Source organism: Phocoena sinus, chromosome 1, assembly GCF_008692025.1.
Source record: "Phocoena sinus isolate mPhoSin1 chromosome 1, mPhoSin1.pri, whole genome shotgun sequence".
Lineage (NCBI taxonomy): Eukaryota > Metazoa > Chordata > Mammalia > Artiodactyla > Phocoenidae > Phocoena > Phocoena sinus.
Window position 1 is genome coordinate 184,307,206 of NC_045763.1, and position 277,389 is coordinate 184,584,594.

The 277,389-nt window shown below is 59.5% G+C and overlaps 6 protein-coding genes across 11 annotated transcripts; 2 read left to right on the forward strand and 4 right to left on the reverse strand.

Annotated features, from left to right (window-relative positions):
• Positions 1 to 849: 849 nt before the first annotated feature.
• GPR25 (G protein-coupled receptor 25) lies at positions 850 to 2,155 on the forward strand. Its single transcript, XM_032626354.1, has one exon. It carries the CDS (start codon positions 902 to 904, stop codon positions 2,012 to 2,014), a length of 1,113 nt encoding a protein of 370 aa, XP_032482245.1. The 5' UTR covers positions 850 to 901; the 3' UTR covers positions 2,015 to 2,155.
• Positions 2,156 to 11,528: 9,373 nt separating this feature from the next.
• On the forward strand, positions 11,529 to 40,536 carry INAVA (innate immunity activator). 2 transcript variants are annotated; one of them, XM_032625400.1, is made up of 11 exons: positions 11,529 to 11,786; positions 11,890 to 12,125; positions 26,940 to 27,088; positions 27,857 to 27,981; positions 28,401 to 28,517; positions 29,047 to 29,263; positions 33,960 to 34,013; positions 34,822 to 35,023; positions 35,201 to 35,359; positions 37,185 to 37,785; positions 39,250 to 40,536. In XM_032625400.1, the coding sequence occupies exons 3-11, from the start codon at positions 27,034 to 27,036 to the stop codon at positions 39,340 to 39,342; spliced, it is 1,623 nt and encodes a 540-aa protein (XP_032481291.1). In that variant the 5' UTR covers positions 11,529 to 11,786; positions 11,890 to 12,125; positions 26,940 to 27,033; the 3' UTR covers positions 39,343 to 40,536. The 2 variants fall into 2 exon arrangements, with proteins under 2 accessions (XP_032481291.1, XP_032480747.1); XM_032624856.1 differs by lacking the exons at positions 11,529 to 11,786; positions 11,890 to 12,125 and adding an exon at positions 24,101 to 24,312.
• An 18,254-nt stretch (positions 40,537 to 58,790) lies between these two features.
• KIF21B (kinesin family member 21B) lies at positions 58,791 to 103,034 on the reverse strand. 3 transcript variants are annotated; one of them, XM_032631485.1, is made up of 35 exons: positions 102,651 to 103,034; positions 90,258 to 90,480; positions 89,809 to 89,991; positions 87,472 to 87,621; positions 87,247 to 87,381; positions 86,826 to 86,993; positions 86,396 to 86,511; positions 85,772 to 85,967; positions 84,510 to 84,699; positions 83,636 to 83,699; positions 83,356 to 83,556; positions 82,931 to 83,012; positions 82,558 to 82,651; positions 81,618 to 81,809; positions 79,497 to 79,696; positions 76,288 to 76,395; positions 75,798 to 75,866; positions 75,188 to 75,420; positions 74,906 to 75,053; positions 74,609 to 74,803; positions 74,423 to 74,524; positions 73,143 to 73,308; positions 72,925 to 72,976; positions 72,697 to 72,754; positions 71,770 to 71,975; positions 71,617 to 71,691; positions 69,927 to 70,040; positions 68,456 to 68,494; positions 66,663 to 66,799; positions 65,695 to 65,875; positions 65,411 to 65,575; positions 65,077 to 65,194; positions 64,283 to 64,453; positions 63,346 to 63,546; positions 58,791 to 62,365 (listed from the first exon to the last, which is right to left on the reverse strand). In XM_032631485.1, exons 1-35 carry the CDS (start codon positions 102,689 to 102,691, stop codon positions 62,363 to 62,365), a joined length of 4,776 nt encoding a protein of 1,591 aa, XP_032487376.1. In that variant the 5' UTR covers positions 102,692 to 103,034; the 3' UTR covers positions 58,791 to 62,362. The 3 variants fall into 3 exon arrangements, with proteins under 3 accessions (XP_032487376.1, XP_032487392.1, XP_032487385.1); XM_032631501.1 differs by having other exon boundaries at positions 64,278 to 64,453; XM_032631494.1 differs by lacking the exon at positions 68,456 to 68,494.
• Positions 103,035 to 116,513: 13,479 nt separating this feature from the next.
• CACNA1S (calcium voltage-gated channel subunit alpha1 S) lies at positions 116,514 to 179,846 on the reverse strand. Its single transcript, XM_032604836.1, has 44 exons — positions 179,695 to 179,846; positions 178,071 to 178,176; positions 165,810 to 165,949; positions 163,667 to 163,809; positions 163,377 to 163,529; positions 160,709 to 160,914; positions 159,336 to 159,439; positions 157,527 to 157,672; positions 157,005 to 157,086; positions 155,083 to 155,243; positions 150,736 to 150,961; positions 150,090 to 150,297; positions 149,070 to 149,190; positions 148,646 to 148,760; positions 148,066 to 148,159; positions 147,313 to 147,382; positions 144,207 to 144,339; positions 143,496 to 143,625; positions 142,019 to 142,078; positions 140,701 to 140,807; positions 140,198 to 140,285; positions 139,831 to 139,938; positions 137,707 to 137,759; positions 137,421 to 137,567; positions 136,980 to 137,181; positions 136,430 to 136,588; positions 135,030 to 135,140; positions 134,034 to 134,117; positions 128,213 to 128,269; positions 127,261 to 127,389; positions 127,074 to 127,139; positions 126,304 to 126,395; positions 125,551 to 125,710; positions 124,510 to 124,637; positions 123,435 to 123,531; positions 123,060 to 123,162; positions 122,203 to 122,304; positions 121,836 to 121,960; positions 120,368 to 120,496; positions 119,428 to 119,678; positions 118,211 to 118,296; positions 117,435 to 117,526; positions 117,128 to 117,256; positions 116,514 to 117,011 (listed from the first exon to the last, which is right to left on the reverse strand). The coding sequence occupies exons 1-44, from the start codon at positions 179,844 to 179,846 to the stop codon at positions 116,760 to 116,762; spliced, it is 5,607 nt and encodes a 1,868-aa protein (XP_032460727.1). The 3' UTR covers positions 116,514 to 116,759.
• A 1,459-nt stretch (positions 179,847 to 181,305) lies between these two features.
• Positions 181,306 to 181,848, reverse strand: ASCL5 (achaete-scute family bHLH transcription factor 5). Its single transcript, XM_032613660.1, has one exon. It carries the CDS (start codon positions 181,846 to 181,848, stop codon positions 181,306 to 181,308), a length of 543 nt encoding a protein of 180 aa, XP_032469551.1.
• Positions 181,849 to 196,274: 14,426 nt separating this feature from the next.
• Positions 196,275 to 211,022, reverse strand: TMEM9 (transmembrane protein 9). Of its 3 annotated transcripts, none has more exons than XM_032637514.1 (6): positions 210,969 to 211,022; positions 210,417 to 210,518; positions 209,276 to 209,367; positions 205,560 to 205,668; positions 203,430 to 203,561; positions 196,275 to 198,368 (listed from the first exon to the last, which is right to left on the reverse strand). In XM_032637514.1, the coding sequence occupies exons 2-6, from the start codon at positions 210,480 to 210,482 to the stop codon at positions 198,222 to 198,224; spliced, it is 546 nt and encodes a 181-aa protein (XP_032493405.1). In that variant the 5' UTR covers positions 210,483 to 210,518; positions 210,969 to 211,022; the 3' UTR covers positions 196,275 to 198,221. The 3 variants fall into 3 exon arrangements, with proteins under 3 accessions (XP_032493405.1, XP_032493396.1, XP_032493389.1); XM_032637505.1 differs by lacking the exon at positions 210,969 to 211,022 and adding an exon at positions 210,701 to 210,890; XM_032637498.1 differs by lacking the exon at positions 210,969 to 211,022 and having other exon boundaries at positions 210,417 to 210,889.
• Positions 211,023 to 277,389: the final 66,367 nt, after the last annotated feature.

The following is a 277,389-nucleotide window of genomic DNA, read 5'->3' on the forward strand; positions in this document are numbered from 1 at the left end:
ACTTACATCTGTGTCTGGCTTAACAGGTAGGTTTTGCCGATGCAGGAAGGTGGGGAAGAGCTGGGATTTGGATTCCAGGCTCTGCTCCTTTCATCTGGACAGTCTGACCCTCCCTCTCCAGGGTCAAACCCTCCCCTGTGGCTCCCTGGGAACCTGAGTTGGTCAGAAAAGCCACTCTTTGGGCTAAGGCACGCGGCCCAGCATCTCGGGGAGCTAACACCATTTGAGGGCCTGGTGGCCAGTCCCTGATAGTAGGTAGGCCCCCCAAGGGCAGGCTCCCTGCAACATGCCCGCTGTGCACAGATAGCAGAACCCCTCTTTCCTAGAAGGCAGGGGAACCGCGGCGGGAGGCTCCTCCCCAGATAAAATACTCACCCCTGGTCCTGTCTCCTCCCAGAGACAGACAGCAGCGGGGAGCGGGGGCCAAGCGGGGGTCAAGCGGGGATGAGGACCGCCTGGGGCTCTGGGCACCTCTTCAACCGGCCACCAGACCCCTGAGACGGTTGCCGTTCTTGGCTCATGAACAAAGAAACCGAGCGACTTACGGAGAGGGACAGGCTAGGCTCCCAAGGGAGGCAGGGCTGTGTCCCAGCCCTGGGGACTTTTCCTCCAAGGACCCAGCTGGGAAGCCCCCCGCCCCCGCCTCCGCCCCAAATCGTCGGCCACCGTCTCCGCCCCAGGAGCCTGCCCTCCCTCTCCCCTCCCCTCCCCCCCTCCCCTCCCCTCTTCCTCCCCCCTCCTCCCCCCTCCTCCCCGCCCCCCCTCCCCCCTCCTCCCCCACCCCTTCCTGCCCACCCAGTCGCCTCGGCCCGGGGTGGGTGACAGGAAGGGAGGTGCTGGGCACCGGCCGTGAAAAGCCACCCTCCCTCTCGACGCCGCGTCCGCCCGGGCCTCGCCAGCCATGCGCCCCACCGAGCCCTGGAGCCCCAGCCCGGGGACGGCGTCCTGGGACTACTCAGGGTCGGGCGCCCCGGAGGAGCTGGAGCTGGAGGAGGAGCTGTGCGCGGCCCGGGACCTGCCCTACGGCTACGTCTACATCCCCGCGCTCTACCTGGCGGCCTTCGCCGTGGGCCTGCCGGGCAACGCCTTCGTGCTGTGGCTGCTGGTCGGGCGGCGCGGCCCGCGGCGGCTCGTGGACACCTTCGTGCAGCACCTGGCGGCCGCCGACCTGGGCTTCGTGCTCACGCTGCCGCTGTGGGCCGCGGCGGCGGCGCGGGGTGGCCTCTGGCCCTTCGGCGAGGGCCTGTGCAAGCTCAGCAGCTTCGCCATGGCCGGCACGCGCTGCGCGGGCGCCCTGCTGCTCGCCGGCCTCAGCGTGGACCGCTACCTGGCCGTGGGCCGCCCGCTGGCCGCGCGCGCCCGCCGCACCCGGCGCTGCGCGCTGGCCGCATGCGGGGCCGTGTGGGCCACGGCGCTGGCGGCCGGCCTGCCCTCGCTGGTCTTCCGCCGCCTGCGGCCGCTCCCCGGGGGCCATGGCAGCCAGTGCGCCGAGGAGCCGTCCGACGCCTTCCAGGGCCTGAGCCTGCTTACGCTGCTGCTGACCCTGGCGCTGCCCCTGGCCGTCACCGTCGTCTGCTACTGCCGCGTGTCGTGCCGCCTGCGCGGGCCGGCGCACCTGAGCCGCGCCCGGAACCGCTCGCTGCGCATCATCTTCGCCGTCGAGGGCGCCTTCGTGGGCTCCTGGCTGCCCTTCTGCGCGCTGCGCGCCGTCTTCCACCTGGCGAGCCTGCGCGCGCTGCCGCTGCCCTGCCGCCTGCTGCTGGCGCTGCGCTGGGGCCTCTCCGTCGCCACCTGCCTGGCCTTCGTCAACAGCTGCGCCAACCCGCTCATCTACCTGATGCTCGACCGCTCGTTCCGCGCGCAGCTGCGGCGGCGCGGGGCCTGCTGGCGCTCGGAGCGCGCGGCGCGCGGGGGCAGCTCGGCGTCCTCGCTCTCCCAGGACTACGGCTCTCCGTTCCGGAGCCCGGCCCGCCGAGCCCAGACGACGAACGCCTCCTCGGCCGCGGGCCCATAGCTGGCCAGCCCGGAGGAGCGCGCGGCAGCGGCGCGCGGAGAGGGGCGGGAGGCATAGCGAGGTGGGCCGCCCCCAACCCCCTACCTGCCTTCCCCGGACCTGCCTTCCCGAGCGCGGAGAGCGGCCCCGCCGGCGCCGCCTAGACCCCGCGGGTCTCGTTAACCAGCTTTCCCCAAACCTCAGCGTTTCGAACTCCCCCCCATGCCAGGCGGCTGAGACCAGGTCTTCTCCCGCTCGACCCCGCGGGCACCTGGGCTCTTTGTCTCCAGCCCAAGAAAGGTCCTGCGAGATGGAGCCCACAGCAGCCCGGACACCGCAGGGTCCGCCGAGTAGGGGAAAGGGAAGTGGGCCTCCCTTCTCTGCCCCGTGGATAGCAACACTGGCCAGAGCCCCCCAAAAGCCACTCTTGTCTTGGGCTCTGTTACCTGTGGTCCCTACAATCGCCATTGCTGTCTGAGAAATACCTCCTCCAAGCCAGACCCTCTGGCCCCTCACTTTCCAAAAGATCCTACAGACTATGAAACCGACAGCCCTTTATACTCAGCGGTCTTGGTGGCAGAGTTTGCTGAATCATTAGTCGCCATCAGTTCAGATCTTCATTTTCAAAGCTCGCCAAAGCGTGGGAACCAGTCCTGCTGTCGGCTCACCCAGCCATTCCTCCTGAGTTTCCCCAGAAGCCCGGGCCTGCCCCAGTTCTGTATCTTCTCCCCTCTCCCAACAAGCGGCAGGACTCACCCTGGAAGTTATCCTGGACCTTCCCTCTGGACAGAGAGTTCCGGCATCTCTCATCAGGTGTTTGTTTGGATTCTCTCTCCCCTAGCCCGGACACCAGGCCCTTCAGTGTGAGTTCCCCTTTCTCAATAAACACTCTCGCTGCCCTCGCCCAACAGCTGTGTCGGTCTTTACTTGAGCAGAGGCGAATGGAACACTGGGTCAGACAAAACTCAACCCAGGAGTTGAGGTTGACCTCAAAGTGATCAGAATTTGGAGTGAAGGTCAGGGACCGAGACAGTTGATCCCACCGTGGGCACAGCAGTCCCACAGGAGGGCGGCATAGCTTTTAATTCTCATTATTTTAAAGGATGCTTCACATTTTGAAGGTTTCAAAGAGAGAAGAGAAAAAAAAATAAAAGATTTAAGGTCATCTGCCAGCCAGGTGTCACTTCAAAGAGGAAATGTGTCATTGTGATTCTCAGATCGGCACAGGGCTTTTTCTCCTACCCCTTTTGAGACCATCCAGTACAAATGTTGAGGGTGTCCATTTTCTGACTCTGTGACATCGTTTGAGGTTTCTGGAGGGGTTGAAATTTCAGTGTTTCTACTTTTAAGAGGATTTGGCCTGAAGAAGTGTCAGCCGTTGCGGAAAGGAGCTCAGAACTTCTCTCTGAGGGCCTCCCTCTCCGCCAGACCCCCGGACAGGCGTGGAGTCCAGTCTTTGGGGCTGATGGGTTAGAGCAGTTCAAACCCGCCTGTCAGCGGCCCTGGGAGGTCAAGCTGGGAAGAAGCACACCTGGGTGCGTCCTCCCCACGCACCCGAGGGAGGCAGGCCTTGCGGCCTGTGGGGTCGCCGAGCCGGCGGGACCGAGTCCAGACACTTTAACCTTGAAGCCCTCGGTACATCGGGGCTGCCCCCATCCTCACCTCATCGCCCTCCGAGGCAAGAGGTGACCATTTCATATGATGGGACCTCAGCTTACAGCAGAAGCGCTTTTCTGGGCTGTTTGGACGGAGCCCCTACCTGGACCCCTGTCACCTTGCTTCTCCCGACTTGCTGATGAACTGAGTTCCCTGAAGACAGACAGACAGACAGAAAACTTCTCCATCTCCCCCCAGCACAGCAGTTATCAAAGCTCAGCATTTCCCTCCCACTGCTGGGAGACTGGAAAATGCTGGTAAGTGAAAAGAAAAAAGGGGTAACAGAGTTGCTTGTGTTAGATAAGCACCCACACGCTTCACGGCTGGAGGCTAGAAAATAACTGTTAGCCTTGGTGTTGTCGAAGCAAAGCACTAGGAACCACAGAGTCCTTTGGGTAAAAACCACCTTCTGTGCTTTTCCTTCTCCAGCTCCAGTTAAACGCCACAGGCGTCTCTCTTCTCAACTAGTGGGAAGCCGTCCCGTTTCTCTCTGTTTTTGTTGTCTCTCCCTTGAGAATGTGAGCTCCATAAGCCAAGGGAGTATGTCTGTTTGGTTTGAGGCTGTGTCCCCAGTGTCTGGTGGGGAAGGGGACACGCATGAACCCCCCGTGGAGGGAATGGTCATCGGGACCCCGTCGTCATCCGAAATGATGAGAAATAACGCGAAGCGTAAAAGCGGGGTTGTTGCATGGTATTACGATCTAGGCACACAGGAAAGGGCTGTAGGAGTGAGGGAGTGGTAGCCCCTTCCCCTCCATGTCTCTGTCATGAAATTTTCTACGAGCTTCTTTTAAGGTCAGCGAACAAAGAGCAGTCACAGTGCCCCAGTGCTGGAGCTGAAGACAGAGCCGGTCCTGACCTGCCTCAGTCCCGGCGGGGCCTTCCTTGGGCATCTCTGCCAGCTCCCTCCAGCCTCTGGTTCTTCATCTGAAGGATGGAGATGGTTCTATCTGTTTTACTCAGGCACCTCACAGATGTTTTTTGTTTGTTTGTTTGTTTTTTGCGGTACACGGGCCTCTCACTGCTGTGGCCTCTCCCAGTTGCGGAGCACAGGCTCCGGACGCGCAGGCTCAGCGGCCATGGATCACGGGCCCAGCCGCTCTGCGGCATGTGGGATCTTCCCGGACCGGGGCACGAACCCGTGTCCCCTGCATCGGCAGGCGGACTCTCAACCACTGCGCCACCAGGGAAGACCTCTCTGGGTTTTTTAAAGGTCAACATTTGGGCAAAGGCTGGGCACATCGGCCTGTGTGACTCTGATTTGAACTTGTGACTAATTCTGGGCTTTCTTGGGCCCTTTCTCAGGGCACCGTGTTGTCACCCAGAGCCCTGGGTGAGTGATCTGGGGAGTTCATGGGAATGGCAGAGTGGGTGAAGCCACGCTTGGTGAGATGACTCAGCCCCACCGTCACTCTTGACATGGTGAGGGCATCTCGTTTGTCAGAGCCCATGGGGTCTAACTGCTGCTCTGCCTTGGCTGGGTGGCCTGCAGGAAGCTACTCACCACCCCCGCCCCCATCAAGACCCCCACTCAGTCCAGTGGGGCAAAGGATGGAAAGAGCCGGGAGCCAAAGGGCAGGGATGCTGGGCTCGTGGGAGGGAAGGAGGAAGCGGAGAGGTGAATTGTCACCAGAGTGTCTGCTGTGCGTACCATTGCATCTCTCGTGAGAGCGGGCGCTGTGTGCGACCCCTAACGACGTCTGTCGCAGGCCTGCAGAGCTGGAGGCCCGTTTTGCTCATTCCAAGTCGGAGACAGGGAGGGCCAGACCCGGAAATTCACCTGCTTAAGGTAACGGCGACCACTTGCATCTCAGCAGCACAGCACACGTTTGTAAAAGGCACATAGACATGCTTTCCTTGGCCCTCATGACCCTGGGGCAGGCAGGAATGATCCATTCATTTTATTGATGGTGGGGCTGGGCTTGGAAGCAGCCTGGTCAGGGTCGCAGACCAGCAACAGTGCAGCTTAAGCCTCTGTCTCTCCCTCCGACTTCTCTGGACCCTGTCACCCCCTCCCGTGTGACACCCAGCTCACGCCCAGGGGTGCCCAGGCCCAGGCTCTCTCTTACAAATTGTTAAGTCCCCCCGCCCCACGATTGTTTAAGTAATGCAGGTTCTTTGTTTTTTTTAAAAAAGGAAATTACAGGAAAATATAAAGGAAAAATATGGAAAACATCCATTATTCCACCTTGAAGATACCTTCTTTTTCTGTGTATATAATAACACACATGTACATTGTTTCCCAGCTAAATTGGGGTCTTTCCTGGCGGTCCAATGGTTAAGACTCTGCGCTTCCACTGCAGGGGGCATGGGTTCAATCCCTGGTCAGGGAACTAAGATCCTGCCTGCCACGTGGCCAAAAATAAATGAGGAAGTAAATCAAATGAAAATAAATAAATAAACCAGTAAATTGGGGTCAATCTGTATGAGACCAAAAACTGAGTTTATTATGTTCCCAAGTGTGTACCCAGTGCCTGGCGCAAACTTTGCCAGTTTGTTGAATATATGTTATATACTTTATTTTGTGGCATGCTTCCTTCACTTGCAAAATGCCGTATTAAATATTATTCTAGGGCTTCCCTTGTGGCACAGTGGTTGAGAGTCTGCCTGCCGCCTGCCGATGCAGGGGACGCAGGTTCGTGCCCCGGTCCAGGAAGATCCCACATGCCGCTGAGCAGCTGGGCCCCATGAGCCACGGCCGCTGAGCCTGCGCGTCCGGAGCCTATGCTCCGCAACGGGAGAGGCCACAGCAGTGAGAGGCCCATGTACCGCAAAAAAAAAAAATATATATATATTATTCTAAATATCTTTTTAAGGTTACATTACATCATTATATGAAATGTAACCGCATTTATTTAACTAAGCCCCTAAACTTTTTTTCAAGTTTTCATTCTTATACATAATTCTGTGATGAACATCCTTGGACAAAAATCTTTATATTCACTTCTGATTCTTTGTTCAGGACAAATTCCTAGAAGTGAAATTATTCATCAGAGATTATGAACAATTTAAGACTTCAGTACACTGTGCCAAAAATGTTGAAAAATTTACATTCTCTCTGGAGGTATGCAGGCACCCGTTCACCACACCCTGAACAAACACCAGGCGTTATTATCGTAAAAAAAGATTTGCCAATTTGGTATCTCCCCAAGTTTAAAAGAATACAATATTACCATCTTATTATGTTATTTCAAATACCTTTTTTATACAACGTATTATTACAATATCACTCTGAAGTAGGTGTTAAAATAATGGCTAATATTTATTGAGCACATACTATATGAGAGGTGCTGACTTAAGGGCTTTTTTTTTTTTTTTTTTTTTTTTTTTTGGCGGTACGCGGGCCTCTCACTGCTGTGGCCTCTCCCGTTGTGGAGCACAGGCTCCGGACGCACAGGCTCAGCGGCCGTGGCTCACGGGCCCAGCCGCTCCGCGGCACGTGGGATCTTCCCGGACCGGGGCACGAACCTGCGTCCCCTGCATCGGCAGACGGACTCTCAACCACTGCGCCACCAGGGAAGCCCTGACCTAAGGGTTTTATATCTACTATCTTATTAGTCCTCACAGCAATTTTATGGCATGTATATTATTCTCCCTGTTCACCAGATGAAAAAATTGAACCTTGGAGAGTTCACGTAACTTGCCTTAAAGACTTGTGTTATTATCCCCACTGTATAGATGGGAACTCAAACACCAAGGTGTGTTGACTTGCCGAGGTCACGCCCAGGGCAGGACTTAAGCCCCTATCCTGGTGCACAGCTCAAGCCATCCTCCACTTCCTCTAGTTTGCTAGTGCCTGGCTTACCCTGTTTCTCACCGATTAGCCCTAAACCAAAGGGTGACCTGGGGTGAAGGCCACCGGCACTGGCCCTGCTTCTGCTCTCAGAAGATCCGGGTGTGACGCTTAACCTCATGTGTCAGCTTGACTGGGCCACCGGGCGCCTGGGTGCTCGGTCAGACACTATTCTGGGTGTTTGGGGATGAGATTAACATTTGAATCAGACACTGAGTGGAGCGGATGGCCCTCGTCACAGGGGCGGCCTCACGCCCCCCCTCAAGGCCTGACTAGGGCACAACGGCAGGGTCAGAGAGAACCCACCGTCCCCCGACCAGCTGAGCTGGGACGCCAGGATTCTCCTCCCTTCGGACCCGGACTGGCACTGGGACCCCTAACATCGGCTCTCCGGGGCCTCCAGCTTGCCTAGTGCAGACCTAGGACCTCTCAACCTCCATAACCACGGGGGCCAGTTTCTTTGTTTTGTTGTGGTTTTTTTGGGGGGGCTGGCCGTGACGAGCATGCAGGATCTTAGTTGCTTGACCAGGGGTCAAACCTGTACCCCCTGCATTGGGAGCACGGAGTCTTAACCACCGGACTGCCAGGGAAGACTGGGCCAATTTCTTATAATAAACGTCTTTATATATATTCTGTTTCTCTGAAGAACCCAATCTAATACAACCAGGGTCCCCTCAGGAGATGGAGTTTGGGCATCGATTAAGAGGGGGAAAGGGGCTCTTCCCAGGCGTGCTGGGCTCGGGGTCGGGATTGGGAGAAGCAGTGCTAAAGCCCCCCCACCCCAGGGCTGCCTGGGTAGCCCCACAGGTGGGTGGAAGGTGCTGGGCTTTGCTGGGGAGAAGCCTCAGGCACCGGCCCGCGAAGCAGCTGAAGCAGTGCAGCGTCTGGGAGGCTGTGGTTTGCCCAGGAAGAGGTGCCAGACGAGGGGTGATTCATCTAGCTCACCCTGCTCTGAAAATGACTGTCTTCGGGTGTGCACACTCCCCGTTTCCCCTGCCACACAGATACCCTAAAACAAGCAGCTCACGCCCGGGCTGTCCCTACCCCAGATCCCGTGCCCGCAAAGTCACAGCACCGGGTAGGGTCGCAGGTTCGCCCAATTCTTTCTACCTTTTCAAACAAAGTTTTGGTTTTTATATAAGCTACTGCCTCAAACCTTCTCAGGTCTCATTTTCTAAAACTGTGATCACTATAAAGAGAGACAAGGCCCCATTCAGAGTGGAATAGCTCAGGATCCTACAGCCTAACTGCACTCATTTTCATTTTCTGACCTTCTCTCCCCAGCCCTTCTCCTATCATGGTCCCAGGTCCCGTTACTGCAATCACAAGGTGCTCGGCTTTTTTTTCCCCCGGAAGGTATTAGAAGCATTTTTCTTGGCCACCACGTAGATGTCACAGTGGTCCTTTTGAAGTCTCCATCCGGGGCCAGGCTGCGTGTAACTAGCGGGGCCTCTGCTGTCAGACAGTTGAGGTGCCAGCACCCCCGCTCTGGTCAGTGTGTGTGCAGTGATCACCTCCTCCTCCTGGTACGGGGCTGGTTTGTACGTGGGTCCCAAACCCCCTGCCACCCGGCCCTCCTCGGGGCTCCCGGCCCTCGGGCCCCGTGTGACCCATCGCCTCTGGAGACCGCCTCACCTTCTCCAGGAGCAGCAGCTTCGGGAACAAGGCACTTTGAAGAGTAGCACAACAACTGTGTAACCAGGTTTTTGTCAGAATTGCCATGATTATTTTAGACCCTAGGCGCTGACTGTGAAACACACCAGCAGCTCTCAGCTTCTTCCTCCCCGTCTTTGTCTTGTTATTCACCTCAAAATCCTCATCCTAAAACGGGAGTCATGCTTCTTATCACAAAGGGAATGTGAAAGAGTTAGATGTGTTAATATGTGAAAAGTGCTCGGGACTATACACACATTAAAAAAGCGTCGTATGTTTGCTGTAATTATTGGGAGTAAAAAACCCGAGAAAGACATTCGTTAAATAGAATTGAGTCATACCATCGTTTTGGATTCCTCTTCTCAAAATCACTGATTCAACTCATTTTCATTTTGAGTTTACTATGTGCCAGTCAGTGTGCCAGACCATGGGACTACAGAAATTAAAAAGAGTCTCAGCTCGCCTCCAGGACAACCCCGGTAAATCAATAAAGATGGGGATGGTAGCCTCACTGGCATCAAAGAAGGAAATAAAGCCACGTGGACCTTTAATTTGGGTAAAGCTTTATTTTTCTTTTCCTAGTTCTCTTTTCTTGAAACTGAAAATCACACACAGCATTCCGTCTTGTGACTGAGCCACTTTTGTACATCACTGATTTCCAGGGTGTCGGTTAATCCCAGGGACCCTTCAGTGAAAGCCTTCGGGTTGACCGAGGACATTTGGTCCCTCCGGCCGGGGAATGTCCTGCAGAGGCCAGAGCGTTCCCTGCAGTGAGAGGGGCTGAGGGCCTCACCCACGGTCACCGCTCTGCTGAGGTGCTGTAACCAGTGCTGGACAGTCGGGCAGCTGTGGGCAAGACCCCAGCACTGGGGCTCCCCAGCATGTGGTATAAATAGGGAGGTTATTGTGAAACCTAATAAACCAGTGTGGACGTCTTCTGGGGGTTTTCTTGTGTCACAATCTGAGTCGGGAAAATGGATCACGAAGAAGGAAATTGCTCACATCATATGGAATTTATTGCTTTTTAAGAGAAAAAAATATTTTAATTAGACATAGAAAATCTCCTTTGGCAGCCTCAGTACAATAACTGACTCGGGCCACAGCGATGGGTGTTTGTTAGATAAAAAGATACTAAAACCACCCGGTGGGGGCTGATGGGGGCTGGACGTGTCACCTCACTGATTATCTCCTAGTGACAAGGGGAAAACACGGTCTGATGGTGGAGGATCGCTGTCACCCGGAGCCCCCATGTCAGCTCCACATCATTGCTGTAAGAGAGGCGACCAGAGGTTATCTGCCTCTGGGAGAGGAGGGGGACGGAGCATCGGACACCGCCTGTGAGGTGTTCTCACCCAAAACGCAAGCCAGAATCCCGGTCTCAGGCTTTGCCGATAACTTCCAGGTTGCAGGAAATGTGGGGTTAGGAGCAAGCTGAACGCAGCAGACGAAACACAGAATGTAGGCCATTTCACGAGGTGACTAACCCGATTTCAAAAAGTCACTGACATGATTAGAAAAAAATCAGGGTGGGGAGGGGACCCACACAAGATTAAAAGAGCAGAGTGCAACGTGTAGGCCTTACTGGATCCAGATAAAGACTGACTTTAGAAGACAGTGTTGGGACAACTGAAGGACTCTGAATGGACTCGGTATTAGGTGTACTGCCAAGGAGTTGTTGTGAAAACGGTCACATGTTTATATAAGAAAAAGGTGCAGTGTTTGTTTTTTTTTTTCCCTGAGATGCGTTCTGAAACATTTAGAAGTGATAGGTTACCAGGCCTGGGATTTTTCTTTAAAATATTTCACTAAAGAAAAAATAAACTATGGAAATACAGGGAATGTTTGATAATTACTGAGTTTAGGTGACGGATAAATGGGAATTCACTATACTAGTCTTCATATTAAGTTTTACGCTATTTTCATTACAGAAATTGCACATACACGGAGAATGCATTTTCACAACAGAAAGCTCACGCAGAAATGGTAAAGCTTACGTCCCTCTGTCCTCTCACCTCCCCCCACCCACCCTGTGGGTGCATATTAATTGCTTCTCAATTTCTTACCTATTCCTGCTGGAAATCCCAGCTCTTAACAGTGCATAAGGATATGGAAATCACCCACTTTCCAGCCTCCAAGACAACGGTGAAGTTTTGACGTTCCTTGAACAAACCGGGTGGCATCTCCCCCCGATTCCAGCCTGGGACCTTCTGCCCGTCCCGTCACAAGTGCCCAGCCGGCCTGAGCTCCTCCTGGGGCCTCTCGGCCACTCCATGGAACCCACCCACCCCCTACAGAGTGATCAGAGCACCTAGAACACTTTGGTGAGTGCATTTATGAACAAATCAATGGAAATGCATTGACCTAAGTCACCAGGTCACAGAGGGTGAGGGCAGGAGTGACTGGAACCAGAGCTCTGAGGGAGGTGCCGAAAGGTCACACGCAGCGGCGTTTATGGACCATTTCAACAGCATCTGACCTCAGTTTAAACCAACTTCCCTTCAAAACACTCCCTTCCCTTCCATTCTCATCACTGAGGAGTTTAAGAGACGCCAAAGGTGTGAGGCACTAGCTTGTTTTCAGTTAACCGGTGCCAAGGCCGCAGGCCCGGTGGCCTGGTCACAGGAGAAGGTGTGCCTTCTGAAGCCTGAAGCTGCTAAACCACAGGAAGTGGAACTTGGTCACCGGTAACAGGTTTGGAACATGAAAGATGCAATTATCGTGCAGAAATATCACTATTTTTTCCTGAGAATTGAGTGCGAGAAAGAAGAAAAACTTTTTTTTTTTTTTTTTTAAGACGAGGAATGTCGAAAAAACATCTTTCAACAAGTCACTGCCTTTCTGAGAGCTTACTCTGTGCAGAGGACATTCTATCCGCGCAGTTTCATTATTCTCATCACGGCCACACGCGTGATCCCGTCCCCACCGTTTTACAGAGGAAGAAACCGAGGCTGTTTGACTCCAAAACCCACGTGTTTTAACATCTCTCCTAAATGATGAAGCTGAGCCGCTCTGCACGCTCGCACCTGCCAGGTAAAGTGATGCAAGGGCCCCGGGGGGTGGGGGGCCTCCGGCGCTATTTCAGAGGCACCTCCAGCCCGGGCCTTTGAAAAGGGCAGGGGTTACTGGAGTACTGGTGATAATCCAGCTCTGGGCAGGGCACACACACCCCCAGCTGCACGGTTCTCAGCCTTTTCCGGGGGCAGCACCATGGGGTCCTGCGGGCGGGTCTGCTCCCGGGGCCTGGGATTCTCCAGCACACCCACCCACCCAGGGGCCACATGGGTGGGGGCCAGGAGGGCAGTGACCACTACTTGCCATCTGACAAGCAGACACGCTTTCCCGCTGGGAGCTCGGGCGGAGCCGCCCTCTGGACCCGCCCTCAGGACCCGGCTGTCTTCTGGTCTAGATGCGGGTCTCTGCCACGGTGGAAAAAGCTCCCCAAATGCCTGTCTCCCCTTGTTCTGGTATCTAGCCTTATCTCTGCAGTTGTATTATGTTCAGCACCATTCACTGCCTTTTCTTAAGTTCCCAGTTCTCTTTGCGTCTCCAGAAAGGAGAGGGGTTCCGGCCAGAGAGGCCAGGGCGGTGGGGCAGGCTGGACACGTGGCCCCACGGCGGACGCAGGGGAAGCGGGGCCAGGGGGCTCGCGGGCGGGAAGCGAGGCAGAGACCCTGCTGGATTAGAGCCTCAGGCCCCGGCTGGCTCTCCATCCCCGTCCCCCCGCCGGCGCACGGAGACCGGAGGTTCCGCCGGGAACTGTCGCCCCCTGGTGGTCGCGGCGGGGGGAGCAGGGCCGGGGAGAGGGTGGCGCCTCAGGGATCCTGGTCCAGGCAGTGCGCAGGCCGGGATGGAGGCGCTGGAGATGAAGCAGAGAAGGAAGCGAGAAGGCACAGGAAAAATGAAAGAGGAGAGAGAGGGCAGGCGGGGAGGGTGCGGGGCGGGACCCTAAACTCTGGAGAGAAACCAGCGAGAGCCGCCGGCCTGGAGGATGCTGGCCTCTTGGGCTGTGGGTCCTTTCCCGCCCTGAGCCTGCGCCCCAGGCAGCAGAGCTGCCCTGCACGGCAAGCAGCTCTGACTCCTGTCTGGCCCCAGTGTCGGGGTTCCCTTCCCTTGAGAAGAAGTGGAATGAAGTCCCCTGGCTTGGCCCCAAAGTCAGTTGTCTGAGCGTCGCAGAGCTACTCACCAGCCTGCGGCCGTCCGGACAAGTTCTAGCTTCTGGCAACCGAGACAGAGGCCCGGGGCAGTGCCTCCCCTGCACCTGCCCCCGCCGCGAGCTGCAGGATGCGGTCAGGAGAGGAAGCAGGGCTTCGGCTCCGAGTCATCCTGGAGTCTCCAAAGAGCTTCTGGCCGAGGGCACCGACAGGGCACGGTCTGGGCCACAGAGCAGGGGGAGGGTGGGCAAGGGGAGCTGCATCCTCTCTGCTGGGCCTGAGGCCCCAGGGGACGAGTCAGCGGGACCAGGGCAGCTCCCACTGGGCAGGGAGAGGTATGGGTGAGCCCCCTCCACTGGGGCAGGGGTGTGAGTGGGTGGGTTCAGGGTGCAGACGGGCCGCTGCCCGGCTACCAAAAGTCCCTCTGATGGCTGATGGAGGCGTGCACTTGCCCCCTTCAGCCAAAGTGTGCAGGAGGGAAGGCTGATCCGGGCTTGGTGGGCTCTCCCAAACTGCACCCACCCCTCCCTCCACGGTCTGGGGCCGGTCAGTCCCAGTGAGGGCCCGGCTTCTGTTTCCAAGCCCAGCATCTTCCAGTGTTCCGGGCCTCCTGTCCAAACCAGTTTCCGACTCGGGCTCCTAGAGGTGGCGGGTCCCGGAGCAGTACCTTGCCCCACAGCCCAGCGCACGTAGACACAGTTTGCTTGACCCCTGCGAAATTTTTTTTTACCTATACTTTAAAAATAAATTTATCTTAAATTCATTTATTTTTGGCTATGTTGGGTCTTCGTTGCTGCGCGCAGGCTATCTCTAGTTGCGGTGAGCAGGGGCTACTTTTCGTTGTGGTACGCGGGCTTCTCATTGCGGTGGCTTCTCTTGTTGCGAGCACGGGCTCTAGGCGTGAGGGCTTCAGTAGTTGTGGCTCGCGGGCTCTAGAGCGCAGGCTCAGTACTTGTGGCACAGGCTTAGTTGCTCCGCGGCATGTGGGATCTTCCCGGACCAGGGATCGAACCCGTGTCCCCTGTATTGGCAGGCGGATTCTTAACCACCTGCGCCACCAGGGAAGGCCAGACGCTTCTGAATTTTAACAAGAAGATCGAAGGTGTACCCATCTGATTTCACACGGAAAATGTGGATTTCCAGCTTTGTCTCTGAAACAGACGCCTTTTTCTTATGACCACATTTGCAGCGATGGCCCCTTGAGACGGAGCCTGAGTGTTTGAACTTTGCCTCCATGAAGCCCTCCACAGTTGCCCCGCCCCTGCCATACACACCAAGGCCGGGTGAGAGCTGCGGTGACCGGCACTCGTCCCTGACACGCTTCCTCCCTTCACCGCGTCTGCCTGGTCCCTTTGCGTGTCTGCAGTTTTTTCGGCCACGGGTTAGGGCTATGGAATCAGAATGGTCTGCCTCGCAAAAGCACATCAGTCCCTTACTGGCTGTGTGCTTTTAACACAGCTTGAGCTCCTCGGGGCCTCAGTTTCCTTACCTGTAAATGAAGGGAACAGCGTTGCTGCAAATCTCAACCTACAAGCGCAGGCTTGCAAGACACATGTGTTACTTAATTTATTTCAAATCAAGTTTGATTCTGTCCTGGGCCTGCTGGGAATGGCAAAAAATTGCATTTCCTCATGCAGTATCCTTTAAGGCTTAAAGGAGGCCGGAAGCAGGGGGAAGGCAGCCATGCTAGTTGCTCTGGCCCCGGGGGTCTCTCGTCGCCCGGGCTCCTGCCCCCTGGATGCGTGCCAGTGAAAGAATCTGCCGAGGCCAGAAATCTGGGGCCCCGCATCCCAACCCCCCATCTCTACTGAGGTCTCATCACCTCCGAGGCACCTCAGGGTCCTCGCCTGCACAGGGCGTCTTCTTTCCCGTTCCCAGTCTATCTCCCCTCTGTGTCCGGGCCCTCAAAGCCACATCCCTACCCTTGCTCCTCGGGCCCCCTGGCATTGTCTCAGTGGCCCAGAGCTGAGGCCTTCAGGAAGCCACTGCCTCCCAGCAAGGGAAAAGGTAGGGGTGACTGGGAGGGGGAGGGGCTACAAATCAACATTTCAACAAATTATTCCATCGCACGAGTAATAATAATAATGCTTACCTTTGGAGGTGCTTTACGACCTCTCCACCCCTTACGTGCTCCCAGAGTCTCCTCCCCCCGCCCCATCCTTTCTCATCCTGCACACCCTTCCCGGGTGATGTCACGCGGTCCCGGAGCTGCAGCTCTGCTGCGGCTCCCAAGCCCTCCCTGCAGCCTGGCTGCTCTCAGGACATCATCACCCGTGTCCTAAAATGAACACACGTTACCCTGAACTCAAGCAGACCCGGGAACCCCCGGCTCGTCCCTTTCCTCTCTGCCAAGCCTTTAGTCAGTCACTTACGGAGTCAGACTAGGTCCCAAATAGCTCTTGACTCCCCCCCCGTCCCCCCAACTCCACAGCGTGAATTCACCCCTCGTCTGAATGCCATCTCTCCACGGTTCCCGTTTTGCAACTCTCACCACGCCAATTACTCACACACCAAAGCGACGGGAACGTGAGTCTGCCCAGCTTGTCCTCGGGTGGACGGTCTTCAGTTGTGTGATGGTTAAGTTTACGTGTCAACTTGGCTAGGCCACGGTACCCAGCTGTTTGGTCAAACATTATTCCAGATGTTTCTGCGAAAGTATTTTTTTTTAGATGAGATTAACATTGAAATAAACAGTAGACTCTGAGTGAAGCAGATGACCTGCCATAATGTCGGTGGGCCGCATCCACTCAGGTGAAGGCCTAAATAGCAAAAAGACTGACTTTAATAAAGAGGGAGTTTGGCAAGCAGACGGCCTCTGGGTTCGGACTGCAACTCCTCCCGGTCTCCAGACTGCCAGCCCCACCCTGCAGGTTGTGGACCTGTCAGCCTTTGGAATAGGAATAGCGTGGACCAATTCCCCTCTCTTTGTGTGTACACACACACACACACACACACACGAGGGATCCCCTATTGGTTCTGTTTCCTGGGAGCTCTTCCTCAATTTCAAGATAAAAATCTGAAATCCTTAGTCAGCCCACATGACTCTTCAGCCAACTTAGCTCACCTAGCGCCTCAGTACAAATTGGAAAAAGCCACCGCCTCTGGGGAGATGCGGTTCTGGCCAAGGCCCACGGCTTGGTGGGTGGAGCCTGGGTGAGCGGTCCCTCTTAGTTTGGTGCACAACCTGGACAACCGCACGGGGCGGCCTTGCTTCCTGCCGGCCCACTGCCTGCGGCTCCAGTCTTCTAGTCCCTTGCCCCTCCTGGCCCCACACCCCAAGTGCCCTCAGCGCCTGGACCCTCCTGAGCTCCGTTGCCATTTTGCTTCTGCGCATCCCGTCGCTGCTGCCGTGGGCTCCTCCTCGCGCCCCGACCCCCAGTTTCCCTGGCATGGCCTCCTCGGGCAGGCTGTGCGGTCCTCCGCTCGGTCAGCCACCCCGCCCCCCCGCCTAGGTGCTGTCGGCCTTCTTTCTCTGACCCTCTTGCCAAGGGATTGCTCGGCTAGCTTGGGGATCCCCGAAGCCCTTTAACTTTGATCCGCCGGGACGGGCACTAGTAGGTGCTCAGCGTGTTCCCCGAACCAGTGGGTGAGTGAATGAATGACGGGCGGGGCGCCGGCTCGCGGTACGCTGCAGGAGGCGCCCCCTCGGAGCGCGCGCCTCCTTCTCCCGGCGGGACCGCCAGCGGCGGGAGGGGGCCCGGCCGGGGCCGCAGGGGGGCCGGGGGCCGGCGGGGCCGCGGCAATGGGGGGGCCGGGGAGCGCCCTTGGGGGTGGGCGCGGCACCCCCTCGGCTCAGCCCGGGTCTCCAGGCGCGGAAGCCGCCGGGCCGGCCGGAGCGCGCGGAGGGAAGGCGGCCCGGGTCCGGGAGGAGCCTCCCCCGCCGGGCCGCGGGAACTGGCTGCGCGGGGGGGGGTCCCGCCGCGCGCGCGTCCGGAAGCGGGAAGAGGGGGCCGGCCTCGCCCCGCGCCCAGGTCCCCGCGGGACGCCCACCCCCGCGGGCACCTCCCCGCCCCGACGCGCGGCCCCGCCCCGGCTCCCGGATCGGACTCCCGGGTCCCTTCCTGCGTCTTTCCCCTCTTTCCTCTGGGCCTTGGTACGCCCCAGGGGACAGATGTCTTGGGATCTTTAACATTTGGGATGCTGCAAATGCCGAAGTTAAATGAAATACCTCCGGGGAGGGGAGGCCGGGAGGAGTCGCGGGGGGAGGAGAGCTGGCCTGGACGAGCAGGTCCCGAGGCTGCTAGGCGCGCGCGGGGGGCGCGGGGGCAGGCGGGCGGCGAGGGATCTCCATGGGACAGGTAAGGGGGAGCGCCGGGGCGCGACGCGGGAGCCGGGGGGATCGAGCCCCTAACCCACAGTCTTCCGCCTTAGAGGAGGGGGCCCTGCGGGGAATGGGGGGAATTTGCCGGGGGGGTGGGAATTCCGAGTTCCTACCGAAAATGCATGTTTCCGTCTCCTCGACCTTTCTCCTCCGACCTTCCCCACGCCTGTGGATCCCCTGGCAGGTTCCGGGAAGGCAGACAAAAGGAGCAGAGTCTCGGGCCGCCTGGACGCGGAGGGCGCGGTGGGGGAGGGGAGCAGGGTGGACCGGACAAAGGGGCTTTTTGAGAAGAGCCTAGAGGTCTGATTCCAGGGCACATTCCAGGCCGTCGTGGAGTCCCCTGTCCCAGCCCGCTCCACCATCGCTCGCTGGAGGCGAGCACCTTTCCCACTGGGAAGGGAGGAGAGGGGAAAGCAAACAGTTTGAGGAACCATCTCCCGCCCCCTCGCCTGGAGGGTCCCGGGATATTTCCCTCCCTTCTCTTTTCACTTTTGGCTCGAGCAGCCGACGATTGGCTCCTTAATTGTTTAAGTGAAATTGTAGGAGCGCCTGAGACTCTTCTTTGCTGGGTGCTGGTTGGGGCGTCAGGTCGGGCCCTTGCTTTGACTTCCGATCTCATGTATCACAGGAAACTTAAAGGAGGAACTTAAAAAAAATAATGGAGAGTGGATGGATGCAGGAGGTGCAAGAGCTTTCTGATTCAGGACTTTTCCTTAGGAGATGAAAACCCTGAAGAGATGCAATTTTTTCCCTTCTTTCAAAGATCAGATTCCAAGTGTGTGGGGAAACCCCGCTTCCTCACCAATGATGCTGTGGGGTTGGGGTTCGGGGCACTGGCTGGGAGCAGGGCGCTGAACCCCACGTTCTCAGCAGGCCTCTGGAATGCCCACTCTGGATACTTTGAATTGAAGGGCATGGCAGCCAGGGAGATCCGTGGCCTTGGGGGTCTTGGGAGAGTTGGTTGGCTGGTCCCACTGCAAGCTTCAGATCCTGCTGGGCTGGGAAATGCTGCGTGTGAATTTGAGGGAGCAAGGGGCCTTTGAGGATTCCAGAGGATCAACGCAGAGACTGGTCGGTCCTCTGTCCTTCTCTCCCTGAGCTCAGAGATGGGGGTGGTTACCTGAGGGCGGGATTCTTAACTGGGTCCATGGGCACCCAAGCATCTGTGGATAGCATTCAGAGGGTCGTGTACTCGGATGGGAAGGGTTTATTTTTCACTAACCTTTACTGGAATTTAGCATTGCCTTGTAACCATTGGTAGTACCTGTGATTTGCCGTTCATAGACCCCACAGAGGGTTTCATATCACAGTGCAGCTGTGATAGCTGTCTTGAAACCTGGTTTACCGTCGGTCATGAAACATCGTTTACCATCGTCATTGCTACGGAACTGCCCACTACTAGATCCTGTTTAATGTTAATAAAGAAACATATATAGATTACTATGTTTTACTGTTTTTAGAACTGTATTTAATATAATCTATTATCTTAGTGATTCTCTTCATCTTAGTTTATGCATTAAAAATATGCTATGAGTTGATTCTAGAAACTTCCATCACTCCTCCCCCCGGAGCTGGGGATGGGCAAGGTGGAGGCTGGGTGGCAGCTTCAGAGTCAACTCCTCTGTTTGTTGTGGGAAGACTGTGACAAACCTGTAGGGGGGAAGGGAAGGGCTGCGGGCTCTTTGGGAGACCCAGAGTAGGCCCCCCAGCACAGGGGGGCTGTCCCCTGTTGGGGCCCCTCAGCCTCAGCCCAGGTAAAGAAGGGGGTGGTCAGCCTGGAGGGCTCACATTGTTTGGACAGAGGGTGTGCACAGGAATGTGAGGGGAGATGGGTGGTGTGCAGGGGGAGTGGGGAGACTGCCTGTGTTGGTGACACAGCTCCACAGAAGGTGGTTGGGAGGGTGACTTCCTCTGTCATCCCTGCCCTGGGGGCTGGGACTGGGGCTGGGGAGATGGTCTTTGGGGCTGGGGAGGTAGACTTTGGGCTGGAGAGGTGGTCTTGAAGCTCGGGATGTGGTCTAGGGGCTGGGGATTAGGTCTTTGGGGCTGGGGTGGTGGTCTTCCGGCTGGGGACGTGGTCTTGGGGCTGGCTAGGTGGTCTTTGGGGCTGGGGAGTTGGTCTTTGGGGCTGGGGAGGTGGTCTTTGGGGCTGGGGAGGTGGTCTTTGGGGCTGTGGAGGTGGTCTCTGGGGCTGGGGAGGTGGTTTTGGGTCTGGGGAGGTGGTCTTTGGGGCTGGGGAGGTGGACTAGTGGCTTGGGAGGTGGTCTAGGAGTTGGGGAGGTGGTCAACGGGCTGGGGAGGTGGAGTAGGGGCTGGGGAGGTGGTCTTGGGGCTGGGGAGGTGGTATTTGGGCTGGGGAGGTGGTCTAGGGGCTGGGGAGGTGGTCTTTGGGGCTGGGGAGGTGGTCTAGGGGCTGGGAGGTGGTCTTTGGGGCTTGGGAGGTGGTATTAGGGGCTGGGTAGTTGGTTTTTGGGGCTGGGGAGGTAGTCTTTGGGGCTGGGGAGATGGTCTCGGGGCTGGGGAGGTGGTGTTGGTGTTGGGGCTGGGGAGGTGGTCGTGGGGCTGGGGAGATGGTCTCGGGGCTGGGGAGATGGTCTCGGGGCTGGGGAGGTGGTCTCGGGGCTGGGGAGGTGGTCTTGGGGCTGGGGAGGTGGTCTAGGGGCTGGGGAGTGGTCGTGGGGCTGGGAGATGGTCTCGGGCTGGGGAGGTGGTCTTCGGGTCTCGCGAGGTGGTCTAGGGGCTGGGGAGGTGGACTCGGGGCTGGGGAGGTGGTCTTCTGGCTGGGGACGTGGTCTTGGGCCTGGGGAAGTGGTCTTTGGGGCTGGGGAGGTGGTCTTGGGGCTCGGGGATTGGTCTTTGGTACTGGGGAGTTGGTCTTTGGGGCTCGGGAGGTGGTCTTTTGGATGGGGAGGTGGTCTTTGGTGTTGGGAAGGTGATCTTTGCGGCTGGGGAGGTGGTCTAGGGGCTGGGGAAGTGGTCTTGAGGCTGGAGTGGTGGTCTTGGGGCTGTGGAGGTGGTCTATGGACTTGGGAGGTGGTCTTGGGCCTGGGGAGGTGCTCTTGGGCTGGGGAGGTGGTCTTGGAGCTGGGAGTGGGTCTAGGGGCTGGGGAGGTGGTCTTTGGCGATGGGGAGGTCGACTAGGGACTGAGGAGGTGGCCTTTGTGGCTGCGGAGGTGGACTTCTGGCTGCAGTGGTGGTCTTTGGGGCTGGGGTGATGGTCTTTTGGGCTGGAGAGGTGGTCTACGGGCTGTGGAGTTGATCTTTGGGGTGGGGAGGTGGTCTAGGTGTGGGGAGTTGGTCGAGGGGCTCGGGAGGTAGTCTTCGAGCTGGGGATTTGTCTAGGGGCTGGGGAGGTGGTCTACGGGCTCGGGAGGTAGTCTTGGGGCTGAGGAAGTGGTCTAGGGGCTGGGGAGGTGGTCTGCGGGCTCGGGAGGTAGTCTTGGGGCTGAGGAAGTGGTCTAGGGGCTGGGGAGGTGGTCTTTGGTGTGGGGAGGTGTTCTAGGGACTGGAGAGGTGGTCTAGGGCCTGGGGCGGTGCTCCTGGGGTTGGGGAGGTGATCTCTGGGACTGGTGAGGTGGTATTCTGGCTGGGGAGGTGATGTTTTGGGTTGGGAAGGTGGTCAAAGGGCTGGAGAGGTGGACTAGGGGCTGGGGAGGTGGTCTTTGGGCTGAGGAGGTGGTCTTGGGGCTGGGGAGGTGGTCTAGGGGGGGGAGGTGGTCTAGGAGCTGGGGAGGTGGTCTTTGGGGATGGACATGTGGTCTAGGGGCTGGGGAGGTGGTCTTGGAGCTCAGGGTGTGGTCTAGGGGCTGGGGAGTTGGTCTTTGGGGCTGGGAAGGTTGTCTTCTGGTTGGGGATGTGGTCTTGGGGCTGGGAAGTTGGTCTTTGGGGCTGGGGAATTGGTCCTGGGGCTGAGGGGTGGTCTTTGGGGCTGGGGAGGTGGTCTAGGGGCTGGGGAGGTGGTCTTTAGGGATGAGTCTAAGGGCTGGGGAGGTGTTCTAGGGGCTTGGGAGGTGTTCTAGGGGCTCGGGAGGTAGTTTTTGGGGCTGGGGAGGTGGTGTAGGGTTTGGGGATGTGGTCTTTGGGGCTGGGAAGGTGGTCTAGGGGCTGGGGAGGTGGGCTAGGGGCTGGTGAGTTGCTCTTAGGGCTGGCATGGTGGTCTAGTGGCTGGGGAGTTGGTCTTTGGGGCTGGGGTGGTGGTGTTCCAGCTGGGGACGGGGTCTTGGGGCTGACTAGGTGGTTTTTGAGGCTCGGGAGGTGGTCTAGGGGCTGGGGAGGTGGTCAAGGGGCTGAGGAGGTTGTCTTGGAGCTGGGAGTGGGTCTAGGGGCTGGGGAGGTGGTCTTTGGGGCTGTGGAGGTGGTCTCTGGGGCTGGAGAGGTGGTCTTGGGGCTGGGGAGGTGGTCTTTAGGGCTGGGACATGTTCTTGGGGCTGGAGAGGTGGTCTTGGGGCTCGGGATGTGGTCTAGGGGCTGGGGAGTTGGTCTTTGGAGCTGGAGTGTGGTTTTCTGGCTGGGGACATGGTCTTGGGGCTGGCTAGGTGGACTTTGGGGTGGGGAGGTGGTCTAGGGGCTGGAGAGGTGGTCTAGGGGCTGGGGAGGTGGACTAGAGTCTGGGGAGGTGGTCTTTGGGGCTCGGGAGGTGGTCTTGGGGATGGGGAGGTGGTCTAGGTGTGGGGAGTTGGTGTAGGGGCTTGGGAGGTTGTCTTCGAGCTGGGGATTTGTCTAGGGGCTGGGGAGGTGGTCTATGGGCTGGGAGGTAGTCTTGTGGCTGGAGAAATGGTCTAGGGACTGGGGCAGTGGTCCTGGGGCTGGGGAGGTGATCTTTGGGACTGGTGAGGTGGTATTCTGGCTGGGGAGGTGGTCTTTTGGTTGGAGAGGTGGTCTTGGGGCTGGGGAAGTGGTCTAGGGGCAGGGGAGGTGGGCTAGGGGCTGGGGAGGTGGGCTAGGGGCTGGTGAGTTGCTCTTGGGGCTGGGGAAGTGGTCTAGGGGCAGGGGAGGTGGGCTAGGGGCTGGGGAGGTGGGCTAGGGGCTGGTGAGTTGCTCTTAGGGCTGGCGTGGTGGTCTAGTGGCTGGTGAGGTGGTCTAGGGGCTGGGGAGTTGGTCTTTGTGGTGGTGTTCCAGCTGGGGGCGGGGTCTTGGGGCTGGCTAGGTGGTTTTTGAGGCTCGGGAGGTGGTCTAGGGGCTGGGGAGGTGGTCTTGGGGGCTGGGGAGGTGGTCTTGGGGCTGGCTAGGTGGTTTTTGAGGCTCGGGAGGTGGTCTAGGGGCTGGGGAGGTGGTCTTGGGGGCTGGGGAGGTGGTCTAGGGGCTGGGGAGGTGGTCTAGGGGCTGGGGAGGTGGACTAGTGGCTTGGGAGTTGGTCTAGGAGTTGGGGAGGTGGTCTACGGGCTGGGGAGGTGGAGTAGGGGCTGGGGAGGTGGTATTTGGGCTGGGGAGGTGGTCTAGGCACTGGGGAGGTGGTCTTGGGGCTCGGCATGTGGTCTAGGGGCTGGGGAGGTGGTATTTAGGGCTGGGGAAGTGGTCTTTGGGGCTGGGGATGTGGTCTTGGGGCTGGGGAGGTGGTCTTTGGGGCTGGGGAGGTGCTGTTGTGGCTGGGGAGGTGGTCTCGGGGCTCGGCATGTGGTCTAGGGGCTGGGGAGGTGGTCTTGGGGCTGGGGAGGTTGTCTTGGTGTTGGGGGAGTGGAGCTATTGGAGACTCGTGAGTGCTGGGATCCCAAGGTGAGGGGCGTGGTGAGCAAAGCGGGTGGCGTTAAGCCTTGAGGGGTCTCCTCCGTGTGCAGCGCTGTCTGTCTTCTTGCCTCCTGTGATGGGTCACAGTGTCTTTGGCCCTTGCTTCCACCAGTGAAATAGAGTGAATTCCAAACTGTTGGTTTTCCTTGAAGGTCAGTGGCGTGGAGACCCAGAGGCTCATTTCTTGTAGGGAACAAGTTCCATTTTGGTCTCTGGCCCCCGGTGGTTGGGGACTGAGCTTAGACCCCGGGGTCCCAGTGGCCCTCCTGTGGACTAGGGAGAGGACTGGGGTCCAGGTCAATGCGCCATGGGCCCTGTGGAGGGATGGTTGTAAAGATAAACAGGGAGGTGGCGGCCATGATGATTCTGGAGGGAAATGTCTGTGATCAGAACAGCCTGGCCTGCTGTGGGACCCCAGAGCCGCCCCGTGTGGAGTTCCGGGGTCACGGCCTGGCCCGGAGTTTCTAATCTCATCTGGCCTTGGCCCCACTTCAGGGTCTGGGGAGCAGGGACCCTCCTTGTCAGCATGTAGGTTTCTCGCCGGTGGTCCCCACGCTCCGGGGTCTTTGCCTGCTCTGGGCGCTGCGCGGAGCCGGAATCTGGGGGGGCGGGCGGCTCAGCACAGGGCAGGGGGGCCCTTGAGGCCGCGAAGGCCTGATCCCTGCTGCCTTCTTCTGGGGTTCCTCTGTGGGGAGCCCCTTTCTCCCGCCTGTGCGGCCCCCGGAAGTGCAGAGGCCCGGGCTGCCTGTGGGGCAGGCTTTGCTCTGGGAAGGGCTTGCTCACCGCTCCTCCCTCTGACTCAAGTTGGAACAAGTAACCTGGCTCCCCTGGCCGGGCAGCCTGGGAGGGACACAGGCGGGACCAGGGGAGGGACAGCCACCGGCCATCGGTGTGGGGAGCGGAAGTGGGTCAGAGAGCACGGGACGGCCTGGGACACCCTGAGGAGACATGCCAGGCCCCTCGGTCCCCTGACTTGGGACCAGGGGGCATTTCCCGGACTCCTGGACTGAGCTGGAAGCAGGTGAGGGTGGGGCAGCTGGAGCGGGTCTTTGGGGCGAGGGCAAGCCGGCCCAGGGGGGCCCCTAGGGGGGCCCAGCAGTGGCCGTCAGCCACAGGGCACAGGGGTGATGGGGGTGCTGGTGGGCTCGGATGAGGACCCGGCACTGTAGTTCCCAGGCCTCAGTTTCCACGGGAGCGGGGAAGGCTGGGACGAGAGCATCCCAGGGCCTCCCTTTGGGGCCACATTTGTGACGGGAGAGGGTCCCAGTGGCTCAGCCCGAGGGCAAGTGCACGGCGCTCTCCTTCCTCCCCTTTTGTCCTCCTCTGCATTTTCCTGGGGGTTTGCATTCGTTTGCTTGTTCTCCGTTCTTTTTCTCTGTTCGGGGTGAATGGATAGGGCTTGCCACCTGGGGCTGCGGGTCTGGAGGGCAGGGAGGGTTCCCATGCGGAGAGGCGGGGATATTCCCAGAACTGCCTGTATCTGAAAGCCATGCCTTCAACACCCACGGGAGCCTGCGGGCCCTGGGACAGGGTCCCCGAAGCCGGAGGGCCGCCTCGGGGTGGGGGCAGATGAGCGGGCCGCACACGTGTGGGTCCTTCCTGCTCAACCTGGCGCTATCCAGATTCAGTATGGGGACTGGCCAGGGCCCCGGGTACCATCCAGTTTTCACCGTGCCTGTGAGGACGGGAGGCCCAGCCAGGTGAGAGGTGAGGTGAGCTCCCCTAAGATCACATAGGTGATGGCAGGATCCAGGCTGGAATCTGGGGCTTCCAACCTCCGGTCCGTGCTCTCTGCCCTACTTGGAGCAGGCCTGCCCCCGACCCAGGCCAGAGGGAGGAAGGGGCTGAGGGGGCCGTTCTGCCGGGCCACCCCTCGGTCCCTGCAATTTCTGCTCACTCTGCAACAGGCAACAACATGAGAAGCAGGGCTGAGTTGTCAGAGCTTCCCAAGGCAACTCCTTAATGGTTAATAATTAATTAGTAAGTGTGAGTAATTGATGGCTTCCCGCCCACATCATCCCCTCCCTCGTCCAAGCAGACGTGCTAGGACGGCCTTGCTTCCTTGCTCTGGCAGGGCCCTGCCCCTGGCTGCTGGGGAGGCCCACAGGCTGCCCAGGGCTCTGCAGTGGGCGGTGGGGGAGCTGCCTGCCGTCTGTCCCGCTCCATCTCCAGGAGGGATGAGGGTTTGGGAGGGTGAACCAGGCAGAGCTAACTCACGCCAAGTACCCTGGTCTCGGTTCCCAGAACGTGTGGCCAGGCTCTCTCCTTGGCATCTTCACAAAGGCCCCATATAAACTTTAAAAAAAAAAAAAAAAAAAATTCTACCCTCCACTCTCTAGACTTTCTTGGAGAACTGAAACTCCAAAGTGCAGGTACCTATTGTTTTCAGGGCGAGGTTTTTAACTGAGGCCCAAGGTGCTCTGATAGGCTGTGCTGTTTCTGTAGGTCTGTAAAGCTGTCCACGGGCAGAGAGGTGCTCCTGGGGCCTGGCCGGCAGCGGTCCCTCCTCCAGGGGCCTGGCTGCAGGCTCAGCTTGTCTCCCACTGGCTGAGGAGCCCCCGCCCCCGGCCCAGCAGTGGTGCCCTGAGGAGAAGCAGGAGAAGCTCCAGACAGAGACTCCGGAGGACTTTTGGACCGTTGCTCAATGGCTGACTCAGGGAGGAGGTGGCTGGGCTTTCCTTCCAGGCCGCCTGCCCGGGCCCTGTCCGCGCTCCCCACCCTGGCTCCAGCCAGCCGCCGCCAGGCCCCGGCCAGCTGGGACCCTGAGCAGGGGTGCAGACTTGGCGAGGAGAGAGGGGGCGCCAGCGGGTGCGGCCGGGGTGACTGCTGCCGGCAGACGCACACCTGGAACTCTACCTGAGCTGCACACGTGCTCCCAGCCCGGGCAAGCAGCGTGGCCGTGGTCTCCTTCCCATCTTGGGGCAGCTTCGGCTCTGGTCACCCCTCCAGCCCCGGCAGCACGCACCCAACACACATGCATGTGCGCGCTGCCTCGCTCCCGGCTGTGGGGTGTGAGGTCCGGGCCCCCTCCCCTTCGAGGGGCCTCCCAGGCATAGCTGGTGGCCCCGGGAGTTGGCTCACGGCTTTGGGCACCTGCCCTCGGGTGGACCGCCTGGTGTAGACAGACAGCAGGCAGCCTGGGCTGTGGGCCTCGGGACAGGGCCTGGCTGAGTGCCCGGTGCCCTCACCCACGGGGGCGGCGGGATGGGTCTCGGGCTGAGGACCGTCAACCGTGCCTCCCTCCTGGCACCGACGTTTCCCCTCCCTCCTCTCCTTCCCTTCCTCCTTGACTTGTCCTCCCACCTTTTTCTTGTTCCCTCCTTTCCATCCTCTCTCTTTGCTCCTGTCCTCATGGGCTTTCTCCCCAGTGTCGTGGTCCCTGTGGCCACCACTGCTGTCACCCCTTGGGCTCGGAGGCCTCTCTGGGAAGGAGGCGGCAGGGGCCCAGGCTGGGCCCAGGGCAGGTGCGCTGGAGAGGCCCACAGAGCCTTCTGTCCGCAGCGCCCCTAGCACTGACGCCCCCATCCCAGACTCACTCCCCCGGAAGCATGGGCCTCACGCCACATCTCCCACCCTCACCCACCTGACTCAACAGCTCTGTTTGGAGGCAAGGGGGTTTACATGTATCATTTTTTGTTCTTTTAAAAGCTGGGGAAACTCCAGGCCACCTGCACATCCTGGCCCAGGCTGGGAAGGGTGTCGGCCCCTCCTCCTCTGTGCCCCCTCCTCCCAGAAGTCCACCATGGAAAGCAAGGATGAGGTCAGCGACACCGACAGCGGCATCATCCTGCAGTCTGGTGAGGGCTTCAGTGCCCCCGACCCCACCGACTCCTCGAGTCCCAGGCTCCAGGCCCGGCCAGGCCGAGGGGCCCAAGGCGGGGGCGGCGGGGAGGCCACTGTGCGGGGCAGCGGGGTGCAGACCCTGGAAGGGCTGAGAGTTTTCCTCCCTGGTGGGAGGGGGGGCTCTGGCCTGGAGGGTCAATCCTATCTGAACAGCTACCTGCCGTGTTCAGCTCTGGCCCCACGATTCCTAAGAAGCTGAAAGCTCTTATCTGGTTCGCGGGAAGGGGCCGTGGCTCAGGTTGGCCACAGCCGATGGGCCCAGTCGGGTCTGGTTGGACAGAGAGAGAAGAGGCGCATGCAGTGTGTGTGTAGGTGTGTGTATGTATGCGTGTGTGTATGTCTATATGTGTGTATGTGTGCGTGTATGTATATGTGTGTGTGTGTGTGTGTGTGTGAGAGGGGTGGGGGAGCAGACAAGGAAGAAGGCACCTGCCACGGGTGGCGGCTGGGAAGGGAAGGGCGGGAAGGAACGGGCTCTGACCACAGCCTGGCCCTCACCGCACACGGCCGAGGGGCCGCCCGTCCCTCCGAGCCATAACGGTGCCGTTGGGCCGCCGGGGTACACGCCACCTTTTGGGTGTGACACGGCCTGCTGTGGTGGCCGGCCCGCAGCCTGGGCAGGCGTGAGGCCGCCTGAGCGCGCGTGTGCGCCGTCAGCCCCGGGGACGTCCCGCGGCGCCCGGGACAGGCTCCCCTGAGCGCGCGCCCCTGCCCCGCTGCAGGCCCCGACAGCCCGGTGGCCCCCGCGAAGGAGCTGACCCACGCGGTGCGCAAGCAGCAGAGGGCCCTGGAGGCGCGGCTGGAGGCCTGCCTGGAGGAGCTGAGGAGGATCTGTCTGCGGGAAGCGGTGAGGCTGGGCCCCCGCCGCGTACAAGCACAGGCTTCACCCCGGGGGCTGGAGCCGCATGCTGGTCTGTCGGTGCCGAGGACTGGGAGGCCCGGTCCTGAGAAAGTTCTGGGGGTCAGACGGGGCACCGGATGGCACAGCAAGGGGACAGCTCTTCCCCGCAGGGCCCAGGCATATGGCCGGGCAGAGGAGGGGCTGCAGGGGACCGAGTGGATGGAGGCGCCTGCGGGGACCATAGCCAGGCCAGGGCAGATTCCCGGACGAGGGACAGCCCTGGACGCTGGGACGCGCGGAGATGGGCAGAGGCCTCTGGGGAAGGGCGGCACAGGTCACCCAGGGCCCGCCGGATGGGCTGTTCCTGCTCGGCCAAGGGCTGGGTGCGTGGAGAGCGGCTTGGCACGAACTTGCTTCCCCCGCAGGAGCTGACGGGCATCTTGCCTGCAGAGTACCCCTTCAGACTGGGCGAGAAGGCCCCCAAGGTCCGCCGTAGGATCGGAGCCGCTTACAAACTGGACGAGTGGGCCTTGCACAGAGAGGTGAGGTGCTGCAGGGCGCCGTCCCTGCTCCCCGAGGCTGGCGGCTGTGGTCCCCAGGCCTTGCTTCCCCTCTGCAGGGGTCTCTGCTCTAGCATCACACAGCTCAGGCCGCTTGGCTCTGCGTGGACAAGGGGCACCCGCCTACGTGTAGCCCACGTGGCCTCAGGGAGGGCTGGGACCTCAAGGGAGGACATGGGGTTCAGTCCTCTGAGGGCAGAAGGCCAGCCAAGAGCGCAGCCGGCCCGGAGAGGCAGTGGCCTGTGCGGACGGGTCGCTCTGGCTCCTGGGGCCGTCCTCCCCTTTCTCAGCACAGGAGGAGGGCCGTGGGGTGGCTTGGACCCTCGGGTCCCTCCCCGTGGTGTGACGGGTGGCTCGTCTGCCCGGCCCTTTGGGGTGGGAGGGAAGCGTCCACCTCAGTCCCTCCCCACCTGGCTCGGGGTCAGGCTGCTGGGTGGGTCCTGGGCCCTGGACGCCGCCGTCTGCTGGGGGTCTGGGCCGTTCCGGTGTCGCTCACTGCGTCCTCCCCCAGGACCCACTGAGCAGCCTGGAGAGGGAGCTGGCCCTGCAGCTGCAGATCGCCGAGGCCGCGCGGCGCCTGTGCCGGGAGGGGAACCTGGGCCGCCAGGCGCGCCGGCAGCGGAAGCAGGCGATGCAGCAGGAAGAGAAGAAGCTGCGGGACCTGCAGCGCTGCCTGGGGGAGTGGCAGCGAGGCAACGGGGCCCCTCCCACCCTGGCCCCAGGCCCAGGTGAGCAGCGGCGGTCCCAGACGCATCCGGCTGGTCCCAGACCCGTCCCGACCCATCCCCATCGTCGTCGTCGTCGTCGTCGGGGGAAACCTGCTTCCCCGGTCCGCCCCACCCCATCCTGACCCATGGCAACCCCACAAGCCTCAGCCCAGCCATCACCCTCCCCTGAGACCCTCCCCATTTCCTTAGAAAACAACCCACTCCTCCCTCGAAATCCACGCCCTGCAGGAGACCTCCCGGACAGGAGGCACCCCCAGGCTGACCTCAGCTTATCTCAAGGGTTTGTCCAGCCCTCTGATCCCAGGCCCACAGGGCAGGTGGTCCCGTGAGCGCGGCCGAGGGCCCACATTCTGTGCATATCTGCTCGCTGAACTGCTGCAGGGCCCATGGCTGCTGGTGGATGCTCTGGTGGAAGTGCATACCCACCGTCCCTGAAGTACCTAGAACCGCCCAGTCAGGACTGGGGCCCCCGCACTCTGTTCTCTAGTTACTGTGCCTCTTAGTCTAGTCCCTGAGCCCGGGGTCCAGCGCCCGCTGACTGTGCGGCAGTGAGTCGTCCAGGCCGGTTCCTCTTCCAGCAAGTGGTTCTGGGCCCTCGCGTGTGGCTTTTTCATTCTCCTGACCCGAGCCCAACCTGTCAGGTCAGTCCTTGGAGGCCTCCCTTCCGTTCCGCGCCAGGGCATTGGGCTCGCCCTCCCCCAGGCCTCTCCTGGGTCCCAGGCCTCCCGTGCGTGTGAGGGAGCTGGCACAGGGAGTTGGGCCCTGGGCTGAACTGGATCTGGGGCCTCCACCTGGGCTCCCCAGCTCCCACCCCTGCCCCTCAGGTCAGCTCTGTGCCAAGGCCGCCTCCTGCCCCGGTTGGGCACGTGGCCTCTAATTTAGGGTGAGTCCAGATGCCTCCCAGGTCCCCCCCAGCAGCCAGGAGTGGAGGACGAGGGAGGAGATGCCTCCACGCGACAGCTGACCCAGTAACCCCGGGCGACGGGGAGACCCAGGCGGGACGGCCGACCGGCTCTGGTGGAGAGGGGCCTCCGTCCTCCCTCTGTTCCTGACAGGGCCCAGGATGCGACCTCCCCTTGAAAGGCAGCTGCTGACTTGGGCACGGAAGCCCCTGAGGGCTCGTTGCTGTCCTGGTGGCAGGGGCCCGGGGGGCTGTGCCCCGTGTGTCCCAGCCCCTCCTGTGTCCCGTCTGGCCTCACGCCGCCCTGTGGGCTCCTCTGACCACAGGCCTGCGGTGTGGGGTGGTGGACAGCGTAGGGCTGTGGCTCTGCTACTATCATTGCGACGATGAGGCTGCTTGTTGGGAGTGGGGAGCAGGCCAGGACACGCCTGGGGCTTGGCCAACCATCCGTGGGAGGGGGCACTTAGTCCAGGGGAAATAGAGCTGTGGGGAAGGGGCCTGGCCATGCGACTGCTTCCACCCTCCTGATCAGAGAGGCAGCTTTGCTCTCCACCTGCAGCCCTGGCCTGACCAGGCCGAGGTCCTGGGTCTAATGTGCTGTGGCGATGAGGCCTGAGGTCCTGGGTCTAGTGTGCTGTGGCGATGAGGCCCGAGGTCCTGGGTCTAGTGTCCTGTCCTGACCAGGCCAAGGTCCTGGGTCTAGTGTCCTGTGTCGATGAGGCCTGAGGTCTTGGGCCTAATGTCCTGTACTGACCAGGCCGAGGTCCTGGGTCTAATGTCCTGTCCTGACCAGGCCGAGGTCCTGGGTCTAACGTCCTGTGTTGACGAGGCCTTAGGTCCTGGGTCTAGTGTCCTGTGTTGATGAGGCCTGAGATCCTGGATCTAGTGTCCTGTGTTGACGAGGCCTGAGGTCCTGGGTCTAGTGTCCTGTGTTGATGAGGCCTGAGGTCCTGGGTCTAACGTCCTGTGTCGATGAGGCCTGAGGTCCTGGGTCTAGTGTCCTGTGTTGAGGAGGCCTTAGGTCCTGGGTCTAGTGTCCTGTGTTGACGAGGCCTGAGGTCCTGGGTCTAGTGTCCTGTGTCGATGAGGCCTGAGGTCCTGGGTCTAGTGTCCTGTGTCGATGAGGCCTGAGATCCTGGATCTAGTGTCCTGTGTTGACGAGGCCTGAGGTCCTGGGTCTAGTGTCCTGTGTTGACGAGGCCTTAGGTCCTGGGTCTAGTGCCCTGTGTCGATGAGGCCTGAGGTCCTGGGTCTAGTGTCCTGTGTTGACGAGGCCTGAGGTCCTGGTTGCAATGTCTTCTCCTGGGAGCCCAGGAGGAGGTGGTTCTAGACAGGTAATTCCTGCTCTTGGCCATCTGCCCAGCTGGGCTCGCCCTGAAAGCAGGAAGTAGAGAGGGATTAATAATTAACTAGCAATAAAGATGTATGAAAAAATAATTAGTAGCTGAAAGGTGTTTTGAATTAAAGAGGAAAAAAAAAAGCAAACAAACTAAACCCCAAAAAAGTTAGAGAAATCCACCCACCCTCTTGGTCTCTGCAGGAAGGTCACTCCATTTGGAACCTAATTGTACCAGGTGGCAGCCATTAGCTCGTCCTCTGCAGGTGGGGGGAGCGGTCAGCTGCGGGACTAATCGACCACAGGGAGCCTGATGAGAAAGGCCCCCCAGCACCGAGCTGACGTAACAGGTGCTCAGGACGCATTTGTTGATTAGCGGCGCCCGTGCTGGCAACGCTGGTAGGAATTCTTCCATGATGAAACGTTCCAGATCCGTGCTGTCCAATGTGGCAGGCACTCACTGCATGGGACTGTTGAGCGGTTGGATTGTGACCCGTGCGGCTGAGGAACTAAAATTTTAATTTAATTTAAAACAGCCACATACAGCTAGTGGCTGTTGCACGGGACGGCGCAGCCTCTGAGGATGCCCAGCGTTTGTATGGCCTCTGCCTGGGGTGTCCTCCTGCCGCTGCTGGGCCGAGGGCAGGGCTGTGGGGCAGCGTGGCCAAGACAGCAAGCAGCCCCCATGAACCACCTGTGATTAAACAGCCGGGGGTGACGGCTGTCTTCCCAGACCATATATTCAAACCCCAAACACATGACTATACCCAGCCCCCGACCCCGGCATCCCTGGACCGTGACAGTAACAGTCCCACAATTTCTTCAAATTGACATTTGTGAAAAATAAACGTCTCGGTTCCCCAGGTTTTTATAAAAGATCAGAGGCTGGGAACCAGCATTAGGTAAGAGCATGTCTCCCCAGTTGAACCTTAAAGCACGGGCTGCTCCGTGGGCAGCCGACCCTGCATGGTTTACAAACTGCTCTGTGTAAAGGTTCTGTCTCATTTAAATGGAGGAGCAAACGTTGACAAACTTCTGTAAAGGTCCAGGGAGTAAATGTTTTAGGCTCGTGGGCCATGTGGCCTCCGTCATTACTACTCAGCTTGGACATCGTATCATGAAAGACATTACGTAAACAAACCCACAGTTGTGTTTCAATACAACTTTATTTATAAAAGCAGCCAGAAAAAAAAAAAATTTTTTAAGGGACTTCGCCGGTGGTCCAGCGGTTAAGACTCTGTGCCTCCACTGCAGGGCGCACGGGTCAGGGAACTAAGATCCCGCATGCCTCGCGGTGTGGCCAAAAGTATAAACAAAGCAGCCCGTTAACTGGATTTGTCCCACAGGCCTGCCACCAGCCAATCCCTGTTATAGAGGATTTTCAGATGGCTGGAAACGGAATCTACTTTTCTTAGAATTTTCTGGTTAATGACCTCTGCATGAAAGGCCAGCTAACAGGAGAGCCCATAAATGGTGGTGGTGAAGGGCCAGACTCTGGTCAGACGGTCTGGGTGTGAATCTGACTCAACCACCTTCCGGCGGTTTGACCTAAGCTATGTTATCAGCTCCTCCAAGCCTCTGTGTCCTGAGCTGCCACGGGGAGATGGTCATCTCACCGTACACGCTTGTTAGGAGGATCACGTGAATTCACATATATAAGGCACTTAGAAAAGCCCAAGAGAAATAATTAGCTATTGTCAGTTTGCCCTCACCCGTGTTCTCAAATGTAGTTGAAAATGCTTTGTGAGTCCCATCCAGGTCATGTTAGGTGTAGACCGAGTAGCTGAAGTTTCAGTGTTTTCAGGACAATGGTAAATTTGAGTCCTCTGTCTTCCTGGGTCCAGACTGCTGCCCATGCAGAAGGGCTACCCTCCATGTCCTTAGGTGGCTGTCCCGTCACCAGGGAAGGACCTTCCTGACCCAGACGGCCAGACTCTCACTTGAACTGTGAGAGCCCACGACCCCATAGCTGCAATTCCCACTCTCACTGGTAATGCAGGGGTTCTCAGGTTTGCGGGTGCTTGAGTTGAGCTGTACTTACGGTATCAGAAGACTATACAACAGTTAGCAAAAGTCTCTTTACCCCGGGGGCCTTCCAAAATGACTTTCTGCCTTCCCCTCCACTGCCTGGAAACCCTGCCAGACGAAGGCCTGGCTTTTTTTTTAATAGATGGGGAAACGGAGGCCCAGAGCATTGAAATGGCTTATTCGAGGTTACAAAGCTAATGGCAGAGCCAGGATTAAAATGGAGTTTCCTGTCTCCTCACTCCTATTTACTGACTTTTATTTTCTCCTTCCAAGTGATAAATTTACACCTAGCACAGTACTGAACACATGGTTGGTATCTCCCGATAAGGGATGCTATCAGGAAGGGGGCGGGGCAGCTGCTCAGCACTGCTGAAGCCCCAGATCTGCGGGGGGATTTCTTCACCTCCTCCTCTCTCCTTTGGCCTCCCCAGAGCTCGGCGCCTCAGATGACAGCTCCCTGTTGGACGGGCTGCTCCGTGAGGAAGGTGAGAGGGCGGTTTAGGGGCTGTTGTGAGCGCTGGGCTCCTGCGCGAGAACTCGGGGCTTGGGCGGCATTGGCTGTGAGTTCTCAGTGAGCTAAAGGAGGCGGGAGCCGGGCTGGGCTCAGCGTCCGCTCCGCCTGTTCGCCCTGTGCGTGGGTGAGAGGGGGGATGTGCTGACGCTTTGCCGGTCCGGGTGCTCGGTCATCGTGACCGGGAGGGGAAGGGGAATCCAGCAGAGCCTTGGGCCCCGGGCCTCCCTGCCTTTGCCTGGGACTTAGCCTTTACGTCAATACGCACCCGTCAGAGCCTCAGCCATCCGGCCACGGTCATTGCCCTTTGTGAAAACAGGGTAGCACTGAGGGAGAAAACAAAAGTCCGTAGATTGAGAACCCTGGTGACAAACCCTAACGATGCTGAGGGGTCAAGGTGGGCCAAGAGGGTGGTGAGGTCCTGCCCAGGGGAGGGCCCAGGCCAGTAAGGAAACAGCACACGTGGGCACAGCGTGAGAGGAAAAATAGGGAAACAGGAGGTTAGCTGCAGACATGGCATCAGGAGTAAAGGTTAGAAAGGAGAGTCATGTGAGCCAAGAGAGGCAATCTGGGGAGGCTTCCTGTAGGAGGCAGGTATAAAATGGAGCTGTAAGGAGTAAGTCTGAAAGGAGAATAAAGTGTTTAGAAGCATCTGGGCCCAGAGCCATGGCCTGGCACTGCCGGACTGACAGCCACGGGAGGGCGGGCCAGGCACAGGCCACGGAGGTTCTGGTTGGGCTGGTTCCCCCACCACTGCCCTCCCGGGCTTCCTTTACCTGCAGAGGCATCTCAAGTGCCAAAACCTCCCCCAGATGCGCCTTCCCGGCCTCTCCCGCCCCAAACCCTCGAGGGGCTGCAGCCAGCAGGCCTTGACACGGGGGGCCTGGAGCGGGCCCCCATCCAGAACAGCCCCTGGAAGGAGACAAGCCTGGACCACCCCTACGAGAAGCCCAGGAAGTCTTCCGAGCCCGGAAGCGAGTCCAGGTCAGGGGGGGGAAGGGAGGGCCAGGAGCAGGTGGGATCGGGGCGGGGGTGCACAGTGCAGGAGACCCCCATCCTGCGTGTGATGGGGGGAGGCATGAGTCCGTCCCTCCGCACACCGGAGCCCCTGGATGGAGGCATTCCTGCTGCTGACCTGTCTCCAATCCCTCCAATCTCCAGCAGCCCGGCCAGCACCCCGCAGGATGGGCCCAACGACCCCAGCCCTGCCTCCTGCTACGTGGTCCCCGTCCGCAACGTTGCCGGGCAGCGGCAGGGCCGCATCAGTGCCCCGGCCACCCCTGAGATGCAGGGCAGGAGGGGCCAGTCACAGCCCCTGAGGTAAGAGACAGGCCACCCCAGCGATGCAGGGGGCGAGACCCACCATTGAGAACTTACCTTCGGAGGGTGGTGGCTTCCAGGATTATGTGGGACACCCGTGGGTGACACATGGCTTGTGCAGTGGCTTCTCCTTGGGATCTTTTCTTAAGCACCTCTCAATAGAGGCTGCGCCCCAACCAGCAAAGCCAAGGGCGAGTCACGTGTGAAGCAAGGTGTTTTCTTCCAAAGACTCCGGTTTTGTCTTTGCACAGCCAGATTCCACTTTGCTTCCCGTCTCTGCAGACTCTCCTGCGAGAGCGAGTGTATCTCAGAAGATACTTTTGCAGTTGTCTGTCATCGTTTTATTATTAGTCTCTTGACGATGGACGGGTCACGTTTTCAACTGACGTACAGTTGATTCTCATTACTTGGGTAGTTACGTCCTGTGAAGTGCAAACGCTGAACCACTGCTCCCGGGGACACACAGGGTTACAGCTTCTGGTCACAACGTGTCTGTAAACTGATCCATACGTAACCTTGTTTTATGGGGTCTCTGTTTAAAGACACCTTATCTAATACGTACCATCGACTCATTAACACTGAACTCAGGGCCAACAGCCCTAGATCTCACGCCTGAACGAAGCTCATCTAACACGTTATTTTCTCCGTAAATCACGTCCCCGCTTCCTTGAGCTCAGGACACCAGGTGGCCCTGCAGCGTCAACTCTGGGGCCATTTTAGATACTGAAACCACCAACAAAATGCACAAAAAATATGAAAAGTGTGATACTAAACAGACTGTGGGAATAGTATGATAGCTGAACCCAGAACTCAGAGCCTCGGCTGGGAAAGCCTGCTGGGCAACTCAGAATTTTCACCACCCTGCGTGTGTCCACACGTGACCACGAGAGCGCCGGGAGTGTTGATTTTGAGGCTACAGATCAATTGGAGCAGTCGGTGAATCTGCAAATACAGAACCCATGAATAATGAGAACCCACTAAATGCTCCTTTCCAAGTTCCCTGCTGTTTGGTGCTCGTTTCACTGACCGAGGCACGACAGGCAGTGTCGGCCACACCGTCCGACAGCCCAGGGCACCCTCAGGACGTTGCTGGGTTCTTCCGTCAGGTTAACTTTACTTCTGGGCAGCGCTGGGCTGGAGCCCAGAAATGCATCTTATAGTTTACATACTGGGGGGCCTTTTTACACACAGGGCCTTTGCGCAGATTAGTGAAAGGCGCCCCCGCTGGACGGACAGGCCTGCTCCCGGGGTGCTGGCAGAGGGAGGCTGGATTCCAGCCCCGCTGGCTGTCCCGAGCTAGTGCCCTGGGGAGGGCCACCTGCATGCGGCCACCCTGTCCTAGCCGGCTGGGGCTGCCATATAGAGCAGCGCAGCTGGACACAAACCACCGCCTCCAGACTGGGAGGCGGCAAGTCCAGGATGCAGGTGCCCCAGGGCGGTTTCTCCTGAGGCCTCTGCCCTTGGCTGTAGAGGGGCCCGCCCTCTCCTCTCTTCACTGGTAGTCCCTCGGGGTGGGCCACATACCAGCTTCACGCCTTCACCTCGGACGCTTGACTGTGTCCGCCTGTTCAGATTGTGTGGATGAAATGCCACTGGATGCCTCGCACCTGAGATGGCTGAGAACAGGAGGCAGCTGTGGGTGGCCTCCGTGACCCAAACCCCAGCGTGCAGTGGAGCAGTGGTGTGGGGTGCAGGAGGGGCGTGTAGGGCAAGCCGGGCCAGGAGGCTGTGGGCACGTGGGGAGGCGTGGCCGAGGCCGCGCACGCGCGATGCCTTCCCCGCCAACCAGGCAGGGCTGGCTCAGAGCCCCCTCTTCTCTCCATAGGACCGACCCCTTCCGCGCGGGCCCCGACGGCAGGGGTCGCAGCGCCCTCCCGCGCCGCCGCCCCACTTACTACACGGTGACGGCACCCGCTCCCGTGCCGTGCCCCGCCTGCCACTCGTGCTCCGAGGACAGCGGTTCCGACGCCTCCAGCCTGTCGCACCCGACGCCGCCCGGCAGCAGCAGCCCCGACATCTCCTTCCTGCGGCCACTGTCCCCGCCCGCGCCGCCCCTCCCGCGCGTGCCCCGCGGCCCCCGACTCCGGCCTCCCCCCGCCTGCCTGAGGGCCACGCGCTACCTGGTGCTGGCTGAGGGCCGCCCGCCGCCCGGCCAGTGGGGCGAGTGGGGCCCGGGACGCGGCGAGGACGCGGCCGCCCCGCGCTGGCAGCGCCCACCGCCCGCCCACGGCCGCGTGGTCCGGACGCCCTCTTTGCGCGACAGCCCCGCGGGCCGCGGGCTCAGCAAGGCGGCCGTGTCCGAGGAGCTCAAGTCGTGGCACGAGCGGGCCCGGCTCCGGAGCTCACGCCCCCACTCGCTGGACCGCCAGGGGGCTTTCCGCGTGCGCAGCCTGCCGCCTGGCGCCGAGAGCTTCGCGCGCACACAGGTACGCGCACGGGTCCGGCCAGGTCCCGCGATCTGGCGCTGGGGCGCAGGCGCACAGCCTGCAGTCCGGTGGCCGGGCAGCTTTCAGCTCGGAGGAATAGGCCCCAGAGCATTTCCTCGCGGCTCTGGAAGGCCCGCAGGAAGACTCCCCTGGGGGCCTCCTGAGTTCGCCTGCACGTTTAGCTCTAGAGCGCGCGTCCACGTGCGCCAGTGGAGGTGACCCTCCCGGACACCTAAGACCTTTTTTCCTAATGGCTCCACCGATGATCTACAAAACAGATAGGCCTCTATTTATAACCATAAGGCCAATCCACATCACCCCCCAGTCTCCCGACTTGAGTGCCCAGGACGGAGGGAGAGTCTGGCAGTGTGTATGCAGGAGCCATAACCTGTGACTGCCTGTCAGCCAGCTACTGCGCCCCACTGCCCTCCCGCCACCCAGCTGAGAAGCAGGGTGACTGATGGCTAAGGGCGCAGGCCCCGGTTCAAGTCTCAGCTCTGCCAGCACTGGGCAGGCTTATTAACTCCTCTGATCCTCTGTCACTCTCGCTGTAAAATGGGAGTCTTAAAGGACCCATCACAGAGGGGCAGTAAGAACTTGAGATGAGTTAATATGTGTGAAATGATTAGAGCAATGCATAGTAAGTACTAATACGTGGTGTTATTATCACCTGGGGCCCCCCGAGGTCAGGGACCGAGTTGGTGGGCAGCATATAGGTGGAGCACCCCGACATGAGGTAGCATGGCCACTCTTGATTTCTGTGCCCAGCTTTTTCTTTCTGGAAGACGGTGCATGAGCTTTCTTTTTTTTTTTTTTTGGCTGCGTGGCATGTGGGATCTTAGTTTCCCGACCAGGGATCGGACCCATGCCCCCTGCACTGGGAGCGCTGAGTCTTAACCACTGGACTGCCAGGGGAGTGCTGAGTGAGCCTTTCTTTATTGCTCCCTGGGAAGGAGGGCTCTGCAGGGGGTGTGCTCCAGGAGCCCCCAACAGGCTGCTGCTTTGAGACCCAAGATTCTGGCCGGGCCCAGCTGCACCTCCCTCCCCCGCCCCCAGTTCTCTGGGCTGCAGCTGGCATCCTGGGCCTGGCAGCACCCTGGCCGCAGTCCCAGGCCGCACCCTCCAGCTGACGTGCCTTTCCATGCCTGCGAGCTTGGACCTGTCCTTGGCCCGGGCCCAGCCCATCCCAACCTGCCAGACGGGGAGGGTGATGAGAAGTGAGCTGGGGGGGGATGGGGTGGGGGTGGAGCAAAGGTCAGGGTGCCTGTCACACCCCAGAGAAAGCTGGAGTGGAAATGGACGAGGGCACAGAGAGCCTGCTGCGGAGGCAAGGGCCGAGTGGCTGGGCCGGTGCTGCCACTGGTCAGCGTCCTTAAGGGACAAGGATGGTGTGGCCGGGCTTGCTGTCCTGATGTCTCTACCTGCTTTGCTCACCCACCTGTCCTTTCCCCCTGGCCTGGGCAGGTGCCCACCGTGTGTGTGCTCCGGAGATCGCCTGAGGGGGCCCCCGTGCAAGTGTTTGTACCTGAGAATGGAGAGATCATCAGCCAGGTGTGACCCTGGGCTCCAGACACCGTGGCCGGCAGGCCGAAGAGACTGCTTCCCAGCGGGGCTGGGGCTGAGACCGCCCATCCTTGAAGCCCTCTTCGGCTCTCCTCCCCCATCGCAGGTCGATGACCTGGAGCTGAGACTATTTTTTTTTTTTTTTTTTTTTTTTACCAGTTTTTGTTCAGAAGCTCTGGCCTATGGATTTATATTTGTGGTTTGTCCCCAAGATCCCTGTAATATGACAATGCTTTATTCCCCAGAGACAGGCCTACCGGACTCGAGGCCTTGCCTCTGACTAACAGCATCTGTCTCCGTGTGCAAGACGTGTGGTAGGGGACGCATCCCCAGAGAACAGCCCCTGGCCCTCCTGCCCCACTGCTGCTGGGGGCTGCACCTCCCTCCCCCATTTCCCAGCTCTCAGGCTGTAGGGGTGCCCGGGCTGGGGGCGAGTCGTCCCCTCTATGATGTGCTCTGTGATGCACACACCGAGAGCTAGGTTAAAGGTCAGTGTGTCCTGGCGGAGTCTCTTCCTGGGCTCTGCTCTTTTCCTGACCCCGTGACTTCCTCGTAGGGGCCCCTGTCACTGTGTGCGCCCTTGTCCTGAGGCTCCCAGCATCGACCCAGACCCTGGAGCCTTGGGTTGGAGGCCTCTCCAGATTGGAGTATCAGTAGGCCCTGGCCGGGAGCTGACCACCTTCTCTGGGCCTCTTGAGGGCTTGCAGGCCACTGCCTGCCCCCCCCACCCCCGCACCGCCCCACTTCCTCTGATGTCTTTTCATCGTCGTCATCCTAAAAACCAGCGTTTTACACGTGCTTCTGGAAGGGCGCCCCCTGTGGCGCGTTCCCAGGGCCGGGGGTGTCATTGCTCCTTCCTGCACTTGGCTGTGCTTCTGCCCTGAGACCGGATTTCCTTGAAGGAGGGCAAGTCCTTGTTTTTACAGACATTGGGATACCCGCCTTGCAGGGCGTTAATGAATCATCCTGGCACTGGGACTTGAGGCCCGGAAGCTGGCCGTGCTAAGACCATCCGTGGTCCTGGGCTCTCATCCCCTGGCCTTTGCTGCCGGGTCAGAGCCCCAAATAGGGGTCCTGCTCCCAGGAGAGAGCCGCTGAGCTGAGGCTGGGAGGTTTGGACGCACCAAGCACTGACCTTGCCCACGTGGCATCCTCTGTCTGTAGGACGGGGGCTACACAGACAGCTCGACGCTCTAAGAACTTTTTTTTTTTTTTTTTTTTTTTTTTGCGGTACGCGGGCCTCTCACCGTTGTGGCCTCTCCTGTTGCAGAGCACAGGCTCCGGACGCGCAGGCTCAGCGGCCGTGGCTCACGGGCCCAGCCGCTCCGCGGCATGTGGGATCTTCCCGGACCGGGGCACGAACCCGTATCCCCTGCATCGGCAGGCGGACTCCCAACCACTGTGCCACCAGGGAAGCCCCTCTAAGAACTTTGAGGCCTGACCCGGACGAGGCACAGTTCTCCCACTGCCCGGGGCAGGGCGGCCCGGCCGAGGGGTCGGGAGGAGGGAGGGACCTGAGGGGAAGCCTGCATCCCTGTGCTCCCGGCCCGCAGCATCCTGGCTCTGGGTGCGCCTGCCCCGTCGTGTTGACTTTGGGCGCTGTTCCGTTGCGGTGGGTGTCTGAGCGCGTTGCCCTTGAGCACAGCCTCTGCCCCCTGCCGCCCCGGGTCCTCGCGGAGTGCGCCCTCCACGCCCGCGAGTCCTTTGCGTTGACTTACTGGTCCTGTGTGATGCCTGGTGCACCTGAGAAGTGGCTGTGTCCTCGGCTGCGGGGCTGGAGCGGTGGGGTTTCCGTGCCAGATACTCCAATAAAGTCTGTCTTTGTGAGGCGGAGCTGGTGAGGAAGGTTCTTTTGTGCTGAATTTCATGAGCAGAGGATCTGGCCAGGTCCCTGGGGGGCAGGGGGTGGGGTTGGGGGGGAAGCTCTCTGCGTCCCCGGGCAGGATGGAAGCAGGAGTTGAAGCTCCTTGGTCCCCCTACGCCCGGGGCCCGAGGAGCTGGGCTCTGGGGGTCCCTCCCCGAGAAGGACCCGGGGCCACGGCAGCCCCTGGGGGTTCCGAGACTGTGCTCAGTGATGGGAGGGGCTGAGCCTCCTCAGAGCCGTTCTGGGGGGAGAAACAGCCCCTCTTCTCCAAAGCTGGATGAGGTAGGGGGCGGGGGGGGGGGGTGGACTGCCCAGGTCACAACGGGGCGGGGAGGGCAGCTCGCATCGGCTGCCTCCATGCCTGCCCTGCAGGGACCGCTCTAGAACCCAGCGCAGCGCCCCCTGGAGCCTCGATGCCCAGGATGGGCGTGGGCCCCAGAGCTGAGGCACCAACTGTCAGGTGAGGCATCCCTTCCGCCGGCCCTCGCGGCGGCCCCGGGGCAGGGCGTGAGGCTGGGCAGATGCCCATGGGTAGGCTGGCCCCACTGTGCCCTCTGCCCTCCCTGGGCTCCAGGGACTGCGGCTTTGGGGGCCGGGGCGCTCCTTTCTGCGGTGGGCTCCGAGGGGACACAGCCCAGGGTCTCTGGAAAAGTGTGAGCATCCCAATCTCAGACCTGAACCTCTTCCACCAAACTGAGTCGTGGATCACGGCCCAGATTTTGTGGATTCTGTGTTTTAGACCATTATAAGGAGTGAGGCCCAGGGAAACCGTGACCAGTGTCCCCAGGGTGCATGCCGAGGGGGAAGCTCCCCGTCAAAGGGAGCAACCAAGTCCAGCGAGCAGGACGGGGCGGCAGGAGGAGACGGGCCCCTGGAGGGTCCTGTGGGGGCTGGGGACCCAGTGTCCAGCGTGGGAGACGCGGCCAGGCAGCACTAACCTCCTGCTCCCAGGCAGGACCTGGGCAGACATCTGGGGGCTGTTAGCCCCCCAGCCGCAGGGCAGAATGGGATTATGAATTGGGCAAGGGGTCGGGGGCTTCAGGATTTCAGCAGCGAGCCTCCCAAGGCAGAGCGATGGGAGGCCACCTCTGAGTCTGAACCATCCACATGCAGAGAGGTGGGGAGGAAGCAGGGCCCTTAGAGGGTCCCCACTTCCCAGCGGGGGGGAGCGAGGAGCCGGCAGTGGGACCGGAGGGGGCACCGCTCAGCCAGTTGCCTTTCCTTTTCTGCAGCCCGCCCTGGCTGCCGCCCCGAGTGCGCAGATGGATTCACCTCCCAACAAGCGAAAATTAAACAGGTCACCTTTTCACCATTGGCTGACCGTGTCTCTTGGAACCCTAACTTAGCAGGTGAGTTAGCCCAGGAAGGGGCTGTGTCTCAGCTCCCAGCGGCTCAGAGGTGATGGTGCTTGGTTGCCCAGCCCTCGCTGGGGACTCATTGATTGGCACGAGTCTGGCCACTTCTGGCTGCCCAGTCGCAGCTCTGGTCTCTGCATGCCTGTCCTTTTTGAGACCTGCCTCCCTGAGGGGCCTGGAGCTGGATGGGGTCCAGGACACTGTCTGGGGCTCTTGGCCGTTCAGGAGAGCCACGGCAGACCTCTAGACCCACCGGTGTGTCAGCAAGTCCCAGATCCCACCCCTGAATTCCCGACTCTTAAATCCAGCTGCCCGGTGACATTTCCACTTTGATGCCTCGTAGGCGTCCCAGCTACGCTCCCTCCGGACTCTGTTGCCAGCCCCAGACCTGCCCCACCCACTAGCGCAGTCCCTCAGGCTCCACATCTGCGCTTCTGTGTTCTCTCACACCCAGCTCACTGCTCTCCCTTCTTGGTCCTGCCTTCCACATAGATACAGAGTCTGAGCGCTTTCTCCTACCTGCCCTGGTCCCAAGCCCCCATCACCCCTCCCTTGGGTTATTACCGTGCACCCCCTGCCACGCTCCACACCATCCCCCCAACTCTCTCGTCTCAACTCAATGGCCAGGGTGATTCTGTTGAACAAAGCAGACCACCTGCCACTGTTTTACCGGGAACCTACCCAGGGCTCCATCCCTTACAGAGCAAAACCCAGAGTCCCTACAGCCATCCTTACAGTGGCCTCGCGAGGACCTCCTGACCTGTGCCCTGACCGCTCTGCCTTCGTGGCTGGCCACTCTCCCTGCTCCCCCAACTCCAGGCTCCAGGCCTCCGGGCTGTTGCAGGAACATATCAGGCGTGGTCCTGCCCCAGGGCCTTTGCGAGGGCTGCTCTTCTGGCCTAGAAAGTTCTTTCCCCAGATATCTGTAGGGCTTGCTCCTCACGGCCTCCAGGGCCACTCAGGTTCAGTCAGTGAGATTTTCTCTGACCTCCTGTGTGTACATACACATACATATATATGTGTATATGCATACACACAAAAGCGTACGGGCAGACGCAGAAGTAATTCCTCCACGAGGACACGAAACAATGTCCCGTGAAGGGACCTGTTGATATGTCCACGCTACGTCTGTAAGCTCTGCCTGAAAGAGCACATTTCACGTAAAAGGTGCTCAATGCAACGTGTGAAAAAGAAAGCACTTACTGATCTCCTACTGTGGGCCAGAGGCCGTTCTAAATTTTTTACATGAACGAATTGATTTAACCATCATAACAGACACTGTGATTACCATCCCCGAGTTAAAGGAGAATTTAATTTGCTCAAGATTTCTCCTTTATTTATCATTACCCTGTGTTGATTATTTATTGTTATCATTTATTATTTATCATTATGCTTTCGTTCATTTAGTCCTCACAACAGTGACGGGGCGGTCATCCTCTCCACTGTACAGACGGGGAAGCGAGCCGAGGGGCTTTAACTCGGGAAGGTCGCAGGGCTCGTAAAGCACAGGGCCGTGAATTCGGGCACTTGAAACAGAGCGGCTGTGCTGTGCCTTTAACCCCACCTGCACACCCAGGGTGCTCTGCGGCAGGAATGGCCTGACCTCAGGCTTAGTGGCCGGTGTTGCTTCGGGTCCCAGGGCTGCCGCCACCTCCGTCCTCTTGCTTCACCCGCTCCCGACGGCCATGGGTGGACAGGCCTATTCTTAGCCTCACCCCCTCCCCCGGTCTGTGTGTCCACACCTGGGTCCCCGCTCAGAGAGGCTCGCCCGAGGGTTACACCAGCCCAATCGTCAAGGGAGACGCTGAGGCTGATTTGACGTTTCCAGTCCCCTCCCATTCAGGGGTTTCTATCTGCGGCCCCTGGGGGTGACTTAAAGGACTCTCCCTTTCCATTGCTGTCCTATCCCGGCCGTACCTGATGCAGAAAATCTCTTAACCAAGTCCCCACGTAGTTGCCTTTCCACGGAGGCTCCTGAGGTCCACTCTCGGCCACAGGCCTGGAGCAGCTAGTTCTTGGAGCTGGGGCACCCACGCTGGACCCCGACGGCTGCCGAGCCCTCTTGGCCGAGGGTGGGGGGAAGGGGGTTTCTGCTCTCCTGTTGCACCGAGAGAATCAGCCAGGCCTCTTCCCAGCTGCAGGATTGCGCCAGTCGGAAAGGGAAGCCTATGAGTGTATTCTGGAATTTCTGGGACAAGAACAGGTGGTAAGGAAATTCTCTGGAGCTTTTTGAGAGCTGCGGAGGAAAGTAGGAAAAAACGAGGGCTCACGCTTCCTTGGGTTTTGGATATTAGCCCTGGCTTGGAAGCTGCCTGACTTGGAAGCTGCCTGACTTGGCCTCTTAGGCGGCCAGGCCAGCGGACAGGTGCCGGGCAAAAGTGTCTGCCTCGTGGGCCCCCGTCCCCGGACGCCTACGGAGGGGCCGGGCCACGGTGAACGCCAGGGCGGGGCCTGCGCCCGGCGTGGGGCAGGGTCTGGGGGCGGGCGGCACAGCGGGGCCGCAGGCAGAGGTTTGAGTGTCCCTCCATCCTAGTTCGACGTCGACACGCTGAAGTTCCTGAGCCGGGTCTGGCGTCCCTCTCTGAGGGGAATTCTCCTTTCCTCCTGGCCCTTCCAGACATTAATCCTTGAAGAATCCACGGAGGCCTTGGTCAGCACCGTGCGTCCGCAAGCCATGCTCTGCATCGCGGCCCTGAGGTTCCCCAGGCTGTTCCCTCCCCCGAGCCACAGGGTCTCTGCTGCGGGAGCACTGGGGCTGTGAGGAGGGCAAGGCTTGGGGACCTGAGCTCTGGGCTGTGGGTGGCAGGGCCCATGACCACCACCTGGCCTCCCAGCCTCCTGGGGTGGGATGCCCTCAGCTTTCACTGTTAGAAAGCTGTTAGGACATCAGTGTGGGGAAGGCTCCCCAAGAAGCCAGGGCCCCCTTCCCTGGCAGGGAAGCGTGTGGGGCTCAGGTCCCACTGTTTCCTGTGCCTCAGGGAGAGGGCAGAGCAGTCTCCCCCGGGGCCCTCGACACTAACCTGTCCTCCAAAGCCCTCCTGTGGCTCCTCCCCTCCCCTCTAGCCAGGTGAACCTGCCGCTCCACCTGTCCCAGAAGCTGGACCTGGCCAAGGCCGGCCTCTCCAGCATCATCCCCCTGCCGCCCATCACGCCCAGTCTGGACCGCAAGGACAGTGCTAGTCTCTACATCCAGGTACCCACCTTGGCCCATCTGCCGGGGCTGATCTGCCCCCGAGGAGCCCACCCACCCACCGTCCTCTTCTCTCCAGGCCTCCCTCCCCGTCTCCCCGGGCTGCCCACCCTCCCCATCTCCCCGGGGTTGGTTCCTGCTCGCACGCAGCCCACGTCCTCCTCTCACGAGGGCTACGTTTCTCTAGTTCCATGACAGCCCCAGTCTCAGGAGGAGACAGTCTGGCGATAAACCCACAGATTCTATGGAATTACTGGCCAATATAGACTTGGCCAGATCTTCCCGAGAGTTTTCAGTTTTAAAGCTGGAAGTTTCCTTGATCGAAAACGTTAGAGAACGAATCTCTGATGGTGAGGGCCCCGTGGGGCTGTATTTGGTGGCAAGAACTGCCCAGTGCCCACTGCTGCTCTCTGGCCTGCCAGTGGAGCAGGTCCGGGCTTCAGTGAGGTCAAGAAAGGCCAGCGCTTGGGAAGCTGGGAGTGTGGAGGCAGAGCTGGCCAGGCTTCCCTTCCCCGTGGGGAGGGGTCTGAGGGGGATGGGGTGCCCCAGGGAGCTGTCCATCCTCTGACACCCCACGTCCCCCACTTGCCAGACCATCCAGACCTTAGATGATGTGTTACAGGCTCTTGTACTGGAGCGTCGTCCTGCAGAGCTTCCTGGAGGTGAGTGTCCACAGCAGTCAGGGAAATTGAAGTCCTGTGTTAAACCTGGTGTGTTGGGGGGAGCAAAGGAACATTAGGACGGTCTGGGGGCCGCTCCAGCCAAAGGCCATCGGTCCTCAAACCTCCACAGTTGTGACTGTCACCCGGAGACAGGTTCCTGTGTCTCCCTCTGTCTTCATAGAGTCTCCCAAATATTCTCAGTTATGATAAATTGTCACCTGTAGGGGTGAGTGTGAATTTGAGAAATAGCCCAGAGTCACTTGAAGCCAACTTTCATGAGCAAGACGGGAATTAATTACGATAATATAATTTTGGATATAATATTAGGTGTGACTAAAGATAAGGAGACAAGATTGCCCAGATATCTAATTTTTTAAATTAATTAGTTAATTAATTTGGGCTGCACTGGGTCTCTGTTGCAGCACCCGAGCTTCTCTAGTTGCGGCACGTGGGCTCAGCAGTTGCGGTGCGCGGGTTTAGTGGCGGCATGTGGGATCTAGTTTCCCGACCAGGGATCGAGCCTGGGCCCCCTGCATTGGGAGCGTGGAGTCTTACCCACTGGACCACCAGGGAAGTCCCTGCCCATATATCTTACTAAAGAACTTTGATGAGGGCCGTATCTGGAGAGGAACTGTGTCTACGTTGGGACATCGTTCTTTTGGAATGTATCATTTCTTGTATTTTTTTCATGTTTAATGATGTTTATTGTTTTCTTTCTAATTTTACAAGCAAAGCATGTTCATTGCAGAAAACTAGAAATACATGAACTCTGTTGCCAGCTGAGGCCTCCCTCCTGTCGTTTCTTTGGCCTACCTGCTGCAGCAGGAGGCTCCTGTGTGTGTTTAAGGGGGTCGGGGATGTGGACTCAGGACTAAGAAGGGAGGGACTTCCCTGGTGGCGCAGTGGTTAAGAATCCACCTGCAAAGGCAGGGGACACGGGTTCGAGCCCTGGTCCGGGAAGATCCCACATGCCGCGGAGCAATGAAGCCCTTGCACACAACTACTAAACCTGCACTCTAGAGCCCGTGAGCCACAACTACTGAGCCCACGCGCCACAACTACTGAGCCCGTGCGCCACAACTACTGAGCCCGCGCGCCTAGAGCCCGTGCTCCGCGACAAGAGAAGCCGCCGCAATAAGCCCGCGCACCGCAACGAAGAGTGGTCCCTGCTCACTAAAAAGACTAGGAAGGGAGGGGGCGGTGCTCCCACATGTGTGGATGGGGTCTCCTCGCTCTCCTTCCAGATCATCCTGCCTTGCTTGGTACGGTCGGAGAAAGTGCACGAACAGTCCCGGGCCTTGGGGGCCATTTCCCGGCTGCTGAGGCTTACCTGCAATTTCCCTGAGCTGTCGGTGAGTGCCTGGGGCGGCGGAAGGCTGACCCCTGCCTCTGTGCACATGGGACACCCAACTGGGGCTCTGCAGGGGGCCCTGGAGGGTGACCAGAGCGCCTTTTTCTCCCCCCCACCCCGCGCCTGTAAGCTCCAATCGGGTACACGCATCTCAGCCCTGGTGGGGGACCTCGGCCTAGAGAGCCGGGCTGGGTCCACAGCTCCCGTTGGCTACCGTGTCCCAGGGGTCTGGCCGCTCCACTCCCCTGGGTGCTGACTTGGAAGGTCTCCTTTACCAGTACAGTGCGGAGCTGGTGGGTGGGCACCCACAGCAGATGTCGAGCGATATGTGTGGGGAGGGGATGGTGGCCCCCGGGGGTGGGGGGGGAGGAGCCCCCTGTGGACGGCTGGGCGCACCCAGTGTCCTCTTCCTGCCGCACATGGCAGAGTTCTCGATGAGCGGGCAGCTCATGGGCACCCTAGGCCTCTTCTGCATGAACCCCAACCAGGAGATCAGCATGGGGGCCTTAGAGGCCCGCACTACCTGTTCAAAATCCTCGTGCTTCATAGAAGTAAGTGTTATGAGCCTGGATTGCCTCGTGGCCGTGGCCGTGGGACCCTCTGGTTCGTAGGAGTGACAAGGACGACCGTGGAGACCCCATGTGGTGCTGGGGGCATCAAAGGGCCTGCCTCTCTCACAGCTGCAATGCTGTAAATGTGCTTTATCTAGATGAACCCCAAGTGCAGTGCTGAGGCAATGCCCTCTTTTCAGAGGTTCCAGGAGAGTCTTGGGAGAACAGCGAGCTAGGCTTGCAGCCACCTATGAGATCAACTTGAATCCTCAGTGTTTCTCAGCTGTCCCACTGCCACCGTGAGGTGTGAAGCTGGGAAAAGGAGGCTCCTTTCTCACGGAACAAACTTGGGCGTCCCTGATCTAGGCTTTCTCTGCCCCAGGAAAACCAAAGATACAGACCACCACACACACTTACAGAGGTGCCACAGGAATTTGCAAGTCTCCCCCAAAAGGAGTTTCAGGAACTTGACGTTTTGTGATTGAATAGGGTGTATTTCCTGGTTGCCTAGCAGCGGGTAGAGGGGGGAACGTGGTACAGAAGCAGCAGCTGCTAGAGGACCAGGCATCTCACCGTCACACTCCCCCTCCACCCACTGGCCTGGCACTAGGGACCAGGGAACCCTCCTTGTTCTGTTGGGCAAACGTCATCCCACCTATAAACCCTCTTGATCTCTGACGTTTGCAGGGGAGAGGGCAGGGCATGTTCCTTTTTCCCTGTTAAGGCCCTGCCCCGAACTGTTGGTTTTGGGTCGGAGGTATGAAACACAAGACAGAGGACATCCTGGAGGATCTGCTGAAGCATTTCCGAGCGGAACGGTTTGCCAACATACAGGATCTCACAGTGGTAACCCTCGGCCTCCACCGAGTATGGGATGCCCAGATGGGGAGCCTCGGCAGGGGAGGAAGAGGCCTGGGGCGCAGAGGGGTAATCCCCAGTGCGGGGACGGGCCCCCAAAGTTCACGGAATGCTGAGGGGAACGCAGCGGGGGCGGGGCTGAAGGAGGCTCCCTCCCGTCTCTGACCTTGGAGGGCAGCACTTAGAGGCTTGGGGTGACCCGACGCCTCCACCGGGCTTTTCTACAGCCCCGGCTCCCCGGCCGGCCCCCGGCACACAGTGGAAAGCTGTGGGTGTGACACTTCCTTTCCCAGGAGCGCCCCCATGGTTCCCGGCCCCAGGCATCACTGGCCTTCTCTCCAAGCCGCTCTCTGCCCTTTGCCACTGACCAGAGACGGGCTCCCAGGGCGGGGAGGCCCCCATTGGAGGTAGCACGGCGTCCAGAACAGAGAGGGCCCGGAACCGGTCCGTGTTCTGCAGTGGATGGCCTGGCTCTGAGCCCGGGAGCCTGGGCGCGTCAACCGCAGCTGAGAAGTGCTGACATCGGCTTGCACACCCCGGCTCCTTTGCCCGGCAAGGCTCTGACGGGCGCGTGAGGATGCGCTGAACCGGCAGCTGAGCTGGGACGTTATCTTTGTGGAGGGGGTGGGGAGGGTCCCTCCCAGGGAACTCAGCTTGGACGTTTCTGGCAGAGCCGACCCTGATGAGAGGAGTGATCACCCACTTGGAGGATCTAGACTTCAGGGAAATCTCTTCTCTGAGAGACTGTTTTGGGCGCTGGGTGGGTCTCCGTACAGCAACATAGCAACTGGGAAAATCATTACCACCCTGATTTTTCAACTTCTCATTGGTAGGAGAAAGGGTGCAGGTACAGCCAAAGGACGGCCTGGCTTTCCTCCCACCCTGGGTCCCTCGGAGTTCACTGAGTCCCGTGCCCGCAGGGCTGACCTCACCGCCGTCCGTCTCCTCTCTCCATGCCCCTCGGGGTCTCCTCCTTGCCCTGCTCTGTAACACCTTGCACTGAGCCTCCCCGTCTCTCCAGATTGCCCGGTCCGCCCTCTGCCTTACGGCCACCTTGATGGGCTGGTCAAAGCTCAAAGCGATATTTGCCGAGAAAGACGTCTGGAGCGTCCTCAGAGCCCTGGTAAGTCGCGGCTCCCACAGCGCCTGCTCCTGGGCAGGGAGGCCGGGGCACCCAGCCGTGTGGGTCTTTTTCCTGCGGCTTCCGGGTTTGCAGTGGTGCGGTGATGAGATGCCCACTGGCCGTCCACTCTGCGCCCAGCACCTACATGTGGCTCCTGCCCCACCCCGCTCCCGTTGCTTCCTGTCTGAGTTGGGGAACTGGGCACACAAGTGGATCATCCTGGAATAGTCAAGTAAAGGCTGAAAGAGAGGAATGTACTTCGTAATGCAAGGTGGGGGCGCGCTCAGCCCAGTCTGGGGGTTGAAGGAAGGCTTCCTGCAGAGCTGTCCTCTGGGGGCAGTGGGGAGTGGAGGGCGAGGTAACACTGCGGCAAAGGGCTGGGCTCAGGAGTGCAGGTGAGGTGCTGCCCTACAGGGGGCGTGGAGCAGCGGGGCAGGGCTCTCACTCTGTCCCTGGGGCCTGGGCCACCTCATCTGATAGGACTTGATAATGGGAAATGAGGGCGGGAGAGCCCAGCGCGTGGGGAGCTACAAGTGGCTTGGAACCATTAAAGCAGGAGCAGAAAACTCAAATGCCTCCGGGCCACACAGGTAACATCAAGCAGAGAAGCAGGCCAGGTGGGTCTGGAGGGCTGAGGGTCGTGGTGCAGCTCCGGCCCTGCTTCTCGGCCTCGTTAGAGCACGCGTTCGACAACAGCCCCTTACTATCCTGAAGTGAAATGTGTGGGTAATATCACCGCCTCTACAGACTCCCAAAGTAAAGAGATATGAAACCCTAGCTCCAGAGGAGAAATGAAAGTACTTTTTCATAGAATGTAACATAACATGACGTGATAACATGGCAGGATGTGGCCGTGATATAAGCGTGGCCGTGCCCGGCCCAGCGCCTCTAGGAGACGTGATGTGGGGCCTCCTGCCCGCGGGTGGACCAGCTACAAACGCAGGTCGTGTGTTGGGGACGCAAATAGTGACCCAACGAGTGTTGCCGCTGGGGATGTGACTTCCAAAGTGATGGAGATTTTGGCGAGGTTCTGAAAATGTGAAGTACAGTCTTGCTTTGATCTATATTGTAGCTGCGTCCCTAGAAAATCCAGTGTGTATCTGAACCATAAAAAGTACTCTGTGTTTCTTTAAAAGACAGAGTCAAGTTCTGGGCACAGACGATTAGAAATAAGGTTTTGATTGCACAGGTATCAGTTAGGACATGAGGACCCGTTGTCCTTCCCCTCATCCTCTCAACAGTTCCATCCATCCCTCTGGGCCGGCACAGTCCCCAGCTGAGCAAGGCTGAGACCCCCTGATTGCATCTATGAGAAAACGTGGGCTCAAGGTCGCTACATCTTCCACTTCGCTATAGAGAAGTGGAAATCCTGATTTTAGGTGCCAATTTCCCACGTTTATACTAGGCAACTAATTTAGAATGTTTGAAACACTGTGCAGAGCAGACGGAAACATCTGCGGGCTGGCTTGGCTCATGGGTTGCCGGGGTGCCGTCCTGGTACGGACCACAGAGCAGAAGCAGGAGGCTGGGTCGTACGGTTTGGTGGAGGTTGGGACACAAGAGCAGGACTTGACGCTGTAGGAATCGGGGAGCCATCGAAGCACTAAGCATGGGGGGTCACGTGGTCGAATGGCCCGCGCATTTTTGACAGACCGCCTGGCGGCAGGTCGGAGGATAAGTTCCCGGGACAGGACTGGGTCTGGGCCGGGGGCCGGGGAGAGGTGATGGGGTCATGGAGACGGAGACGTGGGGGGTTAGCCAGACTTGGAGGCTGATTTGATGTGGAGCGTGCAGGTAAGGGTGGACCTCCTGGGCTCCTAACACAGGAGAGTGCTGGCGTCGGAGGCTGAGGGGAGAATCCAGGGGTAGGACCAGGTGTGGAGGGGACGCCAGTGGCTCGACTCGTACACGTGGAGTCAGTAAGGCTTGTGGGGTCCGTCCCACTGGACGTCAGACACGGGTCACTGACGCAGGGAGAGCGGGCTGGGCCGTGGGCAGGGACGTGCACTTGAATGGCAGGTGGAAGCTGCAGCCCTGAGCCTGGACTCGCACAGCGGGACAGGCACGTAGTCAGCATCGGGATTCCAGGACCCAGCGATGAGTCTAGGAAAGAGAATCCGGCAGAGGAGTGGAAGAGGGACGAGAAGAGAGGAGCGTCACGGTCACCCAAGAGGAGAAGCTTCGGGAAATGATGGTGACCGTAGCATGAGTGTAGGAAGAAAGACGCTGGGGGGGCCCGTTGGGTTTGGACCACAGGGGATGCTGGGACCTTTGCAGGCGCAGGGTCAGTGGGGGGCGCGGTGGAGAGAGGGGCCCAGGGAGCAGGAACCCAAGGGTTCTTGGGGCGGCTTCCAAAGATGCGGATGAGTAGTGGGCCAGCTCAGCTTCACCACACCTCCAACCAGTGCGGTCCTGCCTTTGTCGGTTTGGGATGTAGAGTTTCCAGTTAGGGTTTTTATTGGAAGAAAAGGTTCTACTGCCAAAAAAATCTGAAAAACCACGGATGTAGCCTCGACGCAGAGTGAAAAAGAGTGTCGGGTGTAGCCAGGAAGGAAAAGCAGGGACGGGGGCGGGGGCTGGTGGTCTTTGCAAAGGGAAGACGCGTCATCCTCGGAACCTTCAAGGGAGGAGCACGGATAAACACAGAGGTGGGTGCCTTCCCAGGCGTGGAAGGAAGGTAGTAAAACACTTAAGTGCACACGGCACCGCGGGGCCCTGTTTTAAACAGTGGTGTAGACACCATGGGTTTCTCCTGCCGCCTGAGGCAGGTGACCTGGAGATTGAAGATTTTAAGCCGAGATGTAAATAAACGATATAGAAGCCATAGGATTGGAGGGGAAAATGTGTGAGCCAGAGATTGGGTGATTCTGTCGTGAGTTTTCATGCGTCCTCCAGGGAACGTGGTTGCCGGGGCTCCATCCGTCCGGAAGCCTTCACAGAGTAGATAAATCCTTAGGAGCTGGGCGGGAGGAGATGCAGGTTAGAATGTTGTCACGGATGTTACACCGAGAGGGGTGACTCCAGCGTACTCTCAAGACTGTCGGTGGGCGGGGCCACAGAACCAGCCGTGGGCACCTCGCCCGCGCCGGCAACTCTTCCTACAGCTGAAACGGGAGGAAAGCAAAGCCCTGTGGTTCCTGAAGCAGACTGTGATGGTTTTTAAGAGCCCGCAGGTCCACATCCGCCAGGCGGCCGTGCGGTTTGCAGGTATGGTGGGCCTTCCCTCTTCCTGGAGCCACCGTGTCCCTGTCCTGGGGTCCTTCAAACAGCCCGAGGAGCTGGGACAGCGGGCAGATAGAGCCTGGGGTCGTGACCTTGGAGGGCGGAGGACTGTCTGCCCCTGACCCCCACCCCCCGTAGGAAGCTCCTGCCCGGGCTATAAGCCACGTACTGGTGGTGGCTGGGCAGGGAGGCTCAGACACTGGAGGGGTCAGCTCGATCACCCGAGGAGAAGCATCTGCAAGGCAGAGGCTACCCTCCCCCTCCCCAGCCCCATCTGCTTGGGACCCTTCAGAGAAACAGGGACGAGGTCACTTTGACTTCAGGGGGAGAGTCAGGACCCGAGGCCAGTCGTGGGAGGGCCAGACAAACAGAAGGCGGGAATGGTGGCGGCTTGGGGCAGAGGCACTGAGCAGGTGCAGCCGGGGCCCCACTGGTCCTCTGGGCCCCCCACAGGCCAGATCATCCAGACCCTGAGCGAGGAGGAGGCCGGGGAGGCGGAGGAACCCTACGCAGGTGAGTGCAACCCCGCGGCACAGCGCCCATGGCTGTCAGATGTGGCGCCGGGCTTGGTGGGGAAGGCTCAGAAATGAGGAAAATGGGCAGACGGGCTCACAAAAGTCACCACTGGGAGGGAGTGAGGAAGGAGCTTGTCTCCCAGGCATTAGCTTCGGGGCTCTGGTTGGGGCCCCCCCCATCCCCCAAGTCACTCACCGCCCCTCACCCCGCTGAGCTCCAGCCGTTCATTGGCACCGGACGGTTCCTAGACCTCTTTGCAGGAGGGACCCTGGCCTCTTCTCACGCTGGGGGCACACAAGGGCTCCCAGCGCCTCCCTCCTGCCCGGGTCACCACCCTGTGTCCCCCGCCCATCCGTGGAGATACCCCTCCCTCCCACCCTCCCCTCTCCCAAGCACCGCATCCCTGCCTGGCGGGGCTCCCGGTCGCTGGCTGAGTCCCTGTAGTCAGAGGACGTGGCTCACAGCTGGTCTCTGGGGAGAGCAGGGCAGAGCCGGGGCGGGGAAAGTGGGCAGGACCTCCAGGGCTGGTCCCGGGCTGGACGGGGAGCCTCAGACGCGTCTCCTGGAGCCCGGCAGGTGTGGTCCGGCTTGTGACCGGGTGTGTGCACCCCCCAGGAGGAGCTCTTGCTTACACTCTACAAGCTGTCCTTGCCCCTTGCTGCACAGCACCGCCCTCCTGCCCACGAGCCCCCGTCCCCCAGGCCCAGGCCCTCCTGCCCAGTACCGCTGTGTCTGCGTTGCAGCCCTGAAGCACATGCAGGAAGACCCCGACCCCCGCGGTCAGCTGCCTGGCGCGCAGACCTCCTACGTCCTGGTAAGCCAAGGAGAAGATGAAGATCACCGGCCCCCAGCTCCTGCTTCTGCTGCAGGAGGCCGAGAAAAGGCCCGTTTCTGAGCCTGCGTCCAGGGCAGACAAGACAGGCGGCAGCGGTGACTGTGGCTGGGCTTCTGAGCCCTGCTTAGACATGTGGGTGCGTCCCTGCAAAGCCTCTGTGATAAAGGGAGAGTGACCACTGCTGACCTAGTGGCTAGGATTCCGGGCTCTCCCTGCCATGGCCGGGGCTCAATCCCTAGTTGGGGAACTGAGATCCCATAAGCCGTGCAGCACGGTCAAAAAAAAATCTTTTAATTAGAAATAAAATAAAATAAAAGGAGAAAGAGGGGAATGTCCTAGCAGGAGGTGTTTCCTCGTCTTTCCCCTGGAGCCCATTCCCGCCCAGGGTAGAGCTGCCTTCTCTGCAGTGAACCTCTGGGTTCCAGGCCCCTCCCAGCCCCGCCCTCACTCAGCCAGGGCCCTGAGGCCAGAGTGCGGGGCCTGGGAACCTCAGCTTGAACTGCAAACTGGGAGGAAAGCGGTGCTGGGATACGGGGGGGGGGGGGGGGGGGGGGGGGGGGGGTTGTGGGCAGGGTTCCTGGCCGTAGGCAGTGCACTCTGGCTGGTTTAAGCCGCTTATTAAAGGGCATCAGTCAGCTCCCGGGGGAATCAGCGTTGGCTACTGCGCTCCAGGCACCAGGCGGCTCTGCGGAGCACCACTGTGGCGGTCCCGTGGCTCAGCACACCCCGGCCCAGGTGACAGCGCTCAGGCCTGGGCATGGAAAACTTGGCCGCTGTCCCTCCTGCCACACCGACGGGTCAGCGGGGTGAGCACCTACCATCTCCCACTGCCCCAGCTGGAACCGGCCCTGCCGGCGGCCGTCCCACCGTCCTGGGGCGGCTCTCCGTCCACGCAGGGCCATTGGCTGTTCCCATCGCCACCATCCCGCCCCCGCTTGGAGCCAGGGTGTCACCTGTTACCCCCGACCTCAGTCAGCCGGGCCCTGGGCAGAGCTCTGGGTACAGTGACAGTGACCCCCATGTCCTACAGAGCAGGGGCCCCATGGCCAAACTCTGGCCACAGTGAGGCGGACGCCCGGCCTGGCTCTGTCTCTGGCCCGGCAGTGTCTGGCCTCTGTCACCCGCACCCCAGACCCCGGGGATGTGTGGAGCTCCCGCTCAGTGGCCGCATCTCCACCTTGCACGCCTCCCTCTCAGCAGTGGCCACGCTCCCCGGGTTATCTGGGCCTAGGGAGCGGCGGGAATCACTGCCATGGTTGCAAACAGACCTCAGAGGCAGCGTTGAAGCTCGCGCTAACCCGGGCACCGGTCAGAAGCCTCTTCCACCCACCGCCTTTGTCACCAGCTGGCACTAGGGGCCATTTCCGGCCGCACCTGTTATAGGTGGCGGTGCTCGGGGAAAGTCACAAGACTCAGTATACACTCACGGTCCCTGCCTCGCCCTCCAAAGCGCGATCCTGCTTTGCTACAAGCAATGACAAAGGATGGATTGTATTATAACCTGTCATCAGGTCAAGTGCATTGGTATAGGACCCGCTTCAGAGACAGTCACGCTCCTTGCCTGGTCAAGCCAAATAAGGGACTCAATGGGCAGAGACAAGCCAGGAAATGGATTCTAGGGCCCTCTTGTCCTGGGATGATCTCGGCCACATCTGTTGCCTTCTGGGCCTCAGTTCCTTTCATCTGTAAACTGAGAGGTTTGGAAAAAACTATCTTTTAAGATGCCACCCAGCCCTGGCAATGAATGGCTCGTGTCAGATTCCGAGAAGTGCAAATTTCTTGCCTGGGAAAGCCGCCTGGGAACTTATATCCTAAACAGAATTTCTCTTCTTCATCCTCGTTTGTTTTCCAAGTTTTCTATAATAAACAGTTATTGGACGTCCGCGGCGGTCCGGCGGTTAAGACTCTGCCTTCCAGGGCAGGGGGCATGGGTTCGATCCCTGGTCGGGGAACTAAGGTCCCACATGCCGTGGGGTGTGGCCAAAAATTTTTTAAAAAGAGGCCATAACAAGCAGTTATTACTCTTATAATCTGGAGAGGAAAATCCCACATTAAAAGAATAAAAAGCGATGTCCCTTAACTCACTATTCCTGCTTCCCCACCCCAAGTGCCTTGGCTTCTTCAAGACTTGAATTTGGAAAAACCACCTTTTGTGGCCAAAGTCTGGGGGCCGAGGGGGAGTCAGCTGGGTGCAGTCAGTCAGCTCCGGGTCCTCCGTCCTCTGGTTTCATCCACACCCCTCCCCGCTGGTATGCAGCTGGCGATGCCCGGTTGTCACTTCCTGCAGTCGACTGTAGGCTCTGTCCCGAAGGGCAGAATCCTATGTGAAAGATGGCCTGTGGGGAGCAAGGGTGGGGGTGAGACCGGGTGGGAGGTGGCGTGGGTGGAGCTCAGTCAACCACCAAAGACAACTGGACTCAGGAGCCACCGCTGCTCCCCAGGGCTGGGGAGGTTCCGTGCCCGCCGCGGGGCTGGGGGGATGCATCTCTGTCACTGGCCCCCAACTTGCCAAGCCCCTTCCTTGTGAGGACCAGGACCCTCTGGGGAGGAACCTTGCTCCGCCCACGGCGACCCCATCGGCGCCATCACCTGTCACCAGCCGTGGGTCCGGATCTGCAGCAGGGCCTGTGCAGGCTGAGGAAGCAGCTTGCTTTGGTATTTGGAAAACAAAGCAAAGAGAGACCCAATTGTCTTCTTAATACAGACATCAGAAAGGAAAGCTTCAGAGTGGTCGGGGGAGGGAAGAAGGTGCAGACTGGCCCCCCGAGGTGGTGGTGCAGGGGCGGGGTGGGTGGGGGGGATGTGTGGTTTTTCAAAAGGAAAAGGTAGGTTTAGATAGTTGCTGACAGCTCATCACTCGACCCGCCAGGATTGCTGTTCTTTCTTCATTCACTCCCACTCTCCCTCTTAAATGTTTGCTCAGCATCTGTGGCCACAAGGCACTGAGGGAATACAGAAAGCAGCAAAATGAAGTCAGTACTGACCCTCCCCAGAAAGAGGGTAACATTTTATGGTATGGGGAATTAACATCTCAATAAAACTGTTATGAAAATGTTTTGATAGAGCTAAACCTGACAAAGTAGAGATTTGCACACACAGCTAGTGCAGAGCATCGGGACACTATGGACCCTGAAGTGCATACAACCCTAAGTTACATGAGCATCGCTGATGCCTGGAAAACCGTAGTAACGGACAGGATCTAGTGAGTTACAAGCATGAGAGCAGCTCCGTTTTACGGTAACAGCTCTGTGTCTTTCCGGGGTGAAGAGCACATTACAGGGTTGCTCGGCATCTCACAGACGTTTTTATGTTAAAAATGGGGCTTTTATGTCAAAATAATGGGACGTATAGGCAGAGCACAGAGGATTTTTAAGGCAGTGGGAAAAAAGAAAAGGGAATACGAGTTTTTAAGACTGAGAAGCCGTGATCTGGAAGCAAACGTCACGCCTTCGGTGGAGCCGTTGGCACGTGTGACCGTTTGTGTTTCTGTCCCCCTCCTCCTAAGCCACGAGGAACAGAACCGCATCTGGGGGGCAACCCGCACGGCGCCTCCCACCCGATGGAGCGACAGGAACGGGTGTCAACCATGACTCTGCCCTTAGCAGCTGGGATGCCCGGCAAGCCGCTTCCTCTGAGATGTTTCCCATTTCAGAAAAACGCAAACACTGCCTGTCACACAGGTAGTGAAAACCCGACGGACGACGCCTGGAACAGTGTCTGGAATGGAGCAGGCGCTCAGGAAACACCGGTGCCCTTGCCTCCAGCTGCGCACCTGTCCCAGGAGGGGACACAGGGCCTGGCCCAGATGCCTGGCCCCGCCCACCCCCAGCCCCTTCCCCCAACCCCTGCCCCAGGGAGGACCACGAGCCCAACATCCGTAGCCCTCAGGGTCACACCACACACCACAGACAAGGGTCATTCGCGTTTTATTTGTGACAGCTTCTTAGAACACTCACATCCGGTCCGGGAACAGAAATGTACAGCATGAGCTTTAAATAACTTTCATACACTATGTACAGTCACCGGCAGACGTACAAAACATATATACACCTGTGCTACCACCCAGCGGAGGAGCTGAACCAAATGCAACCCTGCGCCCGGGCAGGGGATAGCTAGAAAAGAGCTGGTGGGCAGGGCAGGGCTTCACGGCAGGGGTCTTCTCTGACCCTCGGCTCTTCCCGGAACTGCCCCTGCTTCCCTGCAAGGCCCTCGGGACAGGAGTTCAAAGGGCTGAACTGGGGTGTGGTGCAGCTGGGAGCTCCTCTGAGCACTGGGGGAGGGGGAGTAGAACAAAGATGCCTTAGAAGAATCAGAACTTTCCCTGTCAACTCTATCTTTGCACATCAGAGGGTTGGGAAGGGTTTGGGAGCCAAAAGAGGAGGGATTGTGGGGGGTGGCAGCCAAGCCCTGGCTGCTTGGGGTGCAAAGGGACAGATGCGCTGGGTTTGGGCCACTTGGTGGGAAGGAGCTCAGCGCTCTGGCAGGCCAGGCCCTGGCCACACAACACGGTGGTGAGCACACCGGGCGACGTGGGGATGAACGACCAGGGGGTGTGCCTGCACCCAGCCCAGACCGCTTCAGAGGATGTCCGGGAGCCAGGCCCCGCAACGGTGGGAGAGGCCAGGACTCCTCGACCGTACAGCAGCCCTGCCCGCGTCTCCGCCACCCCGGGTGGCGTGAGCAGGTCCTGGTGACAGTCCTCCCTCCGGTGGTTTGTGCTTTAAACTCCCTCTGCCCGAGCCACCCGGCCCCTGGTGGGCAGCAGGACCGGACCATGCCTGGACCCACAGGTGGCCTCCCAAGGGGTGGAAGGCGGCACCTGGACCGCCTCAAAGGCTCGGGCGTGCTGGCCTCTCTCGGCCTTCCTCTCTCCTTGGCAAGCTCCAGAGTCAACTCCAGGCGCCTCGGAGGAGCCAGCCCTGCAGATGGAAGCAAACGCTGGCCTGGCTAACGCTGAGCAGGGGCCTGGCCCAGGACCGCGCTGAGAAGGCTGTGGGCAGCGGCCGGAAGATGGTCCCGTCAGGGGAGCTTGCCGGCCAGCTTTGAGAGCTTTCCCGGGGCTCAGCCCCGGAACGGGATACGGGTCAGTGGGGCTGGGATGGACCTGGGATCGAGCATTCAACAATTCGGGATGTCGGGGAACAAGGGTGCCACTCCGGGGCCCCCCAGCCCTCCGAGCCTTTGGGTGGGCACAGCAGGGCAGAAGTAGTAGGATGAGTCCCGGAATTAGGAAAGGCTGCGGGCCGAGCCCTGTCGGAGCGAGGGCAGCCCCTGAAGTGGGCGTCCTCGGTCTCCCGCTGGGCAGAGCCTCCTGGGAGGAGCCTCCTGGCCGGGTTTGCCCGGGCCGCCTGCCACCAGGCCTGCCTTGTGCTCAAATCACAACCATTTTGTGCTTCCACATTGAGGGTGCTTGTCCACCGAGGGGCGCTGGGGGCCCCCCAACCACGTACCCAACCCGTCCCCGAAGGAGCGGGCAGACTTCAGTGCTCTGGAGCACAGCTGGGAAAGGCTCCCGAGACCTCAAGTTCAGAGTCAGTGCTTCCCGCCAGGACAGCAGAGCCAGCCTGCCATGAGGTAGCTGACCCACGAGAAGCAGCGGGAAACGGGCAGGGCCTCTGGGCGCCTCTCGCGGGCCCAAGGGCCCGTCTGTGCAAGGACAGGCCTGCAGCCGCTGCCCACTGGCCCCAGGCCGAGGCCTCCAGTCTTGTGTTTCTACAGTTTGTAAACAGTCATGCAGATTCTTTCTTACAGGAGGCAAGGTTGAAGCTTTCTGTTGACGTGGGGGAAGGGCCGGGGCCCGAGAAGAGAATTGTACCCACTTCTGAGCGGCTGAGGGGGCTCCCGGCACCCCCGGGATGGCCCAGCAGGAGGGATTTCCAGTCCTGAAGACACTGTCCTGGCTCTGGGCGTGTCCCTGCTGCACGTCTGCTCCCCCATTGTCGACCCCAAGTCCAGCAGGGGGCCCTCACGGCAGGACGGCTTTCTGAGCTGGGGGGCAGCTCGGAGCAGTGGGGACAGGGCGAGTTCTGCCCTGGCCACGTGGGGAGGGGCACCGAGGGGAGAGCACAGGGCCACCTCCGGAAGATCCAAAAGTCACTGCGTCCTCTGAACAGAGCTGGGGCTTCCCGGCCTCAGACTGAGTGAGGCCAGGAAGCGCAAGACCAGTTGAGCGTCAGAGAAAGTGTGTGAAAAGAGAAAGAATGCGGATTGAACAACATCCCGGGAGCGGGGAGTCCACGGCCCCCAGGAAAGGAGAAACTCAGTGGAGTCCATCCTCACCGCTGGCCCTACAGGGAGAGACCCTGGCCCGTGCCAGTTAAGGCTTGAACGCAAGTCTCCTGAATAACCAGGGAAGGACGCCAGGGGCTCTGCCTGGCCGGGGTGAGATGCAGGGGGGCTGGGGAGGGGCCGGGCCGGGCGTGCCGTCCAAGCCCCTTCATGGTGGACAGTCTTCCGAGCTGCTTCCTACGTGGCCCACCCGGGGTTCTGGGAGTGGGGACCGCGGGCAGGAGACCCCGCGGGTGAGAAGACACATATGGCTCTGCGGGCATGGCTGGTGTAAGGCTGCCCGGGGCGGGCGCCAGGCCCCGGCGTAGGAAGGCACTGGCGCGCCAAGCGGCCGGAGGCGGGGGCACTAGAGCGGCCCCCGGGTGAGGTCGGGGACGGGCCCAGGCTGCAGAGTCAAAGGGGAGCCGCCCTCCTCTGCAAAGCAAATGGTGGGGGGGGGGGGGGGGGCGGCCCCGGGGGGCGGGGGGGCGGATCCCTCCGGGACTGCTGGCCCCTAAGAGCTGAAGGAACAAGCTTGTGGGAAGAAACTTCAAGTCAGTTTCCAGGAGGCAACAGCAAAAATAAAAATAAAAAATAAATAACTGAAGGACGCTGACCATCTCCCCAAAGGAATCTTTCTAGCAGCTCCACCATGGCCCCAGCAGAAAGGGACCCAAGGGATTGCTGGGGTCCACGGGGAGTGGCCACTGGTGGCCGAGGGGCTAAGGTCAGCTGCAGGGCCAGCTGCCTGCACCTGGTTTCCATGGTTACCTGAGGGCTATCTTTCTGGGCTCAGAGGCAGGTGCAGTGGCTGGGCCAGAGGATGTAGGGGAGGCCTGCTGGCCGGAGGGGCACAGAGATGGCTGCCCCACCTCCCGGACAGGCCCCCGGGGGCCAAGGCTGGAGGAAGGGCGTGGCCAGCTCGGCAAGAGAACACGGGACAGGTTGGGGGGTGGGGGCAGGCTGCAGGGAGAGAAATGAGGGGAATTTGGCTTCACAGCTTAATTAACTCCCCGACCTCCCTGTCCCCAAGAGGCGGGGCAGGGAGCGGGCAGTGTCCCGTGGGAAGGTTGGGGAGAGGAAGGCGGACAGGAGGGCCACAGCCTCTGTCCCCCGGGGGGCCGCCCCGCTGGGCCGAGGGTCAGGCTGTCCTCTGAGCTCACTCCTAGTGGGGGCCGCTGGGTACCAGGCGCCGGGCACTCCAGAACTTCACTGTCAGGTCACTGGGCGGAGCAAGAGAGGGCTGGTCAATTCCTGAAGTGGCCAAGGCGGGCCATCCCCGAATGAAGCACGGGCCACATCCCCCAACTTGCCGGGCGGGGCTGGGACCCAGGGGCAAGCATTGCTTAGGCCGAGGGCGGCTGCAGGGGTGGAGGGGAGCTGGGCAGAGGGAGGGGCCTGTGGTCTGAGCACGGCTTCTCTCCGTTGTTGCTATTTTGTTTTCTTGTCCAGGCCTGAATGCTCCCCCTCTGCTCTCTGCCCCCTGGCACCCCTCTCCTGGGGGTCTGCCCCCCGTCCATGCTCGGAAAGAAGAGGGGCAGGCGGGGCAATCTCGGGGCAGGCAGGATACGGGGGGTGGGGGGAGAGAAGGGAGAGGAGTAAAATAATCTCGTACCGTTAAGAAGCAGTTCAGATCGAAGTGGAGAAAGAGGGGAAAGGAAAGAGGGGGAGGACTGGGGTGGAGAGAGGAGAGCGGAGGGGCGCGGAGGTCAGGGCAGGGTGGTGGCTCGGCCCTTTATGGCCAGGACTCGGCGCGGAAGGCAGGGGGTGAGTCCAGGGACGTAATTCCACAACTTTACCCGGCAGTCACTGTGGGGGGGGAGAGGCAGGGGGAGGCGGGAAGGGGGAGGCGGAGACAGGGAACGTGGTCGGAACAAGAAGGAAAAAGAAGAGGCCGTCTGAGCAGCTGCCCCTGGGACAGAGGGCCTGGGCGTCCCTGGATGGGACCAGAGCTGGGGCTGAGGGAGACGGGCTGCTCTGTGGTCTGAGATACCTGCACAGGGGTCCAGGCTGCTGTGTCAGGGGCAGGAAGGGCTGGGACACGGGGGGTGGTCCCAGCCTGGGGCCCAGCATCCCCCGTGGGCGCTCCGTGAAGGCGGGCTCAGGCCAGGGGCGCCGCGGGGTCTGCTCCATGCCCTGGCCGCGGGGACAGCGCCCGGGACAGGGTGGAGAACAGGAGCAGAGCTCTCTGCCCGGCACCCACCTGGAGGCGCTGAAGATGTGCCTGGCGTTGGTGCACATGGCATTGATGGGGCTGTCGTGGCCCTTGATCTCGCCAATGGGCGTGAAGTTGTCGACGTTCCAGACCTTGATGACGCCTGCGCGGCAGGCGCTCAGCAGCATGGGACGGCCCGGGACGAAGGCCAGGGCACACACCCAGTCCTTGTGCGCCGTGGGGAATTTGCTTGCGGGAGGAGCGAGCCGTGAGGGCGAGAAGCGGGGGGCCCTGCCCCAGGCTCTAGAGGTGAGTCCCTCATTCCTGCTCCCGTGCTCCACCCTGAGACCCTGCACTGGTACAGAGACCTTTAGCCCTCAGAGGGGTCGGAAGAGAAGGAAGGGGTTGACTAGTCAGACCAGGGGCTAAGAGCAGACCCTTCCTGAGAGCTGCTGCCTGAAGGCAGATGGTGGAGGCCGGAGAGGGCGCCGGCCGGCGGGGGCACTGGGGGGAGGGGGTGCCGGCCGGCGGGGGCACTGGGGGGAGGGGGCGCCGGCCGGCGGGGGCACTGCGGGGAGGGGGTGCCGGCCGAGGCAGGGGTGGGCATGGGGGGAGGAGGGTGCCGGCTGGCGGGGGCACTGGGGGGAGGGGGTGCCGGCCGAGGCAGGGGTGGGCACGGGGGGAAGAGGGCGCCGGCCGGCGGGGGGCACTGGGGGGGAGGGGGTGCCGGCCGAGGCAGGGGTGGGCACGGGGGGAAGAGGGTGCCGGCCGACGGGGAGGCACAGGGGGGAAGAGTTTGCTGCCCGGGGGCGGGGGGGGGGGGGGGGGCACGGGGGGAAGAGGGTGCCAGCTAGGGGGGTAACCACAGGTGGGGGAGAGGCTGCAGAACTGGCAGGCTTGGGGGGCTCTGGGCCAGGACACAGGGCCCCCAATCCCTGCCCGGGGACCGCCTCTCCGCAGCCCACCCCTCCCGCCCCCACTGCACCTGCATGAGCTCCTGCTGCGCCAGGTCCCACTTCTTGATGCCATTATCCCGGGAGCCGCTGAACAGGACGTCCCCCTGGATGGCCAGACACTCGATGCCATCGTAGTGCGGGGGCTCGAAGTTGTGGGTGGGGCCGACGGTGCCCGTCACACACTCACCCAGCTGAAACATCTACGGAGGAGGGGCGGGAGGGAGGCTGGGCGCCTCACCTGGCTGTGGGGGGGGGCTTCCCGGGGGACAGGAACTGGGGGCAGGGAGGCTGACTCAAGGTGGGTTTGGGGTGTGAGCCTCTTTCCTACTAAATTTTTTAATAAATAAATATAACCCTACTTGTACTTTAAACAAAACCATTCATCATAACCCCACCACCCTCTTTCCCTTTTTATCCACTGCTTCCCGGTCTCCGGCCCTGTACCTACGCTTGCAGTGACACAACCAGGGAGCAAACAGCACCAGTGCTGACTTGGGCTCTTTGTGGGTTGTTTACGTATTTATCGTGCAGTCAGTTGTGCTGCATCCCGTCCTGTGGGTTTTCCCTAATTTTCTTGCCTGTTGTTGACACTTAGGTTCTTTCTGACTTTTCAGCACATGTACAAGATCGCACGGCGATCTTGGCCTTCTGCACAGACCTTGCTCCTTGCGGGTGACTTTTCAGCATTAAATCCCCAGGGGTCTCATTATTTCCCATGAGTCCCAAGGCAGGGGAGGGAGAGGGCCAAGGTAAGGAGAGTAGGAGGAGAACAGAGCCGCCACCGAGCCCGGCCTCAAGGTCAAGGTCAAGGACTTCTCCGTACCTTAACGTAGTGGTCCTTGGAGCCGGTCACCACCAGGTCGTGCTGGCTGGCGGTCTGGGCGACCGTCAGGCACATCACAGGGCCGATGTGGCCAGTCAGCTTGCCGACAGGCTGGAACCTGTAGGGAGGAGAGGACCAGCTGGGGGGGGGGGGGGGGGGGGAGTGGGGGTTGGATCGGGGGGGACCCTGGGGTGGGGTTGGGGGTCCACCCTGGGGTGATACGCCAGCCAGGGGACTATCCCCCCTCAGAGCAAGATGGAGACCCGGGCACGAGCCGCCTGCAGCCCGGGGCCGCCCCGGGGGTCCCCCGCCCCTGCCCGGGCCCCTCCCCGACCTGTTGAGCTCCCAGATGCGGACGGCGTTGCCCGAAGCGGCATACAGCATGCTGCCCGAGGGGCTGAGGGCAATCTGGTTGATCTGGTGCTCTCCCTGAGCGCTGGTGATGGTGCGGGTGGACGCAGCCACACAGGCGTCCCCTGAGACCACCTGGCCTGAGGACCTGCCCGTGAGGGAGAGAGGCAGGGTCAGAGGTAAGGGCTGGGGTGTCCCTCGCGGGTCTCCTGGCCTGGGTCCTGGCTCCTGCCCCGCCACCAGTGCGAGCCGGGCGGGACGACTTACGTGAGGGTCCGGACGCACTTGGCCGAGTCTCGGATGTCCCACACCTTGATGTAGGAGGTGGACACGGAGAACACGAGCCCAGAGAGGCCGCAGTACTTGATGGAGACCACGTTGCTGGGGTGACCCTTCAGAGCTGCGATCTCCTGCCCCGTCACCAAGTTCCACATCTTACAGCTGCGGTCTGCAAGAAAGCGGGCGTGAGCGGGGGACAGCCGTCACGGCCGGGGCCCGGGGAACTCACGTCCCCACAGCCACCGGGGCCGTCAAGGCCAGGGGAGGTGGTCCAGGGTTGCCCAGGGGACGGGCTCCGGGTCCGGGGGAGAAAACGTGCTCCCGCCTGCTCCCGTGGCGCACGGACGAGCCCGGCACTTCCCACCGGGGCTTCTCGGGCAGACGCCCACCAATGCCAGGCTCACGGAGCATCGCCGGGGCGCCGGGGCTGGAGTAAAGCTCCCGTGCCTGCCAATCGCTGACCAAATTAACGAACGATGCCAAGCAAGTCTCAGGAGGAGGACTTGGAACCGATGAACCTCACCTCGATTCACAACCCTCTCCCTCCTGCCACGCAGGTGGGTGTATACACATTTCCCGCTGTTCTATTAGCTACCTCCTGCACAGCTGCTCTTCCTGCCGGAAGGTAACGTTTTCTGACTGTCACTGGGATTAAGGAATCGTAGGAAGTGCGCAGCCCTAAGTGCTGGGGTCGGGGAGGGGCTGAGATGAGCAAAGGTGGGGCACCTGACACGCTTCCTGGAGTTCCAGAGGCAGGTCTGGAAGGAGGTACTGGATGGAGACCCCAGAGCCAGCTAGGAGGGGAGGCCCGGGGTGGGGAGCCCTGAGCCCCGGCAGGAGACCCCACCTCCTCGACCTGGCGGCTGTGATCCCGTCTCCTGGACAGCCCGCTCTGGCAAAGGGAGCGGGAGGGCGGGAGGCCCTGACCCCACCTGGCCGGTCCGGGTTCCGCCCACCTTTGGACCCTGTGAAGAGCAGCTCATCCGTGGCGTCCAGGCAGAGGATGGGCTTGGTGTGGCCCTCAGCCATGGAGACGCACTGCAGCGGGGCCGTCCGCGCGCCCCTGGCTCCTCCGACCGGGGTGATGATGCCCCTTCCCGGGAGAGAGGGAGAGAGGCGCCCGTCAGCCCGGGACCACGGCCAGGCTGAGCGAGGCTCCCGGGTGAGGGACAGGCGCAGGGGCACTCGGGCTGTGGCAGGGGCTCCAGCCACAGCCCCCCAGGTCCGAGAGCCGCGCAGACAGCCTGTGGTGCAGCCTCTCAGTTGCCATCCTGAGCACTCCTGGGGAGCAAGCCCGGCCGGGCACGGCCAGGGGCCAGGACACGCGGGAGTCTCCTCCATCGCCTGCCTGACCCAGAACCCAAGACACACACGCCCCCAGGCCCCAGCCGGGCGGGGCAGAGGCCCCAGAGCTGGATGGGCTCCTCCGGCACCTCGGCGTCCACAGGGAGGGTGGAGGAGTGCGGAGAGGGAGGGCGCCCAGGCCGCCAGGCCGGGGCAGAGACGCGCGCATGCAGGCGTGCACGTCACCTCCACCTGGGCCCCTTTGGACCACTGTGGTCAGATCCGTGACTGCCATCTGCAAAGGGCTAAGTCCCTCTGGGGAGCCCTGCTCAGCTCTGTGGGAAGAAAGTGCAGGCCCCTGTGGGGAGCGGAGCTGGCGTGGCCCCCTCCTCCCCACAAACGCTCAGAGACGAAGGACGCCCGTCCTGAGCGGACCTGAGGACTTCGCTACACACCAGCCTCCTGGAGGGCCTGATGGTGAGGATTTATTTCCAACTGAGGGTCTTTGGGAACGAGCCCTTGGCCAAGCCACGTGCATGTCTGAAACATGGCCTATTCTTTCCAAAGACAGCGCCGCCCCTGTGGCCGAGAGCGTCGGACGTGCCCAATGTCCTGCCCTGCCCACAGCTGCTCGAGAGCCCCCGAACTCCACTGGCACCCCCACGGACGGCGGTCGGACAGGCCCAGCCGTCCCCGGTGTCGCAGGCACACGAACAGCCCCGCCCCCCAGCTCCCCGCTTCTGACGCTGGCTTGGGCCCAGGGGAAGGAGCCGGGGAAGGAGCCCAAGACAGCAGTGGGAAGACCCCAAGTTACAAGGATAACCCTCCGCCCATGGGAGGGGCCGGGGGTGAGGGGGTGGCTGGCAGCCTTGCAGCCAGGGGCATCACCCCCGGGGGTAGGAACAGTGAGTGGCGGTCGCCCCGGAAGAGCAGGGGGAGCCCTCAGCTCAGGGTGGCCCTTTCCCAGCAGGGGCTCAGGCCCACCCGGTCCTGGGACTTGCCCCTCGTTACGGGCAGCGGGAGGGGTGCGCGCGCGTGTGCGTGCGCGCGGGGCTGGCTGAGGGGAGAGAGGTCTCCTGGTACTCCTGGCCTTTGGGCCAGGAGACGTGGGCAGGGCCACTTCTCTTTCAGAGCCGCGGTCGGTGAGGGAGCCCCCGACACAGCTGAGTAAAAGCCGGGATGCTGAGCCCGCGCGACCCTCCAGCAGCCTTCCTCCAGGGCTCCGGCCCCCCAGGCTCCCGTGCCCGCCCCTCCCACCCGGTGACAAGCCACCAGAAGCCATGCCCTCCAGAGCCCCCAGCTCCAGCCTGGCGCAGTCAGAGGCCACGAAGCACCCACGAGAGAGGAACCAGGGGTGAGAAGGGCAGGAGGGGGTCTGGGGGAGCCACGGAGAGGAGGGGCCGCATGCTGAGGCCAGGGTGTGGGGCAGGGGGACAGAAAGGGAGCAGCGAGCCATTCTGTGTACCTCAGGACCTCCGACAAAGAGGAGTCGCTGTCATCAGACCTGGGGGCAGAAAATTAGCTGGATTAGGGGGAGAGAGGGACACACACAAGGGAGCAGAGGTGGCAGCAGCGTGGGGAGGTCAGAGGGTGGTTATTCTCTGCAGGGGGAGCGGAGAGAGGAGAGGAAGGAGGGCCTGAGGGCAGCGGAGAGGAGGTGGGGCAGGCCGGGGAGCCTGGGGCGGGGATGGGGGCGCAGAGGGGCAGGGGGGACACGGGCCTTGCTGGTCCCAGGATCTCGGCTGCCTCACTGCACAAGCTGCGCCTCCTCCCACCCCTCCCAGGAGCAGGCCTCTCCCAGCAGAGCTTCAGAGACCTGCTGATCCCCAAGCACTGGCCCCACGGGCCACTGGACGGTGCCCAGCAGCTGCCTCTGCACACACATGGGCCCGACACCCGGGCCACCGGGCAGGACCAGGGTCTGGAAGCCCCCGGCGCTGGGATGCCAGGGTCCCACCCAGAGCTGCTGAGAGGGACCTGTCAAGGTGTGAAGGGCCCCTGGCCGGCATGGGGGTCCCCTGGCTGGCGTGGGCCGGGCTCGGTGCTGTCTTCCCGCAAGGGGGGCCACGGCAGGTTTGGGGCAGGCGCGATGTTTTGCCTCTGTGAGGAGAGGTGATGTAGGTAAAGGAGTAGCACTTTGTAGCCTGGGCTCCGCCAAAGGACAGAGGAGCTGTTAGAGCCGAGAGGAGCCCTCCGGGGGCTGCAGAAGGTTGGGAGTCAGGGGTGCCCAGCAGTGTGGGGGGCCCAGAGGGGAGCACAGGAGGGCCGGGCCTCTCCCTTCGCCACCGCGGAGGCCCACAAGTCAGAGATCCCAGGTTTGGGCCCAACTCGGCTGCTTTCTAGGTGTCCCGCGGCCTCTGAGCCTCATCTCCTCTTTGTAAAGTAGGGAAGGCAGTCCTCGCGGCTGGTTTACATACTTCGGGCGGAATCACGTGTGTGCAAGCCTGGGGTGGCGCCGGGGGGGCGGCGCCCACCGCACTGGGAGGTGAGTGTCCAGCGAGAGCGCTCAGTAGGGGTGCGCTGACCCTATCATGTGACAGAAACGGGGTCTCCTTCTGCAGGGACCCTTCACAAGGGTGCTGGGGCGTGGCCTGAGCATTAGCGGGGGCGGGGGTGTGCGTGACTGAAGCGAAGGGAGGGGCTTCAGAGAAGAATGAGAATCAGGAGGGGCAGCAGGGGCAGCTCTGGGTAGGCCCTCGGGGTGCCCGACTGCCCGGGCCTGGCCCCGTGGCTTCCTTCGTGCCCTCTCCTGCGGTCCCCACACGCTCAGGGGACTGGAGGGGTCCATGGGCAGCACAGAAAGGGCAGAGGTGCCAGGAGAGGGGCCAGCACAGCACGCCTAGCGTCTCTCCGCTGCCCGCCCGCCTGCGGCCAGGGCCCGCCCGCGGCCTCCCTGTCCCCTCTGCGCCCCCCGCCCCCCGGCGCCCGGCTCTTACTTGTCCAGCGCCGACCCCTGGCTCTGGTTACTGGTGAGACGAGAGAAGACGTTTCGGTCGTTCCGGGGCCGGGTGGGAGGGGACGAGGGGGGCGTGAACCCCACGTCTGTGGACCTGGCAGGTGAGCAGGACAGAGCGGCAGCCATCGGTCACCGCGCCTCTGCCCACGGGCATGCACACACGGCATCGCCTGCACCACGTTCCGTCTGGCTGTGCGGCCGGCAGGGCGGGGGGGTCCTACGGCCCAGCTCCTGCTCGGCCCCCAGGGGTTGGTCCTCGTGATCCGTGGGTTCCGCATTTGGGAATTAATTCACCTGCTCGCCAAAGCCTATCTGTCAGCCCCAAACAACACCCGCAGGGTTCCTGGTCATCTGCAGGCGTGAGGACCCAAGCACACATCTTCCCAGCTGAGGTCGAAAGAGGTGGCCCTACCTCCCTCACAGTGCACACAGCGCCCTTTCCAGTCTATTTAGTGCCATGCTTTTCAAATTTTTGTGCGTTTGGTTGGTGATTTCAGTGTTTAAAACGGCCCCGAAGACGCTGCTGCAGGGCCACCTGGTGTCCTGAGCTCAAGGAAGTGGGGACGTGATTTACAGAGAAGATACGTGTTAGGTGAGCTTCGTTCAGGCATGAGTTCTAGGGCTGTTGGCCCTGAGTTCAATGTTAATGAGTCAACGGTACATATTGGATTAGGTGTCTTTAAACAGAAACTCACATGACGGGCTGATGAAGACGCTGGGACCAGAGGCTCCCAGGAGCCCAGCCCTGTGTTTCCCGGGAACAACGGCTCAGGATTCGCTAAGTCGTGTTCACGGTGACTTGACAACACAACTGCCACAAGCAGCTCGACCTGATCTCCAGGGAAGAGTCCAAGGCCTCATGGCGCCACCCCTTCTAGCACCCACGACCCTGCTCTTTGGAGGGTGGTCCTCAGGCTCAGCCCATCCTCCCTCCCTTTGGAGGGTCGTCACGAGACCAGCCTACATTCCCCCCAGTTGCAACTCAGTGTGTTCTCTCTGTCACGGGGGGCGGGACGGTCTGTGGGGCCCCAGGTGCACAGATGCCTTTGCAACTCCTCCCACCAGAGGCCCATCTGCAGCCACGGGCATGGGCGGCTGGACCGGAGGGAGGGACAGGTGCATGTCCCCCTCCCAACAAGGCAGGTGCATGAGGTCATCCTGAGCCCCTGCCCTTCTACTACTTCGCTGTGTGACCTGGGGAGGCCACCAAACATCTCTGAAAATTAAGGTGACCCTGAGAGGCCTACCCGAAGAAGCCCGTGGGGCCCCACGAGTGAGTGGCTGGCCTCCTGGGGACTGTCCTCGGTCCCGCATCCCCTCCCGGGACTGTCCTTACTCACCTACACTCCGCCCACAGGACGAGACCTTGAAAGGGCCTGAGGCCTTCCAAGGACCCCTGGCCGTGAACGGGGCTGAAGCCCACTGGTCCCGTGACCAGGCCAGGCCACTGCAAATCCGCCCACCCTGAGCTCACGGCAGCCGGCGGTTTTTAGCAGCGGCCTTGGCCACCAGCTCAGGTGCTTATGGAATACCTGTTTCCTGAGCCACAGCTGACGAAGTGAGGAAGGGGCCGTGGGGGGGGCCGAGCGGGGCCGGATGGAAGTGTGCACGACGGTGTACAGTGGGCCTCCCAGCGATTCCCGCCTCCAGGGTCTAGAACGTGTCCTCACCTGATGGGCTGCCCTCGGTCATATGACTTCCTTCGGGTCAGAGGGGACGTCTCCGCTCCTCGAGACTGCCGGGGGCTGGAATGCAGGGTCCAGTGAGGCCCGGGCCTACCTCCCGGTCCCACCCATGCCCCCACCACTCGGCTCCCTCCTTACAAAGTGCTCCCTCTGCTGGGCAGGCTGATGGTCCGAGAGACCTTGTCCCGGTAGTAGGGGTCTCGGATGGAGAAGCCCACTCCGTCCTCTTTGATCTCCACGAGGGAGGCCAGGGACTTAGTGATGTTCTTGGTGGACACGTCCAGCGGGGGGCCCAGGCACTCGGCAGACACGGCCTTCATCTGGGCGGACAGCTTGGGCTCACCCTGAGACAGGAAGGGCTGGGTGGACCCACTGCCCAAACACGATGGCATAGAACGGGGAGCTGGGGGATCTCCAGTGGGGAGACGTGCTGCCGGCCTGAGGCAGAGGAGGTGATGGAAGGGCCCCGACAGACACGACCCAGGCACGTCTCCCGAGGCTTCTGGAGAAGCCAGACCAACAGGAAATGCCTCTGCTGCCCTTCTTTAGACTTCGCAAACAGAACGGCAGGCTGACCGCTGCTGCTCACCAGCTAATCAGTTACTCAGAGGCTGTGCACAGGTCGCCGCTCCCAGTCTGCAGGGCTCTCCCTTCTCTCTTTACTCAGTCCTGCTTCGTGGTTCCGTCTAGTCTAGTAGTTGCTCCCTCAGCGTCAGACAGACCCCCTCCCTGCTGAGTCAGTGACCCGCACGCACAGTAACTAGACATCCAGGGTGGGTCCTTGACTCAGATCAGGAGGCAGAGTCTTGGTGGGGAAGAGGGTGAGTTCTGACAGCGAGGCCTCGGGCTGTGATGATGTCATTCCACCCACTTCAAAAGGAATGGGCTGTAACGGGTCACACGTCTGGGCACCCCGACCCTTTCCAGGTCAGACCCTTCTTGGCCGCCGCATCCCAGCTGGAGGCAATACTGGGTTGGGGCTGAGGGTAGGGGTAGAGCCCCAGGAAGGTGGGGACCAGGCTGCGGGGAGCCCCCCGCCCCCGGCCGCCTTCTGGTGGGGCTCACCTTGAACTTGAAGTCGTCATGGCTGGTGGAGCCTTTCATGGTGAACGACTGGGAGAAGCTAAGGAAAAAGCAGAGGAGGGCCAGGATGCCGACAGCTGATGTCCCAGCTCCCTGGGACTTAGGTTCATGGGTCCCAAAGAGCCCCCAAGCCCAGGCTCAGCCCTCGACCCCCCGGCAACCCCCCAACCCAGCCCCAGGCACACGCTGGCTCCCAACCCAGAAACTCACCTCCCCTCCGAGAACTCAGACACCTCCTCATCTGTGCTGGCGTAGCCGTTCTCTGCCGGGGAGGAGGGAACCGAGGGGTGAGGCCCCACTGAGCCCTCACCCTCCCTCCCACCCCTCACCCTCTGGGATCGGACCGCGGCTTCCGGGGAGCCTGGGGGAGGGAGGGTCTCTGAGGTGGGGGTCCCTGGGGGCCCCGAGGCCTGCCCCCCGCCCTGTACCCTGCTGCACGTTGTGGATGAGGGCCTGCAGCTCGGGATGGGCCTCGGCCTTCTCGCGCAGGGCGTCCAGCAGCAAGTGGTTCTGGGAGGGGCCCGCTATGTCTGTCTGCCTCAGCCGTCCCTCCAGCAGCCGGATCTGGGCCTCCTTCTGGGCCACCTGCAGCCCCTGAGGGTGGGGAGCGAGGAGGCCTGGGGTTACCCCTCCCGGCCTGGGGCTGGGGGGGCCCCCGTCACTGCCCTCCCAGGATCTGCTCCCAACCAGACGCCTCCCCGCTAGCTCCCAGGCTCCAGCCTGTGCCCATCGCAGACCTGTGATGCACCCCAGCCCCCTTAATCTCCCCCGCATCCACGCTGTGAGACACACTGCCTGTTATGGGCAGAATCGTGTCCCCAGAACGCACATGTAGATGCTGTAACCTCCAGGACCTCGGAATGTGACTGTTTGGAGATGGGGTCTTCAGGAGATCATTACGTTGAAATGAAGTCTCTAGAGGGGGCCCTAATCCCTGTGACCGGTGTCAGGACACAGACACACACAGAGGGAGGACCTCAGGAAGGGCGAAGCTGAGTCTACAGGCCCAGGAGCGAGGCTCGGAGGGACCCGCCCCGCCTACACCTCGATCTCTGACCCCAGCCTCCAGGACCGGGGGCAGGAGACGAGGGCTGTTTAGGGCCCTTGTCCGCGGTGCTGGCCGCCGCAGCCCCGGTGGAGGAACGCGCTCCCGAGGGGCGAAGCAGAGCCGCGAGAGCTCCCCGTGCGGGCGAGGCGTCAAGGAGGCCAGGCCCCTCTGCCCCTTCCCCAAGTTGCCCTGCAGGCACAGACCCCGGGGGAAGGAAGTCCCCACGGCCAGCGCTCTGTCGGGCAGAGGGGACAGGGGACCGACACAGGCCAAGGGATGCCTTCTGTTCCTGCACAATGCCACTGACCCCACTCCTGGGTGGAGCGTATCTGTCTGGTCCTGTTGCCCCACCGGAAGCGCGCGCGCACACACACACACACGCTGCCCCCTCCACCTCCGCGGGCTCAGGCCCGGCCCTACTCTGGACGGGCTCGCACCAGATGCCAGGGTCGGCCCCGCCGGAGGCCCTGCTGTGTGCCAGGCGCCACGCCAAGCCTCTGGCCCCGTCATCTCGTTAAAGCCGCGCGCGCAGCAAGCCGTCACCCCGCTTTGCAGCCTCGGTGCTCGCTGGCGCCTGTGAGGGACGCTGCCGGGCGCCCGGCCGGGCGCTGTATGCTTCGCCCCAAGGGTGGGTCCCGGGGCTGCCCGCCGCCGGCCTACCTTATCAATGGACGCCTTGAGGAAGTTGTCTAGCAGGAGGCGGGCTTCGGCCAGGGAGCAGGAGCTGATGACCACCGACGTGTCTGTGGAGTCCAGCTCCTCCTGGACCGGGAGGCGGAGGGCCCACGTCACCAGGGCTGCCGCCCCCGGGCCCCGGCGCCCCCCCGCTGCCCCGCCCACAGGCACCTTGGTCTCCTCCAGCTGCACAATGGTGGCCTGGCAGTCGCCGATGCTGTCGTTGATGTAGTCGATGTTGGCCGCCAGCACCTCGATCTCCTCTGCCAGCTCCTGCAGCCCCTTCTCCTCCTCCGGGCTCTCAGCCTGCAGCCGCTCCCGCTTCCTCCTCAAGGCCTCCTGCAGGAGGGACAGCTCCTCCCTTTTCTGGGGGGAGGGAGGAGGCCTCAGGCTGCTGCCCGGGCCCAGTGGAGGAGGGGCGGGGGGACGACAGAGCCGGGCGGGGGCGGGGCGGGGCGGGGCGGGCACCTTGATGAGCCGCTCCATGTCAGCCTCCAGGTTGGCGATGGCCATCCTCTGCATGACGATGTCGACAATCCTCCGTTCCAGCGACTGCCACTTGAGCCTGGCGGCCTTACTGAAGCTCTGGCTGGCCCCCTTCTTCTGGAACTTCTTTCTGGGGGGGCAGAGGCAAAGGGGCGGGGGCAGGACCACCCTCAGCCCCTGCAGCTGCGTGGAGACCCCGACCCAGAGCCGACGGTCGAGGGGACCCTGGCGCTTGCCTCCCCCAGGGGCTCCCAGCCGCCTCACCTGGCGGGGCGGGCGCCAGACACGGGGGGCATGGGGTGGTTCTCCAGGAAGTGGCTGATCTTGTGGTCCCACTGGCGCACGATGCTGGAGACGGAGCGCGCCCCCGATTCGGCCTCGGACGAGGTGGTGCTGGCCGACACCTCGGCACCCGAGTCCAGCAGGGGTGACTTTGGTCCCACTCGGCCCGCCACCCGCTCAGACATGGGCTTGGCCAGACGCCTCAGGGCAGAAACCTGGGGGCCCAAAGGAGCGGGACCCGGTGGACAGGGTGCCCCCAGCCTGCGGAAAGGCCCGGGCGGGGGCGCGGGGCAAGGAGAATACAGGGCCGCTCTGTCCTGGCCTGGGTTTGGGACTGAGAAAGGTCCAAAGGGTCTCCAACGTGAAATGGACACAAAAGAGGCTCCCCGTCCTTTTGAAAAGTTACACAACTGAGGCAGGCATCTGGACCAGAGCCTGCAGCCCACCCCCAGCCTCAGCACTCTAGCTGAGAAAGGCCCTCCCACGGGGGCCACCCCAAGTCAGCACGTGGTCAGAGGGAGCCAGGGCCACAGGGGGGTGCTCTCAGGACAGGGGGGCAGGGCAGGGGCCGTGGGGGAGGGGCCATGCTCACCTCCTGGGTTTTCCTCCTCAGGACCATTTCCTGCTGCCGCTTCTGGGACTCCAGAGCTCGGATTTGAAACTGTGGGTGAGAGGAGAGGGTGGGGTCTACACCCAGGCCCTAAGCCCGTTCCACCCGGGCTGGCCCCGGAGGTGAGCGCCTTGTGCAGCTAAAACTCGCCAGTAAAGGGGACCCAGCGTTTGGGTCCCTTTCTCCACGAGGACACGTCTCTTGGCCTCTTCTCCCCACCATGGGCGAGGAGGCTGGAGCAGAGAGCTGGAAGCTGTTGGTGACCTGGGCAGGGTCCTACCCAGCGGTGGGCTCGAGGCCTGGCTCGGAAGCCCACAAGGACGGGGCTGGGCTCCTGCGACCGTCCTGCCCTCCCGCGTAGGGCCGCGCCTCTCCTCAAAGTGCCACCGTCACCGCTTAGGCCCGCGTGGCCAGGAGGGGCGGCCGGGCATGCAGGGGGCCGGGGGCCGGGGGAACCTCGCGGTGCCCTCACCTCCTGCCGCCGCTGCTCCTTCTTGAGCTGTGCGATCTCCCGGTTCCTCTTGGTCTCCGCCAGCCGCCGCCGGTGTTGCTCTTCCCGCATCTGCTTCATCAGGGCCACCTGGGACAGGGCGGGGGGGGGGGGCGGTTGAGGGGAGGCCCGAGGCCTGCGTGGAGGGGCTGGCTCGGAGGATGCCAGGCCGGGGTGGAAGCCACCAGGTGGCAGTGCCTCAGGGGATCTGGCCCCACCTTGTCCACAGGGGTCGAAGGTGTCCCACCACCTGGGCAACCTACCGAAAGGAGCGGCCTTACTGTCGGCCCAGCCATGCAGGTGGGACCAGTCTGCAGGGTCCAGCCACGGCCCCCAGTGCTCTGCTCACAGCCCCTGGTGGTCCTCACGCAGAGCCACCGCCAGTGCCCAGACATTCTGGGACCAGCCTAAGTTGCTAGAGGCAAGTGGTCCTGCCTGGATGGAGCAGCGTTCTCTCTCCCGTCCGCAGCTGAGCTGCCGACGGGGCGCGTTCCCAGGCCAGGTTCTCATGGTGACGACGATAAAAACCAGCGTCATTTACTGAGCCCACACTGTATGCCCAGCCCCGTCCTCACGATAATCAAACACGACAGGCAGTATCACTCCTATTTTATAAATAAGAAAGGAGCCTCGGAGAAACAGAATGACTTAAAGTCAGAAAATCAGTAAGGGGTGGCCAGACTCCTGGCCCAGGTCGCTTTGCTTCAAAATCCAGCTCTTACCATGGCCGTGGGGATGGCACCAGGCAAGGTCAGAGCAGAGCTGGCGACCAAGCACAGAGCCTGGAGCCGAGCTCTCGGAGGGCCGGCCAAAGGCTCAGAGAGCATCATCGGGGAGGCCAGAGGTGACCCGGCACAATGGGGAGCCGTGTGCTGGGTCCTTGGAGCATCCACCCCCCGGCCCCAGAGCACAGAGTGCAAAGTGCACAGGGGTCAGACGCCTTCCATGTGACGGCGCCATGAGAATCAGGTGCGGGCTGTCCCTCCTCTGCCACTGAGGCCTCAGACACCCCAGGAATGTCACCAGCCTGCCCTGAGGACAGTTAAGAGAGGAAATGGCCCGGGAGGGAGGCTGGAAGGACTGCGCCGGCTTCTGCCTCAGAAGGCAGGCTGTGTCGGGGGGAAGCTACAGAGACGAGGAGGGCTCCCTGCTGCTGGGCCTTTGGGGGTCCAGAACAAATGCTCCCCCAAAGGGCTGGGGCTGACAAGAGAAGCCAAGCCTGGGCTGGAAGCGGACCCAAGCCCTGCCCACAGGGAGCTGCACGCACACTGGGACGGCCGCCCTCATATGGAGCCGGGGCCAGAGCCTTCCCGGGGAGGAACGTGTCTTTCTGGACAAAGGTCCATCTGTCCAACTCTGCCTGTGTGGCCGAGTCCCAGGGAGGTCACCACAGGGGTGGTGGTCTCAGAACGGGTGGGAACGTTCCAGGCAGGTGACAGCACAGCACCCGAGGCCAGCACTGCTCTGAGTGTCTCCTCTCCTTTAGGACACCTCTGTAAACCGCAGGGCCTGCCCCTGAACTGTGGTGGCAGGGTCCTGGGCACTGGCTCTCACGGCATCTGGTTAGAATCCTTGACGGCTGCCCTCGGTGCTTCTGACAGGAACCCTGGGCCCCTGCTGGGCACCCTGGGACGGCCCAAGGGTGCTCTTTTCAGCCTCTTTCCTAGGCTCACAAGAGCACAGTTAGCCGGGCAGAGCGGGGCCCCCGGCTGAAGGGCTGAGCAAGCTGAGATTGAAACCCGGGAACACGCAGGGACCCTCTGTCCTTCACACAGATGCTGGGCATTATTATATTATTTTTTCAGGCTTCAGAGCCATAGAAAGATCCTCCCTCATACGGATCTACAGTAGAGTCACCTCCCGCTAAGATGACGGCCGGCCGGCACCAGCCAGGACCGCCTCGAGAGGTGTTAGCCAGGGAGCCTCCAGGGAGACAGAGTTAGGACGCAGGCAGAGCCCCCAGAACGCTCCAGGAGCTGCAGAGTGAGTGCAGCCTCCAAATGGGGACAACCAAGGCCCTGGTCCCTCCCTCCTACCACCAGAGGGCGCCCGCCGACCCAAGTCCCCCTCTTCCTCCTGCAGCCCGGATCAGCATCTGCTAGTGGAGGTCCCAGGGGCAAACCGGCTCCCTGGGGCCAGTGCAGGACGGACAGTCTGAGCAGAGCGAGACTGCCCCTTCTCCACCCTGGACAGGCTGATGGGCCCTGGATGTGTGGCCCAGGCGTGGCTGGGGACAGAGCCTGCCCGGGGGGGCGGCTAGCCTGAGGGCTGAGGGTCCACCTGTCAGAACCTGCACCACCACAGCATCACCCCTCCGCTGCACACTGGTCAGCGCCAGCCCAGTCGGGCGGTGAGGACGCAGTTACTACGGCACCGGGTGCTCCCCTCTGTGGGACCTGTTCCCAAGGCCAGCTGTCTGGGGTCCTGTCCCAGGGCCTGGTGCAGGGCTGCAGGGAGCCGGGGTACACGGGGGGCTGGGGCCAGGGCAGGAACGCGGACCAGGCAGCCAAGGGGACAGAGGACGTAAAGGCAGCACGGATCTTCGGGCCCAGGAGGGAAGGAGGACCCAGCCGGACGGGGAGGCATTAGAGACAGGAGCCAGACTTGAGCGCCCTGGACGACGGCAACTGGAAAAGGGTGGCGGCAGAGAACTGAGTCTGAATCCCAGCGCTGCCCCAGGAGGCGGGAGTCACTCTCCGAGGAAGTGGCAGTGACACCTGAGCTGCTTTCTCCAGCTCCACCTCAGGACCCAATGAGGTCGTGGTGCTGGGGGACTGGCGGAGAGCCACATGCAATCATCACTACATAATTATTATTATTATGAGTATAGGCAAATGTGGCGCAGGTGGGAGGCCTCACGTGCACTGCGTGAGGGGCGGGGTCCCTGGGGACCCTCTCCTGCTCCTCCAGGGGTAAAGGTGCTTTCACCCTGGACAACGCACTAAGAGGACCGGGTCCAGGACCAGGATGGGGCTGAAACAGGCAATATCGTGTGTCAAGACAAGCAGCCACGCTGACAGCAATGATTATTTTTAACATGGTAAGTAGGTCTGAAACTACACCCCTGCCCCCCCAGCCCCCTTTTGACGCCTTCATCTCGGCCCCGCCCCCACTCACCCCAGCCTCGCCCCTACCTAGGCTTTCTTCATCTCGGCCCCGCCCCCGCCCCAGCCCCCCGCCCCGGACCCCACCTTGGCCTTCTTCATCTCGGCCACCTCTGCCTGCAGCTTCTTGAGTTCCCTCTCGTAGCGAGACTGGTTCTTGAGCAGCCGCGCGTGCTCCTTCTGCGCAGCCTGCAGCTTCTGCAGGTCCCGGTTCATCTCCCGCAGCCTCTTCTCATAGTCCGCCTTGATCTTGTTGGCCTTCTCCTCCGTGTAGCACTCCATGGTACCTGCGTGCAGCGGGGCAGGGTCTGCGCAGGTCCCTGGGCCCCAGTACCCGGGCAGCCTGGGCTCCAGTGTCGGCGCGTGACGTGGGCGAGTCACACCCTCCTCCGCCCGTTCCTTCGTGTCAACAAGGAGGGGCTCGGACTAGACACCCAAGGGCATTCTAAGAACCTTGAAGGGGTGATTTCATCCTGAGATCTCTGAGCCCCTGCCCGTCAGCTTGCCACGAGGGGCCTGAGGACCACTTCCGCTGGCTCGGTTCTGACCCGTGATTGGAGGAAAGGGCCGGGACCAGTGGGAAGGGGAAGAGTTAGCAAGAGAAGACAGAGTGAGTGGGCTCGGGGAGAAGGAGCGACCTGGTTCTCCACCCTTGACCTTTCCTACCTGAACTGCCAACGTCTAAGAGACATGGCAAACTAGCAGGTGCAAACCCACCTCCTCGACCTCCACCCCCTCACCCAGCAGTCCTCCCCATCTCAGTATCTCATCACATCCTTCCAGAAGCTCCCTCCCTGGAGGCATCTTTGGCTCCCTTCTCTTAATCCCCCACCAACCAATCAACAAAGGCTTTCATTTCCACCTTCAAAATGGATCCGGAATACGACCACTTCTCACTTCCTCCTGTCCAAACCATCTCCCACCAGGACCTTTATAAGAGTTTCCTAACTGGTCTCAAGCTTCCACTTTTGCTTCCCTGCACAGCAGCCAAAGCGACCTTGCCAGAATGCTTTCAAAATTTACATCACAGGGCTTCCCTGGTGGCGCAGTGGTTGAGAGTCCGCCTGCTGATGCAGGGGACACGGGTTCGTGCCCCAGTCTGGGAAGATTCCACATGCCGCAGAGCGGCTGGGCCCGTGAGCCATGGCCGTTGAGCCTGCGCGTCCAGAGCCTGTGCTCCACAACGGGAGAGGCCACAGCAGTGAGAGGCCCGCGTACCGCAAAAAAAAAAAAACAACAACAAAAAAACATCACACCCCTTAAAACCCCACACTTCCCATGTCCCTCAGAGAATAAGACAAAAATCCTTAAAATGACTGACACACCTGGTCCGACATTTCTCCTCTGATCTCCTTGACAGCTAGTGTCCCCTCTCACCGTGCTCCAGCCATCGGGGCCCTCGTCATGCCACCAACACGCCCGGTGCACGCCTGCCTCGGGGCCTTGGTATCTTCTGTTCCCTCTGCCTGCAATGCTCTTCCCCTCACTCATTCTCTCCAGAACTATCTCACCTCCTTCAAGTCTTTGCTCAGACGCCAGCTTCTCAGCAAAGTCTCCCACCACCATCCTTCTCAACACGCCCACCCCCTCCCCAGCCCACCTTGCCCCCTCCCCTACTTGACACTTATCACCCCCTGACATGCTATAGGATCTGCCACTTATCTTATTTACGTCTGTCTCTCCCCACTCGAACGTGCGTTCCAAAATCTCTAGCATCTAGAACAAGGACCGCTCTGCAAGACGCACTCAGTGCATGTTTGCTGAGTAAGTGAACCAACGAGTGGATGAGTGCGTGAGTCATGGGATGCAGGGGCTGAGAGCCATGTAAGGAAGATAACATTGTGAGAAGCAGACTTGTAAATGCGATCAAAGGAAACACCCAAGGAGCAAATTCAGGAAGAAAGGCTGAGGGAGTTCACCTTCATGGGCCTGGAGACAGGATTCTAATACTTAAGGCGATGGTAAAAATAATAGAAATGATAAACTGAGAACGTAGCAAAGGGACCAGAGTTGGACACAAGGACTTTCTGACTGTGGGTCTAAGTGCACACAGTCCAAGGTCAGAATGCCCCGCCCAGAGGCCCAGGTAACCCGGTGGTGCCCTTCTGACGGGGAGGGGCCCGGGGAGGGGGTGTGTGGCGGGTACGGGGCGGGGCTTCGCGGGGGCGGGGCTTCGCGGGGGCGGGGCTTCGCGGGGCGGGGCCTCACTGAGGTTCTGCAGCACGCGGTCCCGCTCCAGCTGCGTGTCCCGGATCTTGTTCTGCAACAGGATCAGCTTCTCCTCGTACTGGTGCTTGAGCGTCTGGAGCCGCCGCTGGCTGTTCTCCAGCTCGTCAATCAGCTTCTGCTTGATTTCGATCTCGCACGTCAGGTCGGCCAGGTCGGCCTGGTAGTTCACCTCTGTGGGGGCAGAGACAGGCTGGACCGGGGGCCGGGGGCCAGGGGCGTGGTGGAGGGGACGGGCCTTCCCCTGGCCAGCCGTGACCACTCAGTGACCAGTGGCGAGAGGAAGCGACACATCCCATGGTGGGAAGTGCTGCCAGGTGGCAACACCCTTAAAGAGCTGCCCGGGAAGCGCGGGCCTGGGCCAGGGAGCTGGGGGGTGGGGCGACCAGGCGTCCCACCCGCCTCTGCTGTGCCCCAGAGGCCGATGCCCACTCGCCGTGGACGACCTGGGAGCCAGCAGGGCTGGAGGAGGGAGAGGACCCAGAGCAGCCAGCAGGACTCTGGGTCGGAGCAGAGCTGAGGGACACACGTCCCGTTTAGAGGAGTGGGCTGCAGACCAGCCAGACCTAGGTCCAAGGCCCAGCTCTGCATCTCCCACACGGGGAGGCCACCAACCCTCGTGAGCTTGCTCTTCAGTGGTGACAAAGGGAGGAGACCTAACACCTCCGTCCAGGGTGGTTGTGAGGATGCAGAGGCCAGGCCCGTGAAGGGTAGAGCTCGCCTCAGTGCCCGGCACCCGCGGGCGCTCAGTGAGAGTTTGCTGCTGCCATCGCGTCCCTGTTGTTTCTGCTACTTCTGGTTTCACGTCTAAGTTCGGCCGGGACACCCGCTGCCGCAGCAGTTTCTCTGCGCCTGCGTGGCAGGCAGCCCCGCCCCGGGCAGCCCCACCCAGGAGCACGCACGCACGCACACACGCACGCACCCTTGTCCTCGGGGTCGGAGTCCGAGTCCACCAGGCTCTCCTCGCTGCCCGAGTCCTCGTCCTCACGGCCGCTCTCCTCCGGCTCCTCGTCCTCCTGGGCACCAGGCGCCGTCAGGAGGGTGGGGAATGCGGGGTGCGCGGTGCTGGGGGGGCCTCCCACCCACGCCTCCCAACAGCCTGGGCAGAGCCCCTCTATGGAAGTCTCCTGCCCCCATCCCCCAGCTGGGAAGAGGGGCTGAAGGATGGACGTCACCATGGTGACCAGTCAGATACCGCGAGGCGTAAGGAGCCCCGCCCCGGCGCAAGGATGTCATGGCGACCCGCACCCCGGCAGGGACATGGGGGCGGCCCGAGGTGGGCGGGGGACCCTCACCTCCTCGGCCTCATTGTCATCGGTCTCCTCGCTGTTCTCCTGTTGGAGTTTTGCCCTCTTTTTGAAGGCTTCCTTCTCTGGGCTGCCCAGGAGTGAAGGGTGGACCGGTTAGGGTACTGACCAGCCTTCAGTGTGTGGGTGGGGCGGGGGGATGGAGGGCAAGAGCGCCTCGTCTCTAGGGCCCTGTATGGGGCTAGGCTCCGGTTCTGCAGGGATCCACTGCTCTTCCCTGGCCCCCAACTCAGAATGAACCCCGGGTGGACTCCACCCTCCCTCTCCTCGGGGAAAGCCCAGCGTCAGAGGAAGGTGGGAGGCTTCTGCCCACAAATGAGACCCGCCCACTGAGTCCCCAGGTCACCCAGGGTACGCACAGCCCCTGCTGGACACAGGGTCCTGGGGGCCGCCTGGGGGGAGCCTCCCCTCACCTCTTTCTCCGCTGCCTGACCTCCTTCTTCTTGAGCCTCTCCAGGTCCTGCTTGGCTCGGCGGATGACCTCAGCGGCGTCCTCCATGGAGCCGGTCGGGACGACCGGGGACGCGCCCAGGGAGTAGGGACCCCGGGTCGAGGCCCGAGAGAGGCTGCGACGCAGGGACTCGTTCATGGCCTCGCTCTCCAGGAGCTTGGTCCTGCGGAAGGGAGGGTGGGGGGCGGGTGAGCGGCACTGCCTCGGCCCCAGGGCGCCCAGGTGCGCAGGGGCTCACTCACCGCAGGTCCTCAATCTCCCGGATGTAGTTCTGGATCAGAGCGCCGATGGCCTCGCTGCCGTCTCCTGAGGGGGTGGCAGGGAGGAAGAACAGTTAAGATAATAAGTACAGAAAGGACCTTAGCTCCAAGCTGGTGGTCTTATATCACTGTCTCCTCCAACAGGGCCTTTTTCAAGGAGGAATCTATCAAAGAGGGACTTGTCTGTGGGCGCAGAGACACACAGGCGCAGCTGCTAACGGCGAGACTGGAAACAAGCAAATATCCATCACTAGAGGCTGTTATGATAAATTATTCGTTGCCATCACATTTGGAACACTGTGCAGCTGAAGAGCATTAAGTAGGCTTGTATGTTTTTAATACGGAAAGATCCCGGGACTTCCCTGGTGGCGCAGTGGTTAAGAATCCGCCTGCCAATGCAGGGGACACGGGTTCGATCCCTGGTCCGGGGAGATCCCACATGCCGCAGAGCAACGAAGCCCGTGCACCACAACTACGGAGCCTGCGCTCTAGAGCCCGCGTGCCACAAGTACTGAAGCCCATGCGCCTAGAGCCCATGCTTCGCAACAGGAGAAGCCACCGCGACGAGAAGCCCACTCACCACAACGAAGCCTAGCCCCCGCCCGCCGCAACTAGAGAAAGCCCGCGCGCAGCAGCGAAGACCCAATGCAGCCAAAAATAATAATAATACAAAAAAAAAATACAGAAAGATCCCTACGGCGTAATGCTAAGTGGAAAGGGAGTCAGAGGACAGTACATATGATCGCATTTTCAGAGAAAGAAAACGCCGCCCTGCACGCCCCATGTCCCGGGCTGGGTGGGGGGCGGAGGTCCCAGCCCACCCGCGCCCGGAGCCAGCCTGGCGCTCCTGACTCACCGGCCTTGGCCAGGAGCAGGTTGGCCTCCTGGCTCATGAGCTGTGTGACACGGCTGTTGATGGCGTCGATGGCCTCCTGCATGGCCTTGACCCGCAGGCGCAGGGCCCCGTTCTCCTTCTGCAGCATCGCGTTCTCGCGGAACAGGTCACTGTAGCCCTCGGCACCATCCTCCCCGATCACCCTCTTGCCCTGGGAGGAGGGGTGGGGCGAGGGGTCAGGGGCGGGGAGGCGGGGGTGATGATACTCTTCCCCGCCACCCCCGCCCCGGCCCCTCCCTCGGCGAGGTGGCCCTGCCAACCTCCCAGCGCTCAGAAACCTGCCGTGGCCCCAGTGACAACAAGAAGTCCACATTTTGTGACCAGCCACTGCAGGCCACTGTGTTCTCACTCCACCTCCCTCTCTACTGCTCACCTTCCCGTCTCCCCAGACATGAACCCGACCCAAAGGGCCCTGGTGGGTGGCACGAAGGAGGACGGCAGTCTGGGTGTGAGACTACAGGGAGGGGTGGAGATTGGAGCACAGAGTCGCCCTCAGTCTAAAAGGCGCAGCCACTTGGGCCACTCCAGCCAGCTCAGCGCCAGATCATTACATCTTCAGATTTTTAAAAGAAAACGGAAACTCCCTGATTTTCAGAAAGCATGACAACTACGTTGCATTCTTCTAAAGCAAAGGGCGAGTCAAACCAAAACCCACTTGTGTGCTAGGTTCGGGCCAGGGGCCACAGCTGGTGACTTTTGCCTTAGTCACATAGAATGGGATGCACCCCCAAAGGCACTCGTTTTTCCTGTCTCTGTTCCTTTGCACGTGGCTTGCTGGCATCCTAGGACACCTGCTCCACTTCCTTTTGCTGGTGTCTCATTCATTCCTCAAGATCCTATAAAAGGTCCCCTCCTCCATGAGGCCCTCCCTGACCACCTGAGCAAGGAGGGCCAATCCTCTCCCCTGCAGCATCCCCCAGGCACGCTGGACCACTCACGTGGTCCCCATCAACTCTCCTCATTCTGTTTCGCAGCCTAGAGTCTTACCTGGTCCAACACGGAATATTCAGCAGACGGGAAACCCCAGCAGAGCGTCTGCCCTACACATGAGATCTATGCAAGCAGGGGTGTGCTCTTCCTTCTCTTATATTCTAAGCCCTGAGGGCTCCGACTTCGTATGCGCGGGTCACCCACCAGGTGAGCCCGGCACTGGGCACCGCGGCTGGCACGTGGCGATGCCCAGGGCGCGGGGAGGCCGGGTGGGGGTGGGGGGGCCCGCTCACCGCCTTGTACTCCATCAGCTCCATCTGCAGGCGTGCAATCTCGGCCCGCAGCGCACTGATCTGCTGGCTGGTCTTGTCCTGGTTCACCACCACCTTGTTCTTGATGTTGCGGGCTCGGTTGGCGTATTTGAGCGTGTTGAGCGTCTCCATGAAGTCCCGGTCAGAGGGGCTCACGCAGGCGATCATGATGGTCTGGCTGGGGAGCATGGGGGAGTGGGGTGGGGAGTGAGGGACGAGGGCATGGTCGGCCCAGGAGCGTCACTTGAGAGCAGATCCCGCTCCCGCCTGGAAGCCCTAAGGCCCTGGGCAGAACCTGGGACGTGGGGATCCGGACTACCTAGCCCAGGTTTCCACTCCAACAGTGGTGACCACAGCGAGGGAGGCCGTGATGTGTCATCGCAGAAATCGTGGCCCTGTGTGTGTCCTTAGCGCCCCCGTCTATTTTCCCCGTTGGGCTCTAGCACCTCCTTTAGGACTATCCCTCCCTGCTGTGTAGTTGAGAAAGCTGGGTCCGACCGTAGTGGCCGACGGGCACCTGTCCACTGGGCCTTCTGCCTCCAACCCTCCCACCAGTGTGCCCCTGCGCCTTCACCCCTGCCCCTCCCTGGGGTGGTGGGCAGGTACCTGTTGCCACCCAGCGAGTCCTGGAGGAGCCGGGTGAGCTTGGAGTCCCTGTAGGGCACGTGCACCACTTTCTTGCTCTGGTCCCCCAAGGCGCTGATCACGTTGCCCAAGGCCAGCTGCGGGAGACAGGCGGTGCGAGATAGGCGGCGCGCGATAGGCGGCGCGCTGGAGAGCACCCAGGGAGGGAGGGGGGTGGGACCAGCGGCTCTTGAGCTGCAGGACCTGCCCCGCTGACCCCAGCAGCCCTCAGGCTCCCTGAGGGTTTAAAGGCAGATGTGTGATGGTTGGTGACGTCAGGCAGTCGGGGACAGGGGGAGGGGAAGGTCCAGAGGCCCAACAGTAGTGACATACGGGGCTCCGGCCAGTAGCCGGCCCAAGGGGGGCCTGGGGAGGGTCTGAGGCTGAGCCGTGCTGGCCGCCGTGTGCCTACCAGCCCACAGTTGATGGAGATGCCCTCCTTGGCCCGCTCGCCTGTGGCCCCCGTCCGCTTCAGCCGCTCTGAGCCGGCCAGGTCCACAAAGTGAAACTTGGCGGTGAGCGTCTCATACTCGCCCGAGGGAGCGGTGCCGTCGGGAAGCCCGGTCACGGCCTCGTTCACCTGCAGGGAAGCGGGCGTGTGACTCCCGGCCCCCGCCCACCTTGGGCTCCTCTGCTCTCAGCCCCTGCCCTCGGGATTCGGGGGGCAGCGTGGCTGGGGGGCTCACACACACAGCGCATCTGACTGAGTGCACCTGCCGGTTCTCCCCGCCTGAGAGAAAGAAAGGTCCGCAAGCCGGCAGGGTGAGCCCGCGCCCCAGAGCCCGGGCTCCGTCCCCACCCCGCCCTCCGACACGCCGCCAAGGGCTCCTCACCAGGTCGGGCCGGGTGCACAGGCGCATCTGGCACACGTGGATGGTGAAGATGGCGTGGGAGCGGGAGCTCTGCACGTTCATCTGGGTGCTGGCCGTGGTGCGTGACAGGGCGCCCTGCTTCAGGCACTGGATCAGCTGGGGAGTGCAGACGTGAGGACCAGCTGGCTGCAAACCCGGCCCCCAGCCCCCGGCCCCCAGCCCCCGGGCGGCTCCTCAGATGCTCACCTCCTCCTGGGAGCTGATGAGGCGGGAGGTGACGCCCGTGGTGTAGATGCCGCCGTTGGCGTCCTCGTGGATCTTGATGTTGGACCTGCGGTGGCGGGCGTCAGGGTCGCGGGCGCTGTCGAAGAGGTCGAGGATCTCCTCGTTGTAGAGCTGTGAGGGCGGAAGACAGCCGCTGGGTGCAGGTGGGTGCGGAGGGGCCCGGGGGGCTTTCTCTCGTGTCACAGGCCAGCTCTGCTTTGCAGGTGTGGAAACCAGGCTCTGGGAGGCAACCTGGCCACCCCTGGTGGGCTCTCTGGGCTCTGGCTCCGGGATCTTTCCCCTGGACAGTGTAGGGCAGCTGGGCCCCAGGGAGAGCTATCCTGAGAGCCCTTCCGCTCCCCAAGGAAGTGGCACCCAGTGCTCAGCCCTGGTGGGGGGCTAAGGACCTGGTGGGGACAAGGGGACTCGAGTCCTCACGTGGACAAACATCATGTGACTGTGGTTGGGGCAGAGCCTGGGATGTTACAGGGCGGGAGAGGGGGTGGGGGTGTGGCTCCAGGAGGGAGGGGGGTGGAACTCAGTGGAGAGCTGAGCAGCACCCTGTCCTATCCCTATGGTCCCTGGGGGCTGAGGAATGTGGGATGGAGAGCAGTCTGGGGACGCCACCACGGGAGGCGGCCTGGCCAGAAGCAGCACCCCGTTTCAGAGGGTCTCAGGCTTGCACACGCTTGTGTTTGGAGTCGCTGGCAGGGAAAGTTTCACCTGCTGGTGTTTCCACCATGCAGGGGGGATGGGGCAGCCGGTCAGCGGCCAACAGAATCCCGTGGGGGGAGGGGCAGGCCACAGCCCTCGGACATCCGAGGCTTTGATGGCCTTAAAGGGACAGAAATACCCCACAGGAAGGGGAAGAGGAAACGGCAGGGACCGGTGCAGACGTGGGGGCCTTGGTGTCTGTCTGTCTGCTGGGACAGACGCATGGCATCATTTAACCCCTTGTGGGTCACCCTTTGGCATGGGTTTTCTAGGTACTGAACTGCTCTTTGGGGCCCTCTATGGCAAAAGGATGGAGAAAGGAAAAAACAAAGAGATGAGGAAGCTTATAGAAATACACAGCATAGGACACACATACACACAAACACGCATACAGACACACACAGACGCACACACACATATGCACACATATACCTACACACATACACAGACACACACATATACACATGCCTCACACAAACACAAATATGCAGCTACACACATCTACACATACGTATATACACACACACAGACACACGCACATGCCTACACACACACACACACACACACACACAGAGGCAGACTCTTTATCAGAAGCAAAAGTCCAGAAGAATAAAGAGAAACTCTCAAGTCTACAGTACAGGTCCCCTAGGGGAAAGTAGCCACGCTGCAGGCCCAGGAAGGAGCCATGCTGGGGCCGGGGTCGGGGGGCGTGGAGGGGGGCGGGAACACGAGACCTGGGGAGGGCTGGGGCCACATCTCTCCCCCCGAGGACAACCTGGGTGCGGTCTGAGCCCAGGGTGGCTCCACACCCAGCAAACGTCCCAGGGCCGGGGGTCCGCGAGCTGGAGTTTGGACACTGGGAACTGGAGCTGCCCGGTGCAGGGGTGCTAGAGCAGGAGCCTGGTGACACCGGGCCTCACGAGAAGTACCCAGGCCCACCGGCCTTCCTGGAGACGCTTCTGAGAGGCCCCTTGGCAGGCCAGAGGTCCCCTCCCCATCCCCAAAGCCCCTAGCTGCCACGGGCCCTGGGCTCGGCACCCGGACATCCTCCCAGGGAGAGGCAGGGCCAGATGCCAGAAAGGCCCCTCAGGAGGACCACCTTCCTGCTCTGGGGTTAGAAAAGGCTCAGAGGGTCAGGAAGGACCTCAACCAGAAAGGGACAGGGCAGGCCGCTCTGAGGCTGGGGAGGGCCCAGCAGAGGCCAGAAGGGGCGAGAACTAGAGTCTCACTGTGTGCTGGGCAGGTGCTTCCCCATCATCCCCTGAACCCCTAGGAAGTAGGTGTCATCACCCCCATTTTGCAGAGTGGTGAAACGACTTGCCCAAGGGCACACATCTGGTACGTGTCGGAGCTGTAATCAGTCAGAGTTTGAAGAGATCCTACAGGTTCTCACTGACTCAAGCTCCGTCTGAGGCAGGAAGCCCCTTCAGTGTCCCACCAGGTGGCCCCCCGGCTCTGGCGGGGATACTTCCAGCAGCGGGAACCTCGATCACATGCAGATGCCTCCCTGGCTCCCCAGGCTCTTCCTGCGGCTCTGGCGGGGAGCCCAGCTTCCAGGTCTTGCTGCCCCCGTCTCCCTCCAGCCCACCCACGAGGCCACGGTACCTCCAGGAACTGGGCGCTGACTTTGAACTCGGGCCCAGCCACCCCCTGCTCCTGTGCCCGCCGCTTGCGCTCAGCGATGCCCCCGAAGAGGTGCGCGATGGCCCTCGGGATGATGCCCTGCTCCTCCTCCGCCATCGCCACGTCGAAACCGGTGCCCATAGTGTACGTCTTCCCGGCCCCCGTCTGCGTGGGCAAAGATGGAAGGAGGGTGGCACCCAGCACCCTGGGGGCGCCAGCGAGCCCTGGACCCCGGCTGCGTCCCCCTCATTTACCTCCCAGCCCGGGTCCCTGCCCGGCCTGGTCCCAAAGCCGCAGCCAGCAACGCAGCAGCACCCTCGGACCACAGACAAAACCGCAGCTGCGTCTCAGCTGCTCTGAGGGCGGCTCTGTCTCCCATCAGACGGGGAGCCCGGGGCAGCAGTGGCTGTGGGTGGGAGGAGGCAGCTTACCTGCCCGTAGGCCAGCACCGTGGCATTGTAGCCCTCGAAGCAGCCCTCCACGAGCCTGCTCACGCAGGTAGAGTAAATCTGCTCCTGCCAGGTGTCCAGGTCGAACACGAAGTCATAGGTGAAGGCCTTGTCCTTCCCCAGGAGGACCTGCGGCTCCCCCGGGGTGACCGACGTGCAGATGTGGCAGCCCTCAATCTTCTCTTTTGACAGCTGGGGCCGGATCCTGCCCGGGGTGGGGGGAGTCCTGGGTCAGACCCAGCTGCGGGGGGACTGCAGCCACCGTCCTCCCCGTCCTGCCACCAAGCCTCCACCCCCCAAGGCCCCTCCTGCCCCACAAGCGGGAGGAGAAGGAAGGAAACCTAGGATGCGGGCAGCTTTGTAATACTACGCTAACAATAACGGCAATAGTAACGTCAACACCCCCCGAAGCAGCAGCTCCTAACATTTTATGAGCACTCCGTGTATCCAATCTACGTTAAAGGTATTTTACCTAAATGAATTCTTGTATTCGTTACCATAAACCGGCGAGGGATGTATGATTTGTCTGATTTTACAGAGGAGAAAACAGAGGCTGGGAGAGTTTAAATGACTTGCCCAAGGTTGTGTAACGGACCGTGACAGGTCTGACTGACATTAAAGCACACGCTCCCGATTGGAGCGCCTGAGTCTGTCCCACGGAGCGGGGGAGAGTAGGCAGCTAGCCCCCTTCTAGGGAGGCAAAGCCCAAGTCCAGGCAGGGGAAGGAAGGGTGAGGCCTGGCTGCTCCCCCCGGGGCTGCGTTCCGCAGGAGACCTGCGTCTCTGCCCAGGCCTGCGGGGGCTGCAGGGATCCCGCAGCTCAGGACCCGCCCCCCTCTACCAGATGCCAGAGGAACAGTCGCAGGCACAAGCTCTTTCCTCTCAGGGAGCCAAGGGCGCCAGACCAGGCACAGCCCTGCGGAGCAGGTCCAGGCAAAAGTTGCAGAAAGGCAGGGATCTCCAGCAGGGGCCCCAGCCACAGAAGGGGCCGCATCCCAGACCCTGGGGGCTCCCCGCTAAAGAGGAAGGCAAGCGGCATCAGGGCTGGGGCGGGGGGCGCGCAGCCTTGGACAGGGCCGTCTCCATGCGCCGCCCCTTCCCCTCTTCCAAGCAGCCACTGCCGGAGGAGGTCCCCATGGCAACCAAGTGTGAGTCAGTGAGCATGCGTGTGTCGGGATTGGCGGGGAGCGCCTCCTGACGCCTAAAGTAAGGCGGGGGGTAGGCTCCGCGCTCATGGGCTCACAAAGCCAGCCCCTCTGCCGGCCTCTCACAATGAGCTACTTGTCAGCATCCCTCTCCCTAAGCCAACATTTACCAAGAGAAGAAAAGAGTGCGAGGGCCAGGCCGGCAGGCGTCCAGGACCTCGGGGCGCCTTGCTGCAGAGGCGGGCCCTCCAAGCCGCCATCCTGTCCCTGTCCGCGGCTGTCCAGCCCCCGAGGCCCCTAGAGCTGCAGGCCAGGTGAGGTGCTCACCTGGGCCTGCTACCTGCACTTTGCTGCGAGGGGGTTAAAGAGGCCGGGGGAGCAGGTGGTTAGAACCCCAGGTCCAATTCACACCCATGGTTGGTGGCCTTCCTTCAGCAGCCTTTCCCCTGAGGTGTGGACAGGTCCTCACACCATGGAGGCTGCCAGGTCCGGACGTCCAAGGAGTCTACCACCCCCTCCCCTCATCCAGCTGTTCCGGGCCAGGCTGAAGTGAGAATCTAGCTTCTCAGTCTCCCCCAGACTGGTTTCTGGCTGGGAAGGGAGCTGTGGATTCCACCCATCCTTTCTGCACCTGCAGACCAGAAACCTGACCTGCCAGTAATACGCCCAGGCTGCAGCGCTCCCACCTGGACCGCCGGTGGTGGTGGTCCCCACCGTGGACGAGGAAATAGATGGCGCCCGGCCAGTCGCAGGCAGCAGGGCCAGCAGGGTCTGAGCCCGGGCAGTGCGTGCTCTGCTGCTTCCATGCTCCCGTGCTTCATGTGGCTGAGGGGCAGGGCCCAGCGTGCCAGGCAGTGACCTCAGAGGGGACCAGGCCTCAGGTGGGAAATCAGGAGCTCGGACCCGGGGGGCCCAGGGTGTCCACGGCTCCCAGGGGGACCAGGGGCCTGGCAGGGGCAGCCTCTGAGGCCCCTCCAGCTCCCACAGACGCCCTCCCTGCCACGTGGGCTGCTCGCAATGGGATTTCTGGATCCAGTTCAAGCACCATTTAATTACCACAGGCAGATGGCAATGCTGGTGACTGGAGGAAATCGAATCAGGGTCCCGGGAGCCAGTGGGAGCAGGGGAGGGGAGCAGCAGCCCTGCCGGGCAGAGCCCATTGACAAGGGGCCAGCTTCTGCCCCACCCACCAGTCCCCAGACCAAGAGGGCGGCCAGAAGAGCAGCCTAAGGGACAGGGCGTAGAGGAGGGACCCCAGGTGTCGCGGGGTCAGCCAGCATTCACCCTGGGACCCTCCAGAGCCTGGCACATCCTGGTGTGGGGTGCTCTGGAGTCAGAGAGCCAGCCCCATTCTCCGCACCAGTGTGCTTGGCAGGTATGACGGGTGAGTACTGCTACGCAGAGAATGGGGTACCAGCTGGGGGACAGAGGACACGGGCCCAGGATGAGTCACTAGTTACCAAAGCCACTGACCTGGATGAGGAGGGGAGTGTGTTAGTCCCAGGAATAGGCCTTGAATGAGTAACTGGAGATGGCGGCAGAGAGAATGAAGATTGTATGGATGCCTTCCACGTGCAGGTGCTGGGCCAGGCACCGGCCACGGACCACCTCACTTAAGGGAGGTGATGAGCTAGGGATTTCAACGCCCATTGTCCAGAGAGGAACGTCGAGGCTTGAAGCAGTTGAGTCACACACAGTAAATACAGGGAAGCTGGGAGTCTGAAGCCTGCGGCTTCTCCACTTGTCCAGCTGCCTCCTGCCCGGGAAACTCAATGTATAGGTGGATATATAAACTCCCTCCACGCATCACCATTAGGGGCAGGAGGCAGCCGGGGGGAGTCCTACCACAGCCTCACACATGCGCCAGGCTGGGCTCCGGCGCCCAGCCTTCAAGGCACAGTCCAGAGGGGGCAGGCATCCTGGGGCGCCTGCCCAGCACACCCTGCCCAGTGGAGAATCTGAACCCAGGCCCTGCAGGCAGGAGATAAAGACGGTCCTTGGACAAGCCCCTGCCCCATCCTCCTGTGGTCCAGGAGCCCCCGCTTCCTCCTGTGTCATCTGGACGACCTCTTCCCAGCTTTAACTTTCTAAGAACTCCATCGCCCTCCCCTCCGGCAGCTCCTGTCCCGGCCCCGCCTGGGGTGAGGTCACTACTGTGGGCTGCCCTGAGAGCTAGTGGCCCTCCGCCAGCATCACCGCCCCAGATGAGGGGAAGGAGGCTGCTTCCGGCTATGCAGGGTGGCAGGATGGCAGGATGGCACCACTCCCAGCCCTGTTCCTCCCTTGGGGCGCGGGCGGGAGGTCAGGGGTGGGAACCAGGTTCCAGGGTCTTGCCAGTAAACCATGGACGCTGGGTGCTGTGGACCACATGCAGGGCCGGGGTGAGGTGAGTGAGGTATTCGCCTCAAGTGCAAAATTTAAGGGAACATGAAAAAAACTCAGTAATCAATATAAATCATGATTTAATGCAATGTTTGGAAACTCAAGTTGGCAAACGGTGCTGCCTGTTTTTGTCAAAGTTTTGTGGACCCAACGTCCAGTATCATTTCTGTCCAGAGACCCCCCTGAATGTCACCCATGGGCACCTCACGCCAAGCCCCATCCCCCCCAAACCTCCCCCATCCCTTCTCCAGGTCCTGCAGGGGGAGGGCGGGCGGACGGCCCCACTAAGAAAGGCCCGGAATCTCCCAGAACAGAGCCCGGTCTATTCACCACTCGGCAACCCGCAGAGAGGGCGGTGGGAGGGGGCGGGGGCGGGGGCGGGGACGGGGGCGCGGAGAAAGGGGCGGCGCTAGCTCTTCGGAGGCGGGATCTGGCCCAGGGTCCTCGGTGCCGTGGCTGGTGATTCTAGTATCTGTCCACACACGCTGGCGCAGAGGGACCGCGGGCGCTCGTGGCCGCCCCCTCACAGGCTGATGCTCCAGGCGGGGGACAGAGGCCGCCAGCCCGAGCCCAGGCCTGCGGCAGCCGCTGAGCTCATAGGTCCCTGGGCTCTTCGGGGAGCCGGCACAGGGCGGAAGGGGCGGACAGGGGAGACAGGCAGGCCCGGGAGATGCTGATACCGCCCAGGAGGAAAAGTCCCTCCCTCAAAGGGTAGCCGGCCGGAGCCCCACACCCCACCCAGTCCTCGGCGACATCACACAAAGCCGGCCAATCATCGGCCAGGGCTCCGCCCAGTAACCTTGGGCTGGGGGAGGGGCGGTGGGGGTAGCTCAGCTTCTCAGGTGAAATCCGTCCTGCCCGATCAGCTGCCTCCCGTCCCTCCTCTGATCCCTCATTGACCTGCCCCCAAATCTTTGCCCAGAATTCCTAGGGATGCGGCCCCTAGGCTCTTTCCCCTCGAAGAAGTCTTACTTTTCTCTAAGAGGTAACAGGCCGTGATATTAAAATACCTAACCAAGAACTGTTCCAGAATCCTAGAAGATTCTTCCAGCTGTGGTGTATGGTCTGATTCCTGACACCCTTTTTTGCTGGGACCTGGAACCCCATTACATCTCTGCTGACTCAATTCCCCAGTAGGTAATAACCCCGCACTTAGGGAGTAAGATGCCTCTTTGCTGGTCGCTGTACCTGCCACACTTTGCACACGTTCTAAGGGGGGTATCCCCCCGGCCCGCCCCAATTTACAAATGAGGGCTCAGAGAGAAATTAACGCAGCTCAAGGTCACACAGCTAATTAGTAACAACGTCTTCTAGGAAGACCACCTTTCCTGGCTGTGGGCCTGAAGATTCAGTGCAGAAGGAGGGAGAACCAGCCCACATGCAGCTGCCCACCCGTGAGTAATGTCACTCTGGGGGCTTCCAGGCTGGGAGACACCCTCTCAGGCCTCACCTTGAAGTCTCTGAGAACCACAGACCCGGAACAGAATCTCCTCTCAGATGGCCACGGTCACCCATGTGACTAGTTAGTCCCTTTGGAAAAAGCCCCAGGGATCTAAGCCTAGCTGCTCTTTTCTCCTTCAGGACCCCCTAACACCTTTCTGGAACCCTGAATAGGAGCCCCTGGGCAAGTGGGTCAGCCCAGGGAGGCCCAGAGAAGTAAGGACACCCAGCGCCCCGTCTCGGGGTGTGCTGCTCCCAAGGTGGCCCAGATTTCACGGCCTCCCCTCCTCAGGCCAGCCCACAGTCGGCGTGCATGGCTTCATCTGGAGCTGGGCTGTCGTGGCCTCCGTCGTGTGTGTGTGTGTGTGTGTGTGTGTGTGTGTGTGTGTGTGGCAGGGGACACCGAGAGGAGCCCCAGGACCTCCTGTCTGCCTGGCACACCAGATCACTCAGCCATGCCATGACCTGCCAGGGATCACCTCGTCCCCATCAGTGACAGAGCCAGACCAGAGGGGAAATCAGCTACAGCGGGAGGGATTCAGATAAGCTGGCAGAAGGAACTTCCCGCCTGCAAAGGCTGTGGAGCCCTGGGAAGGGGAGCCTGGAAGAATGTGCAACCTTCTTCCTCTGGAATCATGGTCACTGATGCCACCCGGGCCTCATCTGATAAGGGCAGTGCCTAATATCTTTTGAGAACCTATGCGTGGAGCTCCTTTACATGCATGAACACACGTCATGTGTAAAGACCCCTCTTTACTGAGGCTCAGAAAGGAGAATGTGAACAAGCCTGGAGTCACACACTCCTAATGGTGGAGGTGAAATTCAAACCAAGCCTGACTGTGCCCAGTCTGGCCTCACCCTCTAAGCAGCCCTGGCGCGGAGAGAGGTGGGCTGGAGAAAGATGATCCTGCTGCCAGCTGCCAGCAGGGCTGAGAGCTGTCTGCTGGGGAAGCATTTTCCCATTCCGTAGTGAAGAAAGCCAAGGCCTGGGCAGGGGAGGCAGGGGGCCGAGGACGCAGAAGGCTGCTTCCCTGCGTGAGCACGGCGCCCACCTCCCTCCGCCGCCCACCTCCCTCCGCGGCAGAAAGAGGACACCCGCACCCACTTTACCAGGCGTCCTCTCCTCTCCCTCCTCCTCCCACCATGGCAGCCTGCCAGCTCCGGGGAAGGCGGCTGGAAGCAAAATCCCTGCTCTCTCTGGGGAGTCTGCCTCCCAGACACCCGGGGGGCTTTAGCCGACTTAGCGCAGAGAAAGCGTCTTCCCGTGGGGGCCAGTCCTCTCTGAAGCAGGGTGGCAGGTCCAGCCTGGGGTGCTGGCCCTTTCAGCTGCAGGGGTGCAGTGTGGGGAGCCCCGTGACAGCCAGAGGGCCCTGGTGTCCCCCCACCGGCCCTTCTCCTGGCCTCCCAGACCCTCCCCAGCCCAGCCTTCCTGAGGCTGCCGCAGGGAAAAGACTGGCTCTGAACCCCCAAACAAGAAGGCTTTGTACGGTGGGGTCAAAGGGCATGGGTTTACAGGGCTCAGCCTGGTGAAAGGGGTCTGTCAGCCCCCTCTGCCTACTTCTGCCCTCACACATCTTCCCGGGAGCACAGGGAGCGGTGCAGACACTCAGAGGGAACCTACAGGAAACCTGGGGTTCCGCACACCGACCCTACTGCCTCCTGAGGATGCCCTTAACCTCTCTCTCTCTCTCTCTCTCTGTTCATCCCAGGGTTCTGGCCACTGACTTCTGAGGAATGCCCAGACAGGCCGTCCAATGGGGGAGGGCGCGGGGAGTCTTATCCACACCCCCCCAGGGCATCGGGATCTCAGCTGGGCCCAGGCACCCCTAGAACGGCCGGCCGAAGCCGGCCCGGGGGAGGAAGCAGGCGGGCGGAGGGGCTGGGAGGGCAGGAGCTGGAGCGAGGAGGGGCCGAGGGCGGCCAGACCCGATCCGGAGCTTCACAGGCCCCTGCCTGCTGTTGGCCACGCGAGCCTGCAGGCCTGTGAGCCTATGAGCGACAGCTCAGGGCCTGGCCAGAGGGCGTTCCCAGCTCAGGGAAGCCCGCTCAGCTGTGCTCCGGCATCCCGGGGCATCTGGCAGGGGTTTCCCATGACCTCCCAGGAGACGCGGCAGAGCCCAGAGCTGTGCCGGCATCTGCACCTGGGGGAGGGGACAGCTCAGTGGGGACTGGGCCCTGGGGACACTCCCCTGCTGAGGAATGCACAGCAACAGGTGCCTGGCCTGAGCCTCTCCCCACCCCGCTAGCCCTGGTCCCCAGCCGCCCTGCCAGGCTCTCCTCGGGGCACCTTAACTCCAGCCTCAGGAAGGACCAGTCCGGCCTAGAGGAAGGACTGCTGGCCTCTGCCACCACTCTGATGGCGGGCTTCCACCGACGATGGCAGAGGGGTAGGGGCTCAGGCATCCGGGGGTCTGGGGATAGGGAACCGTGGCCCTCCATCCCTTCCGCCCACAGAGCAGCGGAGGGCAGAGTGGGAGTGCTCCAGAAGACAGGACGCTGCAGCCAACAGTGAGCTCCACCGCCCCATCCCCCTGGGACAGAGAATTAGCGCCCGGGGTCAAGGCCGAGCATCCCCGCCCCAGCAGGAAGCCCAGCAGCCTCTCAGCGCCCCGCCTCCTCCTCAGGAGCTGCTGGGCTAGAGGTTAAAGGAGAGAGACAGGAGCCCACGGACACTTGGGGTGGGGGTGGGTGTAGACTTGGCTGTCCTGGAACTTCCCTAGAGGGCGGCGAGGTGGCACTCAGGCAGGAAAACAAATTCCAGGGGCAGCTGCGTGAATCTCAGGAAAGGGGAGAAGGGCGGCTCCCACCCAGTGGTGGGGGGGAGGAACTCCCCCAAACTAGGAGCACGTGGGGACAGGCAGCCCACAAAGAAGGCCCAGCCGGCCTCACCCGCCACATCTGCGCAGCCCTGTGTGCCTCCCCGAGTACCTTCCCGCGTTCGCGGTCACGGCCATGACGTGCGGAAAGGGCTGGAGGAAACGGAGGCACAGAGGTGCCCAGAAAGAGCGAATCAGCAGCCGGATGACGAGGCCATGTGGAGCAGGGTGAGGAGCACGTGCTTGGAAGCAAGGGTGCCCCGGGTCCAAATCCAGACGCCTCCATTTACGGCTGTGAGCCTGTGCCCATCTCCACCATGCGCATGACATCCGCCACCTCGCGGGCTTCCGTGGGACAACGCAGGCGTGACACCTGGCGCTCAGTGAGCGTGCAGGAAATGACAGCGCCCAGCCCCGCCCTCCCTGCTCAGTCCCTCCATCACAGCGAGCTTCCTGCAATCAATCATCAATCAATCAATCCAAGGGCTGGAGGCGAATTCCTCTTTTTACCTAAGAGTCACTGTGGCTTAACCCAGAGAGACACCGCTTAGATACGCTTTATGCAGCCCCGGCTCACGGGCCCAGCCGCTCCGCGGCATGTGGGATCTTCCCGGACTGGGGCACGAACCCCTGTCCCCGGCATCGGCAGGCGGACTCTCAACCACTGCGCCACCAGTGAAGCCCAAGGGCTTATTTTTAAAACATTTCATTCACACTTAGCTTCTCAAGAGTCACCCTTTAAGGACCGGCCACCTTCTACTGCACCCAAACCGCTCCTCTTCACAAATGGCCAAACCAGAACAAAGCGCTGATCCCATTCTACAGTGGGTAAAACTGAGGCCCAGAAGGAGAAACAGAAATGGGGCCCCATGACCCAGCCAGTAACCGACTTCGTGGGCCCCAGCCCTGCCCTCTGCCCGCAGAGCTGTAGGAATAAGGGTGCCAGGAACAAGTCACCTCTGCCACTTCCTCAGCCCCTGCCCCCACCCCCCTTCTATGAGGTCTTCAAAGGCTGAGAGCCAATCAGGCAGGCTGGCTGGGGCGGGGTGGGGGGCACACTTCCGGGGCCTGCGGTTACTACACTGCACTTCCTGGTGATGACATAAGCCCTATTTCTGCAGCAGAAGCCCGCCACCAGGACTCTCAGGTCTCCACGGGGCCACAGGAGGCCCTGCCTGGGCCTCAGTTTCCCAGGTCTGTGAACTGGACAGGCGGCACTGGTTGGCCCTGACTGGCCTTGGACTCCGCCAGAGTGGGGGCAGGGGGCGGGGAAGGGGGGTTCTGAGGCACGGCATCCCCACCCTCACTCAGTTTTTTCTGTCTTCAGTGTCTTTGTCCCAAACCACCGATTCTCTTGATTCGAAATTTAGACGGACGCTAAGACTTCAGAGGAGCCTGGGGTTATTCCAGGGGAATAACTGCAGCTACAGAACCCGAGGGAGAGAGCAGGGGTGCCATCTGACTGTCCCTGGGCCCCTGGCTGGTGCGCTCCATGCCCTTTCCAGCCCCTGCCTGACCCTGCAGTGTCCAGGGATGGATGTGGAACCGGCAGAGCCCCCATCCCCACCCTAGCAGACTAAGGAAGGAAGCTTAAGGAAACCAGGCAAAGATAAGGGGGAAGGGGGTTAGGCCACCCTGAGGGCTCCCCGAGGGCTGGGGACTCAGAGCTGGGGGCTTGAAAGGGTCTTAAATAAATGCACCACGTGACTTGGCTTCCTTCCCCAATCTCAACTTTGCCAACTGGCATTTCTTAACAGCCACCCCTTCCCCTTCTCCCCCCACTAGTCAGGCCTATATTTCTGCAGCCTGGGGCAGGTCAGCTCTCCCCAGGGTCCCCCCCAAACCCCGGCCCCAGGTAGAAGCAGGCCCCTAGGCCAGCCTCGGAGCTGACAGAGTCCTTATCATACGAGGGGATTTATGGATAAACGTATCACAGGGCAGGCTGGAGGGGCTGGCCTGGGAGTCTTGGTGCAGAGCTCAGGGGCAGATGGGCCAGATTCCAGGGTGGCCTGGGGTGGGGCTTTGGGGTCTGCTCACACGTACACCTTCTCCCCTTATCCCACAGCCCCAGGTCCTGAAAGTCGCCTCCTCTGGCTCTGCACCCCCTTGGCCTTCCCCGTGGCTCCGCAGACAAGCCAGCTTTGATCCTCATCTGGAGAGACTATAGGGCCAAGAGCCCTGGGCCTAGCACTTCTTACCTAGTCTAGCAGCTCCCGGACCTCCACCCTTACACATACACACAACACCCGCCCCCCACCCCGCCACCGCCCAGACCAAGTCTGTCTCTTTCCCGGCCTCCCTGTCTCAAGAGTTGGACCCAGGGCTTGCCATTAGTTATTCTCAGTTAGATATAAGAAAGGGTTTCCAAAAAGACAGCTCAGAGTGAGCTGGGCTAGGCTCTTGGCAATTCCAAATCCTTGGGTCTTCCCAGCAATGCTCTACGCTACTCCAGCCTACCACCCAGTCCTTTAAGTGGGACAAGCGATTGCCGAGGGTGGGGATGGGGGGTTGAAGGGGACCCCAAAGCCCGGAGAATTCTCACCTACAGCCCCCCAGTGGCACCATCTGCTCCCCGTCCCAGCCCCAGCCCAAGCCAGGTCCTGTCCTCAGCTTTGTGATTAGAAACTGGGCTCTGTCCAGGCATTGTCTGCCCTCCACGGCCAGCTGCGCACGGAGGTCTGGCGTGTGCCTGGCTGGGCGCTTGGGCTGGGGTGGGAGGGGAGGAGTGGGTGGGGCCTTCACCTTCCAGGAGGGCCTGCAAGCCTGGCTCTTCTGATGCTCAAATCTCCGCACCCCTCCAAACAGATCAGCAACAGAGGCAAGGAGTGGGGGCGTCCGGCTCCCCCCAAGGCAATCTCCATGGAAGCAGAGATGACGCCTGTCACTGGCAGAAGCCCGAGCAGTGGGCAGGCACAGTGCCCTCTGGGCGGGAAGGGTCCCGGGAACTTCTGGCGGTGGTGGGAAAGGAACACCAGCTCTTCCTCACTCTGCACAAGGTGCCAAGGCCATGGGCTTTCCCACGTCTTACGCTGCCCCAGTCTAGCCTGGGGTCCCTGCTGGGAGGCGGGGGGGGCTTTGTTCGGCTCTCTCGGGTAAGATGGAGTCTAAAGGAAAGCCCCCCTGGGAGGGGCACCCCCAGTGCCCTCCTTCCCAGGCCCGGTTCAGTTTCCTTTTATGATGCGCCCAGACTCTCCCACTCTGCTGCAGCTGTCTTATTTACATTTCCCACTCCCACACTCCCACCCACACCGTGCCCTCGCCCTCGCCCCCCCAGGGGATCCTGCCGCACAGTCAGCCACGCAGCAGCCTGGCCCCGCCCAGCCAGCCCACCGGGCACCTTTGGGGCTCCTCTTTGTCTCAGGCTGTCCGGAGCCAACAAGTCTGTGCCCAGTGATGCTCTGAGTGCAGCGGGGGACGTGGGGGGAGGGCACCTCGGTCTCCCTCCCTCAACCCCAGAGCTGTGGTCAGCAGTCCCCGGACCCTCTCCGGGCTGCGGAGGGCTGGCCAGGTGGCTGGTGTGTGTGTGGGGGGGGTGATGGCACCTGCCCTGGGGTGTTTTCCACAGTCATCTCCGAGTGACTGCCCTGGAATCCTGGAATCTGGGTCATCTACAACCCAGGGAAACCAGAGACCTGCTCAGACCCACCCTAGACCCGGTCTCAGACTCCCACCCCCATCACACAGGGCTGAACGATGTCCTCCACCATCCCTTCATTGGTGATCAGTCCCAGACTGGCACTCTCCCACCATCAGACCCCCTCAAAGAGAAAAGCCCAAATCAAAAACGGAGGGGTGACATGGCGTGAAGTGTCCCCACCCAACACAAAGCCCCGCACCTCCCGGTGCCCTGTCCTCTGCCCACCTCACTTCTGCCTCTACGTCCCTTCAAGTCCCAGGTAAGTCCACGTGGCCCTGCCCCGCTCAGTTCTGTCTGAAGGCCTGAAGATGGGCACCAGCGTCACAGCATCCTGCCCTCTCAGAAGCAGAACCTCGGAGACACCCGCATCCTCCCTTCCCAGCCCCAGCCCCTCTTGGGACAGGGCCGGCAGGGTTCTCTCCAGAGCGGCGGACTCCCCAAGGAGGGCCAAGGCCCCATCCCAGCCCTTCCATTCGTTCAGCACTCGATCTTTGTCTGCGGAACCGGCCCGGGGGCGACGTGCTGCCTCCCCAGCTGGACCATGAGCGCAGGACCAGCCGGCTAGGGTGGATGCAGGGAAATTTCCCCCCATCCACTGTGCCCGCATGAGACAGCAGCCCGTGGGGAGGCGAAGAGGAAACACACAGACGCTCCGGCCTGGCCCAGGGCTGGGTGTGAAATACCGGATTTCCTTGTTTATTCGATTTTCTGATCATTAAGGGCTCCCAAGAGGGGCCCGAAATTACCACCCAAACAAAGCCACCTCCAGCCGCCCGCGGGGCCGCCGATCCCTGCGGGGGCCGGGCCAGCACGCGGCGCCCTCCAGCCTGGTCAGCCCGACCTCCGCGGACGCCGACTGCGGGTCGAGCGGCTCCCCGGGACCCCCGGACCCCCGCCCCGCGCCCACGCGAGACAAAGCCGAGTCCTCCGCGCACGCGCCCCGCCGCCCGTCCTACCTGACGGCCACCTTGACGCAGCAGTCCCCCTGGCCCGCCATGGTGCTTCGGCGCCGGGTCCCGAGTCGATCAGGGGCGGGGGCTTGGGGGCCAATACCCCGGGCGGCGGCTGCGGCTGCGGCTGCGGCTGCTAGAGGCGAGGGCGCGGGCGCTGCGGACGGAGGCTGCGACGGCTGGAGGTGACATGCTCGCGGGCGGCCGGCGGAGGGCTCACACGCGGCCGGCGGAGGACCCCCGGGGCCGGGCCCGCGCGCCCCCTCGGGCCATCGGGCGGCGGCGCGGAGCCAGCTGACAGCCCGGGCGCAACCCGCTCCCCACGACGCGGCTCCCGCGCGCGCACCTCCAGCCCGCAGCGCCTCCCGCCGCCGCACGAACAAAGGGGGCGGGGGCCGGCCCGGCGGAGGCTCCGCCCCCGAACCAGTCCCGGCTCCGCCCCTAGCTCCGCCCCGAGGCTGATGCACCAATCGAAAGCCCGAGCCGGCAGCAGGGGCGGGGCGGAAGCCTTTACAGGAACCCCTCGCCTCATGTCCACGCGTTTGCTGGGGGCCTGGCCGGGTGGTCTGGGGGGCGCGGAGGGACGCGGGCCGAGGAGGAGCTGACCGCGCCGGAGCCTCGGACCCCGGAGCCGCAGACCCTCAGCCTCGGTGGGACCCCAGCCCATTAATGCGGAAGCCGGTACGCAGAGAGGGGAACTACCGAGGTTACACAGGAGTTAGTGGCTAAGCCAGGGTAAGAACCCGGGTCTCTGGGCCCAGCGCTTCTCTGCAAAGGGTCCCACAGCGCCTGGCGGTTTGTATTCTGAAAGCGCCCGGAAAGCCTCCCTTCTGCATTTATTCCAGTGAATTTGCCAACCTTTATTGAGGGGAATTCTTGCTAGTGTCTAACTAAAATTCCCTCCACCTCCACCCTGCACCCTTCCCTACAACTTTAGGTGAACCCTAAAGTTCATCTTTGGGTTGATCCCCGGCCAGACGGCCCCTCCCTTCTGTGAGACCGCGGAGGCTCCAGTGACCTTTGTGACCCACAGATGACCCCTCTCCCCGCCTGGCTCACACTCTGCTTGTTGTGGCTGTGGGGGCAGAGGGTCAATGTGGGAGGCCCGAGCTGCCCCAGGGAGACAGGGAACAAACCGGGCACTCAGCTCCGGGCACCTGGGTAGAGGTTGTGCGGAGGTGAGTGGGAAGGGGGTGTGGCGGGCAGCTGCCATCGCTTGGGTATAAAGGACAAGGGGAGCCCTGGGAAGTTGAAACACGGGGCAGTGATGGCGGTGGCTAGTGCCGTGGGAAGTCACAGTGGCCTTTCCAGGCCCTCTGCCCTCCCTCTGAGCCCGGCCCCATCTCCCTGCCCCCAGCTCCCAACATTGGGGCCATTCACGGGGCCCCTCACCAGCTGCCCTCCCTGCCCCCCCGCCCACTTCAACCAGCTCCCTCCCTGGAAAGAGCCCAAGAGGAGGACCCAGCTGCAGCTCCAGATGTGGAAGGAGCGCTCTAGGGGGGTGGGGGGGGGCGGGGGAGGAAGGGGAGTCTGACTCCAAGCCTCTTGCATCACCCACAGATGATGAAACCAGGCCAGAGATTTTGCAGAGGGTATGGGTTAGGGGCTGAGGATGCAGCCTTGGTGCCATCCCCCTTTCTTTCCCTCCCCCACCCAACCCACAGATAACTGCTCCGTCCGTAGCCCAGATCCGTTTGGTTTGACCTACTATGGTCAAACCAAAAAATAAAGATAATTTCTAGGGCACATTTCAAGAGCAAATCAGCACCCCCCGACTCCCTACCCAGTCCTGATGGAAGAGAGCAGCGCCCGCCAGCAGTGCCCCAGGGTGGAGGAGGGGCAGGGGAGTGGGGGAGCCCGGGGGGATCCTGCACCTTCCACTAGCATTGGAACCTAGAGGAAGGTCTTTCTGGGGCCAGCAGGTTCTCCGGCCAGAGCAGGAGGCCAGCAGAGTGCTGAGAGAGATCCTGCACATTCTCTTCCAACCAAGAGAAGGTGGGGAGGAGACTGACATTTACGGACCAGCTACACAAACGAGGTACTTTACATGTGCGTTCTCATTGCACGCTCCTCACCTTGTGAGCTAGGCTTTATTCTTTTTCAGTTTTGCCGACAGGGACACTGCGCCTCACCCAGCGTATAAGCCACAGACCCAGGATTTGACCTCATGTGTCGGGTTCCAGGCTCCCAGATCACCTCCGAGCAGCTGCCCAGGGAGCACAGCTCCCCAGCTTGTGTTCCAGGCTTGTGCTCTCGGATGACACGTTGCATTTTTTTTTTTTTTTTTTTTTTTTGACAACGTTGCATTTTGCAAAGCTGCTCTCCTGCCCACCAGACTCTGGGCTTCTCCGGGGCCCGACTCTGGTTTCCTGCCTCCAGAGGTCCTCTCTGACTTCCGAGAGTAGGTGACCTTCTGACTCACAGTTTCACTGCTGGGAAATGGCGCCAGAGCCACTGTCTCCCCACCCCCCCACCCCCCATCCCTCCAGGTCACAGGGTGTCGAGCCAGGAGGAGCAGGGAGGCACATGGGATGGAAAGTCAGGCCTCCTCGAGGTCAGGGCCTCAGGGAGGCTCCCTCCTGGGCCACCAGGGAGCAGCAGGGCAGCTAGATGTCCAGACTCCTGGAGCTGCTGTCCCGAGGCGAGAAGGTCAGATGGGGATCCAAGGGGTAGTGAATAGGCCTAAACCACAGACTGGGCAGATTTAGTTACAGGGCCAGGGGAAGCCCAGGAGGGCGCCCGCCCTCTTAGTGGGTGTCCAGCCTCAGCACAGCCCCGCTTCCTCCTCAGGTGTGTTCTCACCCCACCCCCTCCTCCTGCTACCCCTCTTTCCTTCCCTCCTTCCCCAATCCTGAGGCTTCTCCGCATCAGCTGCCTGCATGCGTATCTCCCCCCCCCCCCCCCCCCCCCCCCCACACACACGCTACCCTGTGTTTGGCCCCATCCTTCCCCCTACTGGACTGCAGTTGGAGCCTCAGCTCTTGTCCCGAGCCGAGGCCCTCCCCCAAGCGTCTTGGACCTCCATCATCATCTCTCCTGACAGGAGCGGTGGGCGTCTGGGCAGATGGGACCCTGGGGAGTTGTGAGGGGAGCTCCGTGGCAGGAGGCTCCCAGGCTACTGCAGTGACAATACTCCAGCAGCACCTGGGGGCAGCCATCTGGCCCAGATCTCTCAGGTCGGCCTGGTTCTCAACCCTACAGTAACAAATCAAAACACCTAAGAGATACCCTTAAGCCCTAGAAAGCTCCCCGATGGTGGCCTTTACTTCAGTCCCGTTCTGTGGTTCTTCTTCAGCATTAGCACCAGGCACTGGCATTTGGAGGAAGTATCTGAGCGTTGACCTGGAGTTCTGGGCGTGCAGGATACAGAGCTCCCGGCCTCCAGCTGCAGCCCCCAGCCTTGCCCAGCTGGGTTCCTGGGAGATCAGGCCTTAGCCCACCCTGCTGGCAGGTGGCCCAGCCGGGGACAGAGCCCAGAGTCCTGCTCGCCAGCAGGAGCTCCGAACCCCAGAGAGGGCCTACTGGGGTGCAGACGTGGGGACCTCTGCTCAGCGAGGGCACAGCCTGACTTCCCCTGTTATGGAAGGAGACAGACTTAGCCATAGAGGAAACCAGAGTTTGTTATAAATAGCAAGAAAGAGAGAACTGCTGTGGATTACAAATACCCGACAGTCTCTTTAAAAAACAACAACAACACACTACTTTTGGTTTCAGATGTTGATGAGGGTTTAATACACCACGTAACCTCAAATACCGGGTCTTCGTCCATTGCTCTCTGCAGTGCTTTCTAATACAGTGTTAGAGCCCAAGGCGGGAGCAGGTGTGGGCAGCCTCAATGTCCCAGAATCCTAGAGTCCCTGAGGTCATCTAGTTCAACAGCTAGTTCCTCATCTTCAGGTGAGGAAACTGAGGCCCAGAGAGGTGAAGAAACTTGTCCAGAGTCACACAGTAAGCCTCTGAGCTGGCACCAAAAGCCCCAGAGGGGGCAGTTTCCACCACAGCGTGATAGGACCCGAAGGCCGGACGCCCGAGCCTGGGCTGTGTGTGAGCTCATGACTTGTGTAAAAGTAAAGTCTGCACAAAATAGCAGAAGACAGCCTGGAAGCCGGAGTCACAGAGATGTGGGTTCAGGTCCAGCTCTGCCACTTGAAGCTGGGTGACTTGGGCAAGTTCCCTAACCTCAAAACGAGGACGCTCACACGCCCCTCATCGTGGTCTATTATGAGGTCAAAAAGGGGTAACCTGGGTGGACCACCCAGCACAAGGCCCTGCACAGCATAGAAATGAAGTTCCTTCATTTCCTGTAGAATCTCCATCCCTTCTTTTATGCGCCCCCGTCCTCTGACTGGACAGAGGGCGAATTTGTCATAAAGACTGACAGGAAGTCAGAGATGAGTGTGGGTGAGTCTGGGAGCAGGGGGTGTGGCGGTGAGGTCTGCCCACCCGAGGGGGTCCTTGTTGATCTGGGAGGAGGAGAGTTTCCAGCCTCTGCAGGCTGCTGGGTGGAGGGGCCCGGGGAGCCGGGTACGTGTCTGCAGAGGTGGGAGACCCCTGCAGAGCATGGATGCCCCTGGGCTCAGCCTCCCTGGGGGCCACCTGGAGGAGCATCTGAATTTCATTTTACTCGCCCCGGGGCTACCTTGTGCCGAGGGTGTTACGTGTGTCTTTTATAATCCTCACAACAGTCTGTGAGGCAAATACTGTCATTGTTCTCATTTTGCAGAAGAGGAAATGGGCTCACAGGTCACTCGGCTAGTGTCGTGGTCATTAGTGCCTCCACCAAATATGTCCGGCCCTCTGCCTGTGGCATAGGGCAGGCCGCAGGCCCTCACTCTGGTGTTAGCCGTGGCCCTGTGACGTCCTTTGACCAATGAAATGTGACCAGAGCTCACACATATCACTTGCAGGTGGAAGCTTTCTGCGCCCCTAGCACAGCACAGTTGATGCTGTTCAGAGCGTACGCGAGGCATGAACTTTCATTGTGCTGAGCCACTGAAATTACGAGCTTGTGTGTTACCTTGGCAAAGCCCACCCTACCCGAACTGATGTCCTTAGTAAGGCGCAGAGCCAGAATTCTGGTCTGGAAAGATGCCTGAGGGCCCAGAGCCTCCCAGGACTCCAGCTGCCCACCTCGGACTCACAGACGCCCCTTTGGGCTTCTGGTCTCCGTGCCGCACGGAGCCTTGTGGGCAGGTAGAAGCGGGTAGCAGCCTCTCTGCTCCACCTGTCTCCACCCCCCGTGATGTCTGCAGATTGCTGGCTCCTGGGGAGTCACCAAAGGAGCGTGGTTTCCCATCCACCTCTGGCCGGCTGTGCTGAGCATCCCTCAGCGGTCCTCAGGAACCACTAAGAAAAGCAATTAGAAAAATCCCAGGGCCTTTCAGTGCCACTGCCCATTGCCTGCCGAGGAACGGTCGTGGAGGTGGGTGTCAGGACACACCTGTGCTAACCCCCAGCTCAAAGCCTGGCCCTGCTCAAGTCACTCTTTCCCTCAGCCCTCACTGAAATAGGGCTGCCGCAAAGGGTTGGGTAACTGCCCAGAGACCCCAGACAGATCCAACTTCTCAGAGGCAACAGCTGTCATTTCTGAATGTGGTGCCTGGTGCCATGCAGAGCGCTTCAGATCTGGGCTGTCCTGTACGGCTCACGGCTCCCCGAGGAGCTGGGAGCAGCTATCATCCCCGTAAAACGAAGGACACTGAGAGGTGCCCAAGGTCGCACCACAAGTGGCAGAGCGGGGTTCAAACCCAAGCCAGCTGGTGTCCTGCTTCCTCCTGAGTCGGATCCCTGTGGAGGAAAAGGATGGTGGGGCCACCTGCTGCAAGGACTCGGACGTGGATGTCCTAGCAGCTTTTTGCGGCGCCAAACTGGGATGAAAGGGTAAATGTGGAGTATCGCACAACGGACGCTACTCGGCAGTGAAAGGGACGGGACCATCGGTACATGGCAGGGCGTGGATGAACCGCAGAATAGCTGTGCTGAGTGGCAGACGCCAGCCCCAGAAGAGCCCGTGCCTTGTATGTCCGCGGAGGTGAAAATCTAGAAAACGCAACCCGAGCCATCGAGCGGCCCAGCGGGTGCCTGATTGAGGGAGGATCTCGAACACAGTCGGGAGGGGCAGAGGAGGGGTCACCAACAGGCACCCAGAAATCATGGGAGGGGTGGACATAGCTATTATCCTGGTGGCGCTGGCAGCTCCACGGGGGTAGACATTTTTCAGAAACAATCCAGCTGTGTACTTTATGTTCAGTTTATTATAAGTTAATTATCACTCAACAAACTGATTTTAAAAGAGGTCATTTGGGGCTTCCCCGGTGGCGCAGTGGTTGAGAGTCCGCCTGCCGATGCAGGGGACATGGGTTCACGCCCCGGTCCAGGAAGATCCCACATGCTGTGGAGCGGCTGGGTCCGTGAGCCATGGCCACTGAGCCTGCGCGTCCGGAGCCTGTGCTCCACAACGGGAGAGGCCACAACAGTGAGAGGCCCGCGTACCGGCAAAGAAAAAAAAAAAGAGGTCATTTGCTCTAACTTCACTGCTTACACAGAGGTGCAGGGCGGCTGGTGACTTACCCGGGTCACTAGGACAGTCACCTGGAGTCCTGGCCACCTGAAGGTTAGCTGAGCCCTCTGCCTGGCCCCATGTGGCCTGTGGGCTACACGGAGGGTCCCCCTCCGCCAGCAGGAGGACAGTGGTGGGGAATTAGGAGCACAGATAGGGAAAGTGGATGTACAGAAGGACGGTGGACACCAGCTGGGAGCCGCGCTGGGGGAGCCAGAGACGAGGTGGCGCCACAGGACTGGGGACCCCGAGAGAGGAGGTGTGGGGGTGGAGCCCCCCGCCCCCCACATGGTGAGGTGGGGGAGACAGCCCTAGCCAGGGCCCCAGAGGAGCCACCCCCCTCCCGCTTCCTCTCGTGAAATTACAGATAACCCCACCCTGCCCGGGAGCTCTTGATTTCTGTCCCGGAGGGAGCATCCTTTCTTCGCGTTTTTTTTTTTTTTTTGCGGTACGCGGGCCTCTCACTGTTGTGGCCTCTCCCGTTGCGGAGCACAGGCTCCAGACAGACGCGCAGGCTCAGCGGCCATGGCTCACGGGCCCAGCCGCTCCGCGGCATGTGGGATCTTCCCGGACCGGGGCACGAACCCGCGTCCCCTGCATCGGCAGGCGGACTCTCAACCACTGCGCCACCAGGGAAGCCCCTTTCGTTGCGTTTTAATAGCTATTTGCTTCACCCAAAAGCTGCAGAGCCAGTGGCCAGCAAAGGAGCATTTAACACGTTAAAAATAGGAGGAGAGGGAGGCGGTGGAGGGCGAGCACGCAGGATTAACCTCTAAAGTGCCGGCTCGCCAAACATACAGCCAGACTGAGGATTCTGTGGACAGTCTCGAGTACCAGCACCCCAGGTGGTGTGTGTGCTGAAACTCACGGGACAATTTTAGGGGAATTTCAAAGGCCCCTTGACCGCGACGGCCTGCATCGGCCTGAGGTGAAATTATCTCCTGAGTCCCCGAGGGGGAGGGGGCACCCCCCCATCCCTGACTCCAGTACCAGTTGACAGTGGGGACTCTTTGCCTTGAGGGGATTAGGGAGGAGGAAGGGTCTGGAGAGCATGAAAGAACTTCTTTCCTCTTTGACTTCCAAACTGGGTTGGAGGATCCCAGGAGAAGGCCCGCCCTGGGGGGCCTTCGGGGGTCTAAGCCTGGACCTGAACTAGCACGAATGCGGAGGGGAGGGGCGCCCAGGTCTGCCTCCCACCCCCAGGCCAGACTGATGAGTGCCCCTAGGTCTGGCAGAGGAGGGGGTGGGCTCCCGGAGAGACAAACTCACAGTGCCTGGTGCAGAAGCCTCTGGGCCCCGGTGCAGACGCTCCTCACGGCCCCCTCTCAGAGGGGGCCCCTCAAGTGGTGACAGGTGCCGGGAGCCCCTCCCCCCACACGCTGCCCGAGAACAGCCCTGACCTGGTGCCCACCTTGTGAGACTCTCTCCCAACCGATGTGTGTGATCAGGACATCAGGACGCATATACACAGCCCCCAAATGGAAGGCGGGGCTCTGGTCCCCAGAGGGGCGGGGGTGGGCTTGTGGCGCTGGGCAGTGGGGAAACCCACCCTCACTGTAGTAGGTTAAATATTGTCAGATTGCCTATTTGTAGACAAAAGGGGTAGAATGTTGGCAATTTCGAACGATTCAATGTAATGCCTGTTTAGCAGTTTACTTAGAGTGTCTCTGGCGGTTGCCCTTCCCACCTCTCTCTCTTCCTTTCTTCCTTCCTTCCTTTTCTCCTCGCTGCGGATACAAAGTTGATAAAGAAATCTACTACCTTTGGGAAACACTGTATACCTGGAAAAAACAAGCTGTAGCCTCCTAGTTATGATACAATGTAACAAGTGCTACAGTAAAAGTGAGTGCTAAGAATTAACTGAATAAAAAAGCACACGATGTGAGAGCTGTGGGTTCAGTTTTGTTCGGGGACTTACTGAGGACTACAGCCCGGGAGACGGGCTCTCCGTAGCTCTGAAGGGGGGAGTCAGCATGTCTGTGATTTGGAGAAGGGGGGCTGCACTCAGGCACACCTCTCGGTAAGGGGCTGCTCGTCACCCGGAGCGGATGTTTCCAATGATGACTTTGAGTGCTTTTCTAGGTGAGAAGATGCACGAAATTGGGCTTATCAAGTGTGAAACTATAGAACTCTCTGAAGGCCTGTTCTGCCAGTTTCTCACAAAGCACAGAGAGCCCCATTCCTCGTCGCTCTGACCTCGTTTCAGCAGGTGTCGAAGGTCCGCGACGCAGTGTCAGTGACTTCATTCTGTGGAACCGGGTGGTGAGTGGCCTTCTCTAGTTGGCAGAGTTTCCTGGGGCCATCAGAGGGGCCCGGCTGAGACGGAGGACAGAGGGCTACCGGGTGCAGAGGGGTGCTGAGCGCGTTGGGCTGCGTGGGCTTGGACGGGCGCTTGGCGGGGTGTGGGAAGGGGCTTGGGCCAGATCAGTAGAGGACGAGGTGGGACTGGGTCAGGGATTGTCCTGCGACCCTCCTGATAATACGGGGTGCCGGCAGCTCAAGAGCAGCGTCCAGGCGCCTGTTGGACGCCTGGCCTCACTGCTCCTCGGTGGGTAATTGACTTGGCTTTTCCCGGAATGGGCTCCACAGCAATCCCCACTTCCTGGATGGTGTTGCAGTCTAAATGTGACATTGCGTCCGGCAGGCACCGCGTGAACCGGAACCGGCCTTGATGATCAGCTGTTATCATTCTCTGCACGACGACACCGCTGGTGGAGATATTTTAAAGGGCCCACGACTAGAAGTGGGCTGGGCTGGGTCTGCAGGTCTCACTGGCCTCCTTCTGGAACCAGGCTCCTCGCACGGACTCGGACGCTGGGCTCCACGGCCCTTTCCTCCTCTGGGTCTTGGTTTCCCTTCTTAACACAGTGGAATCTCCTCTCCTGATCGTTTTATTTAAACAAACAGCCCTCAGCTCTCCCTCCTCTGAATCCTCCAAATCCCCGCATGTGACCCTCAACGTGCTGCTCTGACATCCTAGCGTTTTTGAATTCGTGTTCGACACCAGAATTATTATTTTACCCTATGTATTTATGGCAGGCTTCTTTTAAAACGCTTCTGTTCCCTGGCTTGCTAAACTGGATTTAAGTTCCATTTAGGAGACGGCAGTATAGCACAGGAAAAAGAAGCAATGGGATTAGAAAGCTCGGGGACAAATCCAGCCCTGCCCCTTCCAGCTGGGAGACGCTGCCCCTCAGTCACCTCGTCGGTAAACCGGCAGCAGGAGCCCTGGTGCAGTGGGGAGTGTCACTTGCCATCATAAGCTGTCAGTCCCAAGGCAGGAGTGACGTGTTACTGGGATCAGATGCCAGAAAATGGGTCAAGGTTAGCTCTGGGTCATCAGTGCCTTTTCTAGTGACCTGTGGAGCCGGCCTCCACACCCGAGGGCTACGGCTAAGAATTGCAGGGCCTGTGGGAAGACCAGGCCCGACGCTGAGATGCTGGGCTGAGAGCCGAGCTGCCCAGCATCCTGTGAGACACTCAGCCTCCTGCCGTCGTAACCTCTGGCTTTTCTGCAGCCAGCATCTGACAGAATCGAAACGGCAGCTGCTCACCGAGGGCCGGGCCCTTCCAAGGCCACTTTCACACCTTCCAGCGGCCTGCATGTAGTTTATTCCCACTGTACAGGACGAGGGGCAGAAGCTTGAAAGGGTCTGTGAGCGCCTCGCGTCGCAGCATGGAGGCAGGCGGAGGGACTCGGGGCCGCACGGGTGGGTCCCGCTCCAAGGCTGTGCTCCTTCACCCTGCAGAGGGCAGCCATGCCCCTGCTTCAGGGACCTCTCGGCCCCATCCAGAGCCGGGCCTGGAAACGCACTGGGACCACAGCTGGGGCGGGAACACCTCCCCGCCCCGCCCCACGCTCTGAGGAGGGCCTGGAACCGAGCCCAGCCTCCTCGGTCCGGAGACGCTCCGGCTGAGCTCCGCACCTCCCAGAAGGCAGGGATGGCTCCCCTGGGTCTCAGCACCCGGCATGAGGCTCAGCGCCCACCCCGCCCCCAAGCTGCGCCCCGCCCCCTTGGCAGATTTCCCCCTGCCCCGCCCCCCAGCAGCGGGATCCCAAGTCTGCAGGGAACCGGCCAAGAGAAGCTAAGCGTGCGGCAGACAGCCCCTCTGGACACCGGCTCTGTCGGACGGCCCGGCTGACAGGAGGGGCCTGCCTGCTCCCCGCAAGGCCCCCGGCCCCCAGCCTTCCACACCCGTGTTCCTTTTATACTTTACCTGAGTGGCCTGGGGGCCCTCTATGGAGAAACCCAGCGATCATTTGAAGGGGAGCTGGGGAGAGGCAAGGTTTTGTACATTCTGACGAATTAGAACATCCTGCACGTTGCAGAGGAATCTGCCTGAACTCTCGGAAAGGGTGAGAGCTGGAAGGTTCCTCAGAGCCCGTGCGCACGCGTACACCTCTCACGTGGGCTGGGAGGCCCGGCACAGACGTGCCGGATGGCGCAGCCATCAGGGCTGTGGGGCTGAATCGCGCCTTGGCCCTCCTGCCCGCTGCGGGGCCTTGGGCACATTACCTGTCCTCTCCGTGTCATACTTGGAAAAGGAGGATGATACTTCCTCGGTATCGAGAGGATTAAATAGTTAATCTACGCAGGAGGCTTGGAGCAGGGCCTGCTGTACTGTTGGTATTCTGTACACGTTAGGTATTGATATAAGGTGCTCCGGTCCCACTTGTAAATGGAAACATCCTTCTATAGAGCTTGGCAGCATACGAAGCCCTTTCACGTGTGCCCCAGGTTATTTAGTTTTTCAGCCATGCTGCCAGGTGGATTATTTCAGCTCCCCGCCAAGAGGAGGCATTGGAGGGGACAGTTTGAGCGGCTGGCTGGGTGGGGCTGAAACTGAGGAGTCAGCCTGCACCTCCGGAGGCCGATTCCTGCCCCGCCTCCCCGGGCACTGGGCAGTGAGGGCGCGAGGCTGCAGCCCTGAGCCGGTGGCCCTGGGCGGGTGGGCTGTCAGCCAGGGCAGGGCCACACTTCTCAGCACTTCCCTGCATTTATCTGACAGTCATTGAGCCGCTCGTCTGTGTTGAAAAGTGCTCAGCTCTGGGGTTAAGGGCCAGCCTGGTGGACCTGCTCCTGCTTTCGTGGAACTTGGCCTCAGTCCGGTGTAAAATAAACGTCACAGAGCAGGGGTGACCCCGGCCGCGATGGGGAAACACGTGTCCCGTCGCTGGGCCACCTAGAGCGTTTCGGGGCATCCGGGGGATGCTTTCTGCAGGAAGTATTAGAGAAGCTGAGATGTGGAAGATGATGGCCAAGGGGTCCGTGGGGTTGAGGGTGCGGGAAGTTTCTCCCCACAACAGCATGTGACGCTCAGAGGGGCGGGCAGCTGCCCCCGGCTGGGCTGCAGGGCGCTGGGAGGGCAAGCACCCTGGCACGAGGGCCAGGGCTGGGTCGGAGCTGCCTGCAGCCCAGGCAAGGGTTCTGCACCATATTCTGAGGCTTTGGGGGCCTTTAAGGGTTTTACGTTGGGGGATAAGACAGCAGGTTTCTCTGTTTAGAAGGGTCAGGGTCAGGCTGGGAGGAAGGGAAGTGGTGCTGGGAGGCTGTTCCGAGGCACAATAGACAAGGCATGAAACGAGGACTGAGTGTCAGGAAAGTCACCATGGGGAGGGGACAGGTTTGAGAAATACTTGGAGGGGGAGTCCACAGGGCACAGTGGGGGAAGGTAGGAGTCCAGACAACACTCAGACTCCCGGGTTGAACAGGGGGTAGGGCCCTGAGGTCAGCAGGCTGCGGGGACAGGTGAGGAGGTCGGCTTTGGACACGATGTGCTTTGGGCACGAGTGGGACATGCGCAGAGCTGACAAGGAGCGGCACAGGATCGGGGCTTGGAGGAGATGGGCCGGCCGCGCAGCTATGATTGTCAGGACTGCGTTAGGAGAGTGATGGGAGCCTCTGGGGGACTGAGCCAGCGGGAAGCAAGGCTGCAGGACACAGAACCCTGAGGACGCCCCTCCCCGGAGAGGTGGCTGGCCTGGGGACAGGTGACAGGGAGGCTGCAGGAGGGAGACGGGAAAGGGGAGGTAACTCGGGAGAGCCCAGGCCAAGGGCCTTGCAGGAAGAGGGGAGAGGTGACAGCACCTCACGAGGGCTAGAAACTGGGTGAGCTCGGATTCCCAGGGTCTCAGAGCAGGGGTGGGGCCGAAGGCGGCCGCCTGGCACCAGGCGAGTGCAGGGGAGGGGAGCCGGCCCAGGTGAGAGGCGTGGTCCTCAGGAATGAACTAACCAGGTGACAGGGGAGAGACAGGTAGACAGGTGAGAGAGGGCAGGTAGACAGCAGGTAGCTGGACGGCAGGGGGACGGCCAGGATGGACATGCAGGTGGAGGAGGGCAGTGAGGAGGGGCGGACGGTGGCTGGGCTGGCCGAGGGTCGGCTGCAGGAGAGTGGGGTCGGCTGCAGGAGAGCGGGCTCCCGCTGGGTTGGGGGGCCGGGCGGGGAGCGAGGGGCACAGCGGGCTGTCCGTCAGGCTGGTGACAGGAGCTGTGGGAGGGATCTTCTGGGGGCATCTCTGTGCAGGAGGGAACAAAGCCTTGCTGAGGGTGGAGTGGGGGCGGGCCCCTGATGCTGAGGTTTGAGGAGGAGACTAGTGGAAATGGCTCCTCTGACGGGGACCCCGGGTCTGCAGGGCACCGGGGGCGTCATCCCCCTGCCCCGTGCGGCTCCCAGTCTGGGCGGCGGGGTTGCCAGGAGGTGCACGGGAGGCCAGTGGGAGAGCTGACGGCGGGGGGAGCGTCTGCCCGGGGAAGAGGGGAGGGCCCTGGTGGGACCCCAGTGCTAACTCTGCCCCTGGCTGGCTGTGTGACACAGGCACGCGAGCCGACTCTCTGGGCCTCCAGTGTGGCATCTTCAACATGGCCTCTCCCGCTGCTGGAGAACGAGCGGGTACCGTGTGTGACGGTGCTCTGGGGCTAGGATGTGTCTGCAGCTGGCACGCAGGAGGGAGTGGGGGCCACAGCCCGTGCTTCATCCTGTTACACACTGCTCCTCGGTGGGTGCGGGAGGGGAGGGGGGCACTGCGGGCCCCGCTCCCCCAGGCGGAGAGCAGGGCCCCCCCGAGGCTCTGGGGCCGGGCGGGCCGTGGACTCTGGCCAGGACAGCGGGGAAGGGTGGCTGCAGGGGACCTGCCCGGGGGGCTGCGCAGCGACGTCCAGGAGCACCGCCTCCTCCACGGTGGTCCCTCTGCTCCTGCGGGAGAATGATGCAGAGGGGCCTCCGTGGAACGGCGGGGGTGTGTGTGCGCGGAGGGTGTAGAAGGGCCCCCAAAGGAGACGAGCAGAGACAGGTGCCCTGTTGCAGGCCTGGAGACTTTAATGCCCTGCTGGCACTGACCAGGCCTCTTTGAATGACCCCAGAAGCTCCATCCCATCACGCCTCTTGCTGGTGAGGAGAAGGGCCTGTCCATCTACCTCCTGACCTTGTGGGTGGTTCCTGTCTGTTTGTCCGTCTAGCTGCTGAGATGGAGGGCTGCCGTGCTGGGCCAACCCTCCCGCGCCAGCCCCCCACCCTTGGCCATGCCGGCTCTAAGCCCAGGCTGACACCCGTGGCCTTCACAGCCTGCGGGGAATGAGGGTCTCCTGGGAGCCCTGATGCTGGTCGAGGCTTCCCAGGGAGGACCCGAGGCTCCAACGCCCCCGGGCACTGGCCACACCCTCCAGGGTCTCTCGTCCCTTCAGAAGCTCGGCGGCTGCCACCTCCACTTCCTGCAGTTCCATCTGGCAGGCTTCCACCAGGGTGTGGCCCGTTGCCATGACGAACTTAGGATCAGCCGCCAAGGTGTCCAGGCCCCCTCGAATCAGAGCCTGCAGACACAAGAGGTGGCCGGGTGGGTCTTCCCGCGGAGCCTCAGCCCCTCTCCACCCCAGGCCATTGCAGGGCCACCCCGGGATGCAGTCCAGTGCCTTCCTAGCCCCCTCACCTCTCGGATCAGCAGGGCCATGGCTGGGGCCGGGCACCTGGGGGTACCATCCTTGGGGGGCGCTTCCTCGGGCAGGGACCCTGGGGTGGGGCTCCTCTCCTCGGGCACCAGAGACTGTGTCCCCACAAGCTGTCCCAGGTGCACAGAAGCAAAGACCCATCAGGAATGCTGGAGCCCACTGGGATCAGGAAGCCCCGGCTCTTCAGAGGGAGCCCCAGCCAAGACCCCCAGGAAGCGGGGGACGAGGGGTCCCGTCCCTTCTGCTGTTGAATTACCACTGCAAGCTCCCCGGCCTGTGGCCCATTACCTGGCAGGGGTTGGCAGGTGCCTGAGCTCCGTGTATCACCCTCCGGGGCAGCTGTCCCTGCAGCCTCTCCCCATGGGACTTGCTGTGGGGTCCTGTGGGCACGGTGGGCCGAGGGCCAGAGGGGCTGCTGACTCCTGTTGGGAGCCCTGGGTGGACAGAGCTCCCCTTGGCCAGTCAGCCCCGCCCTGAGATCCTCGGGGTCCTAGAGGGTGACACATGCCGAGGCCCAGCCCACCCCAGTCCTGGCGGAACTCCCCACTGCCCATCCCCCCAACTCTACGTGCCCTGGGCCCTGTCCCTGTGGGTTTGGGAGGGGATCAGGGCCAGAGCCTGACCAGCTTTGGCCCAGCTGATCTTGTGTTTGTGTGCGTGTGCGTCTGTGTTGGGGAACACAGCAAGCACCCTGGTCTCCTGTGAACTCCAGCCTCCTCGGGCCCCTACTGTCACACACAGCGGTCCAGGACCCACTGAGAGGCTGCCCGGTCATCTGCTGAAAGGCAGAGCTGAGGTGTCAGTGTGTCCGGGGCTGTCTTCAGCCGGGGTGGAGGGGTCCGAGCTTCCTGGTGTGCCAGGGAGGGCCCTTTCACAGTGCACCACCCACCCCCGGCTCCCTCAGTCACCTGGGTGGCCCCCTTCCTCTGCCTGGTGAGGAGCTGGTTCCCATCACCACAGGCTCCCAGCCCTCCCGGCCACAGGCTCCCCAACTGGATGGAAGAGCGGCTCCCCAGGCCTTCCTGGGAGAAAGTCAGCCCCTCGGGAGCACAGGAGAGACTGACCCAGGGTCCCCTGGGGCCGGCCGGAAGCTCCTCCTCTGCTGGCAGGCGTCTCTGTCTCCCCTGGGAGCTCCCCTTCAGAGTGGACGCTGAAATGGAAGCACGGCTGATGGGGATACGGGCTCCCCCATCCCTGCCCTCTGTGGTCCCCACACCCTTTCCCTCAGGGTCTAGGCCCATTGCTCCGGAGTGGCCAGCCTCCTCTCCTCCCATCTGTACCCCTTTGCTCTTGGGCCCCTCCCACACCTGGCCAGCTCGGGCCTCACACCCCTGAGGACACTGCGTCTCAACCTCGGGTGCACGTGGATCACCCGGGAGCCCTCACATCTGGTCGCGGGGTGTCCCACCCAGAGCCCACGGTTCTGGAAGCTTCCTCCATGCCCCTAAGCAGTTAGGTCCTGGGCCCTCGGCCTGCTCAGGACCTACTCTTTGACATCGCTTGGTCACAGTCGGATCACATGGCACGTTCTCCCGACAAGACTGCAATCCTCTGGGGGCTGGGCCGGGTCTGCACGTCCACAGCACCCAGCACCGCGGTGACCCCACGTGCAGGCGCCCTCCAAGACTTGTGGGCTGAGTTTGAGGGGTCTCAGGCCAGAAGGGGGTGCAGGCAGCCCCTGCCTGGGAAGTAGTGGTTCCCCGGGCCTCTGCCCTGTCCCGCCCATTCCTGAGGCAGGGGAACCCAGCCTCTCCAGGCCAAGGAGACGCCCAGTCCCTGGGCCTGCTGTCTAGAATAGAAGCTCTGCTTGGAGGCCAGCCCATAGGCCACGATGGCCGAGACCCTCTCTGCTCATCTTGCTGTTTTTCCTGACACTCATGTAATCACAGATGACATTCAGCCCTGGGTTGGCGACATGGGAACCACCTGGAACCCAAATCCAAGGGCTGAATCTTAATTCTTCAGGTTTCGTAGGATGCGCCCTCCCCTTCTAACCTAACGTGTGCCTTTCCCGGGTGAAAAGCCAAGACCGCGGAAGAAAAGCACCACTGGGCACTGACCGACACCGACCCGAGGCTGCCCCCTGCTGGCTACACACGTCTCTGCCGTCCAGGCCCGGCCTCCTGCGCCGCAAGGCGTGGGCTGGACCCCAAAGGGCGCAAGGCAAGCAAAGCACACCCTCCACATTTCGGGGTGCCCCCAAAGGCCCGGAGCCCACTAACCATGTCTGTCCAGTCTCACCCCAGCCCCTACACGCCGGGCTGACGGTTGCCGCCACTACCTGAAAAATGCCGGGCTGTTGCCAGGGTTGCTGTTGCCACCGGCAACGTTGGCGTTGGCATTGTTGGTGTTGGCACGGGCAAGGGGGTTGGTGCTTGGATGCTGAGGGAAGTCCTCCAAGAAGACGGGTGACTCCAGCTCCTGCATCTCTATTTCAGTAAACTGGAGGGGTCTCTGGTTGGCCATGTGTGGAGGCAGGGAGTTGGTCCTTTCCAGGAAGCTGTCCACCTGGCCAAACAGGCCTCCGGTCCTCTGGGGGCGAGGAGGACAGGGGAGGGACTGAGACCAGGCACCAGGGATGGATGTGCGGGGGCTGCCACCCTGGACGACAGACGGCGCCGGGAACAAGGCCAGAGGAGAACAGGGCGGGCTGTGAGGCCGGAGAAGAGACCATCGCCCTCGGGGCGTTCTCAGTTTGATGGGGTACGCGGGACACCCGTAAGAACTGTACGGGGACCAGACACCGGGACGGGAAATGCAGGGTGTCGGGGAGCCCGGAACCAGGCAGTCTGGAGGACGGGCTCTAGTCCAACCTCCGAAAGGAACTTGCTGAGCGGTACTGGACTCAGACGGTCTCTCTGGGCCACCATTTCCTCATGAATAACCCAGAAGGTTCAGCTGGGTGGTCGTGAGGGACCCTCCAGCTCTAGGAGGGAGGACAGTGAGACAGGAAGCAGCTGGGGCATCTGATAACGGGGGCTTCCGATGGATGGACGTTGCCTCAGGCTTGTGGGGAGGGGAGGCCGGGGAGGCTGGGCAGAGGAAGGTGGGAAGGACGTGACACCTCAGGTAGGTGGGTCATTGGTTCAGAGTCCTGGGAGGTGTGGGCGGCGGGTATCCTCAGCCCCCCCCACCCCGTTCTGCGCGGTGGGGCTCCTGGCCTCCTTTCCGCTCCCTGGCCTGGAACGCGCATGCGCTGGCGTGGCCGGGGCCTCACTCACCCGGAATATCCCTTCCTCCATCGCGGCCTCCACCATGGCTCTCTCCAGCTCTTCCTCGGCCGTCAGGTCTCCGGAGATGGTGCGGCGGATCTCAGGGGCTGCCTCTTCCTCAAGGGTCCGCAGTCCGGCCTGGGGGCACAGAGGGACTCAGCGGCCCCCCCCCCCAGGCCAGGAGGGGAGGACGCACTGCTTCTCACGGCCTCCCCCTGTCGAATTCGGGCAACCAGGGCTTCCCTGAAGGCCCAGCTCCGCCCCACCCTCTCCCGCCCATTCGATCCCCCTGGGCTCCTGCTCTGCCGCTGGGATAATCCAAACCCTGATGGCTCCCAAGGCATCTTCTCTAGGCCTCACAGGGGGTTTCATCCCCCGCCCAGGCCTCCAGGCCGGGAAATCCTCTCACCAGTACAGCCTTTTAGACAAATGATCTCTTCCCATGGCACGTGCCATTTATACCATTTTTTGAGCTGATCAAAGTTCACATCACCAGCAACGGGACAAAGCAAGATTGGTGTCACCTGACAGTTTGCAGGGACAACGCAGCATCACTTCTGGGACACTGCTGTCCAAGACGCAAGCCCTCAATCTGTCACGAGGCAACACCGCACAAACCCAGACCGAGGGACGCGCTGGCTGGGAATCTTCAAAGTGTCAAGGTCATTTCAAGGAAAGACTGAGGGACTACAGACTAAAGGGATATGACAACTAAACGCACTGTGTGATTCTGGATCCGATCCTTTTGCCATAAAGGACATTATTGGGACCACTGGCACAACTTGCACGGGGCCTGAGGATTCCACGGGACTCAGGCATCAGTTTCCTGATTTGGGTGGCCACATCAGGAGGGTATGGAGGAGGGTTATGGAGGAGAATGCCCTTGTTGGCAGGAAATACACACTGACCTGTTCTGGGTTGATAGGATTGACCCTCAAACGGTTCAGAAAGAAAAATTTTTTTTGTATCACACGTGCAACTTTTTAAATTGTGAGATTGTTTCAAAGTAAAAATTGAGATACATTTGTGAACGCACAGCCCGAACACGTGAATATTTTTTTAACGTATGCTTTATGTGCGATATACTTAACGTAAGAAACTGGAATTAAAAACAGGCAAGATAGCCCAAAGTTCTGGGTTTCTTTGCGTACCCAATGGGTCATTTCAAGCACCTCCCCTCCCCCGGGAAACCTGTTCTCTTTGGAGACCACTGCTCTCATCTAACCCAAATCTCTCCCTTGTGTTCAGGGGGATAGGACCACGGTTTAGGGTCGTATCATGCAGGGCTGGAAGGGCTCCTGGTTCTTCCCTTGAGGTCAAAGCATCTTCCATCCAGAGCTGTCATCTCTGCCCCTACTCGTCCTGGCTCCGTCCTGCCCTGTCTGCCCCCACCGCTGCCCCCGAGGACACAGAGAGGGAGCTGGAGTCTCGAGAGCATCTCAGCAGTGGAGCTCCCTGGTGCTCGGGATGGGCTTACCTGGATCTGCACGGTGTCCTTCTTGGGCCGGTACCCATAATATTCCTCCTGGCGCCTCATGAACTTCCGGAAGTGCTCCTGGATGAGAAATGTGGCGTAGAACTTCCCCACCGTCACCTCGTCATCTGCAGGGGGCGCAACAGGGGCCAGCGGGCATCTGAGGCTGGGGTCAGCGTAGCCGGGTGCAGGTGCCCCTCGCGTCCCCCTCCTCTGCTTGCCGATGTGACCCTGATGGCTGCCACAGGGTCCACCCAAGGCATTCACGGAGGGCCAGGCTGCTCTCCGACTCCCGTGGGGCTCCCTGGAAGCGACCTTCTCCCCTGTCCTCGGCCGCCTCTGCTCTCTGGTCTCCCAAAGCGGCGCCCACCTCCTATGGGAGGGATGACCTGGTCCAGGAGCTTCATGCTGGTCCTCTTCCAGATCTTCTTGATGATGGCCCGCAGCTCCTCGTTGGCCTGTTCGAAGTTACCTGGGGGCAAGGGACAGGCCAAGCCAACCGCACTTGACAAAGCCACCTAGCACTCCCCGAACCTCTCGCTCAGCAAATGTTGGCTGGGTTTTCCCTTGTGGCGGCTGCTTTGTGGGGAGGGCATCGCTGTTCCCCCGGGGCAGCCCGACCCTCAGGTCACATACGCACTCCCCACAGGCCTCGGCTTCCAGCACCTGGAGTGGCTGATTGGAGAGGCTGTCGCCCCCCATCCTCCCCTCCGCCCGCCCGCGCAGCAGCCTTCCATCCCCCACACCCCGTGGTCTGTCCCGCCTCCTCCAGGCAGCCGTCCTGCTCCTCTGCTTCATGCCTGCGAAGGCCCTGCTCACCTGGGCGGTAGCTCTGATGCCGCTGGGTCCCTGCGTGAGGGACACCCCCATCTCCTCCCAACTCCCATCTCATCTGTCCTCCCGGCAGGGGGGCCTGCAGGTTCAGTGGGGCCCCGTGCACACCCAGCAGCGGTCCAGCGGACCCCGGGGGGCCCCACCTCCGTGCTCACCCCGCCACTCCCTGGCCCACCCGCATCAGACCCGGCTGTGTGGGAACAGAGCCTTGGTGACCTTCGCCCTGCAGAATTTGGGGGCTCTCACTGTGCCCTGAGGGACATGAGAACGTTGTGGCCACGGCCTGGGTCCTCCCTCTGCTTCTCCCCGTGACTCTTGATTCCGACCTTTAGCTCAGCTTCTGGTAGAATCCGCTAGAAAACTCAGCCCCTGAGAGGAGGGGACTGCCCGCACCTTCCGTCTTGATCTTGAGTGCCGTGCGGACCAGGGCGAAGAGAGTGGCGTTGAAGGTGACCGTGCCGTCGCTGTTCAGGGGCATGTTCATGCCCACCAGCCGCTGTGCAGAGAGGGGGCTCACTGCCAGGCCAGGACCACTGAGCCGGGGGTTCATCCTCACCCGGGCTGGGGGCCGGCAGGGGGGGGAACCGGGCGCTACGCCCTCCGTGACGGAGGGAAGGACGAATTGGAGACACTGTTGAGAGTTTAGGTCCCAGGCGTGTGGGGACCCAGGAGACGACTGCTCTGAAATGACTCACCCAGTCGGGCCCTCGCCAGTGTCCCTGCCCCAGGGCCAGGTGGGGGACACCCCTTGCTGGCAGCTCTGGTTACCTTACATGCTACCCGGTGTGGGCAGAACTTCCCAAAGCCCAGAGGGGGCTGGATCCTTCTCAGCAGGGTCACCACGTCCAGGTGCTTGATTCTGCCCCTGCGGTAGGACACCAGACCTGTGTACCTGGCAGCCCCACCCAGACCTCCCTTCCAGCTCAGAGAATGGCCGAGGGCGGGGGAGCCAGGAGACAGGGGGATGCTTCCTGATTTCCAACCGTGCTTAGGGAGTGGAAGCTGAGTGTCCATTTTAAAGAAGAAATGATGTTTGAATTCACTGTTGCCCACCACCAGGAATGGGCTCTCTTTTTTGGGGGGTGGTAAGAGGCCAGAATCCCCTCAGATATGGGATCTCCGGGCTGGAATCTGGACCTCACTTCTCCCATGGTGGAGCCTTCGCTGGGTTTTAGTCAAGCTGCCTGGGGGCTCTTGGGGTGTATTAACAGAAGTAGAGGGTATGGATCAAAGGAGGTGGAAGCTCACTTCCAGGGGCTGGTAGGGAGCTGGAGACCGTGTCATAGGTTGGGAGATTAAGTGAGATAATACACGTCGTGGTTGGCACAGCACCTGACACCTGGGAAACAGTCATCGAATGTGAGCTTATTACCTTCTTCGAAGGAAGGTAAGGCAGCTGTGCTTCCCAGCACTAAAGCGCACCCGAGGGCCCCGAGGGCCAGGTTAACGGCAATGCAGATTCCGTCATTCTGGGGTGAGGCCGGGGAGGTGGGGGAGGTGGGCTCTGCATCTTTATAGAGCTCAGCTTCTTGGTCAGTGGACCACACTCTGAGTAGCCGGGGCCTAAACTGCCTGGGGAGGTAGTGAGTTCCCTGCTCCTAGAAGCATCCAAGCGAAGCTGGATGACCATCTCCCAATAAAGGCGAGGGGGCTTCTGCCCTGGGAGGCTGTAGGATCCCTCCCAAGTCTCTGTTCCGGGCCCTCGGATAATAAAAGGAGGGGCGGCCCCCTCCTTGTCGTTAGACTGGAGAGTGACTCGCTGTCGGACTCCAGGACGGGGTCTAGACCAGAGGAGTGGACGTTTGAGGGAGGGCCCAGCACAGAGCCTCCAGGAGGGACTCACTTAGCCTCTGGGTCATACTCTGCCCAGATGGCCTTGAATTCGTCCAGGTGATGAGGGCCCAGGATGGACCAGTCCCGTGTGAGGTAGTCAAAGTTGTCCATGATGACAGCCACAAAGAGGTTGATGATCTGCAGGAGGAGAACCGCGGGTTCCCTGCTCGGAAAGGCAGGTGGCACAGGGGGCGGGGCGGGGGGAATGGGGGCATCCACGGGGTCTGGGGTCCGTAGCTTCTCCTGCCTCCGAGCCCTTCTGGTGACTACAACCCGCACACGCGCAGCCTGTGTCACTGCTCCGGCCCACGCGGTGTCCACTGCCGGGGCTCCTGGGGTTCATCCTTAAAAATCCCAACCTCAGCCTCTCGTCTGCCCCCCAGAGGGACGCTGGTCTCCCCCTGTGCCGCTCTTGTCTGTCCTGTATTGTTGGGTGTCCCTTTGAAATGCAAGGTGGCACTCAGTGAGTGCCTTCAGGGCTAAGGCTGTGTCCTGTTTGCCTTTCTGTCCCCTGCGCCGAGCCCAGGGAACGTTAGACGCTCAAGCAAGCGCCTTAGTGAACATAGAAAAGAAAAAGAGCGAAGAGCGAGGGCCTGGGGCTGGGGGGCTCTTTGTCTCCCGCGAGTGCAGATAGCAGCCCTGGAGCCTCAAAGCCACCTGTGCTCTGTTTCCGAGCCCACTGCTACCTCCTTCGGGACCTCGTTTCCAGAGTCTCAGCCTCCTCACTGGGGGGCAACCGCCTCTTCCAGGGAAGAGAGAGGGGCGAACGGCTTTACTCTGTTTTAGGGTAGAACCTCACTAAATTCTTTTGATTACCAATCGCTAATAACAACAGCAAAAAAGGGCCAAGCTCTTAGCAACTCCTCTGGAGCAGGCAAACGCACTCGGAAAACTCAGCCACGCCCAGGATGACCAGAACAGAGTCCTGTCTCCTGAGTCCCTGAGCTATAGGTCCCTGGAGAGACAGAGGCGCCGGGAGGCGGGGGGTGGGGGGATCACCCTGCCTCAGCGCATCTCCCCGCAGCCCGGCCGCCCCGCCCTCGCGCCTCACCAGGAAGGCACAGAGCATGTAGAAGCTGATGAAGTAGTAGTAGGCGAAGTCAGTGCCACAGGTGCGCTCCTCCCCCGGGGCGTAGTCCGACTCGGGGTCGCATAGCTGGCCGTAGCTGCAGGCCAGCAGGATCTCCTGCCACGCCTCACCCGTGGCACACCTGGAAGGCAGGGCGCCGTGCGCCTCTCACTCTGGGCAGCGGCGGAGAGCAGGGCGTCGGGGGGGAGCAGGCCGGGCGCCCCTGAGGACCCCGGGTTCACGTGCTGCCCAGTGTGAGCCAGGCCCCACTGCCCCCCTGTGCTGCGCGCAGTCCCCCCCAACTCTACCCCTCGTGGGGCCCCATAGGCAGGAACTGAACAAAGAAAGGGGGCTTCTCGGACAGAGGGGCAAAATCAATCCAGGATTCAAGTCACCGCCGGGGCAGCAAGAGAGCAAGAGAGCTGACCCGGGGTCGGCGAGGCCTCCCCGTCCCCCCAAGGGACATTCGAGCTCCATCGCCCGCCTCAGTGCAATGAGGGTGGGGAGATCTGCGGGACCCCACTCAGGACCGGCTGCCTCCTTTTCGACCCCCAGGGCACAGTGAAGACGAGGGCCACTCGCGCAAAAACGATTTAAACAGCAGCTCCGGCTGTATGGGGTGAGCATCTGAAATGGACAGCAGAGCCTTGGCGCTTCGGCGCGCTGGGTCCACACACACGAAGCCAGCCTGCCCCGCGGACTAGGGGAGGGGTGGGGACGGCTGGGGCCTCTTGCCTGAACAGCAGAAGCACGGCCTGGGGGAAGGTCTGGAAGTTGTTGTTCCGGTTGATCTGGGTCCCGTCCACCAGGGCGACCTTCCCGAGCAGCTGCAGACCAGGAAGCACGGACGGTGGCACCCGCACGGGTCCCCCCCCCGGCCCGTCTCCCGCTGCCCCCTACTTCCTCCAAACCCCCTCCACTTCAGGCCCCGTCAGACCTGAAGCCAGACGAACTGGGCTGCAGTTGGCCCTCGAGCCTCGCAGGGGTATAACTTTACAGCCAGCCCTTGGGCCCTCCGTATCCGGGGCTCTGCATCCACGGATTCAAACCACCACAAATCGTGGGGTACCACGGTACGTATTTACCCAAGAAATCGCGTATACGTGGACACGCGCAGTTGAAACCTGTGTTGTTCAAGGGTCACCTGTATTATCAAGGTTGGGTGAAGTTCTTCCCCTCAAGCCAAAGAAATCTAGGGGGGGGCCAGTTGCCCTAACCAAAAGCTAGTCAGGGACTCAACGTGGGGGGCAGGGTGCTCCAGGAGATCGCAGGCCGAGACCACCCGAACCTCTGACGGGGCCCTGGAGAGCAATCTGGCCCTTGCCGTCTGCCCACAAAGCCTCCCCCGCCTCCATGCCCCGCGCTGCTTCCGCTTGACTGTTGTTGCGCCGTCTGGGGACCACCTCCTCCTCTGGTCCTGCAGGTGAGCCCAGGGCTGCCGCGAGGCCGGACGGGGGAAGGGTCCGGCCTGCACGCCGGCCAGAGGCTCCCCTCCCGCCCCTCACCTGCATGCCGATGACGGCGTAGATAAAGAAGAGCATGACGATGAGCAGAGCCACGTAGGGCAGGGCCTGTGGGCGACGACGGAGGCTCAGGGCGCAGGGCCCCGCCGCCCGCCCCGCAGCCCCGCCCTGCCGTCGTTCGCGTTCACCGGCCCCCCGCCCCCCCGGCTGGGTGGGCGGGGCCGCACACCTGGAAGGACTTGATGAAGGTCCAGAGCAGCGTGCGCACGCCCTCCGCGCGGCTCAGCAGCTTGATCAGCCTCAGGACGCGGAACAGGCGGAAGAAGGCGCTGGAGATGCGGGCGCTCTCGTCGGGGTCCTGCGGGGCGCAGCCCCAGGATCAGTCTGGGGCCGGGGCAGGGGGTGAGGGCAGGCAGGCGGGGCGGGGCAGAGTGTGCGGTACGAGTCGTGCTGGGGGGACTCCCAGCCCGCCCCGCGGCCCCCGCTGAGCACTCGTGCTGGCCCTCGGGGGCCTGCAACGCTGGTGGTGACGCGGGCTGGGCGCCAAGCGGTGCGCTGAGTGGACGTCGATTCTGCCCCCGGGGCGGCGGAGGAGGCGGCGGCCAGGCCCCGCGCCGGCTCTCCTGGGGCTCCTGCCTCATCCCACCTCCTCCCCGAGCTGCCACTCAGCCGAGGACCCTGGCAGCTCTCCCGCCCTCCCCTAGTGTCCACCCAGTGCAAAGTCTCCCAGAAGCTCAGCTGCTCTGCGGCCATCAGTTCAGTGGCCACACCCTGCCCCGCACAGGGCTGTCCCAAGCCGGGAGGCCTCTGCCCACGTGCCAGCCTTAGACACTGGATGACTCCGGCCAGGGAGAGCCCCCTGCCCGGCGTCCCGTGTCCCCACAGGCTTGGTGCTGGTGACCTGTCACTAAGGTTCTGTATCAGCCAGTTCTCTCTGGATGTTCCCATCAGCACAGAGGCCCTGTTTCCCAGGGCTCCGAGAAAGCCACTGCATCCATGCACATTCTAGTAGCACTGAGCTCACCCCCCACCCCGTCCCCACCCGGACCCTCTGGGGCCTGCTTGGGGCAGGGGGCCCTGAGTGCGTCTGCCCCATGCAGTCCAGCGGCCAGGCCCAAGCATGCACGCTGCAGGGCAGAGCTGGCGGGCGAGCCCTGCAGGCTCATGCAGCCTGGAATTACAACGTTCCCGCAGCTGCCACCCAGGCAATACAGTCCCCCGCTGGAGGCCAGGAAAGTCTGTGGAGAGAGAGAGGAGGGGGTGGGGGGAGGAGAGAGAGGAGGGACACGGTGGGAGGGCAGTGAGGAGAGGCGTCAGAGAGGACAGGCCACATAAGAGTTAAAGAGAGAACGAGGCAGAGAGGCAGGGGGTGAGAGGCCCCTAGTGGCTGCCGGCCAGGGTCGGGCGGGCGGGTGTTGAGGACGGAGCTGTGGGGACAGTGAGGCCACAGGCTGGGGGCAAGGGAGCCAGGAGAGGAGGGGAGACCGAAGACGGGCAGGTCCCGTCTCGCCCCCAAGATGCAACCTGTGTGTCTGGGGTCTGTGATGCTGAGACCGTAGCGGGGCGGCACGTGGGAAAGTACCTGCGCTCATGGTCACAAGGGGAGTCACACGAGTCACACCCCTGTCTCCTGAGTCCAGGGGTGCTGGCCAGCTCCCTTGTGCTGCCGAGGCCCTTACCGGGGTCCCATCCTCTGTGGCAAAGGCCCTCTGGGGGAGTCTGAGACCCCCCAGCAGATGCATCTCTGCCCACCCCTCCCCAGCCCCCCACCTGGAAGCAGGACCTAGGCTTCCATCTCAGGGCCAGGCTCTTAAAGGGTGGGCATGGGGTGTGGGGAGCAGCCTTTGTTCCTGTTTACTCTGAGCTCCTCCCTTGGGCCACATTTCAGGAGAAACCCTGTTTCTGGAGTCCTGGGATGGGGAATCATTGCTTTATCTCCTAAAGACTTGTGGGGGTCTGGTTCCCAGTATGCTATTTCCCCACCAAGCAGCATTCTCCAGGGCAACTTTCACCTGGGACACTGGTTCTCAGCCCAGGGTGGGTATCAGAATGCTGGGTCCCCACCCCGGCCGAGTAAGTCAGCTCCTGGGGCCTGGGCCTGGCTTCCGGGTGTAAATGCACCCCAGGTGATTTCACATGCAGCCCGGGGTGACAAGCCACGTTCCAGGCCCGTGCGGCCAACATGGTACCACCAGCCACATGTGGCTCTTTGGGTTACAGTGAAAACTACATAGACTTAGAAATTCATCTCCTCAGTTGCACTGGCCACGTTTCAAGTGACCAGTAGACACTTGCGGCTCGTGGCTACTGCACTGGACAGAGCGGAACCGGGATTGCAGAGGGTGCCAACGGATGCTGCCACCCTAGTCTGCTCCCTGGTTTATACGACAGGAATATAAATCCGTATTTTAATTCAAAGTCTTAACATGACTTCAAGCAAACAGTCCTGGTTAGGGGCATCTGCTGTCCCTGAAAACCAAAAGGTGACCAGCGACGCCCTCGGCCCTCCTGCACCAAAGAAACTGCTCTGATTTACCCCAGACTCCCCGGCACAGACCTCAAAACTCCAAGAAGTAATTTGTCATTTGAGCTGAGACTGCGCTGGTGAGAAGTGCTGTTCTCAGACCCTGGGGCCTTTGGGGGGCTATTTCCCAGCAGGTGCCCTGGTTTGCCCAGAAGGCAGCCTGCCCCCCTCAGCCCCGCCCCCTCCGGGCCTGCTTGGATATGGGATGCTTTTCCCCACACCCCTCGTCCCGGCTGCCCCTGGCAGGCACTCTGGGGTGGGGGGTTGGGGAGAGGAATGCCTTGTGACTTCAACCTCTGGCTCCGGGATCTGCCCCTCCCTGTCCCCTGCTCCCCTCCTTCACCCGGCAGCCACCTCAGCTTCAGATCCTCAGCAAGGCCACCCTGGAGGGCTCCACCTCTGGGATCCTGCCCTCTGGCAGAAACCCCCACCCACACTCTGCTGCTTTTCATCCCACCCCCAGGCCTCATCCCCTCCGTCTCTCCTGGGCCAGATCCTGGGCTCACATACTGGCTACTTGTACTGAGACCCAACGAGCCGGCCCTCAAGACCACAACGATCCTGGTATCTGACCCCTTGTTCCAGGCCTCAGGGCTGCCAGGCATGACTCCAGGGAGAAACTGGGCACTCGCCACCACCCCCATCCCCCCGCCCAGACTCAGACCCCGCCTCCTGGCAGTGTGGCAGCCCCATCGGCTTCCTGCCGTGGGTTCATGACAGCAGCTGTCCCTCAGAGGCAAGTCACACTGTCACACCCACCGCCCTCCCTCCCCGAGGACTCAGCCCGCTCCTCAGATGCCCTCGAGGCACCCAGCATGGACGCTGCCTGCCCGCCTCCCCCACACCCTGCCCCCTTCCACACCCTGCATTCCTCACGGCTTCTGTCTTATACTCATTTTTTCCCAGGGCTCTGAATCGCATCCTTTCTACCTCCTGTGAGACCCTAACAGCTTCGTCAGTGGTCTCTTCCCTCCTCCATGCTGGCTCCACCCACAGCCTCCATTTCCTCAAAATGAATGGGAGAAGATATTTGCAAACGAAGCGACAAAGGATTAATCTCCCAAATATACAGGCAGTTCATGCAACTCAATAACAAAAAAGCAAACAACCCAATCCAAAAATGGGCAGAAGACCTAAATAGACATTTCTCCAAAGAAGATATACAGATTGCCAACAAACACATGAAAGAATGCTCAACGTCACTAATCATTAGAGAAATGCAAATCAAAACTACAATGAGGTATCATCTCACACCGGTCAGAATAGCCATCATCAAAAAATCTACAAACAATAAATGCGGGAGAGGGTGTGGAGAAAAGGGAACCCTCTTGCACTGCTGGTGGGAATGTGAATTGGTACAGCCACAATGGAGAACAGTATGGCTGTTCCTTAAAAAACTACAAATAGAACGACCATATGACCCAGCAATCCCACTACTGGGCATATACCCTGAGAAAACCATAATTCAAAAAGAGTCATGTACCACAATGTTCACTGCAGCTCTGTTTACAATAGCCCGGAGATGGAAGCAACCTAAATGTCCATCATCGGACGAATGGATAAAGAAGATGTGGCACATATATACAATGGAATATTACTCAGCCATAAAAAGAAACGAAACTGAGTTATTTGTAGTGAGGTGGATGGCCCTAGAGTCTGTCATACAGAGTGCAGTAAGTCAGAAAGAGAAAAAGAAATACCATATGCTAACACATATATATGGAACCTTAAAAAAAAAAAAGGTTCTGAAGAACCTAGGGGCAGGACGGGAATAAAGATGCAGACGTAGAGAATGGACTTGAGGACACAGAGAGGGGGAAGTGTAAGCTGGGACGAAGTGAGAGAGAGGCATGGACGTATACACTACCAAATGTAAAATAGATAGCTAGTGGGAAGCAGCTACATAGCACAGGGAGATCAGCTCGGTGCTTTGTGACCACCTAGAGGGGTGGGATAGGGAGGGTGGCGGGGAGACGCAAGAGGGAGGGGATATGGGGATATATGTTTACGTATAACTGATTCACTTTGGTATAATCACTTTGTTATATAGCAGAAACTAACACCCCACTGTGAAGCAATTATACTCCAATAAAGATGTTAAGAAAGAAAACCACTGAAGGGGGTCTGCTGCCCTCTAGTAACCGCCTCCCCCCAGACTCCGGTGAAGCTGTTTCCTGAACTGGCCGCCATGATTTCCCGGCCCTGCAACACCTGCTCCATCCTTGTAACTGGCTGCAGTCCCCCAGTCTGCTGTCTGTCACCCCGCAGCTCACGCATGGCTCTCTGGTCCCAAGCCCCGGGGCCTTACCAGCTGGAACCCTGTGGAGCCTCAACCCCCCAGGCTTCGGCCACCCGCTCCCTTCCTTGATGGGGCGGCTGCCACGTTCTGGAGTCAGTGACCCTCGGTTCCTGGCCTGCGTTTTCAATGACGCGCGGCTCGTCCGCCCATGCACACCAGCACCCAAACCCCAGCACCAGAGCAGAATCATGGAGATGGCCCCCCATCCTTCTTCTCCTCGGGATACTGAGTCTCCTCGACGCCTCCTTCCCGGGGCCCTGGGCGGCACTCACCTCGCCCCGCTGCACCTCCCAGAGCCGCGAGCTTGTCCTTACGTCCACCCCGACTCTCACGGAACCTCTCGTGCTCGGGGGGCGAACTGCCGTCCCCAGAGCCAGCCCTCCCCGGGACACAGGGTCTCCTGCCCTCTCACCCAAGGGCTTAGCTCCTGCAGTCGCCCCTGTACTGCCTGATCCTCCCACGAGCCCAGGATGTGCTCTAAATTCTCCCATTTTCAAGAAAACTCTCCTAGGCTGCACGCTCTCCTCCACCTTCTAAGCCATTTCTCTTCGTAGCAAAAAGAGAGAACTGTCCAGGCTCACAGCCTGCCCTGCCTCTCCTCAGCCCACTCCAGCCGGGCGTTCTTCCCCTAGAGTCCCGTGAGACTGTCGGGCCGGGGTCCCGGGAGGGACACCACCGGGCGCGGCCTCCGGACCTTCGCTCTCTAAAGACCCTCTTCTCTCTGTGGCTGGTCTCACCCCCTCCCACGACTCTAAACGCCAGTTCCTCCACTAGTCTCCGATTTAGATCTCCAGCCTGAGCAGACTCTGCGCGCCAGGGTCATAAGTCCAAGCCTGCTACAGCGTCTCCATTCGGATGCCCTGCAAGCGTCCTGAGCTGTCACGCCCCAAGCGGGACTCTTGGTTTCTGCCCCACGCCTGCTCCTCTGGGAGTTGGCACATCACAGCAAACGGAAGCTCAGTTTCTTGGGCAAAATCCTTGTACTCACCGTGGATTCGTTTTCCTCTCACCCTGAATCAAGTTCACCAGCAAATACTATCGGCTCAGTGCTCCAAGCAGCTCCAGTTGCTGGCTACTTCTCCTCTCCTGACCGCCCCCCGGGGGGCCCTTAGTGTCCCCTACAGCTTGCTGTCAGCACAGCAGCCCAAGGGATCCTCTGAGAACGGAGGTCAGACCAGGTGTACACGCCCCCGGGGCTCTCGTCTCCCCGCAGAACAGAACCCAGGATCAGAAGCGTGGCTCTCCAGGGCCGACACGATCCGGCCCCCGCCCTCTCTCTGAGCTCACCTCGCCGCTCACCCCTCACCCGGCCGCCAGGCCTCCCGCTGGTCCTCAGCCGGCCCACGTGCTCCTAGCTCCCTACCCAGGCCTGAGCACTCCCCACCTCACCCCCCCACCCCCCGCACGGCCCACCCCGTGCTCCATGCCGGGCTGTGCTCAGTACCACCCGACACTACCTCCCGTTCCCTTCTGTCGAAGGCTCCACCTGCTTGATTTTTCTTCATCACAGGCACTGGCCGTACCGGCCACGCGACAGATTCACTTGCGCTGTCCGTTCACCCCCCCACCCCGCCCCGGTGCTCTGGTTCTTTGCTGTCCCTCTAGCCCGTGGGAGGCGCTCAGTATTTGAGTAGATGAACCACTGCCTCCCAAACTGTGCCCCCTGCCTGCAGCCGCTCTCACCTCCTGCCCTTCGCCTCCAGGGTTAACGCTTTAGAAGCGTAGCTTTCATCCTTCCACGGCCCTGTTCAGAGACCTCCAGCGGTGCCCACACTGCCGGCTACACAAGGTCTACACGGTCTACACGCTCGTGTGCTTCTACCAACCGGACCTCTCCGCGCGCCCCGAACCTTCTGTTTATTCGTCTCTCCTGCGCCCTTCCGGCAGCAGCCCTGCCTGTGCTGCTTGCTCCCACCTCCCTTTCCTTCAGGAACCCCTTCAGATGGCACCACCTCCACGAAGCCTTCCCTGACCATGCCACCCAGGGACGACCTCTCTCTTCCACCGTGGCGCTTGCTGTGGGCCGCCTGGCACACTCACTGTGCCTGGAATCTGAGGTGTCTGTCTGCTCTACAGGATTTGTAACCTGGGGTGACGGGCTGCACATGCAGCAGGTACCCCGCAAGGGTCTGTGGCCTCAGCCCCACCCCAGCAATGGCTGTGTCCACCCGGTACTCACGTCAATCTCACTGAGGATGACGTCGATGATGCTGCCGATGACAATCAGGAAGTCAAACACATTCCAGGGGTCCCCAAAATAGCCCTGGGGGAGGGGCCGGGGTGAGCTGTGGAGGGGAGGGGCTGGGGTCCCCAAAATAGCCCTGGGGGAGGGGCCAGGGGTGAGCTGTGGAGGGGAGGGGCTGGGGTCCCCAAAATAGCCCTGGGGAGGGGCCAGGGGTGAGCTGTGGAGGGGAGGGGCTGGGGTCCCCAAAATAGCCCTGGGGGCAGGGGTCCGTGGTGAGCTGTGGAGGGGAGGGGCTGGGGTCCCCAAAATAGCCCTGGGGGCAGGGGTCCGTGGTGAGCTGTGGAGGGGAGGGGCTGGGATCCCCAAAATAGCCCTGGGGGAGCGGCCTGGGGTGAGCTGTGGAGGGGAGGGGCTGGGGTCCCCAAAATAGCCCTGGGGGAGCGGCCCGGGGTGAGCTGTGGAGGGGAGGGGCTCAGAGGCCAGCAGAGTGCAGTGGTCCCTGTCGGGGGGATGCAGAACTGCAGGGCCAGGCAGGGCTGCACCAAGATGCCACTTCCCACGGGTGTTCCAGGGCCCCACCCACTCCCGCTCCTCTCCCTCCATAGCATAAAGTGGTCCAAGGGGAGGGCGGTGTGCCTGGGAACTCAGGATTTGGGGTCCTGGTCCGCACGGGGAAGTCCTTCGTCCCCCGCTTGAAGCCCAGTCCAGTCTGGCCTCGCAGGCAGACCTGACACGGGGGTCGCGGGTGGGGGTGGACGTGGAACCCAGGACACAGCAGGATGCTCCCTGGCCCAGGGGCTGCTCTTCAGAGGCTTAAGGGAGACGGGGCCACGAGACAGGCTCAAGGAAGGGGTGGGGCAGGGGCAGCCGCATCTAGTCCTGCCAGCCCCGGGCTGAGCAGGCTGGGAGCAGAAATGCCGGAGGTAGGGCGTCCTGTAGGACGGGGTGAGAGGGCTCCATGGGAAGGCCTCATCCTGCCGCGGGACTCACCCTGGCCTTGAAGGCCATGAGCTTGAGGACCATCTCCACCGTGAAGATGGTGGTGAAGGCCACGTTGAGGACGTCTGAGATGTGGTCCATCTGCTCCGACTGGTTGTAATGCTGTGGAGGCACAGGGAGGGGCTGGGGGCCGGCTCCGCCCCTCGGGGAGACACCCCCAGAGCCCTGCTTCCTTCCTCGGGGCCCCTGCCCACCTTCCTTTAACCTCAGAAAACTAGAGCCCACTCTGGCAACGTGCAGAATCCTACCAGGTCCACTGCCACGCCCTCTCCTCTCGAAGGACCGTGAGGGGAGGCGGAGGGGGCCGACACTGGTCTTGTGAGCCGGGTTACCCACACACGTCTGTTCCTGGAGGCCAGGAGGGAGGCCCCCCAGCAGGGCTCTGTGAGCGGCTCCCCCGAGCCGTTTGGGTACAGGACCAGGAGGGCAGACCCCTGGTTCGAGGCTGGGACCGCCCCCACCTGCAGGTGGCACCTGAGATCACCAGCCTCCCATGCCTGCAAGCTACCCCGGGACCCCGAGGCAGCCCCGAGCAACGCCCTCAGCCGCCTTGAGCCTCCCCTGTGACCCTCCTGAAATCGATGTCCTTGTAACATTTCCCAGGAATCTCTCACCCTTCTTAAAATAGAGTTGACACGACCCCACTTCCTCCACAAAACCTTCCCAGGTAGTAGAAGGATCTGGCGTCTCCCCTGCCCCACCCCGTCTCGGCAAGGCTTCCTGATTCTGCTGCCCAGCTCAGGCCCCCACGTGAGCCATGGCTCGTGAACCCCTGTCCGCACTGGGCCCGCTGGCTCCATGACTCCCTCCCCAGACCCTCCCCACCAGCAACGTGTGGTCGTGTCGTTGCCAGTGGCTGGGGCTCCGGGGCCAGGGAGCCTTGCTGTGTGATCCCTTATGCGGCGCGTTAGGGATCAGATGCTTGATTAAGGCTTGAGAAGGACGCTGTGGATATGACTCGTCTGTAAAGTGTGCTCATCTCCTCGGAGGCACCTGTTCTGTGAATCTTACATCCCCTTTTCTCGGGACTGGAGCTGACATTGCAGCCTTCTCCCGCATCAGGGCAACAGCAGAAGGAGAACAGAGGAGGCGCTCTGTGCTTCCCACACAGCCCCACCCTCCTGCACAGCCGCCTCCTGGCCCCAGAGCAGCCACAGCCGAGTGTGCGCTTGAATCACGGCCCTGATGAACCGCTGAGGGCCTGGCCCCCGGGCCGGCGTCCAGTCCACCTCCCTGCCCCACGTGGCACCTCAGCACGGTGCCTGGCGCAGAGCAGGTGCCAGGAAGAGTCTACTGGGGGTAGTCAGCCTGGAACCCCGCTCCCCCTGCCCTGCCCAGGCCCTGGCCCGCTGGGCGCTGATCTCGGGGAACCTGGTCCCCGGGGGCCTTACCTGCATGCCCAGGCAGATGGTGTTGAGCATAATGAGGGCGAACATTAGGTACTCGAAGTAGGAGGAGGTGACGATGTACCACACCTGGTACTGGCACGGGTTTTTGGGGATGTAGCACTTCAGGGGGCGGGCCTTCAGGGCGTACTGCACGCACTGGCGCTGAGACGGGACGCGATGGGCAGGTCAGTGCCCGGGGCCACCTCCCCCCCCTTCCACGTCCACGCCCACAGGCTGGAGGGGCCCTGAATTCAGCAGGCCAAGGGCCTCTGCTGGGCTGTCGAGGGGAAGAGTTCCGCTGGGCCGGATTCCCCTGGAACCATCACAGCCCATTTGCAGCACGGCTCTCACCCAGCCCAGGGGCTCTGGGCACCACGGCGGGTCCACAGGAGACCCCTCCCGACCACCGTGCGCTGCTTCAGGTGGCAGATGGGTCGGAGGCGGGGCTGGGCACCCAATGGAGGGTCTGGGATCACCCCCTGCCCAAGGACCCTTTTCCCTGGCCTGAGCCTCGGCCCGGTGGGCGGGAGGCCTGGAGCAGGCGGCCCAGCACCTGGTTCTTGTCCAGCTCGCAGTTCTTGTACTCGGTCTCCCCCTGCTCCTGGAAGGTGACGATGACGAAGCCCACGAAGATGTTCATCATGAAGAAGGCGATGAGGATGATGTAGACGATGAAGAAGATGGCCATCTCCGGGTGCTCGTTGTACACGGGGCCCTGGTCCTCCTTGTGAGAGTCAATGGCTCTGTACAGCAGCCTGCGGTGGGCAGAGGACGCAGGGCTGCTGGGCGGGGCGGGATGCGCTGGCTTCCCCCAGTCACCGGGGCAGAGAGGCCCACACCGTGCCACCCCTGGTCAGGCTGTCTCTGGAGTGAGCGGTCGGCACCCCAGTCCCGTGCGCACCCCGCGAGAGCCAGGGTGGCTGCCGAGCCCCCGCGGCGCCCGGCGTGCTGCAGGGGCGCGGGTGGCTCCCAGGCCCTCCCCGGCCTCACTCACTCCGGCCACCCCTCGAAGGTGGACACCGTGAAGAGTGACATCATGGCCGAGAGCACGTTGTCGAAGTGGAAGTTGTTGTGTGTCCACTGGCGGGGACGCAGCTCCATCTGCGTGGGGTCCCCATCCTTGTACACGTAGTAGTAGCCCCTGAGGCGGGGAGACGCGGTCACTGCACTGTGCTCGCAGGTCCCCCTCCGCGTCCTCTGGGCCCTCGGGCGGTGAGTGTGGGGGAGGAGGGCAGGTCTGGACCCGGGACCCCTCCCGACCCCCCCCCCCCCACACACACCTGCACTCCTCCTCTGTCCTCTTGGACAAGTCATTGCAGCTGAAGAATTTCCCCTGCACCCAGGAGGGAGGGAGGGAGACAGGTTGTCATGGAGACAGGATGGAAAGATGGGGTGGAAGGGAGGAGGGAAGGCAGGGCCTGAGGGCAGCCTAACCGCGGGGGCAGGGCCCCCGGATAGTCTGCCTCAGGTCACTGTTCCCTCAGCCACCCACGGGCTCCCCGCCAGGCGGACAGCTGTGAGACTGGGAGCCAGCTCCTCAGACCATGAGCTCTGCTGAGTGCCCCAGGCTGGGCCTGAAGAAGGGAAGTACGGAGCCAGCTTGGCCTCTGCTTCCCGCTCAGGAGCCCCTGCCCCTGCCCGCACTGCTGGGGCTGCCCCACACGCCCCTTCCTTCTCAGGCCCTGGGGCGGTGCAGGGATGGAGCCCAGCTGGGCCCAGATGACACATCTTCTCTCAAAATTGAGCAGGGGTCCCGGCACGCCTGCTCCCCCCAGGCTGAGTAGGGGAGCTCTGTGATCCCCTCTGCTGACTGCAGCCCAAGCAGTTTCTCCTTTGATTTACGTCGCATATTAGGTGCCCACGGAAGATTTTGTTTCAACAAAAGGAGTTGATTGCTAGGTCTGACTGTGGCTAAATTGTTTGAATCCATAGATGCTGGTCCGGGGCCCTCAAAGGTCGGGAGAGGGAAGTGCCTTGGCCAGGGACACAGGAGAAGCTGAAGACACGGCCACCCTGTCACTGCAGGCTCTTGCCGTCCCTACCACCTCCTCCTACTGTCACGGAGCAGAGGGTGAAGGTGAGGCAGGGGACGTTGGGGCAGGAGCCGCCAGGGGACGCTGCTGCCACTGGGCAGGTTTTGGGGCACTTGAAACCAAACACCCAATCTAGTACAGGAAGCAAATATAGCACGGATACATGTGACCGGCGCATTACAAATGTGATGTAAATGCCACCTGGACCTGGCGTTTGACTATGATCTGGGCGGGAACTGGGGGTCTGTCGATAGGAGACTAACACACACAGGGGGTTGGGGGTGGGGGAGCAGCTGCTCACTCATTCTTTCGGGGAGCGTGTCTTGGGGGCCCGGATGGGTGCCAGGGTGAGGATGAGTCCTGCAGAGACTCTGCCCTGAGGGGGTCCCAGGGCCCCCAGGCTGCAGAGGCTGAGGCTGGGGATGGGGCGGGGGGCGCCCCTGGCTGGAGCTGTGGGATAGGGCCGAGTGCAGGCCACTGTAAGCACCTGGTTTGGCGGCTAAGCTGTCTCCGTCCAGACACCCCTCCCGCCCCTCCAGGACAGAGACCAACAGGACCCGGTCCCCTATAGGTCCTCTGGGAGCCCCACCCTCATGGCCCTCCCCAAAACCTGCCCCTGCCGATGGAGGGGGCCTTGTGGGGTTCGCTCCGTGGCCCCCTCAAGCCCTAGCAGAGGCCCGGGCCCAGAGGAAATGCTCCATAGATGTTTGTTGAATGAATGAGTGATTGTAACATGATGCCATTGTATGTCTAAGAATGACTGAGGTTACATAATCGGGATGGTGCTTTGTGGGTGGGAGCAGAGGGTCATGGAAGGAAGGGTCATGAATGTGGGTGGTGCCCTCAGGTGTCCGTGTCTGTGTCCTGCAGGTGATCTAAGAGGCAGAGGCATCCAGAGGTTGGCCGCACAGAAGATGGCCTGTCGGGCTGATTGCCATGGGGGAACGAATACTGGAGTTCTCCCAGGAAAGTGAGCACAGAAGCGGGGTGGCTCCCACACGTGAAACGATGGACCCCCACCCGCAGAAGCTTGCGGGAGACACACCTGCTGGCTCAGGGGGTGCGGAGGCTGGGGCGGGCGTGTCCTGGAGGGGGTGGAGAGCATGACAGTGGGCTGGGTGCTGGCAGGCCCGGCAGGTGGGGGGAGCCAGTAAGACAGCAGGTGGCCCGCAGAGCCCCGGGGGCCAGGTGGGGCGTCACCTAGGAACCAAACTCAGGCTCTCGACGGCTTAGCCTTACCCCTATGCGTTTAGGACGTCTGTCTGCCTTCACGGTTTGGGGCTCCCCTCGTTTAGAGGGAAACAGACCGGCTCTTGCCTCGGCCCAAAAGCTGGCACCGGAGCTGGGGGAGTGAGGGCAGGAGGGGCTCACCTTGAAGAGCTGGACGCCGATGCAGGCGAACATGAACTGCAGGAGGGTGGTGACCAGGACGATGTTCCCGATGGTGCGGATGGCCACGAACACGCACTGCACCACGTGCTGGGGAGGGAGGCCCGGTCGGCACCTCTCCCCCTCCCCTCACCGGCCCCGTGCCAGCCGAGGGGCCCCCAGGGCACAAGCCTAGTTGCCTCCCGGCTTGTTGGGGGCAGAGAGGGGCCCATGGGGGCATGGCTTCCCAGCCACACCACACCCCCATTGGGCAGAGGGGATGGGATGGGCCCGGCAATGGCCAGGCTGACTGTCTGAGCGAGGCCTGGCAGCCCTGTTCTCCCCCCAGGGTCCCGCCGGCCCCTCTCACCTTCAGCCCTTTGGCTCTGTTGATGGCCCGGAGCGGTCGGAGTACCCTCAGTACCCTCAGGATTTTCACCACGGAGATGGTGCTAGACCTGGGGGGCAGCCTGCTCAGCCCTCCGCCTGCCACCAGCTCTCCGCACCCACGCCTGCCTCCCCCGACTCCCCTTAAGCTCCGCCCCAGGACAGAGGCGCCTGCCGGCCCCTGGGCTGGTTTCCTCCAGGGCTGCCCACAGACCCTGTCTCTCCCATCAGACTGGAGTGCCCTGGGCGCCGGGGCTGTGCTCCCCGTGGGGCTGTGGAGGGGACCCCCTGCTCCTGTCCACATCCCCCCTGGTCTCCAGCCCACGCTCTGCTCACCTAGCCTTGTCACTCAGTCCAGTTGGTGACAACCCAAGGGACGCCCCCCACCCTGGCCAGTGGTCCCGAGAGACTGTCCCCTTGTGGCTCAGTGCCCACCAACCAACAGTGGCTGGGCTGCCACTCTGGGGCCCCGGCTGCCCCGCTCACTCGAGTCCCATGGAGATGAGGGACACGGCCACCACCACCAGGTCCAGGATGTTGAAGTAGTTGCGGCAGAAGGAGCCCTTGTGCAGGAAGGCCCCATAGGTGGTCATCTGGGGAGAGAGGTGGCATCCTGGGTGGGGAGGACCCTGGGGACACTCCTTGCTGGGTCCTTAGGGCATTGCCCTGTTCTCTGCACCCGCCTCTGGGAGCACTGACACCTCTCACGGGCAGCGAGGCCAAGGGAGCCCTGGGTCTCCTTCCTCACCCAGCCACAGGGGGATGCCCTGCCCTCTGCTCTGCAAATTGATACAATTCTTCCTCTCCCTCCTCCCTCGAAAGCATCCTAGGCATGGTTGGGTCAGGCTGAACAGCCCGTCGAGGACTGAAGACCTTGCCCAGGCAGCCACCCCTGCACGCGTGCTGTACCTCAGCGCAGAGGGGCCACTTTCTCCTCTCTGAGCACATCCCAAACATCGCCGTACAATGCGTTTGCATTGTTTTGTCCTCCTTGACTGCCCCCGCTCTCTCTCTAATGAAGTCCTGTCCAATTTCAAGGCCTAACTGTAAAGTCACAACCTCCAGGAAGTCCTCCTGGACCTCAGGGAAGCCACCATCTCCCTCTGATCAATTTCTTTAATAATCGGGGCCCTGAAAGAAAGGACTGTCCTCACTTAATACTGCAGCCAGCTCTGGGCCTGCTCTCCCTTCACGGCTCCCCTCTCCCCTCCTGGTTAATGGAGGTGAAGGCTGGGGTTATGGGTTCTAGTCACAGACGGGAGGTCTCTGCCCCCAGACCCCATCCCCCACCAATGATGCTGTGAACCCAGCGTGTCCACCTTGAGAACGGGAGGGCAGTGGTGTGCTATGGACAAGGCGTGGGAGGGCCGTGAGAGGGCGGAGCTGCCAGAAACCCACCCAGGGCGACAGCCGCTTCTCTGGGATCCTAGGGGAGGCCTTTCAGTCGCTGGCAACAAAGGTCTGGGAACAGATCACTGCTCCCGGGTCCACGCTTAGGCTAGTTGCGCCTTGACTGTGGAAGAACGTGCCCAAGGCTTCAGAGACACGCAGGCCGCGGGTTGACTGTACCTCATGCCTCCACACCCCTCCTGCTTGCCCGCTCGCACCAACTCGTGAGCTGAGACCATCCGGGCTCCTGGGTCCTGGGAATCTTTCCCTGCTGCTCTCCACCACCTTCTTGCTTTTCCCTCCTCCCTGCAACCCAGCCCCTGTACAGCCTGTGTAAGCAGGAGCCACAGCAGGTCTGGTCCCTGGCCTGGAGATGCCCTTCGCCCAGGCTGTCTGTCCCACAGCCTTCGCTCACCTTGAGGACAATCTCCACAGTGAAGACAGAGGTGAACACGATGTCAAAATACCCAAGGATCTGGTGACAGGGCAGAGGTCAGTGAGAGGAGGGGCAGAGCAGTGATAGCATCTTCATTGGCATCCCCACCATCCCCACCACCATCCCCACCACCACCACCATCCCCACCACCATCCCCACCACCACCACCATCCCCACCACCACCACCACCACCATCACCACCACCATCCCCACCACCATCACCACCACCATCCCCACCACCATCCCCACCACCACCACCATCCCCACCACCATCCCCACCACCACCACCATCCCCACCACCACCACCATCACCACCACCACCATCACCACCACCACCACCATCCCCACCACCATCCCCACCACCATCCCCACCACCACCACCATCACCACCACCATCCCCACCACCACCACCATCCCCACCACCATCCCCACCACCACCACCATCCCCACCACCATCACCACCACCACCACCATCCCTACCACCATCCCCACCACCATCCCCACCACCATCCCCACCACCACCACCATCACCACCACCATCCCCACCACCACCACCATCACCACCACCATCCCCACCACCACCACCATCCCCACCACCATCACCACCACCACCACCATCCCCACCACCATCCCCACCACCATCCCCACCACCACCACCATCCCCACCACCATCACCACCACCACCACCATCCCCACCACCATCCCCACCACCATCCCCACCACCATCCCCACCACCACCACCATCCCCACCACCATCCCCACCACCACCACCATCCCCACCACCATCCCCACCACCACCACCATCCCCACCACCATCACCACCACCACCACCATCCCCACCATCATCCCCATCACCACCACCACCACCACCATCCCCACCACCATCACCACCACCACCACCATCCCCACCACCATCCCCACCACCATCCCCACCACCACCACCATCCCCACCACCATCCCCACCACCACCACCATCCCCACCACCATCCCCACCACCATCCCCACCACCACCACCATCCCCACCACCATCCCCACCACCACCACCATCACCACCACCATCCCCACCACCACCACCATCCCCACCACCATCCCCACCACCACCACCATCCCCACCACCATCCCCACCACCACCACCATCCCCACCACCATCCCCACCACCACCACCATCCCCACCACCACCACCATCACCACCACCATCCCCACCACCACCACCATCCCCACCACCACCACCATCCCCGCCACCATCACTGCTAACATCCAGCAACAAGAGCCCGTGTAGGCCGAGCGCTGTGATAACACCGCTCAGGTCGGGCAGTCTCGGCCCTCCAGGGATTTAAACTCTAAGCCACTCTGATGCCTGTAGCCACACAGAGGAGACAGTGAGCTCCGGGCATCAGGGTGAGGTGTGTGGTGACGGAGGCCGGGTGGGGACGGGTGCCGAGCTGGCTGCCGTCACCTGGTTCCTCACGGACTCGGTCCGGATGGGGTCCTCAGCAGCCAGCGCGGCACTGCTGAGCAGGATGAAGAGCAGGATGAAGTTGGTGAACCAGGTGGCGTTGACGATGCGATGGCACAGGACGCGGAGCCTGCGGGGGCGGGGTAGGGGCGGGAGGCTGGGACCGGCCTCCGTCGCCGGACCCCTCCCTCCCGGTCAGTGGAGAAGGCCAGCCGGCAACCGGGTGGTCTCTGGCTGGCCTCGCAGGGCCCTGTCCCACCTTCTGTTCCTGCAGCCCCAGTCCCATCCCGCACAAGCCCTCCCCCAACACTCCACCCCATGCCGCGGCATCCCCACCAAAACATCGGGGCAGGCCCATCTCCATCCCTGAGGCCGACAGCTGAAACTCCATGGGGACTACAGTCTGTATTTTAAAGGTGTAAAATTGTGAAGCCAGTGAGAACTACAGCTTATCCCCTTGTCCTGCTCTTGGAAGGGAACCCAGAGATGTGATCCCTCTTAGGAGTAAGTAACTGGTGAGGCTTAAAGCATCACTTCTCCCAGAGATTCCGGCACTTTCAACTGGGTACAAGGTCTTAAGCTAAAGGAATGACTTTCTCACGGTGTAATTGTAGGCCCAGGGAGTCAGGAGAAGGGGGCCTTCTCAGAGCAGGAAGCAGCCCTCTGAGAGCCCCACCAACCACCCTGCCCCGCCACCGAGGGGCCACCCACTTATTGGTGGGGCTGAAGATAAAGAAGGCGCTGGCTTCTGGAATGGGCACGGCTTTCTCCTTCAGCTGCAGCTCAGCCAGCGGGCGGGGTCGTGGGCTTATCGGGATCTCGGGTTCGTCTTCCTCATCATCTCCTGTGGGGGAGGGGAGAGAGAGGTCGGGGTGTCTTTCCACGTTTCACTGCTCCCCTGGCTCCTGTGCTCTGACCCCAACCGTGAACCCCCAGCAGCCAGCAAGCAACATGGGGCACGAGGGCGCCCGCAGAGTCCAGCCGGGCACCTCCCTTCCTTGCGGCACACGGGGCTGAACTGTCCAGACAACGGTCAGGCTCAGAACCTCCCAGACGTCGGGCCGGGAGCAAAGGTCTGGGGGCCTTGCCGTTGCACCTCCTGTCTCGGGGCTGGACGCACCACCACGAACGCTCACAAGCTGGGGGTGCCGGGGAGGGGCCCTGCTTGGCCCGAGGCCAGAGTGCTGGGCCCGGCTCCGCCCCTGACTCTCAGGCCAGGCGGGCTTCTGTCCCTCCTGAGTGTGAGACCCTCAGCTCGCGACACTGACAAGGGGCAGGAGGCCTGTTGAGATAAATGGACTCGGAGCTGCTCTCCTGGGGCCGGGTTCCAAAAACCATCATTCAGGGAGGAGCTGCCAGCATGAAAAGAAACCAGGATTCTTTCCTTCTGGGGCAGGTGTGGGGTGGGAGGGGCTGGGAGGGGGAGGGGGCCCCTTGGGCTCATTTGCTGAGTTTCAGGGCCTTGTGAGAGGGAGCTGTCCCCCCAAGTCCTCAGCCGCAGACTGGGGGCACTGTGGGAAGTTGGGGTGCCCTTTCCTTTGTCCCCTCGCCTACAGCTGTCTCCTGCCAGCCCCTGGCAAGGTTCTCCCGCTCTCTCTACCACAGCGGCCCCTGCAGGGTCTCCTCCCGAGACCCCACTTCTTCCTGCCAAAGAGCATCCTCCCGGGACATTTCCTGCCTCGCCTGGGACCAAGGGCCCCAGAGACACATTTTCTGCTTCGTCGCAGAGACTGCTAATTCTTAGAACTCGCGTATTTGCTTTCTTTTCCCGCCTTAATTCTGATTTTCTCCGCCCGCGCCCACTGTGTTAACTTCGGTGTGCCTATCTTTCGTTGGCAGCCATTTCAGATCATTTTTGGAAAGAAGCAAGATAAACACATTCAGCCCCCTTGGTAAGAACGCCCCGCCGCAGCCCACCCCACAGCCCCTCCCCCACCCTCCCTCCACCTTCTCCCCAGCCCCGGCCCCTCCCCCACCTCAGGTTTCCTGGCTCAGCCTCTCCCACCTGCACAGCGGCCACTCCCGTCTACTAGGAGATGGTTATTAGATGAAGCAGACGAAGTCGAATTATTTTAAAACCCAAATGTCCCTTCTGGCAGGTATCTGAAGAACTGTCATTAGTCTTACCTGTACCAGCTCCATCCTCCCTACATTTTACTCGGCAAAATCCTTGCATTTTTTTCCTTTCTTTTTCTTCTTGGATTTCTATAAGGCTTTCTTTCTCAGTTTTAATATTTTTTTTATTAAAGTGTAGTTGATTTACAGTGTTGTGTTAATTCCTGCTGTACAGCAGTGATTCAGTTATACACATGTAGACATTCTTTCTTTTTTATATTCTTCCATTATGGCTTATCACAGGATATTGATGAATGGATAAAGAAGATGTGATACACACAGACACACACACACACACACACACAATGGAATACTACTCAGCCATAGAAAAGAACACAATAATGCCATTTGCAGCAACATGGATACAACTAGAGATGACCACGCTCAGTGAGGTAAGTCAGACAGAGAAAGACAAATACCATAGGCTATCACTTACATGTGGAATCTGAAATATGCCACAGATGAACCTATCTGTGAAACAGAAAGAGACTCACAGACACAGAGAACAGACTGGTGGTTGCCAAGGGGGAGGGGGGTTGGGGGAGGGATGGAGTGGGAGTTTGGCGTTAGCAGATGTAAGCTTTTATATATAGAATGGATAAACAACAGGGTTCTACTGTATAGCACAGGGAACTATAGTCAGTGTCCTACGATAACCCTTCATTCTATCTATCGATTGCCTATCTGGTGCCAGACACTGCTATTTGGAGCACAAAGAGTCCCGCTGGAGCTTAGAGTCGCTGGCGCAAACAGATGCAAATAGGCATGAAATTGCACCAGTGACCCAGAGCTGGAAGGACCCAGGAGTGAGCTAAGAGACCTCGCCAGCTCTTGGGCACCAGCCTCTCCCAGGTGGCCTTTTAACCTTGGAGCTCCCTCCAAGTGTTCCCTCCTTGGCACCGACGACGAGGGCTTCTGCTGCAGCCACAGGCTGTTTGCACCTACGAGGCGTGTGTAGTGCATTCGTGGCTGTGCGCTATGCATCCCCCTCCCCTCCACCCTGGTCTCCTCCATGTAGATCTTCTTCCTCGTCATCCCCTGCGGGGCACAGACGGTGAGCAGTCTGCCCATCTCCTGTACCACACGGGTGGCTACACCCGCCTTGTGAGCTATTCTGTGTGGCTGGAGGGGCTGGAACAGAAGCCGCGTGTGCCCATCTCCTGCACCACACGGGCGGCTACACCCCCCTTGTGAGCTATTCTGTGTGGCTGGAGGGGCTGGAACAGAAGCCACGTGTGCCCATCTCCTGCACCACACGGGCGGCTACACCCCCCTTGTGAGCTATTCTGTGCGGCTGGAGGGGCTGGAACAGAAGCCGCGTGTGCCCATCTCCTGCACCACACGGGCGGCTACACCCCCCTTGTGAGCTATTCTGTGTGGCTGGAGGGGCTGGAACAGAAGCCGCGTGTGCCCACGAGTCTCTGGGCTCCTTGAAAACCAGATCCTTAGCCCTGAAGCGCACAGCCAGTGCTCAGTAAATACTGGCTGAATTAACTGAAAATAAAATGTGTACATTTTCCCACTGTGTGTATGGTAGGGAGAGGCAGGCTGGCAGACGGCTCATTTGCAATACGAGGTACACAAGGGATGTCTGAGTCCTGATCTCCTCGTGGATGGGTCCAGGTAGGGGACACACAGGAGAGACTTCCTCCCTGGGGAGAAGTCACCCCAGCACACCCGCCTCGGGTCCCAGGACTCTCACCTGGGAAGTCGGCTGACGGGTAGGGGTCCTTCACCTCATTGACATTGGATTCAAACTCATCGATTTTCAGCTGGAGGAAGGAACACGATGAAGGTGAAAAACCCAAGCTGTGGTTCTCACCTAATGAACATTGACTGGAGGGCCGTGTAGGTGTCAGCTCACCTAAGCCTCCCTATGGCGCGGGGCGGGGTGAGGCAGTGGGTGCTATTATGGTCATCCCCGTCTTACAAAGGAGAAGCCAGGAGCAGAAAGGTCAGCCAGGCTGCCCAAGCTACCAGGACCCCAGCCTGTCTGAGCCTGAGCCCCTCACCCCTGCTTAGTTCTCGAGAAGAGAGTGGACTGCCCCAGGCCACGACCCCTGCTCTGGGGGCCGGTTCCTGCCCCTCTGAGCTCTGCTTCCTCAGCTCCAGGAAGGCTGAGCAGGGCCAGGCTGACAGGCGGGGCAGGGCTAAACACGGGGGGAGCCTGGTCTGGGCGGCTCTGAAGGGAGGGGGACACCCTGACTGGGGTGGAAAGCCGGGACTCAAAGGAAGTCTGGTTCCTGGATCGGGGCGTCTGTGTCCTCAGTACAAAGGATTCCGTGAGACAGAGCTGCCCTCCCCTGGCTGGTGCCCTCACCTGGCTGTTACCCAGGCAGACAGCCCCTCTCCTGCCTCCCCCTGCCCCCAGCACCCTAAGGCACCAGGCGAACAGGGGACTTTCAGAGGCCCCTCCCCGTGCGACCCCTGAGAGCGCCCCCCATGACGGGCTCACCTTGGCCGTGGTGGGGATGCCCTCCCCCTTGGGTTTCTGCTCCAGCTTCTTGGCCACCGTCGACTTCTCCTCCTCTGACTTGTCTGGGAGCCCCCTGGGTTGGAAAACCAAGAAAGCCCAAAGTGGAGGACCAACTGGGAGGCTCTGGGGGACGCGCCCAGCCTGAGGACACTGCAGGCTGACCCTGTGCCCACGGGCCGGGCGCATCGCGTCCTCCCTCTGCAACGAGGGAACAGGACAGGCGTCCGCCCGCGGCCAGGCAAACCCAGGGGCCGTTGGCCGGTCCCAGGGGAGGGTCCCAGGCCGCAGAGGGTGAAACAGCAAACTCACAGGTGCCTGAGGCCCAGCAGAGCGAAGGGACGCCCTCCAGGAAGTGTGGTGACGGGGGGCGGAGGCCCAGCCTGCCTGGCTCTGCCCTCGGGCTCCCTCCCGCCTGCCGACTGGCCTGCAGTCCTGCCCCGGGGACACCTCAGAGACTCGGCCAGCGGCCGCAGTGGTTTGGCCTCTGCTCCCCAGGGAGCCCCTTGCCCGGAGCGGGCAGAGCCCTGCAGGTCCCTCCCGCTGGGCGCGACCCGCTCACCTGGACATCTTCCGGCGCCTCCGCTCCTCGGCCTTGGCCTTCTGGGCCGACGTCAGGCTCTCCGCCTCCGCCAGGTTGTCTACCGCGATGGCCAGGAAGACGTTGAGCAGTATGTCTGAGGCGGCCTGCTAAGGAGCTCGGGTGGCGGGGAGGGACGCCCGGGAGGCGGGACCTGCCTCCTCCCGTGCTCCAGGCGCCCCGTCTTTCTACGACTGATTCCTCCCACCTGTCACCAGTCACCCTGTGTTTCTCTAACGTCCTGCCGGAAGGAAGTGTCCTACAGCTACACCCGCACTGCCACCGGCTGTGTCCCACCTCCCCACCCCCAGGAGCTCCCCAGCAGCAGGCCTGGGCACCTTGACCCCGCTTTACCCCCAAGCCTCCTCCCCAGGCCCTTTTCTGTGCCCTGCGTCTGGGCGGATACAGTTGCCACAGACGAACAGGATGATGAAATAGATGCATACGAGCACCCCGGGGTAGGTCGGGCCGCCGTAGGCCATGATCCCGTCGTACATCACGGAGTTCCAGTCCTCAGCTGTCAGCACCTGGCAGGGGAGGGAGGGTGGGTGACGCAGAGGGACTCGAGGGTCTTCTCTCGGGACTGTGCTGTCCAAAAGTCCCCTTCCAACCCTGCCCCCAGACCGGTCCTCTCTCTTCATCCGGGGTGAAGTCCCTGCCCTCCTGAACCTCTCGCGGGGGTCGAAGACCTCATCGTTGGCTCTTCGGGGCCAAGGAGCTTGATTGTGGCGTCAAGGCTTCCACGAGCTCTGTTCCTAAGGCCCAGGCTTAGCTGTGCTGCCCACACTGGACCCCCTGCCTTTCCAGCCCCCAGAAAGAGTGTGAAATGTCAGGTGCCTTGAAAGACAGGATGCCCAACCAGCCGGTGGGGTGAATGGAAGAACGAGGGTGACACCCTGTGTAGGGCCGGCCGGTTGTTACAACTGCCCTTCCCACTGGCAACACCGAGGCGGCGTCCCCTGAGTACTGGCCCGACAGAGAGGAGCGCGTGTCTGCTCTGCGCTCACGCAGCTCGTTCTGGAGGCCAGCCGCGGCTTTAGTGAGCGGTGGCTGAGCCACGTCCCCGCAGTGGGAAGTGGTTTGTGTTCCTCTGGGGCTTTTGCAGCCTTGCGGAGGGACAGCCCACCTTGTCTGACCTTGTGCTCAGAGATTCTAGTAGCACGTGGGAAAGAAAGCTCCCTGCCCACCCAACTCCTTCACTCATTAGCCGCTGCCCTACTGTGGGCCGGGGCTCTGCTGGGCGAAGGGACGAAGACACACAGGACACACTGGGCACAGCGCCCAGCCTCCAGAGCGTGGAGGAGACAGACAGGCGACTGTGGCCTGGAGGGCATGCGGGGGCCCAGAGGGCAACGTCGGATCACGGAAGGCTTCCTGGAGGAGGTGATGCCCAATCTCCAGCGGCAGGCAGCGGGCTTTAGCCTACCTGGAAGACGGTGATGAGGGCCTGCGGGAAGTTGTCGAAGTTGCTGCGCCGCACCTCCGTGTCCTCAAAGTCGTACCTGCCCCCGAAGAGCTGCATGCCCAGGAGGGCGAAGATGACGACGAACAGGGACAGCAGCAGCAGCAGGGACGCGATGCAGTGGATGGAGTTCAGCAGCGAGGCCACCAGGTTGCTCAGGGACGTCCAGTGCCTGGAGGAGACGGGCAGCCCCCACCCCCGGCATCCCTGCAGTCGGCGCGGCTTGGGGGAGGCTGGGGGCTGGTGGGATGCGGGGTGGGGGGGGGGGGTCGGGCAGGGCTGCCTGGATCCGGGCCGCACACCCAGCTTCCCTCCGCCAGAGTACAGATCTTGGTCTGTCATCTCATTCTGTTAGTAGGACGGCCGTTTAGCTGCTGGCGCCACCACTGGACTCTGAACCCCACGGGGGTGAGGACCACCCCTTCCTGAGCAGCCCCGGCCCCGGCGGCCGTCCCACCACTGCCCCCTTCTCTGCTCCCCTTCCATCTTCCTTTCCCCCCTCCCGCTCCCAGGCGCTTCTTTTCCCCTTCCTTGCGGCCGAGGCGGAAGGGGAAGGCGCTTTCTCCTGCGGAGACGCAGGATGGGGCAGTGCGTGCGGGCGGGCGCTCACTTGGTGATCTTGAAAATCCTGAGAAGGCGGAGGCAGCGCAGCACGGAGATGCCGAGGGGTGTCATGGCCCCCGACTCCACCAGCAGGATCTCCAGGAGGCCGCTACACACCACGAAGCAGTCGAAGCGGTTGAAGATGGACATGAAGTACTGGCGCAGGCCCAGCCCATACATCTTCATCAACATCTCCACGGTGAACAGGGCCAGCAGCACCCGGTTGGCGCTGTCTGCAGGGTGGGCCACGCAGCTCGGGGTCACTCTCCTCCCTGCCCTGCCCGCCTTGGCCAAGCCCTCCACCCTGGACACCCTCCCTGCATTTTCAGGGCATCTTCCTTCCCCTGCCCTCCAGATCCAAGAAAACCTGGTGAATTTTCACCATTGAAGGAACGCAGTCTAGATTTCTAAGAAACTAAACGACACTGTGTTCGGCAGGTCCACCTCCTCACTCCACCGATCAACCCATGAGCATTTTAACCCCATTTCCCTGATGTCCCAGAAGCACTGACACTGTTGATCAGCCTCTTGCTTTTTTTTTTTTTTTTTTTTAAACTTGCGGGATCTCAGTTCCCTGACCAGGGATCGAACCCGTGCCCCCTGCGGTTGGAAGTGCAGAGTCCTAACCGCTGGACTGCCAGGGAAGTCCCCTGTCGCTTTTTCAAACGTTCTCTTTCCTTGGCTTCCAGGACGCCGCATCCTTCTGCATTTCTCCTGCTTCTCCTGTTTCTCCTGCACCCTCTCTGCAGAGGCACCCCTACCTCAGCCCTGAGTGCTGGACTTGAGCTGTACGCGTGAGTACACACCGTCCTCTGGGGATCTGGTGATGTCTTCTAAGACCACAGCTTCGATTGCCACGCCTGCCAATGACTCCGGATTTAGACTCTTCAACCCAGACTTCTCCACTGAGTCCCAGACCTACTTTCCATCTGTCTCCTCAACATCTCACTGGGATGTCTCAGAGGCACCTCAAACTCAACATGCTCAAGTCTAAGCTGATAGGTACTGCCCCTCCCCCCCAAAATACCTGGTCACTGACTGTCTTCCCCATCTCAGCAAGTGGCACTACCATCCATCTATCTGCATGGGCCAGGAACCTCAAATTCATCTCTGACTCCTCTCGGCGGGCACTGTTCACATTTGTGTTCACATCTTGTCCACATTTGGTCATTGGCAGTGCTTGGCACATTCAAGGGGCTCTCAGGAAGACTGGTTGGATGGATAGATGGATGGATGCAGGAATGGTTGCATGGATGGATAGATAGATGAATGGGTGGATGGATGCATGCCCGGATGGGTAGATGGATGGATGGATGCATGGATGGATAGATGCATGCCCGGATGGGTAGATGGATGGATGGATGGATGCCTGGATGGATAGATGCATGCCGGATGGGTAGATGGATGGATGGATGGATGCCTGGATGGATAGATGCATGCCGGATGGGTAGATGGATGGATGGATGGATGCATGGGTGGATGGGTGCATGCCCGGATGGGTAGATGGATGGATAGATGGATGCATGGGTGGATGGATGCATGCCCGGATGGGTAGATGGATGGATAGATGGATGCATGGGTGGATGGATGCATGCCCGGATGGGTAGATGGATGGATGGATGGATGCATGGGTGGATGCATGCATGCCTGGATGGGTAGATGGATGGATGGATGGATGCATGGGTGGATGGATGCATGCCCGGATGGGTAGATGGATGGATGGATGGATGCATGGGTGGATGGATGCATGCCCGGATGGGTAGATGGATGGATGGATGGATGCATGGGTGGGTGCATGCATGCCCGGATGGGTAGATGGATGGATGGATGCATGGGTGGATGGATGCATGCCCGGATGGGTAGATGGATAGATGGATGGATGCATGGGTGGATGGATGCATGCCCGGATGGGTAGATGGATGGATAGAGGGATGCATGGGTGGATGGATGCATGCCCGGATGGGTAGATGGATGGATAGATGGATGCATGGGTGGATGGATAGATGCATGTCCGGATGGGTAGATGGATGGATAGATGGATGCATGGGTGGATGGATGCATGCCCGGATGGGTAGATGGATGGATAGATGGATGCATGGGTGGATGGATGCATGCCCGGATGGGTAGATGGATAGATGGATGCATGGGTGGATGGATGCATGCCCGGATGGGTAGATGGATGGATGGATGGATGCATGGGTGGATGGATGCATGCCCGGATGGGTAGATGGATGGATGGATGGATGCATGGGTGGATGGATGCATGCCCGGATGGGTAGATGGATGGATGGATGCATGGGTGGATGGATGCATGCCCGGATGGGTAGATGGATGGATGGATGGATGCATGGGTGGATGCATGCATGCCCGGATGGGTAGATGGATGGATGGATGCATGCCCGGATGGGTAGATGGATGGATGGATGCATGCCCGGATGGGTAGATGGATGGATGGATGGATGCATGGGTGGATGGATGCATGCCCAGATGGGTAGATGGATGGATGGATGCATGGGTGGATGGATGCATGCCTGGATGGGTAGATGGATGGATGGATGGATGCATGGGTGGATGCATGCATGCCCGGATGGGTAGATGGATGGATGGATGCATGCCCGGATGGGTAGATGGATGGATGGATGGATGCATGGGTGGATGCATGCATGCCCGGATGGGTAGATGGATGGATGGATGGATGGATGCATGGGTGGATGCATGCATGCCCGGATGGGTAGATGGATGGATGGATGGATGCATGGGTGGATGGATGCATGCCCGGATGGGTAGATGGATGGATAGATGGATGCATGGGTGGATGGATGCATGCCCGGATGGGTAGATGGATGGATGGATGGATGCATGGGTGGATGGATAGATGCATGTCCGGATGGGTAGATGGATGGATAGATGGATGCATGGGTGGATGGATGCATGCCCGGATGGGTAGATGGATGGATAGATGGATGCATGGGTGGATGGATGCATGCCCGGATGGGTAGATGGATAGATGGATGCATGGGTGGATGGATGCATGCCCGGATGGGTAGATGGATGGATGGATGGATGCATGGGTGGATGGATGCATGCCCGGATGGGTAGATGGATGGATGGATGGATGCATGGGTGGATGGATGCATGCCCGGATGGGTAGATGGATGGATGGATGCATGCCTGGATGGGTAGATGGATGGATGGATGGATGCATGGGTGGATGCATGCATGCCCGGATGGGTAGATGGATGGATGGATGCATGCCCGGATGGGTAGATGGATGGATGGATGGATGGATGCATGGGTGGATGCATGCATGCCCGGATGGGTAGATGGATGGATGGATGGATGCATGGGTGGATGGATGCATGCCCGGATGGGTAGATGGATGGATAGATGGATGCATGGGTGGATGGATGCATGCCCGGATGGGTAGATGGATGGATGGATGGATGCATGGGTGGATACATGCATGCCCGGATGGGTAGATGGATGGATGGATGCATGGGTGGATGGATGCATGCCCGGATGGGTAGATGGATGGATGGATGCATGGGTGGATGGATGCATGCCCGGATGGGTAGATGGATGGATAGATGGATGCATGGGTGGATGGATACATGCATGAGTGCATCTGAGCTGTAGCATCATTTCCTATCTCCTTTCCATAGAAGAATCTCCACAATCTTCTTTTCTATTTTCCTTCTTTTATCTCTTTCATTATTTTATTTTAGGCCACACTGCGTTGCTTGAGGGATCTTAGTTCCCTGACCAGGGACTGAACCCAGGCTACAGCAGTGAAAGCGCCGAGTCCTAACCACTGGACCGCCAGGGAACTCCCTCTTGCATCATTTTAAACATAGTGTCTTCCTACTATCCAACCTCCCCTCCTCTGTAATCCTCCTCTTGTTACCTTGTATTTACCTCCACTGTTGCCCTCCCTACACTGACCTGACGTCACTTATCAATATCTGTCTTTTCCTCTGGCTCAGGAAGCTCCTTGGCGGCAAGAGAGGTACATTCCTTGTGTGTGCCCTGCATTCTTTACTGGACCTGACCCAGAGTACGTGTGTAATACATAGTTGGTGAAAGATTGCTGTTTCTGGAGTAGAACTTGAACTTGGATGCACGAAGCGCTCAATTACTGGTCATCTGTACGTCCAGTGTCTGTGATAATTTGCCCAGACATCTGGCGAGCACCTGGAGTGTCCCCAGCTTGTTGCTGTTACGGCCCCTGGTAATGCCTCGAGGAAGAGAGTACCACTGCCTAGAAGTTCTAGAAAACGATGTCGACATCTAACGACTTCTTCTGCAAAACCTGAGGTGCCATTGGCCAGCACTGGCCATCAGCCGCGTGTCTCACCTTGCAGGTGGGTCAACCAGAGAGGCTGGTGGTGGTGTTCCGAGGCGATCGACAGGGTGTTGAGGGCGACGATCAGGATGACCAGCCAGTAGAAGACCCTGGACTTCACCGCGTCGTGGCACTTCCAGCGGAAGACGCGGTTCCACCGCCTCCAGTGTCGGCTGAGAAGGCGGGGGGCGGGGCCGAGGCTGAGCTACTCCAGCTCCTCCCCAAGGCCGCCACACTTAAGTCTCACCACCCACTCCCTCCTCCAGCCACATGAGAGGGCCAAGGACCCGAACTGCAAAGGCAGATGGCAAATCTTGCCTCTTACAGCAAATGTCTTCACCTTTCAAAGGAGAATAGGGATGATGCCGACCTCGGACGGAATGAGAGACAAGGTCCGGCACAGAGTAGGGCTCCGTGCGTTTCCAACTTAATTAAAGCAACCCTGGCATGCCCCGTTTTGCCCGTCATAAAGGCAATTCTTTAACAAATCGGTCACATCTGGTGTAGGGGAGGGCGCGCAGAAAGGCACCTCCACTGTCAGATCGACCTCTGTGCAGCATTTACCAAGGTTAGAACCTGTGCTCCCTTTGACCCAGCGAGCCTGTTTCTAGGGATCTGCCTGGCAGAAACGTTCACCCTTATGCACAACGGTTCCCTGTGGCACTGTGTGTATTGCCCCAAACTGGACAGCTTACGTAAACAGACTACAACATATGCGCGCTGTGGAACATTTTACATTCAAAGATACATCAAAAGACAGTGTGTGAGCTATCACACCTTGCGGAGATGTGGAGGGACCTGAAATGCACGTCACTAAGTAAGAAAAGCTGATCTGAGAAGACCACACGCTGTGTGAGTCCAATTAAACGACATCCTGAGAAAGGCAACACTGGAGACAGGAAGATCAGTGGTTGTTGCCAGGGGTGGGAGGTGGGGTGTGAAGAGGCAGAAACAGAGCATTTTTAGGGCAGCGAAAATACTCTATATGATACTATAACGGTGGGTACGTGTAATTATACGTTTGCCCAAACCCACAGAGCGTCCAGCACCAAAAGTGCGCCCCAACATAAACTATGCACTTGGACAATGCAAGTTCATCAGTTGTAACAAACGGACCATCTGCTGGGGATGTCGATGGGCGTTGGGCGTGGCTGGGGGAGGGGCAGGCGGGGAATCTCAGCACCTTTGGCTCAATTTTGCTGTGAATCTGAAACTGCTCCGAAAAAAGAAAGTCTTAGAAAAAAAAAAAAAAAGAAGGTTTGTGTCTGTATAAAGCTGCCCTCAATAGAAAATTCTAAATTTAAAATGTCAGTTACCAGTTTATGTGTGGATCGTATTCATTTATCCAACGAGCCCTCCCGCGTGCTGGGCACCGTGTTTGGTTCTGAGGTGACAGTGGTTAATATGAGAAACCTCATCGTGTGAAAAGTGAAAACAAAACCAAAAAAACCTGGTGTGTGTGTGCGTGCGTGTGTGCGTGTAAGAGAAATGAAAGCGTGCAAGAGGCTTCAGAGGGATACAAATCTAACTGTTACCATGGTTACCTCTTTGAAGGGCAGAGAAGGCCATCTTTTCTTTGGTGTATTTCTCTATTGTTGGATCTTTCAAAATCACAGTCACGTATGAATTTGGAAAAGGAAGCAGCCAAACAGAACACACGGCCCTCTCCAGCTTCCTGCCTCCAGCCCCCCACCCGCGACACTCATGGTGGTCACAGGCTAACTCCCCGTCTGGAGCAGAGGTTTCCGGGACTAATTATCCCACCGGCTCCCAGTTTCTTCCTTACGTGGTGAGTAAATAGGTCATCTGCCCAGTGCCCTCCAACTGCGCTAAGGGAAAGAGACCCAAAAGCCACCTAGGGAGGTGACCGGGGTCTAACTACATGTCTCAGGGAGCTGCGGGCTGGGAGGACCCGCAGCTGGGCAGATACTCACATGAACTGGATGACTTTGTTCAAGCCTGCGATTTCATACAGGCTCTCTGTGTCAGAGCCACCTTCATCCAAAGCCAGCTTCCCTGGGGACAGAGAGGTCCAGTTGGCCAGGCTTCCGGGCCCCCCTGGGCTGGACACACCTGGAAAGGGCCCCGCTGACTGGGGACACCTGTGACAGCGACCCTGGGTGGGCCTGGACCCCTCCCTCTGCGCTTTCCTGAGCCCTAGAGAGCCCGCATCGGAGGGGAGGGCGGGTCCCCAAGGGGTGGTGCAGCACTATGGGACCTTGTTCTCCGGGAGGGCCCAGGGCACACCAGGCCGCCTCCACCGCAAGGTGTCAGGCTAGGCCTCTAGGGGCCGGGTTTTCTTATCTGCAAAGTGGTGATGCCGTTCCTGCCCGATGGGCCCCCTGGGGCTGCAGCGGGGGGGGGGGGGGGGGGGGTCGGGTGTGGAGGTGCCCCTGTGGGAGCTGACCGCGAGGGCAGCTCTGGGGGGGTTGCCGACCTCGGCCCGTGGCTCCAACCTTCTCTCAAGTCGTCCACATCCATGACCTCGCCCTGCGTGATCCAGCTCAAGTAGCCCCGGAGGTCCTCATCCAGCTGCTGCTTCTCCCGCAGCTTCTGGAAGGTTCCCCTGGACTTGGCCTTCTCCCGCTCCTTGGTGAATTCCCTGCAGTGGGGCGGGGAAGGGGGAGGAAGAACGCAGCTTCCTGGGGCGAGGGAGCCCGTTCTGTGGCTGGACGTGCCCCCCCGCCCCCGGCCCAGTGTTGCCTGGGGTCCGGGGCCCTTTAGGGAGGCTGAGGGGCGGCCCTCTCCCCCTCACCAGCCCCGCCCTCCAGGCCCCCCCCCCCGCCCCGTTCCTTCTTTTCCTCCCATCTCATTTCTCCCGCCTTGTCTTGGGTGACCTTGGACATAGGGGTTAATGACATGGCCGTGCATTGCCCTGACAGAATTGCCATGGACCCTCCGATTTTCCGTGCTGCCCCGACCCTTTAGGCTGCCCGAGGAATTCAGCTCTGCTTACAGACTTAAGGCCCCGGGGGACATGCTCCTGGCCTGGAAGAAACCAGACAGCACAATGGAAGGGAAGGACCCGAGGGTCAGCAAGGGCTCAGAGCAGCAGGGGGAGCCCTGGGCCCCCACGCAGGGTGAGGAGGGGAATCCAGCCCGGTCCGCCCTCACTGGGCTCTGAGGGGCGGGCGGGGGGCAGCAGGGTCGGCTCTCACCGCCTGCACCCTCAGCGCTGCCCAGGGCAGGGTCCAGGAGGGGCTCTTGACCATTTTGAGCCCTGGCCCCTTTGGGGGTCCCACGAACCTATGGGTCGCTCCTCAGAACAGCGCTGTAAAATGCTCCAAATGAAACCATGGCTCGACAAAGGAACCGAGGAGTTAAAGCATAGTTGTTGGACTATAAAGTGGTGATGAAGTAACACATATGCTTCTTTATTGAATCATTAACCAGCAAGACCAGGCGCGGTCTAACTGTCATAATTTTGAAGTAGCGATATTTGCAACACCTGTGATATGACAAGGGATTGCTGTTGGGACAAGTCATGGGCAGAGCTGGTACCACGTCACGGAAGGAAGCGCTGCCTTTCAGTTAGACTCAAAGAAATAAAGGCAAGTTCTTCCTACCCTAGTCCATGGACCCCCTGAATTCTATGTCCAGGGTGCCTGGAGGGAAGCTCTTGCGGTGGGCACAACGGGGCCGATGGCCACTTCCAGGCTGCCCACCGTAGCTGGGTGGAGCCGTCACAGAGAAATAATGACCATGAGTACTTAGCACTTCTGATGTGCTGGCCTCCATTCTAAGTACTTTACAGGTATTAACTCATTTAATCCTCCCCACAGTGCCTGTGAAACAGGCACTGAAATTATTCCTATGTGGCAGATGTGGCTCATGAGGCACAGAGAGGTTAGGTAATTAGTCAAAGGTCACACAGCCACCAAACAGCAGTGCAAGGGTTTAAACTTGGGCCTCTTGCTCCAGAGTCTGTGTGCTTAGCCCGAAGGCCATGCTCAGTGCCGAGCTTCAGCCCAAGCACCTCCACGGACAGGAGGCTGGGGTCTCAGGGCTTCACGTGGACAGAAGGAAGCGAGGATGGGATAAGGCTTGAGGAGAAGGGAGAAAGGTGAAGACTGGAGGGGCTCCTGCCTGCATCTGTTCTCTTCCTGGCTAACAGGAAGCATGCTACTGGCTAAAGGGGAGCCAGGGATGAGCGGGGGTTCTAAGCCACATCTCCCTGCCCACTGCCTCCCCTCCTTCCCCTCCCCCTCCTTTCCCCGCCCCTCCTTCTTCCTCCCCTCTCTCCCAGCTGTCTTTGAGCCCCTTACCCGCTCAGGACGCCCAGCACCAAGTTGAGGATGAAGAAGGAGCCCAGCAGGATCAGGGTGACAAAGTAGATCCAGGGCCACTCGTTCCCAATGGCATCGTTGACCTGGTCCAGACGCAGGTGTGAGCCCCATCCCCGACGTGAGGGCTTAGGCCCCCTTGTCAAGCTGGCCCACGCACTGCATCCGACGGTGGGGGCAAGGAAAGAGGCCATATGGGTCCAGAGAGGAAGCCTCTTCTAGCCTGAGGACCTGGGACTGGGCCTTGCTGATGGCTACCGGCCGGTGAGACTGAGCCCTGCCTCCCTCCGGTCCCCGGGCTCCCTGCCTGACCCTGTCATGCCGGCCACCTCCAGTTGGCCTCTTTACAACCGAGATTCCTCACAGTGGAAGAAGCACTAAAAAGTCTTGGCCTGCGCTTGGCCGGCTTCCTCGGGAAGCACGCCTGTGACCCTGGATGAGGCTCTAGCATCTCTGAGCATCGTTCCGTCTGCCTCCTGAGCTGATCATGTGAGCTCGCTCCTCACAGGCTGGTCACGGGTGAAACAACACGCGTGACCGTCCTTTGAAACGTTTAATAATTGGCTCCCATAATCTGAGTTTACGAGAGCTACTCACACTAATCCTTTATATTTGCAAAGCATTTGATGGGTTTACAAGCGTCCCCCGTAGGTAGTGTCAACCCGCGGCCGAGCTCCGGGGTTGGAGCCGGATGGTTAGAGGTCAATTCTTGGCCGTGTCGCTCACTAGTCCAACAGCGGCCAAGTTACCGAACGTCCCTGAGCCTCGGTTTCCTTATCCGGAAAATGGGATCAATGCCTCCCACTGTTGGAGGATCAAAAAAGAAATGCAGCCTAACTCTTGTATCACCAAACAAGTAACGTTCTCCAGCAAGAGAACTTGTACGGCACTAGGTGCCCGCACTGCGGTAATTCAGTTAGTGCCCCCACTAACCATCGTGACTACCCTGAGATGGCGTTATAGCATTTTTATTTTATAGACGAGGAACCTGATATCCAATCATATTTTTATGGGAAAGCAATCTTGCCCAGCAGCAAGAAGAGAGACTCAAAGGGCCCTTCCTTCCTCAGGAACTCTGAGATTCCACGCCAACGGCACCAAGTCACTCACAGCCGGGCTTAGGGACAAGTTAGGACATGAGACCAGAACCCGCCGAGCTCCGGGTTTCCGTCCCTCACCTGCTCTCGGGACTGCGGACACAGATGGTACCTCGGCCTCCCCCAAGGGTGCTAGGACACACACCTGAGGCCCAGAAGGGCTCCCCGGGGAGGGACGAGGAGAAGCGGCAAGACCCCCACCCGCTCCCGGCGAGCCTGTGCTGGGGAGACAGCCGGCGGGCTCGGGCCCAGACCCACCCAGTAGAGGACGTCGGTCCAGCCCTCCATGGTGATGCACTGGTACACGGTGAGCATGGAGAAGCCGAAGCTGTCGAAGTGGGTGATGCCGTGGTTGGGGCCTGGCCAGCCGCCCCGGCACTCGCTGCCGTTCATGGTGCAGCGGCGCCCTGACCCCGTCCGGGCGCAGGGCGACGGCTTCTCGTTCTCCACCGTGGCCACGATGTCTGTGGGCGGGCGGGGGGGGTAAGCACCGGCGCAGGGGCAGTAAGAGGGGCAGCAGGGTGCGGGTCTCAACGTCAGACTAAAGTCGGGGAGGCGGCCTTGCTGGGAGAGTGTGGTGCAGACCATGGGGGGCTGGGCAGGGGGCACGGATACGGATACGGATACGGATACATGGATACGGACAGGGACACAGGCGTCTGCAGGCAGGAGCTCGGGCCCAGGGCCTCACTGGAGGCGCGGCTTCTATGGACTACAACCGATGAAGCAGATGTGATGTATCGTTTGTACCCACAGAGCTTTGTAAAAGGAGGCAGCAGCCCGGCGGGGGCGGAGGTGTGGGCCGGGCCTCACGCTCCGGCTTGAGAGCTCTGTCTGGGATACAGAAGTGGGGATGCGCCCCGATGCTGGGATGCGCTGGACTGGGGGTGGGTCTGCTCCTAGCGGGGGATCCCCAGCAGGCCTTAGCATCCAGGGAGCCCCTGAATGGTGCTCTTGTTGTCTCTAAAGCCTGAAATTTGGGTGATGTCTCGGTCCCCTGTTCCCCTGGGTAGGTTTGGTCTCCTCTTGTGTTCAGAGAGGTCAGACCGTGAGAGATCGAGTGGCCTTCCTTAACCTTGTTACCAGGGGGCTCAATCCTCAGGAATGGGACGGGGGGCACAGATGGTCCTGAGATTGGCGTGTGGTCCCCAGCCCCTCGCAGCTGGGTAGCCCCCATCCCAGAGGGGCTTGGGAGCGCTACTGGTCAGCACTGGGCAAGACCTCGTGTGAACACTAGGCGAGACCCTCGAATTTCGTTTGAAGGTTGTGCTAGAAAGCCCCCTCCTCTCTGCCCTGATAATGCCGATGAGAGACCAGAGATCGGCATGGGGACAGGAGGAGGCTGAGACGGAGCAGGTTAGGAACAAGCCCAGCGAAAACGCCGTGAGAGCTGTCGTTGGAGCTGGGCTGCCATCCCCTTAGGCGAGCTCAGGGAAGTGGGGAGGGTCCCCCAAGACTCTGCAGGTCTCCGCCACCGAGTTAGGGGCTCGTCCTAACAGAGGTCACCTCTGTCTTGTGCTGGGTCCTGTTCCTGCACCCCCAGTGTCAGCGGCACTCGGCCCGGGGAAGCTGAGGACCAGCAAACCACTGCTACCTGAGAGCGGGGACCCGGGAGTGCGGTCCATCCTCTCATCAAAATGCCCAGGGGCTTCCCAGGTGGCGCAGCGGTTGGGAGTCCGCCTGCCGATGCAGGGGATGCGGGTTCGTGCCCTGGTCCGGGAAGCTCCCACATGCGTGGAGCGGCTGGGCCCGTGAGCCATGGCCGCTGAGCCTGCGCGTCCGGAGCCTGTGCTCCGCAACGGGAGAGGCCACAACAGTGAGAGGCCCGCGTACCGCAAAAAAAAAAAAAAAAAAATGCCCAGATTCTATGTGCCCCCTCGTTTCTCATTCTTTGAACAGATGTAGGGGCGGAGTTTTCCAGATCCATGTCACATGTGATGTCGCAACAGACCGAATGCAGCGATGGGAGAACTCGGCCGACATCCGCTAAGCCAGGTCAGTAAAGAGGTCCAGAGAACATGTAAAACGGTACCACTCTTGTCGCCAAACATTTTTGGTTTGGTTTGGGAAAATAAAATTATTTTTCAGTAATTTTTTTCAACTTTGAAAAAGTATATTATTTATGTTAGTATGTAAGTGGTCTATTACTGTTCTTTTTAAAACGAGTTAATAAATTAATACTATGACATTTTTCTCGGTTTTCATTCCCAACACCGTACACATCAACAGACAAAATCTATATAAACAAAAACTCTTTGGGACCCTCAATAATTTTGAAGAGTGCAAAGGGGTCTTTTTTTTTTTTTTTTAATTAAAAAATTTTTTTTTGGCCACACGTCACACAGGATCTTAGTTCCCTGACCTGGGATTGAACCCACGCCCTCGGCAGTAAAAATGTGGGGTCTTAACCACTGGACCACCAGGGAAATCCCCCAAAGGGGTCCTGAGAGCAGGCAGTTTGAGAGATGCTGGTTTAGAAGGTGTAGCTCAAGTTCATCCAGGCCCCAAGGTAGCTCATCTCTGACCAGGGGCCGTTCGGCCGTTAGGTGCTTCCTGAGTCCCATTCAGACCCCACCCTGTGGGCCCTGGACTAAAAGCTAAGACTCCAGCTACAAGGCAAGTACAGACAGAAATTCGGGCTGATCCTGAGCCTACGTGTCAATCCACAAGTGGCCAGAAAGCCCAAGGGCACCAGCCTTATGTGGGGCAGGGGTGCTCAGAGGAAGAACCTGACCGTTCACCCCCCTTGCCCCCTGACCCCAGCAGAGCTGTTTCCCGCCCAATCTCCCTTGTCCAGGAGAAACGCATCCCCAAGGTCAGTGGATGGCGGAAGCAACGACCTAGTCCTGGGGCTTCTCCACGGCTGGGTGAATCCCCCTCTCGAGACGTCCCCAGACCTTCCCGACACCCCGGCCCGGAAGCTCACCCGTCCCGATGAAGTAGCAGGTCTTGTGCATCTTGCCCTTGAAGAGCTCCAGCCCGATGATGGCGTAGATGATGGCCATGAAGAGTACAAGCAGGGCGATGTGGAACAGGGGCTGCATGGCCTTGAAGACGGAGTTGAGGACCACCTGCAGGCCTGGGGGGCGTGAGGGCAGGGGGAGAAGGACGACTTAGCCCCCCTCTTGGTCTCCTGGCCCTCCCTCGGAGCCTCCTCCGCACCAGGGTAGGAGGGGGCCCAGGACTGGGGCGAGGGGGAGGGGCTCTGCCACCCACTGGGCACCCCGGACACCAGCCGGAGCGGTCTGAGCACGCGGAAGGCCCTCAGAGCCTTGACGTCCAAGCCGGCGCCTTTGCTGCTCATCGGGGCTGTGTTGGTCTGGATGACGTTGACCTGCTCCAGAATCGCGGTGAAGACCCTGAGGAGGACGAGAGGGAAGGAAGGCGGCCCAGCGGTCAGCTAAGCCTCCGGCCCGGGGGTCAGGGACCCCGTGTCCCATCCATGCTCAAGGTACCGGTGGAAAGATGGGGGGCAGGCGGCAAGGTACAGTTCATCAGCCGCTAGCACCTCTGCTTTGGTGACGCCCATCTGGGGAATTTTAGAAAAAATCCTGAGGCCACGTTCAGGCTCAGTAAGAAGAGTGTCGGGTCCATTTGTGATGGCCGCTCTGGGTCCTGGAGGGGGCTGAGATACTGGCGCCACGGGCAGCTACGGTCAGGCCGGGGGCTGAGCACACCCTGTGGTGGGTGGAGGGTTCCAGCAGCCCACACTCGCGCTTGGAGGAAGGGGGAACGTGGAGGAGAGAGCCCGGAGCTGGTTCTCCGTCGAGCTCTCCTTCACTGCATTTCTGACAAAGCCCCTTTATGGTCCTTCCTGCTCTCAGTGTACTCAGATTGCCGTTATCCTTTGAGGTCCATCTCAAGTCCTTCTTTAGGAATCCTTCCGTTGACATCTGAACCCCCCGGGCTGCACCGCGTGTGAAACAACGGTGCGCTGTGTGGCCTTGTTCTGCACAGACTCGTGGCCTCCAGCCAGGCAGTCCGTCAAGGGCAGAAGCTGATTCACAGAATTCTCTTTGCCCTGTTGTACCTAAAGCAGCACTCGGCAATTAGTAGATTAGGAATATAATTTTTATTGAGTGGAAGGGCAGCCTAGTGGTTAAGGGCAGGCTCTGGAGCAAGAGTGCCTTGGTTTAAATCCTGGCACCGCCACTGGCTGGCTGTGTGACTTTGGGTGGGTTGCTTGACTTCTCTGCGCCTTACCTTCCTTAAATGGAGAAAATAAGAGGATTGTTGGGAGAATCAAATGAGATGGTACATGTAAAGCACATAGTAAGTGTACGATAAACGCTGCTGTTATAATTAGGTCGTGGCTACCAAATCTTACGTTACGGGCTCAACCACGCTCCCCCCGACTCCAAATTCATACGTTGAAGCCCTAACTTTTGGGGCCTCAGAATGTGGCAGTATTTGGAGATAGGACCTTTAAAGCGGTGATTCAGTGAAAACGAGGCTGTTCAGGCGGGCCCTAATTCAATCTGACTGGTGTCCTTGGAAGAAGAGGGAACTTGGGCGCACACCAAGGGTGCGTGTGGATGGAGGAAAGACCACGTGGGGACACAGCGAGAAGGCGGCCGTCAGCAAGCCAAGGAGGGAGGCCTCAGGAGAATCCAGACCTGGCCACACCTTGATCTTGGACTTCCAGACTCCAGAACATACATTCTGGAGAAAATACATTTTTCTGGTCTCAGCCCCCAGTCTGTGGCATCTTGTTACGGCAGCCCAAGCAGGCTCCTACGGGTTATTAAACGTCTTTTCTCATGGACCCAAATAACAGGTGCTCAACACAGGTCCATGGAATAAATGAATAGATGATAATAAAGCATGAGAAGTTTATGAACGTCCAGAAACTGCTGGGCACTGGAGCCACTCACACGTTTCCAGTTTTGTGTGAAGAGAATAAGGAGGGAATTCCCTGGGGGTGCAGCGGTTAAGAATCTGCCTGCCAATGCAGGGCACACGGGTTCGAGCCCTGGTCCTGGAAGATCCCACATGCTGCGGAGCACCTAAGCCCATGTGCCACAACTACTGAGCCTGTGCTCTAGAGCCCGCGAGCCACAACTACTGAGCCCACGTGCCACAACTACTGAAGCCTGTGCGCCTGGAGTCCGTGCTCCACAACAAAGAGCAGCCCCCGCTCACCGCAACTAGAGAAAGCCCGCGCGCAGCAACAGAGACCCAGCGCAGCCAAAAATAAATAAATTTATTTTTTAAAAAAAGAGAGAGAGAGAGAATAAGGAGACTGGCAGTGCCTGGCTGGGGAGGGTGTGAGCCGAGCCCACACCCCTGCACTGCTGCACCTGCCTCCGGGCCCTCGGGCAGCCCCCTGAGCTCAGCCGCACCCCCGGGCCTCACTCACCCCAGGAATACGATGATAAAGTCCAGCACGTTCCAGCCGCTGCGCAGGTAGGCGTCCTGGTGGAACAGGAAGCCGTAGGCAATGATCTTCATGGCGGCCTCAATGGAGAAGACGATGAGGAAGAAGTACTCCAGCTTCTCCTGCGGGGCGAGGCAGTCACACCGCGGCTCCCCTACCTCCGCACCCGGCTCCACCGCTCTGCGGCCGGTCCTCGGCATCCCGCACCGCCAGCTCCCTCCCTCCCTCCCTCCCCCACCCCCCGTGGGTGGTCCCTCCCCAGGGGGCCTCCGCTATGTTGTGTTCCTCCTCCCACTTTGTCTTCTTAGCTTATCCCTAGCTGGAAATGCCACATATACTTCCCTCTGGTTCATTTCCTATCTTACGCACTACAGTATAAACTTCATGAGGTGTGGGGGTTTTTGTTATTTTTTTTTAATGGCTTCACTTCTCAGGCTTAGAACTGGACGAATGAATGAACGGTCAGGGCAGCCCCCAGAGTGAAGGCCCCCAGATGGCTCTTGTTTGGGCGGCTTTCTTCTCCCTCATTCCGACGACTCACAGTAGGAGGTGGGGGACAGTCCTCGGGCCTCCCGGCTGGTCAAGGTCTTACCTCTCATGTACTTTTCTGTAACCCCCGGCCCACCCCAGCTGCCCACACCCGCTGCGGCCTGCAGGCAGCCACTTAAAGGGCACAAGCACCGACACGCCGGGCGGGTGTCAGGGGTCACTGTGCCTGGACGAGGCCCCCTGCAGAAGGCCTTGCCCACTCCCCCAGGCCCTCCCCTGTAGGCCGGCTCTCTCAGCCTCCCATCCCGGCCCGGTTACCCTGCCCCATCCTCTGGGCCCAGGAGAGAGCTATTTCCGGAGAAGCAGGTCACTCTGTCAGAGCTCCAGGCTGACGCTGCTCTCCTTGCAGCCATCCCAGCCAGGCTGGTGGCTTCTGAGAGCTCTGCACACGCGTCCCCACCAGCGAGCCGCCCCCCCAAGCCCGCCCCGCCCCGGACCGGGCTGCAGCCCTGCAGGACCACAGGAGCACGTAGAGAGGACTGGACCACCGTCCTCTGGACCTCACAACCCAAGCCCGTGTCACCGTCAGTCATCCACACCCACCCCAGAAAGCCCACCACCACCGGGCCAGCGCACCACAGAGCCATCACCGTATTGGGCCCACCCCGCTAGTGACCTGGAAGAGAATTTACTTTAACTTCCGAGTGGGTAGATGTGGAAAGCAAGGGAAGAGGTCGCCAAAGGCTCGTTGCTATGGATCTGGTCCCAGAACCCTCCCAACTTGGTATTCAGAGCATTTTCCTGAAAGCAAGCTCTCCCTTTGTATGTCGAGGGGGAAACTGAGGCATATATGGGCTAAGCCTGCTTTCCTTAACCTGGACCCTAATCCCTTCCACCAATTTGTAATTCCAAAGCTTTCTCCTTCCTCCAGAAAACAGTAAGGTAGTGTTAGAATGCAAAGCAGCACCGATCCATTCAAGGGCCTGTGTAGGGCCACCGGTGGGAACTGGGGCAATCGCTCCACGGAGAGGCCCTGCCAAGGGCGTCCGGGCGGCCCCTGCCAGGGGGTGGGTGCAGCACGGCCACGGCAGGGCTGAGGGGGGCGGGGGTCCATTCCCCTGCAGGGCAGGCTGCCCGGGAGGCAGACACAGCATCAGGAGAGAGGCAGGAGGCGCAGAGTGAAGTGGAGTCAGTGTGTAAATGCCCAAGTGGCTGCCACCCAGGGGCAGGGCAGAAGTGGGCTTGAGGGGAGGGAAAACAGGGCCCAAAATAGCTGCTGTGCTCACAGGCCGGGCGGCCGGCCATGTACCCGGAGGGCCGCCTGCACCTGTCCCTGCCTGTCCGGCTGCCACCTGGCTCCCAGGGGGCTTGTCGAGGGCCCTGGGGTCCCGCAGGTTCCGCGGCCCGATAGCTCCCCCGGCCCGACCTGGAATTAGAGCACACTGCGTGGGAGCCCTGTGGGTGCAAACCCCACGCCCCCGCCCTAGGAGAGGCAGGGGGACGTGTTCCTTCCTGTGTCACAGAAACTGTGCCACCAATGTCACCTTAGGTGGCCCCCGAGCCCCTCCGGCCTGGGCTCTTTCCCTGGCTGCCGCGGGCGGCGCTGGCTGTCTGTCCGAGATCCACGTCATCAGCCTTCCCAACCCCCCATCTCCCATCCCCACTTCCTTAGGCTCCCCCATCCAGCGGGCAGAGAGAAGCAGGGGGTTTGGGGCATAGCGGTTCTCTCGGCAGCTCTGTTTCCCTGGGCGAGTTCCTAAGCCTCTGTGAACCTCGGTTTCCTCGTCTGTAAAACAGAGGTGACGATTGCTGCCTGCCTGAATCAGCGGAGGACAGAAGACCATCGTGTGGGAGCGTCCACCTCGCCGGGCCCCTCCCGCCGCTCGGGGGGTGACAGCCTTTCCGCACCGCGTGCTCTGGTTCTCGCGGAGCTGTGGTCCGAGGTCTTGTCTGGGGGCGGCTCACGGGCCTGGGCTCCGTCCGGCCCACCTCTAACCCAACCAGACACTCCCTGCCCCAGAGCCTGCCCCTCCGAGGGGTCTCTGTCTTGGCCAATGGCACTGAGTTGCCCAGTGGGGACACTCGGGGTCTTTCCAGACCCCTCCCGTTGCTCTGCCCTGGGTACCTCTACCCACCCAGCCCAGGCTTTTCTGCACCCTAACATTTGCTGGATCCACCTGCACTCCACACCGGCCGGCCTGTCCCCCAAACTCGCACAGCCTGTGTCCCCACGCCTCCCCGCCTGCACGACCCCCTGACAGCCCCCGTGTGATGTCCAGGCCCCGGCTCTCCCGCCGCCCCGGTCCCGGCGCCCCTGCCCACAGCGGCCCCTGTGCCTGTGTCCCCAGGTCCGTCACCCAGCAGACCTGTCATCTGCCCAGATCCCTCTGAGCCCTCAGGGCGAGCTCCCCCTGTGTGGCCCGCAGTCCCCGTACCACTGTGCTGCTCTCCACCACCCTCCGCCAAACTGCAGCCCCCCGAGACCACGAGCCGGGGGCCCCAATAGCGGGGGTACCCCTGGTTTCTCTGCCACAGGACGGAAGAGGTGACATTCCCCCAACGGCGATGGGAGCTGGGCGGGGGCCAGGGGCAGCCGCGGGCAGCTTCCCTGAGTCTCTGTTGGTGGTGGCTAAGGCGGGGCTGGCGGCGGGACTCCCCCAGCCCACCGGGCAATGACGCTTACCCTGGGCACGGCTCCCCTCCCACCCCCAAAGACCTCTGGGGCTCAGGGCTTTCGCCCTTGCCATGCCCTCTGCCTGGAAGGTCCTTCCCAGACAGCCCCACGGCTGCTGTCTTCTTTCTTTAGGACCCCAACCCCAAAGTTGCCAGAGGCCCTCCAGATCCCTCCTCCCCTCCCTCAGCTGTCTTCTTCCCCTGCTTGGGTTCTTTGTCAGCAGCTGTCACTGCTTGCCGTGCTCTGTTTCTCTCCTTCCTTTGACTGTCCCCCCCCCCACGACCTGAATGTACAGTCTAGAGCCTTTGCTGTGTCACCAGCGTCTAGAACCACGCCGGCCACGTGGGTGTCTGATGTGTCAGTGTCCCTGGCGCTGACCCGCTGTCGTCACCCTGGGATGAGCGACATAGAGGCTCTGAGAAGCAGCATTTGGGAGCCATCAGAGCGACGTGCCACACCCTCCAAGCACGTGGGTGGGTCACAGACCAACGTGGGCTGTAAGTCCCACACGGCACAGGCTGTGACATGGTCCCGCGTGGGAGGACAGCTGGTCAGCCCACGGCTGGATGAGATTTAACAGCAACAAAGTGGTCTTTCCTCACAGATTGTCTGCAGAGCTCTGCTCTGGGGCACACAGTACTGCCTGGCGCACAGTAGGTGCTCCAGAAGTGTTTGTTGAATGAATACACAACGGAAAATTTAACCTCTGCCGCCACATACCTCGAAGGCAGGTGTGGCCTCACGATCTCTATTCCCGAGAAGGGATGCTAGACCCCAGGCTCTGGCTCCAGAGCAGGGAAGACGTGCCTGCCCCGGGCCCCCCGGCCCCCCGACCTCGAGGGAGGACCAAAAACCTGTCTGTCTCTGAGGCGAGGGCTCCGATACCAGCTCCCTAGAAGGAAGGACCTTAACTACCAAACGTCCCTCCACAGACAGGCCTCTCACTGGGGCCACGCTTGGCCGGAGGTGGGCCTGGAACGTGACCCTGACCCACAGGCCTTGCGCCTGCTTCTGGGGGCGCTGGAGCCAGACCCTCCCAAAGTCCTGGGCTGGAAACAGCAGGGCTCAGGCTGCATCCACCCCGCTCACTGCCTCTATTTTCGGGCTGAGTCCTCTCTCTCCAAGGGTCAGTCACCCTGGCCCGACTGCTCACCCGCCCTGGCAGGCCCCGGGCTCTGTGGGGAGGGCGTGGCAGTGGGCTGGGCTCCCTCCAGGGGGCCTGCTCGGCCTCAGTCTCCCTGTCTGACTGCAGAGGGGCCGCACTCCTGCCCTGGGCACTCGGGCTTGCCCGACAGCTGGCCTGGACCCCAGCCTCCCAGCCCCCCGCAGCCCCTTGGAGGGCTCTGGGATCTGCAGGGTCCACAGAAAGACCCTAACAGGCTGGTCGGGGCAGGGCTGTAGAGAAGCAACAGGCAGCTGTGGTCACAGGTCCTGGGAAGGCGGCCGGCCCATCCCAGGGCTGAGGCTCCTTCCTTAGGGTCAAGGCACTGTGACCTGTTAGGGCGCAAATCTTACTGGGGGGCGAGGGGAGTGGCATTCCACTCTATTTGTTAACTCTTTAAGGCGCGTCTGCTTCAATGAGCCAAAGTGGGTTTGTTTGAGGGTCGGGGAGCTGGTGCCTGTAGGGGGGTGGCCCGTGGTGGTCCCCAGAGCCAGCGCTCGGAGCAGGCTGGCGGGCACTGCTGCCATGAGATGCTTTTACAAGTCAGGGACTGTTTCCCTCCTGGAGTCATCCCCTGTCTCGCCCCTTAAGCAGATGCTGGGCCCTGTGCCTCAGGAGAGGTTTGGAGGCAGGTCCCAGATGGTAGTTTCCTGAGGCCCGACCCCGGTGTGGGAGGCATGGTGGAGGCGTCTCCCCAGCAAAACAGAGACTCACCCCAGCGTTTGGAGGTTCAAGGGTAGATCGACCTTGGGCCTGCTTCCTCATAGCACCCTGAAGATGCGGCTGGGTCTGGGAGGGGGGCCCTGAGGACCCCTGAGAAAGCAGGGTACGGGCTTGCCAAGGCCTCCTGCTTCCTGAACGTGGAGACGGCTGACGGTGGCCTGGGGAACCACATGGCCAGAACAACATGGCCTCTGCCCGGCTGGGCGAAGCCCTACAGCCCCTGCTTCTTGGTGCTGCCTGAGCCCTGGGGCTGGGACAGCAGGATGACCAGAGAACAGCCCTGACTGAAGTTCTCTCCATCCCAGAGGGATGCGGGCTTAGGACCCAAACAAAGTTGGTTTCTAGGAATAAAGATGGTACTTCTTGGGCACCCCAGTGGTGGGTTGAGCTTCACCCCTGCTCTGCTACTTTTCCTACGTGCAGCTGAGGGAGGTGGGGCTTGGAGGGGAGTGGGGCTCCAGCCCACCTGCCCGACTCGGCCAACAGCGTCTCGGGGAAGCCGGCCTGGCGTCCTGTGACTGCACCGCCCACAGGTGTCCCGGGCCCTGGCATCTGTCTGCATGGCCACCTGAGCCTCCAGGTCTGGAGAATGACCTGTTGGAGTGAGGGAAGTGGCTGTATTTACCCCAGTGAACTCTCACCCAAAAGGATGCGGTCTGAGTGGGCTTCTCCACCACCCTGTCTTCCCGCATGGAGACCAGCTCCCACGGGTCTGGGAGGGTCAGGCGTGTGGGGCAGTCCAGAAAAGGGAGCCAGCAGAGCTGAGGGTCACAGAGGAGGAGCCCCTTCGCCTGGGGCGGGGTGGTGATGGCGGAGGAGGGAAAGCGGGGAGCCCACCTGGGAGAGGGTGGGAGATGGTACTGTCTTGCGAAATCGTGGTGACAACAGCTCTGGGTCATTAAGCTTGTGTGCCAGGCCCTGTTCTAGCCACACACACAGCTCATCCTCACAGGGACCCTGAAGGGGGGCATTCTTACCCCCATTTAACAGATGAGGAAACTGAACCACAGAGAGGTTAAGTAATTTCTCCAGGATCGCTTCTGAGTGGCAGGGCCATAATGTGACTCCAGGGTCCGTGGCCTCAACCACGCCGTGCTGGGAGGGGGAGAAAGGGCACCCAGGGACCCCTGGAGGGGCTCATCGGAGCCTGTCCCTCGCCCCCCAGGCCTGGGCTCGGAGGGGCTTGGCTGTGGGCTAGGAGTACTGTGAGGGCAGAGAGGGGACAGAAGGGCCACCTACTCCACCATCCCCATGTGCCTGCCAGACACTCGTCACCACGACAGTCCTGGGGGGACTCTGAGTCCCCTCGCTGGGAGAGGGCAGGCTCCGAGCGAGGCCTAAAAGCCAGGCTCTCCTGTCATTTTGCCAGAAGCTTGTCCGGTGGCCCCGGCTTGGACACCTGTGCCCTGCAAGTCCAGGGTCTCTGACGGGCCAGGCCAGAACTGGGGTCCTTCCGAGGGGAGGTGGAGTGGGCTGTGGCCTCGGCAGGCACATTCCAGACCCTAAAAAAAGACAGCGCCCTGGATGCCAGAGGCTTAGACAGCAGCAACCGGAGCCCCAGGAATGTGCAGGGGCTGCGGTCTGAGGGCAGGCGGGCTTGGGAGGGAGGGAGGGAGGGAGGGAGGGAGGCCCCGGAGGAGAGACAGGCCCATCCAGTCCCGCCGGCCTCCCCGCGCCTGCAGCACCAAGGCTAGCTTGACCCGTGCTACCAAAAATCATTTAGAACTCGGAAATCAGGCACCGCGTCTGTGTTGGAACCTTTGCTAACAGGTCTGGCCAAGGAGTCTTTCGTTGTCTAGGGTGGGTTTCTCAGCCTCAGCGCTCCCCGTATTGGGGGTGGACAGCTCTTTGTTGGCAGGCACGGGGCTGTCCTGTGAGTTTCAGGGGGGGAGGTGTAGCAGCATCCCCGGCCTCTGCCCTCTAGACGCTAGCTCAGGACACAGGCTCCTCCCCAAGTTCCGGGCACCGCCAAACGCCCCTCCCTGAAAACCACTGACCTGGGGGCTGTACCTTTGTTTGAGTCTCGGGATTCTGCCCAGGAGAAGCACAAATGATTTCTGCCTGATAGAAACCGTCATCCCATGGCCACACTTCCATTGCCCTGCAGCTCGCTCAGTGTGCCACCCGGCAGGCAATCCTAGCCTATCACTTTTTCTCCGATAGCATGGATTCCTGTTTCTCAAATTCTCTTTGAGCCAACTCTACCCTCCTCCTTGTTCCGTTACCCGTTGAATTAACCTCTGACATGCGTTCCTTCTATATTTTAATCAGTTTTTACTTTTAGCTTGTGGGCGAAGTGATAGATCATTTCTAGCCTGTCTCCAGAACTGGTAACTCTGGTCACGGCCCTTGTTTTTCCACGTGGGTCCCCTCAGGCTGGCCCAGGCTGGAATGGAGACCCTCCCAAAGGTTTCCTTTAATTAACTCAGTCAGGGGGTCCCCCAGGAGCAGGGCTCCTTCTGGCCTCAGGGAGCAGGTAGCCCTTCGAGGGGCAGAGCTGGACTTGCAGGGTCCTTGTCTGGGCTGGGGGCCAGCGCCCTGGGTGCTGGTCTCAGCCTTCACCTCCCTGCCCTTCGCTGGCCCTGGGGCAGCTCAGGGTCTATTCCATCCTCCTGCTTCCCTGACACACGGTGCCCCTTTGTGACCGGAGTCCCCAGCCTCCACTCGGCTGGCAGAACCCTGGGACAGCTGTGTTAGCCACTGGTCCTGCAGGCCTAAAGCAGCCTGCTCTCTGGGGCAAGTAGGGGTGGGTCTGGATCTCAGCATCTGTCTTGACCTGGACGGGCAGCACCTCCACAGTCAGGAGAAAGTGGGGTCTCACGCAGGGAGGGGCCAGGACCTGCTGTCCTGGCACCCGGCCCCCGCAGGCCACTCCCCAGGGAAGCAGAGACCACTCTCCCCCTGTGTCCCCTTCTGATGTCCAGGGAGCCACGCCCAATGCCCCACCGAGGGTACAGGTCTGCCCGCGGAGTCCACTGGGCATGCGCTGTTCCTCAGTTTATACATCTGAGAAATATAATAAATAGTGCTGCCTCGTGAGGCCGTGGTGGGCATTCAGGGGGGTAATGCACTGAGAGCCGTCAGAGCAGCGCCTGGCGTGGGGCAGGTGCCCGACAGCCAAGTTTGAAGATGATGATGGCGATGATGACGATGGTGATGATTGGCTAGAGGATGGGGCCGGGGGCGGGGTCGGGAAAGCCGTTCAGATGACTTGGATGTCGGAAGGAGAGGAGAAGGGTTAAAGAGATTGGGGACAGGTGGTGGGGGGGGTGAAGAAGAATTTTTTGTCTGAAATAATCCTTTGGTCATAGCTGCTAGGGATTATACCCTTTGACTCTGGAACAACCTGGGGTCTCTGTGACCAGGGGCTTTGTGGCTGGGGAGCCCACGCTGAGGCACTGTGACCCCCGCATGATAAAGGTTCCTTGTGTCGTTAGACAATGTGGCATAAGTTATAAGGGCTTGACTCACCCAGAACCTTCTCTGAACTTTACGATGTTATCCCCATTTTACAAGTGAGGGAACTGAGGGCACAGAGAAGTTAAGTAACTTGCCCAAGATCACACAGCTCCAGCTCCAGAGCCCATTGTCTGAACCACCATCAGCTTCTCCAGCCAGGCTGATGCAGCTTTCAGCCTCAGTGAGAGCTGGGGCAGGGGGCGGGGGGAGAAGGAGGAGAAAGCTCCCGGAGGGGCCCCCTGCCTCCCGGGGGAGATTGTTCCCAGGACAGGTGTCGAGGCTTCCCTCCCATGAGCGAGGGTGCCAGCTGCCTCGAGTCTGCACACCAGGCCCCTGTGGGAAGACTTTCTTGCCCCCTGACCTTTCCCCCTTCACCCCAGCTAGTCTGCAGTCACCCAAAGTGAGGGAGCTTCTGTCGCCCAGTGCTCAGACCTGCAAGTCTCCGTGCTGGGTGGACGCAGGCCTCTGCACCTGTACCGTCTGGGGTTGACCTCGCCGTCCCCCTCCCCCAGTCCAGCCTGCTCCTCCCCCAGGAACGCCTGTCTCGGAAAGCGACACCACCATCTGCTCCGTCACCCCCTCTGAAACCCGAGTGTCACCCTCGCCTTCTTCCTCCCCTCCCCCACGCTCTGTCCCCATGTCCATCAGGCACCGAGTCCACAGATCCCCCGTCCTAAATCTCCCACTTCTCCGTCTTCACCGTCACCTGGGCCTCAGTTCCACTGGACACCACTTTCCCTGCTTCCGCTCCCCCCACCCCGTTCTACCTGATGGCCTGAGAGATGCTCCAAATCCCAGCCCATCTCTCTGCCTCGTGCCCCCAGCCCTTTGCCCACATGGCCCCCTCACCCAGAGCCCTCCTCCTGCGGGGCTGCGACAGCCTCTCCTCCGTGCCCCACCCTCATCCGGGACCCGCTCCAGGACTGGCCGGCCCAGCGCAAGACGCAAGTGCACGGCGCTTGTTCACAACCTCTGCATTAAAGGTGCGGAAATGCCTTCCTTCCACGCTCCCTTTGTCAGCCTATCATGGTGGGGTTTATGGCCTATTTGGTGTTTTGTGGAGGGTGCAGACCCTCCCAGGCACCTACCTTCTACCCTCAATGACCCAGCGCACATGCCGCCCCCAGCCATGCCCTGGCCCTTCCCACGGGCCCAGTGCCTCCACCCAAGGTGGACAGGCCTCCCGCAAGGAGACACAGAGCATCGGGAGGGAGGTGGGCCGGAAGCCGGACCCTGCAGGGCCCTCTCTGAATGGGCCATGGTGCTGTCAGCCCAGGCTGGGGACAGCCACCTCCGTGGCTGTCCTGACACACCGAAGGGCACGTGTGCCAACACTGACGCTCCCAGGACCACGCCCAGGCTCTGCCAGGTGGCCTCCCAGGGGACTGAGCTGAGAGTCTGTCCTCAGAGACAGGGGAGGGGTGGGAAGTGACAGAGGCGGGACCACGAGTGAGCCATGGCCCTGTGCCCCGTCCCCGTTGAACTTCACCTACAAAACATGGACTCAAGGATGAAATTATCAGATGTTTTGATGCCACGACCCCAGAGCATCACCCCCTGAGCACAGGGCCCTCCCGAGTGCAGGTCACACCCCGTGAAGCCGGCCCTGCCCTCCAGGCTCAGGTCAGACATGCCGTCCCCTGGGGCCACCTTGACACCCCCGTCTCACTCAGGTTCTCCTCCAGGACAACGTCTAAGTGCACCAGATCTTGCATGTTTCCCATTTCATTTTAACTGCTTGTTTGGATAAATTAATCTCTGTCAAGATGGGAATTATGTCTGTTTGGTTCACAAGTAGGTCCCCTGTACGTGCCAGGGAAGTAACAGGCACACGACAAACATCTGTTAAATAAGTAAGAAAGTTAGTGCAGAGTGGGTCCTTGGGCCTCCCTTCTCCCAACCATGGTTCTGTTGGATGACTGGGGGGGGTCCCAGACCTTCCTCAGATTCCTACAAAGTGGCCAATAGGGCGACGAAGAGAGGAAGCCCCCATCTCCCTCCCTCCTGCTCTAACTGCCCTCCCTTCCCCCTTGCCGGCTTTTGTGGAGATCAGCATATAACTACAAGGAGAAGCGGGGAGGCCTCAGCTAGGAGCTGGCTGTGTGACCTTGAGTATCATCTGCCCTCTCTGGGCTTCACAACAAAGGGTCCCTCACCGATGAGCAACGACCCATCCAGCTCTGACCTTTGACGCGATGGTCGTTACTTTGGGAAGGTTTCCGGTCCGGTTCTGCCAGGGAACTCATCACCCTGTCTCTACGAACCCTAGAACTTACCCAAGACTCCATCACTCAGCCCACAGGCCAAAGGCGAGCACACAGCACCGTGTGAACTTTTTAGGGTAGCCGTTTAGTTTCAAGATGGCAGGCGACATACCCACTAAAGTCTGATTCTACACCTTCAAGGAGGGTGGAGTTTCTTTCCAAAATAGTCAACTTCTTAAGGAGTTGAAATGGAACCGAAGCCCCCTGATATGAAGTCCTAAAGGGTGGAGTGGATGCAGGGCCCCCCTGGATTCCAGAGCAGAGACAAGGGACCGGCCTCATGGGGCTCAGCCTCCAAGGAGCACCGTCCCCACCTGCCTCACCGCAGGGCCCGCCTGCTCTGGCTCCCACTCTCCGAGCTTTTCCGCTTATAGCCAAGCACACACTTAGAATCCCAGCTTCTCCCCCGCTCAAGATAGATTCCTATGGAAACCAGCGCAAAGCAGAGGCAGAAACAAATGCCATCCTTCCAGGCCCTGGACGCACGCGTGACAGTTCTCCTTCCGCCCACCCCGCAGAGTTAGTGCAGGAAAAGCGTGCCGAAAGGGCAGGTCCGTCGGCCTGTCCCCTCAGGGGCCTGGTAAATGCCCAACACCTCCAGGGGCTTCCCCAGGGACCCTTGTACCGTCACCACATTGGTGGCACAGCTATCCATGCCAGGTCTGAAAGTCAGAGCCCCGCGTCTGAGACCCTGGGAGAAGACGCGTGCATGGGGGTGACCCCCTGAGCCTCAGTTTCCTTGTCTTGTAACGGGTCTAATAACGTTACTGACGTCATGGGGGCAGTTACAGGAAGTGAAAAAGACAATAATGTAAATTATTTAGCACAGAACCTGGCATCTGATAAGCATTTAATAAACACCAAGCATTTTATTGTGATCTAGCTCTTGGGTAGGTCCGTCTTTTACCCCCCCTAAGCCTCGGTTTTCTCATCCGTAAACAGAGTGAGCTGGGGAGGAGCCAGGACAGCCTGGTTCTGGAAAGTCCCTTCCAGCCGCGGCCTTTTCTGGCCTGTGGACTCGTTACTGGTGCCGGGGTGAGGGAGTGCGGCTCTAACACATGTGCTCTCTCTCTGTCAGGCCACCCCGGAAAGGCAAGCTCCACGGCAGCGAGATCCTCCCGGGTTACAACCAGGGAAGGGAACTCAGCACTCAGCCCCCATCGTTGGCCTTACAGAGCCTCAGTTTCCACATCTGTCAAATGAGCCTCGTTTAGGGGCCACAGGGAGGAGGACATGGCTTACTGGCGTAAGGAGCTCAGCACAGCGCCCCTGGCACAGCGGGTACTTGCCCGGTACTGATATAATGGAACCCAGCCCGGCCAGGTTTCCCTGCAAAGCTCTGAGCCCCTCAGCCAGTCCTGCAGGTGGTGGGGACGTGGGGTCTGTATCCTTGGGGGCTGCAGCTCCAGTATCATCTACCAGCGCGCAGCCTGGGCAGCAGGCCGGCAGAAGGAAGGGAAGACCCCTCTTACCAGGCCGAGGTTCAGAGCGCTGCTGTCGTCCTCCGGCATGGGCAGGTACGCGGCCAGGGCCACACAGTTGGCAAAGATGGTGAGTAAGATGATGGTCTCGAAGGGTCTGGTGCAGGGTTAAGGAGAACCCTTGAGTGAGGCGTGGGATTCGCGGGATTAAGGGGAAGAGCGCACTGGGGGGTCTGTCTGGACTGACTACAAGGCCAGGCTGATGGGCCCACGTTGCCCTCCTGCAGGGCACAGACGGGGCCAGGCTCCTGTGGGGTACCCGCCTCCCTCTCCTCCAACAGGGGGCGTCCGCTGAGACGCTTTGGGACCACGAGGCTCTGGCTCCTGGCTGGGGGCTACTCAGCCTCAAGGCCCGGGGAGTCTTAAGCCCCCGTCTCAGTACCGATCCCCCCAGCCCCCCAGCTCCACCGACCACGGCTCTCCCCGCTCCGCGGAGCCACGGCCAGACACGCCGTGGCATCCTCGCAGAATCAGCCAGGGAGGCTGGGGCTGCTGCGGACTGGACTAAGCACCCCCAGGAAGCGGGCCGGGAGGGATGAAACCTGGACTCTGCAGCCTGAGGAGGGGCCGTGCACCCACCCACACAGGACCTGCCAGCCGTTTTCCGGAGGGCACTCCCACCAGGCTCCCCGGATTTGCTGGTGAGTAGCACAGCCTCCGGGGAGGCTGACCGTTACAGGGCGGCTGTGGAGGGCACTGAGGGGGAGAAGCGGGGAGGCCCGAGCCCTTCGTGCGTGGTTGGGGGATGCCCTGTACAGATGGCTAGAGGGAGACCCCACGCCCTTCCCAGCCACCTTCCTCTGCGGTTTGAAGAGAGGCGGCCTCGGGGCAGAGGACTGGAGAGGGGACAGGATGCAGGCGAGAGACACGGGTGGGGAAGTCTGCCCCCGACCCCCAGACAGGAGGGCACGAGGCTCCTGGGTACCGCGTAGGGGCAGGGCCGATTCCTACCCAGACCTTCCAGCTCTGCCTGGGTTTTCCTTGTCCCTGCGGCTCCCTTACTCTCCTTTCTTCTAGGGAACAGCTGGTGGGAGCCTGGTCTTCCAAAAACCCTTCAGGAGTATTTCAAATATGCCGGAGCAGCTCACTCAGCACCCACTTGACAATGGCCTCCCCGCTCTGCATCTCCTTCCTCTCCGCCCCAAATAAGCTGGAAATTTTCATCATTCTTCCTCGCAGAGCTAATGCCAACGTAGAAGGGGGCTCATGTCCCTGTGCCCACGTGGTGCCTCCCACCCAGGCCTGCTGTCACAGCAGAGCTCGGTGCAGGCCCACCTCTCCTCCCCGCCCTGCCTGCTGTCGCCTCCCCCCACCCCAGTCCTGTCCCATAACCCAGGGAGGCTGAGAGGAGCCCTCGACGCTGGGGACTGGGGATTTGGGCACACCTTCCAGCACCTTCCAGAGACACTACAGAGGCACTCAGGCTGCCTCCAGGGCCTGGGCCTCAGCCCCGGGGGCCCCTGCTCCTCGGTTGAGGGCTTCCTTCGCAAAGGCTCCCTGCTCCATCGCCAGGACCCGGTCTCCGGCCCCCCAAGCCTGTGATCTGTGAGCCCCGCTCCTCACCTCCCCTGACACACACACACACCCCGTGCAGCCCCTTGGCCCTGAAAGATACCTCCATTCCACGATGCTGATGCAGGCCCTCCTCACAGGGTTCTGGAGAGTCAAGCAGAACAAGGCCCGCGGCGGCCTGGGCAGGACCTCGGGAACCGGCTTCTTGGGCTGCTTCTTCCTCAGGCCCTCATCCTGGGGCGAGGACGGCTCCATGGCTCCCGGAGCCTCAGCCTCTCCTGCTCTCCACCCGCTGCCCTCTCTTCCCCGAGTCCCCAGTGCCCCTGCCTTGGGGACTGGGCAGCTGAGCCCCTGGGCGAGCCTGCCCTGCTGAGCCAGCCGGGGCGGGCCGGGGATCGCTCTCCCTGCTCCCAGCGAGTAAAATTAGCCTCCACGGGCTCTCTGCTGCCCAGCCGAGCTCCCGCGGCCAGGCAGCTGTCATTCCTCCCCAGCCCAGCCAGTGACAGCCCAGTATGTCCCCAAGGAGGCTGGGGGCGGGGCTGGGGGCTCACACATGGGTCTGGGCTGGGGCAGAGGGAGACAGGATGGAAGGTTCAAGGCTGGGGCGACGGAGAGCTCACGAAGTCTGAAGCTCAGGCTTCAGACTAGCCCCTTGGTGTCAACGTTCAACCCACCCCTCCCCGCAGGCCCAGGACACTGTCCAGAAAGGGTGCTGGGTGGTCCAGCTCAGTAGGAGTCCACAGCCCTCCCTCACATCTCTACCTGCAGCCGTCAGGCCAAGATCCTCCACCCTCACCCCATGCCTACGCCCCGTGGGGGGGGCTCCTGACTGTGCTCACCTTTCTCCCCGCCCCCCACCCCAGCCTGCCCCTAGCTGTGCAAGGGACGGTGTCTATCTCTGGGACTCTGTGCCCTCCCCACACTGCCCCTGGCATGTACTAAGCTCTCTGTAAATGTTAGTTGAATACATGAGCTAACAGAACACCCCACACAAGGGCTTGAGTGGGAAGGAGACAGGGGCGCCAGGGAAGGGAAGGCGGACAACCACCCGGGAATCACAAAACCCAACGTCTTTATTTAGCCCCGTCGTGCAAACAGAGCGCCGGTACACCCATGCGGTCCCCATGCCCACAGAGTACAGTCCGAGGGGGGAACACGCAGTCCTCACCCACCCCAGGGGCGGGGGGATGGGGGGAAGGAAAAGGCCACACTGGGGCGTGGGGTGGGTAAGGCCCTCCATTACGGAAGCCGGAGGGCACCACCAACGCACGCACTCCGCCGCCTCCTGGGCTGAAAGCACGCTGAATCTGGCCTGCGCCTCTCCCTCTGGGCTCCTCTGGGGGGCGGGGGTGGGGGAGGTGACAAGCAAGTCCTCGAAGCGGACGCTGGCGTCTGAGGCCATCTCGTGGAGAGCAGGGGCGTGGCGTGCGGACCAGAGCAGACTCGCCTCCTGGGCTGCGCCCGTGGCCACGGAGGGCGGAGCAGGACCTCCACGACCGGGGCACCTCCGACCTTCCCTGCGCGGGGCTGAGGCTCAGTCGGAGCCCGACCCCGGGGTGGCCGGCATGGACGGGGCGCGCGCCCTCGCCGCCCCCCGACAGCCGCTCTGGCCTCTCTCATGCCCCCGCTGGAAGGGACGGGGCCGTGGTGGCGCTGGCGGAGGGAGGGTGCCGCGGGCGCTTGAGCACCCCGAGCCCGGGCGGCCCCATCCCGGTCAGTGGCTGCAGTCCTCCGACTCGAAGAAGGGCGAGGAAGAGCAGCACGACGGCTCGGACGAGTCGGGCGCCAGGGGGGCGCGGCCGCGGGGCTCGCGGGGCCCAGGGCCGTCGGGGGCGGCGCGCAGCAGTTCCTGCAGGTGCCTGATGTAGCGGATGGCGGCGCGCAGGGTCTCCACCTTGCTGAGCCGCTTCTCGGCCAGGGCGCCAGGCAGGTGGCCGCGGAGGCGCGCGTAGCCCTCGTTGACGCAGCGGACGCGCTGGCGCTCGCGCTCGTTGCGCTTCTGGAGGAAGGCGGGCTCGAAGGGGTAGTGGCAGGCGCCCAGGGCGCCCGGGAAGGGCGCGCCGGGGAACGCGGCCGCGTAGGCGTCGCAGTAGGGCGGCCGGGCGGCGCCCGGGTACAGCAGGAAGGACACGGCGCCCAGAGGCTCGGCGCGGGCCGGGGTCGCCGGTCGGGGAGGGGGCCCGATGCCCAGCGGCAGGCAGCCGGGGGGCGCCGCGGGCCGGCGGGCCGCCAGCGCCCGGCAGAAGTCGTCGTTCATGGTGCCGCGCGGGGCCGGACCCGGAGCGTGCCCCGAATCGCCCCGACTCGGGGTCTGCGCGCCCTGCCCTGGGAGCGAGTCACATCGCCAGCCGCGGCTCCGGGCGGCCGGACTGGTCAGGGCTTCTTTTCGCTCTGGGAGCAGGCTCCGAGGTCCCCCTAAGGCGAGCCATCGCGGCGGACCATGAGGCCTCTGCAGAGGCTCCGCGGGCACGTCTCAGAGCAGCCGGCAGGGATGTGGGGTGGGCGCGGGCCTTCCCAGGGCGCAGCCCTGCGGCTCCAGCGGGCCCCGCGCCAGGGTCTTGGTCCTCGCGGCCCTCGGGGTCCCCGGGCTGTGCGCCGGGCAGAAGAGGGTCCCGGGTGCCGTCTCTAAAGAAGAGGGTGAACATATCAATTAGGAGAGGCCTTGTTGCATCGTGGGCTCCTTTGTGTCACCCCGCCCTCCAACGCGATGGTAAGCGTCACGAGGGGAGGCAGTGGGCTGCAGAAGACATACGCGCAGAGCAGGGTTCAAATCCTGGTTCACCCCTTGATGCTTGGGTGCCCTCTCTGAGCCAGTTTCCAGTATGGAGATAATTAAAACATCCCTCCCAGGAGACGAATACTGAATGAGGATCAAATGAGAAAAAAATATACCCAAAGACGCCTCCTCCAGGGCCTGCCTTATAAAAGGTGCCCCGCGATGTCATTTCCTTTGAGGAACACGTCTGGTCACTCGCTCCTGGCAGGGCCTCACATCTGGAGGCTCCGAGCCTGCTTACGGAGTTGGCAGTAGAAACCCCAGCGGCAGCCGTAAGGCAAGTAAGGGTGGGACTCTACTGAAGGCAATGCATCTTTGGTTCAGAGGAGCCCGCATGTGGTCGGGACTTTCAAAGCCCTCCCGTGTGGAGTGGCACCACCAGAGCTCTCTGTGCCCCAGTCCCCGGGGTGGGGGGGCTGGGATGTGCCCCCTCAGCCCTCCTGGGTTTGTCCTTTCTGCCGCTCAACACAAGTGCCTGTGACTTCAGCTCCGTGTGGGCAATGCTTGTTGCCTAACTGAGAGGGAGGGTGAGACAGGAAGCTGGGCTGGTAGGGGGTGGGCCTAAGTCACACGCAGCCCCTTTCCCAGACTCCAGGATGCTCTTACTTCAGAAATAATTGGCCTGGTTTGCACTTAAGTCACCAACTCCTCTCACCCGCGGTTATCAGATTCCACTTCGTCGTCATGTCCTCTAGGCATTCTCTCTGACCCGCCCCCTCCCCCTGTGTCCAGTGTCCTGTCGATGCCATCCTGCACTTGTCACACTGCCCTCCACGGGAGACCTCAGGGTTCCCTGAATGTGCAAGTGAGCGGGTGCTGCAGCCCATGTAGACAGTGATGGGGCAGCGGGGCCTCAGATGCCGGGCCAAGGCTTCGACCTGACAGAAGGGCCAGCTCTGTCCCTGACAGGGGAAGGTCGCTGCCACACTCACGCTCCCGAGAGTCCCCTGCACCTTCTCGCGTTTGTCCGTTATCCGGGTCCCAGTCTGTTCCCAGCTAGCTCTGCCCTCCTGAACGGAAACTGGGAAGATTCAACAGCGTTTCAAAGCACTGGCCTCGAGAGACTGTGTGAGGCTGCAGTACGAAGTCACGTGCCCCTCCCCCGCTCCGCAGCCTCCGAGGGCTCCCCTTGGAAGGGAAGTGTCCTTCAAGGGACGGTTCTAGAAGATCTCTTCCAAACACCCCTCGGCTCCGGACGCTCTGCTCATTCCTGGCCTCACCCTCGGCTGACACGGACCAGGCGGGTCATGGGGGCCTCTCTGCTGCCCCCGGCCCTGCCCGAGGCTGATTGCCTGAGTTCTCCAGCCCCCGACACAGACTCTCCAGGCTGTGCATTCTGAGTCTTCAACCAGATAGTAAACCGCCGGAAGGCAGGGCTTTCTCCCATTCTTAGGCGGTGCCCCTCAGTCCCTCGCCCAGTGCTGGGCATGTAACGAGTGCTCAGAATTACTTGCTATCAGTGCTTTTGTTTTATAAAACTATGGGATCCAGGGCTTCCCTGGTGGCGCAGTGGTTGAGAGTCCGCCTGCCGATGCAGGGGACCCGGGTTCGTGCCCCGGTGCGGGAAGATCCCACATGCCGCGGAGCGGCTGGGCCCGTGAGCCACGGCCGCTGAGCCTGCGCGTCCGGAGCCTGTGCTCCGCAGCGGGAGAGGCCACAGCAGTGAGAGGCCTGCATACCGCAAAAAAAAAAAAAAAAAAAATATATATATATATATATATATGGGATCCAGACTTTCCTCTCCTGCATGATCCCTGTCTATTCATATTTGACTTAATTATTTAAATATAATTTGATTGAGGTCAGAAGCTCATTTACATCTAATGACAATTTTAATAAATACGACTTAATATCTATCTGTGTCGATTCAATACCTGTTCATTTTCCTCACATGCTGTTTACATTTTTTATGACTCTTCAGAAAAGTCACTCAAGCAAGAAACCTCTCAGCCTGACCATGCATTTCTTGAACTAGTTCTCTTTTTACTCTTAGAAAAGGACCGATAACCTGGCAGCGAGCTCAGGTGAGGGCACAGCTGCAGGCGAAGTGTGATCTGCATTTTCCTCCGCGGAATGCTGTACCCTGGCGAGGAGCGGAAGGACGCCGGGTATAGTAGGTTATCCTCAAGCGGCCTGAGAGCACGTACTTCCCGAGAGCATCTGTGCGTGGGACTGCCCTAGGCTCTGGGATGGAGCGGTGGACAAAATCCATGGTGAAATAATAATAATAGTAATAATAAAATAATAATAATAATAGCGATCGTTTATTACTCTTGCTGTGCAAGACTTCGTGCCAAGTGCTTTGCGTGAAACATCGCACTTAATTCCTACATAATTCCTGTGAGGTAGGTGCCAATTTCACCCGGTTGTACAGGTGAGAAAACCGAGGCTTGTAAAGGTTAAGTTACTTGCCCAAGGTTCCACAGTTAGTGATCTCATGAACTAGTAAATGCTAGTCAGCCCTACCCTTCTCCCCCTCCCCCCGATTCTCTCACTATTTCTCCTAGAGCTTCACATTTGAACCAGAAGTTCGGAGGGGCTTGTGCTGACCTAACACGAGTGCCTTACTAAACTATGACTCCTGTTGAAGGGGATGTTCCACTGCAGATTCTGACGATCACGCTGTTTGAGCTCCTGCCCTGGTAAGAGTGGTAACACAGCTCACCTGGGTGGTCCTTGGGACGGTAATGGCCCCTTGCAGATGCTCTTAGGAGGATGGCCACTGACTTCTGTCGTTGGGAGGGGAGGACCGAGTTTAACCAGAGTCAGGTACCGGGAGCCGTACCTCTGGGAACGTGGTGAGGAACCCCCTCGCCTGAGCTTAAAAACACGAATACTGGGATCTTCCTTAACCTGCAGTACCTGGACAGGATCTGACCAGCAACGGAGAACCAGCCCACGGGCTCAGCGTCCAGACTGGGCCGAACCAGTTGTCGACAGCGGCACCGTGTGGCCGTGAGGAGAAATGACAGTAGCAGGTTGCTGAAATTCCAGGTCCCGACTCCGTCATAACTACCCGCCACGGGGACTGAGTCCCCAGGTCTTTTGGAAAATTCGGGGTACTGGAGGGCTCCCAAGAAGAGCCATGGGGTCTCCCGTTAACATCGACGACTTTCCTCCCTGAGTGGGTGGATCAGTTCACGTCACTTAAACGTTCACTATATACAAATACATAAAAGACGCATCGTTAAACATATTTTGTTTTCTGCAATTTGTTATTTGTAACAGCATGAAGCAGCTTACTAGCTAAAAGCCTGCTTCTGAAATAGCGCGTGGGGGGCTGGCCCCGCCCACGTGAGCGCGGAGGAGACCACTGTCCTGGAGGGAGGGGTTGAAGCGACACTCTCCACCTTTCTAGGGCGGGGCTCTCGCCCTCCGCGCCTCAGGTGTACTTTCCCGGGCCTGGGGGCAGATGTGCTCGGTGGGAGGAGCCTGATCGTCCACGAAGCTCACCGCCCGATGGAACTGTCCCCCCTGCCCTTTTATGACCAGGACGTGTTCACAGTCACGCCCGGCACGGTCATATATTGGACAAGGAACGTGGTGACACCCAGTCCAACTTGCATCAGAGAGAGTCAGGAAGCCCCAAGTGGGGTCTCCTGGGCCTCCTTCCCCGGTCCTTGCTGCTCCTAATTCTGCATCAGGTGGCATTTGCCCCCCAACAACTATTAGCTACTTGTGGTCACATCCTGCCAGAGGCTCTCCCTACCACCCCCCATGGCACATCATTACAACTTCTTGTTGACGGCTTCATGAGCACAGCCTGCCCACCCCAGGCTGTCCCTCTCCTAGGACTCCGGCGTCACCCGACCCCATCTCCCCCTTTCCCCAGCCCTACACTCTTCGTGGCCAGCGGGCGGACAGAGAACACTCTCCCCGGAGCCCTTCCTGACCCCATCTCCCACCCCAAGTTGTAAACTCCAAGTGCAAGAACTCCTGTCTTGGGCTTCATCTTTGAAACACACAGTCCCTGTTGCATAAATGTTTGTTGATTGACACTGGGTATCCCTGGGGAGGGCTGAACCATCTCGATGGAGCAAAGGGGGCTGTGACCTCTGAGTGGCCTGGACCATCTACAGAGCAGGTAACATAATCCTCCCTTTCCAGGTTTTCTCACTGTCTTCACTGGGACCGGAGCCAGAGGTGGGGGACTGAGGCCAGAAATTGGCTGAAAATGTCACTTCAAACTCAGAACAGGGCTCGGGAAGCAGCTTTGGGAGAGGTGAGTTCACTGTCCTCTGTCTCTCCTTCCACTCAGGGGTTCCTACAGCGGATTGTGTGTGGTGGAGCTTATCGGCACCTTCATGAAGACATCTTCCAGAGCCTCTCCTACCCCTGCCATCCCAAACTGGGAGAATTTGTAAGGAAACCAAGGACTCGGAATGACAGCACGCATGGGCTTCACCCATCCCCTGCCTCCAGACAAGGTAGCCGCTGAAACCTTTCCCCAAAGGACTCCACGAATACGTTGAGAAATGCAGCCCCTTTATTCAATCCCTGGAGATCCCCAGGGTGCATCCCAGAGAAAGCCCTGCAGTAAAGAAAGCTGCTCGCGTTTAACCCAGAAATCCCCAAGTGGACCTCAGAACGGTTTGTTGTTTTCTTTTCCTCAAGCCTCCTAACATCAAGTAGAATACATTTCAGGGAATCCTACCTTAAAATCTCCAGGATCAGCAAATGTTTTTTTCTTTTTAAAATAAGAAATGTCACCATCTCCCTTAGGAGTCTATCTTATAGCCTGTAATTACTTCTAGGAGGATAACCTCACCACTCCCTCCTTATATATCCAACACACCCAACCAAACGATCATTTCAGAATCTCCTCGATACCACGCTGGATCTGACCAAGGAGAAGGGCAGCCAGGCCCGGCGACCAGGACCCCACAGAGGGCCCTTGAGGGCTAGAAACCAACGCCTCCTCTTCTGGGCAGCTGAAGGGCTTGGCCGGCTGGTCTCGGCCTCTGTGCCCCTCTGGTCCCGTGATGAACGAGGCAGTGCTATTCATGCACGGACCTCAGCCCAGAGCCCGCCTAGCCCCCCTCATGCCCTCCACGCTGTGTTCCCTGCCACGGGGTTTGCCCCAGGCCACTGCCTGCAGCCACTTCCCGAGAGGAGCCGTGCAGAGCTCTGAGGCGGTGATGGAACCAGGTACCCAAACACGGGGACGCTCGGCTGGGACTCTGGAAGGAGGGGAAAGGCGTGGGGAAGGAAGGCTGCCATGGATTAGGTGGCTTTCGATGCCTGGCCTTGCTGGGTGCCCTGCTCTCCTGTCTCCTGTGACCCTCAGCCTGTTTACAGGAGAGGAACTGGCTCAGAGAGCCTGGGACAGCTGCTCAGGGTCACACAGCTGGGGTGCAGCTCACCAGGGTCTGTTCAAGGTGATACACGAGGACCTTCTTAGCCAGGCAGGTGTGTCCAACTTTTTGGCAGGAGTCCTGATCTTTATAGGATTTCTTGGGGGCCAGAGTCGGGGGAGGGGCTCGTCCTCTTCCTAATTCCCTTGAATGTACCCGGCATTTACGACGCTGGGGAGTCACAGGAAGGTGTTTTGGGAGGTGGCTGACCCCCGTCCCCAGAAGAACATCGGGCTCCCCGGAGCACCTCACGGGCCCAGGAGCCCCGCGTGAGAGGCAGCCCCACAAGCAGAAAGCACGCTTTAGGCCAGATTCTCCTAGACTGAATCCCGGCTCTGCTTTCACTGGCAGAGGCGCTAATTCTACAGACCTCAGCTTCCTCACCTGGAGAATGGGGGCAGTGACACTTCAGAGGTTATTGTAAAGATAAGAGGAACCTACGTGGGTCACCTGGCACCTAACAGGAACTGAATCACTGGCAGCTGGTATTGCCAGCACGGCTGGGGCAACCCTGGAAAGAGCCCCTGAAGCTCTAGGATCCTGGGATGTGGCTCTGACAGGCCTGAGTCCACAGATGCCACCCCCGACGCTGCAACTGGACACAGCACCAACGCCCGTGTCCAGCGGCTCCCCAGAGCCACATCTGTCCTAGTAGACGTCCAGAGGGAAAATTCTGTACATGAGGCCCTGACCCTTGTCTCAAGTCTTTGAAGGACTAGGGTAACACAGTTCTCTAAATAAGGTGCATGTATTCACTGTGCGTCCTACCGCCTACCTGCGGATTCACCCGCCAAACCTCTCCTGAGCCCCTTCCGGAACCCCATGGAGGGCGGGGTTCAGCAGAGGACCACCCAGACTGCTGTGCTCAGGTGGGTGGGCAAGGCAGGACTGCACCTCACACTTCCGCTCTGAGTGCACTCACTACAGTCCTGGGAGGTCATCGTCCCCATGTTCCAGATGAGGAGATGGGGGCACAGAGAGGTTAAGCAACGTGCCCAAGGTCACACAGCTGGTACAGGGCAGAGCTGGGATGCATACCCAGGCACTGGGGCTCCTGAGTAAGTGAGAGGTAGGAGCCAAAGGAGGTGAGGAGGGAGTGAAGACAGCAGTGTGATATTCTCCGTGTCAGGCACTCGCCTCAGTGACACCTGTGCGTGCACACGCTCACACGTGCATGCACAGTCACTCACTACAAGGTAGGGCCTACCACCACCCTTGTTTTACAGATAGGAAAGCCGAGGCACAGAGAGGTAGAGGAACTTTCCCAGGGTCACACAGCTGATGAATTTTGAACTTGGCATTCGAGGCAAATTGGTGTACACCTTGGGACTGGCCAGGCATCCTCGTCCTGTCCAGGAACGAGTCTTTCTTAACAGCCCAAGAGAATGAATAAACCTGAGACTCGGAAGAAAGTCTGCTGCAGACGGCGTTCCTACAGCCTCACCCCCCCACCCTTGCCCCCTGCTGCCAGTTACACCTCAAGGGGGAGGAAGGGGCTACAGCTTAGGTGCCAGGACATCTGAACTCGGCCCAAAGCCACCAATAAGTGCTAATGTGACTTGGTGGACAAGCCTCACCAAGAGAAACGGCCTCTCACTGGACTTCAGAGAGGGTGTGTATAGGAAGAGCTCAAAGGGGTCCAAAGCCTCGTGGGAGTGGCGCTGGGGGTGCAGGACGGGGGCTGGGGAAGGGAGGGCAAAGGCGGGACCCTGACCAAAATGTCCACGGGAGCCCAGCATCCAGCCCGCCTCCTGGCCGGAAGGATGCACACTGCTGTCAAGTGCACCTGCGGTGAGGCCCTTCCGGTCACTGCCTGCGCACGCACGCCCTCCAGGGCAGTTCTGAGCCCTTGGGATTAGTCAGTGCTAACTTCAAGGGGAAAAAGAGGAAGGGAAATCATTCCATGGGCGCTGAGAAAGCACCAGAAGCCTAGACCAGGTGATTCTGCGGAGGACAGCGGCTCTGATGGGAAATGGAGCTGTGCCTGAGGCTCCCTTGGTGATGACCGGTCCCCTGGGGCGGGGTTCACGGGCGGAGGGGGCGGTGCGGAAGCCTCCGCCCCCTGCCGCGACCCCGCTGGGCCATCAGCGTGGCCATCTCCCCACCACCCCCGGGCCTGCTGCCAGCTGTAGCACCGACATCAGACAGAGAACTGTGCTTGGGGCCCAGGTCATCGCTGACTCAGGGATGGAGGAAAGGGGCTCCCTTCGCCACAAAAGGGAGCCTCCCTTCTAGGTGACTCGCGGGGGGGAAAAAAACCCCTGGGGCCACAGAATAAATGTTTGAGGTTTCCCGAGGGCCCTCCCGACCATCGATTTGGGGCGTTTATAGGTGGGAAGTGACCCTGGCTCCGGGGCTCCCGGAACGCAGTGACACCTCGGTCCGCAGGAGTGGGGAAGCTAACTCTCACTGCTCACACACAAGCCTCACTGGGTCGTCAGCGCGTCCTACAAGGAAGGGGTCTTCAGCCCCGTGTGGCTGGAGGAAGTGGCTGGCAGGGCCGCGGCAGGCGCCAGGTGGGCCCCCAGGTCCCTCTCCTGTGCATGCGGGATGCCCAGGACCCTCCCGGCTGTCTCATTCGTGCAGTTACCACGTTTTAGAGAGAATCGGAGCTCTCTGCATCTCGTGGAAAATGTGGCTTACGACAGGGGTTCTGGGGCCACTTCCCAGCCAGGACCTTGAGCAAGCCCATCCGTCCTCAGCGGGGCGGGGGACGATGAGCCCACCGGAAAGCATCCTCGCCAGCACCTGCCTGGCTCCCAGGGACAATCCATCGCTCCCTGGACCTGCACCCCTAGCTGAGTGCTGAGGGGCCTCAGCTCTCTGCGCCCCCAGCCCAGCCCTCAGAACCACCCGCCTTTCCTCTCGCGTCTCCCCTCCCCACCTGGGGCTGCTCCCCTCCTGGGGCGCCAGCCCCGCTTCCCAATGCCCGTCCACGTCCTGCGCCTCCTTCCAGAACAGTCTGGGTCTCTTCTTGTCCACAGTACTCCCTGGCCTCTCCTGTTCTTTCTTTCTCTTTCTCCCCCGAATGCTCAGGCCTGTGCATTTGGGGATGTTCTACCGGGGGCCCCCGGCCTGCTGTCCCCCCACCAACCTGTGTACCTCGTGCTCCCTCAGAAGAAGGGCAGGCCTGTGCCTCCTGCATCCCAGCCTGAGGCAGGGTGGGCCCTGCTCCCGGCACCCAGGGGGTGCCCACGCGTGTGGTCACCTGCGAGTATCCCAAGCTGATGGGAGAGCGTCACCGTGAAGCAGGTGCTCTCACAGGCCGCATCTGGTATCTAATGTCTGCGTGGGGCATCTCTGCAGAGGTTCTGGGCCTGAAAATGTGTAACTTTTCTACCCAGATGCTTCCTTTGGGAGTGGGGTAAAAAGCACAGGCCCTAAATGGGGGAAACATGGGGTCTTAACAGGAACAGACCTCGGCTGACTTGACAAGGAGGCAGGGCACCCTTCCCTGGGCACCTGCCAGGTGCTCGCAGCTAGCTAATCCCCTCGAGATGACTTTTCATCCCCCATTTTGCAGATGGGGAAACCAAGGCTTGGAGAGTTTAAGTGAGCTCATGTTTCCATAAATGGCAGGACAGAAAAAACAACAAAAATATTTCTCCAGCCCTTGCCCTGTGCTGGGCTCTGGCGTGACCTCTTGGCTTATGTGACCCTCACAATGGTGTGACGAGGCAGGTACCATGTAACAGCCAAGCCGGCGGCCTGTGGTCACACAGCTGCTAAGGGACGGGGCTGGGATTTGACCCTGGCGGCCTGCTCCAGAGGCAGTGTCCCCAACCGCTGCCCTGCACACCCAGGCCCGCTCCCACGCCAGACACGGGACAGGCTCTCCCCTGCCCTCACCCCTCACATTCAGTTCCTCTCCAGGACGCCCCCCCGAGCTGATCCCCAACCAGAAAGTCCACACTTTAGCCCCTGGATACTGGCAGGCGGCAGGCATCCAGCCCAACCCAGAAAGACGCCACGCTGGTGGCGATGCCCTAGGCAGCTCGGCTAACCTCCCCTGCTCCCCGCAGAGGTGGGTGCTGGCCCCCACCAGCAGGTGGCCGGCTGCTTTCTTTCCCAGGGCAGGTGACAGAGCCCTGCCTAGCTGTGCTCCAGGCCGGCGGAGGCATCACAATGCCCGTTACCTCTGGGGCGGCTCCTCGTGCGGCGTGGCTCCACTCCGGGCCGGTGACCGGGGCCTCCCAGAGGACCAGCCAGGGTCCCGCCGTTGCCCGCGGCGTCCTCGGCCGCCTCTGGCCGGCTTCCCGCCCCGGCACAGGAACCAGGTACACTTTACCTGATTAAGCTTCAAACGGTGACACACCCAGAACGGGAGGGGGAAGGGCGGGGTGGGGGCACCTGTGATCTGGGATCAGCTCCGAGGAGGAGAGAGGGCCACCCTAGCCTCCGCTGATTGGCTCCTGAGTCCCCCAGCAAAACGCACAAAGCTCCAGCCCGAGCCCAGGGCCGGTGGAGATGCTGTCCTCCAGGGCTGCCCGGCCCAGGGCCAAGGGAGGGCTGGCACACCCGGCCCGGGGGCGGGAAGCTCCAGAGCCTCTAAGACAGGCGTCTGTGCAGCAGGAGGGCTTGAATCGGCGCTCGGGCAGTGCACGGGGTCCGCAGTGAGGAAATCCTAACGGTTGGGGGAAGACTGCCCCGTCTCCAGACTGGCTTTGATGATACCATTTGGGGTGTTGGGTGATCACTGCGCACCCCTGGGGCTGAACCGGGAGCTAAGACGCCAGCCTCTGCAGGGACGTGGCTCCAGGACCACCTGGCAGCTGAGCCAGAGGGGCCCTTGGAGTTCACCCAGGCCACCCTCCTCGGTGGTCAGCGGACGAAGCTGGCACCCAGAGCAGGCAGGGTTGGCCCAGGACGCACAGCCGGCTGGTGTGGCCTGTGGAGCGACAGCCCAGCTCTGTCTGGCAAAGCCTGCTGAACTGGGGGAGTCAGCAGGAAGAGGGCACCTGTGTCCTGGCCCCTGCCTTGTCACCCTGTCGTATGTTGAGTTCCGTGCTGCTTCCTCGTGGGCAGAAGGAGAGTGGGGAGTGGGCTGAGGGGCCCCCAGCACCCCTTGAGCAGCAGTGGGGAGACGCCCCTGCCACGCAGATACAAACCACACACAGCAGGTACTTACACATCACCCCGTGAGATGAGTTACTATTCCCGCTTTTCAGCTGAGGGAACAGACAGATTAACTTGCCCAAGGCCACACAGCTGGAAGGGTCAGCGCTGGGCCTGGACTCAGGCAGTCTGGCCAGTGTCGCCATGCTTGGCTGCTACACGATGCATCCTTTCTGGTAAAGTCCAGGGTTTCCAGTCCGGGGTCTCTTTGGAGCCTGGTCTGAGCCGCCCTGCACCGTCAGGCCAGCAGAGCCTTGTCAAGACCCCCTCTCAGTAGTCTGTCACCCTATTAGACCAAGGGGGACACGGGAATCTTAAGTTGTCCACAGGTGTCAGAGCTGATGGTGGCCCGGAAACCAACTGGCCTCACCCAACCAGCACCATTGGCACGCGGCTCCTTCCAAAATTTCTCCCCCAATTCTGCCGTGTCCGCCATGTCTGAGGACCACTGGTACTCGGTGTCTTCCGGATAGTTTTCCTTACGCGTACCCACTTCCCTCCTTTCACTTGCCCTTCACGTTGACATTCACAAAATCACGCAGTTCATGTGCCGGTTACATTTTGATCCAATGCACAGTAAGATAATCACATAACTACTAGAAGAAAAAGCGCTCTTCCGGGCACCACCTGAAGTCACCTTGCACACGTGGGCCGCCCTTGGGGAACCACGGGCTGGCTTCAGGTCTTCCCTCTCCATCTGGAGAAGCTGAGGCTCGGACAGATCGTCTGCGCCCGGTCGCACGGCGACGGACAGCAGGGCCGGGGCAGGGCCAGGCTCCGGACGCCCGGTGGAGCCTTACCCTGCGTGTCCGCCCTGATGCAGGAGGCCGAAGAGGCCAGGGGCCTCGGGTCAGCCAGCCTCCGGCTGCTTGACCCACACCCGGGGACAGCGGGCCACGGGACTCATCGCCCCCCCAGGAAGTTCGGGGCAGAACTTCCACAAGGTGGGATTTGGCTGAGGGCTCAGGGTTTCTGATGTCACAGTGCAGGAAGTCCCCCCGGCATCTACAGACCCTGGCTGGTGGCTGGGGGTTATGCTGTCACAGTGATGATGTGAGTCAGAAGACCCAGCACCCAGCAGGGTTGTTCTAAGCGTCTTAGACACAGTAACGATGTATTCCTTACACCCCCCACGAGGTGCCTGCACCTCTGTAGTGAGAGGCGGAGCTGGGGTCTGCACCCGGCTGCTGGCCCAGAGCTCACGCTCTTAACGCCCCACCCGCTTTACTAGATGGAGGACCAGCCTTCTGGGGTTTTGGTCCCTGCCCCTCGTCTGACGAGCACTTACTACATACAGGCCAGGCCCTGGGCCGCAGTATCATTACGGAAAAGGAGACCGCCTCGGACAGGAGGGATTGGAAGGGCCGAGCGGGCTCAGGAAGACAGGTCCGTCCCGCTTCCAGGCCCGGGCATCCCCCGGGCACTCCTGGCCCGTGGGAGTTGCATGGCACGGAATGCAGGTGCCCAGGGATGGACAGAGAAGCCGGGCCCGGGCATCCCTCTTCCGGCCCTCAGTCACCTCTTCAAGCTCTGCCCCCACTTCAGCATGCCCAGGGCAGGGCTTGGGAGCCGAGGGACGCAGAGCCTCCTGGGCACCTATGGCTGGCACCCCCCCCCCCACCCCAGGTGAGCATGTATCTGGGGGGCCGTCAACGCCCCTCCAAGGGTCTCAGAGTCCCCACCAGTAACTTCCACCAATTTGTCTGGGGTTGATGATCAGAGGGGCTGGTGGACAATGGCCTCAGTAAAGCACTCAGGCCCTAGGGGAGCTCCCTGGTGGCCCAGTGGTTAGGATTCTGGGCTTTCGCTGCCGTGGCCCGGGTTCAATCCCTGGTTGGCGAACTGAGATCCCACAAGCTGCGAGGCGTGGCCAAAAACAAACAAAATAACCCCTCAGGCCACAGGCCATGGGGAGCCCTGGAGAGCCTTGAAGGAGTGAAGTGACGTGATCGGAGTAATGCGAGCTCCCCGGTGCTCCCCACGAGAACCCCAAGAGAAATAATGGACTGGGCGGTGGTTGTCGGGCAGAGGGGAGGAAACATGCCCCAGCTGCCAGGACTTCGTGAGTGACCGGAAGTGGGACCTGCAGCCCAGGGAGACTCAAGTCTCCAACGAGCCCCTGGTTTCCGGCTTGAGCACCTTGGCGACTGGTGGCACCACCAACGCAGATAAAGGAACTAAAAGCAGCCGATTTCCAGGCAAGGATGCGTTTATTTTTGGACGTGCTGATTTTGACAGGCTCTGTGGGCCCCAGCGGGGAGGGTCCGGCTGAGAGCCAGGTAGACGGTCTGGAGCTGGGGGTCAGGTCTGGGCTAGAGTCAGAGATTCTAGAATTAACGTCAGGAAACCACCCGAGAGAAAAGCCTCGGAGAAAACTTCCACATTAAATTGTACATTGAGCTGAGCGGTCTGAGCAGGGAGGCCCGGGAAGCCGCATATCTGGGGAGAAGGATCCAGTGTCAGCGCAGCATAAGGGCTGGGAGGGCCCGAGCCGAGGACACGCTCTGGGTCCAGCAGTTACACTCACCAGCACCTCCACCTGTGGAGGGCTCGGGGGAGGGACTGAGTGGGGACAGGGAAGGGACCCCCATAGCCAGAGCTGAACATGGAGCCCACAGATGGGCCTTTCAGGACGGGAGACTTGAGTGTGTTGATAGGCTGGGCGGCACCGGGCAACAGGACGTGCTTGGAGGTGATGGCGGTCCCAGGGAGCAGGGACAGGTGGGTTGGCCTGGAACAGGAAGCAATCTCCAAGGTCAAAGCAGTCGAGATAAATAGGAAGGAAAATTGCAGGTGGGGTAAGGAAATTGTGAGATCACCCCTAAGCGCCTTGCTTTTCCCCAAGCAGTGAGGCAAGATTTCCCACGTTAGGGAGAAGGGGACGGAAACACAGGAAGCTTGCCTAGGGTCAATGCCAAATGCAGGGGCGGGGGCAGCGGGAGGGCGCTGGTAACGGGACAGGCTGGGCTGGAGACCCGTGGCTGGGGATTCGCAGGGTTAAGAATGACACAAGGAAGCCGGAGAATGAAGGAGCTGGTCCGGGTTAGGGGTGGAGGGGGGAGCCCAGGAGCGGGGACGGCCCCTCGCTCCCCGTTCCCCGCACGTGTGGCTTGACCAATTCCGAGGCTCGGTCCCCAGGGCCAAACCCAACAAGTTCTTCCCAGGTGGGAACAAACCCTTGCAGAAGTGTGGCTGTCTGATGGGAGACAAACAGGACTTCTGAACACAACGCAAGAACTTATTTCTCAGATGAGGCGGGGAACAGCTCCTTCTGGCCTCTGCTGAGCTGGCTGCAGGGACCCTGCTCCAAGGTCACTCATAGGAAGGCACCGAGGCACACCTGGGAGTAGTTGTCCGAAACCAGTGTGTGTGCGAAGTCAAAGCACATTGAGAGGCTGGGTTACTGGCCGAGTCCTTAAGACACCGAAGAATCATTCCTAACCTTTTACATTAATTTATTTTCACATACTGGGCTTATTTACAGATAACAGCAGCTACCTGCTACACACCAAATCCTGAAGACTACCCGACAGGTCAGATCACCTGCAGGACTCAACCACGACGCAGAGAAACAACAGTACTCGAGGTCTCCCCTGGGCAGTGTGGTTTAGAGGAGTACCTGGCAATCGGAGACACCAAGTTCTGGACTGGTGATTGGTAAGCTGACACACCCATCTACCCACTGTCGGAAAGCATCCCCATCGTGGAAGAACTCGCGGCCCATCGAGGCCTCTGAAGCAGCGGGTGGCCTGGCCGGCACCGAGTATACGCTGGGCAAACCAGGGCGGAGGCGCAGCCGGCACTGTGTCCTCTGCACGGCCACCTGCAGCCCACGTACCTCCCGCTGGCCCAGGACCCGTCAACCCCGCCCCTCCACCGTGTCCCTCGCTCACTTCCACTGCCAACCCCGAGTCTCTGCTCCTCTGGAGCCCCGTCTAGACATCACCCCGCCCCTGCCCTTCGGTACCTGTACGTGGCTCTGAACTCGGACACATCTTTGCAAACTGAAATGCCCACCCCACCAAGACCCTGGCTCAGGGCTCCACACGGAGCCTTCTCGACGCGTTGACTTGGACAAACCCCGCGGGAAGAAATTCAATCAGATCCAGCCGGGCCACCAAGCCCGTTTCTGCCTGGGTCCCGGACGCACCCCTGCCACACTTCCGGGACGGACGGATGGATGTGACTCAGCCCTGGCGGCCCCTGGAAGCTTCTCCTCTCAGCACCCTTTCCCTGGCTGCCCCCGCCCCTGAGTACCTGCTGGTTTTCATTTGGGGAAACATACGGGCTTTTCAGTGAGCGCCACGTACCGTATCTGTAAGATACTGCCGTCAGACACTGTTCAGAGGTTCAGGGGGCTCTCCCACAAAGGTGAAACACAAATAAACTCAGGGTAGTTCCTAAGGGCCAGTTCACCCACTGCCCCCTGCAGGGAATGGAGCCTGAAAGGAGCAGCGACCCCGCCCAGGCCCCCCGTGGGCTCCGTCCGCCACAGCCACCTGGACTGTGCGGGCCCCCCCTCCCTGCCTGGACCCCTCAAGGACACTGCTCCTGTCCCCTCTCTGGGTCCACTTGTGAAACACTCGTAGTCCTTGAAGTCTCCTGAGATCCACAGAGTGAGACAAGACAATTTCAGGAGGCTTCCTTGATTTACAAGTAACAGAAGGGTGACATTCCTCTCCATGCACTGGTACAATGAAATTCAGGGACAAGTGTCAGTCTGACGATAGGAGCCCAGGTGCTCAGAGCCACCGCTCGGCCTCGGGGTCCTGTGGTCCCACCAATGGCTCAGCAATTGCAGACCGGGGCGGGAGGGGGCGGGGGGCACCGCCTGGCTTCCGAAGTGGGAGCGGGGGCCAGGAGGCAGAGCGAGCAGGGTCCTTGGTTCTGCCTGCATTGATGGGAGAAGAGGAAGGGGGAGAGAAGCCGGAACAGCGTCCAGGTGTGCCCTGAGGACGACGGCCGCGCTGGGGCATCAGCCTTCCCAGCAGAGCCGTCCCGAGGGCTGGAGTGAGGCCGGGCCAGGGCTGACGAGTCGGGCCGGGAGGAAGCCGGCCGTGCCTTCCTGTCCCACACTCAGCTCCTGATGACCGAGCTCCAAAGGTCTGGAGCCGGGAGGGTGGCAAGGAGGGAGCAAGGTGACAGGGTCGCTCCAGTCCCGAGGCCCCCAGCCCTCCCCGCCGAAGACCACCTGCGCAGGCAAACCGAGACCATGGGTCCAGCGCTCTTCCTAGATCACGCAGCTAAGCACGTCAGAACAGAGGGAGAAGGAAAAACGCCCCTGGCTTTAAGGGGGAGACGCGGAGGGCAGCACTGAGTGGGGAGAGTGGCCAGCTCCGTGCGGCCTCTGGCCCTGCCCTGACCGTGGCCCGGTGGCACCGCTGCCTAGCTGAGCATCTTGTGCCGATCGAAGACCGTCTTCCGCTGTTCCTGCACCTGCAGCTTCCACCGCTGCTGCGCTCCCTCCACGCGCTCCAGGACTGTGTTCGCCCGGGGCCCGGAGAGGGTGGCGGCCGCCACAGAGCGCGCGTCCTGTTGCGGGAAGAAGAAGAGGCTTGGCACCGCGAGCCGGGGGGTCTCAAACGCCTGCCATGGAAAACAGTGCCAGGGGAGCGACCCCAAAGGCCTCCCCGAGGGCCCATCCAGCACAGGGCGCCCGCAGCTGCGGGATGGGCGGGGGCTGGGAAGCGGAGGCTCTGGTCAGGCCCGGCCACGCCCCAGACTCACTCCTGACCCTTGAGAGAAGCGCGGAGGGTCAGCAGAGAGGACGCGACGACCCTGTCGTTCGGGGAGAGGCACCACGCGCCCCCACGGCTGGTGGCGGACTGCAGAACCCCTCGGCCCTGCCCGCCATGGCCAGGACAGCGGGGAGACCCCCAGGACATGCTCTGCCGGGCCTGGGACACCAGCTCACTCCCCGAAGGACAGTGCCTGCAGGGTGGAGCTGGGAGCTCGCCCTTTGTGCCCATTCCAGAGCCAGAGCTGCTCCGGCCGCCCTCCCCCTCCCCGCTCTGCCCCATTCCGCCCCCCGCCCCCTCCCCCCGCCCTCAGAACTGCCGCTGTCGTCAAAGGCAGCATCTCCCCCTAATTACCACTTCTCTGCCTCTGAAGCTCCAGAGCCCATGCATTTCCTGCAGGACCTGAACCTGATCTCTGGGGGGAACTGGAGCCAAGGGCCAGGCCCACAGCCCGGGGGATTTCCTCCCCAGCTCTCCCTTGCCTCTCATCTCCTGCCACACATCTCTTAAGGGATTAGCACACCTCTCTAAGCCCAGGGCCGCCCAGCAACTGCAGCTCTGCTTCTAATGCCCCGAGCTGGCACAGCTTCTGTCGCCATGCAGCTGCCAGGCTGGGGAGGTAGGGGCGGGGGATGGGGGCGGCGGGCGGGCGGTGAGGCTGGCAGATCGTCACTGCCGCCCAGAGCTCTGCCTAAGGTGAGTTAGAGACGGACGCTGCCCCCAGGGAGCCCTCGGCCCGGGAGCCCGAGGAAGCCTGCTCTGCCAGGCTGGACGAGGACCACGGCAGCACCTCAGGGGCAGGTCCCGGAGCATCAGAGTCGAAGCCAGGACCCTGGGTTCTACAGCTGCCACCTTCTCCCGGCCTCGGCCACTTAGCGGCTGTGTGTCCCTGACAAGCCACTTGATTTCCCCAAGCTTCAACTTAGTAAACCCGGTCTTCTTAGGCTTTTCTAAACACACACACACAACACCCAGCGTGACGCCCCCTGATGCCCTCTACCCTGCTCCATCTCAGTTTTCAGTGCTGGTCATGACTCAGGACCTCGTGGGTGGCGCCCCACACCCTGACACACGGTTTATGACCAGGAGCGGGGTACGGCAAGGTTACATACAGTAACACGTGTAACGTCCTCAGCCCACTGCTGTCAAGCTGGAGCCCGCGGGGTGCTCAGTTTCCTTCCTCCCCAGCAGTTCACAGTGAGAAGATGACTGTGGAATCACACCCGGCTCTGCACCTGGGCTCTGACCTGGAGCACGGCCCTGGCTGACACCCTGTCCTCTGAACCTGCTTCCCACCCACGGGTGGAGCCTGCAGGAGCGTCTTCTCGGGGACGGTGGGCGCACAGTGTTCAGCGGTGCCTGGCAGATCACAGGCGCTCAATTCACAGCAACTGTCAGTGTGAGACCACTCCCGGAGCCCCCAGGCAGGAGCGGGGACCTGCCCTTGAAAGGTTACCGGTGTCGCTACTTTTCAGATCGTCCCTTCCCGGTTCAGGACCAGCCTCTGCGTGGCCGTCTAGGTGAGGGGGCACTGGAGACCCCCGTGGGAGGCTGTTGGCCCCCCAGGACCGAGCTATCCCGGCTCCGGGGCTACAGGGGCTTCTCTCCCGGCCGGCCTGCCCACACTCTCGTCCTCCTGGGAGCCTGGGGGCAGGCCTGGCGGGGCGGAAAAGCGCCCTTCCTGGCCCCGGCTGCTCTCCTGTCCCGTCGGGAGAGTGTCTGGAGGGAAAGCAGAGGAAGCCAAGAGCAGCGCGTTACGGAACAGCTGAAATTCACCACATTTCCACAGGACCACTTGTTTTTCCTTCATGTAAAGTCTTGACAAACAGGTCCTAAGCCGGGAAAGCTGCGGCTGAGAGGCTCTGCACTTCCACCGCTAACAGTCTGATTAATGGGTATTAGAGACGCCACGTCTGTCCTAGAAACGCTCAGAGCGGGGCCTGGTCCTCACCCGCTCTGCCACAGGAGAGATGCTACCACTTCCAACCCTCTTAACCCCCAAGCTGGGCCTCTGGGCAGTGAGGGCAGGAGGGGGAGCCCTGCCGACCAGGAGGGAGGCGCCTGCTACCGGGGCTGGACAGGCCTGAGGATGAGCGTCCCTGGGTGCCGGGCGCTCTCCTGGTGCTGCACCTGGATTATTCCCAGGCTCACGAGACTGGTTCATGGGCTACGTGACTCTCATCTGTGGCTCTGCTGCCCAAGGTCACACAGGATTTGGACCCGTGTCTCCCGAGCCCCACATTCAAGCCCTCTGGGCTGGCTGAACCGTGCGTGCCTGGCCTGGCCTCCGTGCCCCCGGCCTCTGGCCCTGCCATCCCTCAGCCTCCCTGCCTGCAGTGAGGGCGGCCCTTCAGGTCAGGGCCCCAGTGAAAGGTTTGCTCTCAGGGCTGCACAAACACTTGTAAAGCCGCACACACGGCACCACAGCAACCACGCTGAGACAGGAGCTCAGACTTGGAAAACTAACCAAAGGGTTACACACCAGGACAGCGAGTGCAGAGCTGGGACTCCGGCCCAGGATCACAATCCCGATGCCATGCTGCTAACGGCTGGGCCACGAGGTCCTGACGGCCGCTCTAGAGACGTCCGCCAGCCCTGCCCTTCCTCGTCCCCCTTCCTGCTCTGGGCTCAGGGGGACGAGGGCCCTGTCCCTCTTGGGCTCCTCACCGCCCTGGCAAGGGAGGGTCCCCGGCTGCCATCACTCCTGCACACCCCTCTCTCCCCCACTCCTGTCCAGTGGGCTGTGGTCTCGGGGGACCCTGCAGAGCTGAGGCCCACAGACACCCACAGCCTTGTAGGAACCCTTCCTTCTTTCTCTTCAAAGGGAGCCAAACCTACACATCTAGCACAGCTCTGTTTGCCATTTCTGCCCCAGCAAAAAGGCTGGCTTCCTCCTTTCAAAGGGCGTCTGAGCTGGGGGATTAGTCCTGATGCTGCTGGGATCAGGAAAGGCAGCGCCCCGCACCAGGGGCCCACCGGGCTGCCTGGCACCTTCAGAGGGAGCGGGGCTTTCATCTCCTCAGCGCGGTGGGCCAGGCCCCCTTCCTCTCTGTCCTCGAGCCCCAGGGCAGGAGCTCCCGGCTACAGGAATGGGGGGACGAAGCCAAAGGGCCCCCATCCTGGGATGCGATCGACCCCCCGACTCCTGGGGCGTGGAGGGGAGCCTTCTCAAGGTCACTGGGTTGCACAGGCCTCGAGCCTGACTTTCTTCCGCTTGGGGTGAAAACTAAGTCCCCCGCCCCGGGGGGACCCCATCCCTCTGAAGGTTAATGCTCTTCAGAGCATTTCTAGAGATTCAGCTGAGCCAGGCAGGGCCTCCTCCCCTTGCCGGCCCCAGGCCCGGGCGCCACCGCGGTCTCCGCTCCACTCAGCTCCAGCGGCCCCAGCACTTAAGCGGCCCCGCCCCACCACGGAAGAGCCCCTCTGCCAGGAAGCCTTCCCACACTAACACCGAGGAAAAGTCAGCCCCAGCTTCCCCCGCCCCTCCCCTGACAGCCTTCTATCCCGCATCCCTGACCGGGGGCTCTGCCCGAGGTCTGTGTGTCTGTCTACACGGGCACCTGCAGGACCTGAGTACGTCAGGACGAAAAGAAACAGGGACGGGGCGAGCCGGGGTGCCCAGGGCGGGGCCCATAAAGAGCCGTGCGGCTTGCCCTCCCTTCGGGCTCCACAGCCAGGTGGCACGCATTCCGGGGAGGCCGCAGAGCCATGTAATCATGGCCCTCTCAGCCGCTCCCCAGCCAGGACTGCAATTACCGCACGCATCCCCTAATCACGGGGTACTCACCCGCCCCGCTCTGCCCCCAGCAGAGCCGCTGTTACCGCGCGTTAATAACCAGGTAGGCGCGCGAGATTTCCTCCTGGGCAGAGAGACCACCCAACTGCCGGCCCCCCACGCCCGCCTCCCAGCCCCAGCGCCACCGGCCGGGTGCGTGTCAGCCGGAGGCTGGGGGAACCCACCCCCGAGGGGCCATGGGGTCCAGGGACGGGCCAGGCCCCCTCCCTCCCTGGCCGTGTGCACGCCTGCCCCATGCGGCCGGCCGGGCAGCTTCACGCTGAGGTCTGAGCCCCAGCCCCTCTTCTTGGCGGAAACCTGCCCTTCCCAGCTCCACCCGTTGCGTGAGACGCTCTCAAGGGCGCCAGCCGCCCGGCGCTGCAGCCCAAGCCTGGTGCTCTAGTGACCACTCACCCCTTCACCTCGCTCACCTGTGTCTCTGCAGGAAGAGTCCCTCTAATGCGTGTTAACCTCCCGGCACCCCGGCTTTACGTAAACCAGGGTGAGGCCGAGCTCTCCGCACCTGCATGCAGCTGGTCCCCAGGGCAGGCAGCGTCCTGAGCCCCACCTGCCCGCAGATGCCACCCTCTGGGGCACCCCTCCTCCCTCACTGATGTCTCGGGCACACGTGCAGCTGTGCAGGCCCGAGGGGGCGAGCTCGAGGGGCACAGGCCAGGAGCCCCTGACACCGTCACAGCTCTGCACGGCACACACCACCTCTCACTCCCACAGAGCTGCCTGCGCCTCCTGTGTCCCACCCCCGGCTCCCCTGACTCTCTGGGTACTCTCTAAGTCCACCGTCAGCCTGACACCAAGGTCTGAGCACCCACGTGGGGCTGCCTGGCGGGCTCACTGGCCCTCTGCTAGGAATGCAGGGCGACAAGGAGGCTCCCCGACCCGTGCCCTGAAGCTGCCTGATGCCAGATCAGGGAAAACTCAAGGCTGCCCCCGCTGAGGAGACACTGCGGTCCGGGTGACCGTAGGACAGCGAACGGGAGAGGAGCCACTGGAGCGCCGGGGGAGGGGAAGACCGCCCGTCGAGGCCCCAGGGACGCCGCGCGTGGGCGGAGGGGCCGCTACCTCGTTCTCCTCCTCGTTGTGCAGCCGCTCCGTGTAGGCGTCCGGCTTTCGAATCAGAGGGTCCACCAGCATCAGGAAGGCCATGTAGAGCAGGAGGGCGCCCACCACCGACAGGTAGATGACGATGATGACCTGCGAGCGAGCGGAAGGGACCCAGCTCGCCCTGCGGGATGCCGCTCCCCTCCCTTGCAGTCTGTCTCCACTGGGCAGCGTGGCCCCAAGTGCTGCCTGCAGACAGGCCAGGAGACCGCGGGCGCGGAGAACGACCCACCCCACCTTTGCTGACTGTGCCCTCGGAGGTCGGGACCCCACAAGAGCCACCAGTTCTCTGGCAGCACAAAGATGACAGATGAGGCGCCCCCAGGAGTGGAGAGCGGGGGGGGGGGGGATCTGCCCGGCCAGACGGGGGCAGGGGGAGCGCCCGTCAGAGTGGGGAGAACCGAGCCCGACGGGGTGGGAGCTTCAGTCCCAAGGGGACGAGTCACCGTCAGGGGGCAGAGGGGACAGGCCGGCGGCCACAGACCCTCCCCCCGCCCCAGTCAGTCACAGCAGGAGGTGAGGCTGGGGCAGAATTACAGGCCTGGAGAGCCTCCCAAGCTGCAGTCATTTTTGTTTTACAGGAAAAACAGAGTCAAGGAAGCTAATGAGATGTTTCCCAGTGTGGGTACTCCTGACACCTTAGGCAGGACTCCCCAGGACACTGCCCTCCACGGTCAGTAACACACCACAGTTACTGGGGCCACAGTCCATCTCCAAATGTCCCCCAGGGGCTGACACTCACCTGATGCAGAGCCCCCCAGGCCACACCATCACCCTCAGTCCCAAGAATACCAAGTGGTGGATGTGCCTGGAACCCAGATTTGCTGTGACCGCAACTCCTAAGCCTCTTCTGCTCCCCAACTGCCATCTGTCCCTGGCGACCCTAGCCCCGTGTCTACGCTGTGACAGGAGCCGAGCTTAGTCCACAGCCAAGTCCAGCTGGACCATATGCCTCCCTGACTGGGGCATCTTCAGCCAAGGTAAAGGATCAGAACTCTTGCCTGTACCCCAGGAAGGAGGGGGGATAGGGCTGACTCTCTAACAGGCTGAAGCTGGAGGGGGTTCTCTCTGGTCTCTTAGCAAGGACTAGAGGGAAACTGGGGGATTAGGATGTATCTGATGAGGTCCCCAAGTCAGGAAGTCCCTTCCAATCTAAGGTCTTGGGGACCTGGTCCCCCAAGCGTGGGGCCAGTGGATAAGCTCAGAGGGGAAGAGGTGATGATAGGGACGGTGGACAGGCAACCGCCTCCACCTCAGAGGGGACAGGATGGGCACCATGGGCCAGGCAGGGAGGGCAGCGGTGAGGACCACTTCCCCTCCAAAAGAACCTCAAAAGGGAAGCCCGAGGGCAGGCTCAGAGCTGCTGCCAAATTCCTGCGGGTTCTTTCCTGATGCTATTTCCAGACCCTTCACCAGACACGCAGAAATAAGCTTAAGAGCTGGACCAGGAGAGGCTTATGTTGGAAATCGGCAAGCATGGCCAGGCTCGCCCTGGTTGCGGTGTGGTGGTGCTGGGGGATCGTCTGCCTGGAGGGGACCAGGGACCAGGCTTCTCCATGTCCTCACTGTGTTGGTGGCCACGCCACCACCTCCCCTGAATTCACTGATGCCCATGAGAATGGGGTTGAGGGGAAGCAAGGGGGGCGTCTGATGCCCATCCTGCCAGGCCCGCAGCTCTGGAAGCTTAACCAAACTGCAGGCTCCGGAGGGCGGGCTACCTCCGCTCCAGCATCCCTTACGGTGCCCAGGACACAGCAGGAGCCCCAGAAATGTCTACTGAACAAACGGAAGGCGAGAAGGGAGAGGAAGACGGGAAGTGTGGGGGAAGGGTCTCAGCCCCACTCCCAGGTCCCCCCGCGAGTGTGATGGTGTCAGAGGGGAGAGCGGCCCCAAGCGGGGTGGGAAGGGGGTCCCTGGGTTGCGACCAGGCCAGCCTCGAGGCCAGCCCCCCAGCCCCGATCAACGCTGCAGAAGGAAACAGGACAGGACGGAGGGCGGGGCGGGGCCACGCAGGCCCCCCGGGGAGAGGGGGCGGGGCGGGGCCGCACAGGGCGGGGCGGGGCGGGGCGGGGCGGGGCGGCCGCCGGGCACCTTAATGGTGGTGGTGCTGCGCTCCTCGTACTTGCACTCGCACAGCAGGCAGTAGGCCTCCACGTCGTGGCCGGGCACCGGCATGGGCTCCACCACGTGCAGGCAGTTGCTGCAACAGACAGAGGGCTGTGGGGGCAGCCGGGGATCTCCCCAGGGAGGGGCGGGTCTCTGAAGGGTCAGGCTGGCGGAACCCCTTTCCCGACCCACAGCCTCTCGAGGCCCTGGCCCTCCGCGACTCACCGGGTGAGTGTCCCAGCGGCACAGACTCCACCCCCACCCCACCCCAGTCCCTCGGGTCCAGGGTCTGTCCCCGTGGCAGGCAGCGCCTCCGCCAGGCCTCCTCTGACCCACGGATCCACCAGAAGCCAGTGACTCTGCCGTCTTCAACATCTCTGAACCCCACCTCCCTACCCCCTCCCACTGCTGTGTCTCAGCCGGGCCCTGCCACCAGGAGCCTGGTGCCCTGGGCCCGAGCCTCCTCTGGGAGCTGCAGGGGTGGCGCCGGATGACCCTCCAGGCCCTTCCAGCTCTGGCCCGGGCTGTGCCAGGGGCCCTCAGGCTCAGGCGGGGTTTCTGGCAGAGGCACCAACAGTGTGGGCTGGCATGTCCTCCACAAGTCTCTGTTACCCCTAAAAGTCCGTATGTGGAGGGTGTGATTTTACCTGAACCTCTGATGACCCCACTTCCAGCGCTGGGCACGTGGGTCCCTGCTGTAACTCAGCCCCTGCCCTGGGAGGGGCCACCGGACAGGGCCAGGTTCACACCCAGCACTGGGTCAGCACTCCCGGGACCTCCCCTCTCTGGGGGCCTCTACCAGCCTCTGAGGCCCAGATTTCTCCCTGGGTCTGGAAGGTCACTCTGGTGCACCAGTGGGACGTGTGGGTTCCCCAGAGGGATGTGTTCTCTCCCCAGAGAATCAGTGAAACGGTGACGTGTCCCTTTTTGGGGATCAGTGATAGCGCCGTAGGGCAGAGGGTTACCGGAGGGCAAGCTGGTTAAGTCTCCGCCTTCTGCATGTGATGTGTGTAACTTCTCTGGGCCTCGGTGTCGTCATGGACACGTGAGGACATGTGTGTGTTTATCAGTGTCCTTCAAAATGTGCTCCCTGGGGCACCCCAGGGCCCTCTGTGCGGAGGGTGGGAGGGAGGGGCCACAGACGCTCTGCTCAGCGGGGGCAGTCCTGACTTCTACACAATGTGTTTCCAAAACAGATTTGTTTGAAGCCTGTATTTTTAGAAGTGTGAGAGACACTGCACTAGCCAGCTCTGGGACTGTCTATCTAGTGCACTCCTCGGGAGCTCCACCATCAGGGAGAAGGTGTCGGGGTTTCTGCCCCTCACAGGCACGAGGACCCCCAGCATGAGACGGCAGAGGGCCTGCAACACGGGAACGTGGCCTGTGCCGCTCAGACACCCTGGCTTCACACCCCTTCACCAGGGGAGGTCCCAGGTGTCCTCCTCGCAGTGGAGGGACCATGCGGAAGCGGCCTGAGGACACACACACCTGGTCTCCTCTGGCCCTGGCCTGAGGTCTAGGATCACAGGGTCAGGCCCCACCCCTCCCCTGCGGGGCTCCAGGCAGCCTGGGATACCTCCCCTCCCTGACAGGCCAGGGTCACTGGGTCCCAGAACCCTGGGGTCTTACATCCCAGCCTCAGGTTCCACCCACCAGCCTTCGTGGAACTGTTCCTCAGGCAGCCCCCTAATGCCGACTTCCCAGGGGAAGGAGATAAACCACAGCCTGAGAGGTCCAGGTAGGACTCCGTCCTCCGTGGCATCCACGCTTGGCTTGGGGCCTTACTCTGGCCCCAGGGCAGAGACAGTGCTGGTACAACGTGGTGGTGCCTGAGGGATGTAGCTGGTGTCGGGCTGAGACAATCCAGCCGGTTTATTCCTGACGCTATTTGAACTGTCGCCACAAGATACAAAGAGGTCACAGGGGCTTCCCCAGGACTCCAGGTCCTGGGGCTTTGTAACTCCATCAGGACGGACAAAGACAGAAGGAAACCTGGGCTTCCCTCTTGGGCTGTGGCGTGAGTCGGCCTCTTCGTGGCCTCTAGGAGGGCATAACAACATACGTTACTAATACTATCAGCCGACATTTATACGGCCTCACCACGTGCTGGGAACTGTTCTAAGTTCTATACTTACTTGTACATGCATTGCACAAGTGTGTGCTCGCGCTCACACACACACACACACACACACACACACACACACTCTTATTTAATACTCAAAACACTGCCACCGCTCTACAGATGAAGAAACTGAATACACTGGGGATTAAGTAACTTGTTTCACAATGAACAAGGAGCAAAGCTAGATTGAAAGGCGGGCAGGGTCGATCCAGAGTCTGCATCTAACCAGACGGGTTCTCAGAAAAATCACACACTCAGAGCTGGACAGGTTCAAAACCCCCAAATGCTGCTCTGGACCAACTGCTTCACAATCACGTTTCTGCCATGCCCCAACCCCCATATTTACCGAATCAAAATCTTGGGCGGGGGGTGGGGGTGGTATGTAACGCACAGCATGGTGACTATCGTTAACAATACATGTTAACAATTATGTACGCTTGAAGTTGCTAAGAGAGTAGATCTTAAATGTTCTACCACACCCACACCTGCAAGGTTACCCTATGAGGCGATGGAGGTGTTGTCTAACCTTGTTCCACAATAGATACGTGTATCAAATCACGTAACCTTATACAACGTCACATGTCTGATTCATCTCAATAAAGCTGGGAAAAACAACAAAAAAGAACCCAAAAATCATGGCGGACGGGTGCTGGGACTCTGTATTTTCTCAAAGCCCACCTGGTGATCCTGACACCTGACCAAGTAGAGGCAACGCCGACCTGGGCTCCCCCGTGTGGCGTAACCGCTCCACGGGGACCAGATGCAGGTATCACCGCACCTGCGATCAGAGCCCTCCAGAGCCCTCCGGGATGAGGCGCCCCTGCTCCTCAAACGGCCTGCACAGGAAACGCCCCCTCAACTCACCTCAATCTGGTTCCCTGGAGCTCTCCTCGCTAGCCCCAGTCCTACACCCAAACCACACGGTGCGCCTCAGAGCACGCCAGCCCCTCTCCTGCCCTCTCAGCTGCGTGTGTCCCCAAGTCCTCTCCTTCTCAGACTATAATTCCTTAAACCATTCTTTCCAGGAGGGCATGTTGAAACTTGCCTTCAACAAGCTGGTGTCCTTCCTCTGAATGACTTTTTGATTACTTCTCTCTTTTTTGAAGTGAGGCATCCAGAAATGAATTCAAGACTCCAGGAGTATAATGTAAATTCTCTTTGGACCTCAATCTCGGCAGCTATAAAATGGGAACACAACCCATCCCACTGCCTTACAAGGTGGTTAGACACTGGCATCAAATGACGCGTGTAACAGAGCTTCGCCAAGCGCACGCAAGTAGGCGAAAGATCCCCCGGTATGTGGCTCTAATGTTTACCTCTCCCGGCTTCTCTGTTACCATTTTGCAGATACGAACAAACACCCACATCAAAGCAAATCAAAATCCACTCCTCTGACCAGGAACCCCTCAGCTGGAATTAAAGACATGCGGACCCTATTTCTAATCGGTTGTGTGACCAGGGACAAAACATTCCTCTGTAAGGTTCTCCACGGAAATGGGAGAGCAAGCTTATCCTCCAGGGGTCCATGAACCCCACTCGACACCCACAACCGCAAGGGCCAGCCTGGGCAATGCCTTACCAGTCCTTCTGTGACACATTCTGGTTGTAAATGTGTCCACTGATGTTTCTATATGGTGGACAGATGCATTTGCACCGGATATCTTCAGAACTCTGCGAGAGAAAGCACGTATCAGGTGGGCAGGGCCCCTGGGTTCAAGTTCTAGCAAGATTCTCCACTTTCAGTTCCCTGTTCCATAAGGTGACCATGTGAATGTTCCTGACCTGCCCCCATGCCCAAGTTCAGCAGGAACGACTTCTGCAGGAAGGACGCTACATCACAGGGTCCTCGAGAAACCGTCTGGGGGCGCGAATGATATTCACGGAGGGCTACCCAGGGCTGCCACTCCCAGGGCTGCCACTCCCAGGGCTGCCACTCTCAGGTAGGGGGCTTGGGGGCGGAGCAAGCGAGGTGGCAGGTCCTCTGCTCTGGGCCTCACACCTGTGTGTGTACCCGGGTCCAGCAGTCTTGGCGGCTGGCCTCTTCCCCCAACCCCACCTCCAACTTCCTAGGTTAGGATCAGGGAAGGAGAAGGCTGGGGTGAACCAGAAAAAGTGGACGCTTCCATGGAAACACTCAAGCAACCTCTCTGGAAGTTCTCCCTCCCTGGAATGGGTCAGAGACAACAACACAAAATTTGCATTCGAATTAGCATTCCCAGGAGGAAGTGGAAACAAACCCTGAGACTCAGTCTGATTCAAAGCCTCAGTGACCTTCATAATCTCGAATTCCAGAGACCTACGCAAGCCCAGCTCCGGGCCATTACCCCTAAGGAATGGAAGTTACCTCGAGTCCCAGCTCGGGGGTGGGTCCCCTCCACCCAGAAACCTGCATCTGTGCAGACTTCACACTCCTCACATTACGCCCACTCCCTGGGCTACTGGAAGCTCCGACTAGGACAGTAGGCACCCAAGAGCAAAGCAAGAAGGTACTGAGAACTTAGACAACTTCCCCAAACACAGAACCCTGACCGGAATTCCACCTCCGGCGTGCCAGATCGAGACGCGTGCCCCGCAGACGCCCCCTCTCCTGGAGGCCTGCAGCCTAAGGCCGAGAGAACATGCACCGGCACGGCCCGAAGGGGAGTGAGGAGCCGGGCTGGAGCAGTAGCCCCCCCGGGATGCCGGGGCGCAGGCAGGGTGGTCGCGCATGGGAGCTGCACCTTGTTGGCTTGGGCTGGGAGCACCAGCAGACTGCCGACCACGGCCACCAAACACAGGAGCTTCATGCTTCTCAGACTTTTGGGGCCGGCAAGACCGCCCACCTGGAAGAGAAATGCCGAGGCGGAGAAGGGGCGGGCGGCCACGCAGCACCCTCGGCCCCGGAGCGAACCGCCCCGCTCGGGCACGGGAAGTGGGTGGGAGCTGGGCCCGGGGTCCTGGGCCTTCCAAGCCTGGTCCGCGAAGGCGCTTCCCTCTCCCCCAGGCCTCGACTTCCACAGCCCACCTGGCGCGGGGGCCTCCTGGGCGGGGCCACGGGCCTCGGGTCCGCCGGACAAGGCCGGCCAGCGACCCCCATCTCGCGTTCCTCCGCCCTCCCTCATCACCGCCCGCAACTCCTCCCGCTCGGGCCGAGGAGAACCTGGGGCGTGGAGTCTGGGAGCCCCAACCCCACAGCCAGGCCGCAGGCCCCCTACCCCAGGGCCCTCGCGACCCCCGCGACCCCCGCGACCCCCGCGACCCCAGCAGCCCTCCCCCAACACACGCCTGCTAACCTGCGAACCCCGCCTCGGCAGCACGGGACCCGGCCGGCCCCGCCCCTCCAGCTTCTATTGGCTGCTGGGGATGTCGCCAAGGCAACAAGGACCGCCTCCGCATGGGCGCCGAGGCTCCGCGCAAGGGAGAGGGAGGCATTTCTCAACCCTACCAGACAGGAAAAGGGAGCGTCTGCAAGCGCACGAGAAGCTGGGAAGGTGTGGCCTCCTTGCGGCCGCAGAATTCCACCTCCGAGCTCCCCCCTCCCTGTATTCAAAACCCAGGGTTTCGGAGCGGGCCTAAGCTGTTCAGTCTTGCCGTTTTATAGAGAAAGCACTTGATAAACAATAAGCTAGTAACAACAATAATGATAAAAGCAGATCCAAGGGCTCTGTCCTCATCCACAACTTAGAGATGTTATCTGAGTCGCATCTTTGCTGCAGAGGGCGGCCCCACCTCTCCTCCCCCTCCTCGGCAGGAGGAGGAACCGGGGCGGCGAGGGGCGGCGAGGGGCGGGCTGGGCCCGTGAAGGGTGCGCCCCGCAGCTCCCAGCCTGGTCCCCTGGTGCTGGTTCTGGACCCGGCAGATGGGGGCGGGATGTGCGGGGGGCGGGGGAGGTCCGGGCCGCTGAGGGGCAGGGGTGAGCTCGGTCCAGCTGCAAAGGAAAGAGAGAGGAGTCGTCCCGAGTCTAGGGCACCGACCCTGGTGTAGACACCTGGGCTTTGGTCCCGCTCTGCCACTAAGCAGTGGTGTTACCTCCCCTCTCCCGCCTCTGCTTCCTTGTCTGAAAGGAGTTGCTTGGATGCAAAGACCCTTCAGTCGATATTTTGGGATTCCGTGGGGGGGGGGGCTTGACGTGGCCCGTTCCTCCCCGCAGGTACTGTGGATTGTGGTGGGCACTTCCTGTGGGGATCGTTGGGTTTGTGTTGGTCTCTCCTACTGATATGTGTCCCTCCCTGTATCCCCTCCACCTGCAGAGTCCCTGTTTGCTGAATCGGGTAGATTTAAAATCCGCCAGCCGGAGGACCGGCAGGAGGCACCACAGTGGCACACAGAGCTTGTGGGCTTTGGCCCTAGGCCAACCAGGGCACCAATCCTGGTTCCTCTCGTACTAGTTGGGAGAATTGGGGTGGTTGGCTTATCCTTTCGAGAGCCTCGATGTCCACATCCATAAAATGGGGATAATGTGACCTACTTTCGGGATATAAGGAGTCTATATGTGTGCAAAGCACCTGGAACAGTGGGGGCTCTGTCAATGGAGACCATAGCTTATTCTGTAGGTCAGAGTGGCTGCTTTGGGGAGCAGGCTGGGACAGAGAGAGGATGCCTGTCCCGTGGGGGCAGAAGGGACAGTTCAGGCACTGGAAAAACACCCTCCCTCTGCCCCATACACCTCCTGTGTGGCGGTGGAGACCTTCTTGGGGACAAAAGCAGAGGGCCGAGTCGGTTACCTCCAGCGCATGGTCCTCTGACACCCGACACTAAAGGGACCCAGTGCTGGTCTCACCATCTTCACCACAAAATGGAAGTGAGGCCTCCCAGCTTCCTCTGTGCACCACCATCCTGCACTTCTCAGGAATGCAAGGATGTGTGCATCGAATGATCTTTGACTCTGTTCTCTCCTGTCTCCCCCTCGAGTCTATGCCAGCGACCCTAAGGGACAGCCATCATTGCCCTGCTGGCATACTGCACTCTGTCTTCCTGCTTCCATCCTGTCTTCCAGCCAATCCTGTTTTCAGCAGCTCGCTCACTGCTCTGTAATCCCTGCGAGCACCCTATCGCATCAACTCGAGACCCCTCCACCTGGTGTCCGAGCCCTGGCCCTCCCATCTCAGCTCTGGTTACCCCGCACCAGCTGTCTCCCACACTTGGCTTTGCTCATACGAGCCCTCTTGGCGGGATGTCATCACCCCCTCAGCCTGCATCTCTTTCAGACCTCTGCCCCAAGTGCTTCTCTTCCAGAAACTTTTCCCAGGTAGCCCTACCTGACCCAGTGCGCCTCATTCCCACACATCCTCCGTGGGCCCTGCGTTTAAGAGCTAGGCCATTGAGAGGAGGCTGAACCTCTTTATTCAATCCAATTCCACAAGCGTGTGCCGAATACTGTCCAGATGCCCCGGGGACACAACAGAAAAGCCACATGTGAACCCTGCTTTCTAGATGTGTCTTGTAGAGAAGGCATGTAACCAGAAGGTAGTTTAATATAGTTAAATTCTATAGAAGAGTTTCTGCACTAAAATGTTTTTGGAACACTGCACACCCGGCACTGTGCCAGTTGCTAGGATATATCAGTGGACAAGAGAGACCCTGTCCCTGCTGTCACGGTACTTGACATTTATTGCAGGAAAATGACAAATCAACAAGCCGTTACAATCCAGGGTGCTGGAAGCTGTGGAGAGGAAGATCTACAGAGGCCCATGGGCCAAGTCAGCCCGGAAGATGGAGAGGATGCTTTGAAGGTCACGGGAGCTACCGGAGCTGGGCCAGTGCGGGGCAGGATAATGCCCCCCCCTCCGATGTTCATATCCTAATTCTGGATCCTGTGAATATGTCACCTTACGTGGCAAAAAGGACTTTGCAGATGTGATTAGGTGAAAGCCCTTGGGATGGCGAGAGGACCCTGGATTATCAAGGTGCGCCCATCTAATCAGGTGAGTCTTTAAAAGAGGAGAAGCTTTTCTGGTTGTGGTCAGAGAAAGATGTGAGGTATGAGGACAACAGTGGGGTCAAAGACATTGAAGGTGGAGGAAGGGGCCATGAGCCAAGGAATGTGGTGTCCTCCAGAAGCTGGAAAAGGCCAGGAAGCAGACTCTCCTCTGGAGGCCCTGCTGACACCCTGACTTGAGTTCGGTGACACCTGGGTAGGACTTCTGACCTACAGAAATGGGACGTCATAAGCGTGTTTTCCGGGGTGTTTTGGGCCATGCCGCGCGGCATGCAGGATCTTAGTTCCCCAACGAGGGATCGAACCCGTGCCCCCTGCAGTGGAAGCGCAGAGTCTTAACCACTGGGCCGCCAGGGAAGTCCCAAGTACGTGCTGTTTTAAGCCACTAAATTCATGGTGATTAACAAATTCAGAAAACTAATCCAACCAGGAAGGGTGGGCCAGGTTTGGCCCAGAACACAGGAGCAGGGTGGTGAGGGGATGGCGTCCCGAGTGGAGAGAGGGTAGCGGAGCAGAGATGGGCTGGGAGGAGGCACGTAGCGGAGGAGGAGCATGGGGTTCCATTTGGCTCAAGCCCAGGGCACGTGATGGGAAGGGAGGGCAGAGGGATGAGCTGGGGCCAGACCTTTGTGCCAGCAGAGCCCGGGGGAGCTGGGGAATGAGCGGGGCTGTGGCTCGGGCTCTGGGACTGGATTGAGACCAGGTAACCTCAGGAGCGGGCTCTGTCCAGCAGAGGGGGCCAATCCTGCTGCTTCCTTGTGGGGCTGTTACTCTTCATCCTGCCCCGAGTTTGGAGCCCTAGGGCTCGGGGCAGAACGCAGGCCCTGGTTTCCCTCTCCTGTACCTGCTTTCACCCGAACAACTCTGTGTCAGTTTGGCCTTAAAGGCATCGGAGCCAGAGCTGAGGGTCTAGTTTCCTCCCCATTCTCTGTACCCATTCTGGGCACTCCTGGACAGAGACTGGGCTGCTGTCATCATCCCCAGATTGTGCCCCCCCTCCTGGCATCCATGGCACGGCCCTTGTCTCCCTCTAGAACCCTGCAAGGCCTGTCTGTCCCGTGTCTCGTGGCCTCAGTCTCCTATGAGATGACTAAGTTCCTGATTGTTCCATTAGCAGCCACGACTCAACCTTCCCAGGGGACAGCCGCCCCAAGGGGTCATCCGACCGGCCGACCGGAACAGAAAACAAAGCCCAAGGGTAGAATTCAGGCACTGTGTGTGTTCTGGATCACAGAGGAGCCCTGACACACCCCTCGCAGATGGCAGGTTAGGGTCCCTGGAGGCCCTGCGAGGGCGTGAGGTTCCCTGAGGATGTCTCCCCTCTGCCCACGGCCGGACTCCCCAGCATCAGGGCGAGAGGGGCAGAGGGGACCCTGCTGACGAACACACGCCCCCAGCTGGGCGCTGGCCTGGACTCGGCCCTCCAAGCTCACCTCCTCACAGATGCGCGGCTCTCCCAACACTAACTAAGGCAATGCTTGCTCAAAGAATAACTATTTATTGACAATTGAGCAAAACTTTGAATCAAAGTGTTATTCTATCTAAAGTTTAATACGGGACATCGATTCTGTCCAGTCTAATATATATACATCCACACATGTACGTGTGTAATAACACACACACGCTCACACATATGTAAATGTAAACTGTGGACCCGCTTGCTGCCGGACGTTCTACCCGCAATTATTCTCCAGGCTCGTCATGTGCGTGGCCTTGCCCTGCACCCCCCTCCCTCTGTTGCCCTGTCTGGGCTCAGCCCGCACCCCTGCGATGCTCAAGCATGAGGGTGCCGTGGAGCATAGGATAACAGTTCTCTCTTGGGTTTCCATTTTCTTCTCCGCGTCAAATATCTTGGGTTTGGCTCGTTGGTGTCCCACTCTCAGTGGTGTGTTAGGCAGGGTGGGGTTATAGTAAGACTCGGGGCCAGAAATCACAAGATCTGGGTTCAGTTTGAATGATGCACTCCTGTCCAAGCACCAGCCCCTTGGGGCTTCATTTTCCCCTGAAGGGATTTATTTAGAATAGCAGTTTTTAAACTTTTGGGTCTCATGTCCTATGAAATAATAAGAAAAAAAATTATATATATATAGGTCTCTGCCCCAGTTCGTGACACAGGTCTCCTAAAATCTTTAATTTTCTGAATGATCGGATGGTCTGACATCGAGCTCCCAAACCCGTGGAATTTCCAGGGTGATGGGAGCATCTTTTGTTCTAACGAGCCAACTCCTGGTGGCCTCCTGGGTGCGGGCTGCTCCCTAAGAACACCAAGCCATGATTAGAAGCTTGGAACTTTCAGCCCCACCGTCTGTTCTCCGGAGAGTTAATAATCGATCGTGCCTACGTGATGAAGCCTCCGTAAAAACCCCCGAAGCACAGTGTCCAGAGAGCTCCTGAGTTCCTGACATGTGGAGGTGCTGTGAGCATGACGCAGCTGGAGGGGCTTGGAGTCCCCGGCGCCTCCCCCAGGGACTGTCCTACTGTCTCTTCCACGGCTGTTCCCGAGTTGTATCCCTGCATAATGAGCTGGTGATCTAGTAAGGAAAGCAGTTCCCTGAGCTCTGGGAGCAATACTAACAAATCATTGAGCCCAAGGACAGGGTGCAGGAACCCTAATCTACACCCATCGGTCAGAAGCACAGGCGACGAGCAGGACTTGTCACTGGACCTGAAGTGGGGGGAGAGGGGTCAGCCTTACGGGAATAAGTCCTGAACCCATGAGTCTGCGCTAATTGCAGTTAGTGTCAGACAGTCAGCAGGCATCGAAGAATTGCTTGGTTTGTGGAAAACCCTCGCATCTGGTGTCAGAAGTGTTGCTGCACACTTCTGAATACAGTAAGGGAAACAAGAGTGTTTTTCTGGGCTTCCCTGGTGGTGCAGTGGTTGAGAGTCCGCCTGCCGAGGCAGGGGACGCGGGTTCGTGCCCCGGTCCGGGAGGATCCCGCATTCCGCGGAGCGGCTGGGCCCGTGAGCCATGGCCGCTGAGCCTGCGCGTCCGGAGCCTGTGCTCCGCAATGGGAGAAGCCACAGCGGAGAGAGGCCCGCGTACCACACACACACACACACACACACACACACACACACACAAGTGTTTTCCCCATTTTCACAACCCCTTTACACTCTTAAAAATTATTGAGGACCCTCAAAGAGCTTTGTTTATGTCGTCATGTCTATCGATATTTACAGCATTAAAATTAAAACAGAAATTTCACATTCATTTACTTGTTTTAAAATAACAATAATAAACCCATGGCAGACATACACATCTTTTGATGGAAAAAAAAAACACCCCACTACATTTTCCAAAAAAAACATTGAATGAGGGCTTCCCTGGTGGCGCAGTGATTGAGAATGAGCCTGCCAGAGCAGGGGACACGGGTTCAAGCCCTGGTCTGGGAAGATCCCACATGCCGCGGAGCAACTAGGCCCGTGAGCCACAACTACTGAGCCTGCGCTTCGCAACAAGAGAGGCCGCGATAGTGAGAGGCCCGCACACCACGCTGAAGAGTGGCCCCCGCTCACCGCAACTAGAGAAAGCCCTTGCACAGAAACGAAGACCCAACACAACACAGCCATAAATAAATAAAAAAATATTCTGTCTTCCTTTAAGCCTCTATTACATTAGAACAATTTTAAAAAAAGAAAAAAGAAAACATTGAATGAGAAGAGTGGCATTGTTTTACATTTTTTGGTAAATCTCCTTAACGTCTAGTTTAATAAGAGACAGCTGGGTTCTCACATCTGCTTCTCCACTCAGCCCCTTGTGATATCACATGTCACCTACCCTCTGGGAAACGCCACGGTATGCTTGCAGTGGAATGAGAGTGAAAAAGCCAAATCACATCTTAGAATTGCTAGGAAAATAGTTTCATCTCCTGATCTCCCCGAAAGAGCCTTACAAATCCACTGGGTCCTCAGGCCACACTTTGAGCACTGCTGGTTTACAGAACCCTGTCTCCTAACATTCTGCGGACTTGCTGACAATACTCTATGATAGTGTTTTTCAAAATACGCTTCTGGGAATAATTCATGGGATGCTACTCTGTTGGGGAGAAATGTGGTCTCTATGAATACATTAGTTTGGGAAGTCTTAGCTTAAAGCAAATTACATAGATGTATTTTACCGCAGGACTTTTTAGATGCTTCAGTGTGGTAATACACGTTGTGAATCCCTTTAAACAATACAATTGTGTATAATATTTCTCCATCATTTTGACAATAAACTCTTTTTTTGAGAAGCATCTTGAAAGACTCACGTACCAAGGGATGTACTTCGGGAAATGCTGCTCCAGTAACTCCCGGATAATTTTCCTGAGTATTAGCAGGTCGGATTCTACCATTTGGAATCCATTTTTCTGTAAATTAAATTCTACATGCACACTTTTTGGTTCTGTAAATGTAGAGACTTTTTGGTAGTCATTTCTAGGACTCAGAGAACCTCGGATTCCTAAAATTTTGGCCTCTAGGTATATTGCATTCTCCTGCAAATTAAATAGAATATTAGCAGTAATGTTTATATATATTTGATGAATGACAATTTCATATGGTTCAACCTAAAACAAGAAGACTGTATTAGCTCACATACCCGGGAAGTTTACATGTAGATCACCTGCTTCAGGCATGGTTGGATCCAGTAGATCAACTGGTATCCTCAGGGCTCTGTCCCTTTGTCCATCTCTGGTTATGCTTTCCTCTGTGACCTGGATCATTTCACACAGTTGGAAAGATGTCGCTAATAACCTCAGGCCTACAGCATCCTGGTTTGTGGACACCAAAGAAAAAGTGATCTATCAGAACACAGATGTGGCAAATCTCAGGGAAGACCCTAACTGGCTTTGCTTGGATCACAAGTCGATCCATCAGCCAATCACTGTGGCCAGCATATGGTGAATAACTCTGATTGGCCAGCCTGGTTTGTGTGCCCACCTCCCTGGGGAGGCTGAGACCCTGTGATCAACTCCTATCAGGACCAATAGGACGCAGAGCAGGCAAAATGACAGATGTCTGCTCTCCTCTCTAGATGAGGGCCGGATGGATGGATGGTAGATGACAGACAGATGATAGGTAGGTAGGTAGATCTAAGATAGAAAAAGAAATAACATTCATACAAATGTTTCTGTTCATTGCTTGTTTTTCAGAGGGGCGGGTAAGGCAAGAACAGTGAACAACTGATTTTACTTGAAAAGTAAATTTTCTTGTTTAGAATTTTTTCTTTAATGAGCATGGGTCACGTTTTATCACTTTTTTGAGAGAAAATATATATATGTTCATTACTACCGGGGTGATATTCAGGAAAGTCCTAGTTGAGCTGAGATCTCCCAACAATTCTCAGAATACTCACCAGGCCTCTTTCATAAAGGTAAATTTGTACCTTAGAGATGGAGGAAGGGGTAGGCCTGCTGCCCGGGGCCAGGCGTGTAATGCTCAGGGCGGACACAGAAAGAGAGAGCAAGTCTCCAGACAGCGTTTTATGTCTGTAATTTCTGCCAAAGGGAATTCTTTTCACTTCGTGTTGGGGGGGGGGCGGAGGGGGGGCTCGATCGGCTAGGATGGCAGCCCAGGGTGGGTTCAGTGGTCGTCGCGGGTTGCTCTCGGCCAGTCTCCCCCAAATCACATGTCTGAGCTTCACGGGTTTCCCTGTGTCCACCTAATACTCGGCATTTTTCCTGACTGGATTCAGGTCAGCTAACTTTACGTTTTTGAGCTTCGCCTTGGGGTGTTAGTTGCCGTGACCCCAAATGGAGCTGCTGTAAGGAAGTCCTGTGAAACAGTCCAACAGAGGTCTACTCCCGAGGCGTGATTGATTTCTTACTTACGACCAGCATACCGGGGACTCACTTGGCTGTTTACACATCTGTAGGATAATAACATGACTTGTAAAAGTACAATGTGTGTTGTCAGAAGAATGATAACTTTTAGGTTATTGTCTGCATAATGACTCGGACTTACTGTCTCAGCAAGGACCCTCTTTCCACCAGCAGCCAAAAGGGAGAGAAGAAACCCAGTCCTGCCACAGGCTGTTTTTTCTTTAACTTTTTTTTTTTATGGAGCCAGAACAAATCTATAGTAAAGTGTATAAACCCCAAGTGTCCAGCTCGACGCATTTTTACGTTTGTAAAACTCAGGTCTCTGTACGACCTTGAGCAGGGCGTACGTCCCGTCTGAATTTCACTTTCCCCAAACATAAGGCAAGAGCACTAAACCAGATTGTCATTTCACCAAGTGTGGCGCGTGTGTGTGAAGTGAGATGATTCTGCGTGCCTGTGGACGGGAGAACATTTTTTACTTGGATAGATATGTAGTTTTTTATTTTTTAAACTTTCGCATGAGTTGTAATTCACATACAATAAAGTGTACACACCTTTTTTTTTTTTTTTTAATGGTTTATTTATTTAGGCTGTGCTGTGTGGCATGCAGGATCTTAGTTCCCCGACCAGGGATCAAACCCTCGCCCTCCTGCAGTGGAAGCACGGAGTCTTAACCACTGGACTGCCAGGGAAGTCCCTAAAGTGTACAAATCTTAGTTGATGCAGGTGTATACTTGTGTAACTACAGGTATAAACCATCTCCAGGTCCCTAGAAAGCTACGTCCCCATCCCGGTCAGCAGGCATCCCCTCCCTCCCAAGGAACCCAGTGTTCTGAGTTCTGTCAACACCACCTCTTCCTGCCCGCCTTTGAACACCCTGTAATGAAACCATAGCGGATCTACTCTTCATCTGCGTCTGGCTGTTCGCGCCCATCGTCTGTTTGGGAGAATTACCTGTGCTGTTGTACAGAGCAGTAGTTCACGCATTTGCATTGCCAAATAACGTTCCATCGTATAACTATACCGCAATTGTCCATTCTGCTGCAGGTGGACATCGGGGCTGTTTCCAGTCGGAGGCTGCTGGGAGCAGAGCTACGGTGACTGCGGTGTCTTTGGAGGACCTGTGCTCTCATCTGTCCTGGGCACACCCCTGGGAGGGGAATTGCTGGGCCGCGGAGTCCTCACACATTTATCTTCCGTAACGACTACCAGATTGCCAAACCAGATGTGCCGATTTCCGCTCCATCAGGACATGAGACTTCCAGGTGACCCGCACCCCTGCCCCCTGCTGTCACATAACCTTGCATGAAAATATGGACGTGCATCTGCCAGGGGAGGAAGAGAGACGATCAAAACCTTTTTCAGATTCTTGTAGGGACTTTCTGACTAACAGGGCGCTTTTCAGTGTCCCGGTAAACATAATTCTAAGGGAGAGTTTTAGCGGGGGAACACATTTGGCTAAAGAACTTGGAGGGAGAACATATGCCCAGCAGACCGCAAAGCTGTGTGCAAGGGCAGAGGTGGGCGGGAGAGGTGGGTGCAGGACAAGGGCTATTTTGGAGGATGGAGCCAGCATCCACGTGACCTTGTGCCAACTGAAATGAAGGCTGAATCTAAGCTTCGCACTTATACAAATACAGGCTCAGAGACCTGAGTAAGAAACTGAGGATACGTTGGTGAATAACACAACGAAACGGGACAGACGGGCTGATTCGGCAGGAGTTAGGACCCAAGAGGTCATTTGGTCCAGACCAAGGGAGGTGGTGACGGGCTCCACGCTGCGTCACAGGCCCACGGCTGGGGGTTCTGTTCCACTTTATGAACTTGCCGTGAGGACGGGATACACGGAGGGCACAGTGGCCAGGTGGGGAAGGCCTCGAAACCCTGCCACACGAGTAAGAGCTGTAGGAAGTGGGACACTGTCCTGGAACAGAGACATCTTGGGGCGGGTGGCTGTCTGCGGCCATCTGAGGGCTGTCGGGGGGAGAGGAACGGAATTTGTAGTGCAGGACCCCAATGGTGGACACAACAGAGAAAACTCTCAGGGGAGCATCACAGGAGGTGTCTAACGAGGGCATCTGGAGATGGAAGGAGCTGCCTGGAGAGACGGTTTTGCTGTCACGGAGGTGTTCGCACATCTTTCGACAGTCACTGGCTGAAGCTAACTCGGGGGAGTTCAGGAGTCCGATGAAAAGTTGGAAGAATGAGTCTAAGCTCCCTTTTAACTCTGAGAGTCTGTGAGTCTGACTGTGTGACCTTGGACTTCTTGGAACCTCAGCTCTGCGTCTACAAAACTGAGGATGGATTAAGAATCCTTCAACACCAGACAAATTCACTGAGCTGCTTCCCGAGGGAGCCCGGATGATGAGTGACGCGTGTTCCCAATCACTGGCTGCGACTCAGGCAGTCAGGGTGTTTGGTTGTAAGTAACAGAAACCGATTGCTAACCAAAGGGAAAAGGGAGTTTGTGGAAAGAAGTGGGAAATCCATATAACCTAAGAAATGGCTGAAAGGCAAGGTGTGGAGAGGACAAAAGCTACAGCACCCCTGTGGCACGCCGCAGGGGCAAACCGGCAGCAGACGGGTTTCCCCTCATCCTTGGACCACAACTCAGTACTCAAAGTCCAGGGAGGGACTCAGTCCCCTGGACTAGCCAGGTCTCACATCTGCCCCTTGACAAGAAAGGTCAGCCCCCAGACTGAAATCGGAGGCCTTTATCAAGGAAGGGACAGTCAAGGGTCCCCCACGTATACCTCCCTCTTCTCTCCGGCTCAGGGTAGGACCTCAGAGCTCAAGGGAGTGAGTATGTGATACATTTCATCAGGAGTAATCTTCATTCTGTTCTAGCTTATCTTCAGAAGTGAAAAATGCATCCATCTGGATGCTTGAGTTTTCACCGACAGCACATGTGATGTGTCCTCACTGAGCGGGAGGTGCCAGCGAGCTGGGAACACGACTCCCCCAGGAGACAGATGCGCTGGTGGACTCGCCATCCACAGCGGGTGTCAGGCGCCCGCTGAGTGTCCAGGGCTGTGATCGACACCGAGATTATTTAAGCCGGTGCAAAAATGGAAAGGTTACCTATTTGCCCCTTGTAGATGCAAAGGGCAAGTGCAGCGTGTGGGGGTGAGTGGGGTGGGTTGGCCCAGGAGGACGCCTGCGCCCCCAGCGTGGCCCCCGCCCTACCCATGGGTCTCCTCACACCCTGACTGTCCAATCCCCGTCCCCCACCAGTGAGGCTCCGCCCATGACTGGACAGCTGGGGTCCTCTGGGGAGGTGGCGCCCCCAGAATAAGGACAGTTCTGTCCCGGGCCAGCAGCTGTCACCTGAGAAAGACTGAGATTCCCCACCCGGCAACAGCAAAGAGGCTTGTTGTGCCCAGACGGGCGCAGCTGGGATTCCCTGCGGTGGTAATTAACCCCGGGGAAAAATGTGACAAATCCCCGGGCCTGGGCTGCGGTGGCCTCTCATCCCTAGGCCTTCCCGACAGGACCCCAGCCTGGGTCTGGCAGGCTGGGGGAGAACGCTGCGGGGCGGGAGTCTCCTCCTTTTCCTGGAGCCATGGGGGCGCTTGCACGGTCCCGTGGGTGTCCTGGGCTCCAGCCCTGGCCCCTGCCCATCCAGACGGCGGCTGGAAGCAGACACTCGGGTTGCAAAGCGAGCCGGGCACAGTGGGGGGCGCTGGCCGCGGGCTCTGGTGCCGCCTGATTTACTGAGCCCGGAGGTCACTGCTCCTGCAGGCCCCGCTGATGCCAGGGGACACGGCAGCACGGAGACACTGATCAGTGGCTTTTACTCTTCCTTAAGCACCTCCAATTGCTGTCATAGCTGGAGGGACCGGCGGTTTCAGAGGATTTCGGCTCACGTCCTCAGGGGCCCGTGGGACAGAGACTCCAGGAGGGGTCAGAGGCCCCGACCCGCAATCTCGGAGCTGCTCCCGCTCCAGATCACAGCCTCTCTCTGGACTCAGTTTTCTCACCCGTCCAATGGGTGGAACCAAGCCTGAGGCATCTCACTGCCTTTTAGGGATAAAAGAGAGACCCCACCGAGTATTGGAAAGTGAAAGCCCCTCAGGAGTGGAGAGGTTCCGCTGCTTGTGAATCTCACACCCCTCTCTGGCACGCTTGCTAATTTTGTTTTTCAAAAAGCCTGTAATTGACTTGAAGGAGACCAACCTACCTGCTTGGTCAGAGGAGGGTAGGAGGCGGGTGTGTGTCGGGGGCGCGACTTGGTGGGAAAAGACTTATTTGCAGGGATTGTCTCAGGAATGAAGTAAGGGGAGGAGGGTGACTTCATAAAGGTCCCTGTGATCAGAGCCCTGGGTGAGTCCAACTGGAGGAGGAGGCTCCTGGCAGGAAACTGAGGCCCAGGCAGGGTGTGGGACCTGCCCAGGGGACACACCTGACCGCAGAGTCGCTCTGGAATGTCCTCCCTAACTGGCTTTCCTCCCCCCCACAACCCAGGAGAAGTCGGCTTCCAGGATTTGGGCTTTTCTCCCCAAGGGCTAATGGAGTGGCTTCCTGCTTCCAAAGCGGTTTCCAGCCCGGCAGAGCCGTTCTCTGACACTGTCCTCACGCCGGGGGCAGCAGGCTGGGCAGCTGAAAAGCATTCCCTGGTGTGGGATTTGGCAGGGGGGAGAGCCGCATGGCACGGCGCACCCGATCCGTTTACATCCTGCTGTTAATAGAGGCCATCAATCACGGCCAAGTGCAGCTGGCCTGCCGGCTGGGCCCTAAAACAGAGGCCACCTTCTCCTTCGGTCACCCCAGGGCCCGAAAACCCATCCCAGGAAGGAAGCTGGAACATGTGCTCCCGACGTGATGACGCGCACACACAGCTGGGGTCTCCCTCTTGGCGGTGGGCTCCCCCAAATGCCCCGACCTGAGTAGAATGCCTGACACGGCGGCTGGCACACATTAGGCGCTTACTGAATACTTTAGAAAGGAGTCTGGTATTTGGGAGGCTTTGGCCCCAAACGTCAGGGGAGAGGGAGGGAGAGCTTCTGGGGGTTTCAGCCACCGACTAGACGGCAGATTCCCCGTGGCAGGAGAGGCGTCCACTTAGCGCAAGGCAGATCCTTCCCTGCAAGGGGACAGTGGGGTGGGGGCCCCGGCCGGGTCCGTGGGCTCAAGACGTGAGCTTCACGGTTCAGAGCCGGCTTCTCTTTTTCCCTGGTGCCGGGGGCCTGCATGGCTCTGGGTCCTGGACATCTGTAACGCCTCTTGGATATATTAGGGTCAAGACCAGGGCTCAGGTGGACCAGCCTTCCAGGCCTCCCGACAGAGTCCTGGATAGTTCAGTGCAGAGGGACTAGGAAGGCCAGCCATCCTGTTCCAGAATGTTCTACTCCAGTTAGATTGTGCCCTACACCAAACACTGAGCCATCAGGGCCCTTAAGTTCTAAATCAGTGGAAGTATCTGCTATTTTTTTGCCAACTATTTATTTTAACGCTCAAGCCTAGAATAAGAGCAAATGAACATAAATTAGGGGAAAGGATTGATTAACTGGACTGACTCTCCAGCCCCCATGTGTATGGACTTAGCCCAGGCCAGCCACTCTGCTACATATTATTCAAATACCATCTCACAATTCCCAACAACCCTGCAAAGCAGGTGTTATTTAATCCTCGTTTTGCCAAGTGCAGGAACGAAGCTGGAGAGGGGCTAAATTATCTGATCAAAGTCCCAGAGCAGGAAGTGGCAGAGCTCGCTTTCACGCCTGGACTGCCCGACTCCAGGGGCCATGTTTCAACCACCCAGAGAGGATGGGCCTGGAGAGAAGCTTCCAGCAGGTGTTTGCCAGACTCTGACCTCTCCCAGAGGTCCCCCCTCCAGCCGGGCATGGGTAGCCCTCCCTGGTGAGGGGAGGTGCGGGCGGGCTCTCGGGGGGGACCCTTCGGACAGACCGTCCTCACGCTCTCCCTGGAGGATTCCTGGCTCTCCGACCTCACCTGCTTTTCTTTGTGCACCGTCCAGGCTGGTCCCAGCCTCCTGATGGCCATCAGCTGTGGGCCCAGCAAAGAGTGTGCAAGCCCTTGCGAGCTTAGGGGTGACGACAGGCCTTGCAGCCGCCAGGGCACAGGATCACTTGACAGACATCTCTATTTCACTGTCACGAGGGCCGAGCCTGGAGCCCTCTCCCAGCTCCTGCAGCCGCCCTGGCCTCCCTGTGACCCAGCCCATCTTGTTTCCATCCATCCGACCCTCCCCTCACAGCTGCGGTTTTCATACTTTCTGGTCAGAGCCTCTGAGCTATCCCTCGGTCCTCCAGTGTCACCCCGCACTGAGGGCCAGAGGGCTAAGAAGCCCCCCACCTCCCTATCCACCAAAAGCTCTTCTTAAAAATACCCATCCGAGGGGGCTCCCTGTTCCCCCGCCCCGTTCCCTCAGGGGGGAGGTTTCCAGGAATTTGTTGGGGATACATACAGAGATTTAACGTAGCGCAGGGGTCTGCAGAGGGCCAGAGAGTGACTGTTTTATCAGGCCACACAAGTTCCCTTGCCACCATGCGATTCTGCCGTTGTAACACAAAAACAGCCTTAAAAGATATGTAAGTGACAGGGCGAGACTGTTTCCGATAAAACCTTCTTTACAAAATCAGGGACTTCCCTGGTGGTCCAGTGGGTAAGACTCCGCGCTCCCTGTGCAGGGGGCCCAGGTTCGATCCCTGGTCAGGGAACTAGATCCTGCACGCCGCATCTAAGAGCCCACGTGCTGCAACTAAAAGATCCCGCACGTGGCAACTAAGACCCGGCGTAGCCAAACAAGTAAATAAAATATTTTTAAAAAACTAAAAAACCAGACTGCCCCAGGTTTGCCCTGGGGGCCAGAGTTGCCAACCCTGTGATAGACAGCAGTTTAGGGGAGTGGCCTGGGTGGGGCACTCTGGCTGGGGCACACCCTGCACAGCTGGGGCACCGGCCTCACCCACCCCGCAGAGATCCTGAGTGGACAGAGGCCTTTGGGGAGCATGGACCAGGGTCGGGGCTGCTGTCATGGAAGCATCCCGGAATGGGGCCCCAAGGCGCTGACCGCTGGAATGAGTCCTCGTGAGCCGGGCAGACAGCCTTTGCCCTAAGGGAGGAGGCCCCCAGCCTTATCGTTGGCTGACACCCTCATGTGCTGCTGGACTGATGCGCTTGGAAGAAAACCCCAAGCCAATGCTCCCGAGGTCGTGTGTGGCTGGTGAGGTGCTTCCTGTCTGCGAACCGGAGCCTGCGGTTCCTGCACGCGAACCTCCTGTGTGCTGAACTGGGGGGGCAGCGGGGGGTGTAGGGTGGCTCTGGGCCCCTCCCTCTCCCTGCCCATAAGCAACGGCTGCGGAGACACCCTCAAAACTGAGTGAAATGGGGCTCCCAACGCTGGCCGCCAAGAGAGGTGCCCGGGAAGCGGTGGGAACAGGACGTGGGGGCGGTGCGAATTTGCGCTCTTTCTTCCACACAGGTCCCTGCAACGGATCCCAGTTTACCACATTCTCGCCTCAGAAAAATAATGGCCCTTTATTTTTCCAAATCTAACTCTATGTGTCCACTCAACACGGTCATGGGAAGCTGTGTCTCTCATCATGGCGGGGTGGTTGCCCTTGGGTCTTTACTCCAAGCTGTTCTCCACTGAGATGCTCCTGGCAGGGGCCTGGGGGTCCTTGAGGGCGGGAGGCCCCAGGCTTCAAGGTTAGGATGGAGCTGTGGCTCTTTCCCGAGGCTGGAGCCCTGTGTCTCAGGACTGGGTCCCTTGGGCATCACAGCAAGGCCTTTCCGAGGTCGCCGTCTCCCCTAGAGAGTGGACCCGGGACCCACAAAAGACTCATCCCCTTCCCAGTCCAGGGAGAGTCCTTCAGGCTCCCTACCTGTTCCCACCCCGCCTCCCACCCGCGGCCCCAGCCCTGCTGGCCTCCCTCCCCGTGGCCACTCGCTGCTCCTCCAGTGGGGCGAGGGCCGTACCTGTGGTGCCTGAGGCTGTGCTCCTGCCTATAGCACCGCAGGGGTCCTCGGGTCACGGGGACCAAGGCCAGACACCCTTCTTGGAACGGGCAATTCAAGTGCCCAGAGAGGTAGACAGAACGTAAGTTAAAACCTCAGTCAAGGATCCTGTCCATCGTCCCCACCTCATCAAACTACCTGCCTGCCTCTTCCTGCCACAGGGAAACATGCCATCTTTCGGGCTGTGGTCTGTGGGGAGCCCGGACCCCGGGTGCACTGGCATTGCTCCAAAGGTGACCTCAGTAATTCCGGCAGGTACCAGATCTCGGACAGCCCAGGCAGCAAGGGGTACGCGTCTCTTCCCCTGACAGGGGCCTGCCCTTCTCTTCCCATCCCCTAGAAGGTCTCCAGTCCCCAGACGCGTAGGAGATATTCCCAGAACCAGGGGTGGAACCAGCAGGCTCACAGGGACCTCTGCTGATAGGTTACCTGGAGCTTACCTCAAGCTCTGGAGGGAGGATGCCTGGGTTACAATCCCAGGCCCAGCATCTCGGCCTTAGGAAGTCCGTTACTTCTCTAAATCTCTGTTTCTTCCTCTGTAAATTGGGGTGATAATAGTACCTCCTTTATGGGTTTTTTTTTTTTTTTTTTTTTTTTTGCAGTACGCGGGCTTCTCACTGCTGTGGCCTCTCCCGTTGCGGAGCACAGGCTCCGGACGCGCAGGCTCAGCGGCCATGGCTCACGGGCCCAGCCGCTCCGCGGCACGTGGGATCCTCCCGGACCGGGGCACGAACCCGCATCCCCTGCATCGGCAGGCGGACTCTCAACCACTACGCCACCAGGGAAGCCCCCTTCATGGGGTTTTTATGAGCATTAAAGGTTTATGTAAAGTGCCCAGCCAGTGCCCGACCTGCAGCGGACCCTCAGTCGCTATTGGTCAGTATCGGTAATATTTACAGCTCCCCATCACAGAACACCTACGACGCACTGGCCCTGGGCTCATCGTTTGACTTGGATTATATATTTTAATCCTGACCATTCACTGCTTTGGGGGTATTATTAACCTCATTTCATAAGTAAAGAAACTAAGGTCCAGAGAGGTTAGGTAACCTGCCCATAGCACACGCCAGAGACGGTATTTAGTCCTGGATCTGTCGGACTCAGGAAAGCCAGCTCTCTCTGCCACATCACGTGCCTCTGATGGCAGAGTTGGTCCATCCGCCGCTGTCCCGACCCAGCTTTTTGTCTTGGGGTCCGCTTCCCTGATGAACCCTTGCAGCTCGTGAGGACCTGTAGTGTGTCTTGTGTGTCTCTATAGCGTCATCACGTCCAGTGAACGCAGGGAGGGGAAGGCTAGTTCCCTCCCCTGTTCCCCTGCCCTCGGCCTCTCTGCAGATCGCAAGCTGACCAGCCAGGACACAGACCTGCACCGCTGCACAGCAGTGAACACGGCGGGGAGGCCGTGTGCTCGGGAGGCTCACGGTCATTGAAGGTGGGCTTCCCCCCCACCCCCCAGCCCAGCCCTTGATGCTCAGGGCGTGGGAGAGCCCTGAGCGGAATCAGGCCCCGATGCTGGGTGGGGAGACCACGGAGGCCGCAGCCCCGCCGGGTGCAGAGCCCTGGGCTTCTTCCGCTGCCCGTGCGCTGCCTCTGCGGGTGCTTGGGGAGGCTCACGCGCGCGGGTGCCCCCTGCAGCTGGGCTGGGTGATATTCTCTTGGCCCTGGGGAGCGAGGTCAGGCCCTGTAAGTGGGTTTCCAGTCCTGGTCTTCTGCTAACTCACTCAGGGGGCTTTGTTTTCTTCTCTTGGCCTCAGGCCGTTTTGTACAAATCTGCATCAGGGGGGACAAACAGGTAACACAAAGGCCAGATCCTTCCTCAGACATGCTCTGTTTCGGTTTGCTCAGTGTTTCTGAAACTTTAAATTAATCGAAGGTAAATGTCTGTTGGAAAGCAGATCTCGTCTCTGAGTTGGTTATGCTTTTGCCCACAAATAACAGAAAACCCTCCTCCAAGTGGCCCAAGAAACAAAGCCACTTCCTTACGTCCACGATGACAAGCCCTGGGTGGCGTCCAGGGCTCCAACCACAGCTCGGGGCTGTCGCTGGAGAGCCAGACTCTTCCCGTCCCACGGCTCTGCCACCCTTAGGGGTAGGGTTGCCACTCACCCTCGTAGGGTGGCTGCTGCAGACCCAAACTCAACCCCCATTCAGGCAGGAAGAGGGGGAAGAAGTGGCCCTGGGTATATCTGGCCCTTTTATCAAGAAGGCAAAAGCTGGGCTTCCCTGGTGTTGCAGTGGTTGAGAGTCCACCTGCCGATGCAGGGGACACGGGTTCGTGCCCCGGTCTGGGAAGATCCCACATGCCACGGAGCAGCTGGGCCCTTGAGCCATGGCCGCTGAGCCTGCGCGCCCGGAGCCTGTGCTCCACAACGGGAGGGGCCACAACGGTGAGAGGCCTGCGTATCCCAAAAAAAAAAAAAAAAAAAAAATGGGATGCTCCACTAGAACAGCGATCTAAAAATAATTTTAGAAGAATGGAACAATTTACCCCCAAAGACACCCTGCTCTGAAACCTGCAAGACAAGGTGCTCGGAGCAGAGTTTCTCCCGGGAACTTGGAGCTGTGGGGTGGGGCCCACCCCTGCCCAACTCTGGGCCCCTGCAGTCCCGACAGGGGTCAGTCTCTGTGACCCTTTCCTCCAGCGCAGAGGGGGAAGTTCCCCATCCCTCCTCCAGACACCAGCTCCCGGGGCTCCCCTGGCCCCTGAGCTGCCCAGCCCGCTCCCCAGGGCCCCGCTTCCCTGGCTCAAGAACAAGGTGGGCCAGGAGCAGGCGTGGCCGCTACTGACGATGCGGACCAGAAGGACTACAGCAGACCTGAGAGACTGAGTGAGAGGATGTACTTAAAGCGCTTAGTAAAGGCTTCATTCAGGTCAGCCCATCAACATCGTCATCATCATTGCCCATCATAATCACCCGACCCTGGGTACCTGTCTTATTTCTAAAGGCTTTTCCAGGTAAGGGAATTCCAGCCTCTTACCAGCTCGAAAGAGGACTGGGGAGCTTTTCCCTGGCTCTAACCTAGCCATAGTAAGAGACTAATTTTTCTTCTGGAAACACAAAACAACTCGCTTGCGTTACCTTGAAAATAGCACGTTATCATCATGAAGGTGGTTCATCCAGCCTCCCATCCAGGGTCCCAGCTTGCCCCCTCTGGGCTTTTCCACCTGCTTTGACACAGGACCCAGCCTCCCACTTGTAAACCCGGCAGATGCATGCTGGGCGGGGCTGTTGGCGGATGGGGTCTGAGGGTTTGGAGCCCCAAAGAGAGTGCTCAGAGAGCTCCCTTGGCTGGTTTGTCTTCCCCAGTACATCAACGCCATCTCCAACCCGAGACACATCTAGGTCAACAAGGAGGGGGGTCGCAACGTTTGACCTGGAGCTGCATCTCGAGTTCTGAGAACAAGCTTTACCTGTATAAGGTGAGGCTGGAGGGGCCATCGAGGGGGGGGGGGTCTTGGCAGGGATGCTGCTGGTCCTGGGGAGATGAGCCCCGCCTCCCGTGGAGTTCCTGCTCTGCTTGGGGTCAGCTCAAACCCTGGTGGAGACAGTCCAGGGAGGCCTCTGACCTCTCACCGAGCGACCGGGCTTTCCAGCTGGGGCACGGGGTCAAAAGAGGTTTCTGAGAAGTGCACCCCTCTCCTCTGAGCTCTCTCTCCAGACACATCGCCGCAAGGACTCCAGGCGTAATGACACATCAACCAGGTGGTGGCAGGGTCGGTGTCTGGAGAGGGGTGCTGCAGGGGGCGGCAGCGAAGCAGCACACTGTCCTGTGGTCAGACTCCTCCTGGCTCCACCAGTTCCTGGCTGTGTGACCGCCGGAAAGGTGCTTACTTTCTCTGTGCCACTTGTGACGTGAGGATAAGGCAGCACTTGTCTCCTGGCGTGTTGAAATGATAAACAAGATAGTGTGTGATTTGCTTTTCCGCTCAACCTCCCCGTGGCTGCCCTGCCCTGGCTTGCCCCGTCACCCCTCACCCCCGCTCCTTTGCTCCCTGCTCCCTCTGTCTGCCGTGCTCTGCCCCTCATCCACACGGCTAACTGCCGCCCCCCAGGGACTCCCCGGCCCCCCTGTGTAGTGCCGCGTGTGCCCAGCCCCATCCGGCTCCTGGACCCACATACTCCTTTCTCTCCCCCTGACCCCAGTTCTATCTCTTTCTAACAAACATTATATCATTTACATATTTATGATGCTTATTATTTCTCTGTCTCCCCGTAGAACTCTAGTTCCCTGAGGGCAGGAATCTTTGTTTTATTCACTGATGTGTCCGAGTACCTAAAACAGTGCCTGGCACACACATCGGACAGCTAAGTGTTAGCTACTGTTACTACAGCTCTTCCTCGACCGACGATGGGGTTACGTCCCGATAAACCCCTTGTAAGTTGAAAGTATCATAAGACGAAAATACATTAAGGGCTTCCCTGGTGGCACAGTGGTTAAGAATATGCCTGGCATTGCAGGGGACACGGGTTCGAGCCCTGGTCCGGGAAGATCCCACGTGCCGTGGAGCAACTAAGCCCGTGCGCCACAACTACTGAGACTGTGCGCCTAGAGCCTGTGAGCCACAACAGAAGCCACTGCAATGAGAAGCCCGCTCGCTGCAACTAGAGAGAGCCCGCGTGCAGCAACGAAGACCCAATGCAGCCAAAAATAAAATAAATAAAATTAAAAAAAGAAAACATTGAATACACCTAACCTACTGAACACCATACATAGGTCAACCCAGCCCTCCTTAAACACGCTCAGAAGACTTGTATCAGCCTAGAGTTGGGCAAAATGATCTAACAGAAAGCCCATTCTGTCATTAAGTGTTGAGTAGCTCCTGTAATTGACTGAATACTGTACCGAGAGCGGAAAGCAGATGGCTCTCTGGTACGGGATGGTCCTCGGTGTGTCGGTGGATCTGGCTCTCTGGTACGGGATGGTCCTCGGTGTGTCGGTGGATCACCCTCGTGATGGCGGGCTGCCCGGGAGCTGGGGCTGCACTGCCCAGCAGTAACCTGGAAAGATCAAAAGTCAAAATTCCAGGTACGGTTTCTACTCAGTGTGCATCGCCTTCGCACCATTGTAGAGCCAAGAAAAAATCACAAGCCGAGCCCTTGTAGAGCAGGGACCATCTGTTTTTCAGCAAGTAGCCAGTCGTTCCAGGGCTTGACTAAGGTGGGTGTGTGCATCAGTGGCCGGTAGTACTCTGCTTCCTCATGAATGAATGCCTGGGGGCCCGGCCACACCCGCTCTCTCCCGGCCCCTGCTCGGGTAGGAGCTCTGCTCCACCTGCCGCAGTGCCGGCTCAGCAATCTCGGGTGCCTCTTGCGTAAACTCGGCAGATCATTTACAGCGTGGTAAGAGCCACGGATATTCCTAGAGCATTTCTTTCCCTCCACCACGTGCTCTGGGCCTCCACCCCGCCCCTCTCCGCCCCACTCCTTTATCGTCCAGCGGTGTTGGTGTTGTTTGGTGCCCGGGCCGGTCGTCGGCAAGCAGGATGGGGGCAGGAGGTGCTGTGGACCCACTGAGGCCCTGGAGCCCCCTCTTCCTCTCCTGGCCTCAGGATGGCGAGACGGCCCCCTATGGCTTTGACAACCAGACCAAGCACCGCCTGCAGCATCTGGGGAAGCAATACCAGCTCCAGAGCCGAGACCTGCGGCCGGAGGACGCCGCCATTTACCAGGTCAGGGTGCCGGATGCCGGCGTCTCCTGCGCGGAGCTGGAGGCCAGCGGTGAGCGGTCTGCCCTGCCGAAGTCTGAGTGGGGGGCGCTCATTTCGGTTCCATCGCGGGGGGTAGGTGAACATGGTATGGCCCCCCTCGCAGCTGGGGAGAGGAACGAGTGCCCAAATGGTTAAATTATGATGACGCCTTGTCAAAATCTTGGTCCAAGGTCTGTGTTCTTCTGGTGCTGGGCTGGGCTCCACTGAGGGTCTCAGACATGGGGTACCTGGCTCTCGCCTGGCTCACAGGCTGTCCATAGCCTCCACTCACTCTCAGATCAGATCTGCCTAATTCTACGGCCTCCTCTCTGATGTGGGTCCTCCCCTCCCACGACCCCCCCGCAAGAATCTCCACCAGGTCGGCACGCTCCTGCCCTGTGCGGACCCCTCCCCTCCCTGCCCCCCATGCCCACACCCCACCGGGACTGTCCCTTCCCCCCTCATCAAGCTCCGTCCCTTCCCACTGCCACTCCCGCCCCACCCCTGCCCCAGCACCTGACAGCTCAAGGGACGTTGGAGGGAGGAGAGGCTTGGGGCGGGCAGGTAAATCATACAGTCGGGCTAAGTCAAGGTTGAAGAAGGAGCGGGAAGACCTCCAGCTGGCCTGGCGTGGTGGACGCGGAAGGGGGCAGGGCTCTGGGGGCAGCCAGACGAGGCTGTGAGTTCCGTCTGGACCACGTCCTAGCTGGGCAAGCCATATAACTTGTAGAGCCTCTATGTTCTCACCTGTAAAAGGGACATAATAACACCTGCCCTGGAGGTGGTTGTGAGGATTAATCGGACGGCAGGCGTAAAGCGCTGTGCTCTGCCTGTTGGTTTCCCTTCTGTTCCTAACTGCCCCCAGATAGAACGGTCCGATTTAAAATTCCAGAGTTGAGTCTGACTGTTCACAACCTAATTATAACTTCTCACTTTATGTGGGAAACTGATACCTGGGGCAAGGAGTGGCCTGTCCAAGGTGACAGGGAGCTGTGGCTAAGCTGAGCTCCCAGTGCCCTGCGTCGGGTCACACTGTGTCCTGCTCCCCGGCAGCCGTCCTGCCCCAGGCGGTGGTCCCGCTGGCCTGTGCCCACTGCGGGGAGCAGGATAATGCGGTCCTCGAGGGCACTTTCTCTGGCCCCTGCCCCAGCGCCACCTGGCATCGCCGGCACCGGCCGCTCCGGCTGAGTGACAGATACGAGGTGTTCGTGTCCAGTGATGGGCTGACCCACCGGCTTCTGGCGAGAAGGGCCTGTTTCTCAGACGTGGGCCGCTACTCCCTCGGCACCAAGCTCCACGCCTGCAGCGCCTGGCTGGTGGTTGAAGGTGAGTGGGCCACCCCCGGTCTTTCCCCACCTCTGCCACGGTGGCGGTGGCGAGACCTCAGGGCCCAGGAGGGCGGGAGGAAGGTGGGGCGGGGCTTCTGTTGCCAGTCCCCTGCTTTGGAGATTCCTCCCTCCCGCCCCCGCAGAGAATGAGGACGGCCCCCTAGATCTATTCTTGATGCCTGCAAGTGCAGGCCCTTCACGGCCAGCCCAGCGCTCCGCAGTGGCATCTGTTCCACTGGGCACAGATCCAGGATGGCCCTAAGGTCCCGGACAGGGCTTGGGACAGTGGCCCAGGTCTACTATGCATGAGGAGCCCCTGGGTCGGGCCGAAGGACACCCTTAAACTCCCCTAGGGTTCTGGGTTCAAGGTGATCCTAGGAAACTGTAAATTGGACATTTGTGAGGCAGGCAGTAGGGCAAGTAGACGTTTTTAAAAACCAGCCACCTGCTCGTGGCAAATGGCTTTTGGCTTCTGTATTTTCTCTAAAACTCCTCCTGAACCACCTAGCAGACTGGGGTGGCCTCGGTTACAGGACTGGGGCAGGTGATGATGGGATTTATCCACCAATGAGCTGCCACATTCTGGCTTCCTCTGGAGACGGTCGGCTTGTTTCCCTGCTGGGGAAACTGAGGGTCAGGCAAAGCCGCTGGGGTCCGAGACGTGGCTTGGCCTGGGTTCACAGGTCTTTTCTCCTGTCTTTCTCTGGGGGCGTGACCTCTCACCAAAGCTGGGAAGGATAAAAGCCTTCTGACCGCGAGCACCGGCCACCAGCAGCAGGTACAAGGAGCCCAGAGCCCAGAAGATTCCAGAAGCATCCGTGGCGAGCGGGGGAGACCCAGAGAGCAGGACCCCACAGGGAGCTCCCTCCAGGGGGCCGGGCTGGCTTCTGGGCTCACAGCCGGCCCAGACAGAGGTGGCCTGGGTGGGCGCAACTACACTTTGATGGGGAACAAGGAGGCAGCCGACTCAGCCTGGGGCCCTGGACTGGCAAGAAAGGGCTTTCTGGAAGAAGGGGGCAGAGCCACTCCTCTTGGTGAAAATCAGCTCCATGGAGAGGGACGCAGGGACAGGAGCCTTCCAGGGGGCTCAGGGGAGGGCCTAGAATCAGGGCTGGGCCTCGCAGGGGACCAACCGCGAGGTCGTAGCAGCAACAGCGAGGGGGATGGATGCTCTGGGATGGCAGGAGGCAGGAAGGCTGGGTCCCGGCGTCCTCAGGCTGGAGGGCTGGGGTGCAGTGGGGGAGGGAAGGGGCATGGCGAGGATCCCAGAAGTTGGCCGCCCAGGCTCAGTCAGGAACAGCCCTGGGACGCTCAGCTGGGACCTGGGACCAGAAAGCAGGCCCCGCAGGGATCCCAGGCTGGTCATGTGGGGTCTCGGTCAGAAGGGGAGGGGATGGAGACTTTGCAGGGGCAGAGCCCGGATGAGGTGGGGGGAGAGGATGGCCTGAGTGGGGAAAGGGGGAGAGGAGGGGCCGGGGCAGCGCAGGGCAGCAGGACTGACCTGGGGGACACCAGGGGCCGCCGCAGGGTGGGAGCTCCTGGGACCCTGGAGCCTTCCAGAGGAAGAGGTTCTAGCTCCATGGCAGGCAGGGGCCCTGAGTCCTGGGGCTCTCGGAAAGGTAGTGAAGCTGACCGTGGGGACCGGGGGTGCCCCTTGGGGTCAGGGGAGTCTCCAGAACAGACCTCTGAATGCAAGGACATCCAGGGGCCGCCGATATCTGGTGGCGGGAGCATCCCCGTGGGGCCCGGGGGTCCTGAAGCCAAAGCTGGGTCTTCACTGCAGGAGGCAGGTGATGGGGGCCCACGGCGGTCTGGGGATGGGGGAAGGGGCTACACAACCAGCCCTGGAGGCCCAGGGGGTCCCGGGGGCTGGGAAAGGGGCCCACAGGGGCTCAGGGGAAGGGAGGGCCTGGAGACGGCGGGGACCTTCGGTGAGGCTGAGGATGGCTCCAGCAGCCCCCAGGATTCCCGAGCCTGGACAGCCGGGCAGAGGGGAACAGGAGAGGCGGGCAGAAGAGGGTCTGAGGGCCCAGGCCCTTGGGATGACACACGGTCCAGCCCCAGCAAATCCGGGGCCCACTGTGGGCCTGGAGTGCTGGGGTCTGGTGGGGGTCAAGGGGGTGAGGAGGGCACCCAGGTGGCTGGGCTGATGGGTTCTGGTCAGGGAGTAGATGCCAGAAGCCACAGGCTAAGAGGGCCTTCGGGCCCTGGTGGGACACTGGGAGACACGGATGGGTTCAGAGGTGCAGGGGCCATGGGGTCTGAGCCGGATTTCTGGGATGGGCCACGGAGCTCCAGGGAGAAAGGACCCAGAGGTGAGATGGGCCGCGGGGATGGCGCGGGAGGCTCGGCGGTGACGGAGTCTAGATTCGGTGATGGCTTCGGGGACCCCAGGGCAGCAGGCCTTGAATACGGAGCTGGTTACGGTGATGGCTCAGGGAGGCCGCGAGCTGGGGGGTCTGGTCGTGCTGGCGGTCGAGTCGCCTCTGAGGCCCCTGGGGGGACAGAGTCTGAGGCCGGGGGTGGTGACAGGCACGGCTCGGAGGTGCCCGGGGGGATGTGGTCTGGAAACAGAGATGGTTGTGGTCCTGCCGGAAGGGGGACTGAGGGACTTGCTCGTCCCAAGGGTGGCTCAGGCGGCCCTGAAGGAGGGCCCGTGGGTGACGCCGGGATGTGTGCAGAAGCCGGGGAGGCGTCCAGAGGCCGAGGGCGTGCTGGCCCTGCGGGAAGTCATCATCCTGGTGGCGGTCTGGGGAGTCCGGGGACAGCGGGGTCTGTGGGGCGAGGTGGCCTCGGGGCCTCTGCCACAGGGGCAGGACCAGGGGGCTCGGGGAGAATAGGGCCTTGGGGTCAGACTGGGGATTATGGGGGCTTCAGAGCCCCGGGGACTCTGGGGGCTTCTGGAGAAGGAGGCCATGAAGATGGCTCTGGGGCTTCAGGGTCTCTGAGGGCAGCGGGCAAAGTGCGAGATACGGACAGAGCCAGGGGCCTTGGTGCCGGGGGCTCTGGAGACGGAGTCAGTTCTGGGGGTGCTACCCGGGGCCCCCCGGCACGAGCTCCTCGCGCGGGGCCAGCCTCTGAGAGCCGGGGCACTGAAGAGTCTGGTGAAGCGCTGGGCCCTGGGCATGGATCACGAGCTGCAGGGCCTCTGCCCGCCGGAAGCACATCAGCCAACGGAGGGGCGTCGCGGGGTCTCGAGCCTGGGGGCACGGAGCCAAGGGGTGCGGCAGGCTTTAGAGGTGGTTCAGGAGGCCTTGGAGCAACGGGGTCAGGGGGTGAGGCTGGTTATAGGGGCGACTCAGGGGGCTCTGGGGAGATGGGATCAGGCGCTAAGGCTGGTTATGGGGACGACTCAGGGGGTTCTGGAGGAACTGGTTCAGGGGGTGAGGCAGGTTACAGGGACGGTTTGAGGGGTACTAAGGGAATGGAGTCAGGGAGTGAGGTAGGGTGTAGGGGAGCCTCAGGAAGATCTGGGGAGATGGGGCCAGGGGCTGAGATGCACTGCAGAGATGCTTCAGGGAGGTTTGGAGGAACAGTCTCACCACCTGGAACGGGAGGTGAGGGTGGACCCAGAAGCCAGGAAGCCATGGCACATGGGTCAGTATACTGGGCAGCCCCAGAGGGGTCTTACGGTGGCACAGGTCCCAAGGATGGTCCGGAGAGGGGCAGAGGGATGGGGCTCGTGGGAGGGGCAGGTGCTGGGCTGGGCTCCGGGATGGCCACGAGGCCTGGCACCGCAGACAGTACAGCACACGGGAACGGGTCCAGGGGCCCAGGGCTGCTGGGGATGCACGGAGGCCCTCAGATGCTTTCAGATGGGCAGGGCTCCAAGAGTGCTTTGGGGGTCTCTGGACCCCCAGGCACCCCTGAGGCATGGGGGGCTGTTGGCTCGGAGGGAGAGTCAGGAATCAGAGGGTGGCAAGGTAGCTCTGGGCTCCCGGGGTGCCCTGGGCACAGAGGGGCTCCCAGTGGGGAGGGAGGGTCTGCAGGCCACGCAGCGGGTGTGGGCGCTTCTGGGGTTCCTGACGGTCGGGAGGCAGCGCAGGACGAGACCCGAGCAGGGACAGCTGCTTGGGAATCCGGACGTGACCAGGCCTTCTGGGAAGCAGGTCCAGGGGCAGCAGACAGGGGTCCAGCGGCTGGGCAGGGGGCGTTGGCACCTCAGGGCTCCGGGGCTGCGCAGCTGGGTGGCGGGAGGATGGGGGCAGGGTTGGGGGGCTCAGCAGGTACAGGCCAGGGTCTGGACAGCAGCCGGATGCCCGGGGAAAGGGGCAGATCCATGTCAGGGTCCGCCGGTGGGCGCAGAGAAAGCCACGCTTGGGGCCCAGGCTGGGAAGACCAGGGGTCTGGCCAAGACAGCACAGGTGCCAGGGACCGGCCCCCAGGCTCCAGGGCTTCAAGCTCCCTGCAGGAGGAAGATGCCACTTTCGGGGGGACCCATGAAGGGCCACAAGCCTCCTGGGGCTGGGAGGGGGCTCCAGGCAGAGAGGAGGCTGGTGGGGGGCAAAGCCCAGGGTTCCCAGATGGCAAAACTTCAGGTCTTGGAAGGAGTAGGGCTAGCAGCCCAGGGGACTCAGGTGTCCCGGGCAAGGGGACTTCTGCTGGGAGGGAGAATGGCTCCACCCAAAGGCCTGGGGATTCGGGACGTCAGGGAGCCTGGGAGGGCCCAGATGGTCCCTTCGGCAGAAAAGGCTCTGGAGACGGGTCACAGGGGACCCAGGGGCCCGGCTCTCAGCTGGGCAAAGGACAGAGGGGAGGAAGGGGCTTCCTGAGGGAGCAGGGGTCCCTGGAGGCTAAGGATGATACGGCCCGACGTCCAGGGGCCCTAAAGGAGTACGAGGGCCGGGCAGCCAAGGAGTCAGGCAGGTCAGAAAGGAGGCTCGGTCCATTCAGGAGCAGGACTCAGACGTGGTCCAGGGTCGAGGTTGGAGCAGCAAAGAGGTGGGGAGCACATAAGGCCAGAGACCCGGGGCAACCGCCTGGGGGAGAGGACGGGGGATGCCCAGGGAAGGCCCCCAGCTGTCCCGGCAGCAGGAAAGCTAGCAAAGAGGGCGGGTCAGACGTCCACGGCCAGAGGACGGACGCCACCCGGAGTCCTGGATCCAGACACAAGCCTGGCGCTGTTGGTTTCTCCCAGGAGGCGCGGGGTAAGTGCCTCTCAGCCGCCCTGGCTCCAGGCGGTAGCCAAGGGGGGCTCCCTGGACACTGGGGTGCCTGGACCGTTCCCAGACCCAGGAGTTTGTTGCTATCAGCGACCCCCATTTCCAGGGATCTCTTCCCAATTCAGGAGGCAACCTCTTCCTCCTTGTGTGGGGGGGATGCGGGCTGCACGGGACTCGGAGCCCTCCTGGTATCTGTCTTGACGCCCCGTGTCCAAAGCACTGGACTTGTTGAACTAACTCGCTGTGGGTCCCCCAGACGTCGCCCTGTGTGACTTAAGGGCTCCTCATCTCCCTGGCTCCCCAGATCCCCTGCACCAGTCTGGGCTCTGCAGAGAAAACCGGACGGTCTGGCCTCGCTGGCAAGATGTGTGGCCTCCCGGGGTATGGTGGGAGGCTGGGCGGCAGGGGGATCCCTGGGCGCCCGTCCTCCACACTCCCCTGTGTCTCTCCAGGCCCTACAGGCCACTTCTCGCAAGGCCTGGCTGACCTGGAGGTGCAGCGCGGGGAGGCTGCCGTGCTCTCCTGCACCCTCACCAGTGACCTGGGACCCGGAGCCTGGTTTAAGGATGGAGTCAAGGTACCGCCCCCCACCCCCTCCTTACCAACCGGTTTGCGGGGAGGGATGAGTGAAGCAGAGAGGAGTAGAAAGATTTTTCACTCTTTCTTATACCAACGCGCCGACTCTGCGAGAAGTTTAAAGGGCCGACAAGTTGGTGCACTTGGAATAAACCGGATTTTTTAAGTGGGCGTGTCTTCCACTCACCACTCCCTGTACACGCCCCTGGCTCTCCCTCCACATCCAAACTGCTGTCCTGCCCCGGCACCTCTGGAAGTCTGCCTGTCCTTCAAGGCCGGTACGGAGGCCGCCTCCTTGGCCCAGCCAGACGGGCTCTCGGCTCCCTGAACAGCCCTCGACCCTTTAGCTGTCATCTCAGCAGGGGGTGGTCAAGGGCTCTGGAGCAGGGCCTTGGCGTCCACTGGACCGGGCTGACCCCAGTGAGGTCACTCACCGCGGCCGTGGCCTCTGGCTTCCGCGCCTGTAAAATGGGCTAACAGTGGTGCCCACTTCACAGGCCGTGGACAGTTGACGAGACACTGAAGCGGGTGACTGGCTCCAGCCGAGCACACAATGAGCGTTCAGTTCATTCCCGCAGTTGCCTTAGAAAAGGCCCTGGCCCGCGGTGGGAGGGGCTGGACGGGGCAGGTGACGGTCCTCTGTGGCCTCGTTCCCAGCTCAGCGCCCAGGACGGAGTCGCCTTCGAGCAAGATGGGCTGGAGCACAGGCTCCTCATTGCCCACGCGGAGGGGACCCAGGCTGGGAGGTACAGCTTTGGAGCCGGCGACCAGCAGAGCACGGCCACGCTGACCGTCCACGGTGAGGCCCGGCCCTGCCCTTTCCTGCCAGGCGGGCTCTTGGCCGGCGACACACGCCACTGCTGAATGCCTGGACGTGTCGCCAGCCTGCAGCCCGCGGCGAGCCTCACCCTCGGTCGATGGGATGGTTTTAAAAAGCAAGCCACACGCTCCCCATTCCCGTCAGCACGTCCTCAGAGAGGTCCGGCCCCGTCTGTCCTGCCGCAGATAAAGCCCCTGGGTCCCAACCTGTCCATTCTCACGAGGTGGGGAGGGGGCTCTGTCTCTGGGCCCTTCCTTCCCCGCCCCCAGGTGCCCGGTGCCCACCGTCTTTGACTCCTTGTGCCCTGTCCTCTCCCCAGAGCCCCCGGTCATCGCTCCCGACATGATGGCGAAGCTGAGGGAGCCGCTGGTGGTCAAGGCGGGGGAGCCAGTGACCATGAAGGTCGCCTTCCAGAGCTGCCTCCCGGTCCAGGCCACCTGGAGCAAGGACGGGGCCGAGGTGGCTGGCGGCGATGGCAGAGGGGCCCAGGTGGCAGTGGGGGACAGCTCCACGTGGCTGTGCCTCCCCAGCGCCAGCAGGAAGGACTGCGGCCAGTACAGCGTGGCTCTGAGCAGCAAGGGTGGCTCCCTGCAGGCCGAGCTCACCCTGCAAGTCCTAGGTGCCAGCCTGGCCCTAGCCCTGTCCCCGGCCCCGCTGAGCCTTCCCTGGCAGCAGGGCTGGCCCTGGGGGGGGGCTGTCCCTGGTATTAACCCTCACGTGCATGCTATTTAAGACCCAAAGCTACCCTTAGCTGTCCTCGCCCCTCCTCAGACTGGTTTGGAATCCCACTGCACACCAGGCCCCAGGGATGTCGCTGGGGTGGGTGATGGCCCCCAGACCTGAGTTGTGCCAGCGAGGTGGGACCGCCTGTGGGCAGAAGGCCGTGCCCGTCTGGGCTCGGGGCTGGTGCATTCTGCGTCACCTTCCGGGGGTGTGCGTGTCAGGGGTGGAGACCAGGGACGCCGCGAGGTGTTGCCCACCCAGGACCTCCAGCCCCGGGCAGGCTCGTCTGCTGATGGGGGGAGCCCAGCACCCCTCCCCTGCGGCTCCTCTGACCCCCCTTCTCCTGCTCCTCCCCAGACAAGCCTCAGCCCCCACAGGGCCCCCTGGAGGTGCAGGACGGCCACGGGGCTGGCGTCTGCCTCTGCTGGCGGCCCCCAACGGACGACGGGGGCCAGGCGCTGCGGTACTACGTGGTGGAGAGGCGGCAGGCTGGCCTCAGCACTTGGCTGAAGGTGGGCGAGCCCCCTGCGGACAGCACCACCTTCACAGATGCCGAGGCGGAACAGGGCAAGAAGTACAGCTTCCGCGTGCGGGCCGTGACCGCGGAGGGGCCTGGGGAGGCCCTGGAGTCCGACGAGGTGCTGGTGGCTCCTGAAGGTGAGAGGACAGCCCGGGGCCGGAGGGGACGTGCCGGGCTCCCCACTGTGCCCAGAGACCGGGGGTCACCAGCCCTTTGAGAGCTCTGTGAGAGCCTCACCCCAGCTTCTCTGGGACCTGGCGGCCAGATCAGCAAGTAGGATGTGAGGGGTCTTCTGCAGCTGTGGCTCTGCGGGATGGGGGTGGACCGGCAGAGCCGCTGTCCCAGGCCCCTGGGACGGACGGGCATCGTCCTCCATCTGGAGCAACTCCCAGGGCCTCAGGGCTGAGGGCCTCAGGGCTGGCTCTAGCCCCCAGGCCACAGTACTTCTCTGTTTCCACCACTCTTGCCCCCAGACTTCGGGCTGGCTCAGACCCCTGACACCCCAAAGAAGGGATAGCATGTGGCTGGCCCCAGATGCCCGCTCCTCCACAAGGACCCCCCCGGGAGCCGGCGCCTCTCCCAGCCCCTGACTGAGCGGCACCCTCTCTGCCCCCAGTTCTGCCCGGGCCCCCTCCCCCGCCAGCCATCCTGTCGGCCTCCAGCCAAAGCGTCACTCTGTCATGGACGGCACCTCGGGGCCCGGGCAGTGCCCGCATCCTGGGCTACCTGATCGAGAAGCGCAAGAAGGGAAGGAGCACCTGGGTGGCAGTGAACCAGCAGCCGGTACCTGGTGAGCAGCCTGGCGGTGGTCTGCATCGTGCCGGCCTCCAGAGCCTCCCTGGACCCCCGGCCCGAGGTGCTGTGGCTGTATCAACCAGATCACTTTAGTATGACGGTCTGACTGGTGGTGGTTTACCTCCCGGGGCATCTGGCAACATCCAGCGATTTGGGCTTGTCACACTGAAGGGGGAAGATGGGGGTGGCCTCTCGTGTGAAGGGACTGAGATGCTGTGGCATGTCCTTCGACACACAGGGCAGTGCCCTCCCCCCGCCACCCCGCCCCTTCCCCCAACAAAGAACTGTCTGGCCCAAAGCCTGGTTTAGCAGAAGTCTCACGCCGCGTTTCTCTCTAACGTGAGCTTTCTCATCCGTAGGACGACGGGGAGAAGTGCCCCCGCCCCCTGAGTAGATTCCAAGAAACTGCTTTCTGAGCCCAGAACAAACTCAGAAAAGCCCAAGCCCAGGCTAGTAGGAGAAAGAGGGCTTCAGAGCTCCAGGCAGGCTGTGCTGGGTGCCAGGCTGTGCTCCCCGAGCCTCAGCCTCCCGTCTCTGGAAAGAGGGCCATGGACTGAGGACACCTTCTGTACCTACACTGCTGAGTGGTTCCGTTTTATTTAAATAGGACAGCAGCTCTAAGGCAGAGGGAACCAGAGCCATGAAGGCACTTGCCCGAGACTTCCCAGCAAGTTAGTGGCAGAACCAGACAGGGATTCGGACCCTGAGACCCTGAGCGCACGCTTCTCCCCTTGGAAAGGACGAGTCAGAGCCAGCTGGGGGCTGGGGGGCAGGGAGGTGTAGGGCCAGGCTGGTCTTGTCCAGGCACCGCCCGGCCCCGTCAGGCGGGACTAATGTGGGTGGGCTTCCCACAGAGAAGAAGTGGACGGTGCTGGACCTGAGGCAGGGCTGTCAGTACGAGTTCCGGGTCACAGCCGTGGCCCCCTCTGGCCCCGGGGAGCCTGGGCCCCCATCGGATGCCGTCTTTGCTCAGGACCCCATGAGTAAGCGGAGTGCCAACCCGGGAGAGGGTGGTGGCCGTGGCGTGAGCAGGCCGGGGCAGTCCCGAAGGAGACATCAGGATGGCTGGGGGATAAAGGTCGAAAGGCCCTGCGGGCGAGGCAAAACTTAGGGGCCCCTGGAGGCTTAAGGCCCTACACTGAGACCAGACAGGCCCAGGAGCCAGAGATGGGGATTGGAAGAGTGCTTCCCCAGGTCAGCCCACTCACTTGGTCCCATCCTGTAAGCATCCCCCGGTGAGGGGGCATCATCCCTAAAGGGAGAGGGTGGTCATAGGGGAGCCTCGCCATCACTTCTCCATCCAGCGAGCATCTGCTCATCGTCACCTGCTGGGGGCTGGCATTGTGTCAAGAACCAGGTGCATCCTTGGGACACTTCTGGTCTAGAGCACGTGTCCACGACAGGCAGCCTAGGACATTTCCAAGCCCCACAGAAGAGAAACCTGCCCTGCTTTGTTTGATCCAAATTTCCCAAATTCAAGCAGAGAATACCTATTCCACGAAACACCTGTCAAAGCACCCCTCCGCGGCCTACGGCTGTTCTTTGCGCCTCTCCTGAGCTCTTACCCTCATGAGCCCGCTGGTGACAAGCCCTGGGGGAGCAGCACATTTCTGGCCCTTGTGGATGTGCCAGGGGCGTCCTTCCGTGTCAGCCGGGGCCTGGGGAAGTGGCCGTGGGACCTGGAGAGACACAGGGAGTCTGGGGAGCTGGGTCCCCAGGGATTGCCCCCAGGTGGCTCCCCAGGTTTGAAGGCCAGAGCCCTGGACCGCCGTGCAGCCTACAGGGCCCTTTACATACCTCACACCTTTGTTCTGAAACCCTCGTGGGTGGGTGGGCCTGTGCTGTTATCATCCCCATTTTACAGGTAAAGAGCACGAAGTATGGACTAAGTACCCAAGGCAGTCTTGACTAGGAGCTTAATGCCCACAACAAAGAGAGAATTCTAGTCTTCAGGGATGTTGGAACCTAAGGACTCATCGTTGAAAACAGCAGATAGGGGGAATTATGGAAGGACAGTTAGGGGAAGGGGGTTGGCAGGTCGGCGAGTGGGTGGAAGGAGTCGGGGGAGGCTTCCCGGAGGAGGCAAGCCGGGATGGGTGGTGCAGACTGAGGAAGAGTCCGGGGTAGAGTAAGGGTTTGGGTTCAGGCAGGTGCTTTAGCAAAGCCTGGAGGCGGACCCCTAAGTGAAAGCAATCCCCAGCCACCCATGGAAAACCAGTGAGTGGCCACCGAGGGGCCTCCCTCGGGAGAGGTGACGCCGCTCCTGACACCCCGTGGCACCTGGCCAGGACCCCCCGGGCCCGTGAGGGATCTCCAGGTCACGGACACGTTGCACGCCAGCATCACCCTGAGTTGGGCCCAACCGGACCCCCAGGACGGGGACGAAGCGCTGGGCTACGTGGTAGAGCTGGGCGACTCAGCCAGCCCGCAGTGGAGTCCGTGCCACGCAGGCACCGTGCCGGGCACCACCTACACAATCAAGGGGCTGCGGCCTCGGGAGGGCTACTTCATGCGGGTGACAGCCGTGAATGACGGGGGCCGAGGCCCGCCCACTGCCCTGGACACGGCGGTGCAAGCCATGCCCGTCAGCGGTGAGTCCACCTCCCTCCTCCAGCCCAGGCCCTTCCTGGGGAGGGCCTCTGAGTCGCACCCATGCGCTAGCTGAGCCGGGACCCCCACCCCCACCCCAGCTTAGCGAAGTGTCACGTATTGGGCGCCTAGTAAGAGCAGGGCACTGGGCTAGGCAGGCCCTTTCAGAAACGCATTTTCATTGTAACTCATGAAAATCCTACAAGGTCAATACTATCCCCGATTTACAGATAAGGAAACCGAGGTCAGCAGTCCACTGCCCTGGGCAGTACCACTGGTATGCGGCAGAGTCCGGGTGCAAGCCAGTTTGACTGACCCCAAAGCCCAGGCTCGCTCCGGAACTCTGCTGCCTCCCCAGCGTGGCCCGAGAAGGCCGGCTGCCTCTCAGCTCCCGAGTTCACGTCAGTGCAGAAGCTGCCCCCATCCCTGTTACCCGAAGGCGGACTGTCTTCCCCGGGGGCGTTAACTGCTGGAGCAGCTGACCTGTCTTTGGCCCAAGCTGACACTGGGCCATCCCAACAGACCCCAGCTGTCCTTGTGATGATAAGAAAATCACCAAGAGTCTTTGGCCACAACCCAGAGCCCATCCTGGCTCTGCCCCAAATCCCGGGCTCTGGGGCCACTTCCTGCCTCAGATGGGTAGTTGTTTCATCTGCAAAACACAAGAGCTGGGCTAGTTTCTCACCATCCCCCTCCGTTCCAGCCTGACCCTAAGGCTGCCCCTGACGGCTTCCCTTTCTCAGCCCCCATCCCGCTCCCCGCTCCCCCAGCCCTGCGGCTCCCCCCAGGATTCCCCTCCGGCCCCCCCTCCAGTTCCTGCAGGGCCCCCTGTCCGATGTCCAGTGGGGTTTCAGCATCACTGGGCTGGCCTAGCGTCTAGTCCCCCTGCAGCCCTGCCTGGTTGGTGACCAGGGCTGGGGCCCAAATGCAGAGGGAGGTGACAGGCCACCCTGTGTGTTCCAGTCTGTCCCAAGTTCCTCATGGACGCCAGCACGAAGGACCCGCTGACGGTCAGAGCTGGGGACACAGTTCGTGTGCCTGTCCACTTCGAGGTGAGCACATCTAGTGGGCTGCAGCAGGCAGCCTCAGCCCTGTGGGCCTCCTTTCTTCCCGGCTCCTTTCTGGCCCCTAGTCAGGGACCTGCGCTTGTGCCGGAAATCCGTGTAGTACGGCAGCCGGTGTGGTTAGAAGCACAGGTGGCTGGATTCAAATTCTGACCTCATGGCTCACTAGCTGTTTGACTTTGGACACGTACCTTAACCTCTCTGCGTTCCGACGTCCTCATCTGTCAACAGAGGGTATTAATGGTAACTTATCTCAAAGGGTTGTTCTGAGGATTCAAGGAATTAATACTTGAAAGGACACACATAGTGCTGGGCACACGGCAAGTGCCCAGTATTACTATTATTGTTGCTGCTGTTGTTGTTAAAATCATCTGTGTGGGAAACTCATAGGCGGTGGAGTCAGACCCAAACCCAGATCTAACTCTAAATTACATGTTCTTAACTATTAGGCCGTAATCATGACAATGGTAATGATGACAAAAATATTTAAGACACACCAGGTGTTTGCTCTGTGTTGGGCCCTGTTCGTATCGTTAACTTCTTGGGTCCCCAGAGAAGCCTGTGAGGTAGGTCACTGTTAGCATCCCCAGGGGCCTCTGACGCCCAGAGCTGAGGGTCTCATAGGAGTTGGTGGTGCAGCCATCAGGCAGCTGGACTGGTCCCCCCACCCTGGTCAGGGTCAGGCCACCATACTCTCCCTCCTGGACTATTGCAGGGACCCCCAAGTCATACCCCCCCTTGGCACCCCAGCCTGGGCACCAGGGTGGTCAGCGCTCCCCTCCCACGAGTCCTCCCCACTTCCGCCCGCCCTCGCTCCCCCAGCCCCGTGAAGCCAGATCTAATTCCTGGTTAAACCTTACAACAGCAGTTCGTGGCTCACAGAACGAGACGCAGGTGTCCGTACAGGTGTGATGTGCGGGGCCCTTAACGTGTCTGCAACCCCCCCTTTGCAGCCTCCTCTCCTTTCCCCCCACCCCTGCTCCCCCCGTGGCTCTACCCAGATGCTCCTCTCAGGTTGCTCTTCTCACACTTACACTTCAGCCCAGCTCAAAGCCATCGCTTCCACGAAACTCCCCTCTCACCTCTCCTTCCTCTGTGTCCCAGGCCGCCTCCATGCCGGACGTGACCTGGCTAAAGGATGGCTTGCCCTTGCCTAAAAGAAGTGTGACCTCCGTCAAGGACGGCCTCACCCAGCTCCTGGTCCCCGCGGCCAGCCTCGCTGACAGCGGCCTCTACGCTGTGATGCTGAGGAGCCCGCGGGGGGAGGAGGCCACCTATAGCTTCCGCCTCAGGGTGGCAGGTGAGGCAGGCCCGGGCTGGGGCTGGTCACAGGTCTGCGGGATTCCACCCGCCTGGGTGTGCCCGTGACCGCACCCTGACCCTTCTTATGCGCCCCAAGGGAGAAAGGAGGAGGGGCCGGGGAGGGGGGTATCACTGTCCTTCTCTCCGGGGGGGGGGGGGGGGTTGGGGACAGTTGAGCACAACCCTCCCCGGACCTCTGTTGTCCCTCGTTTCGGGTCAGTGAGCGGAGACAGTCACCACCATCACATCACTCCAAAGAGCGGTGGCAAGAATTGTCTGTGGTCCTCCCCTCGGATAAAGGTGGTCTCCCCCAGCCCCAGCCCCGGAGGGGTTTCTGAAACACAGAAACGATGGGCAACTAACAGCGAGAGCTCTGTAACTTGGTCTTATGGAAGCCCCCATTCTGTTCCTGTGTCATTTTACTTACAAGACAAAGTGAATTAAAATGAGTCTTTTTGGAGGTTTCCCACCCTCTAGCAGTAACTGCAGAACTGGCCCAGTTCTCTCTGGCTCCAGCCCCCTGCCTGGCGAGACCGTGTCTCCAGGGCCCTGGAAGAAGTGGGGACCACGGGCAGGTCCTGGGGACCTGGAAAGACTCAGGGCCCTGAGCAGGGCCTGGTGGGGCACTTCCGGCTCCAGCCTGACCCCTCTGTCCCCGCAGCGCGCCCACGGCCCCCGGGGCCCATCCTCCTGCGGGAGGGCACGCTGGGCTCAGTGATCGTCGAGTGGGTGCCGTCCCCGGACGAGGCCGACGGGAGGGCCGTCCCGCTGCACTACACGGTGCTGACGCGCTCCTCCCCGCACGCGCCCTGGCGCCCCGCGGCCGAGCGCCTGCACACCTGCCGCTTCACCCTGGTGGGCGTCCTCCCGGGCCACGAGTACCACTTCCGCGTGGTGGCCAAGAACGAGCTGGGCGCCAGCGAGCCCTCGGACACGCGCCAGCCCTGGGTCGTCCCGCGGCAGCCGCCAGGTGAGCTCCGCGCGGAGAGCGGCGGGGACGGAGGCTGGGAGGGCGGGGACAGCCGCCGGTCCATCGCTCTTCCCACCTCCCGCCCCGCCCACCGGCACCCGGGTCCTCCGCGTCTGCGATTCAGGGCGGGTCCCGCTTCTTCCGCGGGGAGAACGCGAGGAGCGGAGCTGTCTGCGGGTCTTGGGTGGCCTCTCAAGTCAGTGGCAGGCGAAGAGGTAGACAGAGACCAGTGGTTCTCCGAAAACAGTCTTTTACAGTCAACTAGATGCGAACCTTCAAAGCAGTTGCCAGAAAAAGCAGGCCGTAAAACCAGACGCTCGTTCTCTCACTTTCACGAGTTTCTAAAGTAGAAAAATGTCCGCAAGTTTCCACACCAAAATGCTAGCTGCGGTCATCGGTAGGCAATTGGTTGTGCTTGGTTTTTATTCCTTCTCCTTCTGATTTCTTGTATGTTCCGATTTGTCCACACTGAGCGTGTGATAGCTTGTAGTACAGAAAAAAGAAGTCCAAAAATTATCTTAAGAAAAGGATAAAAGATGAGTAGAGCAGCCTTGGGGCCAAGTCTGCAGGTGAGACAGGGCAGGAAGGTCCAGGCAGTGCCCGCGTTCACCAGGGGCTTGGGACTCGCCGCAGCTCTTCTCTCTTTCTGACCCTCCTCGCCTGCCAGTTTCCACCGCAGACAGGGTCACGGTGAAGGCTCCCAGCTACCAGGAGCCCGACCTGAGACAGAAGCCCCGCTTCCTGGTGGGCCTGCGGACCCACCTGCTGCCCCTGGGCTCTGAATGCTGCATGACCTGCGCCGTGCGGGGCTGCCCGCGGCCCCGCGTCACCTGGTTCAAGAACCACCAGAGCCTGGCAGGCGACCCCGCCGTGTACAGCACCGACCTGCTGGGCGTGTGCTCCCTGGTCATCCCCAACGTCTCGGCCGAGGACGCTGGCAAGTACAAGGCGGTGGCCGAGAACACACTGGGCCAGGCCATCAGCACCGCCACCCTCATCGTCATGGGTGAGACGCTGCCCGACAGGGGGGCGAGCTGGCGGGGGGCGGGGGGGAGGGGCGGCGAGGAGAACCAGAGACGCAGCTCCCGTCTGCCTTCAGGGAGTCCTCAAGGGGCCCGTCCCCTTCTAGAGGGGTGGGCTGGAGTCAGGACAGCGCGGTTCTCCGCCTGGCTCTCCGTGAGCTCTGTTATTTAACCTCCACCTTCGGCCCTCCTGGGGCCTTGGTTTGCCCATCGCAGTGGATGAGATCACTGGTGAGCAGCTCTTGGCTTGAGGGGCTACGTGCCACCCACCTAAGCCTCCCACAATGGCCTCGCGACCCATTTTGAACGAGAGAGAAAGAGGCTTCTTCTCAGTTGCACCTTCATAAATATGCCCAGAGAGGGACACCTCGTGCCCCAAGGCCACCCTAGTTCTCTCATGGGTATTCCCCAGTAAAGTAAATAATGTGTGTTAATAAGAAAACTAGCCTTTTTTTTTTTTTAATTGTTAGAGTACGTTTCTTTTATGTTTTTAATTTTTATTTTATTTTGGAGTATAGTTGATTTACAATACTGTGTTAGTCCCCAATAGCATCTTATATTTTGAGTAGTTGTTAAAAAAAAAAAGTAACTCCTAAACATTTTTAATGAATCAGTATTGACCTTTGTTCAGCAATGGCCCTTTCAACCCCGGGAAAGGAACGCTGCGAAGTGCCCCCCTCGTGTGCACAGCACACCTATCGTTTGGGGGAGGTTACGGTTCCCCACGGGGCCAGGGAAGAACTTCGCCCAAAGTTGGGGAGCATGTAGTGGCTGTGGATCTGAACCCACACGCCCGTGGCAGAGCCCCGAGGCCTGACCCCCTGCCGTGTCACGTTGACCTTCAGGATGACAAGCCGGGATCCTGGTCCTCTGTGTCTTGCAGAATCTAGCTCTGAGCCCCAACACACCCTGGAGTGCCCCAGCCCGTCCCCACAGCCTTGGAATGGAGGCAGATCCTCGAAGGTTCACTCCTCACACCGCACTGGCCTGGGGAGGCAGTCCCAGAGGATGCAGGATGCTGGCCGTGCCCAGAGCCCCAGGGAGAGGGGAGTGAGTGGGCTCCTGGGGGACCTCCTCCCAGAGGGCACGGAGGCTTTGGGGAAGACAAAGAAGAAGCGAGCATTCAGCCTCCCAGCCCCAAGCTGAGTCACCCAACAGGATGGCAGCGAGCCTCCTGCCTGGGGGAGCAGAGGGAACTGGATGTGTCTGCAGGATGGAGGCCAGATCCCTTGGGGGGAGGGCAGGACGGGCTGTGCCTGAGTGACCACAGTGAGGGGAGAGCACGGGGTGGGGGGGGCCCGAGGACCTGGGCGGGGCCAGGTGTGTGTGTGTGTGCTGGGACAGCTGCTCTCTGTATGTTGTTTCTTTATTAAAGCATTGGCTAACACTGGCAAACCATTTGCAAGTGAATTTGGGGTCTGCACGCTGCGGGGAAGATTCCCAGTGCAGAGCCTCTGTGCCAGGCTCCAGCCAGGGGTGGGCTTCTGGCTGGAGGGAAGAGCTGGGTCAGAACCGGGCTCTTCTGCATCCCAGGGCTGCGCAGTCAGTTCCAAGGGTGGGAAAGCTGGGAACGTTCCGAGGGTCTGCATGGTGGAGAGACAGCCCCCCACCCCCCGCCCCTGCCCCACCCCGCCCCGCCGGAGCCCGTGTCTCCTGCATGCCTCTGTCTGGCCAAATCCTGCTCAGAGCCAGAGGCTTCCCTGGGTAGAGTCTAGGCTGGGAAATAGCACTGCTGCACAGGCTCTGTGGGCCCCAGCTTGCCCCTCCACAGTCCCACTGCCCCGTGTCACCGATGGGCCCCGTGTCACAGACAGGACGGGATGCTGTGCGACCCACCACCTCCACCAGAAGCTCTGGTCCTCCTTCACCTTCCAGGCCTGGCCCCTGAGCCTCCTAGGCTCCCGGGAAGTAATATGTATCAAAAGCTTTAACATGTATAACTCTCTTGATGACGCAGTAATTTCATGTCACTGCATGTATTGTTATGAGGGCAAAATAGGGACTTTTTCCGAAAAACAGAAATGGAGTTTACCACCAATAAACTCTGAATAATTTCCATTTTATACCTCAGACAGAAGAAAAATGATTTCTAGAGATAAGTTCTGAGATACAAGAAAAAATGATCAGCAAAGATATTTGAAAATAAACAAAAAAATGCTGGCTGCAAATAATAGTAATAATATCTACTAGGATAGACTAAAATATTGGACAAACATTAGGTGTAATTTAAGAGAAGAGTGATCAGAGGTAAAACATGCTAGAATATTATTATTCTTAAACTTTTGCACCCATTAACAATAACTGGAGTTAAGCCTCAACTAATAGATTCTGAATGTATAGCTTCCAAACAAAATATGGGATGAGAAAAATAACTGCAATCAATCAAAAAGAGGACAAGTAAGGAGGAGGGGAAAAAGAGGAAGGGGAGGAGGGGGGGGCAAAGGAGGGGGTAGGGGAGAGGAGGGGGAGGGGAGAGGAGGGGGAGGGGAGAGGGGAAGAGAGAGGAGGGGGAGGGGAGAGGAGGGGGGAAGAGAAACAGAACTCCTGGGACAAATACAAATAAATAGAAAATATATCAGTAATCACAATAAATGCGAGTTAGAGTCTCCAGTTAAAAAAATCACCAGACTAGGGCTTCCCTGGTGGCGCAGTGGTTGAGAGTCCGCCTGCCGATGCGGGGGACACGAGTTCGTGCCCCGGTCCAGGAAGATCCCACATGCTGCGAAGCGGCTGGGCCCGTGAGTCATGGCCGCTGAGCCTGCGCGTCCGGAGCCTGTGCTCCGCAACGGGAGAGGCCACAACAGTGAGAGGCCCGCGTACCGCAAAAAAAAAAAAAAAAAAATCACCAGACTAGATTTTAAAGAACTAGCTGTATCCTGTTTGCTAAGACACACTTAAACACAGGAACCAGAAAGGTGGAAAGGAAGAATGAAAAAGATATTTCAAGTAAATACTAGCCAAAAACTAAAACAAAAACAAACAAACCCCCCGATATAACTACATTATATGTAGCACATAAATAATATTAAAACGAATGCCGTTACTAGACATAAACGGAGTCACTGCAAAAGATTAAAATGTTTACATCACCAGGAAAATATAACAATTCTGAACTGGCGTGGACCTAAAAATAGAGCCCCCAAATATAGATTAAAATATAGCCACAAAACATCTAAAGCAGAAATGGACAGATATACAAGAATAATTAACAAAATGTATCTTTAAACAATTAATGATTCAAACAAATTAAAAAAATAATGGAAAAGAGGAAAACATTTAGAACTGAATGATAAAGAAAATGAAAACTACACATCAAAACCCGTCGGATCCAGTGAAAAATAAAGGCAGAAGAAAATTTATAGCTTATATACTCACTCTGAAAAAGAAAAAAAAAAAAGCTCTAAACCAATAAGAGAAGGATCTGTGATAGACAGTTTCCCAGCCTCCCAGCTAGGTACTCATGTGACTGAGTTATGGCCCAGGGAACAAGGGCCAAGTGATGGGAACTACTTCCCGGGCTGCCCCCTTAGGACTGGCTGTGCAGGCATCCCTTCTCTCCCTTCCTTCAATGCCCAGCTTGATGCCACGCATTCTTGTAGGACCCTGTAGCTCTAGAGGTCGGTGGAGCCACTGACCAAAGGACCCCTGACTCCTGAATGCTTCCAGGGAGAACAAGTCCTCCAGACCAGCCCGCCTTGGGCTGTGATATGAAAATGAACCTGAACCATATTAAGCTACTGAGATCTAGAGGTTGTCATGGCATTTAGCAAATAACTTTTTAATAAATGAAATAACTTTTAAAGAATAAAGCAAATAACTTCTTTAAAATGGAACAAAGTAGAATAACTTTAAAGAAATTAGAAGACAACCATGAAAGGCAGAAATTATAGTAGTGTGTAAATTATTACACATTTGTAGAAAGGATAATATAATTCAAAGGTTGTCTTTTTGAAATGGCTAATAATACTGAAAAACTTCTGTTATGATTAATCAAGGGAAAAAAGAAATGGCGAAAATAAACATTAAGAATGAAAAACAGGACACATTACAGATTCGGCAGAGACAAAAGGTACTATTAAATACTTGATGTTAAGACATTTGAACATTTCAACGGAATGTGTGAATTCCCAGAAAAAAAAAATCATTTACCGAAACAGACTCAAGAAGAGACAGAAAACCCGAACAGTCCTATATCATTGAAGACATTCAGTTGGTCGCTAAGCATTTTCCCACAAAGGAAACAGCCGAAAGTCTGGTAGGTGAAAAGTTCTTCCAAATGTTTCAGGAACATTTATAATCTTCTATTTTCCTTTTTTTTTGCGGTACGCGGGCCTCTCACCGCCGTGGCCTCTCCCGCTGTGGAGCACAGGCTCCGGACGCGCAGGCTCAGCGGCCGTGGCTCACGGGCCCAGCCGCTCCGCGGCATGTGGGATCTTCGCGGACCGGGGCACGAACCCACGTCCCCTGCATCGGCAGGCGGACTCTCAACCACTGAGCCACCAGGGAAGCCCAACATTTATAATCTTAACCAACTCCCCCAGAGACTCGAAAAAGAAGGGGAACTCTCCACCTTATTAAATAAGATTAGTCTAACCTGATGACAGAACCACAGGGACAGTACAAAGGTGGAAAACTCTAGACCAGTCTAACTTATTAACGTAGATGCAGAATCGTTAACAAATGTTGGAGAGCTGAATCCAGCAGTAGGGGAATGTTCATACGTCACAACCAGGGTAGGTTTGTGCCAGAGCTGCAATATTGGGTTCATATCAGGAAAATGATTCATGTAATTGGCCACATAGATAAAATAAAGGAGAAAACCACACAATCATGTCAATAGATGTACATGAAGGATTTAATAAAATTCAACATCCAATGAGGGGCTTCTCTGGTGGCGCAGTGGTTGAGAGTCCGCCTGCCGATGCAGGGGACGCAGGTTCGTGCCCCGGTCTGGGAAGATCCCACATGCCGCAGAGCGGCTGGGCCCGTGAGCCATGGCCGCTGAGCCTGCGCGTCCGGAGCCTGTGCTCCGCAGCGGGAGAGGCCACAAGAGTGAGAGACCCGCTTACTGCAAAAAAAAAAAAAAAAAAAAAAAAAAAACAAAAAAACATCCAATGAGAAGTTTGAGAGTGTTACAAACAGACTCTGGAGCCGGGCTGCCTGGTCTTGTATGCTTAAGGAGCTCTGTAGCCTCCAGGAGCTTCTTTAATGTCCCTGGGTTTCAGTTTCCTTATTTATAGAGATGAAGATAATAATAATAATAGTACTTTCCTCATAGGTGTGTTGTGAGGATTAAAATAATGTATGTATGTAAAGCATTTAGAACAATCCTTGCACGTGTTAATACATTTGTTATTACATTAGTGATTTAAAAAAAACAAAAACAAAACTCTTACAGACTAGAAAAAGAAGTAAATAACCATAGCATCCATAAAGGCCATTTACAAAGACCTGCAGCAAACATCGTAATTGATGTTGAAATGTTGAACTCATTCTCTTTAAAATCAGAAGCAAGACAAAATGCCTACAGTCATCATGTATAGCTAATAGTGTACTGGGGCACCTCGCCAGTGCAAGAAAAACAAGTAAATATGTAGGAATTGGAAAGAAAGAAACAAAGCTATCATTACTTGCAGATGATATGATTGTCTATATACAAAATGCAGAATAACCTACAAAATATACAAATTAATAAAAGAATTCAACAAGCGTTCTGGATACAATAACCGAATACATTTGTATTTCCGTAAACAGCTCCACTCAACTGGAAAATGTAACTTTAAAAAGATAGCATTTAGAATAGCAACAAGTAAAATACCTAGGAATAGAGCTAATAAAAGATGGATAATGGAGAAATTATAAAACCTTATTAAAGAAAAAAAAATTTTAAACCATAGGCTGTTTTTTTTAATAAATTTATTTTATTTTTTATTTATTTATTTTTGGCTGCGTTGGGTCTTTGTTGCTGCGCGCGGGCTTTCTCCGGTTGCGGCGAGCGGGGGCCGCTGTTCGTTGCGGTGCGCGGGCTTCTCATTGCGGTGGCTTCTCTTGTTGCGGAGCACGGGCTCTAGGCGCCCGGGCTTCAGTAGTTGCAGCACGTGGGCTCAGTAGTTGTGGCTCGCGGGCTCTAGAGTGCAGCCTCAGTTGTTGTGGTGCACAGGCTTCGTTGCTCTGCAGCATGTGGGATCTTCCCAGACCAGGGCTCGAACCCGTGTCGCCTGCACTGGCAGGTGGATTCTTAACTGCTGGACCACCAGGGAAGTCCCTTGAAAGAAATTTTAAATGGCATAAGTAAATGGACAGACTGCATCCCTGGATAGGAAGATAATACTACAAAGATATCAGTTTGCTCCAAATTCATCTATAGATGCAATACATTTTCAAAAAAAATTCCAACAGGGCTTTTCACATAAATTGACAAAGTGACTCTAAAATGTATGTGGGTGAACAAAGACTCCAAAAAAAAAGTCAGGGAATTCCTGAAGAAGAATAAAAAAGAAAGGAGGAAATTTGCCCTATCAGATATCAAGGCTCACTATCACGAAGAATAAACCCAGGCCTATTGGGAAACTTGACTTATGACACAGTGGCCATCATAAACCAACAGGAGGGGATGAACTATTTCATAAGTTGTTCCGGGGCAATTGGTTATCCAAGTGAAATTGAATTCCTACCTTATTCTATACATGAAAATGAATGCCAGGTGTATTAAAAATTTATATAGAAGTGGCAAAGCTATAAATCTTAGAACGTGCTAGAATAGGAAAATATCTGTATTACTTTGAGGTAGGGAAGGATTTCCTAAGATGTCAAAAGTAAAGCCATGAAGGAAAACAGATTCATTTGACTGTATTAAAATTCAACGTTTTACCAAAAGTCAATAAAGAACGTGACAGAATACGCCACAGAATGGGCGATGGATCTGCTACCCCATCAGGTCAGTTACTGTCCGTGATTCGTGTCTCTAAAGACCCTTCACGTCAATGAGAAAATAACCATCTCAAGAGAAAAATTCGGAAAAGACGCAAACAGACCTTTCCAAGAACAGGTAATACAAATATTGGCTCAGAAATATATGGACAAATGTTCAGCCTCATTTGTAACCCTAACCTCTAAACCCCAATTTGTAATATTTAAACCATAATTGTATAATGGGTCACTTTATCAGACTAGTGAAAATTAACAGTCCGCCCAAATTCTGGTGAGACTGTGGACTCTCGCCAACGGCTAATAGGGGTGTGAATGGGAGAAAGCCATTACCTGAGCAGGTGGAGTGTGGGAATTACATCAGTGAGGGTTCTCTGGAGAAACAGAACCAATAGGTTACATGTGGATGAATAGAAAGAGATTTACTCTGAGGGGCTGTGGAGACCAGTCAATCCCACCGTCTGCAGGCTGGAGGCCCAGGGAAGCCAGAGGTACTTCCAGTACAGACCTGAGGCCCGGGAACTGGGACACGGGGAGTCAACAGTGTCCATCCTGGTGTGATTCCGAAGGCCCAAGAAGCAGGGTCATCCCTCTCTAAGGGCAGAAGATGGAGGTCCCAACTCAAGCAAACTCGCCCTGCCTCCGCCTCTCCTGTTCCATTCAGACCCTCAGGGGGTTAGATGATGCCCACCCTCCCTGATGAGGACCACCTTTACAGATTCCAGTGCTAACCTCTTCTGGAAACAACCTCACAGACACACCCAGAAGCCATGTTTCACCAGCCATCTGGGCCTCCCTTATCCCAGCCAAGTTGACACAGAAAACTGACCATCCCAGGAATTGCTTTGACCCAGCAATTCCACTCGTAGGTTATAGTCTAGACAAGAAACTTCTGTACGTGTGCCTTGGGGAAGAGATTTCATAGCAGCATCACGACTGTTACAGTAGCCACAAACTGGAAACAATGCAATATGTACCAGCAGTAGAATGGATAGAAAAAGAAAATGAAATCGAATAAAGTTTCAAAAACGAGTAACAACTGCTTCGGTCATTAACGTGGATGTATCTCAAAAAGAGTTTGATCGAAAGAAACAAATGACATAAGCTACACACAGTGTGTGTCCATCCTTTTACATCCGGGTCAACCCCAGGCACAGTCAGCATTGTGCTGTTTAAGGATGCACACACAGCGGCACAACCATAAAGAGGCTCGGGCGGAAACAATTGCAGCTCAGCTAAGGCGAGGCCTCAGGGAAACCACGGTGATCTAGTTCTTAACTTGGGTAGGTAACATGGAGTTTATGTTTTATCATTCTTTAAACCAGAAAAAAAATACTTTTTTGTACACTCTGGTATGTACATTTAACAAAATAAGTAAAAGTAATAAACTGTTGCACAAAGCATTTGAATAGAATTCCTCTCTCTCGGACACACATACACCCCTCTCATGTCTCCCCTCCCCTCCCCCGACTCACCTTTACTGATCTTTATATGGAAAACATTGTACTCGAACGAGTGCTGTTGAATGCATTAATTTAGGTCACAGACATTGCAGATGTATTCAACTGAGTTGTATGTTTTCTGTTCCCAATTTTAAGGTGGGTGAGATGTCTCCCGTGTCTACCTCTTAAGCTACATTATATTGCCTTTTACTTGTACATAATTTCCAAAGCACAGGAAAGGCCTTCTCACATCTGCATTGAGTCATAAAAGATAAGATAGGATCGTTGGGGACAGTCTACTGTGGTGAGAGAGGAAATGAAATAGAGGACAAGACAACGGTCACTTTATTCCCCTGTAGGCACCTGGGGCGGGCACAGGTCCCAGCAGCCCAGGTGCGCTGGTCTCCGCCCTGCCCTCCAGCGCCCCTCCGCGCCAGGCCACGCCCACGCCTCCCTCTCTTTCCCCTCATTGGCTGTGAAAACACGGCCGCAGCCAACCAATGGCAACGACCAAGGGTGTCGTCATGTGACTGGAGACACCCCACCTTTCCCGAGTCTTCGGAAACCCCTGCTGAGAATGGTGGGGGGGTGGGGGGGAGCTGGAAGTCGGGACCCGTAGGGGCTCAGAATGAGTGGGGGGCAGCGTGAGCTGTGGCCGCCAGAGCCCCCGCTTGGAAGGGTTCTCACTTGGCTTAAGGCTCTGCTCTTGCCATCCTGAAATTCTTGATTTTTAAACAAGGGGCTTCCCGTTTTCATTTTGCACGGGACCCGCAAGTATGTCACCGGTCCTGGGTGAGGGTAGGGTTAGTTCCCACATTTCAGTGCATGTCAGAATTACTCTGGGGGCTTAGCAGTAATATTACCACTGACAATAATGTGATGGATGGCTGTTGTAATGCTATATAGCCAGGAGGGCAGCAGCGCTGGGGACTTTCTCAAATAGGAAAATGACCCTCTTACTTGTTGGGTTAGAGGGCCGTGGTCTGGGCATCCTGGAGCAGGAACTGGCCCAGCTTTGGGTGGCACTGGCCGGAGAAGCCATGGGGCTGACCAAGCGGGTACTGGCTGTGGTCTCTGCAGAGAGGCTGGCGCGGCCGCTCTGGCCTAGGGAGGGGCCGTAGGGCCAGCGGGTGGTGCTGCGGGAGAGGTCAGGCGGCCTGGAGAGGGGCCCCTGAGGCTGCTCTGCCCACGGCTGGACCGGTCCCAGGCATCAGGTTCCCACCTAGAGTGTCCTGTCGGGTCCTTGGCCGCCAGCCTCTGGGAGATGCTCCAGCCCCTGGGGAGAGTGGGAGGGAGGCCCAGAAGGTCGGCTGGAGCGAAAACTGGGCGTCATGGTCCAGCGAACCTCAGAGGCAGAGGGGCCCTGGCCACAGGGGCGGCTCTCCCAGGCCCTGCAGCTGCAGTGACAGGAGCCAGGGAGCTGGGGTGGGGGACGGAAGTGTGGCAGATACCTGGTGAGAACAAACTGCACTGACTTGAAGGCTGCCCCTGCCCGCTGGGGGACCTCACCTAACCATCCCGGGTCTTGGACTTTCCTCAAATGGCCAGTACTGGGGTCCTGCCTACCTCCGGGGTCATGAGCGTGAATGCACTTTGAACGCTGCTAATCCGAGGTCAGGTCATTACCGGCTCCCATGGGCCCCCTTCACTCCTGCTGGTGGCAGCTGAGGGCAGCAGGCCCCGGAAGGAGGGGGGCTCACAGGACAGAGGAGGACAGAGGTCTGGCTCACCTACTCCCCTGTGGAGGCAGGCAGGGAGGGAGGGTGTCACTGTCACTCACCTGCAGCCTGAGGCCCAGCCCCCGTCTGTGGGAGCCAGGAACCCGAGGCCCGGCCTCCAGCCCATGGAGATTGTCCGGGTGTGACGTCCTCTGGGGTCAGACAAGGCCCAGAGAGGGAAAGCACGTTGCCCAGAGCCTCACAGCGAGTTAGGGTAGAGCTGGGCTTAAATTCTAACTCCCAGTTTAATGTTCTTTCCACTCTCCCCCCAGGGAGGGCCTGTCCTGGGACTGAGGCTGCAGACTCCTGGGGCTCCGCACCCCGAGAAGCTCTGGGTGTCCCGCAGGTGCCGTCCTGTCCCAGCACCATCGTTTACCAGTTGTGTGTCCTTGAGAAAGTCACTCAGTATCCCTCAGCCCAGTCCTTCGTTGGTGCCATGGAGGTGATCACAGACCCTCCCCCAGACCCCCCATCCGTGCTCGCACCCAGAGGGAGGCCAGCTTGCCAAAACCAGTGAGGAATGGCCGGAGCAGGTGGGAGAGGCAGGCAGTGGAGTCCAGCAGTGTGGGGGCCAGGAGCCCCGCCCGACCCAGAGTGCATGGGTGGGGTGGGTGGGGCACTGGGGAAGCCCTGGCCCCCTCCTGAGTCCTGGGGCCCAGCGGCCTGCCATCCCAGACCTGACCACCAGGTGGTGCCCCAGGCTTTGCAGCCGGGCCGGACACGTGGCTGTGAGAACTCGTCCTTCAGGAAAGGGGGCTGCGTGGGGGCAGGGGAGGGGATGGAGGGCGGCACCAGCCACCACCAGCAGGTTCTCCTTCCCCTTCGGATCTCCCCTGGGCCCTTCCGGGAGAACTCCGTGCTGGACCAGGAGCCCTGTCCGTGGCCTGGCGGAGGGGGTGTCTCCTTCCCCAGCCACCTCCCCTCCCCGCGCCCTCCTCCCCCTCCCCCTCCCCCCTCCATGGTCCTCAGCCTGGGGTCTTCTGGTGTCAGGGCTTGGGTCCTGGGTATCACTTAGAGGGGCTTCAGAGGGGAGGTCGGGAGGCAGGTCCTTGGGGGTCTTGGTGACCCACATGGCCTGTGGCTGGGGACAGTGGGCAGGGCCAGTGAGACCCAGCCCAACGCCACCTTCTCTCTCGTGCTGCCATCTGGGCCTGCTGACGTGTCCTCAGCACGTTCCCTCCAGGACACGCCCACACGCAGACCCCCTCTTTCCTCCTGGGCCCAGAGCCTGGTGTGGCCAGAGTGGAGTCCCCCAGGGCCTGGCTCAGATGGCCCGGACAGGGCTGCAGACTGGCCCATCAAGAACAGGGCATGGCCACGGCCAAGGGCGAGTGGACAGGTCGGCGGCCAGGCCCAGCCGGAGGCTCAGACGAGACACCCTCCCTGGGCTGTGGGAGCCCTTTCCGTCCAGCCAAGCCCACCTCGGCCAGGGAGGCGGGCAGGCAGGAGGTGGGGAGACAGGGCGCGGCCTCAGCTCCCGGCAGCTCTGCTGTGCTCCCTCCTGACACACGGTGTCCTGGGTGAGGTGCCTGCGATGTGGCCAGCGGGCGGGCACAGGCCCTGGGAGGGTGGCCCTGGCAGGGACAGGCACTTCTTCTCTGCACATCGCTGGCCGGAAGCGGTGGGGAGGGTGCCTTCCAAAAGAGCGACCTTCTCGTCCACCTTGGGCTTCAGCCTGCCAACTCCAGCCTCCCCTGGGGAGTGTCCTCCCCTGCCCCGCACAGCCAGTGTGGATCCCTGCCAGCCTGCACCCCACCTCTGGCCATCCTCTGGGGGGCTCTCCTTTCTGCGTGGACGCCCCAGCCCCGTCCCTCTGTCCCTCACCCCCTCCTCCAGGCTTGTGGGCCCGTGGACAACCGGCCAGCTCAGGGCCGGCCATGGAGGGGATGCGTGAGTGTCTGCTGGACGGGAGCCCACCCTGCCCCACCCCCTGGAGCTGTGTCCCTGCTCAGACGGCGGCCGGGAGTAGTTGTCCAGTCCACAGGGCAGTGGACTCGGGGAGCTGAGTGCCACCATCACCCGCTGTCCTGCCCCAGCTCTGCAGCAGTCCCAGCCAGGACAGCCCAGTCCATCCCAGAGCCGGGATAAACGTGTGTGCCCTGCACCGGGCAGAGCGGGAGTTGGCAGGACTGGCGGGGGCAGGGCTGCCGCGGGGGGAGCAGCGGGCCGGGAGGACAGGCGAGCCCCTCCCTCCGCTCCTGAGCTTGCTGGGGAGGGAGACCCCGTTCTGCTGAGCTTACCGTTCTCACACTCCTTCCTGAGAAGTTGGTTTTGTTTTGTTTTGTTAATGACTGGGGAGTTGGTCCATGTTGGCACAACCCTGCAGCATCACAGGCACTGTCAAGCTCCCCAGCAGCCCCTGGGGCGGGGCCCTGCCTGGGTCCCTCTGTTCCTCCTCCCGGTGGGACAGTGCTGGCCTGCCCCCTGCAGTGGGAGAAGCCGGCTGGTTCCTGTTACCAGAGGGCAGGGGCCAGTCGGGCCATATTCCGGAGAGGCGAGGGAGGGCGGGAAGTGGGTCTGGCCCAGGGAGGTGGGCTGAGGAGGTCTCACCTGTTCCAGGTAAGAGAGGTGTGGCTTTGTCGTTTGCTGGAGGCTGCAGCTAGTGGACCCACCCGTCCCCCAGGCCTGGCCTCGCCCAGGGAGCTGCCGCCCCGCCCCGGGAGCCTCCTCTTCCAGAGCCAGGCAAGGCTGCCCGGCCTCACCTGGAGGCCAGGCCCAGGGTGCGGGCTCCGGACTCCCAGGAAGAGTGCGCTGCACACGCGCAAGGCCTTTCCCCGCCCCCAGGCCTGAGGAGGCTCATGGGGTGGGACTGGCGTGGCAGCCACAGCTAGAGCCCGGTGGAGGCAGCACTCAGCCCCCGCCTGCGTCAGGGGAGCTGCCGGTGCTTGCTCCCAGCTTCCCAAGCAAGGAGTCATGGCTCCCAGCCAGCCTCCCCACGCCGCCGGGCAGCTCACACCCTGTCGTCTGGGTGCTCCCCAGCCCTCCTTCGTGAGGGCCCGGCAGGTGGTGGGCCCGGCACCGGAGGAGGGAGGCCAGGCAGTGGGCTGCAGGGAGATGACTCTGCAGGCGGACAAACGCTCCTGTAACGAGGGACGATTCTGCCCGCCTTGCCGCCAGGCCCTCCCCGCAGCTGGGGCTGAGGACCGAAAGGAGCCAGGAGTGTGCTCACCCGGACTGCCCGGCGTGCAGGTCCTGGGGAGGCCTGCGAGCTGGAGCGTGGCCTGGGCGGGTCAGGTTCTGGTAATCGTGTGCACACAGATGGGCATGTCTGGCCCTGGCTTCTGGGCAGAGAATCGTGGCTCCCAGGCCCCTGCTCCGACAAGGGGCCGCACCCACCTCCCCGTGCTGTCCTGTCTCCCTGGGCTGCCTTTGTCAGAGGGCACAGAGCTGTCTGCGGGCCCCAGTCCATCCTTTCCCTCCATGTGAGTCTGTCCCCCTCGAGGACTTTGAGCCGTTGACGTGTGTTTTACATACAGTCAAATGCACAGACCTCAGTCGTGAAGAGCTTTGATAAATGTCCACAAATCATGATACAGCGCATCCCAGCTCCCTGGGTAGTAACCTGCCGGCAGGGCCCGTGTCCCTCGGCACACCTGGTTCCAGGTGCCAGCTTGTGTGTTCCAAGCCTTTGCTCGACTGACTTGACCTCCTGGACGCAGGGCCTCTCCCTCTCTCCTTAGTGGAAGGGCCCCTGGGTGCCCTGGTTGTGTCCGGACCCCCCTGGGCTTGGTGACGTCACTGAGCTCACAGGGTCCAGGCTGAGTCCACTTGCTGGGGCTCTGAGCTCTCCGTTTGTCCTGGCGTGGTGCCCACCCAGGGCCCCCAGGACCCAGGAAGGTGGGAGCTGGGGACTGATGCTCTGCCCCTCGGGTGTTGACAGCCGAGCCCTGAGTTTGAATGCTGCCCGGGAGGCCAGTACCCCTACCCCCTGCCTGGGGAGGGGAAGTTGGGCTCAGCCCCCGGTGTTAGTAGCCACCTGCCCCAGGCCTTGACCTGGCCCACCTGTCTGCATCTCGTCCTGTGTGATGGGGCCTGTGTTTTCCAGTCTAACACATGAGAGGTTATAGAGAAAAGACTTCAACGTTTTGGGGCACCAAAAATTTCTTTTCAAATAGCAGCATTTGAAGCCCTAATACCTGAAGCAGATAAAAGTGGAGCCACTCAGACAGAGTGGGCATGGTGGGCCAGACCCCACCCTCCAGGAACAGCCCCCTCCTTCCCCAGCTCCAGGGGCCCCAGGGAGATCCTTGGGCTCCATGACTCACACTTTGAGGACCTGGTGCTGGGCCTGCTCCAGAGAGAGGAGCATGGCTCAAGTCATCCTGAGACACCCCCTTACTGTGAGGGGCGCAGGGCCATCCTCTAGCCGGAGAGACAGGAGGAAGTGACTGGCCACCGAGTCAGCACTTCTGTGTGTCCTGGGTCCTGATCCTGCAACCTCACGTATTTCTCAGGACCGTCTCACGAGGGGTGTCCCTGCCCGTTTTACAGAGGAAGAGGGGCTCTGTCACGACGCACAGCTGCCCTCCAGGGCCCGGGTCAAAGTAAGGAGCGGGCAGGGTGGGAGGGTGCCCCTCAATGGCCGCCTCTCCTGAGCTGGGAGTTCCGGTCACCCGACAACCACTTGCAGATGCGCCAGGCATGAGGTGGGGAGCATGTCCTGTCACCACGAGGCACGACTGTGCCCTCCCATCCTCAGGACAGCAGGGGCGGGCGATTAGCCTCTGTGGGACCTCCTGTGCCAGGCTGGCCCGAGGGTGGCCGCGGACATCGTGAGGGCAGGCGGGAAGCGCAGGGCCGTGTTCCTGAGCCCGGCCGCCCACTGGGCAGCACGAGGCAGAGGCGAGGGGCTCTCAGGCCTCCCCGGCGAAGGCTGCTCCCCTTTGGGGTGGGAGCTGGGAGGGCAGGGGCCAGTCCGGGACTCACACCCTTCCTGGGCCCGTCACTAATGCGTGTGGGGTGAAGTGGTGGAGGGAGGATTTGGGGCCGCCTGTGTCCCCAGAGTTCCCTGGGGCCTGAGGTCCAGGGGGCCTTTTCTCTGTCCATTTCTGTCCCTCCCTTGCCCCAGGTAGGGGCCCTGCTGGGGGCAGAGCTGGCAGGAAGTCAAATGCACAGACCTCAGTCGTGAAGAGCTTTGATAAATGTCCGCAAATCAAGATAGTCCAGCCGGGCTGGACTCCTCACCTTTCAGCCTAGAGCTGCCCTGGGAGCGGGGAGCTGGGGGTGGGGAGAGGAGTGCCTGCACAGAGCCTGGCGAGGGCGGAGGAGGGCGGGGAGGAGGGAGGAGGGAGGAGGGGGGAGGGAAGAGGGAGGGAGGAGGGGGGGAGGAGGGAAGAAGGATGGGAGGAGGGAGGAGAGGGAGGGGAGGAGGGAGGAGGGCAGAGGAGGGAGGGGAGGATGGAGGGGGGATGCGAGAAGGGATGGGAGGAGGGCAGAGGGAGAGGAGGGAGGGGAGGAGGGAAGAAGGATGGGAGGAGGGAGGAGAGGGAGGGGAGGAGGGAGGAGGGCAGAGGAGGGAGGGGAGGATGGAAGAGGGACGGGAGGAGGGATGGGAGGAGGGCAGAGGGAGAGGAGGGAGGAGGGAGGGGAGGAGGGAGGAGGGGGAGGAGGGCAGAGGAGGGAGGGGAGGAGGGAGGGGGAGGAGGGAGGAGGGAGAGGAGGGGGGAGGAGGGAGGGGAAAGGGAGGAGGAGGGAGGGGGGAGGGAGGAGGGAGGGGAGGAGGGAGGGGAGGAGGGAAGAAGGATGGGAGGAGGGAGGAGAGGGAGGGAGGAGGGCAGAGGAGGGCGGGGGAGGAGGGAGGAGGGAGAGGAGGGGGGAGGAGGGAGGGGAGGCACATTTTACTGTTTCCTGGGCCCACACCTCACTCTTCTCACCAAATACTCTCAGTGTCTGTATCTTGAATATCTGTTAATACCACACCTGCCTGTAGAGCACAGGTGTCAAACATGGCGTAGGAGAAAAGGAATGTCAAAATATCACGATAATTTTTATACTGGTTACATGTTGAAATGATAATATTTTGGATATATCGTGTTAAATAAAATGTGTTATTAAATTTAATTTCACCTGTTTCTTTTTACTTCTTTTTCTTAAATTAATTTATTTATTTTTGGCTGCGCTGGGCCTTCGTTGCTGCGCGCGGGCTTTCTCTAGTTGCAGCGAGTGGGGGCTACTCTTCATTGCGGTGCGTGGGCTTCTCACTACGGTGGCTTCTCTTGTTGCGGAGCACGGGCTGTAGGTGCGTGGGCTTCAGTAGTTGTGGCACACGGGCTCAGTAGTTGTGGCTCTTGGGCTCTAGAGCGCAGGCTCAGTAGTTGTGGTGCACGGGCTTAGTTGCTCCGCGGCATGTGGGATCTTCCCGGACCAGGGCTCGAACCCGTGTTCCCCGCATTGGCAGGTGGATTCTTAACCACTGCGCCACCAGGGAAGTCCCTCCTTTTGCTTCTTTAAATGCAATTGCTGGAAGATTTAAATTGTGCGTGTGGATCTCATTATGCTTGTTGGACAGCCGTGATCGCAAGGCGTCTCTCGGGGCCCTGCGCACTCTGGAGGCCCAGGGCCATCCAGCCCACAGCCTGCCCTGCCCTCTTCCGGGGCCTGTGGTGGGGTCGACCGTTGTACTAGGCTGTCGGCACTGCTGAAGAGATGGCCCAGGGAAGGCACCTGCCTGCCCAAGGCACCAGCTGAGCCCCAACCAGGAAGCCAGCGGACATGACCCGGAGGTCAGGACCAGCAGGAAGGGCCTCGGCTGTGTGCAGGTGCTCTGTTTGCACCATTTAATCCTCGTGACAGACATACAGGTGGATAATATTATCTCCGTCTTATGTCTGAGGGGCTCGGAGAGGTTAGTGAGCTCAGCCTGGGTCACAAGGCTGCTGAGTGGCAGAGCCATGATTCAAATAAAATTTATGGGACTTCAAAGCCTGTACTCTTAACCCCCAGCTTGTCCCATGGGGTGAGTCCTGGAGGGTGGAGTGCAGATTGGGAACTCCATCTGTGAGGAGGGGAGGGCGGAGCTTCTGAGGCCCACGTGAGGGTGTAGGCAGGGCTGATGTTCTCGAAAGGTGTCCTGGGTCCCTCTGCGGGTCTGGGCCTTGACGGCGGGAAGGCTGACCGGCTTCACCAAGGCCGCCCAGCGGCACGTCTCAGGGCTGGACTCAGGGCCAGACTCTTGTGCGGCGGCCGTTCTGCTATCCAGGCGGTGACCACTTTCCACTGGGCTGGTGAAGCCCAGATACAGCCAGGCACCTGGTCCAAAACAGAGCCCTGGGGCTGCGGGTCCTAAGGCCCCAGGCTCTGAGGAGGTTGAGGAAGCCGGAGACCATGCTACTGCCACTCACTGTGTAATTAATGAGTTTGTGGGGGCAAAGGAGCCGTTTCTGACCTCTGCGAGCGTGGCCCGGCCGAGAGATGCGTGTCCCCGCCCAGCAGGGCAGGCGGCCGTGGGCACCACTGGGACCGTGCTGCTCTGTGGCTTCAGCATTCCTGCTCTCGGGGCCTGGGGGTCTCCACAGGGCCTGACCCACCACTGCCCTCTGCTGTGGGAGCCAGGCTCTGCGTGGCGCGGGGTGGCCCAGACCATCACCCCCTCCCTGTGCAGCCTCGCTCGCCCCCTCCAGGCCCAGGGCGTCCCTGCTGTGCTCACAGGTCCGTCCTCAGAGCCTTCGTGAGGGAACTTCCTGCCTCAGCCTGGAACACACGCCCTCAGAGTCCCGCGCGACTCCTGCGCGGGACTCCCGCTCGGAGCACGGCGGGCGGCTTCCTAGACGCACCGGCTCCCGTGGTTGGCTGTGTCGTGCTCTGCCCTTGCTGTGTCTCTCTGGCCTCAGTTTCCTCACCCATAAAATGGGGTGACACCACCCACCCCACGGACCTGGGAAGGTTAAATCTGTCTTAACCTAGGAGGTTAAATCCATTTTGCCAGGTTGAACGCCTGGCAAAACAGATGCTCTCCAAGCCTGCCTGTCTTCAGGGTCCAAGTCAAGCCGTCTCCCCCAAGAAGCCTCTCCTGTGTCCAATCATCCTGTCATCAGAGGCAGGCTCAGCCCAGGAAGGGGGCCACGCCCACCACAGAGCCCCCTCTGCTCCAGGACTGATTTCAGATACACTCACTTATTCGTTTTAAATTTAATTAATTAATTAATTATACAGCAGGTTCTTTTTAGTTATCTATTTTATACATATTAGTGTATACATGTCAATCCCAATCTCCCAATTCATCCCACCACCACCACCCCGCCCCCCGCTTTCCCCCCTTGGTGTCCAGACGTTTGTTCTCCACATCTGTCTCTATTTCTCCCTTGCAAACCGGTTTCATCTGTACCATTTTTCTAGATGTCACGTATATGCGTTAATATACGATATTTGTTTTTCTCTTTCCGACTTACTTCACTCTGTATGACAGTCTCTAGGTCCATCCACGTCTCTACAAATGACCCAATTTCGTTCCTTTTTATGGCTGAGTAATATTCCGTTGTATATATGTACCACATCTTCTTTATGCATTCGTCTGTTGATGGGCATTTAGGTTACTTCCATGTCCTGGCTATTGTAAATAGTGCTGCAATGAGCATTGTGGTACATGTGTCTTTTTGAATTATGGTTTTCTCTGGATATATGCCCAGTAGTGGGATTGCTGGGTCATATGGTAATTCTATTTTTAGTTTTTTAAGGAACCTCCATACTGTTCTCCATAGTGGCTGTATCAATTTACATTCCCACCAATAGTGGAAGAGGGTTCCTTTTCTCCACACCCTCTCCAGCATTTGTTGTTTGTAGACTTTCTGATGATGCCCATTCTAACTGGTGTGAGGTGATACCTCATTGTAGTTTTGATTTGCATTTCTCTAATAATTCGTGATGTTGAGCAGCTTTTCATGTGCTTTTGGCTATCTGTATGTCTTCTTTGGAGAAATGTCTATTTAGGTCTTCTGCCCATTTTTGTATTGGGTTGTTTATTTTTTTAATATTGAGCTGCATGAGCTGTTTATATTTTTGGAGATTAATCCTCTGTCAGTTGATTCATTTGCAAATATTTTCTCCCATTCTGAGGGTTGTCTTTTCATCTTGTTTATGGTTTCCTCTGCTGTGCAAAAGGTTTTAAGTTTCATTAGGTCCCATTTGTTTATTTTTGATTTTATTTCCATTACTCTAGGAGGTGGGTCAAAAGGGATCTTGCTGTGATTTATGTCAAAGAGTGTTCTTCTATGTTTTCCTCTGAGAGTTTTATAGTGTCTAGTCTTACATTTAGTTCTTTGATCCATTTTGAGTTTATTTTTGTGTATGTTGTTAGGGAGTGTTCTAATTTCCCAGCACAACTGTTGAACAGACTGTCTTTTCTCCATTGTATATCCTTTCCTTCTTTGTCATAGATTAATTGACCATGGGTGCGTGGGTTTACCTCTGGGCTTTCTATCCTGTTCCATTGATCTATTTCTGTTTTTGTGCCAGTACCATATTGTCTTGATTACTGTAGCTTAGTGGTGTAGTTTGAAGTCAGGGAGTCTGATTCCTCCAGCTCCGTTTTTTCCCCTCAAGCTTGCTTTGGCTATTTGGGGTCTTTTGTGTTTCCATACAAATCTTAAGATTTTTTGTTTCAGTTCTGTAAAAAATGCCATTGGTAATTTGATAGGGATTGCATTGAATCTGTAGATTGCTTTGGGTAGTATAGTCATTTTCACAATATTGATTATTCCAACCCAAGTACATGATATATCTCTCCATTTGTTTGTGTCATCTTTGATTTCTTTCATCAGTCTTACAGTTTTCTGAGTACGGGTCTTTTATCTCCTTATTTAGGTTTATTCCTAGGTATTTTATTCTTTTTGTTGCAATGGGGAATGGGTTTGTTTCCTTAATTTCTCTTTCTGATCTTTCATTGTTACTGTATAGGAATGCAAGAGATGTCTGTGCATTAATTTTGTATCCTGCAACTTTACCAAATTCATTGATGAGTTCTAGTAGTTTTCTGGTGACATCTTTAGGATTCTCTACGTATGGTATCATGTCATTTGCAAACAGTGACAGTTTTACTTCCTCTTTTCCAATTTGGATTCCTTTTATTTCTTTTTATTCTCTGATTGCCGTGGCTAGGACTTCCAAAACTATGTTGAATAATAGTGGCGAGAGTGGACATCCTTGTCTCGTTCCTGATCTTAGAGGAAATGCTTTCAGTTGTTCACCATTGAGAATGATGTTTGCTGTGGGTTTGTTGTATATGGCCTTTATTATGTTGAGGTAGTTTCCCTCTATGCCCACTTTCTGGAGAGTTTTTATCATAAATGGGTGTTGAATTTTGTCAAAAGCTTTTCCTGCATCTACTGAGATGATCATATGGTTTTTATTCTTCAGCTTGTTAATATGGTGTACCACATTGATTGATTTGCATATATTGAAGAATCCTTGCATCCCTGGGATAAATCCCACTTGATCATGGTGTGTGATCCTTTTAATGTGTTGTTGGATTCTGTTTGCTAGTATTTTGTTGAGGATTTTTGCGTCTATGTTCATCAGTGATGTTAGTCTGTAATTTTCTTTTTTTGTAGCATCTTTGTCTGGTTTTGGTATCAGGGTGATGGTGGCCTCGTAGAATGAGTTTGGGAGTGTTCCTTCCTCTGCAATTTTTTGGAAGAGTTTGAGAAGGAAGTGTGTTAGCTCTTCTCTAAATGTTTGATAGAATTCACCTGTGAAGCCATCTGGTCCTGGACTTTTGTTTGTTGGAAGATTTTTAATCACAGTTTCAATTTCATACTTGTGATTGGTCTGTTCATATTTTATTTCTTCCTGGTTCAGTCTTGGAAGGTTATGCCTTCCTAAGAATTTGTCCATTTCTTCCAGGTTGTCCATTTTATTGGCATAGAGCTGCTTGTAGTAGTCTCTTAGGATGCTTTGTATTTCTGTGGTGTCTGTTGTAACTGCTCCTTTTTCATTTCTAATTTTATTGATTTTAGTCCTCTCCCTCTTTTTTTGATGAGTCTGGCTAAGGGTTTATCAATTTTGTTTATCTTCTCAAAGAACCAGCTTTTAGTTTTATTGATCTGTGCTATTATTTTCTTTGTTTCTATTTCATCTATTTCTGTTCTGATCTTTATGATTTCTTTCCTTCTACTAACTTTGGGTTTTGTTTGTTCTTCTTTCTCTAATTGCTTTAGGTGTAAGGTTAGATTGTTTATTTGAGATGTTTCTTGTTTCTTGAGGTAGGATTGTATTGCTGTAAACTTCCCTCTTAGAACTGCTTTTGCTGCATCCCATAGGTTTTGGATCATTGTGTTTTTGTTGTCATTTGTCTCTAGTATTTTTTGATTTCCTCTTTCAGGGATCTCTTGGTTATTTAGTAACATATAGTTTAGCCTCCGTGTGTTTGTGTTTTTTACGTTTTGTTTCCCCTGTAATTGATTTCTAATCTCATAGCGTTGTGGTTGGAAAAGATGCTTGATATGATTTCAGTTTTCTTAAATTTACTGAGGCTTGATTTGTGACCCAAGATGTGATCTATACTGGAGAATGTTCCATGCACACTTGAGAAGAAAGTGTAATCTGCCATTTTTTGGATGGAATGTCCTATAAATATCAATTAAGTCTATCTGGTCTATTGTGTCATTTAAAGCTTGTGTTTCCTTACTAATTTTCTGTTTGGATGATCTGTCCATTGGTGTAAGTGAGGTGTTAAAGTCTCCCACTATTTTTGTGTTACTGTCGTTTTCCTCTTTTATAGCTGTTAGCATTTGCCTTATGTATTGAGGTGCTCCTATGTTGGGTGCATATATATTTATAATTGTTATATCTCCTTCTTGGATTGATCCCTTGATCATTATGTAGTGACCTTCCTTTTCTCTTGTAACATTCTTTATTTTAAAGTCTATTTTATCTGATATGAGTATTGCTACCCCAACTTTCTTTTGATTTCCATTTGCATGGAATATCTTTCTCCATCCCTTCACTTTCAGCCTCTGTGTGTCCCTCGGTCTGAAGTGGGTCTCTTGTAGACAGCATATAGATGGGTCTTGTTTTAGTATCCATTCAGCGAGCCTGTGTCTTTTGGTTGGAGCAATTAATCCATTCACATTTAAGGTAATTATTGATATGTATATTCCTATTACCATTTTCTTAATTGTTTTCGGTTTGTTTTTGTAGGTCCTTTTCTTGTCTTGTGTTTCCCACTTAGAGATGTTCCTTAGCATTTGTTGTAGAGCTGGTTTAGTGGTGCTGAATTCTCTTAGCTTTTGCTTGTCTGTAATGTTTTTGATTTCTCCATCGAATCTGAATGAGATCCTTACTGGGTAGAGTAATCTTGGTTGTATGTTCTTCCCTTTCATCACTTTAAATATATCATGCCACTCCCTTCTGGCTTGTAGAGTTTCTGCTGAGAAATCAGTTTTTAACCTCATAGGAGTTCCCTTGTATGTTATTTGTCATTTTTCCCTTGTTGCTTTTAATACTTTTTCTTTGTCTTTGATTTTTGTCAGTTTGATTACTATGTATCTTGGCGTGTTTCTCCTTGGGTTTATCCTGCCTGGGACTCTCTGCGCTTCCTGGACTTGGGTGGTCATTTCCTTTCCCATGTTAGGGAAGTTTTCGACTATAATCTCTTCAGATATTTTCTCGGGTCCCTTCTCTCTCTCTTCTCCTTCTGGGACCCCTATAATGTGAATGTTGTTGCATTTAATGTTGTCCCAGAAGTCTCTTAGGCCGTCTTCATTTCTTCTCATTCTTTTTTCTTTATTCTGTTCCTCAGCAGTGAATTCCACTGTTCTGTCTTCCAGGTCACTTATCCGTTCTTCTGCCTCAGTTATTCTGCTATTGATTCCTTCTAGTGTATTTTTCATTTCAGTTATTGTGTTGTTCATCTCTGTTTGTTTGTTCTTTAATTCTTCCAGGTCTTTGTTAAGCATTTCTTGCATCTTCTCGATCTCTACCTCCATTCTTTTTCCGAGGTCCCGGATCATCTTCACTGTCATTATTCTGAATTCTTTCTCTGGAAGGTTGCCTATCTCCACTTCATTTAGCTGTTTTTCTGGGGTTTTATCTTGTTCCTTCATCTGGCACATGGTCCTCTGCCTTTTCATTTTGTCTCTCTTTCTGTGAATGTGGTTTTTGTTCCACAGGCTGCAGGATTGTAGTTCTTCTTGCTTCTGCTGTCTGGCCTCTGACTTTAACTTTTCCTTTAATGTTTCTAAGTAGTGATTTTGATGGGTTTTGTCAACATGGCACACGCTTATCATAAAAAACCAAATAGCACAGAAATCCACAAAGGAGAAAGTAATAAAACACCCCAGATCCGACCACCCAGAAATAACCAACATAAATATTTGCTGAACATCAGACTTGGCACATGTCTAAACATAAAGACAGATAGAAAGGTAGACAGATGACAGATAAACAGAAATAATGGTATAAGAATGGGATCACATTACATGCTTTGAAATGTGAAAAGGATAAGTTTATCTGTGCTTACATATGATAGAAAAGGAAAAGGAAAGCTGAAGGCATTATTTGACCTTGGATAAATGATTCATAACCACAAGAGACATCTGTACCTATATGATCCCTCTATAGACAGGGAAATAAATTATTTTTGAAATCGTTGTAAAAGCCTGTAGTTGTTGGTGTTTTGAGTTACGCTTTTATTGTAGACGGTGCACTGACCTCTGCACTCCATCCCTCCCCTTCTTCCACATCCTGATTTTTGTTCTTATAGAATTTTCATCATGTTGGGAGTTTTAAGTGCTCCTCTTCTGCTCTGCGTGTAAATGGATGCACCGCTCACCACCAGCCCTTCTTCTCTGGGTTCCTCAGCTTGAGTCACTCCGGTTTTCTGCCTTTTATTGTTGGATGGTATTTCCAAGACAGGCTCTCACATCTCAGGGCCCCTCTGCTGACTTTCGACTTTGGCCACACTTTCCTTCCCTCCGTGTGTTGTGGACATTTCTTCATGGTCTCCTGGTGTTGGATGTGGGGAAATCTGAGACTATCCTGAGTTTCCCTCTTGTAATGACTTGTTTTTTCTCTACCTGAACGCCTGAAAAATTCTTCATGCTTTGAAGTTCATTAACTTAAACAGGTTACGTCTCTGTGTTGACCAACTATTTTTTTCTGGGATTATTCCTGGCGTCCTTTCCATTGGTAAATTCAGTCCATCCTTTATTTAAGGGCAGCCTTTTCTGTACAATATTCCCAAATATCTTTTCTATTTCATTTGTATCATTCTCTACTTTAAGGATATTAATTATTCTTACATTAGCTGATCTTTACTTATTTTTGTCTCTGTAATTGCTTTTCTCTGCGTTGATTGTGATGGTTTCAAGCCTCTCCTTTGTGCCATTCTATTTTTAGCCTTGTTTGTTGCTGCTTCTAAATCATTTATTGGGTTAGTAATGGTCGCTAGTTCTCAGTTTGTCTTCCTGACCCTGCAATCTCTTTTTATCCCATTCAGTTTTATTATCCAGTCTTTGAAGATTGTAGTAACACCTTCTCTAAAACAGGATGCGCTAGGGAGGAATCTGCTTCTGTTTTCCGCTCAGGTTTTCTTCCAGACTGGACTCTTCCCCCACCTCTTTCACGCTTTGCTCCTCCCCCTGCACACACCCCCACACACCGTCTCCCTGCACCCACAGCATATTTGCAGAGTTGCTGTGCTATTCCTTTTCCATACTGCTTATGCTGACACGACGGCCCCATCCACACCCTCCATTAGCTGTGATATAAAGCCAATGAGTCACATCTGTCTTGTATTGTTCCCCAGATTGCCTCATGCATGTAAGTCTCGCTCTCATGCCTTCGGCGTCCGGAGGACAAGAGCCACTCTTCACCCTCCTCTGCTCCCCATTGGGCATGCCACATGCAGGGGCTGTCTGAGTTCTAACTCCAGTGACCACAGGTCAGGGCTGAGCCAAGTTCTCAAGTCCTGAAAGACATTTTTGTAATTACAGAGGACTCTGCACAGCTGTTCTGGGGGCTTCTGAAGGGCAAAGCAAGAGAAAATGTGTTTAAATTACACAAGAGAAATTGAGGTTACTCAGAAAACATAACTTGCTAAATTCCAAGAATTCACCTGACACTAAATTTACAGGAGCAAAGAAGTTTGAGCTTATTTCATTTGGGGAGGGGGGGTTGTTTTTCCCATCTCCTCTGGGTGCAGAGTTTGAGAAGCTTCCACACCTCACATCCAACCTGTTAGGGAATGTTTTCTTGAACACCAACACTACTGAGTGTTTAATAAACACCTACTCCGTGCTGGGCACTTGGTGTTTATCTTCCCTCTTAATCCTCTCAAAGCTATCCTACAAGTTGGTTTTCATCAGTTTCTTTTCACAGATGAGAATACTGAAGTACAGAGAAGTTAGGTAACTAGTCCAAGGACATAGACAGGTGAACTTCCCAGACAGGTACACAGACCACCCGGTCCCCCCAAAGCCTGGCTTCTCCCGCTGCCGCCTCCCAAGTTGGCCTTCGAGAAGTGTGGGCAGTTTTAGAAGAGGCAAGGGAGATAGGATGGGGCGTGGAAGACAGAGATCAAGAAGTTCTGGGTGATGGAAGCAAAAAGAATGAAATGGCAGAGGCAGAAGTGAGAGAGGGTCTGGGTCTGTCCCCAAAAGAACTGAAAGCAGGGACTTGAGCAGATACTTGCACACCCATGTTCACAGCGGCGTTATTCACATCAACCAAGGGGCGGAAGCCACCCAAGTGTCCACTGACAGACGAATGGATAAGCACGATGGGATCTCCACGTACAGCAGAATATTATTCAGCTTCAAAAGGAAGGAAATTCCGACACCTGCTACACATGGATGAACCTGGAAGACATTATGCTCAGTGAAATAGACCAGTCGCAAAAGGACAAATATTGTGTGATTCCACTTACGTGACCTAGAATAGTCAAACTCACAGAGACAGAAAGTAGAAGAGTGGGTGCCAGGGGTTGGGGAGTGGGGGGTAGGGACTTTTTTTTTTTTTTAGTAGGTACAGCATTTCTGTTTGAGAAGATGAAATGGTTCTGGGGATGGATGGTGGTGATGGTCGTAGAACACGTGATGCACTTAATGCCATTGAACTGTGCACTTAAAAATTGCTAAAATGGTAAATTTTATGTTATGTATATTTTATCACGATTTTTAAAATGCAACCCCACAAATTAGCTGGACCTGTCATGTTCTTTAAAAATTCAGGTTCCTCGGCCTAACCCTGGAGTTGGGTGGGTTCCTAAAGTGTGCTTTTTTTTTTTTTTTTTTTTTTTTTTGCAGTATGCGGGCCTCTCACTGCTGTGGCCTCTCCCGTTGCAGAGCACAGGCTCCGGACGCACAGGCTCAGCGGCCATGGCTCACGGGGCCCAGCCGCTCCGCGGCATGTGGGATCCTCCCGGACCGGGGAACGAACCCGTGTCCCCTGCATCGGCAGGCGGGCCCTCAACCACTGCGCCACCAGGGAAGCCCCTAAAGTGTGCCTTTTAAGAGAAGCACTCAAATGGTTCTCATGCTCTCTTGTTTAAGGACCACTGGCCAGGATGGAGACCTGACTGGTGACAGACAACCGGGCTGGAGGAGCGAGTGGAGGTGACAAGTCTTCCCGAGTCCGGGGGGCTGTGCCCGGGACATTCACTCTTCCTGCTGGTCCAGGACCCCCTCCTGGACAGCCAGCCATCTCTGGGAGAAGCCTGGGGGCAGCAGCTCCAGGGAGCCCCAGGGGCAGGGGTCTAACCCACGTCTCCCTCGCTGACACCACCGGCAGGGCCATTCCCTTGGAAAGAGAGGCTCTGGGGACAGGGAGGGTCCAGCAGGTCACCTGGTTCCTCTTCCCGTCACTGCCAGATTCCCTTGTACCCGTGACCCTCCCCTGTCTGGGTCCCAGCGTGATTCACTGTTCACAGAGTTCCATCCACAGGGAAGTGTCCGCGGGAAGCGTCTGGGAGCGGGCGGACATTGGCTGTGGCAGCCTGAGGGCCGCGCTCACGTGAGCCAGAGCAAGTGGACTCACCTGGCTGCAGGGGAGCGCTGTCACCACTGCTTCTACTCCCCGTGGACCAGGCCCATCCCCTGCCCAGAACAGCCCCTTCTCAGTTATCAGGGATCCCAAACAGGAGGCCACTGCAAGGCCTCCCTCCGGAACCAGGGGCTGGGGGCCCCTCCCCGCCTCCCCTCTCCTCCCCAGGGCCCTGCCTCACTCTCTTTCTGTCTGTGCACCGGGGTTCTCTGCCTGCTGGGCAGCGTGGTTGACGAGTGGGTCCCCAGCACCCAGAGCACCCCAGCCCCACTTTCAGGGTTGCTCTGCCTGGATCGGTCCACCACGGCCAAACCTGTGGACAGGCTCTGGGACCCCCGCTGCTGCCACATCCCAGGAACTGATGTGAGGAG

Bases quoted from the DNA above. Each gene is read 5' to 3' on its own strand.
- GPR25 (XM_032626354.1), top strand. From the start codon at position 902: ATGCGCCCCACCGAGCCCTGGAGCCCCAGCCCGGGGACGGCGTCCTGG.
- INAVA (XM_032625400.1), top strand. From the start codon at position 27,034: ATGGAAAGCAAGGATGAGGTCAGCGACACCGACAGCGGCATCATCCTG. The intron at 27,982-28,400 runs GTGAGGCTGGGC...CTTCCCCCGCAG, and splicing joins GGATCTGTCTGCGGGAAGCG to GAGCTGACGGGCATCTTGCC. The intron at 35,024-35,200 runs GTCAGGGGGGGG...TCCAATCTCCAG, and splicing joins GAGCCCGGAAGCGAGTCCAG to CAGCCCGGCCAGCACCCCGC.
- KIF21B (XM_032631501.1), bottom strand. From the start codon at position 102,691: ATGGCGGGCCAGGGGGACTGCTGCGTCAAGGTGGCCGTCAG. The intron at 79,697-81,617 runs GTGAGGCCCCGC...CGCTGCACGCAG, and splicing joins CCGCGTGCTGCAGAACCTCA to GTACCATGGAGTGCTACACG. The intron at 65,195-65,410 runs GTCGGGGAGGGG...TCCTCCCTACAG, and splicing joins CGCATCTGGGAGCTCAACAG to GTTCCAGCCTGTCGGCAAGC.
- CACNA1S (XM_032604836.1), bottom strand. From the start codon at position 179,846: ATGGAGCCGTCCTCGCCCCAGGATGAGGGCCTGAGGAAGAAGCAGCCC. The intron at 140,286-140,700 runs GTGAGCGGGGCA...GCTGCCCCCCAG, and splicing joins CTCATCTCCATGGGACTCGA to GTCTAGCACCATCTCCGTGG. The intron at 123,532-124,509 runs GTGAGTCCCTCC...GTCCTACCGCAG, and splicing joins GAGTATGACCCAGAGGCTAA to GGGCAGAATCAAGCACCTGG.
- ASCL5 (XM_032613660.1), bottom strand. From the start codon at position 181,848: ATGAACGACGACTTCTGCCGGGCGCTGGCGGCCCGCCGGCCCGCGGCG.
- TMEM9 (XM_032637498.1), bottom strand. From the start codon at position 210,797: ATGAGGGAGGGCGGAGGAACGCGAGATGGGGGTCGCTGGCCGGCCTTG. The intron at 203,562-205,559 runs GTGCCCGGCGGC...GCTCGCTCGCAG, and splicing joins GCAGCACCACCACCATTAAG to GTCATCATCGTCATCTACCT. The intron at 198,369-203,429 runs GTAGCGGCCCCT...TTCCCGCAACAG, and splicing joins ACAACGAGGAGGAGAACGAG to GACGCGCGCTCTGTGGCGGC.